At 39.0% G+C, this 243049-nt stretch overlaps 18 protein-coding genes across 49 annotated transcripts; 11 read left to right on the plus strand and 7 right to left on the minus strand.

Annotated features, from left to right (window-relative positions):
• Positions 1–12989: 12989 nt before the first annotated feature.
• On the minus strand, positions 12990–31445 carry trip10a (thyroid hormone receptor interactor 10a). 4 transcript variants are annotated; one of them, XM_041968511.1, is made up of 16 exons: positions 31058–31445; positions 23155–23270; positions 22540–22596; positions 22005–22152; positions 21207–21269; positions 20732–20836; positions 20489–20617; positions 19553–19699; positions 19263–19451; positions 16389–16553; positions 16096–16119; positions 15552–15661; positions 15187–15319; positions 14946–15034; positions 14726–14859; positions 12990–14533 (listed from the first exon to the last, which is right to left on the minus strand). In XM_041968511.1, exons 1-16 carry the CDS (start codon positions 31079–31081, stop codon positions 14382–14384), a joined length of 1785 nt encoding a protein of 594 aa, XP_041824445.1. In that variant the 5' UTR covers positions 31082–31445; the 3' UTR covers positions 12990–14381. The 4 variants fall into 4 exon arrangements, with proteins under 4 accessions (XP_041824445.1, XP_041824460.1, XP_041824455.1 ...); XM_041968526.1 differs by lacking the exon at positions 16389–16553; XM_041968521.1 differs by lacking the exon at positions 16096–16119.
• Positions 31446–31572: 127 nt separating this feature from the next.
• LOC121629026 (hemicentin-1-like) lies at positions 31573–36929 on the minus strand. Its single transcript, XM_041968495.1, has 10 exons — positions 36712–36929; positions 35743–36021; positions 35339–35644; positions 34938–35243; positions 34563–34814; positions 33482–33805; positions 33168–33404; positions 32846–33070; positions 32457–32717; positions 31573–32288 (listed from the first exon to the last, which is right to left on the minus strand). The coding sequence occupies exons 1-10, from the start codon at positions 36758–36760 to the stop codon at positions 32104–32106; spliced, it is 2424 nt and encodes an 807-aa protein (XP_041824429.1). The 5' UTR covers positions 36761–36929; the 3' UTR covers positions 31573–32103.
• Positions 36930–38242: 1313 nt separating this feature from the next.
• On the minus strand, positions 38243–42446 carry angptl6 (angiopoietin-like 6). Of its 2 annotated transcripts, none has more exons than XM_042000489.1 (7): positions 41842–42446; positions 40846–41328; positions 40626–40763; positions 40325–40532; positions 39269–39462; positions 38621–38891; positions 38243–38538 (listed from the first exon to the last, which is right to left on the minus strand). In XM_042000489.1, exons 2-7 carry the CDS (start codon positions 41305–41307, stop codon positions 38354–38356), a joined length of 1458 nt encoding a protein of 485 aa, XP_041856423.1. In that variant the 5' UTR covers positions 41308–41328; positions 41842–42446; the 3' UTR covers positions 38243–38353. The 2 variants fall into 2 exon arrangements, with proteins under 2 accessions (XP_041856423.1, XP_041856431.1); XM_042000497.1 differs by lacking the exon at positions 41842–42446 and having other exon boundaries at positions 40846–41109; positions 41217–41295.
• Positions 42447–42695: 249 nt separating this feature from the next.
• On the plus strand, positions 42696–49249 carry ppan (peter pan homolog). Its single transcript, XM_041967078.1, has 14 exons — positions 42696–42922; positions 43206–43376; positions 43553–43654; positions 43736–43786; positions 43987–44157; positions 44357–44433; positions 44765–44872; positions 45005–45128; positions 45209–45287; positions 45475–45604; positions 45705–45859; positions 45942–46352; positions 47101–47114; positions 47856–49249. Exons 1-14 carry the CDS (start codon positions 42908–42910, stop codon positions 48816–48818), a joined length of 2571 nt encoding a protein of 856 aa, XP_041823012.1. The 5' UTR covers positions 42696–42907; the 3' UTR covers positions 48819–49249.
• Positions 49250–51067: 1818 nt separating this feature from the next.
• Positions 51068–52950, minus strand: LOC121649569. The gene is made up of 2 exons (XM_042000509.1): positions 52608–52950; positions 51068–52302 (listed from the first exon to the last, which is right to left on the minus strand). The coding sequence occupies exons 1-2, from the start codon at positions 52846–52848 to the stop codon at positions 51425–51427; spliced, it is 1119 nt and encodes a 372-aa protein (XP_041856443.1). The 5' UTR covers positions 52849–52950; the 3' UTR covers positions 51068–51424.
• Positions 52951–53153: 203 nt separating this feature from the next.
• Positions 53154–57420, plus strand: eif3g (eukaryotic translation initiation factor 3, subunit G). Of its 2 annotated transcripts, none has more exons than XM_042000521.1 (10): positions 53154–53295; positions 53379–53425; positions 54012–54100; positions 54321–54380; positions 54468–54572; positions 54740–54929; positions 55051–55161; positions 55258–55394; positions 57137–57243; positions 57322–57420. In XM_042000521.1, the coding sequence occupies exons 1-10, from the start codon at positions 53273–53275 to the stop codon at positions 57335–57337; spliced, it is 885 nt and encodes a 294-aa protein (XP_041856455.1). In that variant the 5' UTR covers positions 53154–53272; the 3' UTR covers positions 57338–57420. The 2 variants fall into 2 exon arrangements, with proteins under 2 accessions (XP_041856455.1, XP_041856463.1); XM_042000529.1 differs by having other exon boundaries at positions 55054–55161.
• Positions 57421–59514: 2094 nt separating this feature from the next.
• On the minus strand, positions 59515–70358 carry dnmt1 (DNA (cytosine-5-)-methyltransferase 1). Of its 2 annotated transcripts, XM_041972796.1 has the most exons (35): positions 70155–70358; positions 69669–69705; positions 68861–68968; positions 68524–68767; positions 68329–68401; positions 68154–68235; positions 68025–68065; positions 67884–67938; positions 67720–67803; positions 67528–67637; positions 67296–67414; positions 67102–67194; positions 66855–67006; positions 66571–66758; positions 66277–66291; positions 65057–65237; positions 64872–64969; positions 64556–64703; positions 64344–64459; positions 64058–64259; positions 63849–63982; positions 63425–63604; positions 63095–63319; positions 62817–63009; positions 62536–62626; positions 62293–62427; positions 61911–62193; positions 61669–61810; positions 61355–61521; positions 61062–61239; positions 60774–60969; positions 60520–60683; positions 60150–60266; positions 59871–59964; positions 59515–59780 (listed from the first exon to the last, which is right to left on the minus strand). In XM_041972796.1, the coding sequence occupies exons 1-35, from the start codon at positions 70199–70201 to the stop codon at positions 59743–59745; spliced, it is 4530 nt and encodes a 1509-aa protein (XP_041828730.1). In that variant the 5' UTR covers positions 70202–70358; the 3' UTR covers positions 59515–59742. The 2 variants fall into 2 exon arrangements, with proteins under 2 accessions (XP_041828730.1, XP_041828738.1); XM_041972804.1 differs by lacking the exon at positions 66277–66291.
• A 1501-nt stretch (positions 70359–71859) lies between these two features.
• Positions 71860–117573, minus strand: s1pr2 (sphingosine-1-phosphate receptor 2). 2 transcript variants are annotated; one of them, XM_042003263.1, is made up of 2 exons: positions 117446–117573; positions 71860–75085 (listed from the first exon to the last, which is right to left on the minus strand). In XM_042003263.1, the coding sequence occupies exon 2, from the start codon at positions 74957–74959 to the stop codon at positions 73844–73846; it is 1116 nt and encodes a 371-aa protein (XP_041859197.1). In that variant the 5' UTR covers positions 74960–75085; positions 117446–117573; the 3' UTR covers positions 71860–73843. The 2 variants fall into 2 exon arrangements, with proteins under 2 accessions (XP_041859197.1, XP_041859189.1); XM_042003255.1 differs by lacking the exon at positions 117446–117573 and adding an exon at positions 88032–88446.
• Positions 108380–123661, plus strand: LOC121651222 (hemicentin-1-like). Of its 2 annotated transcripts, none has more exons than XM_042003245.1 (11): positions 108380–108598; positions 111126–111389; positions 111463–111789; positions 112146–112370; positions 112870–113094; positions 113187–113456; positions 118435–118698; positions 118802–118960; positions 119403–119597; positions 119732–119962; positions 121187–123661. In XM_042003245.1, exons 1-11 carry the CDS (start codon positions 108541–108543, stop codon positions 121387–121389), a joined length of 2421 nt encoding a protein of 806 aa, XP_041859179.1. In that variant the 5' UTR covers positions 108380–108540; the 3' UTR covers positions 121390–123661. The 2 variants fall into 2 exon arrangements, with proteins under 2 accessions (XP_041859179.1, XP_041859173.1); XM_042003239.1 differs by having other exon boundaries at positions 108381–108598; positions 119400–119597.
• Positions 123662–124050: 389 nt separating this feature from the next.
• LOC121632859 (intercellular adhesion molecule 2-like) lies at positions 124051–129784 on the plus strand. The gene is made up of 5 exons (XM_041974626.1): positions 124051–124212; positions 125995–126282; positions 126387–126707; positions 126824–127087; positions 127304–129784. Exons 1-5 carry the CDS (start codon positions 124170–124172, stop codon positions 127438–127440), a joined length of 1053 nt encoding a protein of 350 aa, XP_041830560.1. The 5' UTR covers positions 124051–124169; the 3' UTR covers positions 127441–129784.
• A 554-nt stretch (positions 129785–130338) lies between these two features.
• On the plus strand, positions 130339–132854 carry LOC121632864 (hemicentin-1-like). Its single transcript, XM_041974639.1, has 5 exons — positions 130339–130896; positions 131315–131581; positions 131665–131997; positions 132093–132347; positions 132437–132854. The coding sequence occupies exons 1-5, from the start codon at positions 130845–130847 to the stop codon at positions 132442–132444; spliced, it is 915 nt and encodes a 304-aa protein (XP_041830573.1). The 5' UTR covers positions 130339–130844; the 3' UTR covers positions 132445–132854.
• A 292-nt stretch (positions 132855–133146) lies between these two features.
• Positions 133147–134596, plus strand: cmc4 (C-x(9)-C motif containing 4 homolog (S. cerevisiae)). 4 transcript variants are annotated; one of them, XM_041969497.1, is made up of 3 exons: positions 133147–133225; positions 133342–133401; positions 133477–134596. In XM_041969497.1, exons 2-3 carry the CDS (start codon positions 133344–133346, stop codon positions 133611–133613), a joined length of 195 nt encoding a protein of 64 aa, XP_041825431.1. In that variant the 5' UTR covers positions 133147–133225; positions 133342–133343; the 3' UTR covers positions 133614–134596. The 4 variants fall into 4 exon arrangements, with proteins under 4 accessions (XP_041825431.1, XP_041825449.1, XP_041825440.1 ...); XM_041969515.1 differs by having other exon boundaries at positions 133148–133215; XM_041969506.1 differs by having other exon boundaries at positions 133150–133259.
• A 1610-nt stretch (positions 134597–136206) lies between these two features.
• Positions 136207–140021, plus strand: LOC121633270 (hsp90 co-chaperone Cdc37). The gene is made up of 8 exons (XM_041975144.1): positions 136207–136567; positions 136833–137114; positions 137794–137899; positions 138275–138390; positions 138610–138732; positions 138937–139119; positions 139206–139277; positions 139406–140021. The coding sequence occupies exons 1-8, from the start codon at positions 136460–136462 to the stop codon at positions 139544–139546; spliced, it is 1131 nt and encodes a 376-aa protein (XP_041831078.1). The 5' UTR covers positions 136207–136459; the 3' UTR covers positions 139547–140021.
• A 5359-nt stretch (positions 140022–145380) lies between these two features.
• tyk2 (tyrosine kinase 2) lies at positions 145381–154305 on the plus strand. 4 transcript variants are annotated; one of them, XM_041967518.1, is made up of 25 exons: positions 145385–145532; positions 145771–145827; positions 146070–146267; positions 146400–146523; positions 146604–146736; positions 146834–146997; positions 147171–147543; positions 147625–147810; positions 148109–148266; positions 148357–148474; positions 148572–148755; positions 148855–148976; positions 149060–149230; positions 149316–149403; positions 149628–149755; positions 150303–150438; positions 150772–150923; positions 151042–151192; positions 151282–151373; positions 151454–151643; positions 151959–152077; positions 153039–153211; positions 153297–153414; positions 153537–153644; positions 153726–154305. In XM_041967518.1, exons 2-25 carry the CDS (start codon positions 145815–145817, stop codon positions 153867–153869), a joined length of 3543 nt encoding a protein of 1180 aa, XP_041823452.1. In that variant the 5' UTR covers positions 145385–145532; positions 145771–145814; the 3' UTR covers positions 153870–154305. The 4 variants fall into 4 exon arrangements, with proteins under 4 accessions (XP_041823478.1, XP_041823452.1, XP_041823461.1 ...); XM_041967527.1 differs by having other exon boundaries at positions 145386–145529; positions 145768–145827; XM_041967536.1 differs by lacking the exon at positions 145385–145532 and adding an exon at positions 145566–145681.
• Positions 154306–155669: 1364 nt separating this feature from the next.
• Positions 155670–164593, plus strand: raver1 (ribonucleoprotein, PTB-binding 1). 2 transcript variants are annotated; one of them, XM_041977283.1, is made up of 14 exons: positions 155670–156038; positions 157010–157076; positions 158075–158544; positions 159308–159499; positions 159601–159712; positions 159810–159910; positions 160487–160568; positions 160850–161052; positions 161551–161632; positions 161754–161896; positions 162063–162134; positions 162231–162365; positions 162569–162634; positions 162735–164593. In XM_041977283.1, the coding sequence occupies exons 1-14, from the start codon at positions 155715–155717 to the stop codon at positions 162879–162881; spliced, it is 2196 nt and encodes a 731-aa protein (XP_041833217.1). In that variant the 5' UTR covers positions 155670–155714; the 3' UTR covers positions 162882–164593. The 2 variants fall into 2 exon arrangements, with proteins under 2 accessions (XP_041833217.1, XP_041833227.1); XM_041977293.1 differs by having other exon boundaries at positions 160490–160568.
• A 9502-nt stretch (positions 164594–174095) lies between these two features.
• pde4a (phosphodiesterase 4A, cAMP-specific) lies at positions 174096–214037 on the plus strand. Of its 5 annotated transcripts, none has more exons than XM_041967978.1 (15): positions 174096–175286; positions 199268–199453; positions 199807–199843; positions 200011–200081; positions 200839–200888; positions 202469–202581; positions 207423–207516; positions 207602–207765; positions 208132–208230; positions 208951–209115; positions 209212–209311; positions 209795–209949; positions 210042–210164; positions 211385–211567; positions 211794–214037. In XM_041967978.1, exons 1-15 carry the CDS (start codon positions 174991–174993, stop codon positions 212295–212297), a joined length of 2340 nt encoding a protein of 779 aa, XP_041823912.1. In that variant the 5' UTR covers positions 174096–174990; the 3' UTR covers positions 212298–214037. The 5 variants fall into 5 exon arrangements, with proteins under 5 accessions (XP_041823912.1, XP_041823923.1, XP_041823933.1 ...); XM_041967989.1 differs by lacking the exon at positions 174096–175286 and adding an exon at positions 196481–197486; XM_041967999.1 differs by lacking the exon at positions 174096–175286 and adding an exon at positions 196484–196946.
• Positions 214038–216266: 2229 nt separating this feature from the next.
• prkcsh (protein kinase C substrate 80K-H) lies at positions 216267–222969 on the plus strand. The gene is made up of 18 exons (XM_042011777.1): positions 216267–216409; positions 216640–216779; positions 216873–216989; positions 217190–217285; positions 217372–217429; positions 217532–217649; positions 217942–218071; positions 219059–219143; positions 219331–219412; positions 219541–219624; positions 219760–219915; positions 219993–220089; positions 220723–220792; positions 220969–221058; positions 221164–221238; positions 221339–221438; positions 221551–221698; positions 222761–222969. The coding sequence occupies exons 2-17, from the start codon at positions 216689–216691 to the stop codon at positions 221683–221685; spliced, it is 1584 nt and encodes a 527-aa protein (XP_041867711.1). The 5' UTR covers positions 216267–216409; positions 216640–216688; the 3' UTR covers positions 221686–221698; positions 222761–222969.
• A 4204-nt stretch (positions 222970–227173) lies between these two features.
• elavl3 (ELAV like neuron-specific RNA binding protein 3) lies at positions 227174–240720 on the minus strand. Of its 13 annotated transcripts, none has more exons than XM_042011808.1 (8): positions 240304–240719; positions 233600–233816; positions 233415–233518; positions 231216–231369; positions 230840–231068; positions 230280–230333; positions 229740–229778; positions 227174–228991 (listed from the first exon to the last, which is right to left on the minus strand). In XM_042011808.1, the coding sequence occupies exons 1-8, from the start codon at positions 240310–240312 to the stop codon at positions 228643–228645; spliced, it is 1155 nt and encodes a 384-aa protein (XP_041867742.1). In that variant the 5' UTR covers positions 240313–240719; the 3' UTR covers positions 227174–228642. The 13 variants fall into 13 exon arrangements, with proteins under 13 accessions (XP_041867742.1, XP_041867734.1, XP_041867750.1 ...); XM_042011800.1 differs by having other exon boundaries at positions 230840–231065; positions 233600–233819; XM_042011816.1 differs by having other exon boundaries at positions 227174–228970; positions 233600–233819.
• Positions 240721–243049: the final 2329 nt, after the last annotated feature.

The raw sequence follows: 243049 nt of genomic DNA on the forward strand, positions 1-243049 counted from the left end.
GCAGCTAATACATAAGCAACATAGCTGGTTTCTAACAACCCAAATGCTTTAAGACAACCTAAACCCATCCATGTAGCTTCATGGCTGACTTGTGGCTCTGTCAGCTATCCTGTTTGTTAAATTGTCATTACATACAAAAACATGGTGTGCTGAGAATGAATTCCTGACATAATTTGTCTGATCTGTTCTGAACAGATTCACTATTTCTCCACTAAGAGGGAATTTGCTCCGGTGTTGACATCAAATCCATGGCAATTTATCACCAATACAGCCCACACTACAGGTAAACCTGTGGTACAGATAAAGCAAATCACACGTTTTTTGTTTTTTTCTTTTCTTTTTATTGGTTTTAGTGTATGTGCATGAGTGCTGCTTGTGTTGGGTCATGATGTGAATACGGTCACATTTGAATGAAAAATAAATTGTCATAAAGGGAACTTCTGTTTCTTTTTATGGCTGTATGGAAGCTGGCCGAGTTTGCTGTTGTGAAAAATGCAATAATGGATCATTTCAATATCCCAGGAAGGAAAAGAGCATCGCAAAGTTTCTTGTGAGAGGGTTATTACTATACTTGCTGCATTGAGAGAATAGTAAATGATGACATGCGTGAGGCAAGTGCAGAAGTATTCATTATTTTTTTATGAAACCTCACATCAAGAGACCAGTTCTAAAATGTGTTCACAGGGCTGCCAGATATAATGTTTCATCAAAATCATTGCCTGCTTTCAAAAGCATCTTCTGCATCTCTTGTGATAGATCATATTATTTTCTGTCTGCTTTTTCATGCTCAATGTGCATCATCTAGATTAATTTTGGGTGAAGTCTCTGCAGAAAGAAAATCATATATGTGTCAGAGAAAGGTGGAACATGTCAGATTTATTCATTTATTTAGTGATTCAAGTATTTGGCATTAACTGGTATATTTGTTTCTTAATGTTCTGCATTTTTTCATTACTAAAGATGGTTAGTAAGAGCTCTGGTTAGTTTAGCTTATCCACAGCTTTACAAGCTACACATACAGTATATGACTGGATTAAACTGATTCAACTGAGCAAGAAAATTCTCTAATTTTCCTTTGTATACTACTGCAGCAATCATAAAACTGGTATAGCTAATCTTATGCAGATGGGTAAATAATGTTTGGGTACTTTTCCAATTAAAATGTTTAGCCTTTTTTACATAATAAATCATTTGTCTCTGCATCCTGTTCCTTTCCTTCCCGATCTGTCCTCTTACTCCCACTACTAGCTTCGGGCTCACTGAGGCCCATGACCCATCAGTCCTGCTAAGACCTCTAAGGGGCCATCTATCACCAGGGCAGCATTGTAACCTGGGGATAGATTTCCTCTCCCCTTGCCCACTCATCAATCACCAGGGGCCACTGTGCATACCCAAGAAGGCAGGAAAACGTAGGAATAGCCAAGCAATGTCATTCCCTTGACTAAGAAGCCACTTGCAGAATGGAAAATAACTGAATAATTAAAAATAATTTACATCACTTTGTGAAACTGCAAAATAATCTTTGCACTGACTCTTTAGTGAAGAATACATGGATGACAGGGAAAAAGTTAATTTTATCATAAGGTTTTATATATATATACATATATATATATATATATGTATATATATATATAACAATGGAAAGAGCAATGACAGAGGCCCAACAAAGTTAGGAATAAATAGGCTGCTAATTATTCAACCTACAGAGAAAATAAATGGTGATGCAACCAAGCAGAAAGAGCAACAAAAGAAAAAAGGAAAAAGGCAAAGCTACTGTCTGAGAGATGCGGGTGCCAACACCTACAGGGAAATGTGTCCCCTGTCAAGGACACACCTATGCAGAGAAGATTCAGTGGTGGTTGAGGCTTTGTCAAGTCAATAGAGCAGAGGCTGAGCCCACTGACTGGTGGTATTGAGTCAGACAGTGCCAGGTGTCCTTTTGACATGTGTACCACTCTGGTAAATGACTGGCTGAAGGAAAAGAGAGCGTACGGTTGCCGCCATCACCCTTCCAATTAAAACCTCTAATTAATCAGTGCTATTTAAAGAAGCCCATACATCCCCGATGGCAGGAAGCACACTAACGAGAGAGAAGATTAACCATGCAATATTGCTCTGATTTACCTTTTCTCTGTGCTACCCTTTGGCATTGCTACCATCTTTTCACAGATATGTTGTGCAGCTGTCACATTCAAACCATAATTATAAAGAGCACTTCCATCTGACAGGCAGAAAATGTGCATTTTCATACTGATTTGTATTTTCTCTTCATTTTTGAAGGCAATAATATCCTATTTACAAAAAGTTCAAACGTAAAAAAAAATGCAAATAAAACAATCATGCACAAATAATTAAAACTTTTTCTTGAATTAAAAATCACTCTACAGTTCATGGTATCATTTGACATGTTTTTGTTTCTTAATGGGCCAAACGTATTCACTGGATGACAGATCTGGACTGCACATGGGTGTTTTTGGTACTTAGAGCCTTCTATGATAGAGCCATGCTGCTGTAACATGCAGAATGTGGTTTGACATTGTCTTGCTGAAACCAAGTCATGTAGTCATTTGCTGGACCAGACTCAATCAGGTTGGCAACACATGTTATTCCAAAATTGTATATGTTGTTTAGTGTGTGTTAATAGTGTCATACATGAACGTTGCATGCAATGTGCACTAATGCACCCCATGCGCTCATGGATGCTGGCTGCTGAGCAGAATTGGTAAGTTGGATGTTCCCTCTCCTCTTTAGTCTGAAGGGCATGTCATGCTTTCCAAAAAGAATAATGGATTTTGATTCATCAAACAAGTTTTATACTCAGCTCAGTGCATCATAAATACAACTGGGGCCCAGAGAAAACTGCAGTATTTTTAGACCACATTTATGTGTTGTTTTTTTCTTTGCAGGATAGTTTTCAAGTGAATTTGAAGATGTAGTTGCAAACTATGTTTTCTAATAGCTGTTTTCAGAAGTGGTCTGAAATCTGTACAGTGATTTCAGCTACTTCAGCTATTTCAGCTCATTAAATTTTGCTTGACACCAAAAGAGCAGGTATTTAGTACTGGTTTTCAACCTTGTTATTCATAATCAGACTTGCTCTAGTTATCTGAATCCTATATTGATATTATGGACTATATAGGTGATGAAATCCTCAAATACTTTGATGTTTTAACTATTTAATAATGTGCAATTTCACAGATCAATTATTTACTTCTGACAGAGCCGGTCAGCCTTTCTCAGATGCACTTTTTTGAGTAGACTGTTTTTCTTATCTGCTACCAAATCATTTATGTTGTTTTGAACTATTTTCAGTTGGGTACAGGGTTTAAATGAGAGTCCCGACTTTTCTGAATATGAGAGCTTATGATTCCCGAAACAAATAAATGGGAAATAATTATACTACTTGGTTCTAGAATAGCCTACCTATCCTTACTCATGATCAAACAATGCAAATCAAGTAAATAATTTACATTCTTGCTCTGCTGCATACAGGAAAGCAAAAAATTATTGATGTACATTTTCTAACATAACAGACAAAAGCAGCATTTAACAAACTGATCATTTTATAAGCAGGTTTTATATGCAGTGGCTTTTCCTGTCACCATTATTGGTCACATCACAGCATAAATTACATAACATCAGACCCTCAATAATTCATAGAAAAATAACATATTAACTTTTTTATTGAATATTAAAACTTTAATATTACAACTAACTACTTGTTTTCTTTTCTCCTTCATTTTCAACTCGAAATTCAGTCTTTACATGCTGTTAAACTGACAAGTGTGGTTTAAATGAGAAAAAAGAGAGACAAAGCTTTCTAGCAGACAGAATAATTGTAGTGGATATGTAAATAGTGACAGCAGAAACGCTGTACATTATGTTGTAACAATGTCTGCGTGGGTGGAATTGAAGGTGGTTGGATGAATCAACAAAGTCAACACAGTTTACTTTAAAGCATAACTAATTATTAAAATGTCACTTAAGCTTATTTCAAGCTTAAAGCAAATTGTCCTGCATCTTTAGATCTTGTGCCTGTTAACATTATTTTTCTCAATAAAATAAACATATAGATCAATATCAACATGAGTCTATCCCCATCACTCCGCTTAGGTTTTTCAGATCTCCTTTAGGTATCATGGTTTGTCCATGCATCCATCAATTCTCTATTCCAGCTTATTCCAATTCATTTTTACAGGGTGGCTGAAACCTGAACAGGTAGCCAGCCCATCACAGAGACAAACAACTATCCAGGTTAATATTTATTTCTAGAGTTAATTTATAACCACATTTAATCTAACATTCATGTTTTTGATGATGGAAGACAATCAAAATAACAAAAGAGAATTGATGAGAAGGGCAGAACATGCAAACCCAACACCTACGAGTCCCAAATGAGATTTTAAGTATAAACCTTCTTCCTCTGAAGTGACAGCGCTAACCACCATGCCAAATATAAATAAAAAAAAAATGTCCCCTCGCCGTCCGTGGCGGTCTCTCATCCATCCAAGCTGGGGTCCTCTGCCTTGCTGTTCCTAGGACTGCACTCTTCTGGACCGAGATGTCTGAGGTTTGTCCTGGAAGTCCCACAGGCTCGGTTATTTCTCTACCACCTTCGGAGGTGTTTCCCATCTTGACCTCGGGGCTTCCAGTCTGTACTCTGCACAGATGTTCCATCTGCGGAGTATAGTCCATCCTCAGGAACATCTGAGGAACATATATATATATGTGTGTGTGTGTGTGTGTGTTTGCTTTGTTGTTTTTTAATTTAACAGGCCATGGACAAACACAGCATTATGTTCACCAAGTTAAGACATTTAACATACTAGTAACATAATCTATGCTAAACTAACACTATATTGAAGAGAGGTTATAAATTGTATTGAGCTCACTAAGTATAAAACTTGCAAGCATCATACAACATGCAGCCTTTCTTGCAGAATTTCTCCAAGCACACAAAAGCATGAAAACTTTCAAGAATACAGTGGGAGGGAGCGTCATTTGGCAGCCAGCATTTTCTCCCAGTAAAAAGAGCTCATTAACATCCTTTGCCCTCAATGGAGCTTCCCAGACAGAACCTCCCTTCTTGCTGAATACAAATTCCACCTCTTTATTTCAGACTGATCACCCAAAACCTAACCATGGCTCCTACCCTATGAATTTCAACCCTTATTCAAAAACACAGGCAATTAATTAGTTGAACTTTGAGAGGGAACTGATGAAAGATGCCCGAGAGGATCAAATTAAGACAGAAGCACAAATGTTACATTTTCCTCCATCTGTTGTTGGTCCACTCAGTTTAGATACAAATAAAAATGCCTGACAGTTCATTCAAATGTGTCTGCAGCGAATTTTTCCATAGTTAATCAAACCTTATTTGCATTTAAAGTCTGAAATGACCTGTGCACATAGATATCTTACAGTTGGACTGAAGAGCTATTAGACAGAATCACTTACACAAATATGGAAAATGTGGTGAGCTCCTTTGTATAATCTGATTCATTTAGAGGAGCAACTTGTATAGCTTGGTGTGCATATGTAAACTGGGTTAAAAAAAAACAAGTTAACTAACATATTTAACTAACTTAAGGGTATTCCTCGTGTATTGAATCAGCTAGCCAAGCAGATAGCAAACCATCATTCAACAGCTAATAAGATGCCAAGTAGTCTAGGCTGGAAAGGAACTTAGCCAGTGGCAGAAGATTTTTCTTCCTCTTTTGTGTCTGCCGTCACAGTGAAGGGCATGCACATGAGGAGCGAAACATTGAGGAGGAATCAGAGTCCTAGCAGTAGCAGAAATTGTAATTACAATGGCAAAGCATTTCCACTTTGTTAAGGGTGTAGCCCAGGCTGTAGGCACTACGTAGCTCTGCGGAGGCCCGACAAGCACCTCTTCCAGACCTGATGTGCACCCCTGCTACGCAGACAGTTAAGCTGATGTACTCCCTTATGATCAGTCAATTTGGGATTACAAGTTTCTGCATTTCTGGATCTTCTTGCTGAATTTGTGCAGTAACTGCCATTTTTAAAAACTACAACCAATTGATCAAGTTGATGAGAGGCTGATCAAATTATTTCTTTGTTTTCTTCCACAAGCTAATAAAGACACTGAACCATACTGAACGCCATTGTTGTTTTAAAACATACCGGAACTGATGTGAACCATCAAAAGAACTGAACTGGTGAGTTTTCCAGCTGATACCACCCCTGCTGTCACCTTCAGATTAGGAGGAGAAAACAACACAAAAACGAAGTGTAGTCCCTATGCTCGAGTGCAAGTGCAAACTCACCAGCATTAGCTATGCAGTAACCGACCGCACGCAGACGCCGCACGAGCTTAAATCTGCCTTAAGTCGCTTAAGGCCTATTTATGCTCCCTTATGTAAGTAAATAGCAACGTCCGTTTCAAACGTTGTCAAACATCGCCTCCCTCATACTTCCATGCATGTTTTGCATTTCCATTGTTAAGTCAATTCCTCCACTAGTGGGCAGTGCTAAGCTAAGTGTTCACTCCCGTGAGCCAACTTCAGTTTCAGACACCGTTTGGCAGCGGTAATGCAGCCCTATGAAGTTGTTTCAAACTGCCCAACACACCCTAAACCAGGGGTAGCCAACGTTGGTCCTCGAGGGCACCAATCCGGCAGGTTTTCCAGATTTCCGTGCCCCAACACACCTGACTTAAACTAACGAGACATTGTGGAGGTCCTTATAGGCTGTTGGATCTATTTAATTTGAGTCAGGTGTGCTGGAGCAGGGAAATCTGGAAAACCTGCCGGATTGGTGCCCTCGAGGACCAACGTTGGCTACCCCTGCCCTATACATTCACATATAGTATTTCTTCAAAAGCTAACACATTTTCTACATTTGTTGTGCTTGTCTTTATACTTCTTATTACTTTTGGTTCCCTTCAGGATTCTTCTTCTTATCTGGTTTGTTTCTTTCGCTGGTCACATATCAGCTATTCTGCTCAGCACTGCCCCCGCGATTTCCGCCGGTATTGCTCCATCTTCTGCGTCAAGCAACAAATAGCTAAGCTCCCCAAAAACGGACCAAATTACGCACGTAAGACAGACGAAAATCTCCATCTCTAGCAATTTCATGTATAGTTTTTATTTCTGTGAGATAAATGGTGTTGTTGTAATCCACTGACAGAGACGTTTTAATTTTATTACATGTAAACCTGGTTAACCCTCTAGGGTCTAGGGTATGACTGGCTGTTGTTATCCTCATATGAAATCTTTAAAAGTTTACCTGCCTTGTTTGATATAATTCTTTCTGCAAAACCTCATTTGTGATTTTACTGTTGTTTTTTTTTTTTGTTTGTTTTTTTTTCTTTGTTTGTTTGTTTGTTTGTTTTGGACAAACTGTATTAACAGAGAAGACCTAAAATGACACAAAACAAACATTAAATCTGAGTAGGAAAAAGTCAGATTTTTTTTTTTCTTTTTTGTGTGCGAAAAGAAAACGTTTTTTTTTTACTATTTACTATCCAATCAGTTATCATGTTAAAAAAAATCTGTTCCTTGTTTGTTTTTTAATTATTGATGACGTTACAATGATCTCATGAATTATTGACTAGTCGATTTCAAAAATCACCTACAATGCTCATCCATAGTAAATACATTTAAGTTTCAAAATCATATATACACAGAACTCTGCTGTTAGACCCGGCTGATAATGTATCTGTCCAGCATGCTGTCTGACTGAACTCGGATCAGTCTCAATGAAACATGTAAGGTTTAAAACAAACCAAACTGTTTAGATTTGAAATCACAAGCTGTAAACCTATGAAAATAGAATAGGGACATACGTTTTGTTACTTGTATCTCCATAATTGTAACTTGTACTCATATTTTGTAATATACAAGTTACAAAACTATTCTAGTTCCATATAAACCTTAAATAGTCCACCTACATTACAGCTGTGGACTAAGTTGTTAACTTTGTAATTTTCTAGCATGGTTTACATCTCTTGCTGTATCCCTGATCCCTGCTGAGGTAGCAACTAGAAGGGGATGGGTGGAGTCGCCCTGGTGATGGTAAACTGTGCCACTAGTATCACCATCAATCCCAGCTACCTATGTGAACGTTTTTAAAAGTGCATACTGAAAAATGAGGCAGATGTTGGTGGTAATCCTTAATTCCTCTTCATTGTGGTTCTGCACAACAAAAATTCCCTGAGGGTTTACCTACTCCCCTAGCTTTGGGTCTTTGAGCTACATAGTCCCCTAAATTCTGCACTGCAGTGTTTTCTTTTCACAGGATTAACTCATAGTGTGTTACTTACGCATGGTGTGTGTGTTGCTTTCACATTAACTTGGTACTTTGATTCCTTAAGCTTAAATTGGATTTTCTGTGCTGGTTTGCCCCTCAGACATCTGCTATGTTGCATTCCAACTTTACTCTTCAGTAAAGTAAGTAAATTAAACCAAATTCTTCTTTAATGAGTTATTTCTCTCCAATTTTAGTAGACAGCCCAATTTCTGCCAATATAGCCTTCAAAAGAAAGTGCATTTCTGAATTGGAAGTAGAGTAGCTTGCTAGTTAGTTGTCAGACATACAGCTGTTAAAATCGGCTACCCCAAAGCTAATGCACTAAAAAGGACTATTTATAATATTACAATGTTGAGGACAGAACCAGTTTTTGCTTGACTTAAATAGCTCCTCCAGTTTGTCATGAAACCCTAAAAATCCTTAAAAACTAAACTGATATTTCTCTGTCTTAATATACATGTAATAAAATTATATGAATAAAAAATGTACCTCTGTTGAAATGTTAACAAAAAAGCAGCAGCAGTGTGTAGGACTTCACTATGATTCATCAAGTCTTTTTTTTTTTTTTATTCTGTCATCTGAATGTGATGAATAGGTCGTGAGAGGGTGAGCCATAGCTTGGAGAATGTCTGGTCTCAGACAAGCAAATTAAGAAATTGGTCTAAAAGCATTGTAGTATGCGTCATTCAACATTTTAGAAACATTATTTAAAATAACACAATGGTGAGACGTCAATGTTGAAATCAACAGGCCTTTTATGCTCCTGTGATGGCAGATGCTTGTTTTCCTCACAGTCCCTGTGGAATAAATTTTACTTTCTCCTGAAGAATATGGGTTACAGCTTAAAGCTCACATCTTCATTGTTTTCCTTTCACTTGCTGCCACAGGCCAAAGCTTTACCAATATTCCTTTAACCCCACAACACTCCTGCTGCTCCTCAACATAGAGATGAGCCAGATGAGGTGGTTTGGGCTTCTGGTTAGGATACCACGTTGGTGAGGTGTTTTGAGCACATACCACCACAAGAAGGCCCAGGGCAAGACATGGGACATGCTGGAGGGACTATGTCTGTTAGCTGGATGTGAAACACCTCAGAATCCCCCTGACTGGAAGCAGCTGGAAGAAGTGACCTGGGACAGATAGCCTGGTCTGGGCTTCTTTGCTCAAGCTGCTGCTCACATGACTCGACTGTGAATAAGCTATAGAAGATGGATGGATGGATGGATGGATGGATGGATGGATGGATGGATGGATGGATGGATGGATGGATGGATGGATGGATGGATGGACATAAAATTCCAACCTACCCCAACTATTTGTTTTACTAGACATACATAGAATTCTGGCCAAAATAATTTCTCATATTTTATCACCTTTTTATTACTTCCTGACATCAATAAAAATAGAATTCAATTAATCCTAAAAACTGATGAAGAAAACGTTATATCTCTTCAAATTACTTTTTCATAAAGGACAATATTTGACTCAAGACATTGTCCACATTGTCATATGCTGCATGTGAAACCAAGCAAGAAATAGTTGCTTTAAAGGGTTCAAGCAAATTTGTCTAAAAATTTTCAAAAGAGAGATAATCACAGCTATTTGGATGTGTTAAAATGTGACTTGAATAAAAACATTAGGGTTTGTTTACAAGCACTTCAAAGATTAAATGACTCAGTCTTATTCAGATTATTATGTACTGGTGAAACAGGATTCACCTTCAAGTTAATGACTTATCTGTGAGTAATGAAGCATCCTGCTGAGTTGTAGCAGTTCTGTGTTAGCCCTGGCTCTGTTGGAAATGAATAAAAGCTTTATTGTAAAATACTTTGACTGGTGGAGCTTATTAAAGGCTCTTTGGATCCACATATGCAGGATGCCACTGGTGTGGCAAGAATAAGCTTCAGCAGAACAACTGTGCACAGACAGAAGCTGTAAACCAGCAGAAAATTGAACTCAAGCTGTGCTGTAGGAACTAACATGAAACTGTGATTAATCTGAGTCTTTTATGTATGCAGCTGCTGTGTAACGACAATTACAGATCCTGCATAGCAGTCTTAACTCGGTTGTTTAATCATGATTTTTCTTTTTTTGTTGTTTTTTTTTTTTCCTGTTTAGAATTCTGAAACCAAAATATTAATTATTCAGAGGTTGCTCAACTAATCCTGTAAATTGAGTTCTTATTTACGGAGAAGTACAACCATGCACTTTTAGACTCTACAGAGGTGCTGAAAAACTTAAAGGTTTTCCTCCATCTTTGTCATTTTCTTTCCTGCAGCAACTGCTGGAAGATTGATTTTTTAGATCTTTAATCACCTGTGGTGCAGAGGGCAGAGAAATAATTGCTTATTTTATAACAGCTCCCTCTATTATAAAAACACTTTATTGCTTCATATTTTAGATTATGTAGTAAATTCCTATTAAAGTGATTATTTACAGTAGCTTTCTTTTTGTCTACATTGGTATAGTATTTGATCCCCTGAAGCAATTATGCAGAGTGCCTTATTATCTATTAAGTAAGTCAGTCACTGAACATGTGAGACATTTGACATTTATGACCCGTGTCGCACATCATGTGCTGTTGTACCTACATCTAGTTGAGTTAATTCGGGTATGTAATAAAGGTAAGTAAAGTAAATATTTAATGATTCGCAAAGAGCAAAAACAGACAATACACCCCTTATAATAGCAGTGTTTGTAGCTGATTCAGGTGTTACTAGGACTGCAAAATGGATTTAAAAAATGAAACTACAACAGTGTTTTTATTCTGCACTGTATATTCTGTGTTTATTTCCCATTAATATTCCCACTGGAGTGGGCTAAGGTGCCACGTTGCAGTGCTACCTCCCAGCTGTAGGCAGGCAAAAGACATTGGTTGCATCCAGTAGTTTTATTGAAAAGCTGACCTTTAATGCATCTAGAGAATTATGGTTTTGCATACAAATGATCCGATTCCTCAGCCATCTGACCAGTCAGTCAGTGTCACAGCATGCCACTGTTGGATGTTCCTTTCACTGAGCAGACCATTACTCTTCATCATTTTTAATTCCTTTTGAAATTATTACAGAATAATTTATTTGACATTATTTATATTAAGTTTGTGTTCATCATCTTTCTCTTCAGTTGACTATTGTTGTGAATGATGTGATATTTGTGTGTGTGTGTGTGTGGGGGGGGGGGGGGGGCATTGCCTATTAGTAATTAAAAATCTTATGGTTTTGAAGGCAGTGCAGTTTAATCAGGTATGCAAATGCATGGCCTATTTTGAAAACATAATTATTTAGCGAGGAGATGGTAGAACCATGAATGATGCAACAATGCCATCTACCGAGGATGAGTGGTATGTACTCAGTTGAGAGTTGGAAACCGCCCTCTTCTTAATCCCTCAACATTGAATACTGCAGTTTTGTCTGCCACAACCTATTGTTTGGGGGTTTTTTCCCCCCTTTAGCAGTTGGATGCAACATCACTGTGGATGCAAATGCTTTGTCTTATGAAATAGATTTTTGATTTTTTTGTTTTTGAATACCCCAATTCTAAAAACGTGTAAATAAAAACAGAATGCAATGATTTGAAAATCTCATAAACCTATACTTTATTCCAAATAGAACATAAACAACATATTAGATTTGATGGCAGCAACACATCTCAAAAGAGTTGGAAAAGAATGATGTAGAACCATTATGTAGCATCACCTCTTCTTTTAAGTACTCTCTGTAAAGAGCTGGGAAGTGAGGAGACCAGTCCCTGGAGTTTTAGGAGAGGAGTGTTGTCCCATTCTAGTCTGTTCGGATTCTAGCTGCTCCACAGTCCTGGGCATTCATTTTTTTTTTTTCATTTAAGGATGTCAGTGAAAGGTCTGAAGGCGAGCCAGTTCAGCACCTGGACTTTTGTCCTGTGGAGCCATGCTGTTGTGATGGAAGCAGTATGGAGTTTAGGACAATTTTGCTGAAATATGCAAAGTCTTTCCTGAAAGAGACATCTGGATGGGAGCAGACTTAAAACCTTTATGTACTTGTTAGCATTGATTGTGCCTTAACAGATATATAAGCTACCAATGGCATAAGCTTTAATGCAACACCATACCATCAGAGATGCAAGCTTTTGAAATATCCGCTGTTGGGTTGAATGGTCCATCTCCTCCTTAGTCTACAGAACACTGTATCCATGGTTTCCAAAAGAATTTAAAATGTTGACTAATCTGACCACAGAACAGTTTTCCAAATTGTCTCGGACCATTTTAAATAAGCATTGACCCAGAGAGGATGGCATCATATCTGGATCATGTTTACATGGCTTTAACATGCATTTGTGAATTGCACGGCAAACTGTGTTCAAAAACAATGACGCCTGGAAGTGTTCTTCAGCCCATACAGTGATTTCCAGTAGAGAATCATGGCCATTTTTAACACAGTGCTGCCTACTGGTTATATGAGATTTGCAAATATTCACTACTATAAATTATTCTGTTTCTATTCACATTTTACAGTGTTTAAACTTTTTTGGCATTGTGGTTGTATATTACCTCAAGAAAACAAGCCCTACTGAAATCCCATGATTTCTGAGCACAGAACAGCACATCAGCATTTAAACTTCCTCAATTGTACTTTGACGAAAGAAATAAAACCAAATTTTTGCTCAGTTATTCTAGACCCCAAACTCTTAAAATCTGTCATATTTCGTGAGGGAAAAATACAAACTTTACTGGATGAAAATGTGTTTTAATTGTTTATTTCTCCAAGTCCAGAGATGACATAATCACTTCTAACATTGAAATGTGCTTTTACATTTATTAAGTCTTGAAAAAAGGAAAAAATATCTTGTATGCAAAAATGGGAAAACATATTTTAACCAGGAAGGCACCAAAGACACATTAGCATGAAGTGGAAAGATAGTTGCTGGCTTCATAATAAAATTAAAAAATGACACGTAACAACTTCTGAACACATTAGGTAAATCCAAATAAAATATTTGCAACAAAATTAGATGCCTTAAGTTTCCTTTTGCAATGAAAAAAAAACTTTATTTGAAAAGCTAAAAGCTAATAAGACAATAGTGGTATTGTGACAGCTAAAATATATATTATATATTATAAATATAATAGACTTCATGGAGCATTTTCTATGTGTGCATTTTTTTAAATCCCTTTTGTGGCTAAGGACTGTCCACTGTGTGCAAGGAGAAAAGACCAACGTCAGAACTTCCTTAATACAAAGTACAACTTTAGTCAAAGATTATTTTTTAATACACTTGTAATAAATTATTTTAGTAAAATTTTCAGGCTGTGACTGTTAGAAAACAACAGTTACTTTATTTCCTTGCTATTGATAATGATCTGAAATTATATGGCGATATGGCTGTGATTGTCAGAATATTAATAGTCTGTACATGGTTGTGTTTTTGTGCTTTACCACAACAGGAGAGTTGTCCACACCTTTGGCCTCTCAAACTTCTGAAATTCAAAAGCAATACGATCTTCCCCCACATAGCTCATTCAACACCCAAGTGCTATTGCAAGTAGAAATTGGCACACTTGAGACAAAGGAGAACTGAAACAGGTCATATTTTCTGGTTTCTGCAGTGAAGTGGGCTGCCGTGGGCCAGAACTGGTCAGTTTCTAACTGAAAATGTAAACAGGTGTTAATTTGTTCCAAAGTGTTACAGATATTAACACTCAGTGTAAAAATGGCAGCAGCACTAATTCTCTTCCTCTTCCCACTCTACTTCTCCTTTACTACTACCTCTCAGAAGCTAAAGCCTCATTAGGCCGTGGAAGGAGGCAAATGCTTGCTTGCACTATAAAGGTGTATAAGATGTGAGCAAGACTTTTTACCAAAACCAAAAATGTATGGTGAAATTACAGCAGAAAGTTAACATCTCCATGCTTTTGGTATTGGGTAACTAGGATTTCATAAATGCAAGCCATAAGAAACCGAATGTTAGCACCATTCCTCTAGGCGCCTCTGAAGAAATCAAAGCACTTGATTTGGGTCTTTCTGGTTGCCCAGGCAGTCCTGCCCATTAGCTGCATGCCATCCTCATGACTGGTCCAAAGAGAAGAACTGCAAACAGTTTTGCAAATTTTTTATATTTCTTTCTCTTGTTCCTCATTTGCTTAGGGTGATGGTGACATAAGATGTAGGTATGTAGCCCTCATCGCCATTGTTCCTTCGAACACGGGTCCACCCATCCCCTTTGTCCTCTTCTACTACAGCCAGCACCTCCCCTTCCTGCATAGAAATGGTCCCTTCACTGGCACCTGAAGATCAGATGCAAGACACTTGTAGTTGTTATTGTGGAACATGAAAACTGATCTTCAATCCATCAAAATTTAATTGAAATTTAACAATGTGGCCAGTAATGTGAACAGCATATGCTCTTATTCCCACTCACGCGCTCTTCAACAATAGTGCATGAGTTACTCAGCTAGTTAAAACACCCTGTGACATACCTGGGAAGCTGTACATGGCCGTGCATTTGCCAATAGGAGCTGCTAGTTCCTCATCCTCGAAGTCATCATCGAACTCGGCATAAATGGCTTGTGAGGCATCAGGGGTGCTTTCATCAGAATGAGCTCCATCAGGGCTGGAAAGGAAATACAAAGGTTTCCAGTTCAGAGTGGAAAACTAACCTATGTTTCAAAAAGATCATGTAATAAAATTTTAGCTTACCTGTGTGCATCATGAGCTCCATTATTGTTAAATGTGTGGGTTTTATAGCGCAGTGTGTCGCCTCGTCCACCTGCCTCAGCCAGCCAACTCTATATAAGAACAAAAACAGAGAAAAATGGTCCAATTCGGGTTATTTACATAAATTTTTACATTAATACTGGAAAAAACTGCCTAAAAATATATTAGAATTCTGACATAAGGACCTGAAATATTAATAAAAAACAACAGAAGTGAGGATTACCTCATACTTGCTCAGCTCTCCTCTGAGCCGCTCTATATTCTGGGACGTCTGGCTGATTTGGGATGCAAGACTAGCTGGATCTCCCATTTGAGGATTTTTCTCATAAACATCTTTCATCTTTCCAAGTGCTTCACTGAGAAGAGAAAGGAGAAGAGAGATGGGAGAAGGAGGGAGAAGAGGAAAGTGACTTGGGGCGAATTTTTGTTCCCTGCAGAGCTCAGAGGTGGGTAAACAATTCCAACACACACAAACAGCACAGAGATGTTTACTCTGTATGAATATTGCATCCACACTTCCAGCAAGAAGGTTCTAACAGAGAATGTTATTAATGTGCATGATACTCACATACACACAAGAACACACACCTCTGATCTACTTCCTTCTGCAATTCTTTGCAAATTTCATCTAATTTCTGCTGTAACCTCTTCCTGCGCTGCTCTGGAGGAAGATGGGCAAAGTCTTCTGTCACCGTGGGCTGCAAGAGGTCACAGGAAGGGTGGGTTAACACCATACAGAGGCTCGCATTTAACAGTTTCAAGAACACATTCACTGTGGCCACAGAAACACACAACCAAGTGAGAACACCAGCCCTGTGGTTTGAGATCAGCTCAGCTCAAGTCATCAGTGAGCTGAAAACAAAGCCACCACCCATGGGTATGAAGGCCAATTCAATATTGGTTTACTGATTGCTGATTTTCCTCCCTTCTTCCACCACCAGATGGCCACCTCTTCAATACAAACTCATAAGAACAAGCCTTTTGCTAGCAACTTTGTTCTTGAGCACAAATTTGTGAAAGGAAATGATTTGGAATTTGGTGGTTGTAAAGAAAAGGTGGTCTTTTTTTTTTTTTTTTTTTTTTTTTGTAACAGACAAGTGTAACCCCACACCAGTTTTGCTATCCACATTACCATGGTTCTCTCTGGGGTAAGTTTCTGAGGGTGGAAAAAAAAAGCAGTTTGTGTTAAAAAAAAAAACATCTAATAAGCTTTAAAGTGTTTCTTGCTGAGCAAACTTAAAAAAATATATTATGATTACATGTTTTTAATACATTAAAAATATAAACTGTTTGTACTAAATAGCTGCAGTAGGAAATGTAAATTGTCTTCTTCATTCGAGGAACTCAGTGGCTCCTGCAGTGGCATGAGCACAGGATGATGGATGAGGTCTCCTGGCACCCGAATCATCTCTTCTTGTCACTCACCGATCTCCTGAGTGTCCGGAAGGAAGAAATTCTGGGTTTGACTGTCTTATTGATCTCCTTCAAACAGTACGACAGGGGGTCCCGGCCAAACTTGGGGGAAGGGAGTCCGTTAGGGGGTGAAGGGGTGGGGGGTGTAGAGAAAGGAGCAAGTGTGGAGGAAGAGAGCTGGGGTTGGGCAAGACCAAAAGTACCAGCACCCAATAATGAGGTTTGCAGGAAAAGGATGGTGTACAAGAGGGAAAGGGATAACAGAGAAATAGAAGAGACAGGGAAGACAAAAACAACAAGATGACAAGGGAAAGAAAAAGACACCGTCAACACCTTAAAGCGCACCACAATGCCTGGAAGACAATACTGGAGCAACCCCAGCACACAAGCCCAAAGAGCATGAAAGAACAAACACACATCTTTGGCCCATAAACACACACATTTTTAAAGAAAACAAAAAAGGACATTTTATGCCAACTCACCCAATTCTCCCAGTATATCTCAAGAATTTGTATAAGTGAAAAAAATTCTGTGACAAAGCGTTTTTCAAGTTAGGCCAGCTGAGCTAATTTATTTAATCATTTCATTTTTCTAAATCTTGTCGATTGCTCCGTTTTCATAGAAATGAGGCCACCATTTCCTCCTGGGTTTTCAATTAGGCCTAGAATTAGGAACCATTAAAATATTTAACAAATCAAAAGCTCAGTCAGTTTTAGTGAAATCTTGTACAGAGTTGTGAGCAATTTACTGTATTCTTGTGTTTAAGTCTTTAGTCTTATACTACTTGCTATGCAGTCATTGAAAGTGACAGCCAGCAACAGTGCTCACAGCTTGTCAGAATTCCACTGAAATAATATTTCAGTGGTAAAAATATTTAATATCATGTTTATTTTTTCCTTATAGGCAGAAAAATAAGCTTTTAGTGGGCAGTTTTATAGAAACCCCTAAGGTCTGGAAGGCTCAGGTCTTAATGGGTTAAACTCTCAAAACTGGTCAAGAAAATCAGTTGCATGACCTGGAAGAGTTGTGTGTGAATTTGCATGGAATGACCAGAAACACAACACTACAGAGTAAGCAACCAGCCACTGATTCCACACTGGTGCCACACCTGCCCCACGTCTGCAGTCAAACTCAAACAAAGGCCAGAGTGAGACTCCCAGTGAGGATCCATGGGCCAGACCAGCAAAACTAAATCACATCTGTTTACCTTAAAGTTCCACAAGCTGTCATACGTGATCTTTTCTTCAACACCATTATTACACTTGCTTTTATATTTGCTATTCCCTCAATGAAGTTGTTTGCATCAATAATAAAAGAAATCCTTCCAAAAGCCGTAATTCTTTGTTTGTATTGCCAAGTGTCTGCAGTGAAGATTGCCATAGTTGGTTACTGTCAGTTTTTCTTTATTAAATGAAAATTGTTGTTTTTCTAAACTGTGAAAGCAATGTTGTGAAAGAAAAATAAGGATCATGTTCACAGTTAGAGCACAACTATCCAAACTCTGACCTATATACAGTAGACAACATATCAGTTCAAAAACCAGTACAGCTGTTATAAATAGCTTTCATAATTTTCCCCAGTGGGATAGTGCTTATAGATTTTTAGGGCTTGGTGAATGCCCTGTATTAGAAGGAGGTTAACTTGACAACATGCCTGAAGTTAACTACATAAATCTGCATTTATGAGAAAAGGTGGAGGTGGGATCTATTAGCTAAATTACACAGGAGGCTGATGGCTTTTAGTCTTCAATAATGACTACTTAAAACAGGGTCTACAACAGGGTCCTATGCATAATTACTGAGAGCTTGAAGTACAGCACTGTTATTATGTGAACATCTACTACTTTGGTGCTACTTTACTTTAGTTATGGGGGATCAAAGTAAAGGAGAGCTGTTAATAAGAATGGCTCAAATAAACCAAGGGTTTACTCAAGTCAGTACAGCCAGCTTCCTGTTCATGCTCCTTAGGCCTAATTGGGAGAGCATGACTGATAACAAAGAGCTCTCTGCCACACACATACATGGAACAGGAAGCGTGCACAGCAGAGCACAGCCAGTAATACATGCTGAAAGAAGAGAGTTGAGCAAGCAAACACTGCAAGGAGGAAAGGGATCATTTAGTTTTGGGACTGGAGGAGTGGACCATTAGCTGGTTAGTGGTCAGTCACTCAGAACACTGGTTTCGTGTTGGAGCTGTGAGTGCTTATAGATTCTTTAAGTCTAGTGAGTCTTTTCCATCAAGTACATATTAAAGAGTGTTAACAATGATCAAGCTTTTCTAGCATGGCTAACCTGGTGTGATTGTGATGTTGGTACAAAGCTGTTATTGTGATGCGACACATAATGCCAGGTTCTGGGGAGGATAATGAAGGCAGTGTGTTTGTGGATGCACATAGAAGAAAATTCAATGTTGTTTTGGTCCTGTGCCAATGAAAGCGCAAGCACAGCAGAATGCTGACTGCCAGTTGACCCACTGGAAAGCATTCTGCAGAGATAGGGTTGTGTTCAGGGGGTTGTGGGGTAGTGGAGCCAAGGTTTATTTACTCACAGCCAGGAACAGTCATGCAAAGGGACCTTTTCTAGAAATAATGGGGTGTGTGTGAGGTCATTTATGATGAAATGAAAGTACAATGAGAAATATTACACTGAAATGCAGCGATTAAGTCTTTACACTTTATGTTATATGTGTGTGTAGCTATAGCTTCAGGTTCACCATGAGTGCTCTCTGTACAGAAATTCCTGGCTCTACAGAGCAAAGAGTCACCTACTAACCTGCCTGCCAACTTGTGGACTCTTAAACATTAATGTATGGAAGTTGCTAACTCATTCACAGGACACTTTCCACAATACAAATATAACACTGAGGCATGTCTGTGAAATGTCCTACCTTATTCCTTTTGCTGAAAAGCCAAAAGTTTTTGCTCTTGTTCTTTCCCATAAGGTCTAAGGGGCCTTTAGGTGTTCCCAAGCTGCTGTCAGAGGAGGCTCGATTGATACCCTGACTGTAGTCTTCAAACTCCAAATCTCCAGGACGTTCAAAGCCGGACTTGTTCTGCTCTATTACAACCCCGGAGTCCTGCATTAAATTTAGTCATGCATGAGAGCAAAAATTATTGTACACATCTATAAAACCAGTAGCTTGCATTAAGCCATGCTGTTTATAAAATGTCAGCTCACATTCTTCTCATTAACATTAGTGCCAGCTTTAGTAATGCCTTCCAGACACTTGCCGATGATGGGCATCACATGTTTCTCTGTGTCTGAGAACAAGACATAACCTTGTGCCAGCTTCCGTACTCGCTTCTCATCCAGATCCTGCAATTTCTAAAGAGCACACAAAACAGTTGTTCACACAAGATACAGCAAATGAACAACGTCAGCTGCTGTGATCATGAGATACTTCTTCAAGATCATTTACATACATTCATAGCATATAAAATGAAAGACATAATCCAAACAATGCTTTAAAAAAAAAGAAAGTAAATTTTCAAGAGATAATAGTTATAAAGTATTGATGGCCCTTCCTGCACTTAGAGGCCTACACTATTTTAGCACCCTATAAAACACTACTTCAAATTTCTGCAAAGTGATGGAGAATTGCGGCTGGAGAGTGGGTTTTCCAGTAGGACACATTTTCCATAGTATCTGTTTGTCCCATAAACCAAATAAAGAAAATAAAGGTAGCCACCATGATTTGATCTATTTGTCTGTGGACTCTCACTTTGAAGCCTCTTGTTGGTATTTTGACTATCCTTTATCCTTTGAAAAATAAAATATAAACCAAATCTAACCACGCCCTAAAGTGGGCACAGCTTAAATATTAATTTTACTTTTAATAGGACCATTATTTACTAAATAAACATTGCAATCTGTTAAAAAAATAATGCCGTCATTAGGAAAATATTTAGTAAGGCAGCAAATCAAGTGAGAAGTATAGTCATTTTCTCATATTTTCTACACTAATAGACTTCTCTCTAGAGCCACCAGTTGTCACTATCAGTCATTAAACAGAACACAGGTTCAAGGTATCTACTGGGACGTAATGTTCATCATTCAGTTATCACAATACTGTTACGATAATCATTCAGGAAGTGTTTGTGATGGTGCACTTACATTGAATATGAGAGGCATGTCATTAAAATAGAACTGGCTCTGCTCTTTGTTGTATTTCTGGAGCTGGGCAGCGTAGTCGTTCTTACACTCCTCTGCAATGTGTGCTCTCATATGAGCCTGCTGTTTGGCCTGCAACCACACATGAAGCATACAGGTTAACAACTGCTTCTGCTCTTACTTTGGTTCATGTGAAATTCTTTCTTAAACAATATACATATGCACTGCATATTTCTCTCATCTTACTTTTTCAACATCAGCTTTTGTGGCATTTATGTCCTGATCCGTCTTCTCTGCGTATTGTGCTGAACGCTCTGCTTCTCTCCACTCCCTCTCAAAACGTTTTTTACTCTAGTGTAGAGGGAAAGAAGAAAAAGAGTTGAGCTGAGGCAGCTCAGTGAAACCAGTATCTGAATCAAATATGAAGAGACTCCACTATTCAAAGCAAAACTGTTTTACTGTCTAGCAGAGAAGACAGGGGAAGTTTCAGCCTTTGGGAGCAGAAAAAATAAGTTTTGGATCAATGATGTAGGAGGAGTCTGAAATGAGACAGCTTCCTACTCTGTTCATCTGTTTTTACTATAGACAAATAAAGCAACCTGATGACCACACAGACTGTGCAGCCACCCTCTTGCAGAGTACTTTGAACAGATTTCATTCTGTACTCAAAGGACACCCAATTATATTCTGATTAATCTTTAAATTCTGAGGTGAGACTTACACTGTCAAGCTGTTTGTAGGTGCTCTCCAAACTCTGCTGGGCCTTCTTGGCCTCCATCAGATACTGCAAACATTCATAAAAATAGAGTGAGAGGAGGGTCAGATGACAGAGGGAGACATACAGCCATGTTCTAGGAGCAGACAGAATAAACAATGACCTCCAAAAGCCACACAGCAAAACAGACAAGAAAACAAATACCAGCGTGTCTGTTTGAGACATAACGTCTTCGGCAAGTGGCTGTACACAGCTCCATTATTCTGCAATCCAACATGACAAAGACAGAGCATTCCTCATGGAGAAATAGAACACCACTGCACAGACTATGCCTCCCTCAGGAGACACTAAGTAAGACTCCTTTCCTGCCGCAGCAGTGAGATCTCATCTCCACTCCTTTAAATCAGTTTATCTTCCCCCTCCTAAACTGTACACCCCTCCTTCACAGTTTATACTGCATAAATAAATAAATAAATGCCATTTTGTCAGACTGCTTTTTAATATGATGCTGTGGGCATACGCCAGTACACTAGTGCATACACAATCTGAGTGTTTTCATGTTCAGTCGTAGATTGCAAAACTGTAAAAGTAAAGAGTCACAGAAAACTGGGACAAAGGTAACAAGCTTCAGGTGAGATGCATCAGAGGGTTGTCAGTCAGGCTGCAAGAAGATGACCTGCATAACATCTTTTCCCAGTAAAAAATGTACCAAATTCAATTTATTGGATGCCCCTGGTTGCTACAAATATGGGTTTTAAGATGGAAAACCCAGCGTGTTCCTGGTTCTTTGCATATCAGGCTCACCGTCTTTCGTTCCTGCTTGAGCTCTTGCAGGTACTTAGTAAGATCGATGCAAATGTTCATCATCAAGTTCTCAGCAATTAGCTCTCTTTGCCCCGCATAGTCGTTCATCTCATTCAGGATGTCCAAAAAGGACTGGTAGCTTGACAACCTATCATTTAAGAGGAGAAAGGAAAGGGTGGAGAATACTGATGGGACAAGTGATAGCATGATAAGGACACAAAGCTCAGCAGTGGACTAAATCATGATAAGAAGATCAGGACTTCCTTATTCCTGTTTCCTTCTGAGGGCATTTAAATGTCATCAACATCAGATTGCAACAACTACATGGATCACACCAGGGAAAAAATGATTTCTCTATTTTAAATTTGATACCATTTGCAGTTTTGTTCTGCTTTCCTCTATTAGTTCCCTCAGTGAGTGCTTAAAATCTTATCAGTAAACAGAAGGGGAATAATGAACCTCAAAAATGTCACAGCAGGTTCACTGTTTTCTGGAAGAAAGACTTCCAAAACAAAACCTACATACTAAAACTCACCTGCACTCTGGTTCATCTTTGCTGCCTCGTTTTTGGTTATATTTCTTTGAGAGATTCCTGTGGGAAATGATTTATGATAATATTTAATAAAATCACAAGAAAATTATTGAAAAGATGAATGACATCCTTCTGCAACCAGTAACAGTTCTTTTTTTTTCTTCTTCTTTTCCCAAAACTTCACTATGGACATATTAAAAAAGCTGTTCTTCCTCTTTTTACTCTCCCACTGACCACATCCCATCTATCATGTGCCAGTCTGCTCCCACTTCCTCTCCTCTAGAGCAAAGCTCAGCACTACAACAGATGTGGGCCTGCGCACTTGGAAGCAACTGTGAGAGGAAGCAGTAGGGATGAAAAGAGGGTGGAGTGGGGGGGAAACAGAGGGCCAGGGAGCAGACTGCAACTAGAGAATTGGACTAGTGTTTCAGAGACAAGTTAGATTCTGTCCCAGAGCAGTCATAAGACCAACAAACATTTCATAAACAACCTTTTAATATGCTCATATTCAAACACACAAACAGCCACGAGCTGTGAGCAACACACTTGCACAGAGGTCAGCACAGGAAATAGAAAGAAAGAAAAATAAAACAAAAACAGGACTAAAATGAGGCCTACCTCAGTTGTTTGGCATAGTTTTGCTCAATCTCTGTCCTCTCCTTCACAAATTTCACATACTTCTCCACCAGCTCCAGGCCAGACTGTGTGTGCTTCTCTATGATGTCATATTGGTCCTAAAAAAAGAGCACGGGAGACATATAAGGAAAAGACAAGCCGACATGCAGCTGGGGCATGTGTTTACTTCTAGGCAACAGCTGGGATGTTCCTCTGGTTGAGTTTGAGACATCTAGAAGGATCGTGAATGGCAGGCAGTAAACTAAACACATTTTTTTTCCCCTGAACATTAGAGTCCAAGAAAGCTCTTCACATGTGCAAAATGCATTGCTGATGGTCCCAGGAATAGCTGAGTCTGCATTTTTCATATCACACAGGATGACTAGTGTATTCTTTGTTTCTCTTCCTCAAGTAAGGAAATTTATGACACCTTCAAGCTCAGGCAAGTCTGTTAGAGGTGAGAGATAAAATCAAAGCTGGTCCTTCTCACATAACAAAGAAAGGCTTCCCCCAAGCCCTTCTTTGAGATGGGGGTATTTTGAAAGGGGAATCCTGGCATGTTAAGCCTTGTTTGTTCTTCTGCAAACCTTCATGGTCCTTAGGTAAAACAAAAGAAGCAGATCTCAAATAAATGAGACAATAGTTAACCTCATCACAGAACATAGTTAAAAGGCTTCTTATCCAGCGCCATCACAGTAAACCCCGAACAAAAACAGCCGCTGAGCCGGAGTTCAACTTCAAATTAACACCAGAAGTCCTGATGCTTAAAACATTTGATGTTTTTTTCCTCAGATGTAAAAATGGTGGGAAAGAGTGATGAATTAAACAAACTGCTGGATTCCAATGTGTCTTTTTTTATTTTAAAAATAGTAAATTGAATGTTATTGTGTTACTGATTTACCAAATGAAAGCTAAACACTAGTGATCTGCATCTAATGCAACCAAAACAAATCAACCCACTAAGGACATGCATATCCTAAGCTGCCTTAGAACAAAAACATAGTTAAAAAAAAGATGAACTACATCCAACAACCAAAAAATAATCACTTTTTATGCAGTATTGCCAAGCAGAATCAAAATACAATCTATCCAAAAAGGAGCAGAGAAGCAGCAACTATTTGAATCCAAAGTGGAGGTTGCCAAAAACTATTTCCCTGCAACTTGTCACTGACTGGAAAAGTGAGGGAACCAGACCCCTTCTTAAAAATATCCATATAAACCAAAAAATAATAATGTTTGCAGACTAATATAAAAACTTTTTAGTCCCTACAGTTCATTATTCCTTCATCAATAATAATAATAATAATAATAATAAGGGATTAGATTTATACAGCACTTTTCAAGGCACCCAAAGTACTTTACATTGAATCCATTATTCATTCACTCTACATTCATACTTGGTAATCTTAAGCCACATGTGCAGCCACAGCTGTCCTGGGGTAGACTGACGGAAACATGGCAGCCAATCCACGCCAACAAGCTCTCTGACCACCTCTGAACATTCATACACACTCATGCACCAGCTATACTAACACTGGAGGGAAGGAGGGTGAGGCATCTTGTACAAGAACACAACGACAAACTGAGTGGGGAAGTGGGATTCAAACTGTCAGCCTATCAGTTATCGGACGACTTGCTCAAAGCATTAAGACTGCTTTGAGTGACAAATGAATCACTGAATGGATGAGCACAGAGTTCCCAGTTTCTTGCTCAGGCCCATCTTCTGCATATCAGTTGTGGCTGCATATATGTCAACGATGAAGTCCACAAACCCGTGAGTGGTGAAATAATGGCTGCATATATCCTGCTCTTTCTTGCTCTTACCTTTAAGTGCCTTATCCATTTAGATCTGAGACCTGTCAGATCCAGTACCTCTATCTGATTCTGATACTGACATTATTTACTGATCAGCATTCAGACATACAAGTAAAGCCTGTGCTGGACCAACGCCAGCTGCCAGAAAGTCCAAAACAGAGTGCACAGTTTGCTAAATCAGCATATCCTCTTTTTTTTTTAACAGAGGTTTAGGTTTTGAAGCAGTCAGATAGCATATTGTGTGTACAGCCAAAGTTCTAAATGACTGGAGTTATGATGAATTAAATAAGAAAAACAATCATGGCATCTACAGTATGTACAATTTTTCTATAAATACAATCTGAATCAGTGCTTCTCAATCCTGGTCCTCAGGACCCACTGCCCTGCATGTTTTAGAGGTAACCCTACTTTAACACACCTGAATGAACTGAATGCCTCATTAACAGGCTTGCAAAGAACTTGATGAGGGAGTTTATTAATCTGAATTAGGTGTGTTGGAGTAGGAACCCATCTAAAACATGCAGGACAGGGGGTCCTGAGGGCCTGGATTAAGGAACACTGATCTAAATCATTGTAGTTTTTATACACCAAGTCCTAAAAGTAGATAGAAAAATATCAAAATATATAAACACTAAAAAAAAACATTCAAATGTTCAATTTTTAAACTTTTGAGGGAGCTGTTAAATACCACACACCGGTGTGTGGTAAAAGTATAGGAGCTTCTCACTTCCAGTCGCTCTTTGTGCAGAAATAACCCAAACTGAGCAGATGGGTAACTGCTGAGCAGCCCTGCTTCCAGCTTGGAGGAATTTTAACTCATTCTTCTTCACAGGACAGCTTCACCTCTGGGATGTTAGTGGGTTTGCTATTATCAACTTCAAATTTTTCCCAATTTCTTTTGGATTAATGTCAGAACATTTATCAGGCCATGGTAAAAAATTAACATCACTATAAAGCTATATATCCAGTTTTAATAGAAGGACTTCTGCGCAACGGTTACTATCTGAGTTACTGACTTCTTTCTTTAAAATTCACTGATATAATTCAGAATTCACTGTCCAGTCAATGATGGCTTAGATGCAAAGGAACAGACCCAAAATATACAACATCGGCCATGTTTTACAGATGGAATAACATTCTCATGCTGGAGCAAAGTGTTCTTTTTCCAAACATCACACTTCTTGTTGATACAAAAAAAAAAAAAGTTTTATTTTGGTCTTACTTTATCCATCAAATTAACCACTAATCCTAAAGATTCCCTTTAATTTTCTAAGCCCAGATATGTGATATTGGATCTATTTTCTCAACAAGTAATTAACTGATTATAATATATTTCTTTATCACTTTTTCTTAATCTACTATTGTGGTTTGTGTGGAATCCTGCTGATAGTTTAGGTAATATTCATGCAGAAACACAGCAGATTCTAAAGAGTCACAAACTCTCAGGAACCACTTCGTGACAGCACAAAAAAAAAGCTGTATTCTACCTTTAGCTCTTGATACAGACATTTTGCATAGATCTGGATGTGATTTGCATATTCAGTATTTGGACTCCTGTTCAGCAAAGTAAAAAGGAGGTAAATTACAGTAGAGATTGAGGGGAGAGGTTAAAAACTGTTTGGGAAGATTAAGCATTTGTGTAAGATTTAAATTAAATGTTTTATTTATTGCATGTGGGAATAGATACCCAAGTCTGTGGGGTGTCCAGTCAAGAAATTTCCCTCTCATTGCAAGAGTCACACTTCCAAATAATGCAGAAAAAGTTATTTGCTTGAGGAAACATATACTTGATCATTGAGATCTTCTGCATTATGGTAAAGAAACTCCTCACATTGCATTTGCACTTCAATAGTTTACCAGTTTTCAGTGGCGTTAGATAAACCTGGCATACTTGAAGAGGATCAGTTATTCTCACATTGATACATACATGTACAGCCCCCTGCAAGCCTCATCTAGAACTTTACCTTGCTAGACATATTTGCCACCATTTAAATTTAGAACATTCCTCATTTATCCTGTCCAGACAATTTAGGCTATAAGGAATATTGTGGGGAAGAAACACACTGGGGAAGAAAATTTTACTAGAATGTTTTTTTTCTACTTTCTAATCAGTTTCAACAATATAATTTTTAAAACATTATAGTGTTTGCAAATACTGTAGGTAGTCCTCTTGTTAGCCCTTTACTGAAAGGTTTTGTTTGTTGTAATCTTAAAACAATAAACTATACTTCCCTACACACCAATGATAAGAGTAATCTGTAGGGAAATAATAACCAAGAATCACAATCAGTTTATTCAAAACAAAGAACAACATTACTACAAAAAAAGACTATATACAACTGAAAACGTCAGATTAAATTAAATTAAATCTAAAGTTTTAAAATCTTTTAAGCAACAGGTAATGTAGTAAATACAACTTCAACATTTCAGCAATTGCATCTTTATATATTGAGTATTTCGCTTTAACAAAAATATCAGTGCATCAAAAGAAAGGAAAAAAGTAGCTTTAAATCATAATACAATAGTAAAATACATTTTCTCTCGTCATTTGTAATGTCACAGAAAAACATGTCATTAACCATCCGGCCACATTTAAGCAGCTGAAGCAAATGTCAAGTACATAAAACTAGATTTTAAAGTCAGTATAGAAGAGAAGCAAAGAAGCAAAATTTGATTTAACCAAACCATGAAGATGGTCTAAATCTGCTGTAGGTTTTTATTTATGTACTGGACCAAAAAAAAGGAAAAAAAAAAAAAAACATGTCAGATTTAATCTCTGAGCCAAGCTTCCTGGATCATGGTTTCACAAATGTGATGGTGTTTACTTATTTGAAAACACAAATATATAGTAATATAAAAAAAACTTTTGCAAAGAACTTATTATCTCATTTAGGGCTGCCCATTATTAGAAAACATGTCAAATATTTCGTCACTGTTGAATACTGCAAATGCAACTGCAATATGACTTGAAAATTATTAATACTTCAGTATGTGATTAGCACAGACTGCATTCCATTCTGCATCAATGCATGTTAGATGTAGAGCGTGCACAAGCACAGAACATCCTGCAATAGGAATCCAGTTCCCCTTAATACACCTGTGCTTGTCCTTTTTTTCTATTTTTGGTCTAAATGTCTGAAATATTGGTATTGTGCATGCTGATATTGCAACGATATGTTTTCATACACAGCTCGGCCCTTCTCTCCTTCATAAGCTGTCACTCTAAATTCCGTTTTAAAGAGAAAAAGTAGATTTGAAGTTAAATTTTTTAGGAGATTTTATGGAATTCTGGGTCAATGTAAATATAAAAATGTATAAAATTGCGCAGTAATATTAGTCAGTTTTTGAGGAGAGTTGTAAAATGTGGCATAGAGAGATCAGGGGATACCAGCTGAATTTAAATGATTCAATAGACAATCGCATAGTGGAAAGTTAAACTTTTTGTTTTGGCCTTGTTGGAGACAGCTGTTTCTCTGTTTTCATCTGTGTCACGTATGGCCACCAAGTGGTTTTAACCATAACAGTGCACACATACCAGACTTTTTCATTCAAAGCAACTGATCTCTTTCCTTAGTGGTCTTTTCTTTATAGTATCTAATGTGAATTTTGCTGTTGCTGGTTGTTCTGAAGTTTCATTGTTTCACTCACTACTACAACTGCCTTATTTCATTCATTGTGAGGCTGATTCCTTAACCGCTGGGCACTCGGTGGTTAATATGCTGTAGCTGTTGTGTGAAACGTTGAGTAGACTAAATACCGTAGCAAGTCTGATATTCCCATCCACTCACTATCACAGCCATTTTGACCATGTTTCACTGGTATGGTTTCAGGGGCAGCCAGTTTTTGCCTCTTTTGAATCCAAGCTGCATCATGAAACAATGATTTTATACACTCTAAAAAGGCTAAATAAAACTTATAGCTTTTGCACTGCTTTCAAAACATGGTCAAATTTGTTGGAGTATCAATGGGCAAACAATGGTGAATCAACAACAGAGAATTCAATTACCAAAGAAAAGACAAGAAAATCTGATGAGGCACATCTTGCCCTAGGTTTGACCAGGTAATGGTCGAGTAGGGGTATCTGGGACTTCTCATCCTGAACACAAAGAAAAGCCTGTTGATTACTTTAGAAATAAACTACTCAACTGTTGTATTTACCAGAGTTGTTTTACTAAAGCAGCATCCGGTTCACCCAAATCTCAACTCACCTGAAGTAGTTAGCAGAGTTTCCTGGTTTAAAACGCCTCACACTAAAGCAGAAGAACTGATGATTACTTCTGTCACTGACACGGTTTTAACTATAGTTAACGAAGTAGAAGTAAATAAACTAAAGACCATCTAAAGATTTTTTTCCTCCTATCAATTCATTATTTTAATGGGTAGGTAACTCTTCTAGTTTTCCCCCTAATATTGATCAAACTGCTAAATAAGAAAACCACATCATATTGTTCCTACACAGATTTGGACAAGGGGAGCAACTATACAACATGATCATCTACACTGTACCTCTAAAGTTTTATAAATACCAGGGCTGTCACAATATCTCAAACAAAATCCCAATAGTGATATTACTGTAAAAACTATAGAAAGCATTAAAAAATATTCAAGTTATATTAAATCATTCATGTCTGTTTTTAGTAACTTAAATTTTCCTCTACACCTCACATTTCAATACTTCTAATGATACCGCTTGTATAACATTAAAGCTGCTCAACATCTAAAGGATTCACCCCAGAAATCATCCATGTAACAAGGCTTCTGTGAAGGTTTCAGGCTTGAGTGAACCCGTCTTGTAAAAGAAATTAGGAGCCTGAATTGCCACACCTGCCTCACAAGAATGCCTCCTACTATCACAGCTAAAGCCGACACACTGATCTTGCACTACAAACTGGTGGCTTAAAATAGCCACCGGATTAACAACAATCAGGGGACAGATGTCATAGAGCTGACTTGGCCCAAAGGTTGACTGTGGAGCCAAACATTGACTAAACCAATTATGTCTGCGAGTTTTGGTCTAACCTGACAAACAAGGTTATCACCAAACGCAAATACTGAGTCAAGTATTTTCATATTGCATGAAATAAATTTATATTAAACACTGACTACACAAAGCTTTCTTTAACTGAATACTACTGCAGGAGCTTCATGCAGTGGAACAGGGAAAACTCTTTTGCAGAAAGTCTGATTAAAACCGGAGTGCGGATGTTTCTCTGTCAATCAAAGTAGGGCAAAACTAATTAGGCTGTTGCACCAGCACATAGGATGAAAAAAAGGGACAGGGGAAGAGGCCTAGGGGGAGAGCCTGTAATGAGGTCACAAACTCCCTATCCTCATCTTTGCAATGATCCCATTTTACATATCCAGGTTCCCTGGAAGCATGCATGTGTGACAACAAGATTTGTTTAGGTTCTGGATGTCACCCTTTTTACTGCTGCTTCCATGAAGTGGCTTAGTTTGAATGCATCACTGGAATTTGTTTTGATCTTGTAAATAGTCCTTATATTTAAGTTTACTGGGATAGATCATTTTAAATACTACAGGTCAAAACAGCCTCATAAAAACCTGTGTACTTGCAAATCAGTGCAAATCAGTTTGCTGAACATGTAATCTGACTACTCAGGTAGACACATGAAGCATCTTAGCAGTGAAGGTTGTTGCCAAGCCACAACACAACAGCTCATTTCAGCTCTATGGGAGCAAGAGTGACTGAATGTAAACAGAGAAAACAACCCACAGGAACAACTTCTGCACTTTAAAACATCCACATGCAGAACAAATGACATTTTGACGCTTGTCTTTGCCTAAAATCAATTAGCATACCTTCACACGAACAGTGCTGACACCATGAATATGACCAGGAAAAGTAAATGACCCGATTTGTTTGCGTCGTGTGATTGTTTTAAATGTTGCGTTTGATGGACATTTAGCGAAAACTTCTCAGACGTGGAACAGCGGTGGTGAATGCACGTATTTGCAAACACAAACTTAACACAAACGTTTTCCAGACTCCTTCCCAACTTTTCCTGTGCGCTGCCTGAAGGATTCTTGTTATCCTGACGGTGTTGCTAGAAGAGACAGAAGAAAGACTCACCCAAAGCTCAGTGCCCCAATCCATGTTCAGCTTGTTTGCCAAGCTGTCCCACGAATACAAAGAACTTCTCCAAAGTTATCACAGCAGTTCCGAGGACGGCCCGAGTAGAATCCCGACGTGGTTAGAAAAAAATACAAAAAAAAAAGAAAAACAAAAAGCGAAAGAAAGAAGAAATGGAAAAGAAACAGCACGCACCACGATGATAGTTCCGTTAGCTAATGGTGTAAATCCAAATTTATAATTAACCAATCAACTTCTGCTGACAGTTGTAATCTAGTTAGTCCAAATATTTTTCATTGCGAAGGAAACGGGGACAAACTAGCTCTCGAATCCGCGTCACTCCCAAATCCTAAGTCTTAAAGGGGCAGCGCGCTGAGCCACCCTGGCCTGGACGCTGCGACATCCTCAGGGCGTGGATAGGTTAAAATCCTTTTCTCCCATCCATATCCTCCTCTTCCTGGTTATTACTCCTACTACGAATAATAATAATTACAAAAAAAAAAGTCATAATTTTCCTGAAGTCTCTCCTCCGAATCCATGGATTTTGTGCTGGTCATTAACATCACCACACAAAGTTGTGATCAGTTTATCAGCCATCCCTCAGCTGATGCTACACACAGCATGCAGTATGCACACTTTAATATGTGATCCAAGTCACGAATGACTTATAATTATAAGGTCAACCATGAAAATAAGTTATCAATTTTATTTCCTAATTAAAATCTGTCAAAAGTCATCCCCTTTTCCAGTTCATTAACTGCAATAATGTAATCCTATTGTCCCAAAGGTTTTCACGTTAATTACAAATGAGATTAGCCCTAATATAGCCTAAATAATTTAAAACAATACTATTACCTTTAATACACCTGCTTTGTCACTGCTTGGCAAACGATCAGTGCCACTCAAAACATTCAATTTGGTACCAAGACGATCATACTGTCTATGTCATATGTAGGTTATGAAGGTGAGACGGTGTCATGCAAACAGAAAAATTCACATTTGCCATCTGTTCTTGCATCCAGTTAAACTGTCAGCATGCTTTAAATCTAAGCGTTCCCTTCAGTAGATTGCGTAGTCATGGGTATATGGGAAGCATCATTGCTTGCAACAAAACTATATTCTCCTCTATTCTTGCACCTGAGCCATAACACAAGTACTAAAATAATCGACACAAGCAACACAGTCGCGATGACGAAGGGAACCATCCAACTCGGAAAAGGTCTGGTTTCACCTGTAAGACAACACAATTAAAATATCAGTTTAATCTCTAATGCTCAGTTCTTGATAACATTCATGTTTTTTTCTCGGTAACTTGCATTATGTTTGGCAACATCAGCTCCTACTGAACTGCTTAAAATTTTATGCATGCGTATGTTGTACGCAGACTCAGTAATCATACCTATTTCCAGTATGACAAATCTTGTCACTGTCCCAACTTTATTCGTGGCAACACACTGATAAACGCCAGCATTGGCAGACGTGGCTTCCATAATAGTGATGGTGCTGTAGCGCTCCCCAGTGGTCACAATCAAATTCGTTGACCTGGTGTCAGTCCATTTAGACACAGGAGGAGGGTAGCCCTTGGCACTGCAGTTAAAGGTCACATTTTGACCAAGGGTAATCTTACTAGTGGTATTTTCATCCAAGAACTCAGGAGCATCTGTGGGAGAAAAGAAAAAAGAACATCCTATAATAATAATCTCAAATTACTAACATTCACTATCAGCAAAATACAGTGAAAAAAACAGTCATTTTATGTCAAGTGTTATTTTAAAACTTAAAACATACACAAAACTTGAAGATTAAACTTGCGTTCGACTGCTCCGTGTGTGTTGGTTGCTTTAAGTGAGTACATTCCACTGTCGTGCTTTGTCCATCGCGATGGGGAAATCTCTTTCTCGTGTTTGAACCAGGTAATAGAGGGTGAAGGTGATCCATCTAGTTCACATGGGATTTTTAACTCACTGTTCTCTACTACCTCATACTGCTCCTTACAGGTTAAACTGGGTCTGTCTGTGGACATGGAATAAGATTGTTTTCAGGACAAGTAATGACAGAGTGATGTGTTTTTATACTATAAAGACAAACAAAAGATATATGCAGAACTCACATTCAACTGTGATAAAAACAGAGGTGGTAATTGAGCCAATAACATTACTAGCTTCAGCAGTGTAGCTTCCAGTGTCAGTCCTTTTGAGCGACTCATTTAGGTTGATTGGTGTACCCTGATAGTACCACTTAACATCTGGAGGTGGGTTCCCATCAGTTTCATATGGCAGATCACTCATGGTGAAGTTTTTTTCTGCAACAGTGTAATGGCTTGGAATAGCTTGAAAGAGAGGTTTATCTACAAAGGAAAACAAGAATGGATTAATTTAAAGTTTGATTGGTGTTCTGAAAATGAATCATGTGAAGGATTCTTACAGTAAACAACAGCATTGAAAGGTTGTGAGGTTACAGGTGGGATGAATTCTGGTCCTTTGGGTCCAAGCTGCAGCTCAGCCTCACACCTAAACTCTGATCCATTGTCACCTCTCTCAGGAGTGACTGTGTAGTAACTTGACACATTGGTTGGGGTTGTATTGATGTTTTGTATGTCATCTGTGAACACAGTTTTATTTCCATGGTACCACTTCACTTTGAGCTGCACACGAGCCACATTGTTAACATCACACTTCAGCTGGTACTCTCTGCCCTCGATCATTGGACCAGGATCCACTCCAGAGACTGACACAATATCTGGAGTCTCTGTAAACAATACACAAAGTATTAAACTAACAGTAATTATATATGTTGTTGTTTACGTCTGAGCCCATTTTCATTTCTGCATAAAAATATTAACATTTTGTTCAATCTCTTCTAGGCTTTAGTAACTTGTATAACCGCGCCTTTCATTATTAAGTAGTTGATAAAGTAGCGCTGTGAATTTGCCATGAAAAGCTATGTAAATATGAATGAATACTTATTTATTTCGGTTTAAAAACAAAAAATAAGTATATAAAATTACATTTTCTCAAAAGAATTAATCAGACAGCAACCGAAAAAGGAATAGGCTGAAGCCCCCGGGCTTATTTTTGCCTATCCTGTACTATCATAGAAATAAATCACAATAAGACATCAAAAATAAAAAACAACAACAATCTAATTCAATCAATTTCATTGTAACCTTTGATAATTTTTGATTTTAAAGTCTTCTTGAAAACTAACATAGAGTTACACATCTTAATGTCATCGTTTAATCCATTCCATAATTTTACACCCAAAACTGACACACATCTGTACTTAAGATTAGTTCTAGCTTTATATGTTTCAAACATTAACAACCCCCTTAAGTTATAAATCCCCTGCCTTAGCTTAAACATTTTTTGAATACAGTCAGGAATTGTCTTTTTTACCACTCGAAACATTATTTCTAATGTTTTTAGATATACAATGTCAAAAATAATCAAAGTAATCATTTTATTATATCAAACATATTGTAAGCGAAGGTTTGACTTGTACTTACGATAAAGAGTGATGTCTAGCCCAACTTCACACTGAGAACGATCTTTCAGATTAGCATAGCAGCTAGGTTTTATATCCCATGTTTTCAGGTTTTCAACTTTCCAGGTTAAAGTGGTCGCATCTAATCTATGTGCGCTTCCAGCTGAAACCTCCCAACCGGATCCACTAATATTTGTGTTTGCAGTGCAGTTAACTTCAACTGGGTCTCCAAATTTCACTATAATTTCACTGGGTGTCAGGATTAGGGGGCAACCTGTTATTCATGAGAAAACATATTTAGTTAGAGCTTTGATTTAGTGCACGCTGAGAAGTGAGTCATCTAATATCAACAACATGGTCCAAATGTATTAGTTGTAAAGTGAGCAAGGATGCATACCTTGTTCTGCCTGTGCTTTGAGGGTGGTCATGGTAACAGGAGCAGCACCTGTAGTCACTTCTGTCACATTGACATAAATTTCCATAGATTTGTTTCCCAGATCATTGGTAGCTGTGCAGGTGTATGTTGTACTGTTATTTATGTCAGTTATTTTGAGTTGGCTTGTGTTTTTTGCCAAATCTTTGCCATCAACAGTCCACTGAAAGTTAGGAGGAGGATCTCCTTCAATGTGACAAGTCAGGGTTACATTCTCACCCTTAGAGACACTGATGTCCTCACTATAATTTGTGCTGAGCTCAGGGGCATCTATAAAAGGAAAAAAATAATTGTTGAAATGATTAAATAAATCTGCACAAAGTTAGAAAATGTTGCAATTGTCTGGAATCAAGATGTGTACTCACAGAGAGCTGAAACATTGTGTGTATCAGAAATAACAGCACCCAATGGTGTGTATGGCCCAAAGTCCGGCTGAGCTTCGCATCTAAACTGAACAACTTTCCCTTCTCCCTGGATGTTAACTTCCTTAGTGAAGAACTGATTTTCTGATTCCTTGGTTAGTCCAGCAGAAGAGTTTGTGGTGAGGATTTCACCATCTTTGTACCACGTGACAGTATGGTTTTGAGCAGGAGCAAAATTGGAGACATCACACTGCAGTTGATATCGTGCCTTATCTATTTTTTTTATAGTCAGAACAACATTCGGAGTCTCTGTTAAAACAAAGTTAATAAAAATTGTGTTACTGTATAAATAAATATTGTTTTGGGTATTTCTCTTTGTTACTTTGTGCTCTTGAAATTGTACTTACTGTATGCAGTAATTTCAAGCTCTTTAGTGCATTCAATAGAGTCATTCAGCTGTATTTTGCACTCGACCTTTGTATTCCAGTCTGTCAGGGCCATAGGCTTGTAGATTTTGTAGTGAGGATCATTTTTAATAATACTAATGTTTTCAGCCAACAGGGTCATTCCTTTATGATGCCAGTATGTGCTGGTACAGTTTACTACGACTTCAGTTCCATATTCCCCTATCGGTGGATTCAGGATGAGAGGGTTGAGCTCTGGAGGACATGAGGTACTGTCTGCACCTGTAAAATAACAAAAACTAGAGTAAATTAGCCTTTGCTGCACCTTTGTGATGTAGCTCATTCACACTTAGATTTTATCTTGTCGTATTTATAAACTATCCAGTAAAAGTGGGTGATTAGAAAGATCTGTGATATTGCAGACTTTGCCATTAAATAAAAGCCAGCATCTTCAGTAGAGATAACATTCTTTTAGTTTAATATGCATGCAAACAGAAATGTGCATTATTTAATATTGTTCTGTATTTGTGTTTTGAAGCATCTAGCAAGTACTAATATGATGTCTTAAAGCCATCTGTGCTGGACAAAGGCTGTAGATGGTCTGCCAAGATGGTCTAATACATTTTAATCTGGTAAAGTGCATTCACCACACCCAGTTTACGTGGCCAGCACAATATACACATGCAGCCTTTTGAACGAGGAAGTTTTACTCTTTATCACAAAACTTGACACCTACTCCTCCCACTTAGAATTTCTAATTTTTTTATTCTATTTAATTCTTTTACATGTCTCGCAAGGGTTTAATACATAACTATTTACATCCGTCTTTAAGATATTAGTCATAAAACGGTAACACAACGCAACAATTGTAGAAAAAAAAAGCAAAAACTAACCAAGAATTTGCATTTTTTTTCCTTAACTGTGAAATAAACATTTATAATCAGTACCATATTACAGAGCATCATCACTTACCGTGCAGTAACAAGAGCATGAGAAGGCCCAACATCCTTAGAGGCAGCATGCTAGACTACCATGCAGGCGGGTGAAGGGGGATGAAAGTGGTAATGTGTGTTTCAGGAGGATCCAGAGGATGTTCGCTTTTAGGAACTGAAGATGATCCTTGGCTCAGAGTTGTGCTCACAGGTAATGACCCGTAGCTGAATGTTAAACATGAATAGGTGGATAATGGCAGTATGCTGCGGAGGAATTTCAACACCCTAATAAAACAGGAAACAGGAAACTGTGTGGCCCAACTGACAATCATTCTCTCCACCCATATTATGGTTATTTTGATCAGTGACTTTTCAAATCCTCTTTTCAAACTGTAATAAAGCTGATTCAACAATTTTACTTTAAAAAAATCTTGCAAACCTGGTTAATTGTCGCTCCTTCTGTTTAAGAAGCTAGGATGAGTTAGGTAGCAGTGTTAATGTTGGTTGATTCTTCAGTCAGAATGACAAAAAAGACATCAGGAGTGCCTTTAGGGTGAGTCAACCAGAAAATTTAAGTCACAAAGAAAATATTTTAACTTCTGTTGAGTCATTAATAATGTGATAATAGTCACTAAACAAAAGAACTTGCTTCCTTTCTTGTCAGATGACTGAATCAAAGCTGCCAGGCAGTTCAGAGAAAGGAAGAGGTGGAGAGGCAGATGGACAGGAGGGGTCACAGCCGGCGAGCTTTACTCAGAGATGTCATTTGAATTACATAATAGGTTCAAATTTAATCAAAAGATAAGGGGGCAGGGGCAATAAAAAAGGAAAAGGTTTTAATTGATTTAACAGATGCACATGGCTGATGCTCAGTAATTGAGAATGCTGGCAGTGTTGGCTGGAAGGTGATTCTCAGAAGAGCCTAAAAACAGAGAGGCAAGTTAGTAAAGTCTTCAATCGGACTAGAACTTCCATCAAATTCTGTAGGGACTCGCATGCAGAGACGTATTGTGAAGAAACAAGTTACAGGATGCTGCAGCAACGGGGCAGTGATTTTTGTAGCCAGAGCAGGTCAGTAGTTGAGCCAGAGTCCGGAGGTGAGCAGGCACAGGAAATGATGGGTAATGATGGGTAAAGTTCAGTCAGATGGCAGGGAAAACTGAGGGATATAAGCTTGCAGAGATTATACAGGGTAATGACTGATGTAGGAGTAATGGCTGAAAAGTAAAGAGTCGACAGTGTCCAAGAAGTCAGAACAGAGGTCAAAAAGATTTTCAATTCAAATGAAAATAATTATAATGTCCAAATAAATATTCCCTGATATAACAATTTCTCTGCAAGTCAAAATGATCACATATAAAGTTTTACAACAAGGACGATGATGCACGCTGTCACAGCGGATAATCACTGTTTGCCATTAAGACCTTTAAAAAAAAACCTTGATGTCAGACCCTGAATAGATAAATAAACATCTATCTCAAGTGCAAAACAAACACTTGTCTTCCAGGGACCTTTGTGGGCCACTTTTATGTCCTTACCAATGTCGACATTGAACCAATGTCCTTGTGTTGAAGCATTTTATTTATTATACATACAATGTAAAAACATTTTCAGTTTCAGTTGTACATTTATCTGTGTCATCCACAACAGTTAAGGTGTTTCCCTTAAAGATAGTAATGGAGCTATGTGGGTTTGATCATCATGAAAACTCGTTTGAGGGAGTAGGACCCTCCGTGGAATTCTGCCCAGTAGACCCCATCCTGGTAACGGCTTCTGTAGTGTCCACCTCGATACCACACACCATTCAGGTTGGAGTGGGCACACATGTGATACCACCATCCTCCTTTCTGGTAATGAGCACAGTTACCTGATGGCACAACAAAAGAAAAGAGACTATTATTAAGTGAAAATGTTATCTCAGAACAGAGAACTACTGAGCAGGCACAGACCTGTGTAGCTGTCCTTGTCTCGATCCAGTGTGGTGAAGGCTTTGTTGTTGTGCCATGAGAGGGAGTCTCCTGCGTTGCCGTGGTATTGGCCTAAGCGCAAGCGGTACCAGTCACTCTCTGGTTCCAGTTGGAAGCTGTCATACTCAGCAAACACCTGCCGACCCTGCCAGTCCTCCAGGGCCACTCGGAGTTTATACTGAGACTGTTTAGTTAGCCAGTAGAGGTGTTCCAGGCCAAGCCAGTATTCTCCGTCCAGATTCCCAAAGCCTTGCTGTAACATGGCAATACACTGCTTTAGTCTTGATTTGCATGAACCCTTCTCATTTAGACTTGGAAGAAGAATGTTAGGCAACTAAGCAATGTTAAGTAACTACTGAATGCATGATACTCCCTCAAGTGCCAGTAACCCCAAATGGCCTTTAAGGCCTTATAATTTTGCAGCTCTGGTGGAGATTTCAGAAAATAGCCCAAAGGACATGATGAGATTTGGGTTAAGACCAAATACGTGAAAGCATGTTAACATTCTCAGTACATTTCCATTTAGAATGAAAGCATGAGGCAGTGGAACAACATCGCAGATATTTCTGCAGTTATAACAATAATCACCCTCACTGTGCTGTTTTGATTTCAAAAGCTGCATGAAGTCACCTTGTACTGATCCCACGTTCTGAAGAAATTCACCGACCCATCTTGTCTCCTCTGGATGACTGTCCACCCTCCCTGAGCTCGACTCTGTTCACACCAGGCCTGCAGGAGTCGGTTGGAATTCCTGGGACGAAGCAGATAAATACCACTGGTGGTCTCACCTGAGTCCAGAGCGTGCTGACAGTCCCACCATGGCCCTGAGGAAGGGCAACATGTTGAAATGTTAAGTATATTAGCTATATGTATTACCATAAAATGTTAAATGATTACATGAAAAGTATCATATTTAGTAGACATTGTTTCTAATGGCATAGTGGAATTTTCTGAGACTGATGCTCTTTTACTGTTAACGATAATGTCATGCACATGTTAAAAGGACTGGGGTGCAACAGAGTTTTTGGAGCATAAAACTGAAACTTAGTCACTGAAATTTAAACTTACTCCTTTATAAACAGGCCTCATCAGTGGTGGCAATTTGAAAAGAGAGCTTTGTAAGATCAAAGATGCTGTGCAGCTTCAGTTTATCTGCTTGAAGCTGGAGAATTCTTTCTCCAGCACATGTTCAGTGTCTCATGTCACAGTGATAAGATGAACATAGGAATCTGCCCAAACAAAATGTATACATGGAGAAAATAACCCTCACTGAGTGATAATAACTAATGATCTGCCATAGCAAGCATTTCCCATTAACTAGATGTGGTATTCTGCACTCTTCCACCAGACATTTTATAATGTGAAAAATACTGCTAAAATCCTCTCCTTTGTCATTTCAAACAGCTAAACACTTGTATCCTAAAGGTGTAATATAAAGCTCGAGCAAAGGCTGAGGCTACAAGTACATGTTTGTTATAAAGCTTGCACTCGGATAAGAGCTGCTAGCTGTTTTTGACATTGTTTAGGCTTTCCCAGGAAGATAAGACTTCTCCCAGTGGGTCACTGACTCCATCAGTTTCTGTTGCTTATCTGAGCTGTTAAATAACTCTGACAGAAGAGTGACACATTTATACACACTTTTCTGAGTCTAATCAGGTGTTGCTGATATGTTTTAGCCTGATGTACCTGGAGATTTTGTGACAGGGAAGCTAATAAAGGGCGCATCAGTAGAAGTACTGGTGGTAGTGGAGGGAAGGGAAGGAGCTTCTCGTGGTTTTGCTTGCTGGGATGGAAAAACACTCTGGTCTCTTTGAACATCCTTGCTTATTTTGTTGGTCTCAGAGCTGTTATTATGATGCACATCAGTCCGGCTTCCTGGTGTTTTAGTCAATGCCTGTTCAGACCAACAAGAAACAACACAGAAATCTTAGTCCTTGTAAAGAAAATCAGCTTACACCTGCAACATGCTGGACAGTGTGTTCCCTACCAGAGATGACTGGCTAGAGTCCCTGCACTGACACTGCTTCTCCAGTTGGGTAATGAGCTGATTCTGGGAGCTCATCATGGAGGTGAGGGCTCCATATTTCTTCTCCAGTTCCCTGTAATCACTGGACACCTGCAGTGCCTGAGATATCCCACCATCCACATCAAATACAAGATTGATATGCATTAAGATAATATGGCTGTCTCTTGAGTTCTCTGCTCACCTGAGTTGTAGCATTTAGCAGGAGGTTCTCCACTTTTTGCTGCTCCAAAGCCTGGTCTTTCTTATGGATGACTTCTTGTAGCAACTGGGCATAGAGCTGGGTGATGCGAGAATTCATGCTGTTGCTCTCTTTGCGCAGGGCTCTTACTTCCATGACAAGAGACCCTTCCTGCTCCAGTTGGAGCTGGAGCCTCTCAAGTTGCTCCTGCTGCTGTTTGAGCTTTGCCTGCAGTGCTGCCACCTCTGAGTGGTTAGTCACTGCAGACTGTGTGTTCAAACAGAGAGCCCCAGTCAGTTTCTGCTGTGGAACAATGAAGGTATAGGAACAACGGCTTGCTTTATCGGAAGAACGTAATGACCGTTTGCTTTCACCATTAGCCCACTCCCTCCATCCTCCAGCTTCTGGTATGTCCACACAAAATGTGAGGAAAAGAGCCAGACCTACTGTCAGAGTCCTGTCCATTAATTAACTTCTAAGGACAACCTGGTAGTAAAGAAGAAGATATTATTGGAACACAGCATATATACAAAGGTTCAGGTAATCCTTCTCAATCATTTCTGACTTTTTTTTACTTTTAATATTAATTTTGTATTTAAGAAAAGAGTATTTTATGGACCTTGATAGTCCACCAGATTTTTCTTTGTAAAGGTTTAAGAACACACATTTCCACCTCGCTGGAACTTGGTATGTCAACACTTCAGAAGCAACAGTAAACACAAACCAGCCAGAATCAACACACTTCCATCTCACAGCCAACAGAACAGTTTGCCCCACAAAAACATCATAAACAATGCAAACAGATCATCACTGACATGTCGATTAAAAATGCATAAGTTTGCCAATGAAACAATATACTTGTCCACATTTTAAATGTCTTTAAAACTCACTTCACTGCTCAGTTAACGTGTGCAACAATAACAAGTTATACACATCATAAATATTCAACCAGCTGAATATTGATTATACATAAAAAAGGAAGCAATATTCATAACTTACTGTGGCAGCTGAAAGTGTCTTCTCGGCTCTTTTCCAGTTTTTAGCACCGCAGAACAAATGTTAAGGTTTTTTTAATTATTATTATTAAATGTTCAAATATTTAAGAGACACATAAATTTGCTCTTTCTTGCAGATTAAAAATTAGAAGTAGTTCCTTGTGAAAATCTGTGAATCTACAGCAAAGCAATTTTGGTAACTGGGTTTTTTTTTTCAGAAGCTACACTTGTTCTTCATCTGCAAAGTCTTCGTCTCAGAATTTCTAAGGAAGAAGACAGCTAATTACAAACTATCCCAATGACACCGCCTCCCAGAGCTTGTTGTTTAGTTGGGTGCTCAATGTAGGAATCTGGTTGTCTCCTCCCTCTACCACCAACCTGTGATGCTACAGAATTTACCCCCACAAAAAGGGTGGGGGGGATCATTGTAAGACTGACAAAGTTACAGTCCTACATGATTACACCTTGGAATTTAGCTGGACTGGACTTTTAATGACACAAGCATTTTCATGCTTCTGTCATGTCTTTTTTCTTAGGTTGCTGACACACTTGAATTTAGTTTAGTTTCTTCAGACAGACAGACAGACTTCTCTCTTCTTGCCAAGTGGAGTAGCAGGAGTAACAATATTTAATGATGATTTACCTAATTACCAAATAATTCAATTAGGTTTATGTTATCAGTTACAACAAAACCCATAATAATTATAATATGACTTGTCTTTGAAAATACATAAGCAGCACATTACAATGTTGCTTCGATGTGTATTTGCTTCCCCCCAACGGCCAAAACAATAAACGGAAATTTGTCAAATGACCCCGGAGCATACATGTGTGTGTACCAGTGAGGAGTAGCTAGGAACTAGCAAGCGTTTCAGAAACACACGGACATATTACTGTGTGACACAGCGGGTGAACCATGTGGAAGGAGACGTTCTGACTTAGAAGAGATTTGTAGCAGTTTAAAATAACATTTCCAGAAATAATGAACTTATTTAATCCCGGTAGTTTAAATATAACTTAGCAAAAGGTGTTTTCCCACGGTATTTATCTGGACTGCATCGAGTTAAAACATGGGGAAATCAAAGGTAAGCGTCAGGCATGTGCTTGCTTGTTAGCAAAAAAAATGGTTAGCCAAAGTTGAACATCAATGAATATATTTTGTATTTTTCATTCTGTGGTTGTGATCATATTTTATCTCCAAAGACTAGTCTATTGCTGAGTTGCAGTTTGTAGTATTGTGTGTGGCGAGATTCTTCTACTTAACAAGAAGAGTTTATTTTAAGCTTGGCATGATCGGCGATTACTAAAAATCGGGCAGTTTTTCATATTTGAGTGCTTCATTAATTTCGTGAATGTTGTTCTTAACAGACCAAAAATCAGAAGAAATCCAGAGCTGAAGCAAACCATGTGGCCGAGGAGGTTTACGGGTCTGTCCCACACTCTTTCGTGTTTCAACGGGGTCAGGTTGGCAAAAACGTGGGCCAGCTCATCCTGGACATGCGGCGAGTCATGGAACCCTTCACCGCAGAGTCTCTGAAGGTCCGCCAGCCTGCCTGCAGCATATTTATCACGTCTTGTTTTAATAAAAGTATTTCATGCCTGTAAATGTCTTGTGTAAATTAAATTTAGATTTCGTTTGAACTTTTCCTCTTGTCACACATTTACCATGTCTGTTTTCTTTCTTTGTGTGTATGATTTTCATATTATTAAACTAGGTTCGGAAAAAGAATGTTTTGAAAGACTTTGTGGCCATAGCAGGACCACTTGGAGTGACACACTTCATGATTTTCAGAAAAACTGCCGACAGCATCAACATGGTGAGACCCCAAACCAGCAGACTTGGAGATTTGCCATGTTTAACTGCCTTCAATCTTATAACTCCTGTTTTGTCTTTACAGAGACTTGCTCGACTTCCCAAAGGACCTATGCTTTACTTCAAAGTCCTCAAGGTAACTCTCTTAAATAAAACAAAATAATAAAAATAGAAAACTAAAAACAATGGGTTCAGCTGATGACATATTAAATATTTGACTGTGAAGTGATGTTCCAAAGTAAACGCACTGATGAGCCAGAGCAACCAGTCATGTTTACTTAGGGTTTCTCCTATTTTATATCAAACTTTCACCTTTTTTCTTCTTCTTTTCCCCAGTATTCTCTTATCAAAGATGTAGTTTCATCTCTGAAGAAGCACAGGATGCACAATCAGCAGTTCACGCATCATCCACTACTCATCCTCAGTAACTTCGGCCTGGATGGCATGCATGTTAAACTGATGGCTACCATGTTTCAAAACATGTTTCCTTCCATAAATGTGCAAAAGGTATGTAAAGTAAAACAGCCTTTTTTTATCATAGTGTTTTGACTCAAGGTGTAAAGCCTTGCTGACATGATGAAAGTATAGTCTTCTGAGTACATGTGAAGATTTTCTATAAGTAAACGCTTTCTGATTTTTCAGTCAAGTTATTCAGCACATTGACATTTAACCCTGAAGTCTACTGAAAAATGATGGTGTTTTTCAGGTAAACCTCAATAACATCAAGCGTTGTGTCCTCATTAGTTATGATCCAACATCCCAGGAAATTCAGTTTCGACACTAGTAAGTATGATTATCAAATATCAACATTGTGCTGTTTCCTTAAGTCCAAATGGCTTACGAGTCTACACGCTTTGCGAGAACATGCTTGAACTCTGGAGTAAAGCTGCTCTATGTTGTAGGAAGACTGCATGATAGACTACACTTTAGATGGATTTAATTTTCAGTGATAATTGTGAAGAGATATTTGGGCTCAGACGATGACACATTATGACTTGACTGTTCAGTGATGTACGTCCAAAGTAAACGCACTGATGAGCCCTCACGCAACGAAACACTTTGAATCGTTGATTAGCTGTCAGGCTTAAGAAGTGATTTCGTTCCCACCCTGCAGCAGCCTGAAAGTCGTCCCCGTGGGCATGAGTCGTGGAGTGAAGAAGCTGATGCAAGAGAAGTTCCCAAATATGACCAAGTTTGAGGATATCAGTGAACTGCTGATAAAGTAAGGTTCTTGTGTAGGTACAATTCTTAAACCCTCAGTCCAGAGGGTTTGAGATGGTTAACATGTTTTTGTTTTCTAATCTGATTAAAAAAAAAAAAAAAAAAAAAAACGTTGCACTTTCCAACAACGCAGGGGAGCAAACCTTTCAGAGAGTGAAGCTGAGCCAGATGGGGAAGACAACATAACTGAGCTGCCGCAGGCTTACTCTGGAAGAGGAAACATGCCATCCCAACAGAGCGCTGTCCGTCTGACTGAAGTGCGTAAACAAAGGACAATTTAAAAACCGCTACAGTGATGCCTGGGATTTGGCTCAATATTGCATGGTTTTGTCTTTAGATTGGCCCTCGCATGACTCTGCAGCTGATAAAGATTCAGGAAGGGATGGGTGAAGGAAACATCCTTTACCACTCTACGAGTGAGTCTTAACCTTTTTTTAATTTCTACTTGATAAATACAGACGTACAGGATGATCAAAGTGGTATGAATTCTATGATTTCTCTCAAAGTAAACGCTTACTGATTCGTCTCTAGTTAGTTTGTTTTATGCATACTTGGCACAAATTACTCTTCAGTGAGAATGTTTTTTGTATATCCTGCTTGCAGTCTCTAAGACGGAGGATGAAATACAAGAGACCCTGAAGAGGAAGGAAGCCCAGATGAAAGAGAAGGAGGAACGCCGGAAAAAACAGGAACAGAACGTTGCTCAGAAAAAAGAGAAGCGGGAGGAAAACAAGTAATTTGGCTTTAAAGTAATCTGCCCCTTTGTCATGGTTTTCACTTGTTTAAAGTTTGAATCAAATGTTTTGGGTTGTATTTTTCTTCTGTGTCAACAGGAAAAGGAGCCTGGAAGGCATGAAGAAAAAGCAAACAGAATCTGAGGAAGACGAAGTTGAGGATCCAGGAATGCAGGACGAACAGACAGCTGCTGTAGAATCTGATGATGATGCAGAGTACTACAGACAGGCTGTGGGGGAGGAACCAGATGAAGGTGAATGCACTGTGTGTAAACATTAGTTTCACAGCATTTTTTTTCAATTCATTTTTATTGACTTAAGATGTTTTATTTACAGACATGTTCCTGAGCGGTAAAAAGAGGCGGAACACAGAAAAATCTCAAGGACCAGCCAAGAAGAGGAAGTTTTCCCCTGGAAAATCCTCAAAAGAAAGAGATTCCAAGTTGCCAAAAAGGAAAGGTCCAGGAGGACAGCACAGAGACAAAATGGGAAAAGATAAACGGGGGAAAGGATGGAAGAAATCTGGGGATGGGGGGAACGTATCTGGAATGAAAACGGGGCCTTCAAGAAAAGCGTTTGGCTCAAAGAAACCTGGTGACAGGGAAAATAAATTTGGAGGCAAAAAGAAGTTTGATGGAAAGAAAAATAAGGACAAATCGTTCAAATCAAAAGGTCAAAATGGCAAGTTGGGCTTCAAGAAGAAGGGTGCAGGAGCAAAGCAAGGCTTCAAACCGAGGAAGGGAAAAGGCTGAGCTCTTCAACTTGGATTCTTAACCTGGACTTTGGCTGCAGTACCACGCTGATGCAGCAGATGGCAGCAAATGTTTGCTTTATTCCATCAGCTGGTGCAGACTTGAGTTGAGTGGATGCTTGTGAAGCTATTTAATGTGAACTGAAGGACAGAAGATTCACAGGTCGTACATGTATGATTAAAATGTTCTATCTTTATGTAAACATTTGTATTTGTAAACCTCAAAACAACATATTTTTACATTTTCTAAAGTTCCTTGTTGAACCTCATTGAGATGTTCTGTTGGGTGTTTTTTCCATTCAAATGCAAAAATTAAAATGTCATAAATCTGAAATTCTAACTAAAACAACGTGGTGAATTTTTAAGTTGTTTGTTCTCTTGTCTCCCTGAAGGCAAATGAGGAACTTGAAGTTTGCAGTCAGGAACTGTGACATTCACTTAATGTCAGTTGAGAATTGGCCAGAATAAGAGGACAAATTTAATCGTAATGGAACTGAAACTTGAGCAGCTTGCGGCTAAAACAAATTATCGATGCACGTCGTGTTGTAGGTAAGCAGCTATATATAAATGAAATCCAAATTATTTTGATTGTGAAAAATTGAACGTTCAACAGCACCGATAAATATCGTTGTTAATATACTTTGTGATCGAACTAAAGAAAAACTTATTCAATGTCCCATTTGGATTAAGAATTATGCCGTCTACTAAAACTGCATATTCCTCTTATGCAAACTGTATCTATAGATCAGCAAGACCAAGTAGCCTACTCTAAAATCTTAAGATATTCTTTTTTTTCTCTCTATCTCGAGATGATAATGACAGGATTAATGGCAGGCATTTCCTTTGTTTATATCTGGATCAGCTTCATTTTTACGTTTATGTGGTGATGGGATGTCAGCAGGCTGGATGTTGGATGCTTGAGTATTTTGTGTGAACTTGATGGGCAGCAGAAGAGTCAGGTTTGCTTAATCATCTCATTTTATTGTATTTAGCAAATGAAAAGTATTTTATATTTACTGTTTCCCCTGCATGGTCAAACACCGGAGGTGGAAATTAGCTTTGCAAAACTTGTGTTTTTTCTTATCATGTGAGATCAATGCATTTGTCTGACAAATAAACATTCTTACAAAATCTATGACTAATACAAGGCATTGATGTTTTGCTTCTTCAAATTACGAAATGTATTTTAAGGGTGGGTGGGTATGAGGAAGTGACTGTTTTGCGTGAGCCCTTCACATCTGTCACTTCACTCATAGCCGAGTGTCTCATGTTTTCAGCAGTTTTAACCCAAGAAATTACCTCTCACGCCACAGCACGCCACATATCTGTCTTTCAGTAAGTGGAAGCTTCTTTTATTTCTACTTTTCAACTTGATAAACATTTTCAAACATTATTGTCAGCTCTCTAGTGGCCTGGAAGAAAGAAATAACACCACTTCATGAAATGACTGAACCTGATAAACTATCTTCTGTTTTTATAGGTGTGGCTTGCAACAATAGCTGCTCATAAAAATAACTTACGCTGACAGCAGGATGGAGCTGAATTTCACTAAATGTGAGAAATTTCAGATCGGCGTGCTGCCTACCATATATGGGATTGAGTTTCTTCTGGCCCTGGCAGGAAATCTGTTTGCTCTGTGGCTGCTTCTGGTCAGAGAAAGAGGAAACTGGCACACGGGAGTCGTCCTGTCCTTCAACCTGGCCATCAGTGACCTGCTGTATGTCCTCACCTTGCCTTTGCTGATTGTCTACTACTCCCTGGGGAAACACTGGCTGTTTGGTGATGCTGTGTGTAAAATTGAGAGGTTTCTCTTCACCACCAACTTATACGTGAGCATCTTTTTCGTCATGGCAATAAGTGTGAACCGATGTGTGGCTCTTGTGTGGCCTTTTTTTACTCGCTCCCACGTGGAACCTGTCCACGCCAAGATACTCAGTGTTGTCATATGGATTATTGTTGGGGTCATCTCCTGCCCTGTGTTGAAATTCGCCTCAGTTTGCCAGCACACCTACAACAACAAGACTCTGTGTGTATCCTTCTGTGACCAGATTCCTGAATCTGAATATCATCACTTCACTTACAAATTATTCCTGGCGGTTTTTGGGTGTCTTGTTCCTTTTCTGGTTACTTTCATTGCTTACTGTGCTGTGTTTTGGGTGGTGTGGAAAAATGCCAGTTTAACAACACTTGAAAAACGAAAGGTTGCACTGTTAGTCTCTTCAGTGATCGTGCTATATGCACTTTCCTTTGGGCCTTATCACATCTTTCAAACATATCATCTGTATCTAAGAATTAACAGCCCTCACAAGTCAGTCTGCTGGGTTTACAACATGTACCAAGTGTCCAAAGGACTTGCAACGCTGAACATGTGCATCCATCCGATCCTCTACATGGCTGTGTTTGACAGTATAAGAGTGGCGTGCTGCGGAAAAAGTACAGAGGACAACGCAAGGGAAAAATGAGGAAGTAAAACTCCTTTTTGTGGCTTTTGTGTGAAGTACATCCTTGTTTCAGACTGAAAATCTTAAGCTTATCATAATTCTGCAAAGGCATAATTTACACTCACTTTTATATCAATATTACCAACTCCAACTCTGAGACATAATTATCTGTAATAAATATCATTTGCTCCTCTATCATTCTTGTAAAAAAATGGGGGGGCTGTAGAGATGTTTGTCTTCCTGTGTTACAAAGTTGTTTTTTTTTCATTCAGGAGTTAATTCAGTGTAACACTGCCACCACAGTAAAACTCAGCCTCTGTATTGCCAGTGTTACTTTCAAAATAGCAAAAGTTAAATTAATTTAATGTTTATAAACTATAACAGTAAGGAAATTTATGTGGTGAATTCTTTTTTTGTTGTAATGCTTTTGGGAATAAATCTCTCTGCTGCTGTGAGATCGCCTGCAGCGATGATAACCATTGCTTTTTCCTTTGAGGGAGATGCTGGCCAAACCTGGCCCCGTGAAATCTTGGCCACCACAACATGTCTGAGCTCCTATTGTTAAGGAAAAAGTTAGACATGCATCTTTCTTTATTGTACAGTTTTAGCTCCGGTTATCTAACATTTCATCCTACCCATTGAGACCACAGTGCTCCAGTAAATATTAAATGTCTAATCTAAGGAAGTTTGATCTTTATTTACAAAAGTTATATACACAGATTCTGGTAGATGGTATTTCTCAGTCTGCCAGAATCCGTGTCCCCTCCCAATATAGTTTAATAATGTTTTATTATTATTGTTATTGTTATTATTATTATTATTCCAGGTTACTGAAGTTAATATGAGGAAGTTTCAAATGTATTTACAAAAGATTCTTCATATAGAGGACTTAGATTCTACTATACTGCTCTCTAGTGTAAATACATTTGGGTAAAATGCAGAGGCCAATTATCCAGTTGTGATCAATAAAGTATTTATGATTAAAAAAACATAATATTTATTATATGTGATACAAATTATCAGTTTTGTGCCAAAGCATAGCAAATCTTAGGAAGGAAATCCAATTATTATTCAAACTACTGTTATCCAGTTATAATCCAATTAAATCACATCAAGTACAATTCCCACAGATCAAGTTGTTAGTTGTTTTTATACAATGCTTATAAAACCTGCAGTAATTAAGTATGGTGTAAGGTATCTATAATTAAAAGCATCTGATTATTAATCATGATATAAAATGCTGCCTGCCACAATTTGTACATCCTGTTTAGCTTCTGTAAATGAAGACCAAACTTCCTTAAATTTACTGTAGTGATTAGGTGTGATTTAAGATATCTATGAATGAAAACATCTGATTATTAAATATAATATGCTATATTGACAAGGGACACAGATTTTGGCAAGCTGAGTAATGCTGTGTGTCAGAAGGTGTGTTCCCTGTATAACTGTATATGAAGACCAAACTTCCTCATATTTATTGTCATAAGTATAAGTTATCTGAGTCATCTATACATAAAAACAACTGATGTTAGGATATCATAAGCTACAGGCATGTCACACAGATTCTGGAAGACTGAAAAGGCTGCCTCCAACTTTAGTGAAGGTAATGTAAATGTCTTCCTGTTTTTTAAAGTACTAAAATATGATCACGTCTGTGCAAAACACCTTTCATTGGAACACAGAATGAGCTTGAAAGAGAGAGGACATGACAGACTGTATGCACAGTATAATGGCAGAACTTACTGGTACTTTAAAAATAAAATGAATGCAAGGGCTTTCTTGTCCTGTTCATTTTTCTTAAGGACGTTGCCCCTTGTACAAGATATACCCTACAAAATAGATTATTTGCTATGGAAATTTGGACTGGAGATATTAAATACTGCAAAGTTCTGCATTCCTGTATATATCCTATCAGTCACTAAGCCAAAGGAAATGTAACAATCATTACAGGTTTTCTGGATAGTATCTTGTTTCTTAACTTCTTACAGCGAGTCATTGGACCTCATACAGCATCCGTGTAATCGAAGTCATGGGGGACATGGCGAGGTAATAATAGTGTTGAATGATTATGAAAACTGTGATTGTGGAGCCAAATAATGTTCTTCAACTGTGTGTGTGTGTGTTGTTAATATAAACCTATTATGTCTGAAATAAAGTACTGAATTCAGTCTTTGTCAGTCATGTGACCTAACTAGCAGACATGCCCACAGGCGCCGTTTTGGTTTTACCTCAGATGTAAACAACAAAGAACAGGAGTATTAGTTTAGTAGTACGTTTTAAACGGTTTATTCAGTCACCAATCTGGAGAAAAATAAGAAGGATATCTTACAGGGACAAACTTATCAAGGAGGCCTGGGTTCATTTGGTCAAATTATTGACAATAACAAAGATCCTTAAGACCACAAAACTAAGGAATGTAGCTCCAACGCCACATTACTACCTCGGACCTCATCGATGCACATAAACTACCTAGTTTATGGTATCGGTGCTTACACATATGAACAGTTCAAAAACTAAAAATCTAAAAAGTAAAAATATTTCCTGTTCAGTGTTTGTCTCCACAAGATTTTTTTAAATGTAATTAGTGATGAAGAGTGATTTTCATTATCCAAACTGGCACTGGTTATTTATGTTCTGAAGAGAGGCAAAGAAGAGTCAAGACAACGGTTTGTCAGGGCACAGCACACAGTGACAACCTTATCCAACATTGTGCCTTCTTCACGATCACACGGAAGAACCGTGTTTATGGGGATGGTTCCTGTTAAGATCTTATACTTCTGCTTTATACAGTTTAGTGTGTTTTTATCTGGCCATACAATTGAATGCCTCAGGTTCGCATGTAAAACTGACACCATTTCATCAAATGTTCTGTACACTGTTTTTGGGGAAACGTGAAACAGGTGAGCTAAGTGTTGTGGAGGCAGATCCAATCGAAGGCGCATGAATGTTAACAGAAGCATTTGAAACGGAGTGAGAATTTTCTTTTTACTGGGCATGAGAGGCAACAAAAAATTAAATAATGCCATAAAGGTTCCCAGGTTTGGCAGACCTGTATAGTACTTTACTTTTTCATCATCCTCTCCAAAGAAACCTTCAGACATCCTGCGCACATTCAGTTCACACTGCAGCTCTCGGTTTTCTTCCAACAGGCGGTTTACTTCTGAACGCCTGAGCACACACAGGTTACATTCAGTCTGGGTCACATCCTCTGTGATCAGCTGATCACGTTCTCTTCCAGGCCTATGTGTCTCCTCTCTGGTTTGTAGCTGACCACTTTCCTCTCCAGCATCAGATGTCCCCTCCTTGGTCTGTAGCTCTCCAGGGTCTGCATCTGCATCCTGGTTTACCCTCATCTCTGCTGCTTGCAGCCTATCTTTCCTTAGCTGATCCCATCTACTTCGCCTTGCAGAGCGCGCAGCGTTTGTGGGTTTAACAGCTGTGTGTCCCAGTTGTAGGGATGGGGCCCAATCTGGGTCAGCCTCCATCATTTCATAAGCTGGTTGACCTGCAATCATATGTTTGGATTTATTTAAAAGCTAGTTACATTGGATGCACCCATTTCATTTCACAATCTTAACCACTTAACTAGACCAGTTAACCATCCCATCAGATCTCTCATAGCACAAGAGACAATCTCATGCATTGTGTTATTATGCATTCTTGTTGTTTACCTGTATATTTAAAATCATTCATAGCACATTACTGTGCTAATCTAACACAGATTAACGCATTTCTATTAGAAAGCAAAAAGAATGAGCATATTTAGTAACATTATTTAAACAAACAACAAAAGCAATCTTTCCTACTTGCCTTTGTGAAAATGCCGAGAGCAAACACGCAAGAAGGGAGATATGTTGTTGAAGGTGATGTCCATCCGTCTCACAGCTGCGACCCATGCCATCCGACGCCTCTTTGTTATTTCCTCTGCCTGCTGTCCAAAGCCTCTTTTCCAGGTGGGAAACCGAAAAAATCTAATTTCATGGCCAACTTTTCTACCATGTTTGTCGTGTGACTTAGCACGGCAGCCTTTCACACAACACCATTGTCCCATTTTTATCAAAGATACTGGAACAGGCAAAGACGATGCACACTACTGAGTTGTTTACAAGGAAGGATTGACCATCCAAAATGGCGATTCGGCCCACAATACACAGCGGCTATCACAAGCGTTACGTCACCTGACAAAGACCAAAATCGAAGCAAGCTAAAGGCTACTGGAAACTTAGCAAAACCTCGCCGACACAACAACCCACAAACAATGATTTACGTGCTGAAATCCAACATAGTAAAGACGATCAAACGCTGAAGGAGTGCACGCTCCCGCGTCAGGTGACACTATTTCTGTTGGGGATAACCGCCTTGGCTAGACAGCGGTACGTGTGCAAATTCAGCACGTTACGATAGAACAGCGGAAGTGTGTGTCGTCCTGCGCGGCGCCGGCTCGTGCTGTTCTTGAGCCTAAGCTAGGCAAGAGGATGCCGTCGATTGAATACGACGAGTGAGTGTCATTAAACAGTTCTGTTGCCGTTTTTACTGTATGGTTTTTATTAGTTTAATATTAATTATCTCTCTGTCCTTTAGCTCAAAGCCCAGTTGGGCTGACCAAGTCGAGGAGGAAGGAGATGAAGGTAACGAGCTTGTTAGCATTTTTAGCTAAAGCTAGCCCTCTTCTTGTAGTTTTGTAGCCGGAGGAGGAGGCCGGCTAGGCAGCTTCCACTTCCACGTGGTTGTTAATATTAAAGGCGAGCTACATGCATTTGCCCAGTACATATCAAGGATATACGTCCTTCCATGGGCGTAAGCTACACGTTTCAATGACTGATGTGGATGTAAGTTTTATTAAAGTTTTATTTGGGGTTGTTTAAAGCGACGTCGGTAGCGTCTTTCAGTACCTCCAGAATGCTAACAGCTAACATTTTGTGTTACTGATGCTGCCATTAAGACGTTATCCCATTGATATGATCATATTCCGTGTTATAATTCAAAAACAAAATATCTACAATTGTTAAAACTAATTTGACTGCAGTGATCTGCAAAAAGATAAGAAATCGAGGCATTTTAGTCCCACTACGCTAGTGATGAAATGACGGTCATATTAAGTTGTGTGATGTTGTTTGATGTAGCAGCATCCAAATCTCTCCATATAGATTGCAACCTGGAATACAGGTAAACTCATAACTCAAAATGAACTAAGAATGTGTCATTGTTTTACAGGCACACTACCATCCCCAAAGGAAACCATAAAAGGAAACATTAAAACAGTCACAGAATATAAAATTGATGATGATGGAAAGAAGTTCAAGGTAAGTGTTTTTGTTAAGGTTTATGTTGCATTTGACCACCGTGGCAGTGGTGGTTGTATGAGTATATTTCATGGGTGGAACCTGTGTTGATGCTGATAAGCAGTTTTGTTTTTTTTGTTTTTTTTAACCTAACAAACACTTCTGGTTGTTGTAATTGCTTCCAAAAGCAGTCAAATATGGCTTTAAAATAATACTATTTTGGTTTTATTTTGTCTTTTAGATTGTGAGGACTTTCAAAATTGAGACAAGGAAAGCCTCAAAAGCTGTTGCTAGAAGAAAGGTTGGTTAACATTAAATGAAGGTGAAGCAGCAGTGTTTGCTTTTAAAAAAGTCAGATATTATGTAATTGTTACGGCTCTCGTTTCAGAATTGGAAGAAATTTGGCAACTCTGAGTTTGATGCACCAGGTCCCAATGTTGCTACTACTACAGTCAGTGATGATGTCTTCATGACTTTCATTTCCAGCAAAGAGGTGAGAATCTTAAAGTTTTGTTTTGTTTTTTTTCTTCTTCTTCTTTTCCTCCCCTCATTGTCTGTTTGTTACAGAGTTTTCCCATATAAAACGGTTTTAACCATGGTATTAGACTGTATTTAACTTTGTGTAACTACTGCTCAAGTCCCTAATGTTGCTTTTTGTAGGATTTGAATGCCCAAGACCAGGATGAAGATCCCATGAACAAATTGAAAGGACAGAAGATTGTGTCTTGTCGTATTTGCAAAGGCGACCATTGGACCACCCGCTGTCCATACAAGGACACCCTGGGCCCCATGCAAAAGGAGCTGGCTGAACAGCTTGGACTTTCCACTGGAGACAAAGAGAAGCCAGCTGGTACCATCAACTCACTTTTCTTCTAATTGGATTGTCTGCTGTTAAACAATCTGTTCTGCTGAGCTGTTCTTAAAGTTTTCTTGATTTTTATTTTAGCTTGCTCTTCATTTTCTTTTACCAGCAGAACCAGAGCCTGTGCAGCCAGCACAGAGCAAAACTGGGAAGTATGTGCCTCCGAGCCTGAGGGATGGAGGCACAAGGAGAGGAGAGTCCATGCAGCCTAACCGCAGAGGTAAGTGTGTGTCAGTGTTGGTGGTGAGTCTGTAATGGCTATTCTACAATTAACAAGTCTTGCTCATTATAAACTGTGTATGATTGCACCTGGCAGCTGATGACAATGCTACCATTCGTGTGACCAACTTGTCTGAGGATACCCGTGAGACAGACTTGCAGGAGCTCTTTAGACCATTTGGCTCCATCTCGAGGATCTACCTGGCCAAAGACAAGAACACGGGACAGTCAAAGGTCAGTGCTCAACTTGCAAAGACCTGCCGAGAGGAATTATCAAAGCTGGAGTTTCTCCTAGACATAATAGACATTAGTTCATCTGATATTTTCAGTATATATTTTTTTCTTGCTTACAGGTGAAATAAAAAAATAGTATATTGTGTAAAACCTAATTTATGTCAGTAATTCAACTTTAAAGGGGAAACTAATATATAGAGTTGTTACATGCAAAGTGAGATATTTCAAGCATTTATTTGGTATAATTTTGATGATCATGGCTTACAACTTATAAAAATTCTAAATCTCAGAAAATTAGAATATTACATGAAATCAATTAAAAGGGCATGCTGAATACAGAAATGTTGACCATCTGAAGAGTATTGTCATGCATATAAAGTCAGTACTTGGTTTCAGCACCTTTTGCATGAATTGGTTCCCGCAGTGCGGCGTGGCATGGATGTGATCAGCCTGTGGCACTGCTGGGGTGTTATAGAAGATCAGGATGCTTCAATAGCAGCCTTCAACTCTTCTGCATTCTCGGTCTCATTGTCTCATCTTTGTCTTGACAAAGCTCTACAGATTTTCTATGGGGCTCAGGTCAGGAGAGTTTGTTGACCAATCAACTACAGTTTTCCCTTGGTCATTGAACCAGGTTTTGGTTCTTTTGGCAGTGTGGACAGGTGCCAAGTCCTGCTGGAAAATAAAGTCAGCATCTCCAAATAGCTTTTCTGCTGAAAGAAGCAACAAGTGATCTAAAATCTCCTGGTAGATGGCTGCATTGAATCTGGACTTAATAAAGTCCAGTGGACCAACACCAGCAGATGCCATGGCTCCCCAAATCAACACAGACTGGAAACTACACGCTGCAGTTTGAGTGTCTTGGATTGTTGCCTCTCTGTTTTTCCTCCAGACTCTGGGACCTTGATTTCAAAATGAGATGCAAAATTTTGGCCCACTGCTCAACAAACCGGTTAATTTTTTTTTCTTTAGCTCAGGTAAGATGCTTCTGACATTTTGTTCAGGACCAGCTTCACAAGAGGTATACAACATTTGAAGTCCAGGATCCGTCTGTGTGGCGGCTCTCGAAGCACCAACTCCAGCCTCAGTCCACTACTCGTGAAGCTCCCCCACATTTTTGAATAGCCTTTTTCTGACGATCCCCTCCAGACTGCAGTCATTCCCGCTGGTTGTGTACCTTTTTCTTCTACTCTTTTCCCTTCCACTCAACCTTTTATTTATGTACTTTGATGCAGCACCTTGAGTGTATCCAACTTCTTTTGCAATTACCTGTTGAGGCTTTCCCTCTTCGTGCAGGGTGTCAGTGATGGTTTTCTGTACAACTGTGAGGTCAGCAACCTTCCCCATGATTGTGAATTCTACGGAAATAGAATTTGCAGGTGTTTTGGATTAATTAGCTGATTAGAGTGTGGCACTTTGAGGCTACAACATTAAACCTTTTCACACTATTCAAATTTTCTGAGATTTGGGTTTTCACAAGCTGTAAGCCATAATAATCAATTATAACAAATGCTTGAAATCGCTCACTTTACATGTAATTAATCTATGTAATTGTTTACCCTTTTAAGTTGAATTACAGAAATTAAGTTTTGCACGATTTTCAAATTTTTGGAGTTACACCTGTACTTTTTTTTAAAGTAACTGCCCAGCTGACACTGCCACGATTTTTGATACTTTTAACAATGAGCAGAAACTTTGTGGTCCGCTTCTTTTCCCATGATGGCTCACCCTGTTTCTTGTAGGGATTTGCCTTCATCAGTTTCCATCGCCGGGAGGATGCAGCCAGAGCCATCGCAGGAGTTTCAGGATTTGGATATGACCACCTTATTCTTAATGTTGAATGGGCCAAGTAAGTTCAGTATCAATTTTGGAAACTCAGTCATCAACTTGTTAACTTGTTTCCAACGTAATTTATTTCTCTTTACAGACCATCAAACAACTGAAGAACGTAGAAGAATATTTCCAGGAAGATGCCAGATTGTGTAATAAAATGTGGCCGTCGTTTAAATAAAAAGAATTAACTGTCCTTAAAAAGTTTTCTTGTTCTTGTTTTTCCTCTGTTGCATTTACTCTGCAGGTTTTTATGTTAATCAAATCATTCAGTCCTTTGGTTTGCTTGAAGCAATAGTTATTACCAGAGGGGTCTACATGGAAGATTTTCCAAGAAACAGCTGGTATTTGGTTTGCAGTAAAAAAATAAAATAAAAATAAGCTGACTCAGATTAAACAATGACAACTTGGACACCTTCAGACAGCTCACCTGCATATCGCTACCTAAGAATTCACCATTTGGACATTTTTGCAGTAATCTGTTTATTAAAATAACTTATTGTCCCACCCATTCATCAGAGCTGCTGTATTCTTGCACATGGTCTGTGATCGTCACACTGAATATATAAATAAATGCACTTCATTTGGAATGTGTTAAATTTTTATAATCAGTTGACAAACAAGATGTTTAACTGTGATCTTCCATATCTCCCCTGTGGTACGGAAGTCTGTGGAAGTGCAGGTGAAACAGTCATACAATCTGGTTTCACTTTATAAAAGAGAACCGTTAAGAGTCAGTAGTAGTAGAAACTGTTTTTCTCATTAAAATGGTAAAGGTTCGGGAATCAGTGGAATGTTGGGATTTTGGGAATCACGTTTAAAGCTTATAAAAGAAAATGATCACAAACTGCAAAGCAGATTTAAAAAGAGGGAAAGTTATCATTTAAAAGGAATATAGATAATTGAAAGATCAATATTTAGGACAAAAACGAGGGCACGCTGTGGAATAACATGAATAAGAAAATCAAAACAAAAAATGTTTAAGCTTTAAGAAAGCAATAAAAACTGCCGTAAGGAAGAACTGTATTAGTTTAGTAGCATATTTACACACTTTCTTAATTTGTGTACAAACATTTCCAACTAGCAAAGTCCTAGAAAACTTTTTGGTAGATTTTTTTTTAGAACAATGCAGTTATTTGACATTAAGTTTACCATGTAAATATAACAAACTGAGATTTTGAGGATCATTTTCATCTGTAGTCCCATTGCAGGCATTTTTCTTAGCCAAAAAGTAGGTTTTGCATGTATTCCTTTTAGAAGGATAGATTTTAAGAAAGTAACTATTGGTGTTATAATGGTACATGGACTCAATGTAAAATTAAACCAAATTACCAACCAGCATGAATAAAATATAGGGTATTTTTGCATAAGTTAGGTCTGATGGGTTGAACATTTATCAAATTTTATTTTATTTTTCTTTACATTTAGTGTTAAACTGTGCTTCTAGATACCTGACGAAGAGCCCCCTTCAACCTGAAAACGCTCCTCAGAAAAGAATGCTGACGAGGTTGCCCTCTGGAAGAGGCTAAAGGAGATCAGGGTGGAGCATAAAGCAACATAAAATGTCTTTACTAATTACGGCAGGTATGTTGGCAGCTTCCTACAGGAACTGCCACCAGACTCTGAAAAACGACTAACGAAAGAGATGATCCAGCTCATGCAGGCTTACATTTGAAAAAGTGCTCACATAATGCTCATGTTGCACAGCTCCTATTTTATTCTTGTTGCAGAATTTGCAGTTTAACATTTATCGTTGTATAACAACTTTAGTTTTTGCTAGGAGTAATTTTTACTTGCACCTGACAAGTACCTTAAGCTTACATATATTTTCAACTTGTCAACATTTTCAATAATAAAGACAAGCAACTTTCAATAAGCCACTTTTACTAAACACAACACTATTTGCATTCTGTTGTTTTCCTTTGCTTTCACTTACACACAGTCCCATGATCAGCATGCATCCAGTAAACCATCTCACATTAGGCTGAGGGATTGTGCCACACTGGAGAACAATGTCCTGATGGTCAAATCTGCCCGCCACGCTTTGAAAGTAGTTTTAGTGTCTTTGGCTGTTGGATCCATTTCAGTGATGTATGTTGAAGCAGGGACACATTGAAAACCTGCAGAACTGCCACCCTTGTCGGATGGTATTGAGTAGGCCTGGTCTAAACTAAAACTTGTCAATTTGATGCATGAGAGCAAACAAACACCAGCAGTCTGGACTTGATATGGTTTAGGCCTGGGTCAGCTACTAACCTCCCCTCACCACCGAGTTAAACTGAATCACAAATGGTATTTCATAAGAGCTTTATTTGAAATATTACATATAAAAACTACATACAATTTATCCCACATTAACATCAATATCGTGATTAAATGCACACTTAAAACGACATGGAATGATTACTACAGAGAATGTCCATAGTGGCCACTTAGTGACAGGTGAAGCCAGCTTATTTAGTAGAAATATCCCAACATCAGGAATTACTGAACAGATTTTTGCTGGATTAACATGGACCTAATCAAAGATCTCCATCTTCTCTTGTTTGATGTTTCCTGTGGAGAGAAGAGCCAACATTTATAAAAAGGATCTAGTAAGGTGCTAGATGTTCTCAACAATTACAGTTCAGGAAAATATAAAATTACCTGCTGCTTGTTCTTCCTTGATTCGTTTCACAACACAGTTCTTAATTTCCAACCCAATGGCTCTGGAGAGTGGAGGAGGAACAGCATTCCCAACCTGGGAGGCAGCAACAGAAAAGACAAGCAGAAATGGCTCATGGATTACCAGTTTAGCCTAGTGGATGAGTTCAAGAGCAATGTTTAAAAATCAGTTATTGTTTAGAGGAGTGAAAGAAGTATAAAATAAAATACACTCCGACTTCTTGTTTTAGGGGTGGGCTTTATATTAAAACTAGCTGTTACCTGTCTGTGTTTGTCCAGGATGTTTCCAAAGAAGCGGTAGGTGTCGGGGAATCCCTGAGAGCGTGCACATTCCCTCACACTGACCACTCTGTGCTGCTCAGGATGCAGAACGCGACCCTGGAATTAAGAGCTCGGGTTAACGTCATAAAGTAAAGAATTTGTTACAGACCTTGAAAGTTGATTAATCATAAATTCATATGCTGGAATAATTTGACTAGAGGTTTATAATAAAAGTGAGATCAGACATTTTTCTATATGCTGACTGTCCAGGTGAATGCGAGATGTTAAATTGTTTCAACAAGATGGACTAAAAACACCGTTAGATATTTTTTAAACAAATCAAGCTAAAAAATTTTAAAAGTTAAAGTACCTGTTTGCCCATGGGCTCAGGGTTAGTGACAGTTGTGCTGAAGAATCCATCCCACTCCAGTCGACCATAAAGTCCTGCCCAGTGATTGTGGCGGTTACCAGTGTGGGGCAGACACCACGGGATCAGGGTGTTAAACTGTCTGTCTGCAGGATCGCAGGGCGTTCCTAACAATTATGTGCAAAAAAATTAAATTAAAAACTCTCCAACCTAGATATTCAGGATCTGCCATTTTATTAAGTCATAAAAATGTGTACCTCCTGAACAGGTGCAGACACCTCTGAGTGCACCAGTGCTGCTGCGTCCATTCTTTTTATCGTGGTGTGTGTAGCGCAGTTTCTTAGTCATGGTTCCATCTTTCAGTCGAACTTCAATGTTGGGTAGATCTCTCCAGTCAGAGCCTGGTGCCAAGGGAATGTGACGCATACGACCTTCGACTAGAGCACTCATGTCCTGAGAACAAAAATAATTTTTTAAATTTATAATTCTTTTCTTTTTAAAATTAATTCTTACTTTCCTTCTGCCACACTAACAAGACAGCTCACCTTGCAGATGTGGTCTCTGAGGATAGGCTGATATTGTGTGCCTCTGATCTGCCTCTGGAACCAAGACTGAGGTTCCCCATTGTAGGAGATCTCCAGCGCAGCTGCACCATTTCGAATCTCTGGCAGATCAGACATTGTGTCCCTGACGGTGATGGTTCTGTAGATTCCACCATTGCCTCTGTTGGAAGACAAAACAATGAAGTCTAACAGGATCAATGAAGCTTTTGATGCTTTAAAGGTTTATGATGTAGAATTAGAGTCAACAGCTCAAGAGAGGATCGGGTTTTTATTACCGTGTAACATTACTGACGTATTTCCTGTCATCCACCACCACACTCAGTGAGCAGGCTCTGGGAGCAAACACGTGCAGAGGTTCAGGATAGCGAGGCAGAGTCTCTCCTGGAGCAGCAGCCAGGATGATTGCCCTGCGGCGGGTCTGGGCAACACCATACTGACCAGCCTGAGAGGTACACCAGAATGGAGCAACAAGGTTATCTTGTTTAGCTTTACTGCAAAAACTTTAGACATGAAGAAAAAAAAATAAACAAACCCCATCTATACTAACACTCCAGCCAAAAAGTACAGTAGTTCATGTACTCAGACCAACCTGAAGGACTCCAAAAGTGCACTGGTAGCCCATTCGCACAAGGCAGCGTAAAGTCAGCTTCAGGACCATGGAGTTTTTGAATGATACAAAGTTCCTCACATTTTCAAGCAGGAAGAACTTGGGTCTGTAGTAATCACAGTAGCTACAAGACAGAAAATGTGTCATTTCAACCATCTGTTCAAAGAGGTATTAATAACATGTAGTCTAATGAGTGATGACAACTCCTCCTTGTTAGCACTTACCTGAGATAAGACACCACAAGTGAGTTCTTGAATTTGGAGTAAGTGCGAGAGTTGAAGCGGTTCATCCCACTGAAACCTTGACAAGGAGGTCCTCCACAGAGCATCTCCACATCCCCCTTCTGAGGCAGTTTCTGGCCAAGAGAATTGGTCTTCTCTCCAGACATGACCAACTTCAGCAAGATGTTGCAGTCCTCTGTGAACACTGTGGTGCCAGGGTTGTTGAGCCTGAAGGCCTGTGCTGCTGGCTCCCACATCTCTATAGCCCAGAGAGTCTCAGAGATACCTGAAGGCAACAAGATTACAATTTTGAGTAATACAATGAGAAATAAACATGCAATGGTCCATTCTTTTCTCTTGTTAGCAGCATTAAAGAAACATTTACCAGCCTGGTGGAAGCCTTCAGAAAGTCCACCACAGCCAGAGAACACATCAAGTGTGCGGTATTTGGGAACTTTAGGCATCTGCGGCTCCATGTTAGAGTCCTGCGGTTCCTGTGCAGCCTTTCCTTTGCCTTTGCCTGATGGGAGTGTAGATTAAGTTTTAGTGAGGCTAAAAGCAGTGATGAAAATGCTTCTGCATATATGCATTTTTTTTTAGAAAACAGAAAATATATATACACACACACCTTTTCCTTTGCCCTTTCCCTTTCCTTTATGAACAGTAGAACGGGCGTGATTTGGAGGATCTTCAAAGCTTTTTGATTTAGCACTGTAAGCCTGTGGAGAGGAAATATGCCAAACATTATCTACTACATTCAAAGATATTCAAGTGTGTTATCTTTCCCAAGTTCCAAATGTCTAACTACATCTTGACTCAGTCATTGGAAATCCCACTCAAAAAATTTTGTTTATGAGCAGAATACCCAATTCTAAATGACAGCAGAAACAGAAATATTGACCACTGCACCTCCAGAAAATAGAAGCGATCTGGTCCACCACTGGAATAATCCTGGACAGATTCATTCAGGTCTTCTGCATACTCCACTTGACAGCGTCCAAGTACCTCAGACATGCAGACGGTTGCTTCTTCATCGCTCCAGTAGAGCTGATTGATGTCTGTGTGGTAACTAGCTTTGACGCCTTTGTGAGTGTTTTCAGGCCTAGTAAATGAGACCATTAATTTAATTCTGAACAGTAGTTGTGACAGGAGAAAAAAAAAAAAACCCAACAAAACTATATTACTACCTGTAAAACTTGTAGAGTCTGAGTTTGACCTCTGAAGTGTCCGGTTTCCCATTACTACGCCGGTGACAAAAGATTTCCTTGATGCGGCCAACACGGAAAGGCTCTGGAGCATCCAGGTTTGACCCTTTAATGTAATCTGAGGACTTCCTGTAATACTCCGGATACAAATCTTCATCCACATCCTCTTTCCTATGGGAGCGTTTCATTGGACTGGCTGGTTTGACACTGACAACCAGAAACAAGATATCACACGATAAATGTCATGCTCATTTTTGTTAGATCCAAGTGTAAACAGAAAAATAAAAAAAAATGAATAAATCTTTTACTTACCTGAAATTAAAGGCCTCAGATGGAAGATAGACACTGTCTCCCACTTTAAATTGTTCTCCCTTGAAACAAGCCAAAGCATATAGTGCCTTGGTGTCATTGTCCTCATTTTCCAGGGGTTCCAATGCACGAGGCTCTTCCTGGTCATCTCTCTCTTTATTACGAGCACAGCTGCCACAGAATCTGAATAAAAAAAGAAGGGCAAAATAGGGATTAGACTGCAAACTTCCACCAAGGCTGAATACAGATCTTCTTGATCCAGATCAATATAAAGAGTTACATTACCAAGTCAGGGAACACTGCTTTTTTTCTATTCATTTTCATGCTAATTTTAATTAATCCTGCCAACAATCTACCACAACCATCTCAATACAAGTAAAAACTGAGAAGATCCCAGGCAGCACAAGTCCATGTTACTGGTGCTTACTTGAACCTGCATTCATCTGATGGAGAAGTCTTAGGAGGAGTCTCAAATCTGGCAAACTCTGCATCATACCAGAACTGATAAAAGAAACTCTTCCCATCATCATCAATCACTTTGAGGTCAACATCCATCCCACCCTAAAATATAAAATGCAGCCATTAGAAAGCTTGTATCAAAACATAAAAGGCAACTTTAAACTATTTTTAACTTACCTCCATGGACCAGTTGTTAGATGGGGCTTTGTACATGACATTCACTTTTCCATGAACATAATTGAGCAGCATGTCCTCACATTCATCCACAATGACCAGCTCCAGTGGATCAGAAGACTCTCCAAGCACTGTGTGAATTCCACGAAGGAACCAGTGAGCATGGAACATCTTTCCATTGCTGTCCTCCCACAATGACGTGATTCTGAAAAACAACACCTCATTAGATCAACGCAATTTACTAAAGAAACAACAAGGCTATGCAGCAGCGATGTTCTGGATACCATACCTTGCCAGAAACAAAGGGATGGTTGGATCCTCTGATGAAACTGAGACACAGTCTCCCACCTCCAGCACTTCATCATTGACAGAGACCTTCTTGTAGTATTGCTTCTTCCCATGAGACTGAAGGGGGGTCAGAGATAAATATCATTTGCATAACAGTTACGCCTCATGATTAGAAAAACTTCTGCTTAGACACCAAAGAAGGAGAGGAAATACCCCAACAGGTTCTCCAATCCATGCAAATTTGGACTGGGTCTGCTTCTTCCTCTTGGTAGGAGCAACCTTCTTGGTCTTCTCTACTGACACATCATCCTCCTCGATGTTTTCATCATCTTCAGCTTCCTTTACAGCAAGATTTGGGCATCTAAAAACAGATGTGTTCAGACACTGTTCAACATCTTTCTTATTTGCAATATTCATACTTAAGTCAAACTAATTCAAAGAAGAAGAAGAAGAAAAAAAAAAACACATAAGACATCTGAACAGAAATTCACAAGTATCAAGACTTATGAAACTGCTCAGACATGCTCACCTTCTCTGCTTACAAGCTTGCTTGCTTCTGCCGCTTCCTCCAAATTTGATCATGTCTTTGCAGGCTGTACACTTGCCACAATCAGGAGATTGACAAACCTATGGGTGGATGTAGAAGTCAGAATATTCCAAATGTTTATTATAGAAAAGACACAGTGTCCATATTGAAAGTGGTATTCAGCTCACCTCACATACACCACAGCGCTGTCTTTTGACTCCACCCTCTTTATCATTCTGTTCTATCTGATCAGAGAAGAAGGCATCAAAGATCTGATAGACCAGCTGGGTGGTGGTGGCTTTAGTTGGTCCCTTACTGTCCTTCTCTATCTTTGTTGGGTGGCGGATGGCTTGTCTTCTAGCGGCTCTCCTGTCAACAGAATAGCATTTCCCTCCCCATCAGAACAGAAGTAATTTGGTTCATCACAAACATCTGATTATATGTGAAGCGATGGCATTATGAAGCCCCTGGCCGTCAACACACCACAGCATCAGGCCATGCAACATAACAAGCAAACAAAAGCAGATAGTCAAGATGTAAAATGCAGCTTGTTATCAAAGTAAGTGCACATAAGTTCTTCCTAAACTGACCTGTATGGAAAACACCGACATGAACAAAGTTTCTAGAAGGTTTGAAAGAAGCTGAAAGAACTTTTAAGTCTTCCTGTCCTGCAAGTTATAAATAAGACTTGCTATAAAATTTGTGTTTTACATAGACATTAATAAAACACTAATCTGTGTGATGTGTAGTGCTTGTCTCACTAAAAGCTAAGAAGACCCCCTACTCACGTATAGTTTAAAGCAAAGACCTAAAAGACTTAATTTTTCACCTGAAATAGCTTCATCAGTTAGGTTTCATTTTTGGATTACACAATATTTTAATATAGGACTCCCCTTAGGGATACTCAGACCTATCCTGAAAAAAAAATCTCTTAAGCTGCTTTACAGTTAAAACTTTTCAATTGATTTTACTTCATGAAAAAAAAAAATATATAAATAAATAAATAAATTAAACAGAAAAAGAAAAAGTTTGCATGGCAGTGATGAGTAGCCTGTAAGAACATTATCCATTTCTTACATTTGTGACACATGATTACCGGTTTAAATAACAGAACTTACAAGTTATTCCTTAATCGTGCACATTCATTACAAACCAATACTTATAACTGAGCCAGGATTTCTTATGGGGCATAGATCCATCGTTCCAAGCGTTACAAATGGTCATATTGAAAATATGCCAGTAAAATAAACCACAATGAAAAGCCAAAATATACATATATGTATATAAATTTGAAATAAAATCTAAGCATGACCTCTGATACCGGGCTTATTTGGTTCCGTTTCTAAATGCTTTACACTAACACACCACCAAACAAGCTAAGGATGCAATCACAATAAGTCCTACCTACCAGTATAGCAGCATGCTGCATTAGGAAACGTTAAAGGAATGTTAGACAATAGGAAAACAAAGAGTATAAGTACATAAATATAAGAAATAAAGCTGTAAAAATAAAATAACTAACTTTAACACTGCTATTTGTGGGGGAAAAAAAGAAAGGAAAATTAAATGTATCTAAGACTTGCAACACTAATAAAAAATTCTTTAAGTATTCTGGCTCTGGAGTCAAAGACTAAGTGACCTCAACTACACTCAAGTCAATGTGCTTCATGGAAATAGTCTACAAAATTATCTTTAGCTGTACCTCTTCCCCAGAGTTACTCCTGCAAGTTTGATCAGGTCTCTCATGCAGGGAGTAACAATGATCGGCTGCTCATCTGAGTCGCCAGCCTCATCATAACTCTCCACCTGTTCCACCACAAACTGGGCATGACGCAACAGCGTGTCTTCAGTGAAGCAGTTAAAGTTTAGTCCGGCGGGAGGGACGGTGGTCTGAGGGCAGAAAGAAAAAGAACTACTTAGCATGACAACGACAATAATGGCTGATAACAGGGTAAAGAACTGGGCCGAATGAATGCATGTGCTCACCTCAATTTTGTTGAGAAGGTCTTCATAAGTAACATCAGGATTTTTCTGGAGAAATTCAACCACTATCTTGCTCATATAGATTTTTTCCTGCATTAGTGCAAAAATTGGAGCGTACTCCTCACTGGGGTGCATCAAGATGTAATCAGCAAAAGCTGGATTAAAAATAAAAAATATAATAATATTAGTGTTTAATTTATATTAAAGTAATATTAAAAAGAGTTAAAAAAAAAAAAAAAAGGTGTGCTACCTGTAGTAAAACCAATCAAGGCTTTTTCTCCTCCATCAAAACCAGTGATCCACCAGGCATTGATTGGCCCTAACTTTTTAGCAGGAACGCCACCTGAGGGGAAAAAAGTGTATATATGGTTCTTGGTAGTATGAGCTAGAAGGTAATGATGCACAAAAAAAATGTTTAAATTCTTCAAATGAATATTTTCGTACCATCTAAACAAGGGTTGTCATCATAGATGGGTTTAACAACACAGCTGAAGTAAAGCTCCACATTCTTCTCAATCAGTCCAGAGTCAAATGGACAAAGGTGCCCACGTTTATCATACACACTGTAAGATCCAACAAAGCAATGTAAGCATCACAACGCTTCAGGGGATGACAGCCGTACTCCTCTTATAAAACAAATCAGGTGTGACCTAATGACTTTAAATAGAAAATTTACCTGAAGTTTGTAATCTTGTGTTGTGGCAGATCCTCATAACTTTCAAATCCATCTTCATTGGAATCGAACAGGGACAGACGCTCATCTGTTAACATCTCTGGTTCATCAAGCTAAAAACACAAAAAATTACTAAAAAAAACAAACAAAAAAAACTTTGCAGCCCTTAATTTGCCATATATTTGAGATTCCCACCGCATTATCAGGATCTCCCTGAAAAAACTTCAAGTCTGAATCATCCAAGTACTGTCTGCAGTCAGGGCATTTAGGGGGTGGTGTCTAAGAAAAAACATGCCATTACCAATCAATAACTTATATTGTTTACAGCCATGAAACAACCAAATGACCAACTTTATTACCTTTGCAGCAGACACTGGCTTCATCATTTCACTCTTTTCTTCCTGTGGCGCAGCCCTGGATAATGAAGAGATGGTCTTGTTTTAAATCCAGAGCTGCAACTTACATAAATAAATCCAATCTTCTGAAAGCAAACTACTTACTTTTCGTCCAATTCTACTTTTAGGCGCTTCTCCTCCCGAGACTGTAACAAATAATATATATTATTATTAATAATAATAATAAACTGACCCTCATTTTAAAAATGGTTGATTTTTTTTTTAAAAAGTCACCTCTTCAACATCATCTTCTTTCTTCAGTTCATCTTGACCATTGACAACTTCTCCATTCAAGTCTTCAGACTTGCGCTTTTGACTGGAAAACAAAATGTACTTTAAAAATTACAGCCACCCGCTTTGATTTAAATGTTATTACCAACAAATTAAAAAGGGTAAATCTTCCATTTACACTTTAGAGAACATTGACAGTATGGTTGGCTGTTTTCCACTGTTTCTTGTAACTCGTGTACTGGCTGGAGACTCTACAAAAGAAAAATATTCATTCTTATGCCATAACTCCAAGATACTGTTTCATGGGTCATCTTCACCATGAAAACAAGTTGTGCTATAAATGAGGGCAATAAAAATAAGTCCTTTTACGTACTTTTAGTGTCAGTGTTTGCTTTGCTCCTGCGCCCACCCTTCCCTTTAGAAACAGTTGGTGACTTTACTGCTTCTTCATCCTCTTCTTCCTGTGAGACCATGTTTACATCACTTATTTCTTCCTGATGGGAGCCGTTAGTGAAGCCATTTGTCTTGCCATTCTGCTCTGCATCATCACCATGCAAGCCATTTTCAAGATGAAGTTCTTTAACCAGCAAGGCCTTTACTTTTGAGATGTAAACCTCCTGAGAAAAGTACATGGAGTGCATCAAGTCAAAGAAGCTTATACACAGCTGAGTTCCATGATTAATTATACAGATATGTATAGATTCACTAACCATTGTGATCTCTGAGCTTTCCATTTTTTTCTCAAGTATGGTCAGTTGGTCCTGAGCATCATCATGCAGAAAGTCTTGCACCAATTTGAGCTTCTCTTTCACGTGATCCTAAAATTAGGAAATGTTGGGGGAAATTAAAAAAAAAAAAAAATACAATCTAAAGAAAGAAAATATATCAAGTTTAGCCTAAACAGTTCATTTCATGGTCGAGGATTGCACTGAAAGATACAATTACTTAGAGCCATTTTAAAGCCAGACATATTTTTGGGGAGTGATAAATAAATTAAAGTGATATGACATCTGTCAAGCACTAGAGGCAGCCCAGGAACTTGGTTCTATTTGCTTTTAAGCTTATTGGGATACTCAGAATCTGTCACATTACATCTGAAACAGACAAGTTGAATGACCTAATGACGAAAATGCAGAGCTCTGCATTTGTACCAATATATTGTGAACCTATGGTCCTATGGTCTAAATAGTCTGCAGAACTACAAATCAACATTCAATTTGATGCAATCAGCAATCAGCTGAGTAGCACTTATTACATGCAGACTTTCAGTTACACTAACTCAGTGTTTTTAAATTCAGGTCCTCAGGACCCACTGCCCTGCCTGTCTTAGATGTGATCCTACTCCAACACACCTGATTCAGATTAATGAACTTCCTAATCAAGTTCTTTTCAAGTCTGTTAACGAGCCATTCATTTCATGCAGGTGTTTTAAAGTAGAGTTACTTCTAAAGTATGCAGAGCAGTGGGCCCTGAGGACCAGGATTGAGAAACACTGCACTAACAGTACACTTAACTCACCTCCTCTGAAAATCCATCCTCATCCAGCATCTGCAATCTGTAAACAGAGCGCTCATCAAAGTAAGATTACATCAAGTTACTGAGAGTACATCTTTTAGGAGCATACTGACTGCAATAAAGTAACACTAAGCCATTGTGAGCGCGCGCTAGCAGAAACAGAGCACAAAACTTCCTGGCGCCAAATCCCACACGTTGCCTCCATACATTGCCAGGCTAACAAAGCTAGCTGGCTAATGCCAATGAAAGCTCTACATGCCGAAGTCTGAGCTGTCAAATGGTAACAAGCTAACGCTAGCTGCAGCTGCTACTGTAAGCAAATGGTAAAGTGGCAGCCATTCTTACACTACCGAGAGAAAGTCCAAAGGAGCTGAGTAAGTAATACAAGTCTCAGCGCTGTTGTTGTGACTTCTGAATTGAGACAACAGACTGAATACTAGCTAAATCATTAAGACAACATTAGCATTCAGGTTACCATCGTTACCGTACCTTTTCCTGACATCGTCTGGCAAAGACAGGGACGTTTTGGTTGGCATTGTAAACAAGCCTGAGATAAGAAAGATAAAACTTATCTTTAAAAACAGTTAAAATCACGATATAAACTGCCGTCATTAACCACAACGCAGCTCCACGGTGACTGCAAGTGGTGTGCAGCTTCTTTAGGTGGATGCTATGATCAATTCGGGCGCGCGGGCCGTCTTTTCGCGCGGAAACCCGGGTGCTTTGGGTTGTACCACTACTGAAACTCACGGGTAAAACCGTCTTTGACAGATAGTCATTTTATTTTTTAGTCGGATTATTAGTAATGAAAGACATACTTTCGTACTCTGTATGACCTTGAAATAATTTATAACACACTATACAATATTAATAATAGTTATAATAAGAAAAATGTAATTTTATGAAAATGACTAACTAACTTAATCTCCCCTAAATTTCTCACAGATGTCGTAATCAACGGTCCAAGCGGAAGCAATAGAAGTATTGTTTACTAAGCGACAATACTAGTGATACTTTGCATACAGTGCAGAGCATTAAAGATGCAAGCTTCCCCCCTTTTCAAGTGAAGTCATAGTAAAGAATAATAATTGTTTTAAAAGTGAACAACTGATATGTTTTGTGCAGGGTAACAGCTATGTATAACCGACTTACAGTGTTACAGTAATATTTTATTATTCCTGTGTCTGGGAAATGTTTGCTATCTCTCATATATGTAGAAATAAGTTGTATTTTAAACGATCGTTGTGATTTTTCAGAACTGTAAATGGAAAACACGTACTTCTGTATTTATCTGTTTGACCACAAGATGGCACTATCTAATTGTTATGCTGCAGTCAGCATTATGTGTCTTATTTTGTCATGTTATGTTTTCATGCCTTCTTTGTCATGCATGTACACGCAGACTAGCCGCAGTCACGTACATTAAATTGAACAGTGGTCACTGTATCTGTATGTTTAGAACTTAGTTAAGTTAATTAACATTTGTTTTGTGTGTCTTCAGAATTGTGTCTGTAGGATTATTTGCTAAGTTATTCACATAGTTTTAATTCACACTATAATTTGCATAGGTCCTTTATGATGATTTAATTATTTCCTGTATACAGCTTCATCTATAGGTTTCAGAGGCTGATGTGATCTCCTGCAGGGCGCTGGAAAGACTTGGCTGAATTCCAAGTAGTGCAGCCTTCTGGGACTGATTCAGTCAGTGTTCCCACCCAGGAATTCTGGATGTCTGACAGGAAACAGACCCAACTCTCCCAAGGCCACTATAAGTCAGCCTCACCCCGAGTCTCCCCCTAGCCCAAAAACCCCTCCAGGGGACTTCTGCAATGTTTCTCTCAGACAGACTATCTAACAAAAGACAGCTTTCTTTACCACACCCCATTTTCAGCCTCTCTCTCCTCTGCCCAGCTTCCCAGCATTGTCCTGTCATGTTTTAGCCTTTAAGCAACTGAATAATTTTTATTAGGCAAGAGATCCATGATGTATGCCCAGGCAGTATTTGCATGCACAATTTCAGGTTTTCATGTCGAAGCTAGCTTTTCTGTGACCTTGTCAGAGCATGTTTGGATTTAATGCTGCATTTTGAATACTCTTCAGATGTAGGCATAATAACAAAACATCTCTGGACATGCAGAGGAGTTACAACTGCAGCTGAATTTGTTCATAGCACAAAAAAACTTAGATACAGTTATTCGTTTCAGTATTTTATTTATTTTATAAAACTGGAATGCAAATAACAAAATGTTTATGTACCTACATTAGTGTTTCAGATTGTACCAATTTAACACAGGCAGCGTGCTACAGGACACACAAAGCTATTGCACACAAGACATTTCATACAACATAAAATCATACATACTGTACAAAGTTACATACATACTTACAAACATACATATTCATATTTTTAGCATTTAAAAAGTCATATTCAGACATACAATGAAGTCATAGGTACACAGATCAAAACACCTCTCCACCTGAACAAAAATGGGGGAAAGCAAATATCACTGAAGCTGCCGAAGTGCTTTTCACCATTTCTAATTGGCCACCTAAGTGTGAGAAAAGTCTGACAAAGAAGAGTTTTAATTGTGTGTCTCCAGGAAGAAGGTTAGTGTAACCCTGAACAACAGGAACCACACAATTAAAAACAGGACTTCCTATTGCTGAAGGAAGTTCTGCATTGTAGGATGTCAGAAAATGAAGATGCAGCTGACCCCCCCAAGTAGGGCAAATCCCTCCTGTATATTTGGATCTGGATTTTCTCCTGTTGTGTAGACTAAATGTGGGGTCTTTGGAAAGATGAGACATGTTTACATCTTGTTGTACAAAGTATATGGCTAGCAAAATAAACTAGGATGTTCACAACTAATTTTGTTCTTGGTGCAATAAGACTTCACAGTGAGAGTGACCTACCCTGTTCATCCCACTCTCTGCTCGTCAATGACTTGGTAATTCTAATGATCTAATGATGATCAATAATACTGTCAATAATGGAGCACAGTGCTCCAAAACACTTCATACATACATTCAGCCTTTTTTTCCCAAGAGGAAGGCACAAACATAAGACAGCACATTGCTGCTATGTTGCTACAACACTTGTCAGGGCATTAGTTCTTTAGTCAAAGCTGCTGGAGAACTGTCACTGGGTAAAGTCCATCAGTGCCAACCCACTTTAGGAAATGTGCTTTGTCATTTGGCCTTCCTCGACGGAAATTGTTAAAATACAAAAGACAATAATAAAAGCAAGAGGGACAGATTTTGAGGACACATGGGGGGGGGGTTAGTGATGGAAGCTGGAGCTGGAATATATAATCATACACATGAGTGTTTACAAATGTGTTAAAGTTTCATGCATTACATGTCAGCAGATTATGTACCTATTGAAGTTAATCAAATTGGTTAAGCAAAGTTATACAGGGATTATATAGCCCTAGTTTTGTTGAGGGACCACTTAATAGTTTGACTTCTGTGCAGAGAAGTGCTTTCAGAAGTGGTTCACTATTTCTGGCTCTATAAAGAATGAGAGAACAATCTTTAGGCCTTGTGCATAAATATATCAGTGGAGAGGAGAGTGATGTGGTCAAACCTTAGACAGAAAAATCTCTATGGTAATCTACAAAGTGCAATTTTGCAATCTTTGCATTGACACAGTTGTTGAAAGGCCGCAAACTAATAACTCTAAACAAGATATTATGCGTGGTTTGTTTCCATTTTTGGCTTTTAACTGGGATTTACATGTTTAGAAAGGTAAAACAAAACATGTTAGCATATATAAAAATGCTCCTTATTCATCAATAAAAGTACCCATTAAAAGCTTTTTCACATTTCTGAAAGTTTTTAACCCTCTAAATTGGTTCCCTGTTAAAACATTGTGTTTTCACAGATGCTTCACAAGTGATCTACTAAATGCTGATTGTGAAGTCACACAATTTTGATTGTAATAGAAGAAAAAAAACAAAAAAAAAAAACAACAGTTTGCATTGTCGAAAGTGTCCCAACAGACAGCTCCATCCTAGTCTCATCAGATACTTCGATCCCAGGGCACACTCACTCTCCTCGTAAAATCTACCTATCTTGTCACAGCCCTTCTATTTAATTTCATACACACACAAGCTCTCTCTCATATATAAACACACGCACACACACAGACAAACAACCTCTGATGTGAGAGGACCATTTCAGACACAGGTGGTACAATCTTGCATGATGGGTGTTGTCTGGTGCTCAAGTTTGTTGGTGTAGTGTTCCAGAGAGCTGGAACTCTTCAGAGGGACCAGACAGCGTTCAGAGGGCCGTCCGCTTTGCAGCACCCCCCAACAGCACAACACACGCAGGAACTCCCTTCTCATGTCCTTGCTCCGCAGAGTGTATATCACAGGGTTAAGAGCTGAGTTCAAAGTAGCAAAGCTAAAAAAGATGTCTGCTTTGGAGAGGATGGTGCAGAGCCGTATATTGCAGGATGAATCTAAGAGTAGGATGGTAAAAGCTGGAAGCCAGCACATGATGAAGACCCCCAGCACTATTGTGACTGTTTTCAAAAGGGAATATGCTTGTGAGTTGGTTGCTTCTTGGTGGCTTGAGCGTACAATCAAATAGATCTTCACATAGAGGATGACAATAGAGAGCAAAATGAGGCTGAAAATGGTGACAACAAAAAGGATGTATTTCTTAGAGTAGAGTGGCAGTACAGCCGAGCAGTCAGGGAGGTTGTAGATGCAGTTCCACCCTATGATGGGAAGTCCTCCAAGCAGGATGGAGGTGACCCAACAAGTTCCTATCAGGAGAAACATACGACATGTTTTGTTGGAACCATACACCTTAACCTTGGTAATGGCAATATAGCGCTCTATAGCTATTGCCAACAAGCTGAAGACTGAAGCAGCCAGAGCGATGAATGCTGTGCCCTCCCTGATGAACCACTGCACGGGTTTCAGTTCAAAAGTCCTTGACCCTGACAGGAATATGTTGGCTATGTAGGCGGAGCCTGCCAACAAGTCAGAGAACGCCAGGTTGCCAATGAAGAAAAACATGGCAGAGTGGAACTTCTTGTTGCGGAAGACAGCAATCAGGACCAAGAGATTCTCCAGGATGATGATGGTGCAGAGAACCACAATGACAATATGGAGAGGAGTTAGCTCTTTTTTACTCTTAATGTGTTCATTCATTTCCGTAGTGGTCATATTCTTGGCGTAGGCATAGTAGGAACGGATCAGACTCGAATTGTAGTACTCGGAATATTTGCTCTTCATGGTGACAGGGTGGCAGAGCACAGTGACTTTACCACAAAGAATCATTCACACTGTAGAGTTGTCCAGAGTGTCTATGCCATTAATTATTTCCCTTATGTGAAGGACAGGAAAAGCGCTGGGAGGGGGACTACATGTCCAACAGTCACGTCTTAGGAGCAATATGTGGGTCACCTGTGGACACAAAGAAAAAGAGAATGCCTCAGTTACTGGTAAAGGAAATGTTTCATAAATTAAATAAACTGCAATAAGACAAACACACATTTTCACTGAGTAATGTATTAACCAGAGTCAAAGCCTCATGCAAAACAAAGTATCCAGGCAACAACCTGTTCCTTGGTTTGAAAAGTGGAAAATAAACAGATTTCTCTTTTTTTTTTTCTTTTGAATGGCTGTCAAAAAACTGAGAACAAGTCAAATAGAAAAGGAGCAGCAATGGAACAGAAATAAAAAATGGTCTATCTAAAGATAAATATTCAAAACAAAGAATCTACATTTATATGAAGAGGTTAACAAATAAAATGCCACACAGCGTACATACTGATCTCAATGTGTCCATTTGTTACATCCCAAACTGAAAACCCCCTCTACACTATTGGCCTTCAGAAAGTAATGAATAGAAAGAATCCAGTAGCTCACAAGCTCTTTGCATCTTATCTTAAACATACACTTCCATGGAATATTTAAACTTGCTCAACATGATAATAACATGCAAAAATATTCACTTTTTTGAATGATGGAATTGTACAGCAGCAGCCGAGGTAATCGTCAGGTAACGTATAAACTGGTGTGTGAGACTCTGTGGTGCTTAGAAGGGCTGCATTTGCAGTCTGAAGAGGACATTCCACTAACCCTGTCTGAGCACTCGGCTGTCAACACACAGCATTGTTGTGCAGAGCGAACCATTCCACTCCAGTGAGCTACTTCTTGAAACTTCAGCATAGCTTGTGGATCAACCAGACCTTCTCACCCTGACCTGCTCAACCACCCACCTCCAGCCAGAAGAGAAAAGCTAACCGCAAATCAAACAGATACCTGAGAGGAAAAAGCGGGGGCTTCCCTGACTTTTAGAGAAAAAGCCTGTTAAGACTTGATTGTGGTGTACACTATCATTGTATTGTGTATTTGGCATGTTTCAACAGAAAATGGTCACACCAGTGGTATTTCTGATTAATTGTTAACCACTTGTTAACCCAGAATGTAAACACTTCCACATTATTTTTCTAAAAACAACTGCAACAGCAAAACCTTGCCAGCTGCTAACCTGGTTTCAAATGGATCTTTTCAAGGCACAACTTCTTCACAAACTAAAATAAAATAAATGGACTGCAGCTTCAGGACTGAGCATAAAGGAAAGTCGGAGGCTCTGGAAATCTAATTAGAGGTGGAGTTGGTGTCTTAAACCTGTCAAAAGTAACAAGATCCCCCTGCAGACCAGCTCCCAAGGTAATTCAACACTGATGCTTCCAATGCTTGTCTATGCTGGCCTGGACAAATGAACCAAATGTTGGCTAAAAAATGAGTGGAAACCAGGCCTGGACCTCCTCTGTGTTCTGCTGGGATTTGAGTCAGAACCTGAGAGGCTAAAAGATAGAAAAGGAATGAGACAAAGTCCGACAGAGAGCATGCATGTGGAACGGCATCTCGACACAAAGGCTGGAATCTGAGATATCACTGCTATGTGCACACACGTACACAAACTCACCACAGACTCTTGCACATGCACAGGAATCTGCCTTCAAACACACGGTTAATCATGACAGATAGAAAGCACTGTAGGAAAGCATTTCTCTGCATACCGGCAGGTTCACAGCTGCAAGTGACTGCCAGAAAGCAGCACACTGTTTCCTCAAGCAGGAACAATGAACAATAGTCTCCTTCAGTGTAGATAGCGTTGGCCTTCGGTCTCAATAATGGGTCAGCACGCTTCCATTTGGCTGCTGCAACTGTATCATAGCAGAAACTTATTTACAGTTGAGCACTCCCTTATTGAACTGCGGTCTCAGGATGTCTAGTCTTCTCTCCAGGCTTTTTAGCTCCATTATTAGACACAAATAAGATGTTTGAGCCTGAGCACATGTGCCAGCTGCGCCTGGGTAATAGCATTAGGCTACATTATAGAAGAATAATGATTTTTTTTCTGGAACAGTCCACCTCTGTATCTCCACAGTCCTCCCGTCTGCTAAAAGAAACATTTGCTTCATCTTGATTTTTCTCTCAAATCTGCCAGGATTTTGAAGGACACCTCTCTTTCCATCTGTTGTACAGATGGCTCAAGGTCCTCCTGACACCAAGAAGTCTTTGGCATCTGTCATCAAGGGATTTTACTCTTTGTGGGAAACCTGACAAGCTGGTTTGTCGACAGCACTGTCTCATAGCAGCTCAGCCCGTCTACCTGCTGTGTGTCATTCAGATGTATCCACGGTGATTGGTCAGTTGCACTGCATACTTGTTAAAATGTAACACCCCCACTTCTTTGACACGGATGTGCTCTGTATACGACCCAGACATCTCTGTCACACTTCCACAGTACAGCAACACATTGTCAAAGGTGTTGTCATAGAATGGCAAACATTGGCTTGTTTCCTAGCCAAAACAATGGGAAAGAAACAGCAGAAAAAAAACTCCAATATACCAGCAACATTTAGAGTTACTATATATTTTAATATGTGTATTACAAGAAGTGGTAAATGATATACTAAAAGTGCACAAAGTATTTTACAAACTAATATTTTAATGTAATTTGTATCGTCATAAATATTATTACCGATGCCCAGTGCAGGTACCCTGTTCTCTAATAATTCCTTAGTGGTTCTAGCATTATGCAAATACACTGCGGCCACATTTAGTTCTTTAAACATGATGTAAAAGTAAGTATCCAGTAGTAAATACATGTATCAAAAGGTATTAGACTTAAGTTTTTATATGCTTCTTTCATGAAAACAGAAATAGTGGAAAAATGTGAGTTTCACTGGTGCCTTGTGCATTTAGATAATGGTAAAAGTGTAGCAAAGATACACAAAAAAACAGCTCAATATCCTGGCTAGTTTTGCAGCAAAGCTCAAACTCGTTCAAAGGTGAAGGAAACGTGTGGACAGAAGAATGACAAGAAGTGACAGATGAAGTAAAGGAAGAAAGAGACAGCCAAAACAGGATATCCTATCAGAAAGTTGAAAAAAATACCCATCACCAAAACTGTGCATTTCTCATCATCTGAGAACGTGCTCTTGTGGTGCATATTCCCATGCACAAATGGTATACATTTTCACAACTCCACCTACTTTTTCTACCCACAAAAAAGAATAATAATAATCTTATTAAGAACATAACCTCAGCTGCTGCAACCTCATTTAGTCTCAGACTTTTGCAGCATAGAAAGTATGATCAGAAAAGAAAAAAAGCGTGATGCTTGCTCCTGAAAGCTGACTCTTCCATTCTTCTAACCCTACCGAGAGACAAATCTTCCCTTCTGCATAATGGGACTGACGGCTGCACAAAAGCCTCAGGTGTTTTCCCAGAAACACCTGATAAGCCCCAATTAGCAAAACGTCTGCTCACCAAAAACCAAGGCAACTCTGTCCCATTAAACCTGCAACCTGTCACACTACTTAAACCCAGCTCCACTTTCTAGGGGGGAGGGCAGCGTACTAAACTTTGATGAAGTGAGCATAGTCACATTTTAATCCACATATGCATTTCACTAACAACAGCCATCATTTCTGACATGAGCAGCAACTAAGCAAAGGTTTAAACTGTTTACATTTGCAGCTGATCTTGTTTATATTCAAAAGATTTAACTGTTCATTTGCTTAGAGGAGACACTAAGCATGTTTTGCTGTATAGCAGTTTGCGGTCTGAAACATCCTGTAACACATCTTTCTTCATCTACCCTTCATCCTCCATGCACACAAGCCACTGTTGTGCCAACAAGTAGCACCTTTCCAGTCTACCTGATTTTATTTCCAGTTGCACTGAAAAGGCAGCGACTTGAGATCATAAAAGAAAGTCTTCTTTGTGAACACTTCAACATGGAGGCGTTAATTACAGTTAGCAAGCACGTTGTTCACTTTAAGAAAATTAGATGGCTTCTTGTGCCTAATAAATGAGATCAGACTTTTCTTCTATAGCAGAGACTTAATCCATCTTTTGTTTCATAAACAGCAATTAAAGAGCCCATCATGAAAAGATAGAAATCTTCTGCTGCTATGATTTGCTCCTTCCTGTTTAGTTTCTCAACCATTAATATAAAGATCTATCTTAACTGTGACTGCTCTCCATAACTGTGAACAAGATCAGTCTACATCTGTCATCCTTCTTTGATGTGCAGCATCCTTTTAATGACATGAAGACCTACGATAGTGGTTGTGTGAGATAATGGAGGATGCGACTGTGAACAGCAAAGAGACAACAGCTCCAACTGCAAAAAAAAAAAAAAAAAAGAAATAGCACAGTAGTCAGTAGGTTACCCACCTCAAATGTTAACATATCAGGCACAATATATGGTAAATGACTACTACAAAGTTTCACCACAATTCCCACAGCTTTTCAAAGGAAGTGAGAAAACTGAGAGACATGTCTATCTCTGCACTCATTCCTCACAGTTTTACATATTACATTTTTGCCTTTGTCTTTACATTTAGTGTTCTTCTAAAAAGCTTCAAAGCAGTACCAACACAAGCCCCTCAGGGCAGGATTCTCTCTCTCTTTTTTTTTTTTTTTGCTCCATGTAGTCACACTATGCAACCAGAAAGCATAGAGATGGATGGACTGTGTCTGCTGGCAGGTGGTTGCAGCATCTCTCTGCCTCTCCATGCATCACTGAGCCCCAGGCCTCTGTGTGGAACATTGTTTTACATAAGCACAGCGACACTATTGATTATTCACTGGCATTTTCCATGAAGAAAAAAAATCTCATCTTTTCACTATCACTGTAACAGGAATGAGATAGATTTATGTGGGTGCTGTGACATGACCTGACCGTATCCTGGTCCTTCAAATGACCATGGCATACTAGTTAGTCACACAGATAGTCACACACAGTTGGCGAGGTCTCATCTACAAGATCAACAAAGGCAGAACGGTTTTTACTTTTTCACAGCTGTTAGAACTTATCTCTAGCTATCATGCTTATCTGTATAACATGCCACATTGTAGACGAGCTTACTGATAACAACCAATGACAAGTGCAGAGACAATAAAAAGTGCAAATGGTATGAAAGCTAACCAAGTTTGTAACCTTGGAGTGTTGATAGACTCAGACCTGACTTTCAGCAGCCACATCAAAGCTTCACTAAGAAGCTTTTTACCAGCTCAGAAACATAAACAGAATTAAAAGTTTAGTCTCCCAGAAAGACAGAGAGAAACTCATCCATGCATTCATTTCCAGTAGGCTGGATTACTGTAATGGTCTTTTAACAGGACTTCCTAAAAAGAGCATTAAACATCTGCAGCTCATCCAAACCGCTGCTGCCAGTTTTAACCAGGACTAAGAGATCTGAACACATCACACCAGTTTTGAAATCTTTACACTGGCTTCCAGTCAGTCACAGAATAAATTTTAAAACCCTTCTGATTGTTTACAAATCCCAGAATGGTTTAGGCCCAGAATACATCTGTGAAATGTTCAGAGAATATAAACCTAGCAGAGCTCTTAGATCCAAAGACTCTGGTCAACTAGTCCAAACCAGAGTCCAGACTAAACATGGAGAAGCAGCATTTAGCTGTTATGCTGCAAACAAGTGGAACAAACTGCCAGTGGAGATTAAACTTTCCCCAAATGTAGACACTTTTAAATCCAGGTTAAAAACATTTCTTTTCTCATGCATGAAATCTGCATGTTAACTTTTTTTTTTTTTTTTTTACTTACCTTGCTTTTAATCATTTTAATGTAATTTATTATTTTATTGTGTTTATGTGTTGATGCCTTTTACTATTTCTAAATATCTGTAATGCTTTTATTTTATGTAAAGCATTTGAAATGAAATGTGCTATACAAATAAACTGCCTTGCCTTGAAAACAACTATTAAAAACACACGTTTGAAATCAAAACACAACTGACCTCAGTTTCCCTTTATAGTGCCAAGCTAAATTCATTTTACCAAAAGACATTATTTCACCTGACTTTAACCTTTATATTCATAGCTCTAAATGTTATTGTAAAAATATCCCTGATTAACTGCTGTGCAAGGCAGTCTCTTTTGCTCTTTCTTATCTTTTATACCAGAAATCTACACATACACAATCACATTTTCCTTTAGACCAGAAGTAGTCATATCTGGAAAGGCAAAAGATGACACATTCTAGCAGTGATTTCCTTAGCTGCATGTTGCATCTTAGAAATGAAAACGAGCCGATGCAAGGGTTGAAACGCTGGTAAATAAGTTGTGCTTTTTTTTTTTTTTTTTAGCAGATCACACAATCAGATAAACGCAAAGTAAAGCTGTAGGAGAAGTGTAATTTAGAAACTTGTAACTTGCACAATCAAAAAAGAACTGACTGGTACGTCTCAGTTTCTAACTCAGAGAGGAACTCTGTGTTAGAAGGGGGGGGGGGCTTGTTTTTTTAGCAATTTTTTAGCAAATTATTTTAAAAAAAAGTTTAGCAAAAAAAAAAAAAAAATCTGTGATGAGAAAATTTGTAATTTTAGACAAAAATCAAAGAAATAATTTTAAATTAGAATCAGTGTCGTGCCAGCATCATGGTTTCAGATGAACGTAAAGAACAAAGAACTTCCTTTTACTGAAAAATGTGAAAAGTTCCTCCTTCTTTTTTTACTCCATGTTCATGGTTTAATGTTTATTTTTAGCTCTAAAAACAAACCTTCCTCTGTCTTTGTCTGCCATTATACACAGTCAGCCTTCACTTAGGCTGCATATAATCTGCAAGACATGAGGGGAGTGGGTGTCCCTAATACACAGGGTTTCATCATATAATTAGGGATTACCCTTTCGCTCATCAAACAGTTTGACAGTTTGGGCACAGACTCTTCTGAGGGTTCCAGTCTGTCAACACAACTCTGTCTGGAACAAAAAACATTGTTCCACTCCATGTTTCAGGATGACCTTTGTTATTCTCTGTTCCTCCACAGTCACGTAATCTCTGCAAGTTTGCATTGCTTTATTCATTGCAGCTGTTCATGTGCAGTGGGGTCCATACAGTGGCAGTGAGAGGAGATGGAAACAAAGAGCTGCATAAAGAAGGGCATCATACAGCCTCAGGAACCATAACCCCCTTTTCCAATCCCATCCCCTCTTCTGTCCACTATACCCAAATGGGGGTGGGGGATCTCCAAAGGTGACGCCTGAGAGGCAATTACTATAATATGTTCACCCTCAGACTATTCCTGTCAACTTAAGTTTTATTTCCAAATTATTTGTGCTTTTAAATCACTGTGTTTTGCATATTTCCCTTTAATGCTGATCCCCGATGTGCAAAACCACATCATCCTCATTCTAACACCCCCTCCTTGCCTTGTATATTTTAAACTTCACCACAAAGATCAAAAGACAGAACCCCAAAGAGGTGATTAAATGTACATCAAGACAGATTTATTTAGCACACATCTGGAGGAGACATGTTCTTATAGCCCCCTATTAAAGACTTCATTAAAGCACACACTGTGCAATGAGCTTTTTAAGAAAGCTTTGAGAAACCCCCTAGCTTTGCAGCTCAAACCCCCACTTTCAAAGAGCACACAAGTGTATTTTAATATAGCTCTAAATAATCATTTCATAAACTAGTGCTACTATAAATTGTTCATGCATTACCAAGCTATGCAGGATGTAGAACTTGCACAAAACTTTCTTGAGGTTAGTTCAGTATGAAAAGATGATGTTTTTTTTTTCAAACACAAGGTAAAAGGTTAAACCTCACATAAAAAGCTCGTCCGTCAGTTTGTCTGGCTTACGTGTAAAAAATAAGGTGACAATAACCACAAGGCACTTTCATCTGAGATGTTGAGCATGTATGCATCAACTTTGCATGCTGTACAAATATTTTTTTTATTTTATTTTTTTTTTAACAGGGCCGGAAACATGACTCTTCTCATGAAACGGAAATAGATGTTAGCCTACATATGACTGTCCTGCATTTAAAAACCTGACAGGCTAAAGTGTGCTTGATTTAAGTTTCAGCAACTCTGCCCCTGTCACATATTCTCATATTCTTGTCTTTAGAGTGAGATCTCTCTTAATGAATGGTTTCAACCCTCATTTGGTATCTTTTGTCCTGGTTCTCTGCTCCTATTCTGCTATGTTGCCAGACCTTGAACTCCACCCCTTCTCATGTTCTCTTGCTTAGCTGGGAAATCATCAAGATGCCGTGAGACAACATGCTTATTTGATGTGTGGTAAGCCTATGAAAAAACAAAAGGGAAAAAATCCCACAGGAACATATATTGAAGGATGTGTATTTTAGTAGTTCTCAGAGTTTCTGTGACTATGACATTCATGTTTGTGTCATTGATACTGCTGTGATTAACAGTGCTCTGAAAAGTTTTAGTGTATAAAAATAAAAAATACAGGAAGAGTAGAATCCGCTGTCAACCAAGTAAATCATTCCACAGTGGAAAATTATAACATCTATACAGGCAAATACACAGGCACAAGCCACTGTGATTGCCTCTGTCTAGTGCCCACAGATAAGACGATGACTTGATGAAGCCCTCCATTTTTCTTCTTCATGGTCCATTATAGGAAAACAATTTCCAACTGCTCTGGCAAACATAGATCCATTAAACACACTTCTGTTTTTGGAGTAAAAACACAGTTGCCTGGAGAGGGGACATTGTTGTGTCCTCACAGCACACAGTTTCAGCCCCAGTACTTTATGAAGTTCAAAAAAATTCTGGTTTCAAAGAGCTGAATGTATTTTTTCACAACTTTAGCACATTTTAAAATGTAAAAAAAAAAAAGAAAAAAGGCACATTTTCTTTTAAAGGCCACTACATTGCCAATACACAGCTAAACACCAAAGAGACCATGGGTTTATAAGTTTACCCAGTTTTGGAGAGATACCCTGTCTATTTTATTTCCTGGAAACACTACACAAGAAAACAAAAGATTTAACAATAAATAATTAAGCTTTTATGCAGCTGCATTGATTATCATTAGAGGTTTGGGGTTTGGCTTGTGGAGCAATATTTAGCAAGAACAGCTAACAGTCCAGAGTGTAATTATGGCTGTAGTGCAACTTTTAAAGTGAGACAGGACAAGTACTTGACTTTGAATATATCTTATGACATGGCTCATCCAAAATGGGCATGTTTGAGCAGTTGTTAGTTATGCAAACAGCATCCACTTCCACACACTCTGTCAGTTCCAGCAGAGCTGTCTGGCCTCTATCATGACCCGGCTTGTGTGTAGCTGTTAGTTGAGTCCATCATGTTTAAGCTTGGAAAGTCTAACAGAGGTCTTTACTGGATTAGCATTCTTAATTTCTAACCAAACATGCCAAAGTCAGACATTTGGACTTATTTTTAAAGTCTGTCAGCCATTAGGAAACTCTGATGACTAAAAGAGCTCATGAGGAAGACAAACAAAGTAAAGTTTCAGTTCCAGCTAGAGAAATGACTTTAGCAGGGTCTCACTGGCTTATGCATGAGGCAATTCAAAATCCAAGAAAATGGTCTCCAAGTTACCTCTGAGTCTGGGGAGGTTGGGTGTTGAAGTGATCCTGCTGAGTTTTCCAGCTGCACAAACAAAGCTGATTGGATAACAAAGGGTTCCAATAGAAAAGAAAAAAAGGAAAAATGGTGGTGGTTGTGTTGGGGGGAGGGGGGGTCAACAGAACCACAGCATCTTCATGTGTACCTGCTCTATGACTCCTCAGGAGCAAGTTCTGAGAATGACCAGAAATCAGAAAACCCCGACATGACCATAATGATTAAGCCTGCTGCCAAAAGAGACGGTCTGATGTTGTTCCCTTCCAGGTCATAAATCAAACTGCAAAACTAAACAGAGGCTGCAAAGTGCTGCAGCTCTCATCCAAAACCACAGCAGTAACCAGAAACACTGTCTTCCATCTACTTGTCATTGTCTCCGAAAAATACATAATGTTCTTGTCTGTAAAACAGCGTCTCACACTGAAAAATCTGTCCACTCAAACCATTTTCTGCATTACTTTCAACTGGCAAACTTCTGGAAATGAACTGGTCTAAGCTTGAAACGTGAAAGAGGAAGAACAGATTTATCCTCACATCAGAAAGCATTAGGAAATCCTGGCATGCTGCTACAAGCATCAGTGCCTGGTCATGGGGGGTCTTATGGTTTGTTCAAGTCCTTCAAGTGGAAAAGGAATGTAATAGAAGACTTTAAAGCTGATGGGTTCTTTCACAGGGTAAAACACCTTCCCAAAATAGCCAAAGGCTTTTCTTTCTCCACAAAATATCCATTTATATAAATGTTTATGTAATAATCAGAGCAGAACTCTCGCGTTCCAGAAAGTTTGTTATGAAAAGGAAAGATAGATAAGGCAGGTTATTGTGCATATCTATTTCTCTAAAGTACAAAAACATCAGTTGTGTTTAAATCATGGGTAAAAACCTAAATGTATATCTCTGATCAGAGACACTCCCAGCTCTCAGCTCTTATTCAGACAGCTACTGTCAGCTGTGTGTTGTGACTTGCACTTGGGCAACTTGTGAACAGAAGGAGTCTATTTTGTTCCAGCTGCCACACCCAAGAAAAGTGTTTTTCTGCAGTGGGGAGTACCAGCTAGAACGCTGAGCTCACAGAGCACAGAAGACTGTCCAAGACTATTAACAATATCACAAAGTAAACCTATAAGGAATCCATAAAGACATGCTTCATCTCATGTTATCTGGCGTGCCTTTTTTCTGTATGTATTGAGCTTTGACAAGTTTTATTTAACCAGGTAGAAGCAGGGCGCCTCTGGCCCGCCGCTTGTCTGATCTTACAGTTCAGAGAAGACTATCTGTTCTTACTGAATAATGTGGTCAGTACAGACAACAAAAGTGAACTTGGCCTCCCTAGGGAAAGGCCTTCTCGCTGCTTCCTATTAACCGACCGCTCCCAGGCCTGAGCTGAAACGTGAGCATCCTTTAGGGATGAACACCACCCCTCCACCATCCAATCCCGCCTCCAACCCCCTTGTGAACTGTTCTGTAAAAACAAAAAAGTCCCACAAATCCAGTTCCCACCGCTCAATTACCATTAATTTATTTATCCATGCATGCACTTATACATCTATTTATTTATTCAACTCATCTATTTGTCTTCATTTCTCACGCAACCCCCGGCAGTCTCCATTGAGAAGGGTCCGATTACAACTGTCTTCTTTTAGAGGAAAATAGGGCCACTGAGCGGAGCGAGCTGGGTCAGCAACTCACAGATCCTAAACTCATGATGTAATGTGTAGCTTGTCTGAGTCAATATCCCTGCCCTACAACATAAAGATTTTAAAGCTTCTCTGTGCAAACTGCTAAGACTAATACTAAGTGTGTTACATATCTGTGATAGGCTGCCTGTGGCTGGTGCTGTGGAGTATCTGGCAAAAGCGTTAAAGCTGTTCACAACATCCTCTGGTGAGTCTTGCCAAGGCAGAGGACAGTGAAGAAGGCTGACAGCAGTCAGGCCTGGTGGGGTGCTGGGTGTTCAGATACAGTAAGCCATGTGGTTACACAAACCAAACACTGATGATGAACGGGTGGCTGCAGCAGGGCGCACCAGGCGAAGCACCTGGGTCTGTTGGTGGTCATGCATGCCCAAAACAAACTGAGCTGCCCTTGCACAACACAGCTTCAGTGAATCTGTTGACAGGCGCTTCAACACTTGATAGCCATATCCCAACACTACTGATCACACTTCCTCCTCACCGCCCTCTTTTGGTGTTGCCGCAGTAAGATATTAGCTGCTAGTTTTTATTTGACAGGCTTTGCAGCATCCATGAATGTTTATGTTTGGTTTTCTTATCGTCACATACACTACCATGCTTAAGGACATAGATATAATCTTTAAAAAATGCTTTACTGTTTCAGACAGCCTGTTACTGAGCACCATGGTGCAGCCTGAACCAGACCAAGCACAGGGTAGAGGATGAGGGATGGGGGCTTTTATCAGGGCAATAAACATTAGTTCCTCTACCTTATCATCTTATCACACTGTGACTTGAGGATTCTCCCATGATGCCTACTGGATTGCTAACACCTATGCATCCTGCAGGATTTATGCTTTTGGAAAGAATTAAGCATGCTCCGTTTACAATGCAACCTTCTTGTCTGTCGTACAACTGCATTTTGAATCACATAAATGTATGCAAATATAAATTTTGTCTTGTCTCAGGTAAACTTTTTTTTCTAACAAACTAAATTTTGTGAGGTCGCTGCTTGCCAAAACTCTGTGCTGGCTTTCTCTGAGCAGCTCAATTCCAAACCCATGAGATTAACTCCTGTACACTGGGATAATGGGGGCTTTTGTCTTATTAATACATCCTTTCAATACAATGCCTTCTTTAGTGTGACGGATGAACAAGCCTCAACAACGTCGAAGGGGTCAGAGCGGGTTGGAAGGGGGGGGGTGGTGGGCACAGCGGGCTGCGCAACGGCTCCAAGGAGCTGTGAATGTGTACGTGCTCGGCGCGCCTGCTGTGCGCGCAATGCCCCCCCATCCATACAGCTTACTACTATCTACACATGATGCAGGAGACTGCACTGCCCCCATGTATGATGGACAGCTGTAACCCCTTGTGTTAATATTTAACATCACACAGTGTTACCTATTAAAACACAGAATGATTAACAAAAGCAGCTGTCACATGGGATCCAAATATTGACTTCAAAAATGTTTCTGCCAGGGGAAAGTGCAGAAGTGGAGTTCCTTAATGTGGGCGATCATGCTGTCATGAGCTTGTGAGTCACTGGCGCGTTTAGAGGTTTTTTTTAACCTCATTAACGACTTCCTGTTCATTATTAAAGCGATTGATAGGCTGAAATGCAGTAAGGGGAACCTCTTGGAGTTTGGAGATAACCCCATTTAACAGTCATACACTCCAAAAAGCAATGAGATTGTGTGACTGAATTACAAAGAAATGTGGATCCTTTTGTTGGTTTGAGGCACCACATGCTGTCTAACGCTAATATTTTGAGCAGATGCTATAGCTTACCCCATGAGAGATAAATAAAGAGCAGCCAGAAGACTTTCCGCTGAATATTCTCTCCCAAAAGTCCTCACATGTGTTCGCTGGTTTTTCTTCAAATGCTGCGTCAAAGTTCAGCGCTGTGCTCCGCTCAGGGGAAAACGATGACAATCAAAACTTTGGAGCACTAGACAGCGTGTCTAGTCTGTGGTAAATCCATAATGCTCTTTGTACCACCACAGTCAAAAACCATCCTAGGTTCATCCGCGATTGCGACAATTCCAAGTTAATGAAAGAGAAGTGATACAAGTAGAGTAACCGAAAAAAAACAGAAGACAAACTGCTTTCTCTTTTCTTGTTCCAGCAGCCTGTCTGATTGTCCTGCTCTCTGGAAACAACAGCTTCACATGCGCTGTGAAGCGTCGGGGAGGCGCACACACAATGGGGCACGCTACACACAAACACGCACGAGTAGACGGTGTGGGGTGTGTGTAAACGTCATATGCCCATAAAGGATCGCGAGTTTCACTATCGGAATATAATAACAGTGCAGATTTGTGGACAGCAATTAATATGGAAAATCCTGTATAAGCCTATTTCAGGACGTTTTCACCACTCTGCAGCACACAAATGAATTCCAGATGTTCCACCTCCTCACTTCCTTTACTCTGGCAGATCCCAGCCGCACGAGCCACGATTTACACATTTAAACTCATCATGGCCCATTTTCCCCAAGAGAGCAATGAGCGTGAAAGTGAAATAAATGTAATAGTGTATGATTGTCCTAAAAAAAAAAAAAAAAAAAAAAAAAAAGAGAAGAAGAGAGAAGGAAAGATAAAAATAAAAATTATTTAGTCAGGCATTTTTCTTCTTTTTCTTTTTTTCCATTTTGTCTGTTTCAGATGACTGAACTGCAATCTTCATATTCATTCCTCATATGTGGGTGTATAGGTGTAATAACGATGGTGAGGTGAAGGAAAGTCAGGGCTTGTTAGTCATCAAGGCTGTGTCTGAGGAGGGCAGGTGCTGGCTCCAGTCAAAAAGCCATAATGTCTTTAGTCATTATCTTAAAAGCCAAAGTCATCCCAAGTGGCTATGATGTCATGTGTCTGTGAAAAAGAGCTCCTTAATGATATCATACCACTTAATACTTTGTTTGCAAAACATCTAAAGCTGCTTGGCTTCTGTGCTACAGAAATTTGTTCTTGCAAGAGATCCCGTATCCAGCTTTAAGATTTCTGAACTAAATAGGAAATATTTCTGTGAAATAATAGAGGCAGAAAATGAAAACCATTGCAGGTAGGAAGCAGGTAGTAGCCTACTTCAATAAAACTCTTTAGCTTGTTTTTTATTAGTCAAACCTGGATGAATGACATCACAATATATTCAATGGGAAAGCATAGCTGAACTTTAGCAGTGAAGGAACCATAGCAGACAGAGTTTCCAGATGAGTTCTTGTGCTTTTGGATTCTACCAAAGATTTTAAACAACATTGACTCATAATGCTTATGCTGTTTAAGAGGGAGAGAAGATTGTGCAATCCACTCTTACCGCACTCATCTCAGCCACCCCCGCAGCAGCTATGTTGAAAGTATTCTCTCCAAAGAAAGAGAACAACTTCTTTCATAAAGGAATCAAGTTTTCAACACTTTTAGTGGAAAATCTCTTAACTTGCAATCTCCAGAGAGGAAGTTAGTATAACAGCAAATCTTAAAATCCTTTTGTTTCCACTCTCTGTGTTCTCAGGTAAAGTGCTACCAGATTCTCTGAGCTAATGGAAATGTAGCAGGGAGATTTTATGGACTAGCTGCTCTCTACCGGCAAGTTTATTATGAGACACTTTCAGGTGTTTGCCACACTAAAACTGGCCCACTGCTGTGTCTCTCACTGAGACTTTAGGGGAGGGGTCAAGAGCCCTGACCTCACTTCCTGTTGGGGGTCCTCACAAGCATTCCATTGTCTGTGAGAATGTGCATGGGCTCTGGGGACTTTGCACATCTGGCAGCTGTTATTAGCAACCTTCTGTACCCACCCCTGTATTCCTGAGGAAGATTACTTCATGTGCTAGAGGATGTGTGCCCCACACACCTCAAAACAAAACTCTCTGGGATCTTAAAAACATAACGTTTTTAAATCTGAACACCCAAAAACTACTTTACTTAGGTCACCACAAAGACTGAAACAGTGGTACAAGTTGAGACAGTCTCTATCTGCATGCTTTTTTTTTTTTTTTTTGGTGTGCGTGTTTCTTTTTTAAGTGACTAAGATGTTAGGTTGATTTTAAACTTTTTTTTCTCATTCAGACGCACTCAACAATATATCAGTTCTATTCTCAATAGCAACATAAACCACATTTACCAAAACATCCCTTTGAAGATGCTTTAAAATGCATTTAAACCAGATAGACTACAAAACTATGCCATGTACCAGAAGCCTTTCGTTGGGCTGTGGTCACCTGACCTGCATTTGAACTTACAGTAAGCTGGTTATATGTTAGAGACATATAACCAGAAACTGTTGAATCAACTTTACTAAAATGAGTCAGTACTTTATTTGTATCACTATTTTGTGCAGATTGTCATACAAAGAATGAAAATCCCAAAAATGCAAAATGGTCTGAGAAGAGTGTGTAAGTGCTGTACGTTTCTCTTTTAGATGCAGGATTACTCTGGGGATGTTATTAACAATAGAGTCTTACTGTTCTCAGACTCTCTGTTGTGTGAAATGTGGAATTTCCAAAACTCCTTTACTGTCTTTCTCATAACATATAAAGCTGAAATACAGATGCAAGTGTCAGACGGTGAATAATAAAAATTTTATCATGCTATTGTGTGCCACATTTTTGCTTTTAGTAGTACTGTAGTTATGAGTCACTGCTTTGCATGTGTGTGTGTGTGTGTGTTCTTTGGTTTCTCCACAGAAGGAAAAACCAAACAGATTCAACAAAAAACACGTACCCCTAGAAAGTGAGGAGGTGTTGAAAGATCTCACATCACTTCCTTTTCATTGCACTCAAACATCAAAAATCTTTCTGAAAACTTAATCCTGTACATCCAATTTAAGTTAGGACTGCTGCCTGGAGTCGGGGCGTCTTATCTCTTTGTGCACTCTAAACACTGGGCTTAAGCGCCACATGTCTCTGCTGCTCAAAGGTCCTCTCTACACCCCCCCCCAAAAAAAAGCTAAGTGTTATGTTACTGCATATCTTTTAACCATCTTACACCTTTTTTCTTTCTTTTTTTTCTGGCACAAAAGAACCTGATCTGTTTATTGTCCAGCAAAACGGTCTGAATCCCAGTTTGTACACAGAGGAAATGGGTTGCTAATGTTAGCCCTTGTAATATAGCTATCTGCATTTTATACACTTTTTTTACACATTTTATTTTACAGAATTTCCTTCACTTTTTGCCTCCAACTCAATGCCATTGTTTTACAATATTGTTTATTTTTCCACCCATCTGCTAACACAAAGGAATAGAAAATTACCCTTTATTATATTGTTTTACACAAAAGCCTGAAACGATGGTTCCCATGGTCCACCGCTTGAGTAATGGCATTGTGCATCTGTTGTTTTCAGAATCCTTGCAAAAGATTGTTCGTGGTGAGTAAAGTAAGAGACCCACATGGTTGTGGTAGGGGGTGCAAGTCATGACTTTTGTGGCTTCCTGCAGATTAACAAAGTGTTTATAGAGCTTTCCTGAAGTACTGCTAGCAAAACACATTGAAATCCGCACAGTCATTATTTGAATCTTCTCCATTAATTTCCAAACTCAAAGCATTTGGCTTTACAGTGTTGCAGAATAATGCAGCTCCCATCAGTCTTGTGGTCAAATTATCATTTGACAGTTGTAGTTGCATAAACAGTGTAAGGTGTAGTTTCTACCAGAGCTCCAGTAACGATACCTGTCATTTAATATACAGAGGCTTTGCAAAGGGCACAGCTAAAAATCTGTTGTTTCAGCCTTAGACCAGCATCTATAAGTGGTTCCTCTTCAACCGACAATGAAACCAAACCTGATGTTTTTTTTTTTTTGTTTTATGTAAATTCACTTGCTAAAAGCAGAAAAGGTTATTCACAGGTCTGCAAGCGTGTTAGCTTATTGTTTGTTTGTCTCTAAGCAAGACCGCAAGCTAAACCAAAACCTTTTGTTTGTGTGTATGTGCATGAACAGTATATGAATGTGTTTTTGCAGCATCGTGCAAGAAAATTCATTTTTAGCACTTTTAAATTTAAATCTCATCAGATTCTAATTATGCAGTTTGCTGTTCTGTTAACACTCGCTCTCACTCTCTGACTTTGCTATTTACGCAGAATTTCAAAGAATGCTGTGTGCTTGTTGAGGTATGACACACAATGCATGTACAGATGTTTAACAGCAGTCACTTACAACAAAAGAAGCAGAGCCAACCTGTTTTTGTCTCCTCATGCAAAAGCTTTTTGTAGATTTCCAAGACAGCAGAAAGAGCAGGCAGAGGCAGTGTACTGGTAATGGTAAAAGAGCCAAAAAAGGCAATAGAAATGAAATGGTTGTATAGAGGAAGAAGAGAGAAGGAAGTGAAATGTAACTGATAGATAAATAGAGTGTAAAATAAGTTTTCAGTAACCAGTTCAAGCATGCACCTAATGGACTCTTGCCTGGAGAAGTTTAGATGTTGTGGTGCTGAGATGGAGAAGCCAGGCCCAGTAAGCTGCTCTCAGTATGTTTTTGCTTGAGGCAGATTGCTTTAGCATTGTTTGAAAAAGTGTGTTTACAAAAGGGCATTTATCCTGAAACGTGTCAAAAGGTGTACATTTCTTTCCTCAAAGAGAACTTATCTCCTTCTTCCCAAAGGGAAGCTGGAACTTCGCTGCCAGGGTCAATGTTGAAGATCATCAGATAACAGGGATCAGGGTCGAGCCATTACTTTAATCCAGCTGTTTTAAAAAACTATATAACACCTCTGGCTGAAAGTGAACAATTGTAGAACCAACTTTTCAAAGATGAAACATGTTTTATATATTAAGAAGAAAAGAAGAAAAAAAGAATGTGAGCAGAGATGGGATGATGGCAGCAGGAGTGTAGATCTCACACTCTCTTGACACAGCCTGAAGCTTTTCTGTCATTAAAGCTGACACACAAACATACAAACACATGCACAAACATGCAAACAGTGAACATGAGCTAGACCTCACCAAAGAATCGCATTGACTAGGGTGGGAGACCAAATATTGTGCAAGGGCCATGACAACTTTGTGATTCCATTTGTTGCCAGACTGACATGCACAAAATTACTTCAGTGGGAAGATGAATACAGTCCTCTTGCTGAGAAAATTACTTCCCTTCATCAACTTTGGTTATTTCCAAACTAATGGGTCTTATATCATAGTTACTGATGCCAATATTTGAATTGCTTTTCATCATTCTCTCATTGTTACACAGTTAATCACCTTTGAACCACAGAGACACCCTCCCAGGTTTACTGGCTGCTCACTGTTGCCTCCCTTGTGGACGAGCTCCACACGCCACCCTGGAAATGGTGCTTTGATCAGCAGACGGCACACATTCTTCCCATCATCGTCCCACTTCCCTCCCAACTGTTTATTATTGGCTGCAGCTGGAACACCTCCACTCGCTCAGACCTCACTCCACCAAGGTCGGGTTGACAAAATCTCACTCCAGAGCTGGAACAGACCACCTCTGCTTAACCTTATTTCTAGTTAGCATCCAGGTTAAAATCAAATGCATCATTTAAATCTCAATGACTTAAATGACTTTTTTTAGTCCATTCAATACATCATAGGTTGTTTAAGATAACGTGTAATTTTTTTTTGCCTTAGTTTTATTTTGTTTTCAAGCTGTTTTATTGGATATTTGCTCCTGTTGTTTTCATGAATGTGACCTGTATTTAAAGAAAATATGTGTGATAACCTAGATAACTAGAAAAAAGCATGATTACAATAATAAGATAATGTTTTACATGTTTTAACTAATGCATTGGAAAGAGTCAGAGAGAGAGCTTACAGTACCACTCAATATTACAAGTTTGCAGTGTAAATGACAGTACAAATTTGACTTGTTGGACACTTTAATCAGTCAGTCGGATACATGAAAGAAGTGCTCATGTCCTGTCCCTTTGGTACGAGTCATCTCGCAGCTCTTCCATGTTTTAAGCATTAAGAATATTATTTAACTCTGGTGGCAGGCTTTTGATACAGAGCTTGTCGAAAGAAAAAAACAAGGTTTAAACATCATCAAGTTTCTGGGCTTTTAGTATGTAAACAGAAATATGCGTCAAAAATGGTAAAAAAATAAAAAAAAAATAATCCAGGAACTCTGAAATGAGCTGGCATATTGTGACATCCTTTTCTCTTGTTGACATGTTAGAAAGTCAGTTGTTGCAGTATGTTGTTGCATGACTTGTAAGATCGTTAGGGTTAGTTCCCTAATACTTTTAAGTCATGGGGGAACTGAGAAGTAAAGAGACAATGTAGCCAATATGGCAATACTGGTGCAGCTCATTGGCCTCACCTACATCCAAATCTGTAATGAAGGCTTCAATTAAATGAAGGTTACCAGAAATTACAGCGAATGAACAAAAATACATATATATCGCCTCATCTACATTGAAAGGGCTTCTTAGAGGTAAAGTCTAAATCACGGGTCTGCAACCTGCGGCTCCGGAGCAACAAGTGGCTCTCCGGACCTTCCACAAATGCTCTTAATACATGGCTAAAATGCTAAAGACTTTTTTAAAATAGAGATATAATAACAAATGCAGGTTTTCATTTTTATGATAGAATAACTGACACTAAAAGTACCAGTAATATTTTAATACTTTTTATTTATCTTTCTTGTCATTAGGTTGGAAACTATGGGCTTTTTGTATTTATTTATTTTACATAATTTTCCAAAAAAGTTCTACATCCCAAGGAGAAGAAAGTCTTTCTACATTCTTTTGCAAAAGTTTTATGTTTTTCTTTATTTAAAAACCTAAAAATAGAAATAAAAATGTGGTTCTTTAAAAAGTCAACAAATTAGCAATAAATATAATAGATATTTATCAAAAATTATAAGCTGTCTTTTTCCAAAGGTCTTGTAATATTTGGGCTCTAAACAAGTTTTATTTAGTTGGGCTGAGGGGGAAAATGGCTCTTTGGATTGTAAAGGTTGCAGACCCCTTGTCTAAACAACTGCAACTCCAGGTTCCACAGACTTACTCAAGTACTGGCAGCACAACCTAGATACAGTCCAATGCTATATCTCATCATTAAATAATCATCAAGCTAAGACACGCTCCATCATTTTTTCCCTGTCAAAGTCCATGATGAGTAATTATGACGAAAGTATGACACCCACTATTTAACTTCTGCCAGAACAGATTTAGCATCAGTTGATCTGTGGATCCACACGCCTGTGAATGAGGCATTTTCACAAGAAGATGACGGTTTAGCTCATGCCATTGCTTGCCAGCTGGTCTGGTTCTGCTTTGTGAATCATGCGATTAACAATACCAGATCTGCACAATTAAGTATAAAGACTGCTGCATCATTATCTAAAGACGAAGGCTATAGCGAAAAATTAAAAGCAATCATTCTCTCAAGTTGAAGCAAATGGTGGGAAATGCAAAGTCAGAGATATAAAGTATTCACTCATAAAAAACTAAATTTGGCATCATTGCAGCTGCCACAGAGAACGCTCCATAAAACTGATAAAAATCGCTGCTGGATAACAAAAAAGAAATGTGGCTTTAATTAACAGCTCACATGAATGTGTCTGAGACTGGCAGAAATCTTACTAACCTAAAACAGATTGAATTAGGCATTCTTCTTAACGGTAAAGTAGCAACGAGACCACAGTTTTTACTACAAGTATGGAATGACAGACCCAAGATTATTCTCTGATGTTGCACAAAAGTACATAAATTTGCAAATCTCACATATTTTTGGGACTGCTAATGAAGTCCATGGGTGTGCAATTTCAAAAACAGAGACTTTGTTACTTATATTCCATTAAAAACAAAATCTTTCCAGTTTGTGTTGCTAAATATTAGTTAAGGTGTTGTACCTCAAATGGTGAATATCTCATATTTTAATAACACTGCCCATATTAATCACCCTGCTGGAAGTTATAAAGAGCAGGTAAAGGACTCTGTCTCCTGATTAGATACCTCAGTTTTTAGTCTCAGTGAAAACTGTACACCCTTTGCACTATGAGCTCAAGTACTACCAATTACACGACTAAAACAATTCCTAAACTGCCTTTAACTCAAAAGGCCTTGAAAACGTAAGAAACTAAAGGTTTATTAGCCCTGTAGTTTGACTTCATCTGAGGCAAACTGATGTAATAATCTCTATGAAATACTGCTTTTATAATGGCTTTGGATCAGTCATGCCCCCTAACCTCTTTCATGGCTAACCCTCCACCCCCCCAAAAAATAACCTAAAATTCCAGGAAAGGTTGCTGCAAAGTTCTGCCTTCCATAAATCACAGTTCCACTCCCCAGCCGCTCCCTGCAGAGCACCAAAGGAGAAACATCATCCCCTTTCCTTTTCCCGACCCCCACATCTCCGCCCACCCTGCTCTCACTGTTTTAATGCAGCCAAATTTAGCAGACGAGAGCTTCCTCACCACGTCTTCACAACCTCCACAGGTCTCTGTTTCACTTTAAGTCGCGCACTGTGTGCTCAGATCTTTACGGCCCGTCTGTCACAGTGCTATGGCGTCAAAGTCAAGCTGCTTCAATCGGTCTCCCTGCTTTGTTTACCTGTTAGTGTTTCTGCATGTGGTCATGTTGTTGTTAGCCCTTTATTGCCTGCAATTTTAAACAGTGGTGCCAGTCAAGACTGACTGACTGCTATCTGCTAACAGTCATTTTATAGTGAGCACAGTGGCAAACAATGAAACACATGACCAGGAACTCCAGCAGGCCTATGGTGCAAAATGGCACATTTAACTTAAAAAGATAGCGCTACAGAATGCATGCTGGGAAAACGTTCCATGACATTACACGGCCTAATTTTAACAAAAGGCTGTTATGTTGATCTTGTTTATGCCTAAAAGGAACATGTTACTGCAGCACTGTAGCCCAACCCTAAAGCGTGATAGATGTGTCTATGCATGCCCATTAGATTCAGGTGAGTTGATTGATACAAAAAGTTCGATTCACATGTGAGTCATAGATTCATCACATGGCTAGGATTATGACCACTATGGCCACAGGCAATGACAGGAACTCATAGCACAGCTCTCAGAGCGAGCACATAAACAGAGAACATCCATAAACAATGTGGAGAACTCTTTCAGACTTTGCTCCAAAAGGAGTGGGTGGAAAGAGGGAAAGCAGAAACTGGAATGAGACAGAAGGGCAAAAGAGTGAAGCACTGCAGCTGATATTCCCTCTATGGTTACACAGTTGGGAGGAGCAACATCAGCCTGCCTGTGCTCTCCTTGGGGACCTTCTGCCTGTACAAACAAACCGACCCCAGGCCTCTGGTCTAATGGGAACCAGACCTGCTCAAAGACCAAATCTCCTCTTTCTCCTTTCCTCTTCTTCTTCTTCTCTCTCTCTGTATGACCAGCACTCTGTTGACTCACACTCCAGCTGAAGGACGCACTTCAATTATTCCAAACAGACCTGAAAATATTCCCCTTTCCTTTCCCTGAGTTTTCCCACACAGCAACAGTTCATGGCGTTCCATGTTTATACATCAGTGCTGACCTTCTTGACCCTCAGGCAGCCAGACTCCAATGACCTGAACTTATCTCTGCACATTCACGTTTTCTCTATCACTCCTCCTCTTTCCCTCAATCTATTTATCACACATCTACTCACAGAGATCTCCATTCACTCAAGATGATACTGGCAATGTTTTCTTTTCCAGCCATATCCATACTTCTCTCTGTCCTTTTGTTGAACCGTGAGTCTCAAATGAAACAAAGGTTTATTTAGTAAAATGATTATCAACATATGACGAAACCGTGGCATTCGGGTCACCATGGCTATCTACTATGTGCTGAGTGAGAGCAACTCATCCCTGCCTACAAAAGTCTGAAAGTTCTCATTGTGAGGGTTCAGAGTTTATCAGTGAATGTCCTCCCAGTCTCGCTGCTGTCTTTATCTGAATGTTCTGTTTCACTAAAGTATGAATATTGGCACTAAGTCAGACAGAGAGCAGAAAAGGCTCTTAAAACACATAAAGCCTCCACATTGACTGCACAAATGAAGCAGACAGGGCTGGTTGTGATATGACCTGGTGACAGTGAGCCTCACAGACATGTGGTGCTGTTTAAATTGCACGACTTTATCACTGCATTCTTCTTCCTGAGAGATAAGTGTGCGATAAAAATACATGTTAATGCTTCCTTCTGTTAGTCTTCTCTGGCCGTACAACCTTGGCGTGCCTAAGTGTGTACGCTCACACACAAATACACAAATTTCCAAGGCTAGAAAAGCTCACTATTTGTGTGGCTCTGTGATGCCAAGGGTCTGGAAGTACGGCAGATTTATTGATGAGAATGGACTGTGTCTGAAGAGCTGGAAAAAAAAAATCACAAACACTGGATATAGCTGTTCAGTTCTGGCACCTCATTCACACACAGGCATACAGCTGGGTACAAACCCATCAATGTTCCCCTAGGCAAAGATCTGTGATGAACTAAGTTGAGTTGATGCCCAGCTCCCAGTCATTTAACTCCCTCTCCTGACACACACACACACACACACACACACAAACACACATGCACACACATGCACACTCAATGATTTTTGCCTGGTCTTGTGAGCTTCATGATTTTTCTCATTTTCTCTTTTCTCCATGGAATTGCTGCAGGATTTTTGGCACATTACCTCTTTGTGCTGTGCAAGTCAGGAGTGGCCAGGCAGCTTCATAGAAATGAAATGCTTTATGAGCTGTCAGCACAAAGCGGTTTCAAACCTGTTGCAACTTACTCCTTCTTGATTCTCTGGAAGAGGTTGGGAGCAATGGTAGATATTCACAGGATGAGGAGCAAATGTGTACATGTTGATAATATGGCCCTGAATTTGTCATATTGTATTTGTGAGCCTGTCCTTGTATGACATACCTCCAGGACATTTTCAATTGATCCCCTATTGATCTGCTGTAAATGTGCACTCACATGCTACAAAGTATAAAGAGGAAGTGGATCAATATAAAAATACTGAAAAACTAAGACATTCATTTGCAAAAAGTTTCAGTTTGCTCACATGTTGTTATGCTGTAATGGAATAGTGTTATGCAACCTAGACTGCTTTTTAATAAACATACTTCAGTCTTACAACACAGTCACAAAGAAATAACATGTAGCATGTTCTCTATGACATATCCAGGTGGGCGTGTCCAGCCAGCAGTTGACTTAGTGTGAGTTTATATTCCCACAGATGACATTCGTTATGACGACAGAGCTTTGGCAGGAAGGGGCTCACAAACAGTCACGGTCATTGACCCACTTCAGGGAAAAAGCCACCAATCAGCTGTCACTGATGTTTCAAATTAATGATTAGCCCCTGATGTAGGAGAACTGATGAGGAAAGACAGCTTTCTTTGTTTATCATTGATCTCACGCCACAGTGTTGACCATTAATGGTTAAAAATACGGTACGTCTTTCATCATTTGTTAAAAGCCCCTTCCTCTTCTCCCTTTTCTTTTATAATCTGGTCTCTTCCGCCATATTGTTCCACTGCCACGTTGCAACCCTTTGGAGCAGGGGAAGTAGGGACACCTGGATTCAGCTTGTCTTTCAGAGATTGTTATCTTTCCACCATAGTTTACAGCAAAGTCTATTAACATGTGATGACAATGATGATGTGGCACAAGCTGATAGTGAGAAACTAGTAAATGCAGGGACTCCACACCCCCATGGTCCCACAGCACTCCTCCATCCTGAATCGAATACACAGAGTTGTGTGGGATTACTCTCATAGGAGGAACTTGAACCTTTTGACTTCCTGCCCGCTGCTGAGGTCACTGGTCTCAGCGGGAGTGTCTGTGAAATGCCTGTTCAATAACAGTCGACTGATGGCAGAGCATGAAGGGAGAAGGAGGAGGGATGGAAAGAAGGAATGGGATGCAAAGCAGGGGTAGAGGAGTAGATGACAGGTTGATGTGGGGGTGGAAGAGGTTGAAGAAGGGGGGAGAAGACTGTCCAGGGCTTGTCTCTCATATGCCTTGGGCAGTTGGCAGTACATAGCATATGCTCATGTTATGGAAAGGACTCAGATCGCTCTTAAAAAGAAAAAAAAACGCACAAAGGGGGTGAGGGTGCACAGCCAGGAAAATCTCAGTAAATGACTAAAAAATGTTCTTAAGCTGTTTGACATAACGCTCTGTTTTTTATTAGTGTTGCTCGGGCCAGATAGTAATTGCTATTTCAGGCAGTGCATGGATCCAAATTCTGGGGGCTTTTTTTGTTTCATCTATGGTTTCAGATAAAAATCTAGGCTCTTTTTTTTTACCAGAATGCTCTGCATTACCCTGAGGCTGACCTCATTTAAGACCAGCAGAATAAGGCCTTCAACAAGCAACATGATTGTCTGCTCAGCCTCATAGATGTCATGCTGTCACAATAAAGTATTTTTTTCACACAAAAGGGGCTTATAGAGAACTGCAAACTTGTGGTATCACATGCTGCTCCCTGACAGCTTGCCTGCCTCTTGCTGTCTCCCAGCCGATGTCAGAGCACTCTTGATTAAAGAGCAGAATGCCTTTGGTGCCAGTGAAGGTCAGGTTGCTCTGAGGTAACTGCTGCTTAAAGAACAGCAGTCCTGAACTGCTCTGAGGGAAACAGAGGGGAACACCTGGTGCACAGCGCCTGCAGCCCTATAGGTAGTGCAGGGGAAGGAAGGGAGGGGCAGGATGGTGATCTTACATACAAAGCCATCTTGTTTTAGAGCAGGCTCAAATGGAGTTGCTCTGTTGCCAAGGGTTCAGAGCTCTACATCCTGCCGGCCAGTGAAAGACCCAGTCTTCAAACAAGCTGTATGAACAAAAGAGTCATACAGGACTAAGTACATGAGCGCTCCTCCAACACACACAGAACAAGTACACTGTATTTCTTTATCTTTATCATTTTCTGTTTGAGATGCCACCCTCATTTAAGCATTTCTCAAGAGGTCACAGTGCCATAATATACTAAAACAATGTAATTAAATCAGTGTAACACACACAGCTTGGTCAAAAACACACATATATACACACACACACACATGCGTCTCCCTGTGTTTCACCCACGGGCAGCATCAACATAATGCCTTCCAGATGTCAGGATGCTGTATTCTCAACCAAACCTTGGAAGTTTGTGCCCCTCTCTCATGGTGTTAATGTTGCCCAAGAGGCCTTTGTGGAGGGGAGGGAGGGGAGGTCAAAGGACCTTTCAAGCTCTTACGGAGCCAACAAAGAGGAGCTGGGATCCTTTCCCTTTTCACGTGGTAATTATTGATCTGTCCTCTCTTTGCATTGATCAGCAGGGTTTCAAATGAAATGCTTTATAAGGAGCGTGGGTGTGGTTTAAAAAGAGATCCTGCTAACATTTGTGAAAGGAAGGCATGCTTACAAACAGGAAAACTAATTCCTCTGCAGCTGTTCTCTATACAGATGGGCAGCGGTGGTAAATACTATTAGGTTTCATTTGTCTGCATCCTTGGGTTGGGCCTTTGGGTATCTTGTGTCAGCTGCTCCTAATCAACTTATAACAACTCTGCCCTCTGTCTCAGTTCAATTCATTGAGCGTCCATAAAAATCAGTTGGAGTCTCTGGAGCTAGCTTGTGTTACCCAGTGTTCTCCCTTCCCTCCCAGCAAGGCCCACTAAATGATCTTGTGTAACACTCAGATTTATGCTCTATATAACTTTCTGAGCTAAAAAGGCCAATCATTACGGCCCTATCTGTTTTTCTGTGTATAGACCCTAAAACTTCCCTGGACACAATAACATCCACTGTCCCTCTGGGAATATTTTTAAAAATACTGTTTCAAAACCAGGGTTGGAACTCATCCAGCTGCTTAAAACTGTTTCTAACTTGATAACGCTCATTTGCTACAGAGGCTTGTCATGGTAAGCTAATGAAAACTGTGACAAAGGAAAACTTTGACACAACATTTTGGCTGGGTGGTGGATCCACTGAGGCCATGAGCGAGCACGAGACTGAAACTCAATGAGGAATGAGCAAGCTGGAGAAAGAAGAAAAAAGCTCCAGGCTGGAGGGCCTGTGAGAAAGTGTCCATCTGCAGCACATGTTGGAGACAACCCAAAACAAACAGGTTAAAATTAAACCACAGAAAGACAGCCATTCTGTGTGTTTAAAGTTCCAACAAACAGAGGATTACCGTGTTACCATTTCAAAGGTCGGAGAAATTGTCAGTTTTGTGGTTTATCCCACCACAATGCAACCAATAATCTCTCCAACAGCTACATGGCTGGCTGAGGCACAGCTGTTTCCCACAAACTGAAGAATGATATGAAATGAAAAAAAATGAAAATGCACTAAAACTAAATCTTGTGGAGGAAATTCGTTTTCCTCAGAGCAGCAAGATTACTTAAATCAACTCATTATTTCAGTGAAAGCTTTGTGTTAAAATATGATCCATTGTGAATATGACATTTATCCTTGGCTTTAGATATCGATATGTTTAACTTCATAACAACTCCAGCTGTTATGACTAAACAGCACAGAACATGGAGGACAGCTATTTAAATAACTGTGTGGCAATAACAAGCACTAAACAGAAACAAATCATGTTCGCAGAACCCTTCTTTTGAAGTGGGATAGCTCTTGAGCTGCACAAGATATCAGAAAATCAATCACCGAGTCATGTTTCCTGCCAAATGTATGTGGGAAAATGTTGCCTTGAGATTATTATGGTTTAAATGTATGTGGTTTTTACATGATAAAACACAAAAAAGCAAAAGAAGAACATTTCCATACACAAAGGAGATCATCTCCTATTTGTCACAAATACAACACTGTAGTAAATTATAAAGAAATTACAGCTGACTGAACATAATCCCACTTTTGTAGTCAGTAGCTTTGACCCTAATAATTGAGTTTGAGCTTAGTTAAGGCCTCAATGTGAGTACATGTGGTTGATGCGGTTGCCAGGGCTGAGGTTTCCCAAATCCATATGATATCCGACTTTCTGCAGCAGCTCCTTTCTCTACCTTTCCTAAAACTCAAGTTGGTCCCACATGTTTGTCCGCAGCCAGATATCACATGTTTCAAGGTTTAAGAATGTTTCAGAGTTGTTATTTGGCAAAATGCTGACATCTAGTGGTGATAACTGGGATTGACTCTTGCGCTGTCTCCTTTACAAATGTAGTAAAACAGTGGAAAGTTACTCCCACATGATTAATGTGTAATATTTTGAACAGTTAATACTATATCTTAAATGTGTATTTGACAATAAAGAAGTTTAAAGTGGTGAATTATACTGTACTTTACTGTGGGTTCACTTTGTTGACTGCAACTCGAGGGGGAGCCAAAGATTGCAAGTAGGATTTTTTTTTCAGTTGTTCCTGCAAGATGACTATCATAAAACATCCACATTTGTTTCCCTGTCTCCCTGTGGACATGTTTACAAACATTTTTCATGTTTTCATGCAAACAGTTTGGAGGATCTCTCCTCAGAGTGGACTCACCCAGATGATGTAGGAGGGTTACTGCTGTTCAGCAGTTTTATTACTTCCAGAATGCATGATATCACTCACAACCTTCGTACAGCACGACCCCTTCCCAAGCCCAGTTTCCTTATTGCAAAACACATTAAACTAGGGCTGTTCAAAGTTTAAACTAAATGTGAATTATTATTATTATTATATTCTGTTTTAGTATCCTATTAAACCAAATTAAATGTATGCTTAGAAGAAACTAAATGAAATCTTGTATAAGCTCTTTGTCAGCTTCTAAACATTTCCATATGGCAGTGATGTCAAGCTTTATGTTACAGAGAAGTCTTCTTCTCTTGGGAAAATCAGGGTCACACAGAGCAGTTACGTCCTCCCTGAAGGGAGTTTTTAAGACAAGCTGTACGACCATAATCCTTTGCTAAAATGTGCTTCAAGAGGTTAAAAAAGGCTGATGTCCTTGCAAAGATATCTCAAGTTATCGCTCTGGAGTTTTTCTCTGGAATCTTTTTTTGTGGCTATATTCACCTGACCTCTATTGATTTAAGGGGTAATTCTTTCTAATTCCTTTCTCTATATAACAGGAATTTCTGGTTTATTCTGAATGTCAGCACACATTAAGCAAAAAGGGGGGCCTGTAAAGGGGAGATTGTTCTTGGAGCGACCTCCTTTGAGTCAGTTGAACAAGTGGGAGCCCCTCTTCTCAAAGCAATGTGTCAAAACAGTGTAATTACAGTGAAAGGAGTCCTTTAGTTTCAGCTGAGGCCTCCAACAGTATTTCTTAATTTCCAAATCAAGAGAGCTGTTGCATTTTAAAGGAGACAGGAGAAAGGAGCAGACCTGGGAGCTCAGGATTGAGGGAGGGTGGGGTGCATTAACACAGAAAACAGAGGATTTAGCAAATGTACATTGACTGCTGCAGGATGAGATCCACATCTACTTAATACAAGCTTTTAGCAGAGGGTGTATAGCTTTAGTGTTTATGCAAAGGTGAAGACTGGGTCAAAAAAGTAGATTAGGATCACACTGTGACTGTCAAAGCAACCTGATACAAGGAGATGTGCAGGGATGTTAACGAGGAATAGAAACCACACTCTTATTGTTAAAGTAACCTGAAACCAGGAAATGCATGGTGATGTAAACGAGGAATGGGGAGCAAGCATGTGGGGTCCCGTAATCAGAACAGGAGGTCATCAGATAAGCAGTGACACCTACATAAGAGCTTTCCATTGTGTTACAGTCCTTGCGCTGCTTCAGACTCAACCTCTAATTTTATGCATCCTTCCTTTTTCCTACACTTGTAATGCTTTTGGTTAGATGCAGGTTTTGTGCTCAACGTAAAGAAACAAAGACACTGCAAAGACACTCTGACTTTGTTTTCAGCATGTTGATGTGTTGATTTATCATTTAGTTCGTCTATATGCTATCACTAGCATAACTCTACACACAGCAGCATAGCTGGCTTTACTATGGCTAATATTCTTGTCACTAACAATAGGTTCAAGTGATATTTGGACACTTTTTTTTTAGCACAACTAGACCTAAAATGTAAGATTCATAGTAAATTTGAACATAAAGTGCATACACTCAGCTTTTGTTTGTGGGTATCCACATCCTAATTTAAAGAAAGTTTAAGGAACCATGGGTTTTAAACTTACAAGACCTTCCCATTTCAAGTGGTCAAATATAATTGGACAAATTGGATGTGAGTTGTAATACTCAAAGTAGTCTCCCACAACGGATTTCAACACTGCAGGACTTTTGGGAGTTCTTGCACTTCCTGAGAATTATTCTAAGTCTGGATAAAATCAGATACAACGACCTGTATACACAGGACTTTCCAGAAAGTTCAACCACTTCTTGTGAAAAAATGTTTGTGCTCACATTCTTTTTCCAGGGGTAACTGGGATTCTTGGCAGGATAATTCCTTTCTCTCAACACAGTGCTATGAAAGGTATCCACTGACGGGAATTCAAACAGCGTGAGACAGGCATAGAAATCTATGAAAGCAAATTAAACACTATGTTCAAGCTGAATTTTAATACAAATGGGTTATTTGGGGGAAAAGCTTTGTTAGTTGTTGCTCTGACATTCCTGCGAGATTACAAAGATGGGCAGGAAATGCATCTTCAGCAGAACAGTTAGAAATCCTCTTTAGAAATACGACGAATAAGCTGAAGAGTCTATCCAGGCACCCTGATGTCAGAGTAATTTCTCTTGTACAAGATCAAGCCGATGACTAACAGAAGAGCTACAAGGAATGTGGACACAGAAGGACTTTTGTAAGATTCATTCATTTTTCATGACCATGTTACTGTAAACTGGCTTTCAATATGTCAATGCACAACAGTGGTTTTGTTACACTGTGAATGCCTTTCCTGTTGCCCTCTGTTTTCACAAAAAAAAAGTAGTTGAATATTACATGCCAGATCAGTTTTCTAACACTAGATATAGTGATGGTGGGAAAAGAACATCTGGCTTCTAAAGCTGATCGATTTTTTTCCCTGAAAGTACAAGGTCTCTCTATCAGTTGCCCAACAAGTTATTGGTCTTGTGATAGCACAAGGTCTGTTTACACACTTTTACATTTTTTTTCCTTACCCTTTCCATTGTCATGTTGTCACAGCCATTTCCCTTTTGTCACATGAAAAAAGATTAAGAGGCATATCCCGATGCCCATTAAATCAGTTTGTCAACATACACACAGCTCTTTTTTAAAAAAATCCAGTTCATTAGCATCCTGTCATGTCCACAAACAAAGAATCAGCACTTCTGACAGTGTGAGTTAGATTAAAGTTAGGGGGTTTCATGGATAATGATTCATTTCCCTTTGGTACCTATCTTTAACTCCATTACTTCCACTTTCTTATTGTACTGGTCAGGGAATTTCTGCTTTTATGCAACTTCTCTTTTCAGGTTTATAACAGGGGACTGACTGGCGACAAACAAATATGACATCTAGAAAATGCTCAGTAGTATTCTTTTGTTCTCAAGAACTGTGAAATGTATATGATTTTTTTCCGACTTCCTCTCTGTAATTTAGTTTTTCTAAATGAATGCTTGACTTGAAGACTTAAAAAATAGTAATTCCTGCTTTACTAATAATGTGGTGTTTGGCAGCTTCTCACTCAGTTTTAATCATGTGGAGTTTTTGTTAGGAAACAGCACGACATTAAGGGTTACTGTTGGCCAGGAACCAGTGGGGAGTGGAATTCCTTTCTTTCTTTCTTTCTGTTACCAGAAAGTGTTTCAGTGACATGACTGGAATCTCAGGGTTTGTTTTCTTTACTCAGCATCCTATTTGTGTTTCAGTGCCTCCACAGTCTTCTATTACCTTCATCTGCTCTTCACTGATAAACAGGATTATAGATAAGTTGTTTATTCTCATACTCACTTTCCCTATTTTAACTACGAACACTTTCCTCTGTTTCTGTTAATCTTTTCTGTTGGTCACAAGGTCAGAGAGGACATGGTTACACAACATGCTTTTCTCCCCTCCCACACAGTCGGTTTATTTCAGATTTAGTCTTCATTATTGTGAAAAATGTCTTCCAAGAATCAAACAAGTATGAGGGGGCTCAAGGACAATTTTATCAGTGAAAGCAGGATGACTGTGAAAGTGAAAGTATGGAAAATCCACTCTGGGATTCAAATCAGCTTTTTTTTTGGAGAATGGGAGATGCCATGATCCAAATACATCAGCCAGGTTGTTTATTATACTACATGCAATTTAGCCAGTGCCATTTTTTATCATTACTGAAAAAGGAAATGATCCACAAGTGGAAAAAAATATGAGAGTGGGTGTAAATTTCTGTGCTGATAATGTGTGGGCTTTGTAGAGATTTCGAGCATGGAAATCACATACTTTCACAGTTCAACTGATTGAGAAAAGAAGCACAGTGCCATCAGTGTGTTCCTTTATCGATATAATTACTATTCATTCAAAGCAGCATTTTACATGGTAAAAAAAAAACCCAAATGAAACACAGTCATTGGCAACATTGCACCATCAAGTGTAACAAAACACCTGCATCCAAGCCTCTTTTTCCAGTAAAAAGTTGATTCTGCACACTGAAGCAGAACTTTATCTCTGACAAGTACAGCTGAGGGAAGCAATTAACTGTTTTCTCTGATGTTCAGGCCAGAATGAAAAATGTGGCCCCAAGTGTGATGAATGACATAATTAAATCAGCAAAATCTGGACGCTGAAAATGAAACAGATCTGCAGCTTATTTAAAGCCAGGTCAGCACACCTGGAATGTTATTAGTCACTATGTGTCTAAATGTGCCAAATCTCATCCCCCCCAAAGTTGGCTAAAATCCACAGACCTAACACCTGACCAAATCTGTTATTGAATGAGTTATTTTCACCAGACTTGGCTTTCCAAAGGTTATATGATGCCAGAATACAGCTGAGTGTTTTGACAGTTGGCCATCAGCTGGTTTTAACTATAAAGCCTGAAGGCTAAAGTTTAGTGGCACAAACCTTAAATAACCACATCTTTACATATAAAAATGTGATATAACATACTATAAATGTAAAAAGCAATAAATAAATAAATGAACAAATCAAATTGTATAGTACATAACTGAGTACAAACATTAATACCTTTAAATGCACCAAAAAAAGCTAGACACAACGTATTAAAGCTGCCTGACTAATAACATGAGTCAGCCCCTCAGCCCCCTCTTTCTGTTCCTCCTTTAAACACAGAAATACCCTTTGTGTGTCTGTGTGTGTGTTAACTGAGAAAATAAGAGCATGTCTCTAAGTGTGTCGGCTGTGCCCTCCTTCTCCTCTGCATGTACTCCACTGATCTATGCGTGGTTGGGACAGAGCATCCCCACAAGAGAAACCGAGCAGAGCTGGGATAAACCACAAAGGGGACTTTGTTCAAAGCAAAAAAGGAAACATATCCAATGAGTGAGAGCGCGGTTTTAGTTCAACTCTCCGTGGGGTTCATTCTCTTTGTGACAGGTAGGCTCCTCACATTTTCATTTAAACCATTTTATCTTGGGGGTTTATCATAATAATGTCTGCTTTTCCAAGTTCTCTGTTGTTCCATAGTGGGAATGTTTTTAACTGAGGCACATAGTCAATAGTGTTAAAATTCAAGTAGCAGCAGATAAAATTGTAAGATACCATTTAGATTTAACCAGAAAGGAGAAAGAACTTGCAGAGAAAAGACATAGCAGCTATACATACAAAAAAGAAAAGAAAAAAAAGAAAAAAAGTGTAAATAATATATACATAAACTTGTATCCAAGAACTTCTGACAATTTGATGGAAAATCCTTAATTTCAACACAACATTAAGATTTAAGGGGGCAGTTTGTTGTCTGGTGATGGTGTGGACTGAAGGGTCGTTGCCCTGGGATGTTTTTGTCTCCTTTCTTCTTTCCCTTTTCTATCTTTTTGCTATAAGATTTAAGGGGGCCACCAAGAATTTTCTTTTTGCCCCCCCGACACACATACACATTATTGTAAAAAGCACAGCCCATTACCAGACTGTTTTATTTACTTACACTTGCAACAACAAATGATAAAAGCTTAAATTTAATTTTAAGGAGTTTAAATTTCATTAATGGTTAATAAATAATAATTAATAAATATTTAGGAGCTTGTACAACACTGTTTAAAAGTAGTCAGACTTTCTTTTGTTTGTGATCTTTTTAAGTGATCTTGAGATAAAATTCTTCTGGCTCTCTGAAGATCTTTCCAAGTTTGTTTTTTTTAGAAATTGGCTACTTTTCCACAAAGTTATTCCAATCTTTGTGCGGGATCACTTTTAAAAATTAAATGTTTTTCTCTTTCTTTTTTTTTTTTTTCATAAAATAAAGAAATATCGTTGGTCAAAGTCTTGTTCTGGAGGATGATGGCAGGAAAATTACCACATGTACCTTTTTGTCATGCAGCATATGTGATTAAGGCTCTCAGTACAGATGGGATTTATAGCTCTTTGAAGTGAGTCGGCTCTTGTGGAGCTGTTCCTTTCAAAGAGCCATTGAAAAGACTGGCTCATTCTTTTTTTTTAGTTTATTTTTATAATTCAATCAGAGAGAAAATAATCATTTGTAGCAATTGTAAGGTAAGATTTAGATCAGAATAATTCAAAATAATAATTTTCATTTGGCTTATGTTGTCATTCTAACCATTCCAGAAGGTGGATCCATATCCCCATGCTTTGACAGTGGGATCAATGTTTTATATTTTCCCTCGCCAAATAACTGTGGCACACCAAAAACAAAGCAGACTACAATTAACTTTCATGGTAAACAACTTAAAATTTTTTCACACAAGAAAAGTAATTAAAATAGAATAAACCTGAGCAACATCAGTGCAAATTATAGTAAATATTTTAGATAGAACTCACAGTAATAGTTCCTGATCGATACTTTCTGCCTATAGCTAATATGTATATAAAAAAGAACATTTCCCAAAAATACAGCTTACAACTGCGACTCAGTTCTCATTGTTCATTTTAAAGAGACTTCAAAAGAACCGATTCGTTCATGAACATCTCATCTCTACACTCGAGACCACCGTTTCCATGCTGTGATGTGTAGAGTGTGTGAAGGATTTCCATTTATATGTGCTTTCCCACTGTAGGAACATTTTGAATTTCCTGTAACTTTTTCAGGAACCAGGCTGTTTTTTCATGCATTCTGATACATAGGAAATAGTCAGTTCCTATAACCATTTTAGCGCCTACTCCGAGGCAGGGTCTTTTCAGGGTTCTATGTGGATTCATTCATCATTACATCTATTTCCGTTTTTCTTGGCAATTTATTACATCAAATCAAATCAAACTATATTTAAAATGTTGTTTTCATGCCAAAGGCAACAGAAAGTGTTTTTTGCATATTAAAATAAAACAAGCCTTAATACACCCCAATAGATAACAAAGCAATTAAAAACATAGCCATAATAGTCTCTTTCACACACAGTCTCACACATGCATACACATAGAAACAAAGCAGTAACACCCCCAACCCCATTATCTTAAGATGAGAAAAATTGACTTGTGTCAAAACGAGTTTTCGAGTAAACTGAATAAATAACTTGTGATGTCGAGATAGTGGCATAAAAAATAAATGATTGCAGGAATGACCACTCTGAGCTTCCATACCTTACCTGTGTTGAGTTTATGACAGTAAATTGTTTAGTGTCATTGTTACTACCAGGCTACCAGGTTTTTGGTCATACCCTCTAAAAATAGAAAGTGAAAATAAAGATTGATGCTTTTTTGCTCCTATGTTTGAATTAAAAATTCTTTTCTTTTTTTTTTATCTACAAAAGGGGAATTATGTGTACCTTAAAAAAGTAGAAAAAAAAACCCTCATAAAGAAAAAAAAGTCTATAATATTTGTAAAATATATGTAAAATAAACCATATTTTCTCTCTGGGTATTCATAAAGTGTAATAAAACATATTCATTTATTCATTCATTGTTGTGACTTCTCTTTTTCTAATTGTGAAATCTGTAACTGCCTCCTATCCTCTAGGTGTACATGCCTCCTGCCCCATTGAGTTGAGCCCCCCCAAGGTGGTGGTGAAACATGGAGACCCAGTGTCAGTAAACTGCAGCACATCAGAAAGTGCGTTCAAAGGAATGGGCTGGGAGGCTTCACAAGGAGGCACTGGTTTTAAAAAAGTTAGCCATTTGCTGTGGACTGTAAAGAGTCTAACAGAGTGGACTATTGCTCCCATGTGTTACTTCAACAGCTTAACAGAACAATGCGACAAGGACCTAAAAGTTATTCTTTACAGTAAGTTCTGCTTGCTATGCACAGACTATAACGACATATTAACTGTGTCTGATAATCATTTATTGTTCTCTAGGATTTCCAGAAACCATCAACATCAACTCCAACAGTGGATCCAAAAATACAATGAAAGAAGGAGAAAACTATAACTTTACATGTGAAATCTTTGATATCGCACCCATTCAAAATCTCACTGTAAGGTGGTACAAAGGAGACAAAATCATCCAAACAGAAACATTCAATGATGATGACCCAAAACCTTCGAATCAGTCATCTGTCCTCAGCTATACTCCAACCAGGCAAGACCATAATGCCACATTCAGATGTGAGGCATATATGGACCTGGGACCTGAAGGGCCGCAGTTTAATGTATCTACACAGGAGTATGACATAGAAGTTTTCTGTGAGTATGTCATTAAATATTTTGCTTATTATGTTGTTTCACTGATTCACAGTGCAACAAATTCTTTTTTTTTTTATTGTTTTTGGGCTCTTGCGGCCTTTATTCAACAGTAGCTTGACAGAAAGGAGGGTTAGACGTTGTGAAATGATATGCAGTGAAGTGTCCTGGATCGGGACTTGAACCTGGGCTAGCTGCACTGAGGAGCTATAGCCACCAGCCTAATTCTAAAACAGTTTCAGTAAAATATTTTTTTTAATTTGACTTGAAGGTACAGTGTGTAAGAAAAGGTTAGGGACAGGAAAAATTATAATATAATTCACTGCAAGTTTCAAGCGTCTTTTTGATTTTCCTTCCAGACGGACCAGAGAAGACATGTCCAGACACATACACTGTACAAGAAAACTCTCCTCACAAACTTGTCTGCAGTCAAGGCTTCCCTCCACCTGAGGAAATCTGGTACAAAGATGGTGAGAAGGTGGACCTTCCAGAGAACCTAACAAGAACCGAGTCAGGGCTGTACTTCGTTGACGCTTCAAGCACTAACTCAAGGATCAACTTCACAGTGAATATTAATGTTCTATGTAAGTCCTTAAGACTTCTTTTTTGCGTCAGTACATTGTTGTTGTGGTTGTAAAGAAGCCATTCTTGTAGGGAAGCAGAAAAAGGTAACAAGGCTTATCAAATGCCAAATTACAAAAAGCTTGGTTTGAAAAACTGTGGCAAAAGGACTGATGAATCCTTCCAGGTGCCTGAAGCCTAAAATTACTGAAGCTGTGTGGAAATATTCTGACAAAGAACAGAAGAAAAGGCAATCCAACATCTATTGGAAAGCTTTATAATGTTGTCTATATGCCTGAAGAACTATTCCTGCAGACTACTTAAATAAAAAAAAACATGCCAAAGGGGACTAGGCTACTCTAGAGAGTAAAGGTTGTCAAACCTTTATTCTTCAGTAGGAAAATAAACACTGACTTACATCAAATACCACAACAGTTACAAAAGTTACATATTCCAAAGAGGGTGTGAACTGCATTGATAATTCACTGCAAGTTTCAAGGGTCTTTTTGATTTTCCTTCCAGATGGACCAGAGAAGACGTGTCCAGACACATACACTGTACAAGAAAACTCTCCTCACAAACTGGTCTGCAGTCAGGGCTTCCCTCCACCTGAGGAATTCTGGTACAAAGATGGTGAAGAGGTGCATCTTCCAGAGATCCTAACAAGAAGTGAATCAGGGCTGTACTTGGTCAACGCTTCAAACATTAACTCATGGATCAGCTTCACAGTGAATATCAATGTTCTATGTAAGTTCTCAATAGATACTTTTGTTGCATGAGAAATTTACTGTATTACTAGTATTATTTGCCTCATATTTTCATTGTTTTCTTATCTGCAGACCCACCATCAGTGATAGACGAGCTTGAAGACTCTGAGGTCCAGGTTGGTGATACTTTAAGGCTGAAGTGCTCCTCCAGAGGCAATCCCATGCCTAATTACTCCTGGAGTTATTTATACATGCCAATGCCAAATGTGAAGAGGATAAATGAAGATGGAGTGTCCTTTCTAATTATCCACAATGCAACTGGAAACAACATAGGATCCTACACATGCAGCGCCTCAAATGAGGGAGGAAATGTCTCCAAAACAGTCAAAGTCACAGTGAAAGGTACGTTTAGTGTACATGGATTTTACTGATGCAATAAATAATTAATGAAGTAATTCAAAGTGCTCTCTACTCTCAGTAGCATGTTTATTATATGATATTTAATTATAGAAAGACTGTATAGTATTGTTATGATAAATATGACAACATCCATAAAAGCACTACTGGCACCATTAACACAACAATGCTAAGACAGTAAAATACAAAAGTTTTGTTAAGTTCTGGCTTCTCGTTTACACTATAACACAGTTTTGGGTTGACAAAACTGCAAAGGTTTGAGATAAGGCTCCAGAGTAAAATTTACTTAAAAGCAAGGCAATTTTTGTCTGTGTTAACATTAACTGGAATCTTTTGGCGACGATGGCGTCTGTCTCGTCATCTTGCATGACAACAATAGCGGACCTCTATGTTCTGTTTGTGCTGCTGAATCTTTTAAAGTTAATTTGGTCTCTAAAAGCAAAACCTGCTTTTTCATGCAATGTTTATGCTTTCAGCGAAGACACATAGTTTACATGTGCTAGATAACCAATACAGCTCAATACACGTGGTTGTTATTGTTTCAGGTCTGATGAGGATGTAGTGCAAAAACTGGGTGTGTCATTGCAAAGTTTCACCACCCACTGCTGGCAAAGGCCAGCCGTAGGCCGGCAGGTGCCCTTGGCAAAATAGGTTTTTCCCCCCACCCCATGTGGCAAAATACTTACCAGAACTGAAGCCACATAACTCAATCACACACATCTTTAACTAATATACAAATTCTTGTCTCTTTATAAACAAAAAACGAAATCACACTGAAACACTAAACTAAACAAACAGCTCCAAAAATGATAAATAGAGCAAAATAAATAACACTTCCTTGTTATTACATTTTCAAACTGGGGTTGGGACCCCCATGGGGGTCATGAGATAATTTCAGGGGGTCACCAGATAATTGTAAAAAATACATAGTCTATATTTATCTAATAAATTTGGGATTTTTACCAGGGCTGTCAAAATAAACCATTAAATCTTTGAAATTAGCACATACATTTTTAACCCATTACCTCATAAACAACAAAGTTAGTATATATGCCACATTAAAAATCTGAAGTTGACATCATCTTCATGACAGAAACTGATTTGGGGTATGTAGGTACCTTGTCACAGTGGTAAACTGCCAAAAATCGCTTTATCCCCCTTACTTATAACCTTATTCCACACTTATATTTAGAAGATGCTGCAGGACGGCTTATTTGATACATCACACAAGTAATCACAGTTATGTCGTCACGTGGGAGTGGGGGTTACGAACACTAATGCATCTCATCTTGGGGGTCATGGCACAAAAAGTTTGAAATATACAGCTCTAAACTATACAAACTGCTACAATTATAATAATTAAAACAAAATAATGCCACTGTGTAAAACAAAAAAATCAATCAAGCAATCAAATTTAATTTTTGACACATGTTTTATCTAAGTTGTAAGACAAAGTGGTTTAGTTATTAAAATAATTCCCTCATGTCCTTCCAGCCACCAGGCCCACCACTCAGAGAGACACAGACATGCAGTCTGTCTGTATTCAATCATCTTTATGACATTTCTGCATTTATGCATAAATACTGCATTACAAAATATTATGTCGTATTAAACTTTTACAGTATGTCTTTTTGACAATATGACGTGCATGATTTTATTGCATAATATCTGTACAACTTCAATTGTTGTACAGATATTGTTGTTACTGTACAATAGCATCTATTTTAAATAAAATTAGCCCACTGTCCATGTCAAAATGAAAAATTAACACACATGTTGCCTTATTGTTAATTAACTCAGACATACCTCTACTTTGTGCCCATTTTTTTTCTCCTCTTCCTTCCTTTGTTTTCTGTAAGCAGCACCTGGCGGCTTGTATTGTCTTGTCATTATAAACTTTTTAAAATAATTTTCTTGTTGGCAACACATAACAAGGTGATATTACAGTGTTGTGCTACGCATGAAAGACTCGTTCAGTACACGAGAATAACTTTACTGACTCGTGAATCGTGATTCCTCGTCCTCACTGACTCATTCACTGAATCGCCCCTGCTACTGCTAGCAAGCTAACTACATAGCTAACTGAAGAAACCAAACAATACACAGTATCACTGTTATACATAAAACTAATCATTGTAATAGAGGTTAAAAAAAAAAAAAAAAAAAAAAAAAAGCAACAGCTGGTGTGTCTTAACTACACTCTCAATTACCCTGGCGGACCATCACTATTTCCATCCTGACTATGAGCTGTGAATGAGCTAGCTCACAGTTAGCATCACTCCACTCGCAGCACGTGCAACTCACTGACGCACTCACCCCCTCCCTCCCTGTGAGCTGCATACAAATCACTCACTAAGCTTCCAATACTCTGGCACTGACTCGACTTGTAGCATGAACTAATCACTCAGTTGCTAGTACAGACTCATAGTATGTACAAGTTACTCACCCCCTCCCTCCCGGCTTTCAGATGATTCAAATGACTCAAAAACCTGATTCATTTTGGTAAATGACTCATTCAGACTCGACTCAGTAAAAGGAATCGAGTATACCATCACTACCTCTCCCCACTCTCTCACTTTGCTGGAGGTCACCTGTCACCAGCATGAGGTCAGGTTGTCATCACTACAGAATACTGTAGCTTCTTTTAGATTTTATAATTTGTTTTGTCTACCTGTTATTTACGAGGAAATGGACTGTAAATCAAATAAGCTTATATTAAAAAAATGCCCCAGGGCCGCCCTGGACATGCATACTATCATTCAATATCATCCAGTCCTGTTTGTATTTTCAGTCTGCATGGAGGTAGTTTTAATTCTGCAGCTGTATAAATGCAATTTTTTTCAGATATGCAAAGGGAAAAATTTGGGAGTTTGCATGGAAATATTTTCAGGTAAACAGAGCCATATCATGGTAGAACAAGTAGGCTAATCATGCTGTTCTGTGCCTTTTTTGGCTTCTGTGAGTCAGTCCAAATTTCCATGAAATTCATTCAGATTGTTTTCCTTCATTTTCTTAAGACTTATGAAGGCAAAACAGTCTTGTAATTTACAAAAATCAAACAGAAAATTTTTAACTGATGAAAAGGAGGCTTGTAATCAGCATTTTTTTCCAGTCTCCGTTCCATCAGATTATTGTTATGACTTATTTAGATTTAGTACCAGGGGAAAAAATAAGCACAAATTTAATTTTTTTCTCAATCATGTCCATTTTTTAAACAAAAAAATTTATAAAGCTAGTATGTACAATAGGAATTTGTACTAAACTTAGCACAAAAAGAAAGGAAATTTTTGTACGGTTGATTATTTATCCCAGTTAGTAAAACCAAGTGGTGTTGTATTATACATTGTTGGGAACCCTGATTAGTGACCTTTACAACGAAGTATAACTTGTGAGGCTTTTTGTGCATTTGTGGAATAAGCAGCACAACTAAACCCTTAAAAATGTGCTAAAATCCCCTCCAATAGTCTCCTGCTGGCATTCACTTTTCTTCATTAATTTCCTTACTTTCTGTTTAGTATGATAAGTTTAGTATGCCCAAAATAAGGTTTGTTTATTTATTCATTCATTCATTTACTGCATAAGCTAAGTTTTGGCTTAAATTCAGTTAGGTATTGATATCAACATTTTTAAGTAACGCACAATTATCTTTATTCTACTTAACTAAATTTCATGTACACACATTGCACCTCTTACTGCTCTGTATTAAACAGGGCATGATATAATATGATGTTAGCTGTGGAGTACAGATATTATATTATATTATATTATATTATATTATATTATATTATATTATATTATATTATATTATAATGCCACCATATTTTCCTCATTATTAGAGTTTCTAATTATAATTGTTTAAGTTTTATCATTGCTAGCTTTACTTTAAATACGGGCCTTTTTTCTATCGCTACTTCAGCTGTAGCTTGTTGCTCAGCTGCTATATTTTTAGTCACAGTGGGAGTGTGTGGGCATACCATGTGTGTGCCCAGTGTTGGGAGGGGGATTGGGGGCAGGTTTCTTCTCCGGTGATGAAGAGCAGGGAGCTGTAACTATAGCATAGCTTAGCTTAGTTTAGCTTCCTCCTTAAAAAAAAGTCCGCTTTCAATCCGCCGCCGGGTAGCTCTGTGCTGCTGAAGGGAAGCAGGAGAAACAGCAGTGGGAAGGAAAAGAGGCGGCAGCTCCTGGGAAGAAGAAGGGGGAAAAAAAACTGTTGATTAATTTCCAATGGAGGACTGCAGCTCGTTTCGTCTGCTTTCACTCTTTCTGGCTTTAAAGCTGCTGTCGCTTTCTAACGGGACTCAATCGCGTAAGTTGTGTGAACACTTGAGCCCTTATGTTTTCTTTTGTGCTGAGATTGAAATGACTCGCTTCGCCTTATAAGTTAATAGGCAATGCTGTTATCGCGATTAAAAAACGTACTTTAAAAAACAGTAGTGTTTTAAAAGTTTTTCAAATCTCATAATAATCAAATCAAACAAGTTTTAATGGGATCAAACGTTGTCCGAGTTTGTAAGTTACACTGTAAGTTTTTATAAGTGGCTTTTAGTATGTAATCGTATTTTAATCTCAGTGCCATTCTGTGACTTCTACGGTTTATGATTAAACAGTAACTGCCTGTCAGGTGACTGTATTCATTATAAAATAGAACATAAGACTCATTAAATAAAATTGAGATGTGTATGGTCAAGCTCAATAAAATAGAACATAAGACTCATAATAAATAAAAATTGAGATGTGTATAGTCAAGCTCAAAGAATGGTGGGCAGCAAGCGCAGACTGCCCATAGGGGCTGGGCAATTTCCTTCCTGAGTATTTTGCTGTTGCCTTTACAAATACCATTGTACTTAAGACCCTTGGCTTTTAGTGCTGTTACGGCCCTGTATCAGGAAATGTTTGAGATCACAATGGATTCCTGTAGATTAGAAGTGTAAAACATTTCTCACTTCCTCCCTACTTTCTACAGGTGCCAAGCCAGAATGCCCGATTAAAATAACTCCAGACAAGATGGTGTTAAAATACCAAAGCACAGTACAGCCCGTTACATGCGAACCATTCCCAGACTCTACAAACGTCAAGGAAATCTACTGGAAGACTCAGCAGAACATCACAACGTATAACTCAAGTTGGCGTGCTGACACACAGAAAGACTGGGACCCAAGACCTGCTTGTTATGCAAAGTTCCAGGGAAATGAAACGTGTCATAAACAATTAAAATATATTCTCTACAGTAAGTTTGCTGTAGATTTTTATCCTTTAATTGTTGTTAGCTTTAAAAGTCTTTCTTAGTTGTTGTAACTTTCTATATTTTTCTCCAAACAATTCCCCTGTAGAAACGCCAGACCGTGTTTCTATCCGTGCTGTGGACAGCTCAGCCTCAGCAGTGGAGGGCAGTGAGCTGCAGCTGCAGTGTGAGATTTTCGGTGTTGCTCCGGCAGAAAACCTCACAGCGCGGTGGATGTGGTACAGAGGGAACGATACCATCAAGGCTGGTGCGGGATCTTTTCTTTACAAGTCCTTAATTTTTTGTGGGGCCAAAAACAACTGTTTCAGATAGTCACACATGCAGTATAGTTTTAAAATAAAGTGTAAGCTTTTGTGGTCTATTTTGGTAATCATCACTCATGCACACTGTAGAACAGGGATCCCCAACTCCGGTCCTTGTGAGCTACTGTCCTGCAGGTTTTGGATTCTACCCTGATGCAACACACCTGACTCAAATCACTGGGTCATTAACAGGCTTGTGCAGAGGTGGGTTGTAGTAGGAGACATCTAAAACCTGCAGGACAGTAGCTCATGAGGACCGGTGTTGGAGACCCCTGCTGTAGAACATTAAGGCCATGCCTCACTTTTATTCCATATGTTATATTATGATACAAAAGTGATCAGATTGCCCATTTCTAGTAATTTCTTTCTAATTTTGTCCATCAGTAGGAGAGAATGTCACACAATGCGAAAACAACCCAGGCAGATCTCCAGTAAATGTGTTGTGCCCCATCAATCTCACTGTGAATAGAACTCACAATGCGATGAAGATCCAGTGTGAGGCTCAACTGGTCGACCTGGGACCTGAAGGGCCTCAACCTTCATCAAAAATGAAGTCCAACTTCTTAAACATCAACGTCTTATGTGAGAATTACACTTGCTGCACAGTATTTTACCACTTCATAGCAATGAGCAAACAAAGCGTGCTTATTTTGGGTCCTACTGTTTAAATAGCATTTGTCCTCACATTGCTTTGTTTACCTCCTGTGTTTTAACAGATAAACCTATCATAAAGCTTCCAAATACTGTCCCAGTCTTCAGAGGTTATCCTGAGGAGCTTTTTTGCGAGGCCGATGGCAACCCGCCTCCAAACATTACATGGGACTTCAACTCAAACACAGCACGTCTTGGGTCTGATGGCAAACTCATTGTGTTTGAAGCTGGCCTCTACAACTGCACAGCTACTAATTTTAATTCCACAAAACATGTGGTTGCAGTGTTTCTAGAAGGTAATTTTTTTCCTATATATTCTATATTTTTTTCTCATTTTTTCTATGGTCCTTATAGGTCAGTAAACACGTTTTATTGCTATTATCCTTTCAGCTACTCATTCAGCAACTTTGATTGTTGCCAAACCTTCTCATTCTGACCTTGTCAAGTACTGACGCATGGAGTTTAAAGTGTGAATTTATACCTGCCTGACTGCCATGTTTTTCTCTGACATATGCAGTCCATGTTAGTTTTTGGTATCCCAGGAGTGTAGATCGATGTTTTTCCATTGCTATTTACTATTGCACATTTACCAACGCAGGATTTCTGGCAATGTGCAGTTGTAGAGCAGTTACTTGTGCGCTGAAAACAGGTACAATGGTTTCATAACAAAGCAGCGTTTTCTTACTAATTCAGAGTAAGATTGTGCTTCCATGACATAATTATTGGTCATTTATGCTGTAGAGCATTGGACTAAGACCATGCAAAGATTGATGCTTCTCAGAATCGCTAATCTAAGACTGGGGGGCACATGCTCACCAAAACAAGAGGACTGAAGGGTACAACTGCACTCTGAGCTGATGAATTTTGATTAAGGTAGAGATTCAGGGTCAAAACTTGATGTCAACATTATTAATCCCGTTCAAGTACTAAGCAGGCCTGACCCTGCTTAGCTTCTGCAATCAGACAAGATTGAGCGCGCTCAGAGTGGTGTGGCCGTAAGCCACAGTCCAGCTTCTTCCCACAGTCCTAAGACATGCATGTTAGATCAATTGGTCACTTTAAGTTCTCCCTAGGAATGAGTGTGAGTGCGATAGACTGACGACTTGTCCAGGGTGTACCTAGTAACTGCTGGGATAGGCTCCAGCGACCTTAAATTGGACTAAGCGGTACAGAAAATGGATGGATTGCATTAATAATCCAGGACCCAAGCTGCTCTGTGCCACAACAGACTAGGCATGCTTTTGTGATTTAATGGTGCCTATTGGTACCAGTCAGTGATGACTTGGATGCCACAGCCTATTTCTGTTTTGTAAATGGCCATGTGTCTTTTGTTTTCTGCAGCACTTGTCATTCCCTTGTATAGACCTTATGAAGTTGTCTTTTCAAAGCTTATTCGCTTGTAAATTTGAATTAACGTTCAAGAGTTTCCAGGTGAATTATAGGTGTCAGAAAAAGAAAATAATAACATTTCTAGTCTTTTCAACATTAATATGTTACTTGTCTGCCTGCCTTTATTTCAGAGGACTACCTGCCTCTAATTGCTGGATTTGTGGCTGTCATAGTGGTGGCAATATCCGTCATCTTCCTCTTCATCTACTCCATCTACTACAAGAACACCAAGATGCGCAGATACAATCTTAAAAACCCAAAGCTCAACACTCACAATGGCAACGTGGCTCACAACGGCTGGGACCTGCAGTTCCCCATGACGAAACTGTCTTAGCAGGGCATGTGTTGATGGCACGGGATGGATAGCTGCCCACTCAAAACAAGCTGCATCTCTCTGCCACCAAAAGTGACGCCATTGTAAAGTATGAATACCACTCAGACAGTGGCCTTAAAGTGGAAATATCATTTACTCCAAACAACACACTATTGTCACATCTGTTTTCCTGCTTCTTTTATTCTTTAAGGAATAATACAGTTATGCAACTGAGCGATCTTGGCTTGAGATGTACAATCATATCTACTGGATTTAATCTCTTTTCACTGGACAGATAGAAGAGAAGGAGCGAAGACTTAAAATTTGGCGTTTGCTTATTAGATAAACACTTAAGCAGTTCTGAACTCAGGACGAATTTCATATCATTAGTATTGTATTCATGGCTTTGGTTTTAGAAAGTTTTTTTTATTCACTAAAATTGAGATTTCTGTATGTAGCTGTTTTAAGAAGCAGACATAATTTTAGTAATAATATCATTACCCAAAAAGGATATGCAATAGCTTTGCTGAATTTCTACACTATTACTTAAGCCTGCTGTTAACCACTCTGCAATTTATTGCCTTCTCTCTCTGTCAGGCACTTTTGAGCTCCACACTGTGTCAGACCTTGGTCTAATCGGACGATAGTCTCTTGTTCTACTTTTTTATGCTTTTGTATTTGTGACTGCAGGCGTTACGGCCTTGACTGTAAATACAGGAAAATCTTTTTCATAAATGAGAAAAATTTAATAGTGAAATTGAAAGGAATGAAACTGTTTCTTTAAAATATATACTGTACACAGGAATGTACATAGTGTGAATGATTGAGAAGTTTTGAAATCTCACTTTTACATGGAGAACAAAGGGACTTTGTAACCCATTTGTGAATACTGCTGTGAATATTTGAGACTTATGTAAAACTGTATTTTATTGTCAAGTGTGGCTCTTTAATTGTCATAAATATTGCAGAAATATTCTAAAATACCTGATGTCTTTAATCACAGGTAAACTTAAATTAACAAAAGTTGCATGAGAAAATTGTAGACATGTGTGTCTTCAGTTTTCCACTGCTGAATTTAAAGCTTGCATCATTAGAAAAACCAGCAAGAAGCACTATGAGTACCATCTACAGTTGTAAAAAGGTGGGGCCAGATATATTCTGTGTGGACAAAGTAATCATGACTATTCACTGGGGGGAGCTTTAGCAGAAGTACTAGATGCAGGGAAGTGGTTCTTTTGGTCTTGTTAAGAAGATGGCAGATCTGAGCTGTTCTGTTCATGGCACAAAATGAAGATTTAATCCTTCATTACCCAAAGATGTTGTACTCCAATACTGTCACATTATTCTCGGCAATTCCTGCAGTCAGGCCCAGAGTTTGCTCTCTGTACACTGGTCTGCTGCTACGAAGCAGAAGTAAATGGGGTTGTGGCTGGCCACAAAGCATTCTCAACCACATCCCCACTATGCACTTCTAAAATAATATGATAAACCATTTTGATGAGGGTGGAGTTGGGTGGTCAAACTGTGCCTTCAGTAGGTTGCAGAAAGAGGCTATACTCAGTTCAGTCATGTACAGATTAGTTACCGGGTAACAGACTGGATAATATAGAATAGATATGGAAGGGGAGCATCTGGAACTTTAAATAAAAAGACCATCAATTTTGATTTACAATCATATCTACAGGCCAATAACAGAAAAGCACATACTCTAAGCTATTTTTTAAGCTTTTTTTAACAGCCATGTAGATCAACATATCTATGTTACACTTGCTAGGTCAAATGAGAATAGAATTCTTACTTGTTGATGAAAGTAAAGAGAATTTTACATTTAACCTACATAGAATTACTGAGCACTGATTAGCTTAATTTTTGTCAGAAATTTGTGTATCAATCCATGAATTTTAGCTGGTTTTAATTCTTATGTTAGTTTACTTGTATTTCATTCTTTATCTTTTTATTTATATATTTATTGTCGTTTATTTGTTTTTGGTTTATCAGAATGTTTTTAGATTTTTACTGTTATCAGTGTTCACTCATATCAAATCTAAAATATTCATGAAATGTAGATATGATAATGTTTACTTAGTTCTTAGTCTTCTGTATTTGTTTATATGCTTTATCAGGATGCAGTGAGGGGCTCAGCCATATGTTCTTCATGCTTTTTGTTTTATTGTTTCTACTGTGTTTTGTTTTTACATAAAGAGGTCACTTGGGCTACATTCGGTAAAAATGAATAATGCTAAACTATCAAAATAAAGTCTGACTGATAAAATGAATAAATGAGTTTTCTAGATGCAGTTCTTTTTCCGCAAGTAGCTCTGTTGCTTGGTTTGCCCAGAGATGGCTGGTTACTAAGGGGTGATTACGACCATAGACAGATACATAAACATATATAGACATACGAAGCTTTAGCCACTTCTTGGCTCCGCCCCTGACACCTTTTCGTGTTATCGGAAAATGCAACTACAACAGAATCTGAAGCTAGCTGTCAAACAGGTATTTCGTCAGATGCGTATTTAATTTACAGACTTATATTTTTAAAATTACTGAATAATAACACAATAGGTTCAACCTAAGAAAAGACGTCTCACAAAGACAGTGCGTTTATCCAACTTAAGTTAGCGGTGTTTACGAGATGTACGCTAATGCACCATGAGTGTTTGCTTTCGGGACTAAATTAAATTTTTCACATCGTGCTAGTACAGTAGCGGTGAAACATATAGACCTACAGGAGCAGCTACGCCTTCTCAGCTGTGTCTGCTGTAAAAAAAATTTTGTTGTTGAGGAACGGCTGAACCGCGATGCGGCGACTCATCATATTTAGCTTACTAACCTTGAGCCCAGGTAATACTTTTCTCTGTCGTGCTTACTAGTTAACTTGTGCAGGTAAAGACACATTTTTTGCGTTTACATTGTTAGCGTGTTGCGTCGTGTGTATTTAATAGTTGCGTCGTGTGTATTTAATAGAGCCTACGCCCATTGTTTTATTTTTTTCCCCGCTTAGCAGACATATTGGTGGAGCTACTTTTGTCAGCAACAGATTAAACATTTAATCACAATTTGTGTAAATCATTCACTGCAGTTTGCGTAACGCTGAAATTGTTAATTTAACTTTTATGTAAAAAATAAATTTGCTTTAACATATTGCAGGATTAGAAGTAAGGTTGGTCCACGCAATAAGACAAGATGAGATAAGATAAGATAAGCGAGCAGAAGAGTACTACATGGTTTCCAAAAAGGTTTTAAACTAAAGAATGAAGAAGAATAAGTATATCATAATTTGATCTATACTTTGCAATTACTCATTTTTCCTCAGCGATAAACAGGGAAAAAACATGTCATATCTATATTTTATTGAACATTTATGTTTTATATATAAGAAAATAACAATGCATTGAAGTTTCTTTTTAAATAGACTTAAAATTAAAATCAAAAACAGAAAATGACTAATAAACAAAAAGCAATTCTGTATATACGTAGAATTAATATATTGTATGTGAAAAAATGTTGCATGTTTTAAAATTAATTTTATACAGGTTTCAAATGTGTGTGCATCACCCTTTTTTCCTTTAATATGTTTCTGTTAAAAAAAAAAAAAAAAGGTCTTCACAGAAACTGAGGACACATGTGTGATAGCTGTAGTTTTGAAAGTGAACAATTTTCCCAGTCTTACCTGATGTAAAGTTTTACCTGTCCTGGAGGTGGGGAGGGACAGTGCCCTTGTAAATGGTGTGGATGTGGGATGCACGAGTGATCATTACATGTATGTTTGGGAAGGTGAATGTATGTATGAGTGTTGTGTGTGTGTATGTATGAAATATTATTATTATTATTGTTATTATTATTTTTTTTATTATTATTATTATTATTGTTGTTGTTGTTGTTGTTGTTGTTATTAGTAGTAGTAGTAGTAGTACTCCCCACTCTCCGGCGTGTGGTGTGTGGGAGCTGTGGGCTCCCAGCTGCTATCACTGCTCTGGGCTTGATGGGCTTTGTTTTGCTGCAAACAAGTGGAACAAACTGCGAGTGGAGATGAAACTTCATCTCACTTTTAAATCCAAGTTAAAAACATTTATTTTTTTCATGCACCTATGCATGAAGTCTGCACGGTAACTTTTTAACTTATCTTGCTTTTAATCATTTTTATATAATTCATTATTTTGTTGTGATTTTTGCTATTAGTTGCTGTTTTTTTTTTTTACTACTTTTAATGTACCATCTGTAATTCTTTTAATGCTTTATGTAAAACACTTTAAATTGTCTTGTACATGAAATCAACTTGCCTTGCCTTCAAAACATGTCTTAAAAATGAACCTTTTAATACGATGCACTTATATTTTTGTAAATCCCCAAATCCTTTGCAGTATAACTTTAGATACACTGCTTTTATATTTTTGTTGACTAAATAGTCTTCCAGAGTAGTTACTTTCTTCCCAGTATTTTATCTTTATTTTGATGACTCGGCCACTCTGGGTTGCTCTTTGCACATCATGTCATGTTATGTTAAATTTTAAAATGTCTGCCAGTTTATTTATTTATTTTGTGGTTGTTTGATTTTTTTTAATATTATTATTTTTGTAACCATTATACATACTAACTTAAAGGTATGTCTCTGTATTCTTTCAGGATTGTTTGCGAGTGCCTGTGAAATTGAAATTAGCCCCCCGAGTATTGTGGTGAGATTTGGAGATTCCTTGTTAGCCAACTGCAGCTTGCCATCATGCAAGGTGAACGGAATTGGCTGGGAGTCTTCATTTGGGGGAATAGGATTACAAACAGGGGTCTCTTCGTTGCCCTTGAAAATTGAAAAAGTGGAAGCCTGGGAAATAGAACCACAGTGTTATGTTAATACACTAGACCCTCGCACTGGTACATCAGCCCAGCTCATTGAAGACCTAAAAGTCACTGTTTACCGTAAGTAGCTCTATATGTAAACTTCAGTCATGTTAAAATTTTCATAATTTAATACTAATGATGTTCTCTCTCGCCATCCCCACAATCCCCCACTTTTTCTGCAGAAATGCCAGACAGTGTGTTCATGTCTCAGGCTTCAAGTAAAATGGTGGAGGGTCAACAGTATCTCATTGAGTGTCGCATTAACAATGTTGCACCAGTGAGCAATCTCTCCATGTTTTGGCACAAAGGAAATGAGATATTCCACAAAGAGACATTTAAGGAGTCCAGTTCAAGTCCACACAATGTTTCATCTAATTACAGACTGACTGCCCACAGAGATGACAATGAAAATCAAATCTGGTGTGAAGCAAAGCTAAACTTATGGCCATATGGACAAGGTCCTCCCCCGATGAAATCAGAGTTGCGTAGAATGACTGTACTCTGTGAGTTTTAACACTTTCTTAATTTAACCATCAAAATTTGACAAATAAGTATGTGACTATTGGCTTTTCTCTGTTTAATTACTTGATATCTTTCTCTGTTTGTGTATTAACAAAAGACCCACCAACCTTCATGAAGTCTGCAAACGAGACAGTGGAAGTTGCTGCTGGTGGGAACGTAACTTTAAACTGCACAGCGACTGCGAACCCCATGCCAGTTTATAAATGGCATTTCTCAGACGCCACACAAGAGGAGGTCAACAAGCAACAAATGAATGAGCCCATTTTGACTTTGTCTTTTCATCTTCAAGGAAACTACAGCTGCACAGCCTCTAATTCGCAGGGCAGCACTAGCAAATATTTCACAGTCATCGAAACTGAAGGTAAGACTTCATTAAGTTTCTCATCCTGTTTTACCGTTATTATCTGTAACTTTTCATGCCGTTGTTATCCATCAGGCGGTCACCCTGGGACCACTTTTGTGGATTTTAATGGCTGCTCTCTTGTTTGTAATCTTGATGCGTAGTTTATCAAAAACAGAAAATTATCTGTGGCGAGACAAGTTAAATGAGTGTAACAGAAATTCCCATCTTCCACAGGGGATCGAACAGCCTTCATAGCCATAGTGACATCACTCGTGCTCGTTGGAGTCCTGCTCGTCATTGGTGGTCTATACTTTGTGAAACAGGATGGAACATTTTCTTTCAAAGGACGGGGTCCCTCAGAAGTTATATGAAGCAGACATTTTTTTAATGAGTATTTGCATGGCTTTGTTGTTGAAATTGTGTTTTCATTTACATGACTTTAACTGTGAGGGGGGGGCTTTGTCTGTGCTTCATTCTCGGTTGGTGTTTGTCTGGTCCTGCCTGGCTGATTAAATCACCACCAATCAAATGTTGTATTAACAAGCACTACTTTAACTACATGGAGAGGGTGTTTGAATGCACTGTAGAACTTTTAAAGAAGCAACAGGCCAACAATCAGACCTACTTTTAAATAATGACTCACTCTCTTTAAATGTTGATGGGACGCTGGCTACTTTCCTTTTATGGTGGGCTTCTCCTTTCAGCTACTTTCTGTTTCACTTTCACTCTGACTTAGAGTTATATAATCTTGGACATCATCAGAACAGAACATTCTCTATTTTCAAGCTGTACTTACCCCTGTAAAATCTTTGTCACACATTTACACATATACAAAGCTGACCACAGACTGGATACAGGAGTGCATGTAAACACACACACACACACACACATTCAAATCAGTATTGAATGCTGAGACATTGGCACCAAACTCTGCTGCTCTACTGAGCATTAAAGCTTCTACACTGTCAGAGAAAGGATTGAGAAGGAGTACATTTCTGTCCCCATGGTACAATTAGGACTTGTGTACCCTCTTGGACACATAACTGGACATGTGTACCTCTGTGAAGGCCTGAAAGGTACAAGTATGTCTCCAGGTAGTAAATGGTGAATATATATATATATATATATATTGCTTCTTCTGATGTTAGAGTATATCATCAGGAGACAGTCTGTGTTGGGGGAAAAGGGAAAACATACATGGTTAAAGCTCATCTTACAAATTAAAGCTTTACATTTCCCTTAGCAGTTGCCAAAGATTTCCATAAAAGGTACGACACTATGGTATGAGATTATGAAACTTTTTTTTTTTTTTTTACTTGTTTGACATTATCTTCCTTTATTTTGGGCTGGCTGTAGCTTGGAAGGAAAAGAGATTGTCTGCCATTTAAGGGGTTAGTGGTTTAAGTCCATTTTTCCCCAGACCACATGTCAAAATACCCTTTAGCCAGACACAGAACTCCATGTTGCCTCTGATGCCTTCACAGGCACGTGAATGTGTGTGATGGAAAAGAAGGCATTATCTTCGTTTTGGCTTGTGATTTTCTACTTTTAAATCAGAGTATAGCACAACTTCTAAGGATACAAAATTGCACAAACTACAAGAGCACAAATAAGTAGGCTACCCACTGCTGATGTTGAAGGTACCACACCAGTAACGACCTTTTGTACCCTTGTAGTTACAGTTAGACACTTGTTTTTTTAGAGTGTAGCTCATATTTATCTTTTTATTTGCAGATCAGATCATCTTACTGTAAAAAACCTGTATCAGTAGTATCTTATACAGCCTTTGCATACATAATGTTCATTAATCTCAGCTAAAACCCAGGAATATTTCTTGGTGTTGCTGAGATTTTTTTGTGTTTAACATGTCCATTAGACTCATCTAGGTTTTTGTCGTTTACCTCTTGTTGATAAAACTGTGTTCTAAAATAATTATTTGTTGGAAGTTTCTAAGATCAGCATCACATGATGGTGTTGCAGCTGCAGCTTTTGAGATCTTCAGTCGCCACACCAGCAGATGATCGCTTTTCCAAGTCTTCACATATGTAATGGTTTTATTCTCAGGTAATACACCTTACCTAAGACTTTGGGATGAGCTCTTGAATCAAACATTATGCTATATGTACAACATTACACAGCTTTGAGAAAGTTTCTTTTTTGGGGGTGGCGGGCTACTTTTTATATGCATCTTTACATGATGATGATGGATAATGCAATGGTACAAGTAATCAGCTTTAACTTCTTTGTACACATAATCCTAATTTTGAGGCACAATTGAGTTGTCTTTGTCATGCCTTAACCATTCATAATGCTTGTATTGCATTTTAATGAAACTCTTCAGTACAGCTGCCGTAATTGCTCAACACTGTGCTGAAAACAATGTTATTTTTTCAGTGATGTTTGTAAGTCTTTCCATGTTTTGTAAAATTATTAAGTAATTTGACATTTGTTTGTGATGCTGTACCTGTTAAATGTTGAACCTTTTCTGCACTTATTAGTGACTGAACATGCCATGTTGTGTCCAGACCTTTCTATGATGAAACAGTCGATTGCTATTTTGAACCTACCTGACTTTAAATAGTCTTTAGGCATAAGTGAAAACCTTGCTTGAAAAATAATTTTTACATATTGCATAAGTTGAATTAAGTGTAAAGACAGACACCTGATTGCTGTAGGTCATGTTAAAGAGAGTGTCAATTAAAATGTTAATGTGTTTATCCATCTTCTGTCTCAGTGACCTCCTTAGACAGAATACTGATTGAGGTGAAGTCAAACCAGTGTCTGTACCCCTGCCACCATTTGTCAATGCCCTGGCCCTCTTTTTCCGTCTCTTTCAGACCTGCTTACATTATACAGTGCTGAGACTGCCATACTAATTAGCTTTTCACAAAGTGAATGTAAAAGACTGTTATCCTGCCTACGGTTGCCAATATAAAACCCAGTTTTTGTGTTTAGCTTATGTCATTCCCACCAAAGATTTTTACCCTGAAGTAGGCCAACTGTTTGTTTATGCTTTGTCTGTGTTGCCATAACAACCTGGCAGACGGAATACTGCACAATTAGTCATAGATATAAAAGATAAAGATTTTAATATAGAGAACTTGTTGAGGCATATTTAAAGCTGCAAGTTAAGACAGCATGTCATAAAAGCTGTGCCTTGAAATTCCCAGCTGTCCTCTCCATAAATACACCAGAAAGCATCTGATTACTTTCTCTCTTGGCTGATGTGCTGTGTAGCATTCTAGTCACAGTGTGAGTCTTACAAGCTACATGCTGCACAAGACCAGAACTCCTGCCTGCTGAGATTTCACAAAGCATAGAGGACAGAAACAGGAGACAAGCATGCAAAAGGAACTATAAAAACAAGCTTTTTTGCCAAGTTAGTTATGATTTAACTCCAAAATACAGAATAAAATCAGTGGTTTGATCAGTGGAACAATGGCCACACCTACGGTTGGAATGTAGCTGTAATAAAAGTATTTTAATCAAGATTAGATTTCATCTCCAAACTTCAAGAATTTTAAGTACCTCATGTTACAGAGGAAAAGACTTTGGACTATAGAAATGTTTTTGCTATAGATCTTTTTAGTGCAAAGTAAAGCAGTGTGTTTGACAAATGCCTGCCACTTGTTAAATTTCCCACTTTACCCCCTCCTGTCCCCCAAAGTCAGCTGGGAGGGAACTATGCTTTGTTCCAACATAGTTCCCTGCAGAGTTGCCAAGGTTGTTGAAGTTGGAATTTTCAGTCTCTCGAAGGCTCCTTGTAGAAAATAACATGGGAAAATACTTTCTATCATGGACTCTCATGTTTTGCATGCTTTGTTCAGGTAAGTTGTGATGGGAAATGTTTGTTTTTTTGTTTGTTTGGGTTGTAGATGATGTTTGTTGCAGTAAAATAGATCCAATATATATGTGGCAAATAAATATGTTGACAAAGTGTAAACAAACTGAAGATAGTTCACAGAATTACAGAAATTAACATAGTATATGGATTATAGCTCTAATAACCTATTGTGATGTTTTTAAATGCTTGAAATATTGAGTCAATTTTAGGTTACCTGACATGCATTACTTGTAATTAAAACTATAGTTGTTTTTTTTTGTTGTTGTTGTTTGTTTTTTTTTTTTGTTTTGTTTTTTTTGTAACAGGGTTGCATCATAGATACTACATTTATGCAGTGAATATGAAAGTGAAAGGTGGTGTTGATGCCACCGGCTATAATAATGACTATGATTGTGTGTCAGTGTCAGGTGAAGGTTGCTCACTAATCCTCAAGCCCTCCAGGGTTGTGGTAAGCTTTGGGGAGTCGGTGTCAGTCAGCTGTGAAGCTGCACGCCCGGTTCATGTACTGGGCTGGGAATCGGCCATCAGTGCTACACATACGCAGGAGGACCGGTCTGTCCAGTGGAAGGTTGACAGTCTTATTGACTGGATAGAGGAGCCTATCTGCTATGGGGTGTTTTTCACAGCTCCCAGACAGTGTGAAGAGAAGCTCAATCTTGTCCTCTACAGTGAGTGTCCTAACTAAAACCTGCTTTTAAATTGATTAATTAATCTATTTGACTGAGCCAAACTCTGTGTATTATTCATCTAGAAACTCCAGACAGCGTCTCCATAAAGCAGGTGAACCACACTGGACCCATGGTGGAAGGAAAAGAGTACCAGCTCCTCTGTGAGGTCCAGAATATTGCTCCTGTTCAGTATCTCACCCTGAGGTGGTACAGAGGGCAAACTGAAGTTTATAACCACTCTTTCTCTGACCTCACTTCCTCCTCACCTGTCCAAGTGTCTTCTATCCTTGTCATCACCCCAACAAAAGCTGAGAATGGAGCAGAATATAAGTGCGTAGCAGAGCTTGAGCTTGGACCAGAGGGACCACAACCACCGCCTACTGTTGCCTCAGAGCTTCTAACATCATCTGTGTATTGTGAGTTCTATAGCTATTCAGACTCTTAAAAGAAGTTATCATATATGTCTTAGACAGTAAAGGGTGATTTCTGTGTTTTTCCCTTTCCCCTCTAGTTCCACCAACATTCCTCAGTCCTGAAACAGAGGTTTTGGAATTAATATTAGGTGAAGAAATCACCTTAAACTGCACTGCCACAGGAAACCCTGCACCTGTATATAGCTGGGAATCCTCACATCCCATACAAGACAAGATGGAGGATGAAGCAGTTGTTACTTCTTCCTTGCTGCTTCCAGGGACCTACACCTGCACTGCCTCCAATATGCTGGAAAAGAAGAGCAAGCAGTTTGTTGTCAAAGCAAAGACCAAAGGTTAGGGTTCTATACTCTGAAGTGCTGTACATGCAAGTTGTCTCCACGTAACTATATCTTAATCTGTTTTTTTTTTTACTTTTACTTAGGTGTTTGAGGCACGCTATCTTGAGACGAATCAGATCACTGCATACAGCCTATGACACTGGGATTATTCCACCAAGCAGATGTTACTGTTGCTGCTTGGGAGGCAGAAATGATGTTCATGATTCAGTGGATGTATATGAGGAGCCTATTATCATCCAGAGTTAGATCTCATAGAGAAAAAGACCTGAACATACTGCCATTTAATGTATCAGTGTTGGTGTAGCATGTAGTTCATGTTTTATGCTTTCCATGTGATATTCTTTGTCTAATTTATATTTTGGTAGACTCATTTTCCCACTAATAAAAGGAGATCTTGTAACATTCCAAAAGTATAGATTATCTTGATATTTCAATGACTAGCAGGAAGTTGTTATTGTAAATATTATGTTTCTTAATGTTCTTTATCAATAAAAATTAAATGGAGAAAAAACTTTCTAGTTATTGATATTATACTTGTGCTTTTGATATGATTATTTGATCCAACTTCTGTTGTAATTATGTTTTGAACAAAAATGAAACTTTTTTAGCAGGTTGGCCATATATTCAATCTTCTGTTAAAATAGATGCACAAATCCTGCAGTGGTGAAATTAAGGTGAAACAGTAAAGCAGTCTATCACAGTGCCATTACGTATACGGTTTTCTATCATAGTGTGTCACACCACAAGATGTCGCTGTTGCCCAGAGATGATTCGTTATCTATGTGTCACGTGACCAAAACAATTCCTCGCATCAGGAAGTGGCGGTAGTGGCTAACATTAGCTAACGACCTTCCCTTGTAGAGTTTAGTCTGGTAATTTAAGGACCACCAACCTTCTACCCACAAAGTTTGTCCTTTGTGATTGTATGCGTTTGATTATTACAAGCGACAAGATTCTTTAAATGTGCTGTCTGGTTGTTCGCTTTCAGATATGCCACAGAAAGATCCGTGTCAAAAGCAAGCATGCGCCATTCAAAAGTGCTTACAAGGTACACTGAATGTTGTATTGTGTTAAATAAACCCCATTGGAAACTTCTGTCTAAATGTCGGTCGTCCTCTTGCAGAAAACAAGTATGCGGAGAGGATGTGCGTAGATGTTATCCGGGACATGCGGCGGTGTTGTGAGGTTCAGGGTGGAAACTCCATCTGCTGCTCCGGTTTTAAAGACCCCAAATCGACGGAAAACAAGAGTAGCACATAGCTGACAACACGTGAAATGTATTGTATGGAAGTGATGGTAGACAGCAACATTGCATCAATGTATTATTCTGGATTTTTTTTTTTTTTTTTTGTAATCCACATATTTGGGAGCATGTTACTGTTATTCATACGTATCAGCATAATTGAGGAAATGCTGGTTTCAGTACGATGTTCTTGGATATTTTAGAGTGGTGTTGCTGCTTTGCTGGACTAGGTGAAATCATTGAGTCCTCATTTGAATATAAGAAATGGAAATAATTGGGAAATAAATGCCTCATGATATAAGTTCTATTAAATGAACATATGTAGAACAATAAAATGAAAACTGTCTTTTTTTTAAATAAATAAGTAAAGCCTTTGGTTTACTATTTTTCTGTGATTTATTTATTTTAATAGTTATTTAAAAGATTTGTTTCTTATGAATTTTTTTTTCTACATTGAATTATTTAAGAAGGAATCAAACATTACATTAACTATATTGCCAATATGAATGTGGACAGGTCTGTCTCATTTTAGACTTTATTGTCATTGCATAAAGTTATAAACATAATGCGCCCTTGGGGTTAAATGTAACTCACAGTAGTCAGGTTGAACTGAAATATTCACGTCACTTTATAAACCGTTGTCAAGTCTGAAGTACTTGTTGGTGCATGTCAGCAATGAGCAAATGAGACAGGCCTATTACAGATGGATGATGTTAGTGCTGCACACTCATGAGGAAAGATGAACAGATTACATCTTGGCTGTGATTGCCTGACTCTCCTGGTAGTATCTGTCAAGGCTAGACAAAGCTGCACTCTCAAGTCATAATACAAGATGGTGACTTTACAACTCCCAGCACCGCTCCACACATTTGAAACCTTTCCAGCTATGCCATCTGGGTCAAAGAAAATGACTGGTGAGCTTTTGATATCAAGTACTGTATGCAAATATTGCTTTGTGTGATCCCATGACTGTAAATTAATTAAATATACTTTCTTGTAATATTCAAGCTGATCCTTTTTTTAAAAAATAATTATTTGTCTTTGTTAATCTACCCAAGATTTTCAATTAAGATTATCACCAGCCATCTGAAGAGCATGCCAGGCCAATTTTTTATTTAAACAGTATGAAACAAAGATTTTCATCATCTAATTAAATACATCAGTGTTTAAAAAGGAGTGGGAAGAAATCTAAGCTTACTGAATCCCACCCCATCTCCCTGTGTCATTGTCTTTTCCTTTCATGTATCCTGCATTTTCTAGATGTGTAAAAAAAAAAAAAAAAAAAACTAGAACAATAACATCAATTATAAATATTATTACCATCATTCTCTTTGTTCCATAGCAGACAAGACGAATCACAGATTTCACAAATAACATAAACATAACAGCCAAAGAAGGAGCAATAAGACTAGTAATAACAATTATGACCATGAACATGAACATCAATAATAATAATACTTATACTACTACTACTACTAATAATAATAATAATAATGGACAGTACAAACAACGATGCCATTCAAAATCTCTGTTTAGCCCTGTACCCTGTGAATATACACTCTTTAAATTTATTCTTACATTGTTTTAACCCGTCACCATACTGACCATACTTTTTGTTTATTTTAAACATATTGAATTTTTAATCAGTTTCTGTTTGTTTACAGATTTAAAACATATAACATAAAATAATTTTACAGCCCAGTTGAGCTACCTGGCCATCCACCATATCATGATATAATATGAAGTAATATTTTTAAATATATTGCTGTAAATTCAGATACTCTTGAAGTGGGCTGCACAGACTGCATGCATGCTTTGGCTCACTTTCTTTCTTCTTTTTTTTTTCATCCAGCAAAGTTTTGGCTTTCACACATGTGTATTCAGTTCAGTTCAGTTTTGCCATTTTTTCTTCTTTTAACAAAATAAGCATTGACAGCGTTCATATTGCACATACAAACTGATCAAATTTAACATGTCATTCAATAAACCCTAATAAAACAATAGACAAGTAAATGATGGAATAACAAAAATTATATATATATAAAAAAAAAAAAACTTGGCAACAACTTGAAAATTCAATATAACCTAATTATTATATGGTATGCTCCATATAATATCCATTATATCCTAACTGTACAGAAGAAACTTGTAATTAACATAAAACAAGTAACTACAAAAAGCTGACTCATATATTAATATTAATATATTAATATATATTTCTGGAATGTGATTATCTACATACAAGTTTTATTCAAATTATTCTTAACTTTGAAGCTTGAAATTCTCAAAGCAATACCATAGCAATGACCAATCTGAACATAAACTAAAAATGTTTTTAAAATAGAAAGTTCATAATGAAAACGCTATAAGGCAATTACATGAACATTAAAAATAATCTTTAAAAAAATCAGAGAAACACATATTCAATCCTTTTCGATTTAAGAAGCTCAGTTCAATATACTTTAAAGACAAAGTGTGAAAACTGTCATTCAGAATAATTATACCTGTGAAAAACAAGCTTGACTACTCTGACAACCTCCTGTTTTTGCAGTTCTATCTTCCGGCGCCGTATGTCCACGTGACAATGTAACGTGGTGACGTCAACGGAAACTTACAGGAGTGATTCTTTCTAGAATTCTGTAGCAGTAACTTGTTAGCTCGCCTTGAGGGGGTTCAGTTGAGTTTATTTTGGTCAGGTTTTGGCCACCGCTGCTCTGAACATAAAAACATATTTCTACGACCTGTAGCGTGCACGGGGTGTATGTTCCTTAAATAAACCTTCTTGTTAGCTTCGTTTAGCTCATTAATTTAGCCAATTCTCATTCCAAGCTAACGCCATTAGCATTGGGTTCTTGTTGGCAGGATGTCTAGAATCGATTACAGCGTGTGGGACCACATTGAGGTGTCAGATGATGAAGACGATACCCACCCAAACATCGACACACCCAGCCTCTTCAGATGGAGACATCAGGTACAGTTTTAAGACTTACGATTAAGATGGCGATGTTTAGAGTTTGTGAGATTGATGTGCATTACTCTTGTTAGCTTTCTTCCTTATCTTATATTTGGTGTTGTATGAATATTTTTTTCATCCATACTTAAAATAAGCTAAAATGTTCGGTTCACTTTTGACTTATTCCCAGTACTAATTACACAAATGACCGGGGAATATGAATGTCTAACAGACTAAAACTTTTGCACCTGTAGTTTTGACGTATGTCATATTTCCATCTTAGGCACGTGTGGAGCGAATGGAAGAATTTCATCAAAAGGGTGACGAGCTAAATAAAGGACACTCTGAATGTCGACGGAAGCTGGCTGAGACACAGAAAAAGGTGCAAGAGTTGTCCATTGCATCATCAGATGATGTCAAAGCAGAGCTGAGCAAAGTCCAGGCTGAAGAAAAGAAACTGAAAAAAGAGGAGAGGGAATGGGAGAAGAAGGTGGATGAGCACAACCGAGAGGAAAAGAAGATGCCATGGAATGTCGACACACTCAGCAAAGATGGTTTCAGCAAGGTGATGAAGACCTAGCAGGCTACCACTGTTCTACAGAAGATTCAGGAAATCTGATGTTACTATGTTCACTGTTGCAAACCAAAACTGTCAGACAATTCCTTAAAGAGAACTAAATTTGGTATTTGGTTTGTTTATGCACCATACCACCTGCATGGTTTGTCCTAGTACTTGGTAGTACATTTCACTTTCTATCTGTAAGGTCTGTATCACCTATTGTTATATTTTTTTTTTTATCTCAGTTCATCTAGGTTTACAGTTTTGGCTGACATTTTTAGCCAGTATATGCTATGGCTAACCAGACATCAATGGTGATATCCACACAAAATGGGGCAGCATTCCTCATAACATGGCTTTGCAGATCCAGCATGCAACACAGTGTGGCATGTCTTTACATTTTCTATTCAGGCAACAATCTTTGTAGGCAGTTCAGGTTATAGGCTTGAACCCATTCTGGCCAGATCTCCAAGTACTACAAAAGTTGTTTCAGTGTTTTGTGGACACCAAGCAGCATATATTAAACAGGACTTGGTTAAAGTCTTGTTTCATAACAGACTGACTTATTTTTTCTTTTAATTCAGGCACCTTTTTAATTGGCATTGGATTTGATTTGTCTGTGTATGACATCCTTTCAGCTGCAGAACTTACTCTTTATTGTGTTTCCCTCAAATGTCTTCAACAGAGTATCGTTAACGTGAAACCTGAATCTTTTGAAGAGACTGAAGAGGAGAAGGAGCAAAAGCACAAAACATTTGTGGAGAAACATGAGAAGCAGATCAAACATTTTGGTAAGCATCATTAGCAACCATAGCCTTTTGTGATCGAGCTCAGAAGGAAGAGCAGTAGTCTAACTAGAAAGTAGGTGGATCGATTCCCGCTTCTCCTGGCTAAATGCTGCAAGACATTGAATCCTATGTTGCTTCCTGATGTGTCTGAATGAGTGAGATAGGTTTAAAAAAAAAAAAAAAAAACTTGGTATAAAAACAATAGAATGCTGTATTAGTATGTGTGTGTGTGATTGGGTGAATGTGACATGTAGCGTACAAGTGCTTTGAGTGGTCAACATATGACCAGAAAAGCACTATGTAAGTACAGTTCATTTCAATTATTTTTTGTTACTATTAGAAAGTACACATGCTTATTTAATATTGTCTTTTCCACAGGCATGCTGCGACGTTGGGATGACAGCCAGAAGTACCTCTCTGACAATCCTCATCTTGTATGTGAAGAAACTGCCAACTATCTTGTCATCATGTGCATTGACCTTGAAGTTGAAGAGGTAAACACAGTTTGTTACAGTTTTGTTTTTCTGCATTCATGTTTTTGTCTCATGTTCCAAACAGTATAAAATTTATCAAGCGAATAAGCAGAAATTAGTTTTTTGAGCCATAACTCGAGCATCCATTATGTTGTTCCTGTTTAAGCATTTTTTTTTACATGATAGCTCTGTTATCCAAAATTATGCTCATTATTCTAAGTATTCTTCTATCTTTTGCAGAAAAGTGCATTAATGGAGCAAGTGGCTCATCAGACCATTGTGATGCAGTTCATACTAGAATTGGCCAAAAGCCTCAAAGTGGACCCTCGTGGTTGCTTTCGTCAGTTCTTTTCCAAAATTAAGGTAATTGTCTTTTGATTTCACAAAATCTTAATTTTGTTCAACAGTTAAAGAAAAAAAAGCGTTTAGCCCTTGGTTTATTGGATGAAACGGATTAAGTTCCTTATGCTTTTAATTTCTAAACCCTAAGTTTCTGTAAAATCTTCTAGCTCCTCAGGTAAAGGTGGTGGAATTTGCCTAATAACATTTGTATTTGTGCCCTGACAGACGGCAGATCAGCAGTACCAGGAAGCTTTCAACGACGAGCTGGAGTCATTCAAAGAGCGAGTTCGGGGAAGGGCAAAGATTCGCATAGAAAAGGCCTTGAAGGAATATGAGGAAGAAGAGCGAGAGAAACGCATGGGACCGGGGGGGCTCGACCCTGTAGAAGTCTATGAAACCCTACCACCTGTGAGTTCATCTTCAAGAGAACTTGACGCCCTTTAATCATATCTTTTCAGTTCAACGTGACTTACAGAATGTGTTGAATATTTCAGGAGATGCAGAAATGCTTTGATGAGAAGGACATTCAGTTGTTGCAGGATGTCATTAGCAAAATGGACCCAACAGTAAGTTATTTAGTCAAACTATTCAAATTTTTATTAAGGAGTATAATAAGTTTTACTTTATTTGATTAAATGTCGAAATGCATTGAATCCTGGTTTAATGTTACATGTGGTTCTTTCACATGAAATAGGAGGCAAAACATCATATGAAGAGGTGCATTGACTCAGGGCTCTGGGTCCCCAACTCCAAGACAGATGATGGGGACGAAAAAGAGGAGGAAGCCACCTATGAAGAGGTTAAACAGGAGCAGGAAGACGCTAAGAAGGAATGACCAGAATTGACTCCCTGATTTATTGTTTGCAAATGTACTTACCAGCTGTAACTCCACTATATGTATGATTAGTTTGCCAATCCAGTGAAAATGCTTAGCTGAGACTTAAGATGTTGATGTTGACTTAACTACACAACTATGTTGCATTAGTTACCCCCGCTTGGACAAGAAACTTGCCTGTATGTTTCACCATCACTTTTTTTTTTTTTTTTTTTTTTTAAGAATACAGTTGTCAGCCTCTGTAGGTGTGTTTATGTTCACACACGCCTGCCTGCTTTATCTGTGTTATATTTTCATGTCTGAGATTTAAGATTTGTTTTCTTTTGTGTGTGTTTTTGTTTTTTTTTTCCTTCAATTTTCAAATTCAGTATTTTAGGTTGACTTTTAGGGCTGAAGCAGCCAAAACATTCAGATGGTTATTGCTCAGTGTGATTTTTTTTTTTTTTTTACAAACTTAACTAAAGGTTTAATTCTGTCCACTGTCTCAAGACCCTTTTTTATGTCTTAAATTATGGTTGGCAAGCATGTTCTTCAGATCATTAAGTTACAGGGAAATAATATCCCATAACAATGACAAGAAAATTATGAGTAAAAAGTTACTCCTCTTCATAAAAGGCTGCCTGTAATCGTGGTGTTTTTCACTTTTTTTTAAAAATGGCATTTGCTCCATCGAGACCCAGCTTGTGCAAAGGTGCTTTTTGAATAAATTGGAAATAGCTAAATTAAATTGCTTATTGTAGAAAGCATAACTTGTTTTCCTTGTTTGTATAAGGTTATTTGCAATGAAAGACTGGAAGTACAGGACTGAGGTCGTTGCATAGAATATACACTATAAGAAGATACACCTGCACGTGTTATACCTGAGCAAAATAACTAAAGACTGCGTCTGAATGTTGCATAACGTTGATCAGGGTGAGTGAAGGATGTGAAATAGGTGGAATGGGCAGTAACTTTTACTTGCAGTGACTTTTTAAATGAAAGTGGAAATCTTGATCAATTTCAGTCCGGCTTCCGACCTCATCACAGCACTGAAACAGCTCTGGTCAAAGTGTTAAATGACATTAGGTTGAATACTGATTCTGGTCAATGATCAGTCCTGGTTCTGTTGGATCTCAGTGCTGCGTTTGATCTCGTAGATCACAGAATCCTGTTGCACAGGCTGGAAAACTGGGTTGGATTTCTGGAGCGGTCCTTAACTGGTTCAGGTCCTATTTAGAAGGCCGGAGTTATTTTGTTACGATCGGCAGCTATGAATCCGAGCGAGTGGCCATGACTTGTGGAGTCCCCCAGGGGTCAGTCCTTGGACCTCTTCTGTTCAACTTGTATATGCTCCCTTTGGGTCAAATATTACAGAACTATAGCATTAATTATCAAAGTTATGCAGATGATACACAACTTTATGTGTCTCTGTCACCAGATGTCTGCAGTCCAATAGACTTATTGTGTCAGTGTCTGGAGCAAATAAACACCTGGATGAAGGAGAATTGTCTACAATTAAATGAAGACAAAACTGAGATTATTCTGTTTGGTAGCAAAGAGAAGAGGGTCAGCATTGACAAACACCTGGAGACTCGGGCTCTTAAAATCACAGATCAAGTTTGTAACCTTGGAGTGTTGATAGACTCAGACCTGACTTTCAGCAGCTACATCAAAGCTTCACTAAGAAGCTTTTCACCAGCTCAGAAACAAACAGAATTAAGAGTTTAGTCTCCCAGAAAGACCAAAAGAAGCTCATCCATGCATTCATCTCCAGTAGGCTGGATTACTGTAATGGTCTTTTAACAGGACTTCCTAAAAATAGCATTAAACATCTGCAGCTCATCCAAAACACTGCTGCCAGTTTTAATCAGGACTAAGAGATCTGAACACATCACATCAGTTTTTGAATCTTTACACTGGCTTCCAGTCAGTCACAGAATAGATTTTAAAACCCTTATGATTGTTTACAAATCCCAGAATGGTTTAGGCCCAGAATACATCTGTGATATGTTCAGAGAATATAAACCTAGCAGAGCTCTTAGATCCAAAGACTCTGGTCAACTAGTCCAAACCAGAGTCCAGACATTTAGCTGTTTTGCTGCGAACAAGTAGAACAAACTGCCAGTGGAGATTAAACTTTCACCAAATGTAGACATTTTTAAATCCAGGTTAAAAACATTTCTTTTCTCATGCGCCTATGCATGAAATCTGCATGGTAACTTTTTAAACTTATCTTGCTTTTAATCATTTTAATGTAGTGTATTATTTTATTGTGATTATGTGTTGATGCCTTTTACTATTTCTAAATATCTGTAATGCCTTTGTTTTATGTAAAGCACTTGAAATGAAATGTGCTATACAAATAAACTGCCTTGCCTAAAGGGATAACAGATTGCATGAAGCAGCAGCAGTTATGACAGAAAAACACAGGGTGTGGTGACATTTAACGTTAAACAAACCCCAAGCCAACTGAAACGGTTGGCCCCAAGAGTATTTGCTGAACATTTTGTATGTGATTTTGGTCTGATTGGTTGGGATTTGCCATGATAAAAAAACAGGCTATGTTATGAAATCTAATAATTGTGGTAGAAGAAATGAACATTTCTGTCACCACAGTAAATATATGGAGTGTGTTGTGTATCTGGACAGACGGCTGAATATAGGGGACGGATGGGCTGTTTTATAGCATTGTGTCAACACTACTGCCTCATTATCTATGATAAATAGATTGATAGATATGTATTTTCTTAATCCTGTGGAAGAAATTTCCAACTAGTAAAACAAAATTATAAGAGACATCAAATAATAAATATATACAGCAAGACTATGAGCAAATAATGATATGGATGCAGTGCATAGATGGGATCATCTCTCACACGTTAGATTTACTGTACAGTTATTGTAAATGGTAGGAATGTGTTTTTAACCTTTCTTTATGACAGTGGAGCTGCAGAAGTCTGAAAAAGAGCCCTGCTGTCCCTTCAGTGTGTTGTGCAGAGGGTGTGAGTAATGGTCAAGTTGTTTAGATACCTCATGTCGCTGACTGTCTCCAGTGTCTCCAGGTTTTGTCCAATAATCTTCCCAACCTGATTACTCAGTTTATTGATTCTGCTGGCATCCTTGGAGCTGATGCTGCTCCCCCAGCACACCACAGCTTACATGATGGCAGTGGCCACCACAGACTGGAAGAACATCTCCAGCAGTTCAGTAGTTAAAGGACTTTGAAAGATCAGAGCTTCCTTGGGGAAGTAAAATCTGTTCATCCCCTTCTTATACACAGCTAAACAACTGAGGAGGATTAAAAAGGAACTTAACTGTCTTTGTCGTAGGAGAAGGGGTGGAGGTGGTGAAGGACATGGGTTATAATATGAAGAACAGCCTCCACTGCAGCGCGACTGTCTGCCAGAGGAGACCTTGAAGTAAAATAGTTTGGAGATGCTTGTGCCCTCAATGTTTGCAGCAAGACATTGCATATATCCTCTAAATCTGTGGTGGAAAGTGTTTTTTTTTTCTTTTTTTAGTCATATGCAGGCAGCAGATGAGGGTGGGCTCTCTACTGGGGGCTTATCTGGATTCACTGGAGCTGATAGTACATAGAGTATTGCACAAGCCTCTCATCATAACAGACAACACTCTATACCTTTTACACCAGGATTCCTCAGTCCTGGATTAAGAAATGCTGCTCTGCACAACAAGCTGATTTCATAATCAAGGCTTCAGTCAGAGGCTGCAACCCTATCCAGGAGGTCGATATTGCCCACTACAATAGCTTTTTCCATAAAAAAAAAAAACTACAACAGTCTATCTGTTCTTTAGGGTTAGTCAAGTATTATTCAATTCATTTCAGTTAACTTTTATGAATAGCATACCATATCAATATCAGCTCTCATGATGGAAACAAGGATAAATAGTTTTTTTCCACATTCTGACCCTGTGGTAAACACCAACTTTTCAGACTTGCTAGCTGTAAATGGTTGTTGACACATCTCTCATGGTACTCTTAACCCTTTATTCTCTCACACTGTTGTGTGTACCTCTTTGGACAGTATTACCTCGTGGTATTTAAAATCTTTAGTGTGAACAGTAAAGAGAAAAAGAGTCAGGATTTATTGAAGGTGTTGAATTGGATTGCTTTAGATCAGAGGTGCCCAAGCTCAGTTCTCAAGACCTACTTTCCTGCAACTTGTAGATGCAACCCTTCCCCAACACACAAGAATTAAATGAATGGCTCGTTACCAGGCATCTGTAGAGCTGGATGACATGTAGATGAGGGAATTGAGCCATTTGATTCAGGTGTACTGGAAAAGGGTTGCATCTAAATGTTCCAGGATAGTAAATCTCGAGGACTGGACTTGGGAAACCCCTGCTTTAGATGGAGACATGTAGAGAAGTCAAAATACTTGCAGCCTCCACACTGTACTGATTATTTGGGCATAGAGTAAAGGGCATTAATGGACCTAATTGTTTGGACTGGTTGATCTGATAAAAAGTCTGATAAAACAACCACATTGTTTTCAAAGTGTATTAGCTAGCCAGAGAGGCGGATCAATTGCAGCATTCACTACCAGGGAAAGTGGTTATTTCCTTTTGTGATTTCACAAAGGGACAGACTCACCTGTTTGAGCACACGTTCACTAAAAAAGTGGAGGAAGCAAGTGGGAGAGGTGATAGAATTTTCTCATTTTTGGGCCTCATACACAGGCTATGAGAACACATGACTGTTAGAAAACCTCTAGAAAGTGAATTTTGCATAATATGGGACCTTTAACAAACCTTAGTGGCACATAGTAGAACCATACACAACCAAAACAGCCTGGCACCTCCTCTTCGCGCTGGTCACCAGCCTGGTCGGACACTGCTGTGGGATGACATCCCATTCTTCAAGAGCATTTATCACAAGTCAGCCAGTGTGTTTGTGTTAGTCACTCTGGCACTAACAGTATGCCCAAGCTGATCTAAAGTTTTCAAGGCAGTTGAAGTCAGGACCACAGGCAGGTCATTACAATCCTCTCCACTCCCAAATCCTGAAAGTATTCTCTGATAAAACCCCAATCTCTGGGGGTAAGTCTTGTCAACTTGGAAGACAGAATTTTTGCCCCAGGGTGTTGAGATATAGAATTACAACAGGTTTAGACTTGATATCTTGATATCTCTCTAGTCTCCATTAACAGCAAGCCTTGTTTATCCAGTGAAGGAGATGTCGCCCTCACCATCACACTGCCTCCTCCACCAAAGGCTGTTATACTATCAGTGTAACAATCAACAAAGCATCCCCATATTCTCCATACTTTGAACCAACTGCCATGGAAAAATGGCTGAACGTAATGTTTCTCCACATGTCCGGGTTCCAGTGCACATGTTGCCAATGCCAGGGCAAAAAGGCCTGTCCTGAAGTCTTTCATAGGCACAGTTATTCAACTTTGCTACTCAACCCACAAATTAATTTTCCATAAACAACCTTTCCAAGGGAATAAGGCCATTCCAAAGAAATAATCGACTTAACACACATGTTCTTAATTTTTGTGCTGTTTATTAAATACATCAACATTTTATTTACAAAATAGGACACATGAATATTTAATAAAAGATGACATTTTAAAAAACACTACTTTTGAAAAAAGTTTTGAAATGACAGCAAAAACAGACGATAAAGAACATGTCATGTAAGCTCGCAGTGAATTATGGTTTCTGTTTTGGCACTGGTTTTGGTTTCGTTCGTGGTTATTTTTTTATTAATAACATTTAAGGTTAAAGAAACGGATGACAAATATTGTCGACGTTTATTACGTCGGCCCATGTGTACGTGCGTGCACAGTCTTGCATGGAGGAGGAGGAAGAGGGAGTGGCCATGTTAGTTTCGGGAAGCAGTGTCCCGTCGTTTCACAAACAGTTCACGAGAACCCGTGAGTAGGTGTCGGAGGGGAAATAACGCTCTAAATAATGACGTTTGACCGTCAGTTTACCGTGCTGAGTTTTTAAGATACGCCTTTTAAAGCTCGACGTTCAGTGGTGAGCTATTCAATTATTTTCTTTACACGCCGATTAGTGTTTGCATACGTCTAAATAATGTTTACATGGCCTGTCGCATTTCCTTGTTATGGCATCGAATTCGCTGTATAGTAAGTGTCGCATTTGTGCAGTCGTAAATAGACTAAGGTTGTTATATTTCGTTTCTGTTTGAAAAAAAGTAATGTTTTTAATGTTATAAATTTGTTCTAAAGCTTTATTTGTAACCCAAACAACAGGTTTAACATGGTGTAATTCCCGGAAGGCCTTCAGACAAAGTGATATGTTTGATGGGGATCATATTTATTAAAGTTATTTACATTTCTTTTTTTCATTTGCCATCTATTACGATTAGAGGTTTGATTAAAAATAAAAATATCCTGTTGTTTGGAAATAATTAGCATGCGCTTTCAAAAAAGTGCAGGGTGCCACTTTTAAAATAGCTCTTCTGTCTGAGTTTGCATAACCCTTGATGCTTACGTGACTCCAGCCAATACAACAGCTGATTCACTTAACACTTAATATGTGTGCCTGACAGTGATCTGGCCTAAGATGTCAAAAAGAGGATGGTCCAAGTTCCTCAGGCAGGGATCATTTCCAGGCCCAAGTGCAGCTCCTCAGACTCCAGGCATCCATGTTTACCTTCTCTGGAGCAAAGAAGGGGAGAAATACTTGTCTCATACAGGTGGAGATGTGACAGCAGAGGAGCTGTGCATCTCAGCTGCAGAGGCTGTAGGTGAGGATGATTTCTACATAAAAATAAATAAATAATAATAATAAAAAAAGGGGGGGTGGGGGGGTGTATTGATATTATTTTAATTTTGTGGTGTTGGTATGTGTGTATGTAACTTCATTGTTTCCTCAACAGGGATAACTCCACTGTGCCATGTGCTATTTGCCTTATATAACCCCCAAACATGTTGCTGGTACAGTCCAAATCACATTTTTAGTCCACAAGAGAACACCAGCCTAGTGCTTTGCTACTGTATGAGGTTAGTCTGTGATTGTGTAACACTGAATTTAGAAGGGATTTCATATATTCTTGTAAGCCTTCTGGTTTCCTGTTGCCTAGGTTTTACTTTCGGAATTGGCATGGACTGAATGACAAAGAGCCGACTGTGTCCCGTTATGGTCTCAAATCTGGGACAACTCAGGCGGGTTCACCTCTGCTTGAAATCTCATCATTGGAGTACTTGTTTGCCCAGGTTTGTGTTTAACATGTGATATGCTCCTCTAGTACAGTTTGCATATGCTGACATTGTAGATAATCCAACTTCTTTGTCTCCTGTGTCTCTAAACCAGGCTAAACATGAATTTGTAAATGAGCTAATACAAATGGAGGACATTGAGTCAGAAGAGGAACTAAGTCGCTTTAAAAATGAGAGCTTAGGAATGGCTGTACTTCACCTCTCACACCTTGCAATAGAGAGAGGTTCTACCTTACAGGAAGTTGCTGGAAAAATAAGGTGATGCCTTGGAGGGAATAAATATGTTTTTTTTTTTTTTTTAAATGTTTGTTATTGATTGCAAAATACTATGATTATACAGTCTATATGTTTTTGATTATACAGTAGGTATTATGCTTTATATTTTCTGCTGCTTTTACAGGTGTCTTCTGTTTTAATTTGTCTGTTTTCAGCTTCCTAAACTGCATTCCAAGATCTTTTGCCAAACACATTTCCAGAGACAACTTTCTAACAAAAATCAGGATCCGAAGGGTGTTTGCAGAATTTGTGCGGACCTTCCAGCAGCACACTGTGGATAAGGGGCAACTGGGTGCCCAGGAGATCATGTATAAGTACATCTCCACTCTCGAACACCTGACTCCACGTTTTGGCACAGAGACTTTTTTTGCAGCTCACCTGGAACTGAGGGAGGATGAAAGCAACACATATTCCAGCAGCACCCATGGCGAGGGTGTCTCAAAAGATGACTTCGTAACTCCTGTCACAGGCGAAATAATGGTGTCTGGCACCAAGGGGATTCAGTGGAGGAAGGTGCACATTCAGAAGGTTTGTCAAAAGATATCTTTAGCCTCCTGATTTTGTTATTATATTATGTGGATGTTTTATTATCTCAACTTTTCAACCTAGGCACAAGCAAACTCTTACCTTAGGAATGACTACCTGAACTACGTGAAGAAAACAAAACAACAGTCCAGTCAACCAGCTGAGGACACTCCCAATAAATGGATCCCCTTCTGTGATTTCCCTGAAATAACTCACGTAGCTGTTACAGAAGCTAATGTGTGCATTAGCACTCAGGGCAATCAGTGCATGGTAAGAGTGCTTGTTTATCTTCCAATGTAAAAGCTGCTATAATTTAACTGGCAAATGTTCCAGTTGATATACTGTATGCGAGCAATTCATCTGATAAGATTGTCTAGCTTTTTAAATGGTTAAATCCACTGTATGATACACATGTTTGCTCCATAGTCTTCTGTTTAATGTGTTTGACTCCGAGTGCTTTTGATTTTGATTTGGACATTTTGTGAAGTTTAAATGTATGTGTCTGTAGGCGGAAGCTCAGAGTGTAAGCTAGTGCTATTTATTTTTTTTTTTTTGGATATGTATGTAGGAGGTACAGATGAACTCCAGCCAGGAGGCCCGTTCCTTCATCTCCCTCCTAGATGGATACTACCGACTGACTGCAGACGCCTACCACTATCTTTGTCAAGAAGTGGCTCCCCCACGGGTACTCCTGAGTGAAGCAAATCTATTGCATGGACCTATGCAGTAAGTTGTTTTTTTTATACTTTTATACAAGCACATTTAGACAAAACACTATAGAGAAACAGTTATATCATGACTGTGGTGTGCTTCCAGTGATGATTTTGTGATACACAAGCTGAAAAAGGAGGCAACAGATGAGGGAACTTTCCTTGTTCGTTGGAGTGCCCTTGACTATCACCGCGTCATCCTGGCTGTGCTAAACAGAAATGAAGTAAGTCCACACCCACACTCATCTCTGGGAGTTATTGCAATGCAGCATTGTTGAAAATTTTCAGATAGTACATGCACACCAATGTTTATCCACACAGAATGGATCTGCACCGAGCCACAAGCAGTTTCGTATCCAGCAGAAGGGTTCAATGTTCTGCATGGAGGGATGGGACCGAGAATTCTCCAGCGTGAAAAAACTCATAGAGAGCCTCAAATCCTTTGTGCTCAAGTCGGGTTCAGACAGCTTCATCGTTAAAAAATGCTGTTTGCCAAGACAAGCAGGTTTGTGTATTAGATCAAATGTTGTGCTGTAATAAGGTAATCTGTACATGGGCATTTAGGTGTCTACACAGGTTTATCTGTTTGTTCTGGGGATTGTAGAGATCTCCAATCTTCTGGTGAGAAGACAGGGTGCCGATCACCACACTTTCTTTGACTCCTTGCCTTCGAACCCGACTGAGGTGCTGCGCTTCTATCCGATCAAGGGCAAAGAGATCCTACAGGTTATTACTGAATATCCACTTTTGTATTCATACAAGCTGCATACTCTGTTTCTGTAGTTAAGTAGGATGGTGTTTATATGCAGGAGCAGCACTTGGGCCGTGGCACCAGAACTAACATCTACTCAGGACGTCTGATGCGTGAAGTAGAAGACGATGATGAAGATGATTTTGAGTTCAACAACAACTTTGATAACCGCACAGGCATCCAAGTGGTTCTCAAGATTTTAGACCAAAGCCATGAAGACATAACTTTGGTGAGCGACATAATATTTAGATAAAATTGTAAAAATCTGTGCGTGTTTGATGTTTACTGTCATTATTCCTCCCTCTGTTTTTTAGGCATTTTTTGAAATCGCAAGTCTCATGAGCCAGGTATCCCACAGTCACCTGGTGTTTGTACATGGCATGTTTGTGAAGGGATCTGAAAGTAAGCGCGATAACACCATCCACTTCTACGCACTTCCATTTCTAGTTACTTCCTCATTTGCTGCTTCCCTATCACACATACCGTATGTTCAGTGTCTATTGTCATGGTCTATGGTGTTTCAATACCATGTAAACATGAAGCAAGTACAAATGGTATCAGATTGTGTGAGTTTCTTGTGACTTTCTAAGAAGTTAGACCTCTCAGACTTACTCTTGCCTCCACAGACATCTTGGTAGAAGAATATGTGGAGTTTGGGCCTTTGGATGTTTTCCTTCACAAAGAAAAGGACGCTGTGAATGCTCAGTGGAAATTAATTGTTGCCAAACAACTTGCCAGTGCCCTCAGTTATCTTGTGAGTTTAAATACTTTCTGTGTGTGTGTGTGCCATACATCATAATTCAACATAGTTAACTCACCTAGATAATTTTGCACTAATAGCTGCAGTTCAGTGAGTAATACATTTTAAACATAATCAGGAAGTGCACATTTCTATCTGGACACTAAGCCTTGACCTTAAGCTGCTACACTAGGGCAGGAAATTAAGTAATATTCTGAGAGCCAGTTATTATAAAGAGTGCTGCAAACTGTTTATTTTTCCAAATCAAATCATTAAAACTAATTGAACTATTATCCAATCAAAACTGTACAATGATTTTTTTCAAGAGACTGACCCATCTGTGCTACTCAAAGTTATGTAAAAACAAGTTCTTTGTAAAATGTCTATATATTTGTGTGTGACGTATGTGTCTGTGCTTATGTCTATAAGACAGCAGCAGGCCAAACAACCTGTGGCTGGGTTGAGTTTGTGTAAAAAAAAAAAAAAAAAAAAAAAAATGAAATCTGCTTTAACACCAGTTTACATGTAAAGAGTCTACATCTGTGCATTTTTGCTCTTCTAGGAAACTAAACGATTGGTTCATGGAAACGTCTGTGCCAAGAACATTTTGGTAGCAAGGCGGGGCCTAGAATATGGCACTACTCCTTTTGTCAAGCTGAGTGATCCAGGAATTGCCCTGAATGTCCTCACACGAGAAGGTCAGTACCTGAGTAAACTCTTTATTAGCCTAAATTCACATGAAAGTCTCTCAGTTATCTTTAAATATCCTTTACTTTAAAGTGCTTTTGCTATTCAGCAGTACAATCAGATTTAGGAAACAGGAAAGTTTTACCACACCACATCCTGTGAACCATTTCCTGTTGTCTTGCAGTTTTATGCTTCAGAAACCTCACCGAGCTCAGTGGTGTAATTTTGACCACTCCGGTGTGAACACGTTTTGAGGAAATTTAATTAAAAAGATGAAAATAAATGGTAAAAATTTAACAAGCACTTTTAAACGTCATTTTCATTGTTGCTTTGTGACCCTGCAGAACGTTTGGAGCGTATCCCATGGATTGCCCCTGAGTGTGTTGACAGCAGTGCACCTATTGGTAATGCTGCTGACCAGTGGAGCTTTGGTGTCACATTGCTTGAAATCTGCAACAATGGTGATCTTCCCATGAGTGGCAGCACATTGTCTGAAGTAGGCTCATTCTTCAGTTTTAATCTTTACTAGTCATTCAACAGCTAAAAGCTTCGCATGCCCATGCCATCCTTGCTGCATCTAATTCGAACCCTTGATGTTTTTTTCAATTCAAAAGAAAGAGCGCTTTTATCAGCAAAAGGGCCGCCTGGCTGAGCCGACTTCTGAGGAGCTGGCCAAGTTCATCAGCACATGTCTGAGCTATGAGCCTGAGGAGAGGCCCTCGTTCCGCACCGTGCTCAGAGAGCTCACAGAAATCATGACAAAAAGTTAGTCTTTGTTTACCTGTCTTACTTTTTACATTTCTTTCAACCTGTTTTAGTGCATTTTCTAAACAGATGTTGTATTCTTCACACAGATCCTAATATAGCTCCCAGTGACCCTTTCTCAATATCAGACCCCAGTGTGTTCGATAAACGCTACCTGAAAAAGTTGCGGATGTTGGGAGAGGTGAATTTCAGCACCACACCAGAACATTTCTTTATCAGTGTTATGCGAGAGTAATCTGATGCTTATTGTTCTGTACAAAGGGCCACTTTGGAAAGGTGACGCTCTGCATGTACGATCCAGACAATGACGGGACAGGAGAGCTTGTGGCCATGAAGACTTTGAAACAAGAGAATGGTCATGTGCCTGAGGGCTGGAAGAAGGAGATTGACATCCTGAAGTCCCTCTATCACTGCAACATTGTCAAGTACAAAGGGTCTTGTACTGAAAGGGGTGAGTCCTTAGGTGCTATTAATATATACATTAATATTTTTTAAACTCTATCAATATGCAAAGTCTCCATGAGGAAAGAAGTGTTTGCTTGTTATCTCTCAAGTTGCTATGCTCAGCTGATAGTTCTTGGAATTGATTTTTGTCCTTGCTGCTTATGTGTAAACATGAAATATCAACTGGAATAAATCAAATTTCCGTTTTAACTCAGTATTTTGAACTTTCAACTTAGTGCATAGTGGGCACCTTTTTTGGAAACTGGCCTTCCTGAAAATGATTAAATAAGTTTAAAAACATTGCTGTATTGTACATTGACAGGAAGGCAAGAGGTACAGCTAATAATGGAGTACCTTCCCCTGAGGAGTCTGCGAGAGTATCTTCCCAAAAATAAACCTGGTGTGGCTCAGTGCCTCATGTTCACTCAGCAGATCTGTCAGGTGAGTTTAGGTGGTTAAGTATTTTGTGTTTGGACTGTAGTTTATGCCCTGGAGCCTTAGTTCTGCTTGAATAATGCTAAGCATTTGCTGGAGTTAAAAATGTAGAGCTGTCAGGTTGTGTTCATCTTCATTCAGAAGCACAGTCTTTCTAAAAATTTTTGCATTGTGAAAACTTCCCTGACTACAACCTTGACTATTTAAAAGACATGATGCATCACATTAAAATTCAATTAACTTTTATAGCACTAGCCTTTTTGTGTTTTTCTATTCAACTTGTCTAACTTCACTTGTTCGATTGTATTTTGTCATGTTTACACTATTTTTTATTATTAATCTGAAAAATGTCTTCTGGGCAAATAAGTTGCCAAATTTAATAATCAGGTTGGAGTTAAGCAACACTTGGAGCTAAATGTTAATGTCAACCATCTGTCACAATTAGGATGACAATTCTAGCATGCTAATATTGACCAGGTCACCTGAAAGCAGGTAGCAATGTTTGTCATGTTCATTACCTTAGTGTTGCATGGAAACACACTATTTAGCCACAGAATGACACCTCAGGCTGCTGGGAAGGTCATTAGCTTTATGGATTTCTGATTAAAATTAAAAACATATTACAGATTTAAATTTAAAACTGGTGGTGGTGTTAAATAAAGTGAAAGCAATGATATAATTAATCTTTTACCATGACTTGGTGTAAATATACTCAAAGTTTAATGACCATATCTCTTGTATTTGAGTTTATTTGCACAAGTCAAGTATCAGTGGTGATAGAGGAAGAGCTAATTGATCATCAAAAGGGTTGCAATGCAAATATGTTTAGTTTTTCTACCAATTTCTGTCTGGACTACAGTTCTACTTTGACTTGCAGACAAACATTGCTCTGTACAGACTTAAGCTGCTGATGTGGTTAAACAATGGCAAAAATTTTGTATGCATATTGTGCTGCTCTCTTTTGAAGGGGATGGAGTACTTGCACTCAAAGCGCTATGTGCATCGCGATCTAGCTGCACGTAATGTCTTGGTGGAAAATGATAGCTTGGTAAAGATTGGAGACTTTGGCCTGACAAAATACATCCCTGAAGGAGAGATTTACTACCGTGTTCGTGAGGATGGAGACAGCCCAGTGTACTGGTCAGTTCATGCAGCACTTGTGAGTTTTCTTTAATGCTCTGTTTTGTGACTTTGGTACTTAAATTGTGGGTGTTGCACTTTGTAGGTATGCCATTGAGTGCTTGAGGGAGAGCAAATTTTCTTTTGCCTCTGACATATGGTCCTTTGGAGTTACATTGTATGAGATCCTGACCCGCTGCGACAATCGCCAGAGCCCTCCAGTGGTACGTTATAAATGGCTTCATCACAAGCTCACACATGCATACTATTACATTTGAGAAAACTCAAATAAATCCATTTTGTCTATATTTGATGATTATTTTTCTACTGTTTTCATATTCTGTAGAAATTCTTGGAAATGGAGCCAGCCCAAGGGCAGATGACCGTGGTGATACTCATTAAACTGTTGGAGAGAGGTCTGAGGTTACCTTGTCCCAGAGAGTGCCCACATGAGGTAATGTTAAATACCCATTAAATGAGCACTTTGTTGCCGTTTTTGTGAACCAGGTATCTCTAATATTATTGTTGTTAACAGGTGAAGTTGATAATGGACCAGTGTTGGGATGTTGATCCTGAAAAACGGCCATCGTTCAAAGAGCTCATCGAGAAGTTTGAGGCTATACGCAAAACCTATGACTGGCAATTTAACGCAAACTTCTCTATGTCTAAGATTTGCTGATTAGTCTTGGTGAAGACACACCAATGACTACATGTCATTACTTTGATGAGAATGTAACATAAGGTAGCCAGTAGTCTCTTTTATCCATACTGCATATATTGCCAGAGATGTCTTTATAAATGTTTAATGATAAAAGCACACTCGTATCCTCTAATATAAAGGAATCTCTAACTATAACTGTATTATTATTTTGTTATTTTCTCCCGAGTTGAACTTCTTATAGTACAATGAAGGCTTGGGATAATCAGGTTTTTTTTTAAGTTGTATAGAGCTTTATATATCACAGTAAGTATAACTAGTTTCTGTAAGGTGTGGAAATATGTCTTTGGTTTTGTTGAATTTCTGTTCTTTTTTATGTACGTTAACCTTGCATGGAGAATTTTAAATGTAAGAACAGATTCAAAATCTAATAAATCTAATCCCACCTTCTCTGTTATTGAAAGCTGAATAGATTGTTTAAAGATTTTTCACAGATGTTCTTCAAAAAGCTAAGTTCATCTGTATATTTTTCGCAAAAAAAAATGCTGTTGGTTGCACAGTAATGAAAGCCACTTCTGCACTAAAAATAAATGGATGATATGAGCTGGTTTTTCTTGCCCAATTTGGTATTTTTCTGTACGTTACAGCTGTAAGCAGAATAGTATAAACACACTTTCTAGTGCAGGGATCACCAGCTCCAGTCCTTGAGGGCTGGTATCCTGCAGGTATTGGATGTTTCTTTAATGTAACACCTGATTCAATGGATGGATCTTCAACAGCTTGTTAAGTTCTGCACTACTCTGTTAATGACCCAATCTTTTGAATCTGGTGTTTTTCTGCAGGGACACATCCAATACCTGCAGGACAGCAGCCCTGTTTTAGTGTAATTAATAGAATACTGCTTTGTTGGACTAATTCTTCTTACCTTACAAAATGAATCAGATAAAGGTGTCAGTAATGCTGTTGCAGATGGCCACATGCATAATAGATCAGAAATTAACAGCAGCTAAATGCGGTCTGCAGGTGTTAGTAACTAAGACAGGTTTAGTACAAAGTAGTCTATCAATTCAGCAAGTGCCAATTTGATGATTATACAAATTCTGCCACAATGTATTTTAGATTAAATTCAGGAGCCAGCAATCAATATTACGCTGATATCACATGCTGATTTAACTCTTATCAATGTTTGATTAATTTGGATTGATGCTAATGTTGATCTTTGAATTAATGTATTGTTAGACCTTACATCACAAATCAAGTTAAACTTTTAAAGGTATAACGAATGGTGTGAATTTTTATGTCTATGGTGGTTTAAGATCGTCAGCTTTGCCTGTGGCTGTAAAACCCCAAAACAAGCACCCCTCAAAACTATCACTGACCCTACTCTTTGCTTCCTGAGGGATATTATGTAATGAAGAATCATATATCATATTATTAATACATTAATCCAACATCTTAAATTCTCACTCATCTGTGTTAGCTTATATTTTTGTCTCCTCAGTGTGTTATTTTTATTTATTTTATTATTTCAGTATTTATTTAAATGTTTCGGCATATGTTTTATATCTCTGATCCAGATAAAAAAATTGGAGAATCTTTTAAAATTATGTGTTGATACTCAACTAATCACGGATAATGCCCATACCTAAAAACATAGTGAGGTCTGCACGTAGAGCTTTTTTTTCTGCTGCATATTCCATTTTTGAGCACCACGGCCCCGCCCCCACCCTACGTTGCGTCGTAGTCATGGAGAATGCGTCCCTGTGTCGTCCAATGAGAAGCCGCGCTGGGGCCATGTGTGTATTGTTTAAACTGCTCAAATCGGACACAGTTTCCAGACTGAAAAAACTTCCACCAAAGTGAATTATGGCGGCCGCCGTGTCTGTTAGTTCAGCTGGCAGAGGTGAAAGTACAGACACTGGGTCCAGTTTTGTCTCTCGTCCACTTCATGAAAACCATGACCTCACTGCGGATCAAGAAAACTTGATGGTCAGAGATCATCAGTATTCCGAACTCGTACCCAGAGAAGAGGACGCGACATCGGGACACGAGTATCAGCGAAGAGTCGAGGAGGACTTGACATCACTGTGCCTCGAAGAAATCGAGAGCCGCTTGGAGAGAACTCGTCGGGAATTTTACAACCGTAGGAAAATTATCATAAAAAATCTACCTTCCGACGTTAGTAATCAGGTATGGGTAAGAATTTCTTGTAATGTGCATCTTCGCTGGTGGATGAATGATTGATTGATGAATCACTTTGGCTAGTTGGCCTAGCTCGGGGATGCCTGCCATGCTACCAACGTTAGCCTGCTAGCCCTTTAACTCGGTGGCTGCTTTTAACTTTTGTTTGTATGATATATCACTTTAAAAATAATTTGCAGCTAATTTAGAAACCAAAACCAAATTTAGTGACAGCCACAGAACTCGTACAGTACAATTAAACGGTTAAGCTAGCCAGCTAAGCAAACTTGTTTTAAACGCCAAGTGGTCAGATGACAGTAAAGTCAGTGTTGGTCATCTGTGGCCTGTATGACCTGCCAGTTTGGCCTTGTTGATAATTTTGATATTCGATTCCCCGGTCAGGGCAACAAGCCACATAATTGGCGACTTAAATCAGTGCTGAGATGAACAGGTGCACTTAAACTTTTTAATTCGTCTGTGTTGTTAATTCTCACGTCTGGTTGTGTCAGCCTGCCCGAGATTTAGTCATAATGCTACATTTTTTTGGAACGTGCCTGACTCGTGGGGAGCGGTGGGCCTGCGGGCAGTACCATTGTTCACAGAGGGGGTTGTAGCGGTAGTTCGAGATGTGAGTTCCCGTACAACAAAAGGTGGAAGGCGTAGAGACAAAACGTTTCAGAAAATGCTAGAGAGCATCACCATTGGTTTGTGAATGGGCAAAAGCAGCACGGAACAATTTCTCCTATAACAATGAGGGAGTTATTCAATTCTCTTTCCACCCACAGGTGCACTTGTTAGTTTCCCAAAGGACATGAATGAGTTAATTATGTGATGATTAAAATCTACAACTAGGCATATATCATGGGTAAAGTCTTAAACACAGAGCTAAATGATCAATGAATACTTCTGGGGTTGTTTTTAACTTTGGAATTATACATTTAAATCTTTTGATGTAATAATTGTCTTTTTCATATTTACAGGAGGTCCATGAGCTGTTGGGCAGCTATGATTTAAAGTACTGCTTTGTTGACAAATACAAAGGCACAGGTTGGTCCACCTCCAATATCTATCATGTTACACATCCCTTTTATTTTTTTTATAAATGGCAACACACACATGCAGAAAATAAGCTCAACAGCCAAAGGGGAAAAAAAAGTATTCATTATTAGTGACAGTCCAACAGTTTGGCCTTGTGATTTCTAGGACTGTTACAAGATCAAGTTGTTGACTCTTGGTAACACACCTGACAAAAATGATCAATGGCTTGTACAATAAATAAGTTTTAGACCAAAATGTAATTTTCACCCTTAGTAAAAACTTTACTCAGATGGTCAGTGTGTTCCAGTAATTCATCATTGTGACAACTGTGAAGATACAGATTTTTTTCTTAACAAACTGGAGGAACTTGCTTGTCACAAGTGTCAAATCTGGTTGTCATCAATTTGATGTGGAGTACCACTATCAAATTCCTTGTGAGCTTAATTTAGGAGCGAGACTGAAACATCAGCTCAAAATGGGCATTTGAAACAACTCAACACTTTAACAGAGAAACATTTCTCTAGAATTTGGCTGATAATGGGGAGGGTGGGGGTGGCATTAGCCATATGGCAAATTCAGGTTATACCTGGTATTTACCAGCTTTTTCTGGCAGAAAACCAATGACATGTGATTTTTATTCATAATTTTTTAACAGTATTAAAGGTCTGACACATTGTTAGTGAGTGCCTGTACCTTTTTAAACATTTAGATCTAAATGTGAGTTCTGTCTTATTATTATTCTCTTTGCTGTCAGGGATGCTCAGGCAGTTAAGATGCCTCAGGTTCTTGTCAGTCACTATGATTAGTGTTGTATGATTGTGTCTCCTGACATTGTGCCACAAGCATTGGCTTAGACATGCTGAGGAGCAATAAACAATCTCAACAACTGAATTTGCTCTTTAAGACCTTTTTGAAAGTTGCTCTGTAGCTTAATGCAGGTCCAACAAATGCCACTCTCACACATTATATTCATTTTTTTTTTATTTTCTCTCTCTATATATACTTAGCATTTGTAACACTACTCAATGGGGAACAGGCGCAGTGTGCCATCAAAGAGTTCCACCAACATGTTATGCGAGACAGGGAGATCTCAGTACAGCTGCAGCCGACTGACGCTCTGCTGTGCATCGCTAACCTGCCTCAAGCCTTCACGCAGCAGCAGTTTGAGGAGCTGGTGCGACCCTTTGGCAACCTAGAGCGCTGCTTCCTGGTTTACAGCGCCTCCACGGGGCATTCCAAAGGCTACGGCTTTGTGGAGTACATGAAAAAGGACTCTGCAGCCAGGGCCAAGTCGGAGCTCTTAGGGAAGCAGCTGGGCTCCCGCATGCTGTATGTTCACTGGACTGAGGTGGGCTCGCTCACATATCCACAGCTGCACTCCAAATGCTTGTGTGTTGATCGTCTACCCCCAAGCCTGCTGACAGCCCAGGACCTCCGCACTGCCCTTGCTGACACCCATGCACCAGTGTTCTGCCAGGTCAGATTTATCATACACAACACACTGTCCAGTAAATCAGTCGCTTCAAAAGAATGATTATCCCGAATTCACTTTACACAAAGATAAATAAATAAATAAATCCTTAACATGACATGTTGTTGCCCTTTATCTCTTAACGTTGTGGTTTCTTGATAAAGCTGAGGGCAGATTAAGAGTTTTTGGAGCTTATTGAATGTTAAGTGCTACCATATGTATCTGAAATTGGTGAAGTTGCCCCTGAGGGTATAGGTAGCTATTAAAGGAATTTAGTTAAAAAAGATGGTCAAATTGTTCTCCGTTTTTTTTATCTGAGTACCTTTTCATATTTTAGCCTGTTTTTATTTCATGTGGCCACTTAAAGTTTCCATAGCAATAGCAAATGCTGGTTTCTATGGTGATGACCACCCGACTCCCCCAGGTGGTGTCATTCAGCAGATTTTTCCGGAATGAGACAGAAGGGTGTCTTTTTTTTTTTTTTTTTTTCTTTTTTTTTTTGCATGACAGAGGTAGTTTTTTTTTTTTTTTTTTTTTCTTCTTTTTTTCTTTTAAATTGTATTAAAGGCTGCAATGATTGTGTGGTTGTTCTGTGGAACAGTTTTGTTTTACAGTTCTTGTTTAAAGAAGGTGCAAGTGGCTTGTTTATTTGTTAAATCTGATGCTGTTAAGTCTCAGGCCTCCTGCGATGAGTGATGATGAGGAAATGTGAAATCTTCGTAATTTGTGGAATTACACGCAAATGTGTTTTGATTTCTCGTCTCCACAGTTGGCTCAGGGACAAGATGGAAGTTTCCGGCGTTTTGCTGTATTGGAGTTTGCCACTGCTGAGATGGCCGAGGAGGCACAATGGCTCGCAGATGGCAGGCTGCTGGGCGGGACACACATCAGGGTGTCCTTCTGTGCCCCCGGCCCTCCTGGAAGAAGCATGCTGGCTGCTCTGATTGCTGCACAAACCATGGTATTACAGTTAAATCAATATGCTGCATTCACATCTCCTAAGCTGCCCCTTGATTAGCCTCATCTCTTGTGCTGATTCTTTGATCTGTTATTTTCTCCAAGGCTGTAAATCGAGGCAAAGGTCTCCTCCCTGATCCCACGGCCATGCAGATACTCACAGGTCTTAATAACCCTGCCACCCTCAAGATGTTGCTAAACCCTCTACAGAAACAAGGTGAAGAGTCCACAGCGGCTGGACGTGATTTAATAATTTATTTCTAAGATTTGTTCTGGTGTTGTGGATCTTCATGTGTGTTCTTTTTTTTTTGCAGGCCTCCTCGGAGCAGCCCCTGCAATGCCATTGCTGGCCAACCCTGCTCTCTCTGCTGCCCTACTCCAGCTGCTTCTTCAGAACCAGGCCAAAGTCCAGCAGGTACCGCTACCTTTCAGTATATTCTCTGACATGCTTCTTCCTGCTGCTCCTTCATTCTGTTTTTGATTCATCCTCTCCTACTCATACTTGCTTTCTCCTCCCTCTTTGTTCCATCCCTCTGCTCCATTAGCAAGCCTTTCTGGGAAATCATCTTCTGTGGGCTCAGGTGCTGCACAATAAAGAAAACCCTCTAGTGCCTTGTGTGAGTGATGATGGTGTTTAGTGTTTGGCTTTCAAGTGTGTGAGGTGGAGGGTGAAGCTAGATGGATCCTAGTCTTTTTTTGTGATTGCTGATAGAGGACAGCTTTGCCTGGGTTGGTAAGCTCTCTGAGAAGGTGTGAGGTTTTTATGATTGTATGTGTGGGGTGTTTTATGAGTGGTGCTGAGTGATGCAGTAGGTGTGCTTCTCTATTGTGCCAAAATTGTAAATACCTGTTCTATAAGGACATAATCTGATATGTGGTGAGTAAACCTCTGCTGATTAGGAGTGATTGTGTAATTCAGTGTTTTTTTCACTGCAAGAGTGCTGTAGCCAAGCTTGGTGACCCTCTTATGACACTGCTCTCCTTCGGCCAGCAGGCTGGACTCATCGGGGAGAATCCTCTGGCTGCTCTGCCTATCCAGCAGGGAGTCCATCTGCTCGGAGACCTCCCTCAAGGTTTGGCATTCGTCAGTTGCAGCTGTAGCTCCTTGAGCTACTAATTACACGTTGTTGCTTTGCCTCTCATTCTAAACATCTGTATCTTTCTTGGTTAATTTATCATGCTTTGAACTGCTAATGTTGGTCATATTTTGTTTACATTGCCACATTAATCTCAATGATGTGTAGCAGTAGAGGGAAAAAAAAGGTTATTTTGCTGACGTAAAATCTAAGTCAAACAGATCAGATTAATTGAATCAGTTACAAACTGGAATTGCAATTACTTATAATTGTGCCAGGTGGTGTCGTCTCAGGGCTGGGCCTGCAGACCGATCCCCGACCACCACTAAAGCAAGTACCAATAGGCAGATCCCTGGCACGAGAGCAGGATTCCCCTACAACAGCATGCAGCTTCCCCCAGACTTCCTCTCCCACTCTACCGGGCGTCTCCATACCCCTGACGAGTGGAATGATGGGGACAGATGGCCTGGGATCACAAGGGGTGAGGTTCCAAGTAATTTCCATAAGGATATTTTAATTTCTGTTTAAGGAGCGTCTCCGCACTTAGCTTCACTCTTCTACTCATCGGAATGACTTGGAAAGATTTGTCCAGCTCTTTGGCACAACTCTGCACTGAATAAGCCGTGTGCACTTACACCCAAGATGTTATTGTGTGATGAAAACATGATCTTGTATTTAAACAAAGGACTATCATAGAGAGGGAAGGGGGAGGGGGGGGCACTGCCTCTAGCACTACATGACAGCACCTGGGTCCAGCTGGACTGACAGCAGTTTGACTACCACTTAATTATGATGTCCCCTCCTGTTTGAATTCTTGCTTGTGTTCTTACTCTCAGATGTAAGTCGCATTGGAGAAAAGTGTCTGCTAAATGACTGTAGAATAGAATAGTAGAATATTTCAGCTCCTTGTACTTAATACCAGCTTTTTATCTTGTGACACTGAATAAGAAGTTAAAGAAACCTTTTGGCTTAATGTCAGGTATCTATACTGGGCGATCCTCCAAAAGATGTGAACCTTCTCCAGAGTGCCTTCCTCAATGTCAACAATGTTTTTCCCTCAGGTGAGATCCTCCCTCAACACCTGATTTTCTTGCTTGGTAGTCTGTTCTTGTTTACTGCATTATCTCAAACATTCAACCGAATATATCCATCTTATATGAGCCTGCCTTCCCTCTTTTCCAGGAACAAGTTGCAGACCTCATCCCTACAGGAAGAGACCTACACTAAGTAATGTGTCCAACCAGCACACACATCAGAGTTTACAGCAGAATTACAACCTGCGCTACCAGGATTCCTTCAGCCCAGAATATCCTTCTCTGCACCAGGTAACCAACACGTTTTGTTTTGTTTGTGTGTCAGGAATTTGTGTTATGACCATGAAAGATGCTTCTACACTTCTCATAGTGACTAGCATATTGTGAATTATATAATGTGATATGGTCTGGACACCCCCCCCCCCCCCTTTTTTTTTTTTCCCCCATCTATCTACAGGATCCCTTAGCCCAACTGTATGAACAGCAGGAAAACCTGGATACAGGGGCCTTGGCAGGATTTGGTCAGCAGGTAGTGTTTAATCAGTGGCTCTGGCACATTTTTAATGTCAATAAATTAATAGTTTGAATTACTAATACAGTTTTCAACTTGTTGGAATATCTGCAGCACTCTCATCATCATGACTACAGTGAGCGGTTTTCCCACTACAATTACTCTGTCAACCCACCCCTGTCGTCGTACTTCAGCTCAGGGCCAGAGGCTCCCAGTAACATCAGTCTTTCCACCACCCACCTCAACAGGGTATGTCCACATGTTCTGATTGATTTAAGGTCTTTAAGGTTTTTTTTTTTTTTTTTTTTACTATTGATTACTTGTAAGCACAAGGTAGAATTGGACAACAAAGTGGATTGTTGGGCTCTAAGAAGAAGCCCTTGTCAATAAGTGATGTCACACTGAGTGCCTGAGTACTGTAAGTCATTGAGAATTTGTTGTTTTGTCCTCAGGCTGCGGGAATGCCTCCCATGAGCCACAACACCAACTATCCTCCAGGCCTGGGGAATGTTATGAAGGTAACTAACAGCTCTTAATTACTTGTTATTCTACTCATAAATATGTACTCTATACTCTCCTTTTTTTTTTTTTTATTTAAATTTACTTCGGTGTTTCCAGACACCTATAGGAAGCCACAAGCGTGTGTTCTCCCGGCTTATCCCATCACCAGAGCCGAGCCCAGAGGGTGGTTACGTGGGCCAGCACTCCCAAGGCCTCGGTGGTCATTATGCAGACTCCTACCTTAAACGTAAGCGTATATTCTGAATATAGCAGAATGCCTCTCGCTGTAAGAGTAGCCATTCAACAGCCAGGTCACGGTGGCATATCCTCTAATCGACTCAGTGTCCTGATGGTCCTTGGGTTTGTCTCCTGTGAGTGACACCTTGAGGGCACTGAGGAGTGTGACCTCTGGCTGTCTGGACAGTAATGTAGCTCCATGAGGTAGTTTTGTGTTTTCTACCTCCCCCTCCCTATCCTTTTTTTGTGCGTGTATTCTGTTTTACTGTGCTTTGTAAATTAACGTTTTACTTTTTTCCTTTATTTGAATTTTATGTTAAGTTGTACAGTGTGAAAAAAATGGTTAATTAGTTATTGAAGTCTTTTAAATTTAATTTTTTCTGATTATCCCTGTATTGAGTGTGGTGTGTCAACAGATCTATAGATGGTTTGACCAGTTTACGGTGCCAGACGCACTGCTTTTATTAATAGTTGACATCTCATGATAGTGACACTGTCCACAATTTCAGGCAAAGGGACTTGTTCTGTATTAAAAACTAGCTTTATTTCAGAAGCCTTACTTTCCTGACTTAATGTAAAAAGTTGAGTAGATTGTTTTGCAATGGTGTTTTGTGTTTTTTTTTCCTCTCACCACAGGGTTGTATATTTTGCTCTTTCAATTATTTCTGGTTTCAGGCTTTTCCCAACTGCTTAACATGCAGCTTTCCATCCACCAATGATAGTTGTATGTACCCAACAATGTATTCTAAGGTGAAGCTCCTGTTTTTACGCAGTCTTTTCTCTGCACTAGTTGTCGAGTAATGCACTTGGAGAACACAGATCACAATCCGTTCTCACCTGTAAAAGATGCCATTTCAAGTCTCCTCTCACTTGGTTCAGGGGTCAAATATTTTATGTAACTACTGTGTTTATACTAGGTTTTTTTTTGTTGTTGTTTTGAACGTTTTAAACCAAACGCCACACCTTGTTGGTTGAGCTGGGCGGTCGGAGGCTGTGGAAGCTCGTTGTTCCATCTTTCGAGCTGCCAGTATATGAAAAACATGGGAAGGTTTGCAGTCTCATCAGTGCGAGCCTAAATTTGCTCGTCTAGTTGAGTGCAAAGCAGCTGGAATGATGGGTGCAGTCTGTGTTTGAAGTTTCCCAGTAATGGTGGAAGTTAAGTCTGTTTGGGGACATACTAATGGAAGCTTTTGGCGAGTGATTGGTAATGTCTCTCTCTCTCTTCTCTCTCCTTTCTCTCTCTCTCTTTGATAATTATCTGCTTGACAGTTTGATTGTGAAAACCCATTACCTCTGACCTCTGCTAGAAAAAGCAGTTACACTTGAGCCTTAACAGTGTTTTCTGTGACATCATCCTGCCCTGTGTTGGCTTCCATCTACATTTAATATTTCTGTGTTATTTGCTGTGTAAATAGTTGAAAGCTTGATCAGTTTTTGGAGTCTCAAACTTTTTTTTTTTTAATCCCACCTGCCTATGGTCTGGTGTTTGTTTTCTTTCTTTCTTTTTATTTTTTTTGAATGAAACATGCTGCTCACTGTGATGTTTTTCATGTATGTTTTGACTGCATTTGTGATAAAGAGTGGCACGCAGCAGACTGCTCATGTTGTGTATGGACCAAGAGATGCAGCTGTGCTGTATATTTATCATTCAGTTAAACTGATTTGGACTTTCACTGCTATCTAATCTGTACCACCATGATTGTCTCTGTATGTGTGTGATGTGCGCAAGTAAATGTTATTTAAACTCATCACTCTTTGTGGACTCATTTAAAAAAAAAAAAAAACACTTTATTTTTTTCCTTTTCCAAGATATTAGTTTTTGACTTTTTAGTTTAAGAACGGTTTTTAAAGGATAAAAGATTTACTGTCATATTTCAGTATTGAAGAAAGAAATTTGCTTGTGTGAAAATTAAAAATTTGGAGGAAAAAAAACAGTAGATGCATTTACATTTCACCAGAAATGTGAAGGGGGGCAACATATTTTTTTATTTAGGAAAGGAATGGTGTAGTAATTAAGTTAAAATAGGCAACTTGGCTCCCTGTGGTTATTTTGATTTGATTAGATAAGTAATGAACCAGAAGCGCCTCTTCTCAATCAGCAGTGATTGCATGCACAGCAATGCAACGTTTTGTGCTGCTGGTTCAGAAACAAACCAAAAGGGTAACATTTTGACATGCTAGCAGGTAGTTCTGAATGAGTCTGTTGGGCGGAAGCAGAAGAAAAGATGCATCAAAACATTTCCTAATAAGGTTTTTGGATTGGGATCTGACTAAATGTCCTCTTGTGTTTCCCCATATGGGGAAAAAGGAGCTTCAAAGCTCTAACAGTGTTTCATGATGTGCTTACTGTAATGCTTAATAATTGATAACCAAACCTGCCTAAGCTGCTGTTGAGGTGCTTTCTCTTGTGTAGTTTTTTTTTGTTAAACACGTCTCTGGTGATTTTAATGGGCTCCATCAGTGCTTCACTGCTGGGAACGTGACCAGTTTTAATGTTGTTGCTAAGAGGGTAATTTGTGCTTCCTGGATGTATAATTACTTAACAACAAATTTTGGTAATCAGCTATAACAGTTGATAACAGGTTATTCATAACATAAAAACACTTGAAGTTAGCCAAACTTATAAGTGACTTTAACCTCCTTTTGTGATTAGATAACCCAATGACATTTAGATTTGGTTTGGAAAGAAGGGGGGGGTGACTTGCCATTTTCCTCTAGGTCCAGTATTCTGGGCACACTTTGAAATTGAAGGAAGGTTACAGGAGATCTTATCAGACTGACCCGAAAAGCTTAAAGTCGTCTGTCTGGGAAATGGGCTTTGCAGCATTACTCACCCCTTTACACTGAAGTCCCTCACCTTTTACAGTGAGGTGCTAAAAGGCAAGAAGTAGTCCTCCTACTCTCAGCAGCCATCAGGATGCAAGGCTCTGATTAGCTCTTATTCTTGTGGTCCCACAGAGCCCCCAGGAGCAGATGATGGAGACCTCCCCTTACTGGCAAAAAAACATAAAAAAATCCTCCTTTTTTTTAACATTAATAGGGGAGAGGGTTATTTTATGTTTGGATTTTGTCATGGCAATACGTCTGAGAGAGTGCTAAGCTCCTGTTTTTTTATCATCAATCTGTAAAAAGACAATGGAAATGAGAAGGAAGGAACATTATGAAGGAATTTTTCAGACCTGCTGCCATTAATGCGTTTCTCCTAGCCTCTGGCTTTATTTCTGTAATATTTATTTTTAATGCTTCTGGCACCCCTGAGTTGTTTCTCATACCTGCAGCCAGTCTACCCAGAGTTCTCAGAGGGATCCAACGAGGCTCTGTGGACGCTGTGTCAGACACATTTAGATTTCTGCCTTTCATTTTTCCACCCACACTGTTACCCTGCACGGTTGCTGGTGAATGCTGCTGAAACCTGCGATTTTCTTTTCTCTTTTTTTCTTTTCCCCGCCAAATACACAGTGGAAGGAGGCAGAGCTCTGAAGACAAATCACTGCAGCATCATTTATCACAAATGACAAATGTAAAATATCAGAATAGATGTTTTCCTTGTGTCCTTATGTGTACTGTAGACAAAAATGTAAATGCCTCTCACTCTACAGCCAACGTATGCTAAATGAAAATGAATGTATTTAGATATAAACACTGTAATCGACATGTAGAAAAACACCAAATTTACATGTGCAGTGATATACAGTATTACAGCTGGATTTCAATATACCAGCAATGAAGTGGAGCCAAATAAGGTATGTCATAAAAGCTGTTTATAGCAGGATTAGTCATAGAAAACAACCCACTCCCCCTGTGACAAACAGTCTATAAAACAGAGGAACATCTCGGTAGACCAGGAGAAAGCTGCTACTACCCTGCATTTCCCTGAATTCAGACGAGGGAGACAGCCTTTTGGTTTGAATGGCGTTGCAGCTCATACACCCAAACAAGATTAGATTATAGTGGGGATTTAAATTCCAAGCCTCAACACGTCCCCTTATACCCCCCTCAAAATAAGCTTGGGTATTGTTACACTCTTCATTTTCATCTTTTCCACTCAATCCTCTGTATAACTGTATATCACAGCGGCCCCTACAAAATTAGATAACCACTTCTGGTTATGAGAAATAGAAAAGCAATGTCTCCAGAGTTGTGGTCTAGAAATAATACACTTGATTCAAAAAGAAAAAGAAGATGCTCAAAAAACAAAACGTTTTGTTCTTTTTCTTGGAAGCACTGCACATTCAGATGTACTTCAGACTGTTTCAGTCTTGAATATTCCTTAAATATCCATTACATAGAAATAGTTCTGACAATGGCCATAAAAATTATATGAACCTGGTTTAAACTTGTAGCAGCCCAAGTCTTACCAAGACATATCCCTCATTCTCATTTTTTGTTGAATCATAAACCCCCGTCCTGTATCATTCTGCTCAACATTGATGGCCTACTTTTTTCTTGAAGTGCTTCTTTCATTTCTCTTATTCTGCCACAGCCATTAGTCTCTAACTTCCTCACTATCTGACCACTGCGTTCTCTATTAAAGATCTAAAACCGGCCGAACAGTGGCTGTCAAAGGACTGGAGTTTAAGGTCCCTGCTTTAGACATTTATATATAAGCAGTTTAAGAGGTAATAAAACATGGCTCGACTTGAAAATGTATTGCATTTGTTTGTCTTGGTAGCCCATTAATAATAAATTTCACACTGATGAAAGTGCACTGTGAGAGTATGTGTGGGGCAAAAGTACGGCCATGTGCTAATTCTGGCACTTCACTCCCATTTCCTGTTGCCATGAAAGCTCCACTATGCAAGTGGTAAGAGTTCTTAGTAAGTCTAAAACCTAGTTATTATCTCATTTGCGGTCTTGCTCATCCCAAGATTCTCCCAAAAGCGAACCACTGCCTCACCTTTTTTCCTCCTCTTCCTTCACCTATATGAACATTTCATTGGTTTCAAGAAAAAAAGGCATTACTTGGTGGTGAGTGAATGATGGTGCTCTTTAATGTTGTTCCAAATGTGGAAGATTTACAGCTTTGTTACAACATTAGATTTGAATCGGTGTAAGTCTGTGCACTGCTATTGGAAAGGAGAAAGACAACCTGATGTTATTTTAGGAAACCTTTCATCACTTAATACAAATGCAGAAACAGTATTACATATTACTGCAGCACAGCCATGTCTCACCATCCTCACGCATCCTCTTTCCTTCTCTCACGCAAACACCCAAATTCCAGCATGTTCCATTTACTTTTCATCATCCTACATACGTGTAAACACAACCTTGGGTACACACGTGTAGATGCATTCACATTCGCTTCCAGACTACTGGGGGGGGGGGGGATTAATATTTCATGGACCTTCACTGGCAGAGAATGGATCCTTTTCCCAGCAATCCCTGATGCTCAACGAGTTGAGTCCACAAGGGCCAGAGGCCAGACAGGCTGATGACGGTCTTTCTGGACATGTAGAGCTTGCTGCCTTCTGTAATTGGCCCTTGGCTGTTCAGAGGAAATTGCCCTCAAGGTCATTTTATGCTCATTTCAACATGTATACATATACAGTTTTGCACACAGTCCTACCAACCAATATTAAAATCAAACTGGGAAGAATGCATGAAACGTGTTTTTCCACAGTGTGCACAACAGTCATCCACATGGACTGAGTAAATAAGTAAGACTGCTTGGCATTTCGATTATTCCTCACAATATGAATGTACAACAAGCTGGTCATAATAAATCAGATGAGCACAAAGTGCAGAGCTGATGCAGGCAAACACCACAGAAAAGCACTCCAGTCTGCACTATGGTCAGGGGTCATTTCTTTTTTATTTTTAATTTAGCCAGCGTTGAAAAAAAATGTTAATGACATGCCACAGACTTATTTCTATGCCATTAAGGGGTACTTCATTCCCATTGACTGACATATTTTATTTAAATGTTGGCAGTTTTATTGGTACTGATGTTTTCAAGTATCTGAAATTTCCCCAAATGGAGCAGAATAAAATGACTTGCATGCCCCAGATATGTATTGCTTAAATCACATTTCCATCATCTGCATGCTTCATTTAATTTATTATTTGGAGTTTTCAGCCAAATGACTTCTGCTCTGCAGCTACTTTTGTGGGCATTCTTCCTTCATATTTGGTCAAGGTTTAAGGTAAAAATGAAGGCGAGTTTCTTTTATCAGTCTGTAGGAATGAGAAAACAAAACAACAACAACAACAAAAAACACATTACAGGAGTCTGTGTAGAAGCAACTGAATCATTTGTTTAATTGGGCAGAAAAATTTATTTAGGAAGAATTCAACACAGGGCTATTTAACTAAAAAGGAAAAGGATTTGATTTTTAAAAGTTTTTCCAAGAGGACTCATTTTCTAATCCTTGATTTTAATAAAAGTCTTCAGTTGCACTTTTAAGTGTTTGATCTTTTCTTGAGCCCCAAGCAGCTTTTGTTTTATTTATGTTTTAGCATCTTCAGACCTATTTTCACATAATTGTTTTAGTTAGACAAATTTTTTTCCTCATGGAAACAGTATTGAATGTACTTTTGATAAGCTGCACGTAGAGAAAGAACATATTCGGTGCTGTAGTCCAGCTTCAGATACACAATGTGTTCTTGCAGGGGAGTAACAATAGAACATAGGAACTTGAGTATAAATAGGATGAAGATATTAAACTGCTGGATTTGATGTCTGGAGCAAATTTTTTTTCCATTGTCAAAAGGTTTTACATCTTTAAGACTGGAAGGTGGAAAACCCTGGTCTTCCATGCCTCCCTGCTCCAACACACCTTATTCAAATCAAGTTCAGCCTATCAAGTTCTGCACGGTGACTCATTAATCTGAATTAGGTGTGTTGGAGCAGGGGACACACGGAAACCTCCAAGATTCGCCACCAGTGACGGTTGATATATGAAACCTGAGGAGAAATTGGTTTAATTTTTTATCGCATTCCCAGAATTTCTTCCATAAACTGGTTTCTGATTGGATTAAATGTGCATATCTTCCTTAAAGCCATACATTTAGTGGGATTCCACATGTATTTGACCTGTGTGTCATTCATATATATAAAGATCAAGAGTGTGTGACTGTTAAAATGAATTTGCATCAGGCAGCAACTGACCCTCAACAGCTTGACATCTTCAGCCTTCCCTGCCCTGCCTTGGCCTTTAAACACACTGACAAGATGATCAATGTTTGTGCTACTATTTTCCTTCACAAGCTTCTGCAGCAAGTAGTTAAGTCATTGTGTGAAAAAAGTCTTCCTTAATTTTCCCAGGACCAGGCTGAAGTCTGCTGACTTTGGTTCTTAACTGTAACATTCTGGGATGATGAGGCATGTTCATAAATGCATCACTGAACTTTCACAAGTTATTTATATGTGCCAATTTCCTTAAAACAAAAAACGACTTCACCGTATTTTCAGTCACTTCATTCAGAAGATTTGAAACAGATTAATGCCTTTAGTCATTTACACCACATTTCTGTGTTATGTTTAATTTCTTGTTCTGCATGTTCTTATTCTGTTTACCTGCAGTATATTGGTTTTGAAGTTTAATATCATAGCTCAAAGCAATATATCTTCAATCAAACACATAAGACAGAAAAGCAGTGTTTTTTTTTTCTTGCTGAATGCTCTGAAATACAAGTAAAATAATGACTTAATTTAGGCCAAGGCAGAGAGGAAAAGAGAGAGAAGGCACATGGAAAAGGGAGAAAAGAGCTCCTTAGAGTGTCAGTCTAAAGCCAGTAATTACACTATAGATAGAAACCAGACTAGAAATCTTTAACCCAGTGAGGGTGTGTTTCTTTTGGTTGTGCATTTGTTTGTCAAAGATCACAAAATGAATCAGCAATTCTGTAAATTCAGAATTTACTTTACAAGAAGGAGGGAAGGGAGAAGTTTCTTTCTTTCTTTTTCTAAACATTTATATTTAATGAAAATCATCTGCTATGCCTCCCATTTCTCCTTGTTTATGTCCTTCTTTTCTGTTTGACTGTATGAGAGTGGAGGCATCACTTTTTGGGAGAAATGAGGGAATGCTTTCAGTGGACCCTGAGGAAAAGGTGGACTTGTAGGTAATTCTTCAGGACACCACTTCCCCTGTGTCTGCTAGAGTACAGCATACTACATATTGAGCACGTGAGCAGCTGTGAGCAGAACATTAGCAGACATTTTTCCTGGCTATCCACAACTGCTGACTATAGTTTTAGCTAAATTGTTACAGTAAGCCAGCCAGCTTGCTCACTGTTTTGTGCATTTAGCTACCAAGATCCTCCAGTTATGACAATGACAAGTATTTAGTTTGTGCTTGCAGAGGGAGAAAAGCAGTTGCAACTTTCATAGATTTATATTACAAACAAATATCTGCCTCTTTGTTTTGTTTAGGCTTTTTATCTGTATCAGATCTGTATCAGATACGTTTCCCAGTAGCTGTTTTACCAGATCTTCTTTGGAAATTTGAAGACTCTTCCTGAGTAAAGTTTTGTAATAACTCCAACAAGCAGCTTGCATCACCAACAGGAAATGGCTGTGGACCATAGTCATGTCTCTGTATGACGCTTCAGTGCATCATGCATGGCAGAAATGTGAAAGCTTTTTTTTCTGGCTAGAAAATAGCCATCAAAAGGTACCAGGTGTGGGCATGTTCTTGGTCAAATTCTGCTGCAGATCCCATATGGAATGCAGGAATTGCTTTTTTTTTTCTTTTTTCCACTGAATTGAACACTGTTTATACCACAGCTGGAACTTGATAAAAGTTTTAATTATGAGTAATTTGGAGTCTCAAGAACTTCAGGCTGATGTGCAGCTTCAGTCTCTACCCTACACTTCTAATGGGGTTAAAGCAAAAAAGACATAACACAGGGAGGCAAGAATAGGAATGTTTGCCTAAACTATGACACAGAATTTTACACTTGACATAATTATGAGACTTATTTTAGTCCTGTGAATGGCACTGAATCATTAAACTCAACGACTCAGTGAGTCACATTCTTTTGTTTTTCTTTTAGGTCAATTAAAAGCAGTGGATAATAATAACAACAACAACAACAATAATAATAATAATTTTTATTTGCATAACCATTTTATTTACAAATTCACAAAGTCCTTTGTGAGAAGGGCTAAGGTGATGGATGGTCAGATAAAATAGCAATAAAATGTGTTTTATACATATATCAGACATTACCATAGGCTGTCTAAGAAAATAAATTTATCAGTAATTCTGACCAGAACTGCACATTTTGACTGGTATATTGGATATGTTAGGATCTATGGCTTTGTCTGTTCTCCATTTTTATTTTCTTTAGTTTCCTGCTTCCCTGTGGGCGTGGCAGTTCACAGTGATCCTGATTGCTCATTCTTCTCACCTGCGGCTGATTCCAGTGTGCTGCTTAAAAGCTCCAGTCTCCTCTCATTTCAATGCTGATTTTGTTGTTGTGCACCAATGTGAGAAAAAGCTGCCTGGATGCTATTGCACCGCATCCCACTCCTGCCAATAAGACTGTTGTTTTCTACTGCAACAATCACAGACAGTTTTACTCGTCTGGCTCTGGTCTCAAAACAGTCTATTTCTGTCAAGGAATTAACCACACTGCACCACTACTGCCACAGCCAGTGCTGCTGCCAAAGGGAGAATCATATCAAAGTTCTGTCATGCTGCTTAACAGTCAGTACTCTTCTCTTGAATAGTAATCTCTTATGGAGAACCTGCCACCATCATATTGACTATTATGTCTTCTCCCAGAGACCCGTGTTTCTGACCAGGAAGATTCTTCTCATCTATCTCGTGATTTTGTTTTACGCCACAGATTACCTGTTTTAATTAGTGTTCTGTAAATAAAGAGTCTGATTCTGAATCTCCTTCTTGTGTTTTCCCCGGTCCAAACTGTCCTTAAAAGAACATCTTTTATGAAGGACAAGCTTTCAGCATTTAACGACAGCTCAACCGTGTCTAAACACCAACAACCTAACCACTGACTGCTTTTTGGAAATGTAAACTGTAAAATGTCCTTAAAATCATTCATGTTGGCCTAGAAAGTCCAACTCATTTCCAACTTTCAGTTACATCACTATGGCCTATAAATCTATTTGTATATTTTAAGTCATTATCATGGCAATTTAAATTTATCTCTAGTGAAAACAAAAGTTCAGTAGTTACTATTCAACCATTTAACATGTTTTGAAGCCTTTTCTTTGGCTGACTTTGACATGTGGATTTATAAACTGTTTTGGTTTTGTCCTACAAATCTGTCATTTAGAAAATGTCTGTGCAACCATTCTTTATTTGGTTCAAACTTGAATACTATTTTTTCTTTATTTTTAAATAGAAGTAAATATCAATAAAACTAGTATGATTAAGTTAGTCCCAACAATGGCAACAGAAATAAAGGATTTACAGCTCCTAATCCAAGGAAGACAGTGACTATTCCAATTTGTAACTTATTTTGTTTGACCTAAAGCTGGAATTTTAAGTTTGGTTGTCTTGAAATTGATCAGACTCTTAACTAAACTTAAAATAGTTTTACCTTTTACAAATTTATTGATCTATTACAGAAATACGTGGATGGCTGGCAGTAGGTTAATTTACATGAATCTGCTGAACAGTAGCATTTGCAACACTGCCAATGTGAAATGTAAATTTGCCTGTTTTGAAATTCACTGTTTATGCACAAAGCAGCTGATAACAGACTGAAGGTCAGCAGACAATAGTCTGCAGTGGTTGAAGGAGACTATTTGTCTAAAGGCATCTCAGACAGGGTAGATTTGACTTTTTTTTCCTTTTTCTACACATACTGTCATGAGTTGAGAGGACAGAAAAGTCTCTGTGTTGTCACTCTAAAAGAGGTGAATAAGACAAGGAGCTCAAGCAGGACACCAAACTAACTAACACCTGTCCAAAAAAGAAAGAAAGAAAGAAAGAAAGAAAGAAAGAAAGAAAGAAAGAAAGAAAGAAAGAAAGAAAGAAAAAAATAAATAAATAAAAACGACTTAATTTCAGATGCCATGCTTCACGCTGCACCTCAAATAATTTGACCAAATTGCTGTATTTGCTTTCTGTGTTGGAAATGCGCAGTGAAGATGCATGGGGCAAAACATAATGGAAGAGCACATTAAAGAAACAACCACCCATCCACCACACACACACACAGAGAGAGAGAGAGAGAGAGAGAGCGAGAGAGAGAAAAGGGGAGGGGGTGGGGGGGCATTGAGATGAAGCCAGTGTTAGTCTTCGTACTCCAGTAAATATGAAGATGGGGAAATGATGTACCATACTGAGCAGGATGACTGAACCTCTGCAACTATCAATTTGACTATTTTTATGCGATCTCACTAAAAAAAAAAAAAAAACAAAAACAAACAAAAAAAAACCCTGAAGCAGAGAAATTTTGGACAGCAAAGAACACACGACCGCATCTAGTTTTTTTTTGGACAATTCTTGCCACTATCCTGATTTACTGAAGAGAAGTAACTATTTCCAGTTGCATTTCTTACAAAAATTATTGGATCAATCATCTCCCTGAAAGGATTACTGGAGACCTCAGCGCCATATGTGCGCACAGAGATGCTGTAGCTCCAAATGAAACGTGATTGAGTACTTTTATGGGAATTGCTTGGAGATTTCAGCTCAACTGAAAGACATACGGACAGCAATAATACCACAGCGCATACATAGAGGAGCCAGCGCCGGTGTTCTCTGTGTCTCGGCAATAAGTGGCTGATAAAAAGCAATAAATCCTGTAAAATAAATACTGTCATCCGGTTGTGCGCCATGGGCGATGAGGCGTCAAACTTCAGGAGAAGCAGCAGGACCGGTGTCTCATCACCAAAACCCAGGACTGGTGAGGATCACGGCAGAACGAAGATTTTGGGATAAACTGAAACTGATCACCATCGAAAACAATGAGGATAATAATTTTTGGATGACTTGTCAGGTTATCACTGTGACAGTTTTTGATGGTATTCAGAAAACGAGATTCAGACCGGGGCTGTGCTGGACTTGGTCACTTTGATTTGTTCGCTCCGAGATCAAGTGGCAGAAAGGGACATGAAACGTTTTGTTTTGTGTTTGAAATAAACATATACAGCCATATTATTTAGTTAGTCTAGTTTAAAGGAATTTTTAATATTATTTTTTTATTTTGCACAATGATGGAACCACCACCATGTTCGAAGAAGAGCCTGTCCCTGTCGCTCCCGGTTCCCCGGGAGGGACAGGCGACTCTGAAGCCTCCGCAGCATCTTTGGAGACAACCCCGGACCCCCATCAAAATCAAACACCGGGGATACTCCGACACCGACAGGCATCACCACCGGCACATGGAACGCTCCGACGCCGTGGACACGAGCGACCGACCAGGACTGAAAAAGTCTCGGATGTCCTGGCCATCCTCCTTTCATGGGACCACAAACACATCCATCGGAAATTGTCTTGGGCACAAACGGTAGGCGAAAGAAAGTGGTGCGCATCCCCAACATCCCAATAATAGCCCATGCCAACCCACAAGGCATATGCGTAAACGAGGGGGGGAGGGTGGGGGGCATTTTAATGAGTGCGTAATAACGCAGTGGGCCCGAAGGGTTAACTGATATGTTGGGCTTTCTATCGCGAGGCGGGACGCGTGGGTTTTCTGTGCCGATGCGTTATGCGTCTTTGGATAGGCTAGATGTGTATGAAGCGCAAACCAGACCGCCCACTCAAATCGCAGGAGCAGCATCTGCAAATACCAGTAACAATTTCAAACACGTCCACATGTTACATGTCGTGGTTGATGAGTAACACTGGGTGCAGTTCTTTTAATGGCACTAAAGGTCTAGTGGGTGCGCTCATGCGTGAAAGACCATGATACTGCCACAGTGCGCACTTGCCTTTATCAATGTGTTTTCAGAGGGTTGACTGGGGCTCAGTGGGCGGAAGACCAGAAGTCCACTGTTCAGAAACCCTCAGCATGGCAGTCTGTACAAATACAAGGATACTTGTGACCTCTGTCCCACTGTGGTAAAGGAGAGGGGGGAAAAAAGGCTATTAATAATCATAATAATAAAAGTTAGTGTGGTTTTAATAAAATAAGTCAAAATTCTGCAGCACGACTCTACCTGAACTTGTGTGGCAGCAATGTCATACAGATGGTTTCAGACAGCATCTAATTGGCACACATTGCTGCCCTCTGATCAGATATGACAGAAAAATATTCATTGAATTAAGGAGAGGACACTGAGCGACACTGTGGACACACAGTAGAATTATATCACACTTAAACCCCACTAGCTGACAACCAAGCAGATTAAAGGCTTTTCATTAAGTGAGTCATGGAACAATATCATTTTGATACAATTAGTTTGTCCTTGCTCAACAATAGCTCTATTTATCTTGTCAACAAAATATTGTAAATGCAAGTTGAATGTTTTATTCTTATCAGCTTCTTTTCAGTGCAATAAAGCAGGTATATTTTTTTTAACATCCAGGAATGTGCAGCCTGTTCAACAGGGGTTAGACTTGCTCTAGCAGTTTATGTGACTCATTTCGTTATTCCTGTTTCTATGAGAGACAGTCAGAGAGATGGTCAAGGCCTTCTGTGTTGGTTTTTTTCAGTTTGCTCCCTTATCCACCCTGTCCTTAGTATAATCCAAAATCCTAGGATGTTCTTGCAAATGAAAGAGATGAATTACATGTCTGACTCCTTCTGATTCCCATAATATCCCCCTCATCTTCTTCTAGATGAAGCCCAAATGTGTTCTTAATACAAGAGCAACACAAAACAGTGTGATTGTCAGACTAATAGCATACCCTTGACAATGTTGGGGTCTTCAGGGGACAACAGGGCTCTAATATTTTCTTCCTTTACTCATGTCATCATTCGCTGGTCTTTTTTGTTTTCAGCGCCACAGACGGTCATCCTGACAGGTCTCTGGGAGAGGGGCCAACTCCAGCTCACTGGAGGAAAGGCTGATTTGTATTTCAGACCCCAGGACAGATGCTGAGGCAGTCCAATCTTTCGTGCACTGGGATTGACTCTGCCTGCCCTTCTTCTGTGGGCGGCAAAGTGAAAAGAGAGAGAGAAAGACAGAGAAAGAGAGAGAGAGAGATAATTTGATTCCAACAGGCTCAGTTCTGAGGGCACACCAAGCTGGCTCCAACTGTGTGTTTGTGTGTGTGCACCTTATCCATGAGGTGATGTGTGCAATCTGTGGGTGTTTGTGTTACACACTGGTCAGGAAGACGGGTGTAGAGAGGAACAGAGACAGTATGATAAATGTAGTGTGGCATTAGAAGTTGTAGAATGCAGCCTCCACATTGTGTGTTTGTGTGTGGAGGTAAATGTGTCAGCTGCTTACAGGCTGGTGTCTGACCTGTAGCCCATATGGCTTCCAATAGGTCTTGCCTTATCTCTTTTCATATCAGTAGGAGGCCAGAGGGATTTTCGTCATGTTGATATAATTTTCGTTCTTCTCAAATGTTACAGCAGCTGTAAATTCTGCCTCTTTGCTTATTTCCGTATAAGAGATGCTTCGAGGAGATGCCTCGTCTCTGCTCTTTTTTTTTTTTATTATCAGTCCTAATGAACATCTATGTTGATGCAGCAGCTCTGTGCTTTTAGCTTAAGGCTAAATTGCGTTAAGTCTGGTCTTTGGAAGGCATCTCAGTGCACATCTACGAGAAACACTGAATGTGCTTATTTACACGCAGGCAGTGCTTGAAAATAGTCTCCTCAAGCCTTCGTTAATGGCAAGAGATGGACAAGAAGCATGATTAAACCTTAAATTCTGCTTCTTTACTTGGAAATTGTTCAACAAGCATTTGTCACTGACAGTTTTGTGGAAATCTGCTCAAAATTCTCTTGCTAAAATGTTTGTGATGCATATGAATTCAATGTTTTTACCTGTGCACAAACATGTTTTTACTATTATAATAGAAAATGAATATTACTCAAATTCATTAGCTAGTTTCTTTGTTTAGTGGAGTGTAGAAAAATAATTGGTCTTTGATTGGTTGAGCATTACTGACCTGCTGCCTGACCTTTGTGTCTCAAAGTAGCAGACTGTTCAATCACAGAAGAGCTGGTCAAGACCTCGTCTAAAGGTTCAAACAATCAATCAGCCTAAGAGCTGCTGGAGAAACAGTCCTGGACAAGGTTAAGAGAGAAACAGACTTAGCTGTGAAACTGAAATATATAACCTTGGATAATAAAAAGAACCATTCCCAGCAGCCAGAATCTATGAAGGAAACGTTGTGTGAGGGATTCAGGGGGCTGTTTTGCATACAAGAATTTCAAGAACACTCTCTGCAGCCGTTTCTGTATGCCTATTTTTGTGCCTATTTTATGTTCTACAAAATGGCAGTCTTAGTGGCAATCAACTTGCCCCCCAAGGGTGTCAGTCTACCTCCCCCTCCAATCCCGGATGTCTTTTGTTCAACCGTCTTGTCAGTCTTTTTGTCAGAGGATGTTAATATGAGCATATCAGTCATCAGGTCCCATGCCCAATACATGCTGGGACGTTTTAATACTGAAATGAATGATTGACACTGAAGGAGTAGCAGCTCTTCCCACAAATCTGTTGCTATGGTTACTTGTTTTGTGCTTTTGTAGATTTCATTTACCTAAAAAGGCAAAGCCTACAAGCACTTGATAGGCTTGACTGTATAACATGTCAGTATGGAGCAGATCCCACTGGATATGCATCATGGCTCATGTACTTATGGGGGGGAAAAAAGTGAATATTAAGACACTTCTGCTGAGGAAGAAATGTCTTCAGATAGTATAGTTACAGCAGAGTTGGGTCTATGTTCAGTCATCTGCAACAATTTCAAACCAAAGCCTTGCTCACTTTTTTACCAGTCACTTCATACATTCTTTACACCCCCCCCCCACAAGCTACAGATCCAGGGCAGATTTTTAAGCTTGAACTGCTCTTTTCCCTGCATGACTGGCTAGCTGCCATTATAATTTAGTTCATAATAAGGTACATCTCCAGCTAATTACCACGACATCTGTATTTTGCTGTTGATCATACGTTTACATTTCTAGAAATAAAACGTCTTTTGCAGGGATATTAAGGAATTTTCCCAATAAATGTATTTTAATAGCGCTAAGTACCTCTTATCTCATTTGTGTAGTGGAACCATCTGTTTAAGCTACAGATTGTACTCCTCTGTGAATACATCATGCTTTCTCTTTACTCTCAGCGCTAATTAGTATCTGGAGGCAGTTCATGTACTGGAACGCTGCTTGCAATTGGCTGACTCTGGCAGATTATAGAAACCTCAGGTAAAATCCCTCCAAGCTCTTTAAGCAATGACACCAAACAAGGTGTGTGCTCCAGGGTGGTGTATGCAGGCCTCATCTGAAGTCCCTTTTTGTGTTTTGATCTATTTTCAATATTTTGTCCGACTGTAACCCCTTTACAGAAACTTAGAATACTGGTATGCACATTCAGTTTGCTTTGTCAAACCAACAAAAACCTTGGCATTGTTGCTTTTTAATTAATTTCACACCAAATCCTCTCAAAGTGAAGATACACTGGTCTTGTTTTTTTGACTAGTGAGGATGGGCAGAGATCCCAGTAAGAAAACAAAATAAGCCACAGCATGCAGCACAAAAAGTCCACTTGTTACCTACAATTATATCTCTGTTTGATGCAGCTTGTTTGCTTTCATTTGTTCTCTAACAACCCTCAGTCCTTATTCCCACTCATATCGTGTTCATAGCCATTAAATCACCTTGATTAACCTTTCTACCACAGTTTATTATGCATCAGTTTTCTCTGCCTCAATCAAGATGCCCATTGTGAAAGTGATAAGCCTCATGCTGGGCATTTTTTTATATTCTCTTATCTAATAATATTGTTTGAGTCAATCCTTTGTTCTTTCAAATAACAGTGTTTGATTGCTCCATGTCTCTCTTTTTGATCCTCTGTCTTCTCTGTGCTTCATTTCACCTCAGTGTAAATGGGGAGTATTGATTTCATCTCTATTTCTGTTCTCTGCTTTGTTTCTCCATTGTGTGGCCTGTCCTGCTGGTTCCCAGCAGCTTCTAAGATTGCTTCTGATAGCCTTCTTCTTGCTTACAGCGGCATTAAGCACATTGTCACGAATCTATCATTTCATCCTACTCTTGTCCACTGGCATCATCTGTATCTTGCAAAGTCTCTTCCCCCTCGAAGCCATATCTGAATCACAAACCTTCACATCCCAGTGGAGAAACAAACTGTCCACCCTTCACAATGTTCAGTACCTCATATCCTTCTACAGTCTTTTTAAAGTCACTATTCTCATGTGATTTGGTAAGAATCATATGCTTCAAGAGCATAGTGGGAACAAACACACTCATCACGTGACTGGAAATCAGCTGCCATTAAAAAGGGATTTCAAACAGACCGCCACATCAAAGAGAAGTCTGTTTTAAGGGAAAAAAAAACAAATCTTGTGAAATTCAAATTACTTTCTCTATGGATTTGTTCTTCTTATGACAGAAAATAAAGCTTTTTAGCGGAAGTAATAGTAATTTATTCTTTAAGCCCACAGGTGCTAAGAAGAACTAAAAGAAAAAATTCATTTGAATGCAATCAAATTGCCCACTTCAAACCAAGAAAAAGGTCTTCATTGCCAAGACATGGATACTTTAAATGTCAAAATGTGCCGTGTTCAATTTCAAATAAGTGGACGTCTTTTGCCCCTCAGCAAATACCCTCTCTGGATTTTTAAAAAATCTGTTCGTCATCTCTTTACCTTAAAAGGCAGAAATGTTAATAATGTGCTTCAGTAAGTGAGAAAGGCCCGACATTGTGGTGCAGAGTGATGCCACAGAGAGGGCCATCCTCACGAAATATGCTTTAGGCTGCTGTCTTCATGCAGATCTCTTTGAATGACTGAGAGTGACAATCCCTCTGTCAGCTGCGTGCCGGTGAAGAACGCACACAGCGGAGCAGAAAGAATAAATGGTGTACACCTGCCGAGCAGAGTGTCGTGTTAAACTATTGTGCGGTAAGTCAGGGAAGCGCAAAGAGCCTAGTTCAAACAAGATCTCACAACAAATCAGCTGAAATGGATGAACACATGCACCTGGGGACCAACTTAAGGTCGAGAAACTTAACTTAAAGACTGCATGCTTGTTCAGCTGCCTGCTGATAATGTCTTACCTGAGGTCTCACCTTCCAGACATCCTACTTTTAGACAATGTTCTTGCCCAAAACTATTGGCAGAGTGTCCGTTTTATTGGCTGATTATAAAAGAGAGACCATCCTGTTTAGTGTGGAGACAGATGGCATTAATAATGGCACCATGTCACTCTGTACACAAAGGTCCAGTTCCAGATTTTAGACAAATGCTTTAATCATATTTTCATTTTGATCTTATTTATAGCACAAATCATATTTACATATTGACAGAGTATGCCTCATTCAGAAATACTGTATATGAAAAATAAGGGTATTTATTTTACCCTCTGTTGGTCTGATGCAGCTTCACAAAAGTGTTATTTTCTGAGCTCGATTAGAAAGAGTCTAAAGAAAACAATATCAGCACAGAGGCTCCCTTAATGTGCCACTAAATATTTCATAGTGAGTTCATTTAGAATACAGAGAGAAAAAAAAAAACCCAAAACAAAACAATAAACAATCAGCCTGCAAATACTTATTGCCATCTGAGCCCTCTATGGGAAGTGCTATACTTATTAAAGTAAAAGAGAAAAAACAATGTACAAAATTTAATCAAATTAAAGGAATCCTGCAAAATATGTAATGTGGCAACTACTCCAGTTACACTAAATGCTATTTTTCATGATTTTATTATATCTAATGTGATGTAAGCCATATTCAGTATTTTCTCTTTTTAATCTAAATGCCTGTATTATCATTACATCATTGGTTTATTATCAATACAGTTATGAAGCATGTAAGAACACACAGCATGTGTTGCCTCCTCCATCCCATATCTGAGCCACAGAATGGCTCAGATACAGGATGCACATATATACTGGCCAAACGTCCAAATCGGCCAACATTCAGCTTGTTGACTGCAATCAGCCATCAGCAAAAATGAAAGCATCAACTGATGGCAGTGGCTGATGTTTATTTGCTGTGCCCTGGCTCTGTTACATTGACAATGCCCTGATACTGACAAGATTTATTTACATTTGATTTTGTTGGACAAAAACAAGATCAAATGTAGGTGTAGAATTTTTAATATTAGAATGGAAAAGTTAATGGGTTGGTATTGGTTTAATAGGTTACAACAGACTTGTATGTTAAAGGTTATGATGAAGTTTTATTTTTTTATACATTATGACAGAAGTTGTGTTAATTCACAGATAATATAATAAATTTTAAATACCTGAAAACTTTACAGTTATTTTTCATGACGCATATTAAATTGTTTTCTTAACACTGAAGGGAAACCCAGTGACAGAAATAATCAGTGTGGGCTATCACCAAAATTATCTTTCCCATTGGTATTGTTTTATGCTATATCCAGACACCAGCTGCTGCTGTTGCAATAAGGTTTGTAGGAACGTTTGAGAATTTTAAATAATGCATGAAGCTGCTTATGATTCATAGCTGACTGAAGGTGTGTGGTAGACTCAGTTTCCTGTTTGTAAAAAAAACAAAAAAAATAAAGAAAAACTATTTTCCAGCTCCTGACCTCTGCTAGATCAAGTGTGAGCTACAGAAACTGTCAAAGCATTTCTTGTAGGTCATGTCCATGTTCACACATTAAGAAGCAACATTCAGGCTGTTCGAGGGCAGCAGGAGAGAGAGAGAGAGAAAAACATGGCTTGAGGGTTCTGGATGGTATTTTTTGTGAGACTACTTTTCAGTCTGAGTTCTTGACATTTTGAAGATCACAAACTTTTTCTTTTGGATCAAGCTGAGCAGCAGCTTGTTCTTCAGTAACATTCTTCATTATACAGTTCACTCAGACTGGATGGGATTTCCAAAAGCTGCTGATGCAAACTGGGACATGCATTTTACCCACAATACAGGCAAAGTAATTAAGACCAGGGAGGCCTCAGGCTTCTGTATTTGTGTTTGTTGGTGCATCAAGGGCTTATTGTATGATTGCTTGTGTGAATTGGGGTTTTTTCTTAAGAGTTTTCCTTAACGAAGATCAGAATTAAGTCTTCTCTCGTTCAATGCAGCTTTCCTTCCCAGAGCTTCTCATTTTTGTTATTGGCATGTTTTGTCAAGATGAATTTGAAAGCTTTCTGATGCAATCTGCCGTATTGACAATATCCAGTAAAGGTCTCAGTGTCCCCTAGAAAGAATACCTTATTCTCACTTTAAAATGTGTTTGTAGTCATAAGATCCAAAGTCAAAGACATGAAATGAGCTTAAAGCTGCTCAGTCCAAGTGATAAAATATCTTGCTTGAATCAGCAGCAGCAGCAGAAGACGACGGTATCCTGTGCACATACTGTAAATGTTGCAGGCTTTCACAGGCAAGCTCCATCAAACAGGTGTGACGAGAAGAGCCAACTCTAGAGAGAGAGTAAAGATGCAGCGAGAAGAAAGGAACAGAAGGAAAATGAGGAAGATGAGGAAGCGTATATGTGTCTGGAGGATAGAGAATGAGGCCAACCATCTTCACAGATGACTGACTATTGTGTATTTTGTCATATCAAATTTGACGCAAGACATGTCTGCGATTGGTCAGCTCTCATGGCCTCTCATGGCCGCAGTTGCACAATCCAGTGATGTTATGTACATGAACGCTGGCCTTCCTCTCTCTCAGGGTGCTATAAATAGGAGGAGAGGAGCCCCAGGCTCTCAATGTAATGAGATTAAACCAAACCAGTCCCAGCTTGCACTGTTTTATTGAGCTTTATTTCAGTTTCCATTCTATATTTCAGTATGTATAAGGAAGATATTGAGTGTGGCTGCTTTTGCGTGCAACAGTCCAGGGAAGAGCATTTGGTTGAGCATTAGTATGTAGTGTGTTTGCGTGTGAGAAAATGTCTGTATAGGAAGGCCTACACATCATCAAGCGAGAGATATTGTAAAAGACTTGTGTGAGTATGTGTTTAATGTCCTCATTTTGCACCCTGCAGGGCATGGAGCCCATCTCTTAAAGATGTGTTCATCACGATGGTAAAGTGTTTGTCGCCTTAAAGCCGTAACGTCACGAAGCTCCCACTGTTGACTGGAAATTAAATTAAATTTTTTCTTCTTTGCTTTCTGACTTTCCCAGCAGCTCTCCTGTCTGTCGCTGCCAGTGGAAAAGCAATAGTTAACCACAGTGCATAATGCTTGTGCTGCTTTTGTGGAATCAGAATTTGTAAAACACAACCACACTGAAACATTTATTATGGCTGTCTCTGTGTGAGCATGTGCTCGTGTGAATGCTTTTGTGAGACTGAAAGTGTCTGGGGACATGCAAAGTGGGAGACATGCATTCTGTTTGGACATACTGCAGATTCTCACAGCCCATATTCCCTAACACTGACATTTTTCAAACAATCTGCTAAACTTCTTTTCTACCACAATACTCAGGCCTCATTACCCAATCACAGCTTCTCCCCGATCATTTTCCCATCAGTTAGGGAGCATTTAGCTCCCCAGGTTCACGTTCTCCGCCAAAAATATGCTGATAAACATGACATTATCATACATCAGATTCAGGGGACAGAGAAAGGTGACAAAAACATGCATATTTGTATTTAAAGCATAAGTAAACAGAACCATGGACACAACTGAATAGTTCAGCTTGGTTATCGTCAGGATTTTTCTTTTGTTTTTTTCTTTTAGTATCATGATTGTAGAAACATTCCGACTAGATTTAGATAAGAAGGGGGGTAAACGGGCAGCGTTTTTGTTCAATTTTACTGTGACAGAATTAAGAATAATGTCAGACAGAGGGTGAAAGTTCAAACTGCTTTTGTGATGTGACGTGAAAAAAAGAAGTTGGAAACAGAATAGATGATTTTGAATTAGGTTGAAAAAGAGTACAAAAACAGTACTTATGCAAAGAAGAAGATAAATAAAAAGGAAAAGTAGAATGAGGGACAAGAGGCCAGTGAACAGCATAACATTAAAATGACAGACAGATTGACTCATCAGACAAACCCCGCTGCAAGGCAATGGCCCTGAGGCAGTTTTACTACAAATGAATTTCCACTGAAAGCCTGCTTTCTACTTACTAATGATCTCTCACTGCCATCTAGGATAATCAGGTTCCTTTTTATTATTGTTCTTACGCTGAAATGATTGTCCCAAGTAATGCCTATTATTATTATTATTATTATAGTTTAATGAAGCACATTTAGTCTAATTGTCCAAATCTTTTAGATGTACACATAAATTTATGACAAGGTAAAGAGACAATAACATTAATGTATAGTTTCAGAAATATGTTCTTTTTCTATTCTTTCTTTTTTAAATACACACTCAAGCATGTCAGCTTTTTCTAGTACACGTACACAGTAACATTATATATTTGTAAGTGAGCATACGATGGCTCTTCCATGTTTTCAGCATGCCAGTGGAATTGCTACTGATAGATTTTCAGTACGTTAGCTAATGTGGATTAGATTAAACTGAATGAAGCTGGTAAATTGTGAAGTATTTTAAGAGGTCCATGGTCTCTAGAGGACAAATCCTACTAGCTTTTGCAATTTCTTTGACATTTCCTCAAGCACCTACACAGAGTAAATTCAGGTTTTTAGAATAAAGGTCCCATGAGTTCAAATGAACTCAGTCCACCTGTTTGACTAAATCTATTGCAGTTTAGAGTTGAAATAACTTTGACTTGACCTTTTCAGATAAAGGAGTTAAAACTAACTCCTCTTGTTGTTAAAATACATATCATACACACTTTTAATGGAACTCTGAGGCGTCTTTATCGTAAAATGAACTCTTAATCTGCATTTTAGAGTCAAGGCTTGACAGTTTTAATTTAAATTTAATACAATTTTATTAATCCAAAAAAGAGAAATGAGATGTTAATTTGTAAATAATATTGAAAGAATAGTCATTGTAGACAGTCATATGTAAGGCAGAGAATATAGTTGCTCTTTAATCTGGTTTTTGTGTAGACTCCACCATGAGTGTAATTTTTCATTTTCTTGCCTATTTATCACGCTTGTTATCATAGCATCCATTATGGGGCACCTAAGGTAGCTCAGTGGCTGAGGAGAAAAAGAGCAGTGTTTTGTCTTCAGAAAGTTACTCAAGAAAAAATAAAAAGTATGGTGTAGTAAAACTACTCTTAAAAGTTATCCCACGCCGTCTTCTTTGCTTCAAAACTGCAAAATGTGACACAGAAACAAAGGATGAGAATAGCAGACATCCAGCAGTTTGTGTTCTTTCCTCTTGGCATGTGACTTTTAACAACAAAAAAATCCACGGTATGTTCAAACATAGCACTGTTCCCACTTTGTTCTTATTGCAGAGTCACAAGGGAAGCGACAATCCTTTCAACCATTCAGTGGATTGCAGCGAATCAAGCTCCAACCTTTGGGGTCAGATCAGTAACATGGGAACCCAGAAGTGTTCTTTAAAGTAGGATGGCTCAGATCAGATATTCTAGTGCTCTTCACAATTTTTACTTTTCCATACTGAACCAACACCTTGGTGGAAATGTGGATTCACCCAAAAACCCCTTTACGCATGGAGTCACATCTCTATCATTTAAGCCAATGCCTATATGGTTAAACTAGTGGCTGGGGGTGGTGGTGGGAGCCAGTGGGGGAGGGTGTAGATGGATTGGGGGGGGTTGATGGCTGGTGCCTGGCTGCTGATCTTGGGCCCCATGATCATAGGGGGCTCTGGCCACCGTCTGGGTGGGTCCGGGGTCATCTTCATGGTGGGGTGGCTTTGGCTTCTGCTCCAGGATTGCTGCAGATCGCCTGGGTCTCTGGGCCGCTCTAGTCTGCCTCTAGCCTCCGTAGAGGTCTAGTCGCATTTGCATGATCACACTCATCTCTGCTCACCCCTGACTCCTCATAATCTGCATGCTGACACAGTCACTAAGTTGTCCATTGGGTTTATACACAAGCTATTTTTGTCTAGATTTTTTGTGTGTGTGTTTCTGGTACTTTGGTTGTTGCTGCTGTTATTGTTTTGGTTATTTATTTATTTATTTTAGGGGGTCCTGATGATTGTCAGCTTTGCTTTTTTGTAAAAGCCGTAGGAAATTATCTGTTGTGTTTCTGTACAGGTGTAGCAGTTGGCTGTCTGGTGTTGGTTTGGATTGAAGGGTTGTTGCATCTATCTACTGTGTGTTCATCTCCTCAGCCAGACCATCATTCTGCCTGCTACTATGTTGGACAGGACAAGTTAGAAAACAAACCAAAACAAAACAACTCCGCAGGCCAGATGCATTAATGATGTACTCTGATAAAACCCATGTGTAAATTTTATGCACCTCATGCATCCTCCACATCATGCATGCACACATTTAGAATAATTTAAGCTTGATGAGGTGAAGTTGAAACAGAAAACTGACATAAGTAAACATAAAACAAAAAGGGACCGTTCCACTGTTCTTGCTCAGTAAGAATGTGATTTTTTCAGATTCTGTTTTGTGTTGTTTATCTAAGTTAGTTTTATTAGTTGGTTTTCTTAGTTTTATTTAACTATAAAAAAAAACTGCAGTGGGATGTAATTTTCATGTGTAAGGATAATTACTCTGGTGTTGTTGAAAGATTTTATTACTGCAAAGAAGAGAACAAGTATTTAGGGATTGCTCAGATTTTCTGGTACAAGATGATAATTGGCTCATGTGGAGCTTTAGGTTTCATAGGGCTGTTCCCCCTGAGCTGTGTGAGGAAGTCACTGCTGCAGCTTTGATGTGTCTTTCTCAGAGCTGATGCCCTTTTTGCCTCTTGTTTGTTATGTGACTGTTTCACTGTTGTCTCTGTGTGGTCCTTTGCTCTGGGCTTGCAGAGCAGATCACTTCTGCTAAATTTTTCCACTTACATGATTGTTTTTCTTTTTGGGATTTCAGAGCTGAGACCACCACATCATATTTCCTTTGCCCTTGTCTCAGTTTCTCAGTTTTACATTTGGTATGATAGTGCTCCTGCTATTGTCCTAACTTGCATGGTCATATATGTTTCATTGTAATACAAATGAAAAATTTCTATCAAAATCATTAATTAGAGAAGTGTCAACACCCACTGATGACTAAGTATGGGATATAAGGACGGTGTATGTGCATGAAATTTCATGATGACTGAGGTTTATAAAAGGACACGCATGGCTTTATACATCTGATTAAAGGAATATATGTTTTTTTTTTACTTTTTGAGTACACACAGCGTATAAAGCTGCACATAGGTTTTAAAATATGGCTCCAGTACTAAAGTTAGGACATGCTCCTAAAACTTAGATGCTTCTCAGCTCTATAATCTTACTCTGCTAGTGTGAGCAAACTGTGAAAGCTAAAAAAAAATCTAAATTTTGTTCAACTCATTGTAGTTTAAATTCAATAATATTAACATTATATTGAAATCTGCTAATAAAAAGAAAAGAAAAGATTCCTCACTTTTCATCAGCAGTGAGGTCAGAGTTCCAGCTTGTCCAAATACATTTTTAACTTGGAAAAATAATGACATATCAGTCCAAGCTTAGTCCACTTTATTAACTTTACATGCTAGAATGGCCATTTTTTTTCTTATTGGAGAAAATGAAAAACCTGATACACTGTGACATTCATGTTTAATTCAAAGCTCTGGTGCACAGCGTAACAGAGCTGCTAGCATGCCTGCAGATTCTTAATGCAGTTATTAAAAAAAAAAAACAAATATAATGACAGCCGTCACATGACACAGAAATTATCACCCTACTCTGCACCTCCCTTTAGGCTAGCTGGGTGTCATGACATTTTATGGCTCAATTTTTTGCATTTCTTGCCAAAAAATTTATCATTCTGGCTTCATTTAAAAGCTCTCAGATTACACCCAACCTTTCCAGTACTACGCTGCCAACAGAAAAAAGCTAACTGGTGAACACAGTGGAGCATTTAGCGGCTTGAGAGTTAAATAATTCCCTCAGGGGTTAGTAGAGAACATTACAGAGCTAAAAGGGGAGCAAATATTGGACATATGAACAGATGACATGCTCATGTCAACATTAGAAGTGGAGATCTGTCAATGCTGTACTCACCGCTTGTCTCTGCTAGAGCTACGTGAGGTGTAACTTCTTTTGATTGCATTTAAAAATATATTTTGCTTACAGCAATCCACAGGGTTGAACATAAGAGATAACATGCAATACGAAGAGATGGAAAGAAATTCATTGTCACGCTCACTTTTGTTCAACCACAAATGCATAAAGTACAATTTGGAGCATCAAGTTAAATGGACCAGTCCACTGTGTTCAAATTGACCTTGAACATTTTCACACTTCGCTGCACCATGCCCTGCATTTGTTTTTGCATTGCATTATATCAATAATTATCTATTATTTCAGGGTATTTGCAGCCAACCGTCTTTGTTCTGGGGAATATGTATGACGAATTGGATGCCAAGACTGCTTATTAGTCTGCAGTTCATATCTAGAGTGGATTCAATATGACAGAATGTGAAATTACAGAAATTATGTGCAGATTTGTACCTCATGAAATTCAGAAGCGATAGTAGATAGATAGATAGATAGATAGATAGATAGATAGATAGACAGACAGACAGACAGACAGACAGACAGACAGATAGATAGACAGACAGACAGACAGACAGACAGACAGACAGACAGACAGACAGACAGACAGACAGACAGACAGACAGATAGATAGATAGATAGATAGATAGATAGATAGATAGATAGATAGATAGATAGATAGATAGATAGATAGATAGATAGATAGATGATGCAGTAGTAGAAAGACAGATCGAGAAAAAGATGAAGATAGTGAGATGGCGGGGAGAAACAGGACCACAGTGACATAAAGGTAGCCGTATGACTCACACTTCTCTTTTTCTCTTTCTTTCTTCTTTTCTCTCCCATCTGGATTAAAATAAAAGAGGCCCAGCAGCCCCAGCCTGCAAAGAGAATGTTACGGGTGATGTGCTAAAAATACTACCCCTTGTGTGGGCTAGTTGGGGAGGGTGGAGGGGCAACAGCATGGGGAGGGAGGTTTATGGATTTTTGTGGTGTAGTAGAGATGCCACAGTTATCACTACTTTCCACACTCCATCACATTTCCCACCACTCCTTTCCCATGACAGTGCAATTGTTGGCCAGTGCAGTTAAATCTAGTCTATTATGTAACAATTCAGCGGGATACCGCTTTTATCTTTCCGACCCCCATTTCTCCTTTAGATCACACCCCCCCTCTGATTGAGTTCCCTCCCTGAGAAGCTCCATTAAACATCAAAAGCAAATCAATATCATACTATTGCTCTCAATGCTTCAGACCAGTTTCTCTCCCATCAAGGGGCTTGTCTCTCAGCTCCTAATTTATCCGGGAAGTGAGTAGCAGGAAACTAAACAGAGCATCAATTGAACGCATCTCTCCATCTGTCATCTCTGTGGATGGTTTTCTGTGTCAGCTGTTACATCTGTTTAACCCAGTCCTGGTCTCCACAGCTGCACAGAGGAAGACAAATGCAGTGCAGCTCCTGTAACACAAACCTACAAGGTGCTCAAGTGGAACAACGCTCATTACATGAATTCTTCCACAGGTTTCCCATCCAGGTATTTACAGATTGTAAAAAGAACTGGGCTTTGAGAGTCACGAGTCTAAAATGCTTCAGACTTCACAACATCTGGGATTACTAGGGGATGGATTTACATACAGAAAGCTAAACATCTCTGTTGAGAAAGAAAAATGAAGAATAATCAGAAGGGGAAAAAAAAGTGTTTTTGCTGGTGCTGGTTGTACATAACTCAGGTGAAATGAAGCATTTTGCAGGCAGCCAGAGTGAGAAAAGAGAGAGAATAAGAAAAACACCAATGGAAGAGGGAGCCATGAATAAAAAACAGTCGGAGAGAAAAAAAATAACTATTCTATCAAGCCAGGCTGACCCTGTTGCCCCAGTCTCTAATATATGCTGCAGACAACAACAAAATAGCATGCAGATAATACAGGGACTGAAATCTTTTACTGGTGACTTTCTAGCTTTCAGGGTATTTGAGGGCCACCTGGTTGAACAGTCTGTGAAAATTCCACAATTTTAGAACACTGCAGCAGAAAACTACCCATAAATATTTTTTAAAAAGCAGAAAATGACACTGATGTCTTAGTAATTAGGTAATTTTGACTGGCAGTCATTCATATGACCTCAGTCTAACTGTGGATGTGTTTTACTTCTCTCTTGACAGAGTGAAGGCAAAAAGGCCACACAACAAGCATCAATTGAGAAATGAGGATGACAACAGTACAGGCGTTGCAAAGAGAGGATTTACATTCAAATATTAAATGTAATGACTATTCTGGCTCCCTGAATTACTGATATGATCTGAAACATACAGTTGGACATAATAACTGAGTAGTTTGAGTGGTAGCCTAGTGGTGACAGAGATGGGCTTGGGTTCTGGATAACCTGGGTTCAAGTCCCTCAGGCTAGCAACAAAGTGAACCACTGTGGGTGCCTGAGCAAGCCTTAACTCCCCAGGTGCCAGAAAAATGGCAGCTCACTGCTCCTGTGGGCTGCCAGACATGCGTTAGAAACAAAGGACTAATTTTGGTGTGATTTGTAAGATATATATATATATATAATTAACCAAGATTTCTTCTTATACCTGTATAATCTAAACTGAATAATCTACGGGAACGCATAAATATAACCTCTAAGCAACTGTTTCAAGTCAAATTCAATGTGCACATGAAGAACCCAAACAGCACAACAAAAAATGGTGGGTCTAAAGATTGTCTAATTTACATGATTGTATTTACTTTGTAACGCTCATTAGTTCTGTCATGTAGTAGGTCATGTCACAGAGATGCAGCTGAACACAGCTGAAAGTTGAGCAGCCTGTGAAGTAGGCAATGACAGAACGTTTCAGTCTCCACCTGAGGAGGACTCCTTAGAGCTTCCAAGAGTTCAGAAAACAGCTGATGTGAAGTGAAGGACGCCTCAGGTGGGTTTTACGGAATACTGTGTGTAAGCCACTCATTCCCTCAAAGAGCAGGAGAGCTCTAATTCCTTTGGTGAAAAAAGAAAACGGTTCTATGTGTGAGAGCTACCTGGAATCCTGGTGGAATTTGTATTGTACAGTGCATTAATATATTAAAAGGGCTGGTTGTGGCTGTCCTTTCACAATGTGGAGGGCCTGTTGCTGTGTGGAATAAAGGCTGATTACCCTTTCCAGTGTAACAGATGAAATAAATCCTCTTTCTGTGGCATTTGCCAGGTGTGTGATAGCAGCCAGTCCCTCAGGGGTCTTCCTGAAAGGCATGTGTTTTGCACTTTCACAGGCTGTGCCAGGCTCTGCATTTGGCCGGCCAAAGTTGGGTTGGCGATCCTGTGGGCAGGATAATCTGCTGTAATCTCTGGCTCTATGATCTGACCACAGCACTGCGGAGAGCTGGACGGGTGGGAGAGGCTACGGATGGAGCGGACAGCTGGGGGGAACACAGGGGAGGGGAACAGACATGTAGGACTGAAAGAGATCAGGGACATGTTGCTGTAAAAACATGAACTCATTTACACTTGAAATACACATTATCAGATGTGTGTTCTCATTAAAATTTACTTTTCATTTTCTTTTGTGCAGTGATTGACTTCATGAAGTGCCATAAGTAAGGCTGTTCTCATGTTTTGCAAAGCCACATTGATTCCAGTATCAGCAGCAAAATGTGAATGTGCTGTAGTGGTGACTTATAAAGTGAGAGTGTGGGATAGGGGCTCAAGTGGATTTGAATTTTCATCAGGGTTAGCATTGTTTTCATTTTTATCTGAGAAAATATCTGTGACTCATCTGAGACTGCGGCTTTCTTTCAAACTGGATAAAAGAGGCTTTTGGAAAGCTTTAACTCAGACACAATGCATACTGAGAAGTATTATAATAGGAAGGCAATGTTTCTTAACTCACAAAATTTAATGAGTTTAATAAGCCTTCATCAACCAGGTCAAAAGAAGTGACGATGCTAGAATGGTTACTGTAAAAGGGTTGTGATTACACTAACAAGTCTTTAGCAGTCTTCCCACAACTCCCTCCAACTGTTTACTTCTGCTCTTGTGTCCTGTCTTTTTTTCTTTCTCTTCACGTATATCAATGCATTATTTTCATCCCCGCAACAGTGGCCAGATGCCCTTTCTTTTCCCATGTGGCTTAGTGCCAGCACTTACCCTCAGAGCTCCTGCTTCTTGTGCATTGTACTGTAAATGTCGGCATTAAAATGTAAGCAGGCATGAGCATGCCTCTGTCCCTTGTGTTTGCTGGAGAAGCACAAAGGGCAAGCTGAGGCAAATAGAGATGGCAAGCCTGCTCTGGCCATGTCATTTGAGATGTGTTGGTTATTGGCAAGCTGCCTTAAAAGCATGCCCCAGTTGAAAGTGCCTCACAATAAAACCCCTTAATGTGCTTGAGAGATGTGCAGATGATTCAGCCACAGCAATAGCATACAGCTGTGATTATATGGTCAGCCTATAAAAGTAGTGCACTTTCCCAATTTGCAAGTCCTCCTTTCTCTTCCCTTCAACTGCCCTCACTGCCACCCCCACAGTGGTAGCAATCAGCCAGGTGCTAAATGCCTGGGTGAGGCACAGCTCATGGGTGGGTGGGGGCTGAAATTGCACATGGAAATAAGCATCTATACTTGCTTAGCAGAGTAGGAAGCAGGGGCAGGAAATAACTGTCATTCTCCACTGAAGCTTATAGATTCACAGTGTGTGTTTGTGTTGTGGGGAAAAAGGGGGTGATGGATTCAGGCAGGTTAATCATTAACTTAGTGAACTTAGAAGAATGAAGAAAAAAGGTGGAGTGGGAGTAAGGGTTATTTATTTATTTATTTGTTTGTTTTCTAAAGTAGCTGAATGAGAGGGTTAGCTTATCCCTTCACATGAATCTGATTAGTAACAACAGTGTGATGGAAAAAAAGAGGCGATATCAGCCAGACTTGGAAAATGCTGATCTGGCTCCAGCCTGCTCCAGCCAAGGGCTTCCTTGTGATAGTTGTTAATAAATAATCAATGGCAAGAGAGGGTCAGTGAAGGGGATGTATGCAAATCTCCTTTACACTCTCATATAGACATAATGGTTTAATTAAACTAATCGCTGTATTGACTCAGGGCTCAAAAAGCTCTTTGAAGACTGCTGTATTAATGACATAAAATCAGGCTCCCACTTTTGTTGCAGAAATGTGCAGAGAAGAAACTAAATGAGGCGGTGCTGCAGCACAGACCAATTTTCTCAGCTTATTTTGCATGCAAGGACTCTGTGTGAGAAAATGAACAGTGGTAATTTAATAATCCAGCTCAATAATACCTGCATAGAAGATTCCTCCACCAAAATACAATTCAACATGGTGTTACAGGTTTACCACACAGGTGATAAATAAGCTTTACATCTTTCAAGTCAATGACCACATCTCTCAGACATGCAAAACATGTTACATTATCTATTATCATAAGGCTGTCTCTGGTGTGCATCATGATGCCGTTCAGGTAGCATGGCAACATGAAAGACAGCAGCTTTTATTTGCTCCCTTTTCACCCTGACAGAGATGGTTTGTTATTTTCCACAAGAGGGAGTCACTCTATTGGCACAAATCCCCTTCCCTGTGAAACCTCTGATCATCATGTCATTGTCCTCAGTGATACAGTCCAGGGACTCTGCTTTCACATAATGAAACCAAGAGAGCTGCCCACAATCTAGCCTATATTCACACTGTGTGTATTTATGTGTGCACATGTAATCAGTTTGCCTTCTCTTATTGATCAGTGAGAACAAAAGCTTTAAAGTTAATGATTAACTGTGTGAGCCTATGTGAAACACTGGGGTGTGTTTTTGCCTCTGTGTGTGTGTGCATATAGGGGTGTGCATGAGTCACTTTGAGAGGTCTCATTAGCTATTATTGAGCTGGGACTCTGTATTTAATGGGAGACACAATAATTGTCTCTTGATCAGCTCTCCAGGGATTACAATAGTGACTGTCAAGTGAATCAGAATTCTTGACATTTTTCCTCAGTCTGTCTTTGAAAGAAACTGTTCAAACAAGCTCCGTCTATGGCTTTTTCATGACTGACTTTCCAAGACGAGCTCCATCATCCATCCCTAGTGCATCTTAAGCAAATGTTGGTTACTTTCTACAAAAAGGAAGATGGAAGGTAAAGACAGACACAAAAGAAAGGGTAAACTACTGAATGTGAAAGGCAAGAGGAAAGGAGGAACAGCTTGACAAGGCATCTTATCTTTAATGTGTTCTTCACTGTACTCAGGCTTTAAGCTGCCTGCTGAAAGGTAGAATTCATGCAGCAGGTTTTGCTTGCCTTTTTTTCCTTTCCCCCCTTTTCAGCTGGCTGCTGTTGCAGAAAAATGCTGAGGGAAAAACAGAAACTTCTTACAAGACATCTCATTTGTGCTCTCATCTGGTTTGTGCAGTTTGTGTGCATACAGACATGCAGAGATGAATAACACAAACACAATTTAAACGCCTGATCTGTATTCCAAACACTGACAAAAGGTTAGGATTGTTACTAAAAACAAAAAGTGCTTGGGCTGAAGTTTACACTCACTGGAGTAGGAAACAGTGATAGGATTCTATTAAAAATAATAATAACAGTGATATAAGATACGATGCTTTACAGTCCATTAATCTGCAGATATGATTACATGAATTATGTTACTTTTGCACAAAAATCTAAAACATAGGCTTGAATTTGATATTGCTTTCTATTAATTTAGTTAAATACTTCTGAATATTTATCAATTTGCCTCAAAAGTATACAATTTATGAACAAAGAATCGATATAGTGTCATTTCTGAGTCATAAATATCATTCTGGAGTATTGAATGGTGGAATAAAGCCAAACAGTTACTTTAGGACTGCTGCTGAGGTCATTCTTGATAAATTACTGCTTCTTTTTCATGTTCTTAAAGGACATTTCATCACTTCCATCTGTGCTGTTTCAAAATGCCAGTTTGGTAATTCTAGAGTTAATCAGGTAGTTGCAAAGCCATTAATCAATGCCCGACATTATGAAAGTAATAAATGATGCCTCAAGAGACTAATCAGGAACTATGCTGCAGTTGTTCAGTTGCTTCACGTCACTTTTTATTAACATTGCAGCAAAGCATTAAAAACTTTGTTAGTGTATTGGTTAATGTATTCTTTGAGAAACAACATATATTATTTTATTTATTTATTTTTTAAAAATCCTGCTTGAGGCTGACACCGTTTATATCTACTAAGTCATCACTGAATTTCTTGTGGTTGACCTAATGCACTTGGTTTGAAAGCTATTTCATGGTCTAATTGTGGCTCAGAGAGAATATAAAGGTAGAACTGTGTCTGTTCGCATCTAAAGGCCAAAGAAAATGATGGTGAAGAAGGCTGTTGATGTTAAAATACAAAATGTTTTGGGTGCAAACCTTGCACACTCTTTAGTGGAACATGTAAACATTTACAAAGGTGAGTCAACCCAGTTTCCCCTGATTTTTCCCCTCTCTTTTCTCCTCCTCTTCCAGGGTTGTTTGTATTTTCTCTTCAAATTCTTGTTACACAGGCTCTTCGTGTTGCTCTATTCTGGCGCCTGTGGTCTGTTTCTCTTACTGATCAGCCTTCCTGTTGCTGCAGAGGAACTGTCAGCAGTGAGATAAGGATAGTGAGAGCACATGCTTGCGATAGGGAGGCGGGGGGAGGAGACATTTACAAGTGGGCAAAAGACTTGCTTGTTAGGGAAATGAACAGTGATTATTACAGGCTGCTTTTGGTGAATGGTGTCTTAAGAGATGTGATGTGAAAACCACACACACACAAAAAAAAAAAAAAAAAAACAAAAGAAAAAAAAAACAAAACAAAAAAAAAAACAAAACTGGAGACTGGATGGGGACAGAGGTCTAGCTTGAGTCGGCTTGTCCCAGCAGCAGCAGCAGCAGTAACTGAAGTGGTGAAATACCAGAAGATCTACTCGATCAGTACTGAGGAATAGACAATCTTTAAACAACCGACACAAGAAAGGATTAAAGAGACCGGAATAAATCCAGAACAAACTGTGGATGTGAAAGGTAGGAATTGGAATTTAAGCACCCAAGGCCTGAGGATCACAGAAGAGGATATGCATGTTGATGAACTTTGCCTCCTCTGGCATGAGATACGTGGGAGAGTAGGACTGAAGGAGGGAGGGGGATCAAGCCTCATTATTAGATCTCGCTTTGGATTGAGGACAGTTTGCAGCACATACAGCAGGTGCTGTGGTTCTCTCTGCCTGAGACGTTAGTACGCAGTAAAAAGTGGAAGAGAGAGACTGCGTGGGTGAGAAACAGTAATACAGAGTGAGACAGCCAGTTGTAAGTGGAGGCTGGGGGAGTTTTCTTTAGCTGGTCAGCTTCATCAGGGCCAGAGCTGGCAGAAATGAGTCAGAGGAAGCTGACACGACAGCTGAGGTTGTGGGAGAGTCCTGAAGGTCCCCCACCTGTCCCCTCGCTCACCTCACCTTCATCACCAGATGATCACTCACGTGGACATGGGGGCTCAGCTCTGTTTCGGCGTATGAAACTGAACCGCAGTATTCAAGAGCGAAGACGCTCATCTCACTGTATTTACAGGTACAGTTTTGCAGCAAGCTATTGATCTTTAATGCGTCCCACTCATGACCCTGTTGTTTTTGTTCTATGAAAAAGAAGGCACAGTGCTTTGGGATTCTTCTGCCTTAGTTGAGGCGAGGTGTGAGTATTACAAACATAAATGCAATGCAGAAGATTTTTAGAATAAATCACTCAACACACACATTGTAATAACCTTAGTCAGATTAGATTTTGGTAAGGTCTGAATATCCGGAAGTCTGATAATTATTCTCAGAGTTTACAGGAAAAAATTTAAAACTGGATTACCCTGGCAGACATTTTGATGTGTTTTCATTACTAAGGATACTTGTTAAATAATAATTTCATTTGCAGCCACAGAGCATTGTGGTTAAAAAGAGAGGCTTCCAATTAGCCAGTTTATAAGTATAAAATCTAAAAATATCAGATTCAACTTTTTTACCGCAAACTAAGAGGCATTCACAGTTGTGTTCAAAGCAAATCTGACAAGTTTAAAAAATGTGAGGAGGTGGGTTGTTCTCTATAATAAGCAGATGCAGCAGCTGCACTGCAGTGTGCTTGCCTGCCTGTCCTTGTTGTCCCAGGATTTAAATAAAGTGATTATATATTATTATTATTATCACTTTATATAAGTCTTGTCAGTGTGTAACAAATCAAGGAGAATATTTTCCATAAATGTGGTTAAATAAGTTCACATCAGTCTGCACTGGATTGTCCATCAATTTCTTGTCACACGATGCCTCCTTCTAACACCCGGTTAAATCAATACTGACTTCATTTCTGTGCTGCGAGAGCCAATCTTTCTTTGATCTCTGAAAGAAGTTTCATGGATTTTGTCAGAACTTGCAGAAGAGAAAATGTACAAAGGTTCCAATGAATGAGACGTGTAACCTGGCGAGCTTGTTATTGTGTTGCTTTTGGCTAAGCTTGTCAGAGAACGGATTTAGTTTTACATTTTGACTTTAACATTGATCAGTAAAGTGCTGAAGTCATGCTGTGCTTCACTTCCAAACTAATAAAGGAATGAAGTGGATTTAGAAAGGTGCATCTTTTTAAAATTCTATGCCATCATTGAAGAGTTAATATCCACCTTGTGTCCATTCTATTACATCTAATTCTGAACAAATTGCATTAAAGGTGGCATGTAGAGTTAAAAAAAAATCAATATTTCTCTTTAAAATGCAAAAGATAACTCTGAACTTGTGAACCTGCATGTGCATCTTCAAATGTATGTATGAGATAAACAAATTGGGGCCCAGTAGTTATAGAAAAACAGACTGATTGCACAACTAGAGGTCAAACGTCCCCAGGGAACTTTTAATATGTATGAGTATTCTCAGTCAGTCAAGAGTTTAACTTAACCCTTGGGCTCTAAAAGATCTAAATCCAAATCGAAAATCTCAAACACTTATGTTTCCTGACAGAGAGTTTTTGCTGGAGAGAATTTGCGGTTGATGTGGTTCACTTTGCTGACTTAAACATGTGTCTCTGTGAAAAATGACTTGTCAGTAAAGTGTAATTCGCAACGCAGGCTAGTGGCAGTTGTCCAAGCCAATGTTACTGCGGATTCTCAGCTGCATATGTTGATGCTATAGCATCTGTTTCACCCCTCCTTTAACTTTCTCTCCAGGAAGCTAGAAACACTACAGGCTGCTGAGCTTTTTGAGCATTAAGGGTAATATTTCAGCCATTTACTGAGAGATAAGAAAAGCAGCAAAGAAACACTCACAATAAATGTAACAGATGTGAACCCACTTTCCTGCCTGTCCTTTCTAATCCTTCAGCTTTGATTCAGAAAATGGTCCCTCACCAGGCCGCAGTCCCATGGATTCGCAGGCGAGTCCTGGGTTGGTGCTCCACCCATCTTTTCCCCAGAGCCAACGAAGGGAATCCTTCCTGTACCGCTCAGACTCAGACTATGACACGTCCCCCAAAACTATGTCACGTAACTCATCCATCAACAGTGAGGGGTAAGCATGAAGCCATCATCTTGGATTCTTCACACTGCAATATCCATTCACACACATGACAGTAGTAGCAAATTATTCCAATCAAAACTGCAGTGGTTATGATATTAAATATGCAAGCATTATGCTAATGGAACCATGACATAGACGTTATACTCAGCACTGCTTCCTGGCCCATTGCTGAATAGGCTTGTTTTGCAAGATTATTTCTCTGTTTAGATCATCGTAGATCTGTGTAAACATCCACCTCACAGATGCAACCTCATATATAAACGTTAATATTGAGCGCCACAGCTGCTCAGACCTCTCAAATTTGTCTCATTCTCTCTATCTTGTCCTTTCTTTTCATCTTTCAGGCACGCCGAAGACATGATTGTCACCCCTTTTGCTCAGGTATGCCTCCTTGAGCTTGTCTGACATGCTTAATTTCAGAAAATTACTAGAAAAGCCAGGAAATTAGAGAAGTGAACTTATCTCCCTCTCCTTCTCCTGCTCCCTCCTATCCTCTTCCCATCTCTTTCCTCCTTCTATGCCTCCTACGCTGTCCATCCATCCCCCAGGTGTTGGCCAGCCTACGAACTGTAAGAAGCAACTTCACCATCCTCGCCAATGTCACAACACCCACTAACAAGTCAGTATCATGCTGTTGAACACCCCTTCCCCCCATTTGTGCTCGTCACGACTGCCTGCTTAGTTTGTAGTGTGTTTATGCTAATGTCTCCATTTCCTTGCCCCTTTGGGGAAACATTTTAACCATCATGATTAACCAGTTTATGAGTATCAGACAATGCTCAAGGAAAATATGATTTGCATCATTTGGCATATTTCCATTTAGCTTACTGAGGAGTGAGTGCACAAAGCTTCATTCCTCAGATGTATGTCCCTGACTCTGTGCCCAGACGATGGAGACGGTCAATAATGCTAAAATTATTCTCTCATGTAATGCAGTAGACAGAAGGAGCTTGAGCTGGCAGGCTTTTAGCTCCACGTCAATATGATATATATAAAGCAATGCAGCACAGAATTATCAGCGTCATTAATTACACTGTGCTGCACCCAGAAAATACCTCTTCCAGTACAACATTTAAGAAGTAAAATGCTGTTTGAAAAGACTGCAGAAATCAGTACTTGACTAAACAGAGGGAAAATAAGTGCACTTTAGAATTGAACACAATGTTTCTTTTTTTATTCAATATTAAAAAAGACAAGCAGGTGTCTTGTTTTATAAGCATATAAATGAATGATTTCAATGCAAACGTTTATATCCCCTGTGTGAGTAGTAGGCTTTGTTGCCTCAAACTGTATTACTAGCTGTACTGTTTTTTAGTGCCACAGGATGGCAGCCTTGTGCAGTTCTTCTATTGATGTAATCATATGTTTGTCCACAGGAGGTCGCCACTGACAAGCCAACCCACCGTTCCCCAAGCTACACTCTCCGGTACGGTGTACAGCTAATTAAAACTCTTCATTCAAGGAGTTCACTGTTAAGACACTCTAAGGCTTCCACACTCCCAAAAATGCATCATCAGTAATGAAACTGACTTGGGAACATCTCCATAACACTCTACTATTAGAGATTGATTCACTGCACTGCTTACAATATATGACATAAAATGGAGATGAAATGGATCTCTAAATAATTACACTGGTCAAGTAATGATAAATTTGGTGAGTGACCTCTTACATGTAAATAGCTTTATCTTTGCTTAAACTACTTTTATTTGAGAGGCGATTCACTGAGAAAATCATGGAGCATAAATCTTTTAATTTATGCAACAGAGCCAGATTGTTTAACTAAATAGCCCAACCTCAACATTTTAGACTAGATGCCTTATATACAATAAGCTCCAATCACTACATTTTAAACATAGGAGAGGTGGAAAGATTCATATCAACAATCTACTCATCTATTCCACAAACTGATATATTTTTCTCTTGCACAAATGAATAAAACAATGTTTTTTCTTTAGCTTTTGGTGGTGCTTGTCAGGAATTTATATAATAAATTCAATGTAAATCAGATTATCGTGATCTAAACATATAAATTAATAAGAAAATAATTTACTTTTGCTAGTGAAAGTTTGCAGCAACATATTTTTATTTTTGTGTTTTGCTGTCAAACCTTCCTGGACAAACTGCCTTCATGTGCGTGTGAGTACTCAATAGGTCTTTTAAACTCAAGCACTGAATGAAAAAAAACTACCTTTTTGTAAAAGCGTTTGTAATGAAACTCTGATTCAAAAAACAGAAACCTTAGTTTTTTTTAAAAAAGGATTTTGTGAAAATATTTTCCGAACTTAATTGATTAGCATTGTTCTTTTCAGCTCATCTAAATACAAAGCAAATATAAATTGACTAATTATACTTTCAACCTAACCACAAAAAGCTGTAAGAAAATCCTGGTATTTTTTAAATTCCTTCCTTCATAACTTCCACAGTGAAAACTTTAGACATATCGACCCATTCATTTTAAATCAGAAGATATGATCAAATGTTTGATTGGTACTGAACATACACTGATGTTGATTATCATAACAAAATATTTTTAGCAACCAAGGACAGCTGTCAAATTCTGTCTAACAGTTTTGCTCCTTTTACAAACATCCACATTTTGTTACTGTTTGTCAAAAATGTGATGTCTTCATTGTTGTTCATTGGGTGCTGATGGTGTATTCCACTGCCTGGCAGTAAAAGTTATCCAAGATTACAAGAATTTCCATAGATTCCACAACTGATGAATTTACTCTTGACACAGTGATGCATTTGAATACACTTTTTTTGCACTGCTGAAACAAATCCCTTCAGACACAGGGAGAAAAAAAATGCCTTATTGTTTTCTTGGAAAAGTGTTGAAATAGATCTGATAGGGAAAGAGTTATCTTTGTGTCTTGGAGCTCACAAATCTTGGTGATAGAGAATGAATAGACAGAGATCAAGTCAGTGCTGCCTTCAAGCCATTTCTGTGCTGTTCTTCTCATGCTGGTTTATATATTGTCTATGTATGCATGTCTTTGCCAGAGGAGACATACCAGCAGATGGCTCGGGAGACTCTGGAGGAGCTGGACTGGTGTCTGGACCAGCTGGAGACCATTCAGACCCACCGTTCAGTCAGTGAGATGGCCTCCAACAAGGTATGCAGCCATCCCTGCACAAACATGTTGACTTGAACTTTCGCTGTATACCAGCATTAACTCACTGTGGTGTAAAAATTGTGTTAAACAAAATAGAAATATTTTCCAGGCTCCTCCAACCCCGTCTGAAACTTTAACCAAATTAACATAATCCTGGAAACGACTCATCTAGTGTGAAATGATCGAGTTATTTGTTCCACTCTAAAGAAGGCCTCTTTATTTAAATAAAGAAAAGTAATTTCTGTTTTTTTTTCCAGAAATGCAAAGATGTGTCAATAAATAATTAATGTGGAGTATAGTGGGGTTTTTTTTCTTATGGATGATGTTGCTGAGTGTTTGTTGTATGGCTACAAGACATGGAGCCACATTGCACTGCATTTTGGATGCTTGTGTTTTGCATGAATATGCCAATATGCCTGTATGTATGAACATAGGCAAGTTTCTTCAGCAATTTGTATTTCTAGGGGCATGGGGACAGAGAGGGAGGGTGAGGAAAAGGATGGATGTGACGGTCTGTGGGTGGGAAGGACATGAGGGGGAGGGTGGAAGGGTCCTGATGCTGATGTCTCTGCTGTAACCTTGGTTGCTATCGAACAGCAGCAGGGTCTGCCCTTTGCTTTTAGTCATTGGCTTGCCACTCTGACCACAAGACATGTGGTTTAGGCAACAACCAATGAAACAGAGGAAATGCTCCTTTAATAGTGTTCTGTCTTAAAGAGACAGCCCCATCTATCTTGTTTGTTTTATTGCAAAAACTGGTTCCATGTTGCACTTCACTATTAAGAAAAAAGGAGGCTTTTTGTCTTTACAGAAAATTATTGAGGAAGTGACTGAGAGACTAAAACAGCTTAATGAAGAAAACAGCATAATTAATGTGTGCATTAAACAAAATACAGTCTCTGGGGCCAAACAGTCTTTGAGAATATACTGATGTCATTCAGCAGCTGCAACTGAGCTGCAAGAAATCCTCTACACTGTGCCAACATGTAGGTGCACACATGAATATTCCCACTCAGTCTCTCACTCTTACTCACACCCTTGCTTACACACATATTTTCGACAGACGTACATGCTGTCTTGTCGCACATGCGCACTAAGCCTCTGACAAGAGTCGAGCACTGACACACACACATGCACGCGCCTGCAGCCACACTGCCTGATTAGCTTGCGAGGGCTGTCTACAGCATCCAGGGAAATGGCGCAAGAAGCAGAGAATTGGAGGAGGAACGGCAGCCTAAAGCAGCAGGATTAGACCTCTGGCATTTTTGCCAGCTGAGGCATGGACTGACTTGGAGCGGAGGACTTGGCAACGGAACCATCAGGAGGCAGACTGACTGATGTGCATTGACTGTTTGTAGCTGAGATCTGTGAGAGACGGCACAGACGGGCTGATGCACCGGTAGGATTGGGCCAGGCCTTTGGATCCGTACCGTGGGGGAGGGGCAGGCGACGCAGGGAGAGGGAGACTGTTTTTCCTGACCACAGCTTTGGACTGATTCTTCAGTCAGACCATCTGCTACAGGCCTGCCTGTACCCCTCTCTGTCTCTTTGTACCGGTCCCTCTCATTCTCTCCATCCTTGTTTTTCTCTTGCTGTTATCATCTGCCTCCCCCCCACCTTCTCCCTTTCCCGATGCTCCTGTTGTCATCCAAGATCCCTTTACCTCTGTCATTCGATACTACAGTGATCTCTCTGTCTTCCCATCTCTGCATTCTTTTCACCTCTATCATCTATATCTTTTAAAACTGTTTGTTAAACAACTCAGCTCTTGCAACGTCATTTTTTTTCATTTACATCCCTTTCAAATTGCCACTCATTTCTTCCATCAGTTCCTCTCTGTGCCCTTCAGACAGTCCCTCGCTCCCTCTTGATTTTCCTCCATCTTCTCTCGTTCAGCACCCATCCACCTTTGCCCTGTGGTGACTGTAGATTTGGGTCAGGCTGCTCAGCAAATGGGATGAGATGTAGTCTCCACAGCAGCCAGATCCAGGGGGCTCCTGGTCTGCTCATCAGGGGGACCCTCATCTTCTGATCACACTGAGGCTGGAGCCTAACTCAGGACTGACGGGGTGGCCTGCTTTGAAGTACTGCATGTAGGCAAGGACAATCTACACCAGCAGCCCCTACCCTCACTCCCTTCCCCTGTTCCTTCACCCCAACGTGGGACCACTGTCACTCTGGAGTGTCCTGGCTTGACAGGCTGTGGCCTCTCCCCGCACACCCGGACGACGCCCTCATGCCACTGGGGCACCTGCAGTGCCCCCTCCCCACTCCACTACCGCACCTCTTGCCTGTGCCAAAGGCCCAAACCCCCAGTTACCTTAAACATGGGTGTGGTGGAGGCCATTGACCCAGCACCATCCCCTTGCCCCTCACCTGTACCAGGGGGCTACAGGCTGACCCGCTCCTCCAGCTACAGCCCTCTGCAGGGGAGGGCAGGGGCAGAGCTGGACCTTGGTGCGGCTGCTGGAGGGGTTATGGAGGGGGGTGGGACAGCAGCAGAGCGCAGGACGCCGTTAGTGGACCTGTTTTGTGAGACCTGCTCCAGGCCCTGGCTCATCGGTTGGTGGGACCAGGTAGGGCTTGGACAGCTTCTAGGAAAGAAAAGTTCTGGCAGTGGCCGTGCTGTGGACACTTGATGCATTTCTGTCATGCATGCATTAACAACTCAGAAATCTTGTGTTTTGGTTTAGCAGTGGTTGTGTCAGTCTGTGAATATTATATTATTTTAATGGAGTTTAAAAGGTACTACATGGGATTCCTTACATTCATATTATCCCATACTAAAAACTTAAATTATTTTGTGAACTAGACAATAGTTATGTGAGAAATTGTAAAGTAGATCTTAGTGAGTGTGCTTCTGAACACAAGAGGAGTAGTGATAAATGAAAAGAATTCATTACCACTGCTTAGTATTTCTAAATTACAACACAAATGTAAACAAATAGACAATATCAGTTTGTTTGTTTACATTTTAAGGGTATACAGGTAAGGGGTTTACGTAGACCCCTTACCTGGTCTACATCGCTGTCTTATGAGAAAACACTGAATCTGTTTAAAATACAGGGTGAGTCTTAGGGCTAGGTATTTTGCAGTGTCACATGAAGTCCATTTCCATCATCCACACCTGCGTCCCCACATCCCTCTTCCTCTCCCCTGATGCCCTGAGGCTAGCCTCAACACAAACTTAAGTCAGTTGTTTTGTCAGTAACGGACTGGTTTATGGCCTCAGGACTGAGTAGATGTCTTGTATCTTCTTTTATTTGTGCGATCTACATCCATAAGAATATACTAAATATGCTAGAACTTTATGTTAGATTTACATCTATGTGGTATCCTGCCACTGTGGTGCCTAAACAAATACTTGCTTTGCTTTTTACTTTAATAGATTAGGATTTAAGGACTTGATTCTCTCACAGGTTACAGTCAAGAGCACAGTCACCTTTTGCATACATGTACATAAATATCTGTGTGCCTTTTGTTGATCAATGAGAGCTAGGAAAGATACACCCCTCCTGGGTTTATCATATATGCAGGTGTGTAAGCGCGTGTGCCCATAGTCATGTCTGTACAGCGTTTGCATGTTTGCTTCATTAGTCAGTGTCAGAGCAAGAGTGTTGTTTGTCCTGGGGCTCGGACTGGCACTGTAGAAGTGTTGGTTGGCAGCTATGACTCAGCGTTACAGCATTAGGGGAGGAAAGAACGAGAGAGTAGTGGGGTAGGGGGGTTTGGGCTGAGCCTGCTGCCTAAGTGTGCCACTGGGCTATAGCATTCTAGACTTCTGATGACTGATCCTGCCTTACTGGTTCCATGATTTGCTGTTAGAGCACCTATTTGTTTCTAATAGGCTCAAGGTTGGATTGTACAAATGAGAGAGGGAGAGATAGTTGTGACAAACAAAATCAAAGATGGTAGTGAAATATGGTGCATGTAAAATACCAGGAAGACAAAGTGGAGCTTGAGACAGAATAACAATTGTGGGTGGGGTGGGGATGGCAGTAATGAAGCGTTTTGTTTACCTCATGAGGGAAGGAGGAACACTTATAGGTACATAGAGATGTAGCGTAGAGGAGAGGAACAGAAGGGGCGGGCTGACCTTGATAAAGGTCAGAGACACCTGCCGACTCCCTCAGATTGTCACCCAAACAGCCACCACTCTCATATCAAGCTGAAGGACTGCCTGTGAGGAGGCAGTTGCTACGGAAACTGCTCTGGTTGCCATGGAGATTGTTATGTGTGAAAGATCAGTCAGTAGGACACAGACTGAGGGGTCTGTCCGAAACACACTGTGCCTTTTCATGACTTGTCTTACAGGGAACCGTTAAAGCTCCTGACATAATGTTTCACAAAATAGATAAATTAATAAATAAAAACCTTTAATGCTGAGATAACATTCAGGACTTTTTTTGTATTTGTGAATAATGCATTAATTTAATCACATTTATGTCTAAGACCTGCAGACTAGTATAGTTCATGGCTGACACTGCAGATGTACAAGGAACAATTCATATAAAAATGGTACATTACTGCGACACATCATTGGAAGCAAATCGAGCTGGAGTATTGAACAGTCTGTTCTCGTCTAAGAAAAGGAGGAGGGATGATTCATAACTGATTTTATTACCCTTTAGTAGATGAGGGTGATCATTTATCTTCTCAAATATGAATATTAGGAAATTTTCTTGGTCACTACATATGGACCAAAATACAGTGGCAGTAATTTTAGAGGGTTTCCAATGTTCATGACTATGTGGCTGGATTCATTAGTAACCCCTTATGTTTTCTACAGTGTAACTACTATTCAAATGACTCACTTTTGTCTCTGTCTGTCCTCTCCTCAGTTCAAAAGGATGCTGAACAGGGAGCTGTCCCATTTGTCAGAGATGAGTCGCTCAGGGAACCAAGTGTCAGAATACATCTCCACTACCTTTCTAGGTAAAGAAAACCTGCCTTCCAGATATCCTCAACCTCTATAGATCTCAGGTCAAGTGGCTGACCCCTGATGATTTGATCCTTCCAGATAAGCAGAACGAGGTAGAGATCCCTTCCCCAACTTTGAGGGAGAGGGAGAAGCCCATGTGTCACATCAGCGGTGTAAAGAAGCTCACGCACAGTTCCAGCCTATCCAACTCCACCTTGCCTCGTTTCGGCGTGAAGACTGAACACGAGGATGCGTTAGCCAGGGTGAATCAATGGAAAAAAAACAAGCGATCTATGTCATTGCATTTAAACTCACAAAGCAGATAACAGTGATGAAAGATAAAAACTTTCACATTTTAACATTCTCATTAGGTATTAGTACCTTAGAGTAAGAGAAAGAACTTCTTTCTAAAGCATTGCAAAATGTTTTACCCTATAGTTAAATATGTATACATTAGCAGGAAAAAGAAAGATAACTTATTATGAAGCCTTAACACATGTTGAGTTTTATGACATTAAATTCTGATCTGGATCAAGGATAGACAGCTGTTGGACCATTCACTGTCAAGGCTGCTATTAAAGCTGCTGAACTATTGTGCTCATCTGTTTTGATGTCTCTTGCACTTTCAGGAGCTGAACGACTTGAACAAGTGGGGCCTTAATATCTTTCATGTGGCAGAGTTTTCTAATAATCGACCTCTCAGCTGCATCATGTTTGCCATCTTCCAGGTGAGCCAACGAGAGACTGAGTTGCATAATGAGTTACACAGTAACTTAAATATTTCACGAGTGTTAAACACTGTCTTGAGGCATTGAGTGAAACTATAATGCAACACTGTCTATGGATTCATGCTTTTGGACAAGACCTTATGTCTTTGGGTGTGTCCGAGGACACAAAATTAGTACATGTGAGGGTATGAGCTCATGGAATTTCATAAAACTGTCATAAAGGCAGTGCTTAAAAACAAGTGTCATGCAATCAGGCACCATGTGTGTCATGTTTTACCAATCATCATTTAGGCCTTCATCAAAAAGAGAAAATCTATTCTTACAGCTTGGGCTGTGTTGAACTTCACTTTTGCATCTCCTCACTGTTTATGTTTGAATTTACTTGCTCTTTTATTTGATTTAGACCAACTGTTAGGTTTAGGCAATATTCTAAAAAATGTCCTTCAAACAGATCTTCTCATAATACCTTTTGCATGTTAAAAATGACATTTCTCTTACTACTACATCTCGGGATAGCTCCACTCTATTTGCAAAAGAAGCTAAAGGTAGTGCAGGAAGGATAAAAAAATGCCCACTGAAATTCATTACTTCAGAGGTTGTCAAAGGTGTTCTCCTTTGTGTCTTTCTCAAATAATAAATTATTTTTGTTTGAAGTCTTTCCTGTGAATTACCACAAGGCTGTAGTGTGAATATAACACTTTTCCACTGTCAATCCTGCAGGAGAGAGATCTACTGAAGACTTTTCGAATCCCTGTGGATACATTCGTCACTTACGTGATGACCCTTGAGGACCACTATCATGCCAATGTGGCCTACCACAACAGCCTCCATGCTGCTGATGTCACCCAGTCCACCCATGTACTGCTATCCACACCAGCTCTAGATGTACGCATCTCCATTAGTCCATTAGTCTTATTAATGCCAAAAACAGATCTATACAACAACATGAACTGTTTTTTTTCTTTAATTTCTCTCCGACAGGCTGTATTCACTGATCTGGAGATTTTAGCTGCGTTGTTTGCTGCTGCCATCCATGATGTAGACCATCCAGGAGTGTCCAACCAATTCCTCATAAACACCAGTGAGTCAAAATAAAACAAACACATAAGTTGCTATAGATTATGTAAAATGTCAAACAAGGGAAAACCAGTTGTTGAATATTGCTTATGTGATGTGTGGTGTGTTGACACAATGGAGATCCACATATAAACAGTTATATTGGCTATAACCTTTTCTACATTTATAATTTAAAATTTCATGTTATTATTGATGATGGTGATTAGTTGTGCATTTAATAAAACTTACTGGCACTCAATAGAAAGAAAACAATATCAAGAACAGGAAATTGAATTGTAGTTATTTAAATGACTAATTTTTTTCATAAATCCTAAGATTTTCTTAGATATCAAACAAGTAAAAACACTGATCTGGTTATCATTTTCTGTATTAAGTAATTACCATGTAAAGTTTGCATTTTTAGTTAGTTTATAAGGACATAACAGAGTGATGCTGTAATTGCGGCATGTGTTTTTGACTGACATTTGTTGCATGCTGTTTTCCTCAGACTCAGAATTAGCTCTGATGTATAATGACGAGTCTGTGCTGGAGAACCATCACCTGGCTGTGGGTTTCAAGCTGCTTCATGAGGACAACTGTGACATCTTCCAGAACCTCAGCAAAAGGCAGAGGCAGAGCCTGAGGAAGCTTGTCATTGATATGGTGAGTGTCTGACAACATACTGCTTCTTATGTAAGGAAGATAACCTTTCTTGGTAGATTTTCATCTGCTCTTTTCTCCTGATATGTTCCCAGGTTTTGGCCACAGATATGTCCAAACACATGAGTTTGCTCGCAGACCTCAAGACTATGGTGGAAACCAAGAAAGTAACAAGTTCTGGAGTGCTGTTGCTGGACCACTATACCGATCGAATACAGGTGAGATTTTCATGTTATTTACAAGTAAATTCAATCAACAATGACTACCCAGCAAATGCTTTTGTCCTGAGTTTGAAAAGTAATTACTGTGAGGCCATATTCGGGTTATCAGAACACCACAAAAGCACAGAAAGGTTGTGGTTAAAGCTTGGTCTGTCAGTGCTGAAGCAATGATAAACATGACATAGTTGTTATGTTAAGGCGCTGGAAATTGTGTCTCATGAGGCCCTACAGGATTAAGCACCTTTTAGCTATAATTTACTTTGGTTTTATAATAAGTAAAATAATTATTCTGCATGTTATCCAGTATGGATGATTTGTGGTACTTGTTTTCTGTCCATTAATATCATGATATCTTGATTGCTGAGGACTGAATAGCACTTCTGAACTCATCACTTTCTTGGACTACTTGTACAAATAAAGTTTAAATTTAAAAAAATTTGCAGAAATTGCAGGCAGTCATAGCTGCAGGAATTTCAGAAAGTGATCTACTTGGTACTACAGCTACACAGAGATGTTTTTACAGCAAAAACTCACCCATCCATGTGCCACCAAAAGAAAAAAAGACTTGAAATATAATGTTGATAGTTGTGTTAGTTCAGAAAGAGGAACATATCTCTTTCCGGCAAAATGAGCACTTCTTTTTAGACTGCCTATATTCAGGATTATTGGGGTTACTTAGCAAACTAGCACTTTTCTCCTTCATTTTTGAGTGGAAAATTCATAATCAAGGATGTGTCATTAACAGCGGACATCAGGGTCAAAACCTAAAAACCTGTGATACAAAGTCTCATTGCAGGGTATTGCAAAAATGTTTTTAAATCACTACCCATTCATTGTACTTATCCTTAAAAACATACAAGCAGAGCAATTAATGTAATGTTTTGTGAGCTTTGTAAACATAACAAATCTTATAACTGAAATCATTGCAAAGATCAAGAAGGAATGCAAAGCTTTGGGATTTTAATGCAAAAGGCTTGAGAAAGCAGAGGACAAGATTTTAACTTATGAACAGAAAAGAAGAGAGGATAAAAAAAACCTACAGGGGGTCATCATTGTTCAAAGCTTTAATCATTTAAAACACAAAATGTCAGATTACCAAAAAGACAAAGTGGGTTATAAGCAGCAGATCCCAATGCATATCGAATTCAGGGTGATGAACAATGTATATAACTTTGCACATATATATTTTAAAAAGCTTAAAATGTGACTTTGACCAGGTGTTGAGGAACATGGTGCACTGTGCTGACCTGAGCAATCCTACAAAGCCTCTGGCTGTTTATCGACAATGGACGGAGAGAATCATGGAGGAGTTCTTCAGGCAAGGAGACAAGGAGAGGGAGCGAGGGATGGAGATCAGTCCCATGTGTGATAAACACACTGCATCTGTGGAAAAAAGTCAGGTAAATGATCAGCAACAAAAAACACACATATATTGATATTACTCTGAACACAGTTTGATAACTGGTAACATTGAATGTGGTGTGATAACTACTGTGCAGTGGATAATCTTTTAGCTCTGAACACAGCAGCCATCCTCCTACATTTTTAATGCTGATTTACAGGGAGTACAGTAACACTGCTGTGCTTACTTAAGTCAAACATAGCTTCTTTTCTTTCTGGATACAGGTGGGCTTCATTGACTATATTGTCCACCCACTATGGGAGACATGGGGGGACCTTGTGCATCCTGATGCCCAGGAAATCCTGGACACTCTAGAGGACAACAGGGACTGGTACCAGAGCACTATCCCACAAAGCCCTTCGCCGCCACCTGTGGGCCAGGACAAGGATCTAAATGCATGCATAGACAAGTTTCAGTTTGAGCTCACCCTGGAAGAGAGCACTCAGAGTGAACAGGGAGACACGGGTGACAAACCTAGGCCAAATCACGCTGGAAAGGATTGCAGTCACATGGATGAGGAGGATAAAAAGGAGGATGAGGAAGACATAATGGCAGACGAGGAAAACGAGGATATAATAGAAGAAGAGGACGAGGTGGCTATGGAGGAGGAGGAAGTGGAGGAAGAGATGAAAACTCAGTTGGGTGAGGGGTCTGAAAAGGAAAGACTTTCCGACACAAGTCCTGTAGAGGAAGAGGAAGATTCTTCTTCACAAGCTGAAGATACATGAGTTCTGCTTCTGTATCTCCCTTGTCACTTGCACACATTATCTTGTTCATTCTTTCAATGGCCAAACCAAGAACAAATAAGACTGCAATGACAATACAGACCTTTAAATATATTTTTCAAAAAGGGAATAAATTAAAATCGCTTAAAGAGAAGCTAAATACACAGCAACTGTAGATTTGAAGAGGTGACAAGTTCTTTGACTGATTTCACAATGAACTTAAGACTGAGGAATTTAGGAGAAAGTGACGATGGGAAACTGAAGACGGCGTAGCACTTGGGTGACCGGAATGCACATAAATAAACACACAAAAAGTGACATAAAAACACAAAAATAGGAGCAGGAGCAAGTCATGTAGAATACAAAAATGCAATGTATGTACATGCATACAGCGGTCATGCAATATAATTTTTTTAAATGCACAGACACACACACACACACACACACACACACACACACACACACACTTGACTGTATGTTTGTATGTGTGCATTTACAACAGGGACATTAATCTGTAATGAATCTCTTTGGAAAAAGCCATCCCTTATTGATGTATTAACTAGTGTTCAGTCAGTATTAGTAATTCATGTCTGTTAGGATCTCAAAAGAAACTATTCTCCTCAGAAAAGCTCAACGTCCAAGTGATTTTTTTTTCCATTTCTGTCGGAAAGAAAAATAAGAAAATCCACAGAGTTGGAGGAGAAGAGGGGAATAATCGAAAGTAAAGGAAGATGCTGCGATGAAGGGACAACCAGGTCCCATATCCCTTTTCCCTTTACAAGGAGAGTGCTACTGGTGCAAAATGGCTCTGTGCCTTTCTGAAACACCAGCTTCCTGAATGGAGCTGTCGTGAAGCAATGCATTGTGGGACAGGAGAGTCAGATTTTGTTAACATTTTTGATTGTCTCTTGTTAAAGATCTCTCTTTGCTGTTCATGGTATTGTGGTGTGTGATTCACACGTACAGTTTCTGTGGTGATATGTTTTTGGCTGTAAGTCTTCCTTTGTTGCTCTTCTGGTAATATTAGAATCAGAACTTTAGATGCAGAGCAATTACAAACACCACCACAACCACCAGGGGACTCTTTCCAGCTTCTTTTTTTTTATTAGAATTATTTCTTTTCTTAACTTTCTGAGAATAAGCCATGTGATGCTTTGAAGCATATGTTTAGCCTATTTTATATATTTAGAAGTTGCTGAATACATTTAAGGGATACAGAATTATTTCACAAGCTGAACAAATTATCATTTATTGTCTCACACCCACTTGCACTGTGTGTTTTTGTCTCCTCATACGCAACAATTCTCACCAAAGTAGAGGATGAGAAACTTCAGTGGATGAAGTGATTTTGAGGAACACGGATAAATAAGGAAATCAGGGAGGCAGAATGTCAGGGAAAGAAGTGTGACTTGGCCAAATGGAGGTCTGGCAGTCCCTAATCATCCTTGCTATGTTTGATGGTTTTTTGCCTTAATGTCTGATGCAGGATGCATACCTGCCAATATGTAGATTTATAAGATATATGATAGATATCCTAGTATATTTATATCACGTCTGTATGCTTATTTCTGTGAGTATCGGTATGTCTAGACACAATGTATCCAGGATTGCATCTGGAGGGGAAGGGGAAATATTGCTGCCAGTTTCTTGTTATGTTATTGCTGTGCTTGGACCAACATAAAGAATGTGTTGTTTTTTAAATCAGGATGGCATATTTCTGCTTGATAGCTACTGGGACATGTTCAAAGAAAACAGGAAATCTGGGTAGAGACTGTGCAGGACTTAAAATCGGCCAAGAGTAAGTGAGTAACAATAAGAGACAGCAGGATGTAGAGATGTTGTCACATGTGTTGTCGTTCACTCACTGGCATCACCACATCTTGTTGAACGGTCTTCAGGATTTGATCAGCACAGCTTAAATGGGTCAGTGTTTGTTTAGGTGTTTGTTTTTCACAGGGTAAAATAAATTTTGAATACAAGTGTGGTTCATTTAAAGGTAAGAAGAAGTTTCTGCAGGTCAGTAACTGAGCTTATCTGAGGACACCACAGCTTGGTTCAACAGATGCTTGTGTGTTTGTCCTGCTCCATCACTGGGTGGAGCAGAGCTGCGAGGCCACCACACAGGCTTTTCACCTGGGGGAGTGGGATTCCAGGATTACTATCGCAGTTACTTAAATAAAAAGATTCCCATATGCACTGGCCTTTTACTTTAAACATGTTGCTTTGTTTTTGTGGCTTCTTGTTCTGTCATAAGCTATAAAAACATTAATATTTAATTGCCATACAAACACGATACTGTAGCAATTGTTTCTTATTAAGGAAATTATTCAACTGATTGATTGCTGCCATTCTTTTTAAATAATGAAAAGAAAACCATGGGAAGTGTTTTCTTTCAACAGTTTGTGTACAGTTTATTTTTATATCATTCTGGTGGATGGTCTGGGAAATAAATCATGTGTTGATGATATAACTATAATCATTACCACTCTTGTACATAATGTAATAATGGATTGTAAATTAGAATTTTATCATGATGATTGAAAAATAACCACTTAAAGTTGTTCAGTGAGCCACATCTTCACTTTTTCATTCTCTAAAAATATATATTTCCTCACTCTGTCGTAATTTTTAATTGTACACACTTATTGTTGAAATCAAATAGATTTGTACCAGCACTTTATTTCATCAGGTTTTGAGGCAGACAGTGTGTTTCAGGTAGTGTACAGTCTGTGCTGGTTTGGTCACTGGCAGTCACCCATTGATTTTGTTCTACTGGGCCAGATAACAAACCCTCGTTGTGCAGCAGTTAACGATTACCCCTTTCTTTAGGTATAATCAAAAAAACAAAACATTCTCTGTTAAATATCCTTGTGATATTAAACTTGTTTCACCTGAAAAGTCCAATGAAAGCTGGTGTAATCATATAGTTTGTTATACATTCAAACAAGATAAATGTGTCCTTATCTAACTTAGCCATTTCCAGCACTATCACTATCTGTTTCTTAGTAACTTTAACCACTATTTAGCCTCATGGCCTAAATATCCATCCCATGGTGGCCTACTAAGCTGGTTCCCATTGGTGTTGCTGTCAGGTAATGTTATTGCAGACTGACTCCTTTGAGAATGAATATCTGGGCTTTAAATTGTGTTTGTTCACCAGTAGGAAAGATTATTTGAGGGGAAAAAAACATGAAATGATTGTAATATTTGTAAATGATCTTGCTGTAATGTGTAAAATGTGTCCAAGTTATTTTTTATTATATTATTTTTATGAAAGTTTTTTTCTCTTGACAGAGCTGAGGTGTCATTTTTGTGAATAAATGCATTTAATAAGCAAACATCTATATATAAAACAATACTATAGTATATCAGTATATTTTTCTTTTATTTCACTGTTCAGTACTGTAAAGTGTGTTGAAAATACAAATAAAGCAAGATTTTTTATATTAAAAGCAATACTGCTGTCTTGTTTGCTTCCTGTGTATAGTTGGCATCAATACCATAGTTAAGACAGGGTCAGGGATGATAAGCATTATCTAACTTCCAACTTCTTTTGGGTTCAGTTTTCTATATATGCAGTTATGTGCTCGCATACACACATTCTTTTTGTAACACTACAGTCTCCTTTAAATCTAGATTCTGATTCTGTTTTGATATTATACTATTAAATTTTAATAAGCTAGGCTTGCGGATTGTTTACTATAGTGAGAATATGTTTGGGGTATATTTGAAGAATGATGAAAGTTATAAGTGGCATTTATTTACTTCGACATAGCTTATATATAACTTTAAAATGGTAAACAGAAAAGGTACCTATGCCTACCTCTGAGCAGCATGAGATGGCTGCATCTTCCTAAACATACCCAGAATCCTCCACTACAGGCAAGAATAATGGCCCTTCTTGTGATCCACCATTCACCAGAACTCGACAACACGTTGTCCAATCAGAGTGAAAGAGCCAGGGCTTGGGGGTTTGATATTCATCACTGCGCATGCGCTCTGCTGACACGGAACTAGGTTATGCCGCTGGTAATGGTAAGGCATTAGCTCGCTCAAAGAAATAAATTGCGGTTGTTCATCGGCTTTTGGAACTTTATCAAACCTTCGCCATAAAGGTATTGTTGGGTTGTTTTCAGAATATATACACAGTTTGTATTTGTATGGTTAATTCATGGTTTTCTTTTAGGTCAAGCGTTTGCTACGTTTGCTAGTTAGCATTAATTTAGCTGATCGAGCTAACCACCTATGTAACCTTTTATTATTATTATTCAGTTAAAAAATTAAGCTAAAAGCTCTGTCGAGATATGCTTTTACAATTGAATTGTGGAATTCTTATGCTTAAAAGGTGCTTCTGGTGCTGCTGGACCGTGCCTTGCATTTACAAAGTGTGGACCATGGCAATGTCCTGTCAGTCTTTGCTGCTGTTGCTGTGTGTGGGAGCGTCGGCCGTGGAAGTTCAGCGTCCTCGCGGTGTCCCTTTATCAAGTAAGTATTTCATTTGAAATTATGGGTTGCAATCACGCTGTAATTTTGAAGCTGAGTAGTTGCTAACATGATACCCATGTTGAACATAAACAGAAAAGCAGTTTTATGAAGAAGGCAAACCTTTTACATGCCTGGATGGGTCCCGCACTATTCCGTTTGACAGAGTAAATGATGACTACTGTGACTGCCAGGATGGATCAGATGAGCCAGGTCTGTATATATTACAAGTTGAAGATTGCAGTACTAGTATTCTGTACACCCCCCCACCCCCACCACCACCACCACTCCATACTGAACATCTAAACTGTTTTTGATACACATTGGGTTTACTGTAATTATCTTCCTAGGGTACCACAACAGTGTGCAGCTTTATTTTTTCTATATATGTTTATGCACAATTTCATTTCCAGGAACGGCAGCTTGTCCCAATGGCAGCTTCCATTGCACCAACGCAGGTTTTCGTCCAGCTTTCATTCCTTCCTCCCGCATCAATGACGGAATCTGTGGTATGAATTTTAATCAGTAAATATTATTACTTTTTAGTAGTATTATGTTGCTAGTATTTTGTTTGAAATCTATTTTTCCCCTGTAGACTGCTGTGATACTACAGATGAGTACAACAGTGGGGCTGCCTGTCAGAACACCTGCAGGTAAGGATTTGTTGGTGTTATAAATTTTAAAAACTTCTGTAGCTTTTCTTACAAGCGGAGTAAAAAAAAAAAGTCTCCATTTTTGCAATGTGTGTTTTGCAGGGAGTTGGGGCGCAAAGAGAGAGAGAGTCTGCAGAAAATGGCAGAAATTGCAAAGGAGGGCTTTTTGCTTAAACAACAACTTATCCACGAGGCCAAAAGCGGTCTAGAGGAAAAAAAGGTGTGAATAGTTAAATACCCTTTGGGTTTTATGTGTGCAGAATATAAGATTTTTCCAGAGACACAGATATTTGCTGGACTATTTAAAAAAAAAAAAAACTTTCTGTAAAATACAAATTTTAGAGTAGCAAAAGATGTTTTCTTAAGATTACAGTAGGGCCATGGGTGCCACACAGTTTTATAACATGCCTTTGTTTGTAGTTTGGACTGTACATTAAATACAGTGGAGCTATCAGGTAAGATAAGCTCAATTAAATGTTTTAGTTAAATGTTATTTTACTTTGGTTCAACAGGGCAAACTCGAAGATATCCAGGGCAGTAAGAAGGATCTAGAAGCAAAGGTGGAGGCTTTGCGAACAGTTAAGGAGACTGCAGAGCACCCAGAGAAGGAAGCTAAAGAGCGTCATCTGAAGGCCTGGGAAGGTAAAATAAGATTTAAAAGTGTAGCACCTTCTAATGGCTGTAAAGTATATTGCAACATATTATAAACTTTTTTTTTTGTGTACTAGATCAGAGGGTCTGCAATGTTGACTAATAAAGGAGCCGATATTACCACCTGTCCCCTTAAATAACATAATTAAGAGCCACAAAACCAGGGACCTCAAATTCTGGTCTTCAATGTTTCCCTCTTTCAACACAACAGATTCATTGTGTACAACTTGGCCACAAGCTGTTGTATCCATTTCATATAAATCATGTGGTGTGATTCATATGTGTGACCCTCAAGGACCTGAGTTTGAGATCCTGCACAATGGTCCTGTCCTTGACAGTCTTTGCAGAGAGAGCTACATCTCTGATTATCTGAATAATGTTTTTTATTGTTTTTAAGTCCAAGAATAGATTTTCTAACATTTTAATGAATTTCTTTTAGCGCATTTGTAAAATGCTTCCCCCACCTCACTGTATACTGAATTGCCACAAACTCTGGAGCAGTAGCTTCATTTGGGGACTTGGTCAACTTCTATGTTTGCACAGCTCAGATTTCCACAAAAGTTCTGAAATAGTTTTTTTTTTTTTTTTTCCTTTAGTCATTTCCATCTTGATACTTTTCGGTAAATGGTGTTTGCTCTGGAAATGTCTTTTAGTGTTAAATGTTTTGTTGTTTTCTTATTTCTCAGCACAAATCAAGCAAATTGGTAAACCAGCATTGATGGCATTGAATTACTGCATGCAGAATTCCTCTAGAGTCAGTGCAGAAGGATTGAAGAGCCGTATGCTGCTCAAGAGTCATGGGTTGCAGACCCCTGTACTACATTATGTTCGTTAGACATGTAATGCAATGAGACGTGTTCATCCAACACCTCTAATCTGAAACTTTCATTTTCTTACACAGTACTGCACATTTTATGTAATCAGAATCACTCAAAACAAAGTTAATTTATCTTTTTCTTTCTTTTTTTTGTGTCCCAGATCAAAAAGCTGTCATTCGCATGGAGAAAGACAAAGCTAAAATGGCAGAGGTGTTTCAAGAACTGGATGATGATGCGAATGGCTTGTGAGTGTTGATAAGAATTTACCACACCCCTAAAACATAATAATCATTTTTACATGAATTTTTACTGATAATTCTAGTGATCATTATTGAATATTTTTTTAATCTTTGCCTGGATTGACCGGCTTATACAAACAAGAAAAAAAAAAAAACTTTAAGAGTTGAGCATAATGTTTTTATTTATGTTTAGCGTCTCAGTTGCTGAGCTTCTGTCCCATTCCGAGCTAGACTCAGATTCATCCGATGGTTTATTCACAGAAGCAGAGGCTCAGGTAAAACTTTAATCTGCTTTTCTTCTAAAATCTTGTTGTTAAAATGCCATTTAGTCTGAACGTTTTCAAAGCAGTTTCACATCTTGTCGAGCTGAACAAAATGCAAATGTAGTCTTTGGTTTTTCCAGGCACTGTTAGGAGGAGTGGATGAAGTGGACATGGTAGCTTTTGAGTCTGTTTGGAATAATATAAAAGAAAAATATGTTTCTGAGGTAAGAACCATTTAAGCTTCGAGGGAAAACTCCCTGTAAAAAAAAAAAAAAAAAAAAAAAAAAAAAAAACTGTCGTTCCCCTAAATTTGTAACCTTTTTTTTTTTTTTTTTTTTTTTTTTTTTTTTTTAACACAGCACTCTAATACAGACATTCCAACACCAGTGGAAACTCTAAAGGAAACTGTCTCGGACAACTCTGACTCTGAGCCGTACCCTGACGATGACAACCCAGAGGAAGAAGATGACGACGATGACTATGGAGATGAAGATGGGGATGAAGGAGACTATAAAGTAGGTTTTCAGCATGAAATGTATTTTTTATTCAAGTTTATTTCGGTGAGTCATGCTGATCTTTGCTTGTATTTCAGCCACCTCCCTCAACTCAGTCTCAAGAAAAGAGGGATCATGATGATGAGGAGGGAACTATGCCACCCTATAGCCAAGAAACACAGAACCTCATTGATGGTGTGTATGCAGCTATAACTTAAGGCTTTTATACTCCAAGCCAACATGAAGAATCAGTAGTTTTGATTGGCGTCCTACTGGGTTTTCCATATGTCTGGGGAAGCAAAATAACAATAGAGCACAAAGACAACTTTCAACTGTCGCAGAGGATGTTTAGTCTGTGTGGACAAAGTTCACCAATGCAGAAAGTGGTGGTAGGGGTCGTACATTATGCAAAACCATGGAAATATATTTAAAAGAACTTGTTTGGTTTGTTTTAAAGTAGTGTAATATAGAGCTGGTTAAATTATAACCAGTTGAGCTTCAGTTTCTTCACTCCACATTGCCACATTGTGAAAAGAGCAAATAAGTCTGTGCGACAGTTTAGCAGTTTGCCCTTCTGTCACTGTTTGCCTCCCTTCTTGTGCATCCATTTGCTGTGCTGAGCAGCCAGTCAGAGTGATCACACTTGCTTACAGGTGCACTGCAGCTCCAACATGCAGAATAACTGTCGATGTACCTCAGGAATACTGACTGCACACAGACATTCAGTGATTCTCCAGATGTGCCTGCTGGACATTTACTGACCCTCTGCTTGTTTGACTAATTTTACTGTGTGGTAATGTGTTTTTTCACAATATGTCTGATTCCCAGCTGCTCAGAAAGCCAGGGATGAGTTTGATGAAGCGGAGAAAGCTCTACGGGAGGTGGATGATCAGATCAGGTATGTTTGTGGTTGGACATCCTTGCCAAATACAATGTTAATAGTTGTCACCACAACTAGAGTCCTACTTTCAGCTGTGCTGGATGACCATAGAGCACAATCAGTGTAATGAGTAAAAGATTTAGTGAAGAAAGGGGGAACAAAAAAACACATTCCAACCTGGTGTTTATTTGCAGGAACCTTGAGAAGGAAATCTCCTTTGACTTTGGACCCAGTGCAGAATTTTCCTACCTCTACAGCCAGTGTTACGAGCTGACAACTGGCGAGTATGTTCATGCTCTGACTAAACAAAACATAAAAGAAAAAATGCTTTGCATGTATATGTTAGAAGTTCTCACAAGTAAATGACTGAATTAATCTCGTTTTCACAGGTACGTCTACAGGCTTTGTCCATTTAACAAAGTATCCCAGAAACCTAAATATGGTGGATCAGAAACAAATTTAGGGTAATAAGTTATCTGCAGTTTGCCTATTTTGTTTAGTTTTGCTGCAGTTTCTTCATACTTTTATTTTATTTTATTTTTTTTTACAATTTTCCTACTGTAGAACATGGGGAAAATGGGCAGGGCCTGAGGATAACGTCTACGCTCTGATGAAGTATGAGCATGGAACAGGGTGCTGGCAAGGCCCTAACAGATCCACTACTGTGAGTCTCAGTCATTTACCCAACATATAATTGTTTTTTATAAGACAAAGTACTATAATATATATATATATGTGTGTGTGTGTTTGCGTGTGCATGTATTGTTATATTTTAGGTTAAGTTAACATGTGGAAAGGAAACTGTTGTGACATCCACCTCAGAGCCCAGTCGCTGTGAGTACCTTATGGAGTTCACCACCCCTGCTGTCTGTCAGGAGCTCCAAATGCCGCATGAGCATGAAGAACTCTAGATATTCATAATTTGTGAGTAATTCAAATGTTTTAGAGTTTTTTTTTTTGTTTTTTTTCTTTCACACTTGTGATAATTTAAGACTTATCTGTCCATGTTGTGTGATGGTTCCTTTAGGATCTGAAATGTTCCAAATAACCAGAGATATTTAGATTATGTTTTAAACACGCATAAATGTACCATGCAATCAGTTCATCACCATTTCTTAATGGTGCATATTTAAAATCTGTAACTGTCAAAGCTGTGCAGTGTGAAGGTGCAGTATTTCAGCATTTTGCTTGGAGGAAAAACTTTTGTGCAGTTACAGCTTCATTTTAGAAGAAGAGCAGGAGAACAGGGAGATAAAGGTAATGGCAACTTAATTTGAGTATATTTTAGTGATTAAGAGCATAACAAATGAGCCAATGATAAGAATTTAAAGATGGCTGATATGTGGCTTATGGGTGGGATGAAAATAACAAACTTAAACTCACAGCAATACTGTGATTAATATTTTTCTGTAAACATGCAGCTGTCCATCTTTGAGGGAATTTCATTCTTTTGTACTTGACGATTTTCTAAGAGCATAGGTGTAAAACAGATGAGAGTTAGATATATATTTTAGTCGTAAATATTGTCTTAGAATATAATGTGCTGCATGGCAGAATTACGTCCTTTGACCTTAAGCAAGACATAGTTTTAAGCTTGCCTTTGTTTTATTGTAATATCTGTTTCTGTTTAAATTCAATGGCCATATTTCTGTAATTAATATTTCTAGGTGATTCAAAAGTGGCATTATATACTTAAGTTAAGGTTTATGATCTGCTTAAGTGATGTTATTTTTTAAACTATTGTCAATCAAGTGTATATAGTTAGGTCTGTTTAAAAACAGTTGAAACTTTATTATTATGTCATGGACCTAAATCAACACAGCATCAAACTTAAATGTTGGTTATATCAGAAAAATGAAAATGCTTGGTTCTTGGAAGCGTACTGGGATCAAATTAAACTAAGCTGTCTATTCCTTTTTATTCACAAGAACAATGGTATTAAATCAGACAATCTTTTGAAATGAATGTGTGTGCTTTGTCTTGCAGGTTGTTTTCAAGGGACCAGATTAAGTGCAGTATCATGAAGTGTCCATGCTGTTGGCAGCATCACCTTCATGTCTTGAAATTTCACTGAGTAGTTAGTTATATGATCAACGCCTCCTCTTCCATTTCTACTTGTGTTGATTTTGGTGTTTTATGTCAGATGTAGAATCATTCCATTGTTTTCAAATAAAGTTCATTTTAACAGATTAAAACTTGTGCCCTTTGTACTTAGTATATCCTTTTTTGTCATAATACGTCATATACGTAATACATCTTAATCCAAAATAATATATGAAGTGATGCTGCTTGTAAACAGATTAGTTTTGTAATTTGCTTGCATTCAGTAAATTGATGCAGAACATGTACCTACTTTCAAGAAGACCTACTATATATCATGTTGATTAAAGGTTTGGACACTCATACTCATTTAATATAAGGGTAGGTGTATGTTATACTTTAGACTGGCACTGGATGTAAGTGGAGGGCTGTGGGAAATGTGCTGTTATAACAGGAATTCGCTGCATGTTTATTTAATACCATAAAATAGAGTAGAGTCTGTGATCCAGCCTTGGTTAGTGTGAGTATATTGCATCATTTATGAATATTATGTATATTTGGTCATAATGTTCAGCAAGCTTTCACAGTCAATGAAAATTGGGCAACTCGTATTTGTAACTTTTATTTTTTCTGGCATGTAAAATACAAATAATTAAACAATTCCATGTAAAAGTCTTCAAGCGTCTTCAGCTGAAATCCCAGTAGTAAATATCCTAGTCTAAACTGAAAGGTTTTTTTTTTCCTTTGTTAAATTTTGACATTGTTCGTTTGGTCATGTTTGGAAGTATGAGATTTTGTAGATTTTCTGCTGACATTGGTGTCAGTTTGATCATTTTCACCTTTTGATTTGTTCTACCATTCCAGGAAAATGTAAGAAAAACATCACTAAGTTACTGCGTCCCCTCTTCTAAATAAATAGACACAAAATACAGTTGAGAAACAGAAGGACCACTCGCCCCTTTGCTACTCTAGAGACTCCCAAGAAGACTTTCCTGCAGCTTTTTCAGAGCTCTGAAATCTTTTTGTCAAAGCTCTTGGCTGGGTTTCCAAAGGTATGTAAGAACTGAAGAACACCTTTGCTTCAATAGTACAAATTGATTTTGAATTGATAAAAATGATCTCAGTAATGCATTACCTTTACAGAATCAGAACCCTTATTATCCGTTTTGTAAATCAGCCCCATCAGCTAAACAGGAAAGCATCTTGTAAGCAAATCAAACAAGTGACTGCCCCTCTGTTCTTGCTCAGTTGCTGGACCCTTAGTTGGGCCAAAGCCTCACTAGAGGGACTACTCCATGTCTCAGGGGTTCACCGAGTGGTTGGAAAAACAAGACTGTGATTAGATTAAATAATTAAAAGATTTTCATATAACAAGACAAACAGAACACAGGCAGTAAAGGCATAACATCTAGCACACAGCATGTATGTTTATACACTTCAATTAGTTAAATATAGCAGTGCATTCTTTGACTATGGAGAACGTTTCCAAATCGTACTTCTAAAGCTGTTTTTCTATTTGTCCCCCTTTTTAAGAAACAAAATGGTGTAACCACAATTTTGGCAAACTTAAAATCTTTTAAACTTGCAAATATAATGAAATAAACCATAAATATACACAAAACATACTTTATACGAGGCAATAATAATAATCATAATAAATAGTTTTTAAGTTAACAATAAGTTAAAACTACAAGCTTAAAGTCGCCCAAATAATACAAGTTTGTTGGCGCTATTTTGAATTTTTTGTTTAAATTATTTTATGTTGCAACAAAAGCTACCACAGACTTTACAAACACAATTGAACACAGTTTGATTGAAACAAAACAAAATCTAAGTCTAAAATCTGCATACACTGTAAAAACTGCAACTAATTAAATAATGGAAGAAAAATAAACTGTACCCAATCAATGCAGCCAAACATAATCTTTGACCCATGTGTGTTCTCTATGGCAACATCAACAACACAAATACGCTAATTTAACAAGTGAGTCTTGATATGTAAATGAAATTAATAAATTACAGGAAAAATGATATTTGAAATTGACATGGGCTAAAACTGATGAAATATTAGACAGTATTCCTTTCAGAGTCATTGAGAATTGCTCTATTAAGTCAGCCAAATATGCAGTTTGTTTGAGCTTGCATGGTCAGAGCACGAATTAGGGACTGAGGAAGTGATTATGGAAATTTTTAAGATCAGAGCTCTCATTGCTTGTTTGTTTTATTTAAGAGTCTGTTGACTTTTTTTTGTCTGAACATTTGTTCCTTTCACTATTCCGCAAACCTTTTCAGTGTGACATTTAATTTATTTTTTAAAAAATATATATCATTTGTTCTCAGTCAATATAAAAACAAAGCACATTGCACTTACTGTTCCATAGGAAAGTTTTTTTGTCTTTTTAAAATGATTATTGTTGTTGCTCAAGCAGTGTAGTACTGTTTCCTGCCATAGTCCTTGGCTCTCTGCTGTACATCAGGTGTAGGTCTTTGCGTAGACTGTGTGTGAAGGGTCATTTCAGACTGTGGGTTTTGTTTTGTGAGTTGACTGTATGACATTGGACATGGCTGGATAAACAATTCCAGCTGCAGTTCAACGTGGCCTGTTTTCTCAGTTGTTCCTAACATCTATCACTGGGCTTGCCAAGTGCTCAGTCTTACTGTGCTATCTTGCAAATTACATCATCTAAAATAGCTTGATTAGTCCTTTATATGGTCAGCTGTGGACACAACTGCAGCAATCAGTATTTCGGGGAATGAAACAGTAGGAGTTAGATCCAAAAATGTCGGTGAAAGTATTTGAAGGGGTGCAATGTTAACAGCTGAAAAGGATACAGACAAAGGAGATGATTTGAATGTTGGAGGAAATGAATTATATGGATGCATTTTTCCTTGGTGAAGTGGCGAACCAATTCATGATCTTTTTGATATGCCTTGAATTACTGCATGAAATGTGTGCAAATGAGACTGCTTGCATCTGCTTGATTTATAGCATTTGGTATAGTGGTTTTTAAGGTTTAGAAATGGAAACTGATATGCACAACTTATATGTTCAAAAGTAATTAAAACTCAAATTGCAGAGGGTCCTTATTTAATAAATAACAGATTTGTACAGCAATTACTCAGGGAATAATATAGTTAGTCTTAGTTCATCATTCTTGGTACTGACTTGCAAAGCAATTCTTTGGCAAAAATCAAATCTATCTAATCATAAAAGACTCATGCTCAGTGTTCATTATGGATCTGCGTCACTGTTTGAATCTGCATTTTACCTTTTTATTTGCAAGCAGCTATTCAGTTTTTGAGAAGGGCAAAGAGCCAGTCTCACTGCAGCTTTGTCTGGGATTCTCAAGTCAAAGAACTTCACTTGACTGCACCGTCTTTGAAGCAACACTGTACACAACTTCAGGACAAGAGATGTGAGTGTGTTTAAGCACTCAAAACGTATAGGCGTGTCTGTCATGTTGTACCCCAAATGTTCAATTGTAACTTTTTGCCATCAGATTTATGTCTGTTAAATTTGTTTTCTTTTGACGTCGTTAGACAGTTAAGTTTGTGAGATACATTGTTCCTTCGCCCCCTCCCTCAGTCCCCACCCATACACCGCATGCCTTTTCCCCTCTTGTTCTGCAAAGATCAGAGGGTTTAAAATAAAGCCATGCGATGCCCCAATTTTTTCCCAGCTTAAGAATCTGTAAAAATTCAGCACAAGGTCTTGTTCCTTTGTATGTATAAAAATAGATTTATCTCTAATGTAATCCTTTCAAAGAGATCGTCCTCTTTGGCTAACACAGCGTAACTTAGAAAAGCAAAAGCAAAACTGTCTTGAGTATAGTTGACCTTATTTAATCTATTATCATGTGCAGATACCTTGATATCGAAAGACACTAGCTCTCCTCATGGCAAATATAAGGTCTGAGCTTTAACACACCTCATCTAGACAGAGCGGTGTTATTGTTTCATCAAGGGTGCTATAAATAATCCTCATGCACTGGGGTTGGAGATATTTTTAAAATGGCTATTTCTGTGTTTGTGTCAAACAGATCTGAAGCAATAATTGTCTGTTTTCAACTAAAGTCTTATTATGACACTTATTTGCAAGCTTAATGTTGTAGAGTCATCTTTAAGAGGGCAGCAGTTCGAAGTCACTGGGAAGCTTTTTGAGAAAATTAGAGGGCTTTTAAAGTAAAACTTGGGAGCATGTGGCAAAGTTGAAGAAGTGGGTAATCTTTCACCTCAGTGGATCAGTGATCATTTTTACATTGCTAGATATAATCTCTAACACACTTGCTCTTAATCAGGTTTAAATGTTCACTCTTTAGGAGCTGTAGTCCTCTTTATATAATCAATTTAAGTTGTTATCAAAGAGCCCTTGTATTCTACTGAAATGTAAAATATGACCTCCAGGGAGCTTCTGTCTGCACTAAACTGAAGAATGATACCGGCGCTTTTACATCCTTACTTTTCTGCATCCCTGCGTAGATTATTGCTGCCAATGGCTGTGGTGCTTTAAACATTTTTTCAGGTTTTTTCAGCCACTTCTCGTAACATTCAAAATGAAAATATCAAGCACAGACATCATAACTGGCCTGTAATTGTCATCTTGCATCAGATTTTGATCTGATAAAGCCTTGCAAAATTAAACAGTCCATAGAGCATGAATAATACAGGTGCAATCAGAATAGGATGCAAAAAAATTAAAAACACCGGTACTTTCTTTTTGTTGTGGCTGTGTTATGATGAGAAGGTTTTCCCCTCACACTCTCACTCTTTTGCCCAGCAGAGAATTACTAATGAACATCGTCGCCATGGGAATGCTGCCGTTCTGCTCTAAGTTCACAGACAGTCTGCCTGTATTAAATCCATCATGTGGATAAGATTAGAAAAAAAATACAGCTTTAGAGGACTAAATATGTGTAAATCTTTCTAGTTACTGAACTGTGTTTCTGTGATACGAAAGTGTTTTGTTGTGACGTTTGGTGTGACTGTGACGGAAAGAGTGATTATGATGGCCTTCAAACTACTCTTTGCTGTGACCAGTATTCTTTCATTAGTTATACTAAATTATATTGGGTCTGAGCTGACAAGCTCAGATATGATAAAGAAACTGCCTTTAAGCTAGGCACCACCTAATGCAGGTCAGGAAACAGTAGTCAAAGTTTCTAGAAAATGCTTACATACTCGGCTATTATAACCACCCTAAATATTGAATATATAGTTATATTTTAATAGACGTATATAAGAGAACACTGTTTTTAGTTTCATTTTCTTTGATCTAAAAAAATCGCTGATTCAAAATGCCCAAGTGTAAAAAAAAGTGACTACATCCTCTCCGGCAAGATAATGGGAGAGATGGTGGGGTTTGGGTAAATTGCACATATTCGTTCACTTAAATTTTTGATAATTTTGCTCATCAGTTGTCATTATTTGCCTGAATTCAATCAAAGCACTCAATACACATTCTCTGTCACATTCGTTAGACTGTCTCCTAAATAGATAGATCTTAGTCCTACCCCACAAACCAGCTACATACGCCTTCTAATTCAATCCAGGCAAATACAGGGAAGGACTAGTATGTTGTGTAAAGAGAAAAGAAAAACTCCACTAGTGTATTTGTTTGAAACTCTGACTTGTGTATGCTTGAGTATGTTTATGCAATCTGTGTGCATGTTAATGTGTATCTGTATGTTTGTGTCTGTGGTTCCATTTTATGAATTTGTGTGTGAGTATGTCAGAGAGAGACTCAGTCCAGGCCCATGTAGAGTGATGACACAGGGAGTTCAGGTATGTCTCCCTGTAGGTCGAACGAGCTGGTACCAGCAGCCTCTCTTTCAGGCTTTGTGCTGCTTGCTGGTCTTGAAGGAAACCTGCAGCACACGGTCACCGAGGCGGTAGCCATTAAGGCTAGCGATAGCCATGGCAGCTTCATCGTAGTTGGTCATGGTGACAAAGCCAAAGCCCTTACATTTGTTGGTGGTGAAGTCACGGATGACTTTGACATTGGTAACGGCACCAAAAGGCCCGAAAAGCTGCCACAGCACGCTCTCATCTGCTTCGGGGGACAGGTTGTACACAAAGATGCACCAGCCAGCTCCAGTTGGACCAGTGAGGTTGACCCCAGCCAGGCTGGTCATGCTGTCAATGGTGATGGGTGAGAATCTGGGGAAGAGAGTAGGAGAGCTACCATGGGTGTCATTCTGAAGTTCCACACGGCATTCAGTGCTCTACACTGTTTCTTATGAAATGATAAAGTTTGTAGTTGGATGTGGAGTCTGGGGAACCCATCTCCATCCCATCTGCACAATATGTAGGCAAATATGTGTGGGCACCACAGTGGCTCCAAACTACCTGCTTTCATAGAAAATGACACTGTGTGCCCTGAGACAAGACACCCACACAATCTGCATATTTACTCATTTTCTCTGTTGACCAGAACCTCTGGAAGAATTAAACACATGAATCACAATGTTCAACAGAAATCACAGTATCGAACAAAACACAGAAACCTGGAGGGATGAAAAGCAAATTGGAATCAAATCATACAAAACTGGAGCAAACAGAGGAGACGAAAACGGAATCTGGTATGTCCATGCTGGTGAAAAAAGGGGACATTAAAGCAACTGAAACCGGTAATGTTAGTTCAGAAATAAATACATATAAATTACTTCTATTAATTAAAACAAAAAACAAAAAGTTAAACAAAGCCATGCCAGAATACCCTGCTGTTAGAAAGCTGCATCAGTGCAAATACAGAGAGTACTTTGTTGTCTGAGCTACTTCTGTAACATGATTAAATGGGCTGTGGACATGTAGAATTATGGCCATTATATTTGATTTGGACATGAAGTCAGCATGTGGTATTCCGGGCACTTTGTTTGAGGTTTTATTTTGGCATGAATGCTTTTGAAAGTACACCTTTGGCATTTACCTCTTTACTCCGTAGCTGGCGTTTAGTAAATTGTCGAGTCTGCAACGCAAGAGGGAGAATGAAGGGGATGCAGAGGTTAGTTATGAGATCTACAAGGGGGGGCTTTCATGTTAATATGTTGCTCCTTCACCAGCTGGCCTCCAGAGGGCATCCTTCACTTCAATGCTGTTCCAAACCATCCTGACTGATGGTGTTTTTAATAGTCCTGCTGTTTTCACTGTTTATTGTTAGTACACTGTAGCTAGGGCGTGGATTTCCATTTAATAGTTTAAATGTATTCTATACATAGGTAATTTTCCTTGTACTGATTAAAAATATAGGTACCCATTAAAGAAATATGTGAACAAGAGTCTGTTAAGAATATTTAACACTGGAGGACTTAAAATCCTCCCATTTTTTTTCCCCATAATCATCTTTGTAAATGTGGTTAACATTTGGCAGCTTCAGTCCTTTTGATGTCTATACAGCCTATGGCAGTACTCAACCCAAAATTTATTTAACTTCACTTTAATATACTCTAGAAAAATTCTAGTTTCTTACATTGTGTTTGAGCTGTTATTTGGATCTGGTCCCTTTCCAAGTGAAGGGATCACACTGCAGTTTAAAAGAAAGTCAGAGAAAAAGAGTGAGAAGGTGGGACAATATCATATTGCCATTTCCTTCTTTACCACATAGTAATGACTATTCAAAGAAACAGTTAAAATAGGTAATAGTGAGACAGAAAATTATTTTTGTTTGTGTTGAAATGTTTTAGACCTCATATTTTTTATATCATGTGTGCAGATCAGAATTTCTGTTTTGTAGAGGTGAATTGAACAAAGCCACTGACAAATATTCAATAGCTATTCTCTGGTCTAGTTAAGCCATGATAATGAAGAAAAATAATTTAGAGACTGACTTTCATTGGTAACAAAGTAAATTCCATATCTTTGTACAACAATGTAATGATGACACACTCACCACTTTTTATTTAAAATCACATTGAATTTGCTTACGCTCAGCAACAAAGCAGGATTACCTGTAACATTTTTTTCTACATACTAACTACTGGTTAGTAAGGGATTAATAGGAATGGAGTGAGGCTGGCAAAGATTCAGTACCTGAAACGCTGAGTCTGGTGGTGCAGAGGTCCTGTGTAGCGGCGCGCAGCAGTCTGGTACAGCTGAGTCAATAAGGCCTGACCTGTCTTCTGGCTGGGGTTGTTGGCAAACTTGACTGTTATGGGCTCAGCAGCACCCAAAGGCTTCTGTCCATTCAGTCCTTTGATGGCCTCCTCTGCTTCATTTCGTTTGTCAAACCGGATAAAGCCCACCCCTCGTGATATGCCTGCTCCGAATAAAAAAACACACCAAAGTGACTACCTTGGTATCAGTGACCACAGCTACCTACAAGTCTGTGTGGCACAACTAGAGTTAGATAAATAAATTTTACCCAGCTATATTGAGTGACAGGGTGTGATATGCTGTGAGGCTATACCTGTAACTTGGTCTACAAGAATACGGGATGTGATGATGCGACCATATTGGGAAAACAGCTGTTCCATGTCTTTCTGGCTCATGGTTTTGGGGAGTCCACTCACGTAAAGATTGGCATCACGAATAGATGCTGAGCTTGGCCGAGCATATGACACCTATAGCACATAAACGAAATAATATTGAAGGTTAATTTGTGTACATACCGTAAAACAAAAGAAAAAACAAAATATCCACTAATTTAATTAAGGTAATTAAACAAGACCTTAGGCAATTAAACAGACTAAAAATAATCTTTACATTGAATTCTATTGTTTCCTGCTCCTCTCAACACATTGAATTACATCTATGTAATTTGTGGACTTAATCAGTGTCTTTAATCTACCACTCAGCCACAATAATAAAATCATACACACAACTTGGCAATTTTTGTGTTTTCTTTTTCCTTAAATCTAATCATCGGTTAACATGCTCATGGCTAAGCTTGGTTTTGTGCTGACAAAGATCAGCCTTAGTTAACATATTTTCCTGAATTCTCCAGTGACTTAATTAGTGTGGCGTCATTTTTAATGCATCTGGGTTTTATAATCTTTATGGTTTTACTCATGGTCTACTTTCACTATTTTCCTTATGAACACTTCTGTCACAGATAGTCCAGTTCAGTGCATTGTTAGGAGTGGTGTGTTTGTGTGCGATGGAAAGACAGAGTGAGTGTTGTCTGAGATAGGCTGAGCTGCTCTTGCTGCCTTGCCTCCTTCCTTTGTCTCTATTCTCTGGGGGAGAACAGCTCCACAGGCAAACAGCAAACAATGTAAGAGCATCACAAGACTTACAGGATTCTTGACAACTTATAAACTTACTGTCTACAAATAAATTACTTATGCGCATACAGTAAACAGCATGTTATGAATAAGAATGTGCAGGGAGTATGATATACTTTTGTATAAATAGTTGCACCAAATAGATCATTTTAGCATATTTTATTGGCACAACAAAAGCCCAGATAAAAAGTATTTGTATGTATTATCTTTCAGATGAATACAGGTGTTCTGATTTCACCCATCTGTATGAGGCACTAGAGTCTATTGTGTACTCAGGACGACTGTATAAGCAGGAGGGTTGTGTGTTGCACTGATTAGGGTGTTCTGGACGAGTCAGGGGGGAGTTGCTGTATTCGGGGAGGAGAGGCTGCCCTATAATTAACCCTCTCCCTGTCGCTCCCACAGTACAGATGGTGCCTGAAGCCCATATGGCCTCTAATCCTGTCATTGGCATTCTGCTCTCTGAACTACCCCCTACCCTTCCTCTGCTGCCCCCTCCCTCACACCTCACCCCTTTCTTTGAAGCATCCTACATCAAGAGGGTAAAACTATTGTATTGACCAAAGGAATTGTTTTTTTTTTCTTCTTCTTTTTAATAAATTATAAAGAAGCTGAATATAGACTAAACTTTTTGTCTATAAATTGGTTGAAAATGATCCATTTTGGGTAATTATTGATATGCCCATGATCCTTTCTGTGGTTGCTTCAGAGTAATAGTAAGTCATCTTAGGTTAAGCATATTGTGAGTAATATACAATTTTTCTGCTTTTTAAACATTTTTTAAAGAAAAAAAAAAGCTAAATCACTTCACTTCAAACTGATTGTATGCTCAGACGTGTCAGAGTTGGCATCCTTTTTCATGGACATCTGCTGGAAAATCACCTGCTCTCTTAGAGATTTGATTTTTCAATCCTGCATTTTGTCTCAATCTTTGATCTGCTTTGATCAGATTGTGTGATGGAAGGAATTAGAGTTTAATAATATGCCGCCTTTCTACATCATCTGATTTGGGGACAAAGAAGACCCCTAATTAGCCCAAATTGGCAGCAGATGGGGTAACCTGCTCTGACCTTTGTGCACCACAGTCAGGCTTTCTAATTACATTTCCATGACAATAACCTCTGCATGCTGTCCACCCCTTGCTTTCTGACCTCCACTCTCTCTTTCTCTTTTCACCCTTTTTCTTCCTTCCTTTGTTCTTGCCACCACTCCCTTCTGCCTCCACATCCCAGTTTTCCTCCCCTCCCTCTGTCACGTCTGTTGCCACCTCTTTTCAACAACCCTCTTAACAAAATCTCCACTTCCTCTCTTTTTGTCTATTATGCTGTCCAGAATAAAAAATTAATTTGAAGTGATTTTTTTAGAGAAAGGGACTTGCTCACCTTGATTGTTTTAGTCTGCAATTTGAGGCCGTTGAGTGTGTTGATGGCCTTGTCTGCATCATTTGGATCAACATAGTTTACAAAGCCATATCCCAAACTCTGACCTGCAGGAAAAGATGGGGATTATCAAAACAGCTTTTCGCTTCTCTTTCTTTGTTCTGTTAAGCATTGACAAATTGTTGTACCTGTGATCTTGTCTCTGACTAGCTTGCAGGACTCAATCTCTCCAATGCTACCAAACAAACTTTTAAATTCCTCCTGGGTCATGTTCTGAGGCAGATAGTTGACGATCAAGTTGGTTTTGCTGTCATCTGTAGAGCCATTTGTGCTAATGACTGGGCCGTTGGGGAGACTGGTTCCGCTTGGACCGTTGGACACCTGGGTTTCCATGGTGCTGATTATCTGCTGAGGAAGAGGGTACAGTCAAGACTTAAATTTACCAAAAACACACAGTGAGGTTCAAAGATGTACATTTGTGTAATATCTATAATTTAACACTCTATAATACATTTGCAAATATAAGCTATTCATGCTGCCCACACACAGACTACCCACTTCATCACTGTCAGAGGGGAAGTTCAGTTTCTAAAATGGATATGGACACAAGGTCTGATTTATTATCTCCCCTCCCCCTGCTTTGTCCCATCTTTCCTCCGCTACTGCACCCTGCCTCTGGTCCTGCAGATGTCACAGTCCCTTTTCCTTACTCCTCCCATCCCCCTACTCTCTTCCAGGGTCAAACACCATTACATCATTACGCAGGGATGGATAATAGTGATGGTGGTTCTGAGGCTTGCAAGAGACTGGGGGAGCTGTTAAATGGATCTAGTGCTTCAACAAATACAACATATCATGGTTAGGTTAGAAAATAATTCAGCCACACAGATTTGTCCTTTTGACTTTGTTAAGGTGTCTTTGTTGTCAGTTGACTTTTTATTTCTAAGTGGAGCTAGGATGTGGGTTACTATGCACTGTAGTCTTACCTTTTGTTTACTTTGGTGTTCACTACATTTCTTAATTTGAGCCACATGGGATATCAAAGAGCCTTTTTATGGTCGGAAATAAAACTTCCTGCTCCTATTTTTCCCCTCAACACTAAGTGCTTTGTGTCTGGATCAATATTTCTTATATAACTTTTTTTTTAAAAAATGACTAAATATTCTCAAGCAGATGGATAGTTGTAGCTGAAACAGTGATGTCATGTAACACAATTTTGTTGTTTAAACTGTTTAAATAGAGAAATATACCACACTTACACACCTATTGTTGCCTTTTTTTATTGTTGGCTTTTTTTCTCTTTTTTTTTTGTCTTAGCTATTTAGCTTTTGAAATATACATATATATATATGGGCTTTGTTCATATAGGATTGAATCTGTTGTCTGACACCATGAAATAAAAATGAACTTAACTTGTCAAAATAGAAATACATCTAAGTCCAGAATTTGGAGGATGAGTCTCACAATTATGATTCTACCTTCTACAGCAACATTCTGTCTGAACATTGTCTTACATTTTTCTGTACACTGCATTTATTTGTGCTCTGTAGCAACTTTTAATTTACAACTCTAGGTGTCTGGATAAGAAGGAAAGCTCTTATGATGTTGGGACCAGAATATAAACAGTTATATCAAATGTTGGTTTTGAGTTGCTGCATATCTTTTAATGATGTGTGCTTTGTAAATAAAAAGAGTAGTCTTTCCTGAATCTCTGTACTAATAAAAACAGTTTTCTGGCAAATAGCCTCCAAGACATTTGTTACCTAATAATTAAAACAAAGTTATTTTATTTAAAATTCTGAAGCAAGGTGACATGCTTCTCTACTGTCTTCGAAGATGACCGGGGGATTAGTAGACATTTTCCTGTAAATGCAGCAACATCTTGTAGATACATAAGTTATTATGTGTCCTGCATATCACATTAATAAAAGACACATTTTAAAATTTGCTTTTTCCTCATTTCATGTGCTCTTTCTTTTCCTATATCTTTGAATAGGTTTCTTAAATAAAACCTGCTGTCTCCATCACCTCTGTATCTGACTGCTTTGCTTCAAGCCTCACCTTAACGTTTCCCAGGTAACAGCCCCTCAAAGACTGCATTGTTTCTAATGGCTGACAGGATTTCTTACTTAAGTGGAGTGCTTGTTTGTTTGTGCTTATTAGGTGCAGACATACAGGTTAGAAATTTGTCTCCAGTATATTAATATTAATATTGCGTAGCTTTGTTGGATCAGAGAAGTCAGACTGAAAACGACAAGAGAAAAGCAGCACAGTGGCAGTTCAGGAAGTCTAAAAATAAGATACTTCAAATGCACATTCACGCATAAAGGGTGAACAATACAGTGTGGAACAGCAACCTGTCATGTAAAAATTTTGATCCACAGCTAAAATGGAGCTGGAATCTATATTATTTTAATTAAAAATCAAGATGAGTTAAACAGTTTGACAACAAAAGGTGGAGTTAAGCAGTTGTGTTGTATTAACTCAAATATTAAAGCAGTATAGTGATGTGTGATACATCTGACTAACAGAAATATGAGCAACTGATTCTCAAAGATAACAAAAGCATTTTGAAGATGGAGAAAAAAACAACAACAAAAAGACATATTTTAAGGGCAAATTTGAGTCACGCACTGAAATAACCTCCATCATGTCAGAGCACACATTATGAGTGAACAGTGTGAACTTATATAATTCATAGACTAAGTGAAGATGAGCTGGTTACTGAGATTGGCTGACACAAGCAGCAACAAAGATTAAGATTTTCACATGAAAATGGGGTGCAGTAACATGCTTTGAAGTTATTTGAAACAAATGGACATATGAGCTTCATTTGTTGGCCGTCATATTTCATATTACACGCTGAGATTTACAATTAAATTGTCTAGTATTTTGTTCTGCTGTAACCTGGTAAGTATGTGATAAAGAAAAGTCATGACAGTATAGGAATGTATATGATAGCATGAATAATTGCAACATTCTCTAAATGCACTTATTAGCTCCACAGATTTTCAGCTATTGGAGACAATAAAGAGGAACTCTAATCATGATATATGTGGTATAAATTAAGCTAAAGTCCTCTGTTGCCTGTCACTGCTGCCTTTTTTTTTACTGTATAATTCAGAAAAACTGTTGTTTACCATCATGTAAAAGAAATTAAAAAAAGGAGATTTAATTTTCTTTACAGATCAAAGTTGTTATCATTGCACTGAGAGTCCCCCACTTTATTTATTTCTTTTTTCTATTTTGGGGTTCTGCGAGATTTAATATTTAATGCACTGCATCAGCATCGCCTACACATGGTCCCAGACTTGCATGCACACACAAGAGTTCTGCCTCTACTGCCAAACACATGAACCCAGACTTGCACGCAAACAAGAGCCCTGCCTCCCACTGCCAAACACACATACCACCTACACTATACACTATTAAATTACAAAACACGGAAGATTTAAAAGACTAAATGTAAACGCAGTCTGTGGTCTCTGTATTCTGATGTATAGAAACAGCTTTCCTAATTAATTTCTGCTTCAGATGCAGGACAACACTTGAAACTGTGGTGTACAGAATAATAACAATTTCCCAGTTATTCTACTTTCCCCATTTCTCTGGTGTCGCTCGCTACCATAAATGTTACAGATGGGAAGAGTGTAAGTTGTGAAATAAATTCTAAACTCACAGGCATTATTTTGTTTTTGCATGTAATTTTGGGGAAATTTATAAGATTGTTGTCAAATTAATTTGGTGCGTGACTATTAAATGCATTTTAGATATTTTACTGTACTCAAACTATAAAGCAGATAGTTACTGATATATTTGCAATCTCAAATGAACCAATTATTTCCTTCTCTTCAGACATAACTGCCACTAGTCCATATTATAAATATAAAAAAAAATCTCTGGAAGGCATGGATCAAAAGCAAATGTTAAGCTAAAGTGTAAATGAGCCTTCTAAATAACACAGATTACCGGATTATCCCAAACAAAGGGCATTAGCCACACTCTCTGCAGCTTAAAGGATCATGGTGGCAGCTGTAACACAACAGGACGACAGGAGTCAGAGCCCTTGTCAGCCATGCACTAAGACTCCATCCTATTCTCCGCTCAGCGGACTACAAATAAAAGATTTCTTAAAGATTGCAGCTCTCTGGGTATGCGCTGCTTTGATAAGATGATAGCAGACAACGTCAAAGGCTCGAGGAGACAAATCTGTCTTACAAGTCCTTGGAGCTAGCGGGGCGCTATCCAGCGTGCTGAAAAGGGAGTGGCCTTCGGACGGTCTCATTTGAAGCCACAGATGGCCATAAAACCAAAAACCACCGACTTTATTTACATTTAGTTAAACTTCTAAACGTTTTAATCCCAGTTACTGCGTAAAAACTCATTTACGGATATTTGCATGTGAAGAATGATTAAAAGAATCCAGTAATTTCTCAGTTAGTCTTATTTATCTTCTTTAAAAAGGCAAGACTTGTGAGCTCTGCAGGCATTCATGAACCGGAGCGCCTATTTGCTGAATAAACGTATTGAAACGACCAAACAAAAGAGCCACCCGTTCCTCCTCTTCTCTCTTGCAGAGGCTATGGCAGCACTATGAATATTAATGTAAACAGTGGCGCTTTGTGTCGTGGCTAGGGGCTGCAGGACTCTCCGGGAACAATGACGGTTACAGTTGCCAGCTCTAAATCAAAAACGCAATGATAGGTCAAATATTAAAGAAATTGTCTATATTTTTTAAACAGCTAATCAGAATTACCGGTTTTGTGTATTTCTACATTACAAAGTCGGGCATCCAGACTTTAACATGATGAACTGTCACTATAGTAGAAGATTTTTTTCTGAGAAAATAATGTTTTTTTTTGTTTTTTTTTACAATTATAAAATTATAATGTTGAAATCAGTTCAGGGTAACATTGTTGTAGGTTGTATGATTGTTATCATTCAAAAAAGATGACTGTGAGATAAAAATATATAGCAAGAGATTAATTTTGCAGTCTCAGATAAAGGTACCTTCTCTACAGCCTTTACAGCCTATTTGTTGCTAATAGGGCAACAGGAGGTAAATCGCCGCTGATTTAATTGCATTTAACATCTTAACCTTCCTAGTCAGGATCTATAAAACTATAAAATGTAAGAGAACAAAAAAAAAAAAAAAAGAAAAAAAATGTTTTTGACCTCACAATCGCAGCCCCTGCATAAAATCTTTATATCCAACATTTAGTTGTATATATGGACAGTGGTTTTAAGGTCAAAAAACAGTGTTTACAGTGACGGCCTCGCCTGTCCTTGAATTCTGTAAGTGCTTTGGAAAGGTTATCTGACTCAACGCTTTTATGTGCTTGGCACTGCGGTACAGGCTTGGGGGACTGCGGACCATGTGGAGGGGAGATCCTGCTACTGTCGCTGTGACACTGTCGTGGCCTGAAATGGACAATAGGTAACAGCTACAACAAAGAGAAAATTAAGCTGCGATTCAACATGTACCAAGTGGATAGTTTGAACCACTACAGTTTTTGAAGCATTACTCTGGCTATTTAAAATTAATTGAAGTGTCATTTGAGCTAAACATGGATTTCTATTTTAAGGATCAACTCTGTCTCTAATATCCACATCCATTTATGTAGTTAATAATTAAATTTTGTGCTACCTGACAGTCCAGACATTATATATATATATATATATATATATATATATATATATATATATATATATATATATATATATGTATATATATATACAACAGCTTCTACTTTGATATCCTGTTATTTATTGTGTCACTTCTGTAATTTATTTAAACGACTTTGTTAGCTTAAATAGACCGTGTGCATTTAACCGAAGAGCAAGTCAAGAGGGAAAGCGGAATAGGTCGTTTGAGGCTTCAAGGCCCTCTTTGATGCTCAAGTCCAGCAGAGACACGCCCAATCTGGCCGTCGGCAACACGGCAATGCTAATTTAGCAGCGCTTCCATCTCTCTTTATCCAACAAGCACAGTGCAAGTATGGCCATCTTGTTCATACGCGATGTGATACTTGGAGAAAAGCGGTTAAAATGGAGATGTCCGTGCTCGGCTTTACCGTCGCGGCCTCTGAGATTTCCAGCCCATTTACTCGGTTGCATCGCAACGAGAACCCTGAGGAATTTTGACTTTGTCTGATTCAATGTTAACCAATGGATGCGTAATCTCCCTCCTCACCCTCCCCCTCTCGGAGTGACTCGACCCTTTTTTCCTTTGCTGTGTTGGATGGGCCCTCAGCCTCCGAGGCATCATGTTTTTGTCTCGCAAGCCCGTCTTCAGCATCCTTCTGCAGCACCAGGCAAAGAAAGCCCGTCCTCCCCCACGCGCGGAACGCAGCGCCTCATTGCATTTCTCCGTCATCATCACTATAATCCTGCGGAATTTCTAGGCGAAAGCGTTTACTTTCGACCATTAAAGAAATATTCTGAGCTGCGACATTTAGACAGTTCTAGTGTCTGTAATATTTACATGTAAAAGCAGTACTGTGTAAAATGGCAGGATAATGACTTTATCTAATGCTGAGGATGACTGCAGGCTGGAGCGCAGCCGGCATGGCGCTCCACACAGTATGAGACTGCTAACTGCCTGTATCGATCATTAATAATAATATGGCATGGCATGTTGGGCAAAAACATAGGAAACTAACCTCCAATCTACTCTATGTTTTTGCATATGAGCTTAATGGAGAGTAATGCTTAGAATTTGGTCTTTTCAAAAGACATAGCCTATGAGAAGGAAAGATGCTGAATTAATCTCTTTGAGTGTGTCAGGTATTTACATACAAAACAAATCCAACACAAAAAGACTGCGATCTATAGTAAGCATGCAGCTACAACATCCCCCTCATGAATATAAGAGAAATAGAGTCATACGTACAGTAACCATTCTTGACGTACAATGAAAGAAATCTAGGTCCTTTTTCCACTGGTCTTGAAGCTGAAGGATGAATCTCTGTGATCTTAGGCCTTTATATTATATGACCTTTATGTTATGTTGGGAGTCAAAATTAAAAGAAAAAAAAAGAAAAAAAGGAAAAAAATACAATCTTCGCCAAGGGATCTCAGCCCTTTGAGATTGTAGGTGTCCTCTATAGGATGAAAATGAGGAGAAAGGAGTTTTCTACTGGATGATGATGAGGGAGAGCGTTCTCTCCGAGTGGCGTGGGCGATGTTTCAGAAAAAAGAGAAACAGTGATCCTCAGCAGGGTGTGTCCAGGGGAGGGTGTTCTGGTTTTGCTGTTTTTGTGTGTAATTCCTTGCTCCTCTCGCAGTCTCCTTCTGTGCCTCTGCTGCAATGTTCTTCTTTTATGCGTCCTCCTGGCTGGCAGAGCGCGCTGCTGATTGGCTAATTGTGCAGGGAGGGTACTACATGGCAGCCATTGCAATGCGCTCCTCTCCCATTATCCCCTTCAGGAGAGATCACCAAGAGTCCTCCCCCTCTTCCATCCCTGCCCTTCCATCTCTCCACTCCCTCCTTCTTGCTGCCCTTCCTTTCTTCCTGCCCCCCTCTTCACACACACGCAGAGCGGAGTGAATAGGGCTCCACCTGCACTTTCAGAACAGATGGGAGCAGCAAAAGACAGCAGACTTGTCTTTCTCCTATATCCTGCATTTTGCACTCAGGTCTGCTTTGCACATCCCCTTCATTTCTTTCTTATTCTTCCTAATGCTTGTCTGAATCTGTTGCAGGCAACTTCACTCCATAGGTTTTTGTTTGTGCAAATGAAAGCAAAGTGTAGTATGGACTCTGAGACCACATTTCGTGCCAGTAATCACACAATTAAACCAGTGGGGAAAAAGACAGAAAAAAGGAATTATTGGTTGTAATTTGTGGCAAGAAACAAAGAATCTAATCCACACCATAACAAATGATGTCTGGACCTCTCATGTGGAAGGCAGATGGTTAGTCACAGGGTCAGGTGCAGATATGTGAATACCAAATCAGATACCTCCCTTAATTAATTAATACCTATTCAGAAAAAGAAAAAAAAATGTTGTGACAGGTACGGTTCTAATTCTGATCAAGCTGTGCCAAGTGATTCATTTTCAATTCTCATGCACAGAAACATGCACAACAGTGAATTTGTTCTTACGTTACTATCATAGTATCCCATTCCTGAGGAGTTCCCAGCCCTCTTTGCCCAGCTCCTGCTGTTTCCTCCCATGTCTCTATCTGTGTGGTGAGTGCTCACTGAGACATGCTGTATGGGCTCATCTATAATGTATCCCCTGCCCCGGGACATCGTGTGTGACAAATGACCTATTTTTGTGCAGACCCCCATAGGGCCTTGACCTGGGGGGGTGCGTGCAAGTGCGCATAAATCAGAGCATGTTTGTTTATTTGTGTATGGGTCTTGGGTTCCTGTTGATGTGAGGAAGTGAGGCAGTGAAAGGGCTTGCTCTCTAAAAACTTGATGCGCTCTATGTATTTTGCAACTTGATGGGTAGAAAAGGGGTGCTGATGTGATCATTTTCTTTGCTTTGTTCTCCTTAACTGACCTTGAAGAATCCTCAGATGTTTGGCTGTGAAGAATGATGGTGCAAAGGAGAAAATTATTTGCATTATTGACAGTAGTCACTTGCCCTTGGTTGATCTGTATGTTAGTCCACACTCACATGACGATATAGAACAGAAAAACCGAGTACTCCTTACTGCTTCTCTCATTCCTCAGTTTGTTCGTTCGTTCCTCCAAATCTCTCTTGTATACCCCCTTTCCTTTCTGTCATTGTCCTGCAGCTCTCTTCCAGTCAGTTTTTGAACATGGGCTCTGTCTGATATTTTACATAATTGCCTTACATAAGTAGCAAGCTTGGCTCAGAGCTTGGATGATATTAGTGGAGATGAATATTGCATGAGGAAAGCACTCGTTAAGCGTTAATAAGAGGATAGAGATGGAGCCCCACTGTCAGTCTGTCTTAACCCCGCCCCCACCGTTGTGACAAGCAGTGACTCAACTCTGCTTGGATGCATTGGAGCACTTGAGTCAGTTTGCTAGTGAGGGAGGACAAGTGTGTGTCCATGTGTGCAAATGCACACTTGGATGTGCGTGTCTTTTCCAGCGTGCATGGATGTCTGAGAAGAGATGTCGAGATTCACTCATTAGGTGCTTGTGTTTTTTCCCTCTTTGTTTGCAGAATAAAAAGCAGCTCTTGTAACACAAAGGCAGCCAGGTCTGTCAACTGACTGCAGCCCCACTACAGTTCACACTTAATGTGAATAAATGGGCTTAATTGTGGCCCCTCATTAGAGCCCTGGTTAGTAGCGAGGCAGCTGAATCCTCTCTGTGGGTAAGAGGGCATTTAAAGCGCCTATTGTATGTTACTGAATCATAGGATCAAGCATTAGTTTTGCTTAAAAGGCTTTTTGTTATTCTACTGATTATTTTCTTATATTTAAGGGTCCCTCCACTAGTGGTGATTAGCAGTCTTGTAGCAGTGGCCCTTTTCTTTCAGCATGTAGTGGAATCTACCTTGGTGCCAGAGAAATAATGAAACTAGTAATATGCTTTAAAGATCATAAACACACAAAGGTTACACTGCTGGGTGTGCATTTATCCTAGAAAGTTAAACAGAAAGAGCAAAAAAGAAAAAAGCATGCATTTTAAATAACACTTTCACTACAT

The sequence above is a fragment of the Melanotaenia boesemani genome, chromosome 2 (genome assembly GCF_017639745.1).
Source record: "Melanotaenia boesemani isolate fMelBoe1 chromosome 2, fMelBoe1.pri, whole genome shotgun sequence".
Lineage (NCBI taxonomy): Eukaryota > Metazoa > Chordata > Actinopteri > Atheriniformes > Melanotaeniidae > Melanotaenia > Melanotaenia boesemani.

Excerpts from the sequence above, each read along its gene's own strand:
- trip10a (XM_041968511.1), bottom strand. The coding sequence starts at position 31,081 with ATGGATTGGGGCACTGAGCTTTGG. Across the intron at positions 22,597-23,154 it reads AACTATGCCAAACAACTGAG|GAATCTCTCAAAGAAATATA; the intron begins GTAGGCCTCATT and ends CATTTCCCACAG. Across the intron at positions 15,035-15,186 it reads GAGAGCTGAGCAAGTATGAG|AGTTGGCTGGCTGAGGCAGG; the intron begins GTAATCCTCACT and ends GTTCTTATATAG.
- LOC121629026 (XM_041968495.1), bottom strand. The coding sequence starts at position 36,760 with ATGCTGCCTCTAAGGATGTTGGGCCTTCTCATGCTCTTGTTACTGCAC. Across the intron at positions 36,022-36,711 it reads CATGCTCTTGTTACTGCACG|GTGCAGACAGTACCTCATGT; the intron begins GTAAGTGATGAT and ends GTTATTTTACAG. Across the intron at positions 34,815-34,937 it reads CAAAGCACAGGCAGAACAAG|GTTGCCCCCTAATCCTGACA; the intron begins GTATGCATCCTT and ends CATGAATAACAG.
- angptl6 (XM_042000489.1), bottom strand. The coding sequence starts at position 41,307 with ATGGACAGGACTCTGACAGTAGGTCTGGCTCTTTTCCTCACATTTTGT. Across the intron at positions 39,463-40,324 it reads CCCTGTCACAAAATCTCCAG|GGCCATGGTGGGACTGTCAG; the intron begins GTACATCAGGCT and ends GCCCTTCCTCAG. Across the intron at positions 38,892-39,268 it reads GAACGTGGGATCAGTACAAG|CAAGGCTTTGGGAATCTGGA; the intron begins GTGACTTCATGC and ends GCCATGTTACAG.
- ppan (XM_041967078.1), top strand. Across the intron at positions 43,377-43,552 it reads TCACCGCAGAGTCTCTGAAG|GTTCGGAAAAAGAATGTTTT; the intron begins GTCCGCCAGCCT and ends TTATTAAACTAG. Across the intron at positions 45,288-45,474 it reads CATCCTTTACCACTCTACGA|TCTCTAAGACGGAGGATGAA; the intron begins GTGAGTCTTAAC and ends TCCTGCTTGCAG.
- LOC121649569 (XM_042000509.1), bottom strand. The coding sequence starts at position 52,848 with ATGGGACAATGGTGTTGTGTGAAAGGCTGCCGTGCTAAGTCACACGAC. Across the intron at positions 52,303-52,607 it reads CTCTCGGCATTTTCACAAAG|GTCAACCAGCTTATGAAATG; the intron begins GCAAGTAGGAAA and ends ATATGATTGCAG.
- eif3g (XM_042000521.1), top strand. The coding sequence starts at position 53,273 with ATGCCGTCGATTGAATACGACGA. Across the intron at positions 54,101-54,320 it reads ATGATGGAAAGAAGTTCAAG|ATTGTGAGGACTTTCAAAAT; the intron begins GTAAGTGTTTTT and ends TTTGTCTTTTAG. Across the intron at positions 54,573-54,739 it reads CTTTCATTTCCAGCAAAGAG|GATTTGAATGCCCAAGACCA; the intron begins GTGAGAATCTTA and ends TGCTTTTTGTAG.
- dnmt1 (XM_041972796.1), bottom strand. The coding sequence starts at position 70,201 with ATGCCAACCAAAACGTCCCTGTCTTTGCCAGACGATGTCAGGAAAAG. Across the intron at positions 67,007-67,101 it reads CTTGATTGGTTTTACTACAG|CTTTTGCTGATTACATCTTG; the intron begins GTAGCACACCTT and ends TTTTTAATCCAG. Across the intron at positions 64,704-64,871 it reads CAAGCTTGTAAGCAGAGAAG|ATGCCCAAATCTTGCTGTAA; the intron begins GTGAGCATGTCT and ends ATCTGTTTTTAG.
- s1pr2 (XM_042003263.1), bottom strand. The coding sequence starts at position 74,959 with ATGATTCTTTGTGGTAAAGTCACTGTGCTCTGCCACCCTGTCACCATG.
- LOC121651222 (XM_042003239.1), top strand. The coding sequence starts at position 108,541 with ATGAGTGAGAGCGCGGTTTTAGTTCAACTCTCCGTGGGGTTCATTCTC. Across the intron at positions 112,371-112,869 it reads AGTGAATATTAATGTTCTAT|ATGGACCAGAGAAGACGTGT; the intron begins GTAAGTCCTTAA and ends TTTTCCTTCCAG. Across the intron at positions 113,457-118,434 it reads AGTCAAAGTCACAGTGAAAG|GTGCCAAGCCAGAATGCCCG; the intron begins GTACGTTTAGTG and ends TACTTTCTACAG.
- LOC121632859 (XM_041974626.1), top strand. The coding sequence starts at position 124,170 with ATGCGGCGACTCATCATATTTAGCTTACTAACCTTGAGCCCAG. Across the intron at positions 124,213-125,994 it reads CTTACTAACCTTGAGCCCAG|GATTGTTTGCGAGTGCCTGT; the intron begins GTAATACTTTTC and ends GTATTCTTTCAG. Across the intron at positions 127,088-127,303 it reads CACAGTCATCGAAACTGAAG|GGGATCGAACAGCCTTCATA; the intron begins GTAAGACTTCAT and ends CATCTTCCACAG.
- LOC121632864 (XM_041974639.1), top strand. The coding sequence starts at position 130,845 with ATGGGAAAATACTTTCTATCATGGACTCTCATGTTTTGCATGCTTTGT. Across the intron at positions 130,897-131,314 it reads GTTTTGCATGCTTTGTTCAG|TGTCAGGTGAAGGTTGCTCA; the intron begins GTAAGTTGTGAT and ends ATTGTGTGTCAG. Across the intron at positions 131,998-132,092 it reads TCTAACATCATCTGTGTATT|TTCCACCAACATTCCTCAGT; the intron begins GTGAGTTCTATA and ends TTTCCCCTCTAG.
- cmc4 (XM_041969497.1), top strand. The coding sequence starts at position 133,344 with ATGCCACAGAAAGATCCGTGTCAAAAGCAAGCATGCGCCATTCAAAAG. Across the intron at positions 133,402-133,476 it reads CATTCAAAAGTGCTTACAAG|AAAACAAGTATGCGGAGAGG; the intron begins GTACACTGAATG and ends GTCCTCTTGCAG.
- LOC121633270 (XM_041975144.1), top strand. The coding sequence starts at position 136,460 with ATGTCTAGAATCGATTACAGCGTGTGGGACCACATTGAGGTGTCAGAT. Across the intron at positions 138,391-138,609 it reads TTGACCTTGAAGTTGAAGAG|AAAAGTGCATTAATGGAGCA; the intron begins GTAAACACAGTT and ends TATCTTTTGCAG. Across the intron at positions 139,120-139,205 it reads TCTATGAAACCCTACCACCT|GAGATGCAGAAATGCTTTGA; the intron begins GTGAGTTCATCT and ends TGAATATTTCAG.
- tyk2 (XM_041967518.1), top strand. Across the intron at positions 148,756-148,854 it reads CTGTTTGCCAAGACAAGCAG|AGATCTCCAATCTTCTGGTG; the intron begins GTTTGTGTATTA and ends TGGGGATTGTAG. Across the intron at positions 151,193-151,281 it reads CACAGAAATCATGACAAAAA|ATCCTAATATAGCTCCCAGT; the intron begins GTTAGTCTTTGT and ends TTCTTCACACAG.
- raver1 (XM_041977283.1), top strand. The coding sequence starts at position 155,715 with ATGGCGGCCGCCGTGTCTGTTAGTTCAGCTGGCAGAGGTGAAAGTACA. Across the intron at positions 162,135-162,230 it reads TGGCAGGATTTGGTCAGCAG|CACTCTCATCATCATGACTA; the intron begins GTAGTGTTTAAT and ends GAATATCTGCAG. Across the intron at positions 162,366-162,568 it reads CCACCACCCACCTCAACAGG|GCTGCGGGAATGCCTCCCAT; the intron begins GTATGTCCACAT and ends TTTTGTCCTCAG.
- pde4a (XM_041967978.1), top strand. The coding sequence starts at position 174,991 with ATGATGGAACCACCACCATGTTCGAAGAAGAGCCTGTCCCTGTCGCTC. Across the intron at positions 199,454-199,806 it reads TCATCCATCAACAGTGAGGG|GCACGCCGAAGACATGATTG; the intron begins GTAAGCATGAAG and ends TTCATCTTTCAG. Across the intron at positions 200,889-202,468 it reads TCCCCAAGCTACACTCTCCG|AGGAGACATACCAGCAGATG; the intron begins GTACGGTGTACA and ends TGTCTTTGCCAG.
- prkcsh (XM_042011777.1), top strand. The coding sequence starts at position 216,689 with ATGGCAATGTCCTGTCAGTCTTTGCTGCTGTTGCTGTGTGTGGGAGCG. Across the intron at positions 217,650-217,941 it reads GCGGTCTAGAGGAAAAAAAG|GGCAAACTCGAAGATATCCA; the intron begins GTGTGAATAGTT and ends TTGGTTCAACAG. Across the intron at positions 219,413-219,540 it reads TCACAGAAGCAGAGGCTCAG|GCACTGTTAGGAGGAGTGGA; the intron begins GTAAAACTTTAA and ends TGGTTTTTCCAG.
- elavl3 (XM_042011791.1), bottom strand. Across the intron at positions 231,370-233,414 it reads TGCAGACTAAAACAATCAAG|GTGTCATATGCTCGGCCAAG; the intron begins GTGAGCAAGTCC and ends TATGTGCTATAG. Across the intron at positions 229,779-230,279 it reads AATAACAGCTCAAACACAAT|ACTCGACAATTTACTAAACG; the intron begins GTAAGAAACTAG and ends CTTGCGTTGCAG.